This window comes from Xenopus laevis, chromosome 6S, assembly GCF_017654675.1.
Source record: "Xenopus laevis strain J_2021 chromosome 6S, Xenopus_laevis_v10.1, whole genome shotgun sequence".
Taxonomy (NCBI): Eukaryota; Metazoa; Chordata; class Amphibia; order Anura; family Pipidae; genus Xenopus; species Xenopus laevis.
This window is the reverse complement of record NC_054382.1, coordinates 34,248,431-34,536,788: the sequence shown is the minus strand read 5'-3', so window position 1 is coordinate 34,536,788 and position 288,358 is coordinate 34,248,431. Positions and strand designations below refer to the sequence as shown.

Sequence of the window (288,358 nt, the reverse complement as noted above, 5' to 3'; positions counted from 1 at the left end):
CAAAAAATTAAAGTGTTTTAAAGGAATGACAATATGATGTACTGTTTCTCTGCACTGGTGTATTCGCTTTAGAAACACAACTATAGTTTATATAAATAAGCTGCTGTGTAGCTATGGGGCAGCCATTCAAGCACAGGATACACAGTAGATGACAGATACGTTCTGAAGAATCCCATTGTACACTACAGTTTTTATCTGTTATCTGCTGTGTATCCTGTGCCTTTTCTCCTTTTTCAGCTTTGAATGGCTGACCCCATGGCTACACAGCAGCTTTTTTTTATATAAACTATAGTTGAGTTTCTGAAGTAAACACGTGAGTTTTACAGTGCAGCAAAACAGTACAGAAAATTTTCATTACTTTAAAAGAATTTCATTTTTTTGGTGTTACTGTTCCTTTAACAGTTCAGCAGTAGTTCCCACACCCAGCAATGTCCTATATCACTGACTTAGTTACCTTTAAAAAGTGGTAAATTAAAAATTTAAAAGAGTGTGAAGTAAATCTTACACTTATTCGACTTCTTATGCATTAATGCCCACAATAAATCTTCTCTACCATTGGGGCAAAAGTTTCATTGTTTCCCTCTTGTTTTCTTTCAACTGGCAAGTGCAAATAGCCTGTAAGGAAACATATATAGCGTGAAGAAGTATCCTTGCAAGGAAGCTTCAGGCTACTTTGGAAAGCCATAGTGCTGAGTAACTTTTCCCAACAGTGAATTGCATTATAGCTGGTGGGAAGGAAATAATGAATGTTGTGTTACCTCCAGTAGTGAATCCATGCCTGGAAAAATTCGCCCATCACTATTCACTGTGTCTCACTGTTAAAACAATGTAACAGGAATCAGTACTTCTTTAGGTCTTTTAATCAGATTTAATCAGATGGCTTGCAGCATTGTTTCAGAAGTAAGAGCCAGCAATGAAGAGAATATAAATAGATAGACAAATACTGTTTTTAATAGCATTTACTTTTACAAATAACTTTAAAACCATTGATCATTTTTTAATGATAAATACAATTGAATGCTGTGTATTTAACCTACTAGCACATTCACTCATTGGGAAGAAACTGACTTGCTGCAGGGGATTTTTAAGCTTGAGCATAGTAGAACAGTAAAACAAGCTAAAAAAAATGTTACTGCTTCATGTGATTTCGTTTTGATAAGTTTAGAATTCCAAGAAGTAGTAAATGTGTATTTTCTTTCTGTATTTAGGATTTCTAGGCATAATGCCTTGCAGCAGAAGTTAACATGCTGCATACTGTCAAGGCTGCCACCAGCAATCATTGGGGCCTCATACTACAAGTTTGCAGGGTCCCTCCACATATTGCATCCCAATTATTAACCCACTGGTCACCTGTGCCCCCCTTGGTGGTGTTAGGTTTGTATTGCTGTGAGGACTCACCCTGGTGGTCTAGCGGGCCGGCAGGGACGCCTGCCGCTTTGATTAGTGATGGGCGAATTTATTCGCCAGGCGCAAATTCGCTGTGAATTTGTGCATTTCGCCGTCAGCGAATAAATTCGCGAAACGCCCGTGAAAATTCGCTGGAAAAAACGGACACCGGCGGAAAAAACGGCCGCCGGCGTAAAAAAACGGGCGCCGGTGTTAAAAACGGGCACCGGCGTCAAAAACAAGATGCCGGCGCCGTTTCGCAAATTTTTTGCCGTTTCGTGAATTTCGGCGAAGCAAAACGGAGCAAATTCGCCCATCACTAGCGTTGATCTCTCCCCCTTCGCTGCCGGTTGCTCTATGGAACACGCGCCCGCACTTCCGGTTATTTGACACGTCGTGAGCGTCATGACATCATTGGTTTGGCTTGAATTTTGTATATTTAAAGGGGCTTTCTGCTCAAACTCATTGCCCTTTGTTATCTCTACTTGCTAGTATCCTGGTTGTGTTTAATTCCTGTTTTGTCCCTTGCCTGCCTGGCTCTTCTGAACTCTGCCAAATCTGACCCTTGCCTGCCTGACTACTCTGAACTCTGATTATACTGACCTGTGCCTGCCTGAATATTTTGTTTCTACCGGTATTGACCCTTGCCTGCCTGACTATCTGTGAATGCTGCCTGTATCGACCCCCGCCTGATTGACCTTGCTTGTATTCTGCCCGCACTGACCCTGGCCTGTCGAACTACGCTTTTGTCTGCTCATTGAACTGTACTTTCCGTCCAAAACCTTGCTAACGACCATGCCCCATGCTTGTCCAGAACCTGAGCTGAGGGCTCCTCCCGAAGTGAAAGGCGGCTGATAAAGGCCGAAGGCCATGCTACCCGGTTTTCGGAAGGGCTGACTGGGACAAGAAAGTCCCCCTTGATTGACATAGGAATCAGCCAATTACTGATCACCACATCATAGCCCCACCCCGTGATGTATTGTGCCTCACCCCATGATGTAACCAACCTGCCCTGGTGCATCACTGATCCACCCCTGTGACATCACCACCCCCTTCCCGGATTATGATCCACAGAAAGGTGGCAACCCTAAAATGGGGCCTGATGAAAAAAATAACCTTGTGTGCTTGACCACACCCATAATTATTCCCACACACGTTCAACACAAGCACCACCCACTCTCCAAATGCCCACCCTTTCTCACTTTGGGCACCCTTCCCCTGTACCCCCATAAAGGCAGCCCTGCATACAGTATGGGGTTAGGGCTATTTTTCTTATTACCTTGAATTGGTAATCAAGGGAACAGATACTGGATGTATTAAATGTCTAACGAGACTGGCCTCTGTGTAGTTGCTATAGAAACTAGGGATGCACCGAATCCAGGATTCGGTTCAGGATTTGGCCTTTTACAGCAGGATTCAGATTCAGCCGAATCTTTGTGCCTGGCAGAACTGAATCCGAATCCTAATTTTTTTTATTTTGTGGGCAGTGCAGGATTTCACGTGACTTTTTGTCAGAAAACAAGGAAATAAACCAATTTTTCCCCCACTTTTAGGGATTAGGATTCAGTTTGTTATTCAGCCGAATCTTCCACGAAGGATTCAGGAATTCAGCTGAATCCAAAATAGTGGATTCGGTGCATCCCTAATAGAAATAGAAGCTACAGAATGGCTATAGAGCTGAGAATCTTGAAACTCCAACACAGATAGCAAGTGAAGCTAATAACCCTGGAGATTGCTAGGCCTGGTCACCAGACTGAACGAGTTGTGCTGACTCTGCATTCTGTAGCTAAATCATCACTGGAACTAATCACTCTGGACAAATTAGTCACCTCTATGGTGCCAGGCTGAAGGGATACCTACTGTTCTGCTAAGAATGTGCATATTTAATAATATTTAATAAAAACACTGTACATGATTTACAATATAGTTTAAAAGACAGATTAAATAAGAAAGTCCCATCTCACAAATGTAACAAAAACTAAAAATTAGAGATGCCATAAAAATTCTGGAATAAGTAAAACCTTTTTTTGGGGGTAAATTGACAAGGGTGGCTTTACTAGATTTTATTTTCAGTGTTCCTGCCAACTATTATTGTCAGTGTATCTTGCCAGATGTTATTATTGGTGTACTTGCCAAATGTTATATTTATTCACCTTGCCAGATGTTACTTTTGCTTTAAGGTATAAGTCCTACAAGCCTTCAGGGCTAAACGTTATGTTATAGAATGCCTAAATAGTGTAGGTTTTAGCATGTCAGCTCTAGTGAAGCTTGTGAGTGGCCTCACAGTTGAAGTGCCTAAGGGCCTCACAGCTGGATCTCATAGTCATTTTCTGCAATATCATCTCTATATCTCATTTCTTTAAGACCAATGTACATAACCTTTCAGTTTTGTAAATGTAAATGAACACCCTTGAAGGCTTTGCTTGCTAAATATGTTTCATATTTATGACTACTCCTTGTCACTGGGTTTTTTCTTAAGTATTCCTTCTAAAGCTAGAAAAGCATGCATAGGTTTCTATTCATGTCCTCAATGATAGTAAAAGTGTTTCTAACTTCTGCTGATCCCTTTCCCTCTGGAATAAAGTATCCACTTTGAAAAAAACTGTTCATTTAACATTTTTATTTTTATTTTATTAACATTTTTGGATATATTTTTGTTACTATTTCTTTTTATATTACCCCATTAAGAATTTCAACATACTTTTCAATGAAAAATTTAATGGAAAAAGAAATGGTGAATTCTTTCACCTCCAATGTGAGGCTTTTTTGAAAATGTGGGAAAATGCATGAAAATTCTTTGCCATTTTCTTACTGATCTAAGACAAAGGGAATGATGGAAAAGAAAAGTATTTTTAGTAATTTATTGCTGATCTGATGTAATTTACAATAATAGGTGGTTTGCTGCAAAATAATTCAGGTGTCTTATGAGTCTTCAGGGTCTGTGTACTAAAATATTTGACCATCATCTTCTCAATTAATCATTTTAAAGGGGTGGTTCACCTTTAAGTTAACTTTTAGTATGTTATAGAATGGCCATTTCCAAGCTACTTTTCAATTGGTCTTCACTATTTATTTTTTTACTAGTTTTTAATTATTCTTCTGACTCTTTCAACCTTTCAGATGGGGGTCACTGACCCCCATCTAAAAACAAATGCTACACATTTATTGATATTGCTACTTTCTATTACTCATCTTTCTATTCCAGTCATATTTCTTATTCAAAAATCAATGCATGGTTGCAGGGCCGGAACTAGGGGTAGGCAGAGTAGGCACGTGCTTAGGGTGCAAGGCTTGGGGGGTGTCTGGCACGTACCTTTAACTGCTGCCTACCCCAATCCTGTCTGGAGTCCTGTCCTCATATTCACGCACTCATATACACGCCCTTAGTGGAGGGGGCGACGCAGCTGGCTGGGTTTCCTGGGGAGCACGCCCAGTCTGGCCTGGGCCTACATGGTTGCCAGGATAATCTGGGCCAAAGCAACCAGATTGCAGAAATTGCAAAACAGAATAAAAAGCTAAATAAATAAACAAATAATAAAAAACTAAAACCATTTGCAAATTATCACCCTCTACATCATACTAAAAGTTAACTCAAAGGTGAGCAACCCCTTTAATGAACAATATTGATCCAGGTCTGAATTTTATGTGTTAAACGTTACAGTATATACTATAAAACTGGACGCTTTCCGCTGTCTTTCTCCTTTCTGTTTGTGATGGTCCAACTCACTGCCATTTGTTAAAATGTACTATTGCCTCGCTGCCTCTGCATACTAGTATGTCCAGCAAGCAAGGCTGCAATGAAGACAGATATTTAATACTTGGACAAAAGGTCAACATAATGTATAGTCTTTAGTTTCCTTGAATTTCTTTAAGTTCCCTTATTCTTACTGTCCTCTATAATTTAACATTTATTTAACTTAGCGAATGTAACTTTTCCTTATCTTTATTATGTTTTGTTTTCAACTGCACATACTTTATTTCCAAGCTTTTACAGTCAAAATATATGTATTTTGGGAAATGATTGCTCTTGCTTTTTGATGATCTCACTTTTTTATGCATGCTACAGTATACATACTGAGCAGGTGTTCAAAACATTTATAAGACCCTGTGTAATTCTGTGACTTGGCCATACAGGGGTCGAGCCTCCATGGTATTTCACTGTTTGTCCTATGGGCCCGAATAGCCTTTCATGTGGATGGGCAGATCCCATTATTCTTTAATCTGGAGTGACAGCTGAAATAATCAGAACTTCACTTCAGGAAGTGAAGGAGAGTGGTGGTACATCTGTCTGTGCACTGCTGACACTGAGCATTAGCAGATGAAATTTTACATTTCAGCAAACTGACACGATTGCATGATGATCTGACTTCCATGCTGATATACATTTGTGATTGTACAGTATAGATACATAGTTACTTTGGATTGAAAAAAAATAAATTGACATGTAACTATTCCAAATGTACCCCACGCATAACTATACAGACCTACTGTATCTATATAATCATAGTAACATACATAGTAAGTTAGGTTGAAAAAAGACACATGTATATCAAGTTCAACTTTTAACTTTTTTAACCTGCCTTACTGACAGCTGATCCAGAGGAAGGCAAAAACCCACATCTGAAGCCTCTCCAATTTGCCTCAGAGAGGTAAACATTTCTTCCTGACTCCAAAATGACAAAATCAGACTAGTCCCTGGATCAACTTGTACTATGAGCTTCTTCAATAACCCCGTATTCCCTCACTTGCTGAAAAGTCATCCAACCCCTTCTTAAAGCTATCTAATGTATGAGCCTGTACCACTGATTCAGGGAGAGAATTCCACATCTTCACAGCTCTCACTGTAACAAAACCCTTTCCGAATATTTAGGCAGAACCTCTTTCAGAATGGGTGACCTCATGTCATTTTGAAAGACCTACTGGTAAATAAAGCATTAGAGAGATTATTATATGATTCCCTATATTTTATATAAAAGTGGACACAATACCGAGCCCTGAGGGACCCCACTAAGAACCTTACTCCAAGCAGAGAATATAACATTAACCCATCCTGTAGCCAGTTTCCTATCCCTGTGCAAACAACTTCAAGCAGTCGTTTGTGGGGCACGGTATCCAACGCTTTGGAAAAATCCAAATAGATCACATCTACTGCCCCCCCCACTGTCCAAAATCCTACTTACCTCACCAGGTACCATAGGTACCATACCAGATGAAAACAAATCTGTGAAAATCAGAAACAGGGGCTAGTCTAAAACTGAACTAAGCTCTCTTAGAACCCGGGGGTGTATGCCATCAGGCCCTGGAGCATTGTTTACATTCATTTTTATTAAAGCTTTATGGATCATATCCTAAGTCAGACACTAACTAGATTGAACTGAGCCATCAGTGCAGCTATGAAGTGAGCCTGGGAACTCAGACTCCTCTATTGTATACACTGAAGAAAAGAACTGATTTAGCACATTAACCCTCTCTGTATCTGTTACAACCTCACTGGTACCATAATTTAATGGAGCAACACTCTCAACCTGCATCATTTTACTATTTATATATTTAAAAAACTTTTTGGGGTTTGTCTTGCCGCAATGCATTTTTTTCTTTGCCTTCCAGATTGCTGATTTACAACATTTATTGTATTGTTTATATTCATTAAATGCAGCTTCACATATATAACTAAATATATGCCAATATCTATACAGTAGAAGTTAAAATCCCAATAGCCTTGGATATTATTCTTAAAAGTGGCCTCAGGAAATGTGGGCATGTATTGCTACCTTTAATGAGCTTAAAATTGTCGAAGTTTATTTGCATTTGTTTCCTGGTTTATTGTATGTGAACAAATTACATATAGAAGATACATTCCAATAATGCAGCCTCCATTCATTGACACTGGATGTGGAATGCAAGGGTTAAACCAACTAGAACCTCAGTGCATTGTAAATGTTATGCATGGCTAATTGCCACCATTGATGCTTGACCTTTAGCAAATGTTGATTCGTTGATAAAAGAAATTGACCAGATTGCATATCATCTTGGATGTTGTTCATAAACCTATGCATCCATTACCAGCAATATTATATGAGCCAAAAAAAGTGTTGCTAGTATAGTATTTTAAATGATATTTTCTGCTGTGAGTGGCTATTCAAACAATGTGCTACTGTTACTGATTCTCTCTGTGCAACTGAAGTCCTGTGAAACAAAGTTGAATTTGAAAGGGAAGAAGGTGAAACCAGAAGTAGATAGGTTTATATAGGCAGTTAGGCTATTCATTTACATCAGTGATGTCAAACTGGAGGCTTTACATCAGTTGTGAGCTATAAGTCCCAGATGTTGGGAGACTTATACCAACAGCTGGAGTGGTGTGAGATTGACATCCCAGATTTTCATCATGTAACAATATAAGCATTGCACCCGTGCACAAATCTACAGTATTGTTAGAATAGTTGCCGTTTGATGCAATTTGTATATTTCAAGATTCAACCATTTCTTAAAATTAAACATTTTAAAATGATGTATTAAACTAGTAATCTGCCCATCATTGAATAGCAGGGATTTTCACTTAAAATAATTCTGTCATGGGAAAACATGTTATTTTCCAAAAGCACATAAGTTAATAGTGCTGCTCCAGTAGAATTCTGTTTTTCAAAGGAGCAGACAGTTTTTTTTTTAATTTAATTTTGAAATCTGGAACGGGGCTAAACATATTAGTTTCCCAGGTGCCCTGGGTCATGTGTCCTCTGATAAACTTTATGGCTACACTGCAATTTGAAGTGATATCGCCACTCACTCCCCCCAGCAACCCATCAGCAGAACAATGGGAAGACACTCAATAGTAAAAATCCAAGCCCCGCTATAGCCCCTCTAGTTGAGTAGGGGAAACAATAGCTTATCTGAAAGCAGTTCCATTGTGATGTGCTGGCTCTTTCTGAAAGCACATGATCAGACACAATGACCTGAGATGGCTGCCTACACACCACTATTACAACTAGAAAAAATACACTTGTTGGTTAAGTAATAACATTTGATATGGTACAGTGAATTATTTGTAATGTAAACAGTGAAATTTAAAAATAAAAACCAAAACTAAAAAATCATGACAGAATACCTTGAAACACCAAATCCATTTTCCTCACATTACTCACATAACTACTGCTACTTAACGTTCCTGTGCCTATACCTGTACATACTGAGAGAAGAGGTGCTCGCTCCCTCTTGCTGACTGTATATGCAGGAGGGGGGCCCACTAAGACTCTTTTCATGAAATGTGTGATAAATAACTTTCTTTCTTTTTTACCATGTCCTCATCTGTATGCTACTCTTAATGTTTGCTGTCTGTCTCTCTGCATGTCTCTGTTTTAGCATATATTCCTCTCTCTATGCTCAATTTGTTCATTTCCCTGACTCTGCATTACTGTAGGAATGTGAAAGAGTTAGCCATTCCCATTAGCCCTAGTGTTGCGTGAATAGTTCCTAGTAAATAAAAGGAGAGGGAGCACATGTTTCTGTCTCTATGGAGTGGGTTGGATGTGCTGCAGGGCCTAAGGTATTCAGTAAGAAGAAACCAAGACCCTAACTGATGGCCCAACCAATACAAGCATCCTCAGTCAGATATATATTGGACAGGTTTAAAGCATTCACCTTTTAAAAGTTACTCATAAAACAAATAAGCAGGGCAACATTCTGAAATGGCAATCACACATTGGACATTTGTCATGCAAAATCGAACGAAAATTTTTCTATATTGAAAAGAATCAAAGTTGTCTGATCAGCATATGATTCTTACACTTATAAATAAACACAAGTACATGTATTGATGCAAGGGAACCCTAGAACTATTGTCAGCCTGGATGTGGCAGTATTTCCCAGCTTCCACTAGTTGGTTAGGCACTACTGACTTTCTGAAAACATATCCAGTGCTATTGCAGGAATTAAACCCAAGCACCATTGATGGAAGTGTGCAAGGTAATTAATTCAGTTGTGGTGGATGCAACTTACTGGGCAGCTACAGGGACAATGGAATTCTAGGAAAAAGCTCTGCATTGTGGGAGTTTATTTTGTTTGCTTTTTCCCCCATTTGTTTTGCTCAGCAGAGAGTGTCGTGTAGATGTTATAGAGTGACTTGTGGGCTCTCTTGGCTGCAGCAATCACTTTCAAAGCATAGATAAATACCATTCACCATGTTTCCTTTACCTGCTTTATCCATTTTGCATTTCGATACATTGTGTTATAAGGACAGAAATGAAAGCAAGAATGATGTCAAATGCTGTTTCACTTTAAAACAAGCTCTTCTCTATTTTTTGCATCAGCAAACAGTAAATATATACCTCTCATCACTTCTCTTCTCACCGGCAACCACTGAAGGTCAGAAGCCCAACTCTAACCTTAACAGCAAAGGGCAACAGGAAATACAAGTTAAAGGCAGTGATGAAGGCTGAGTGTATTTTCATGTAAAGGTTTGAACTGAAAGGAAAGGGTATCAGAAGGGCATCTGGAGACTTGAAAGGCTTTGACACCTAGAAATTTACTAAACACAAACCCAACAGTGCTTAGAAGGGATATTGTCTTCTTTCTGTCTAAGGATCTGACATAAGAAACATCACCTTTTGGTGTTTTTGTTCATGAAAAGTACTTTTTATCCACAGAACTGTACTGATTATTTGCCTGGCTTAGCAAGCACCTATACCATAAAGCTTACATTTATATTAAAAATATATATTATATTAAAAATAAAGATCATAGAGCTTGCAATTATTGCTATAGTCTCAAAACACAGTAAGTTGCTGTGGCACAGAGGTAATAATTCTTTCTTATTCATGTTATACATGCAAATCCACATATAAAAATATACAGTATATATATCCAATAAGAAGAAGTCCAAGAAGCACACTGGGGTTTACTTAAAAATATAATTACATTAAAACAGGTCAGCGTTTCAGTCCAAGCCTAGGACCTATCTATCTATCTATCTATCTATCAGGGGCGTAACTATAGAGGAAGCAGACCCTGCGGCTGCAGGGGGGCCCAGGAGGTATAGGGGCCCCACGAGGCCCTAATTCATATACAATTTCAATAAATATTGGAGAAACAAGTCAACCTCTAAACATTTTGGGGGCCTGAAAAATAATTTGCTGTGGGGCCCAGTAATATCTAGTTACGCCACTGCTATCTATCTATCTATCTATCTATCTATCTATCTATCTATCTATCTATCTATCTAACAGGAACATGGAGAAGCACTCACCAAACAAAAAAACAGCATGGCTGGGTGCAGGTAGAATGCATACAAAATATCAAAACAATACCGCACTTAACAGGCTCAGTTAGAGTAACTGATTTTAATATATTTTTGATATATAAACAAAAGCAATTCCAACTGTCACCCTGTTGGTCTAGTGGGGGTGCGACAGGAACACCCTGGGCCGCCATTAGAAATCACAGGGCCACCTGGGCAAAATGCGCATTTCTTCAGGGTTTGCAACTTCGGCTGGTTCCGGCTTTATCTGGAAAGTGCCGAATGTGGTGTCACACTGTCTATGGACTGTCCAGTTGAGTGGCATATGCTCTGCCATCAAGGGGAGGGTCAAGGGTCCAGATATCTCTGGGGTTGTTGGAATTTTTGAATAAACTTTTTTCCTGTTTTATTTTTTTGGACACTACTCAAAAGTTTTCTTTGACTACCAAGGCAACAACTGGGGGAAGAATCTTCATCAGCCTGTGCTCTACTCAAACACACTGAGTAATCTGTGTATGAGAGTAAAACAGTTCCGGCTGTTCGGTATTTTTTGGTTACTGCATTTACTTTATTTGCAATAAGATGTATATATATTGTTTATATTGTTTATATTTTAATCACTAATGGGTATTTTTCCAATAGTTGCACTGTTTGTAGCAGGGGACCTATAGCAAACATGTTATAACAATCATGGGGCCACTCCTTCAGGCATAAAAGGCAGAGTTTATTGAAACGAAGCACAAATTCCTCACCAGACAGTTTTTGCTCTTATTCCAAGGCACGTTCTGAAACTGTTTGCCTGAAATGTCACAAGTGTGGGGCTGATTTAAAGCATATGCTACTGCACTAGGGAAATACTATGGTTAGAGATCCTAATTTATTACCTTCTTGAGAAAATTTTGAAAGTGAATGGTGTACTCGGTTGTATGTATGTACATTTTGGCTTGTACTACCATAAATATTCATGGGACAATTAATCTAATAGGCAAAAACATTTCTTATGTTAAAAAAACCAATCTACTGCTTTTTTTAATACACACAGAAATAAATAAACACAATAAATATATAGGCAAATAATAATAATAATAATATCAACAACATCAATACAATTCAAGTTATTATTATTATTTGTTCCTGAAACCTTGAATAATATTGTAAAGTAAGCCAGCATATTATTTTGATATATTGCCTGTGTTGCTCTAGCATTAACACTAAAATGCAAATTGCTTGTATTTAAAATACATTAATCACATTGTTTCTGCTAGTTCTGTTAAATGTGAATGCTGCTGTATGCAGCTTTCTCTTAGGCTAGACATTTACAGCTATCCATAAGAAAGTGACTGTAGAAGGGAAAATCTACTTTCTGTGCAATGCTTTAGTCCATTTGATTCCATCAATCAGAAGGATGAACCCTCTACAATGTAGACTCTTTCTAATCATAATCAGGTACAGGTTTGGGACCTGTTATTCGGAAACCCATTATCCAGAAGGATCTGAATTATGGAAAGTCTGTCTCCCATAGACTTCATCATAATTTAATGGTTGAAAAATTATTTTCTTTTTCTCTGTTATAATAAAACAGTATCTTGTACTTAATCCGAACTAAGATATAATTAATCCTTATTGAAAGCAAAACAAGCCTATTTTAATGTTAATGATTTTCTAGTAGACACGGTATGAAGATCCAAATTATAGAAATATCCATTATCCAGAAGACCCCAGGTCCAGAGCATTCTGGATAATAGGTCCCATACCTGTACCACCTTCCAACCAGTAATATACAAAACAGGAATTTTAAAACTTAGTACTGCAACTAATTTAGCGAAACTGCAGCAAAAATTTGATGCAACAAAAAAGTTGCGAAGACAAAAATGTTGCCGTGACAAAAAAATCGCCATAAGAAAAAACATCCATTGACTTGCATGCATATAGACAAAAAGTCACTGAGACAACATGATCAGAAGAAAAAACGCCCATGGACTTTAATGACTTTTGGCGTAACAAAAAAATTGTTGTTTGTAAAAATATTTGTCACTTATTGACTTTAATGTGTTTTGCTCATTTTAGCCGTTAAAGTGGACCTGTCACCAGACAAGCTGTATAATAAAAGTCGTTTTCAAATTAAATATGAAATCCAAATTCTTGTTTTATTAAACCATTCGTAGCTGTTGTAAACTCAAGTCTCAGCTGTCAATCAAATATTGCCTCTTCCTCTTCTATGCCTTCGGCATAGAGGTGGGGCCGGCAATTACTTTCACTTACCATTTGCACTGCCTAGATGTCACTGTACTCCCCACATTCCCCTTATCTCTTTATCATTTATTTGTGTGGCCAGGGCTTGGGGATGGACATCAGGTCTCCCATTCTGATGCACAAACAAGATTCTGAGATGATACAAGGTTTGCATTAATAACAATGTCCACAAAATGGCTCCTGCCTGCTTGCTATAATTAAGTTCCCAAACTGATGGAAACATGATTCAAATAATTTATACAGTGTAATTAATTTATTTTGCTTGACTAATGTGATAAAATAGGATGTGGAATATTTTCTTTGGATGACAGGTCCCATTTAAGTTAATTTCTTTAGCAGATTCGCAAACATTTCAGGCAAAGCAAAAGAGTACAGATTTGCCCATCACTACTAGCTACATATATTCTGCAACACAAGTGAATTACTGTTACTATCATTCTAGTATAGTTTACAAATGTTGCAACTGTCTAAAACACAGAACAATCAAGGCAGGGACCAGTAGACATATGTCCACCAAAACTATAAGTGGCATAACCCTTTAGTTTGTGGACTATAACAATATTTGGTGATGTTCTTTTTATTAGGGATCCTCATTGGAATGAAAGATTTTGAAGAAACAGGACAAAGTCTGGCTGGAGAAACAGGGCAAAGTCTAATTGTACTGAACAGAAGGGACTTAGCATTTAACAGTTGAAACCTTATATTGGTTCATTCTTTGGCTATACCTGTCCCAACATAGGGAATCCTTTAGGGTTATAAAAGGCTTCGCAAAGATAAATATTGAGGGGGATATCATGACAGAGACAACACACAAATAAAGAGGGCCTGGTCCTACATTATCAAAATTTAGCTATGGTGAGGTCACAATGGGCAGGTCATTTAAACTGTAACAATTTAAATGAAGTTGTTCACCTTTAAATTAAACTTTTAGAGTGATTTAGGGAGGGATATTCTGAGACAATATGTAACTGGTTTTAATTTTTTTATTATTTGTTATTTAGCTTTTTATTTACCCATTCTCCAGTTTGCAATTTCACCAATCTGGTTGCTAGGGTCTAAATTACCCTAGTAACCATGCATTGTTTAGAATAACAGACTGAAATATAGATAGGACAGGGCCTTAATAGAAAGACGAGAAATAAAAGTACCTGTGACAGTAAATTTGTAGAATTACAGGGCATTTGTTTTAGATGGGGCCAGTGACCCCTATTTGAAAGCTGGGAAGAGTCAGAAGAAGAAGGCAAATCATTCAAAAACTATAAAAAAAATAAAAAATAAAGAACAATTTAAAAGTATCTTACAAATAGCCATTCTATAATTTACTAAAAACTTAAAGGCCTATTCGTAGACACTGCCAACTTGGGGCTGATCCCTAGGGTGGGTTTATTTTAGAAAGTTTCTGGTGAATCCAGTTTCAGTGATTTGTAATGCTTAAACAAATAATGTCTCCTAATCTTCTGGTTCCTCAGTCAGTGGCTGCTTTTATTGCCACACTAAAATTTAAGACAACCATTAACTAAAGATCCTTACAACTGTCATTGAACTTATCATTGCTATTTTGTGGCACCAAATCCAACCCATTTTTACAGTGTGACTAATTTTGGAGTTATTTTACACAAGTGTCAGGATTAAATTCTAACAAGTTGCAAATAATTTTGCAGTAATTCAGGTTGATTTCAGCTTTTACTTTAAATCTGGATGATATTTCTTCTACTCTATTGTAAAAGACAAGACAAATTAATTGTTTATATGAACTCTCTGTATATTGTGCTAGAAAGTAATAATTATTAGTAAATCATTAGCGTATTATCAAATCTGGAACGGCTTTGTTTATGCAGGAAACATTTAATGAGATCATAGGCAAATTTAGTAATCTCATGTATTATACATACTTGGGGTGATAGCATTTACTTTTGCTGTTTGTTTTTATTGATTGTGGTTTTCACTTGATTCTCTTATCCCTATTGATTAGGTTGCAAGTGTGAATACTGGCAGGTTCCAATGGTCATCAGCTCATCCGCAGAAGTCATGCATTAGTTATCTGGGTTAGTATAAAACTAATGTAATCCATGATATTAATGCAAGCATGCAGAGGGAATTAAAGCTGAGAATGGCAGGAGGCTGAGTGGATATCTTGTAAAGAGGATTTCACTGATTTTGTTCTACAGTTTTCTTATCTGTTTCTATTAGACTGAGTTGTAATTGTTTTCTAAATATATAGTAATATAAATCCAAAGGCTATAGGTCAAAGCCAATTTAACCCTGATTTTGGCACAGACATAGAGATATCTTATAATTCAATATAGAAAATATAACTATGCAAACACAATTGATTCATATACATACTCACATTTACATTCTACCTATTAAATCAAAGAAAGGAGGCAGAACAACACAGAATTAAACCCCAGTATACAATTTATTACACTACGCTGTCTATCTATCTATCTATCTATCTATCTATCTATCTATCTATCTATCTATCTATCTATCTATCTGTCTGTCTGTCTGTCTGTCTGTCTGTCTGTCTGTCTGTCTGTCTGTCTGTCTGTCTGTCTGTCTGTCTATCTATCTATCTATCTATCTGTCTGTCTATCTAATCTACAGTAGATCTACAGTTTCCTTTCCTTTGTAGCATAATGTGTATTCCATCAACCCTAGTTGTTTAAGTGCAAGAGCATTAAAGGGTTGCATGCTGCCCACCTGTCCCCAATAAATATAAGACTGATGAATGCAGAAAAAGGTACTGTATAAATAGGAGAGTGCAATTGCACCAATCTTTTAAAGGCAAGACACAAAGTACAGTAAATATGGAGGTTGCACCTGTTTTTTGGACCCTGCTTCAAAAATGACCACATACCTAATTTAAAGGGAAGATAGACCTGTCCTAAAATGCTCTCATTTGTGCCACCTAACTCTCTAATGCAGGCATCACAAGCATTTATCATTTCTGCCTTCACTTTATTTGTATTCCTGCTTTTATCTCATATGGTATGACAACAGTGCACAATAATCCTCTTTCCCCACCTCTCTCGAAGTTCAAGCCCGGTGCTGGTTAGAGAGGTCGGCGCCTCTCCTACTTGAAGATCAGTAAGGGATACCAGACACTCGATGGCTAGTGAAGCGGGGGTGACCCCTCCGTGTTTATTGCGTCAAATGTAACGTTTCGGGGGCGTGCCCCCCTGTGGAAGCACTCATAAGGCTAAATCAAAGTATATTTAAGTATAATGGAAGTGCTACTTACAATGCACTTCCCTGGGCCCCTGTTTCATAAGCAATTCAGTATAAATGCAAGTGCATGTGTTTACAAAAACAGGGGTTTTTTAGTTACAAAGTTATGATCATAAAGTTGAAAAGCCACCATACCACGTCAAGGTAAACCCCATATGGCGGTCCCTAACTTGTTTATTCTCAGGTCATAATATAAAAAGACAATTCTCTGCATAATAGCATTACCTGTTTTCAGTGTTTGTGGAACATTGGTTTTACTCTGGAGCCTAGATATACTAATGGTGGTCCTATGCTTTTAAATATGGGCGTTGGTTTGGGCAATCTCTCTCTCTTAAAAGCCTTAACTGGCGGGGGAGGATCTAGGCTCCAGAGTGAAACCAATGTTCCACAAACACTGAATACAGGTAATGCTATTATGCAGAGAATTGTCTTTTTATATTATGACCTGAGAATAAACAAGTCAGGGACCGCCATATGGGGTTTACCTTGACGTGGTATGGTGGCTTTTCAACTTTATGATCATAACTTTGTAACTAAAAAACCCCTGTTTTTGTAAACACATGCACTTGCATTTATATTGAATTACTTATGAGACAGGGGCCCAGGGAAGTGCATTGTAAGTAGCACTTCCATTATACTTAAATATACTTTGATTTAGCCTTAGGAGTGCTTCCACAACCCCCCAATTTTGTACATTGTATTAGCCTGAAGCTGTGGCTTAGCTTCATGTGGTTTTTAATAGCACCCCATACCCACCCCTATATACTAATGGTGGTCCTATGCTTTTAAATATGGGCGTTGGTTTGGGCAATCTCTCTCTCTTAAAAGCCTTAACTGGCGGGGGAAGATCTAGGCTCCAGAGTGAAACCAATGTTCCACAAACACTGAATACAGGTAATGCTATTATGCAGAGAATTGTCTTTTTATATTATGACCTGAGAATAAACAAGTTAGGGACCGCCATATGGGGTTTACCTTGACGTGGTATGGTGGCTTTTCAACTTTATGATCATAACTTTGTAACTAAAAAACCCCTGTTTTTGTAAACACATGCACTTGCATTTATATTGAATTACTTATGAGACAGGGGCCCAGGGAAGTGCATTGTAAGTAGCACTTCCATTATACTTAAATATACTTTGATTTAGCCTTAGGAGTGCTTCCACAACCCCCCAATTTTGTACTATATATATATATATATATATATATATACTTATATAATATGTAGAGTAAACAATGGCTTATGAACCATGAACAGTTTTCACAAATGGGTCTATTAAAGGAGCTGAGAGAAAGAACCCCTCATAATTTCGAAAACTATCTACAGATGTCTGCCAGCAGTTTTAACTCTTCTACAAGCAGTAGTACCACAGATTTCTAAACAAGACACATGCATGGGGCAAGTTATACCTGCAGAGCAGAGACTGATTGCAACACTACGATTTCTTGCAACAGAAATGTCTTTTGAAGATTTAAAATTCTCACTGGGAATTTCTACACTGGCTTTGGGGCGTATCATTCCAGAAACCTGTAATGCCATAGTAGAAGCACTGGATACAGAATCTTTAAAGGTTACATAATTATTTGTTTGGTTTACAAACTCCCAAATTTTTAATGATACATAATTGAAACTACACTGTAAAAATACTGTGTTGGTCTTTTGCCAAGCATTAAGGGAATGTTATGTGTTAAAGGGGAACTCCGGCTTCCAAACTTGATAAAAACGCCCACATAACACAGAAACCCCTAATTAATCCATCACAGTTAAAAGTTCAAAAAGTCACAAAAGTATGAAAAAATTTCATTTTCTATGCTGAAATCCAGCTGTTTAACATTTCTTCTCTTTCTGCATCATTTGAAATTCTGGCAGGGAAGGAGGGACTTAACACTGATGTTACAAATTGTAACAACTCCTCCACAGCTTACAGACAGCATGCAGGAACTACATAACCCACAATGCATTGCACTGTGGTGTTCCATTCTTTTTTAAAATCACATCTGCAGGGAATTGTGGGGTTTAGAGGATACAGGCTAAGGACAGATTGCTGCTGATACAAAGTAACAGTAGTCAGCCAGTGTCGAACTGGCCCACCGGGATACCAGGAAAACTCCCGGTGGGCCCAGGTGTCAGTGGGCCCTCATGCTGCTAAACATTGGCCTATTTAATGGCCATTCCCTATTTCTATGAGAACAAAGAGGCTTAATAAATGAAATAATAAATTATAGTATGTAATATAAAGAGACTAGATGAATAGAGGTTGAATTAGGAGAAAAAGAATAATATTGAGAGTGGGCCCCTGGTCTAAGGTCTTTTGGTGGGCCCCTGGTCTGAGGTTTTTGGGTGGGCCCCTGGTGTACCAGTCCGACACTGGGTATGGGGTTCGAGAGAGGACATCTACATGGCTACCACCAAGTTTCTTGCATGTACAATGCTCTATTGCAGCCTGTGTCCGCTGGCACCCCAAACTTATGTGTCTAAATGATGTGCAAGGTAGGGGACAAATATGGGGTGAGAGGCGATACTTATGTACCTAACACCATAATTTTACACTTTACTTTGCACCTATATTCTCAAGAATATAGCACTACCAACATTTAAAAGCTCTGTATTCACAAGCAGTGAGATGTTGGTGGCACGTAGGTGTCAGATACAGTCAAAAGACATTTGGCAAACTGTGGCCTTCATGGGAGAGTAACAGTTTCCAGATCACTTCTTCCATAGCAAAATAAGTGTAAATATATAGCATGGGCAAAAGAGAAAGTACATTCCCTGAAGACTGGAAGAAAGTTTTGTTTACAGATCAATCAAAGTTGAAAGTTTATGGTTCAGTTGGAGAGCTTAGGTGAGGGAACGGCCATATGACGGGTTAAAGCAACAGTGCATAAACCTATAGTGAAATACAGTAGTTGAAATATCCAGGTGTGGAGATTTCACAATCCTCTCCAAGAGACTGCAGGGAGCAATAAGAATTCTTGCTGTCTGCAATTTTTGCAGTATTGCTAAGGTTTTCTATGGAAAACATGTGGCCTAAATGAAATGGTTTGTTAACATAAGAGGGAACACTGTAGATCTGTGCTGTACTGTAGATCTACTGTAGATCAGAGAAGCTCCTGTCACATTCTAAGACAAGCAATGCATTCCAACAGAGATATACTGTAGTTATAACTTGACTACTGTAGACATGTAGTTTTTCCTTGCAGAGGAGTAATTGACAGAAGCAAATTCCCAATACTGAATATCAGATTCTCATCCATAAATGATTCACAGATATTTTTTTTGAAAAACAGGTCTTCATTCCTTAATGAAAGGTTCTGAGAAGTTAATTTCATGAGGTTTTTAATCATTGAGTCTGAGATTTCAGTGGCTGCTCCTTCCAGCATTTGAAATTTGACATTTTAGGCTAGTGTGGAAGAAGGGTGGAAGGTGCCATCTGGGAAAAACATTCTGCTGGGTAAGGTGAAACACAGGAACAAACAGTGTAAGCAAGCACTGGGAGCAGGATTATTTCCACATAATGTCAAGCTATTAGTAGGACAGTCATGCTTTTAGAGCTGTCCTTCTGTTCTCACTTGGGGATGGGGGCAGAAAGTCATGTTGTTAACTGGTTCCTGCTTCTTGTCAGCCTGCTTACTTTAGCAGGGAACTGAAAAATCATGTTCATTCCCAACCACTGTAGGACATTTTAGGTGCTCAGAGTGGGGCTTCGACTGCTTCTTTATTTAGTCATAACCTTCCATAACCTGCTTGGAAGGAATAACATGGAGACTTGATATTTTGTGCTTCTGCAGTTTTTACAAAAATCACAATTTATGCATATTTATGCTTTTTTCAGAGACTAAATTGTCTGTCAGGAACTACCCGTAAGCAAACACTGAACTGTTTACTTACAAGCTCCTGTTTTCTTGTGAGCCGCTTTGGGAGATGCATCCAGTATCTCCACCTGTTACACTCCTCACTCCGCCTAACTTATTAACACTTTGTGTCAATGATCAAGCAATTAAGGACCTATATAATTGTAGGTTTCTGCAGTTGCTGCAATTCCTTGCTCCTGTGATCCCCCTGCCTGATTCTTACCTGTGTTTCCTGAGTCCCAGCCTGGTTCCCTGTTCCTGACTGTGTCCCTTTGTCTGTTGGATCTCCTGCTGTCTGACCTTGGCCTGTCTCTTGGACCATTCTCTGCATTCAGCCTGGTATGTTTTCTGGACTCTCCTTGTCTGCCATCAGCCCTGACCATTCGGCCCATTCTGGACTCTGCCTTTGTTACGTTTATCTAACCACAGGCCTGTATTTGGACCCAGTCTGCACTTATATCTGTTTTTCTTATTTTTGCTCATTAAACCTATTTTCATTCCACTTACTATGACTTCTGCTAATTTCCCAGGCATTCAAGGGAGTTTTCGGGTTACTCTGCATACAGTCTCCTACCAGCTGATCACTCAACAGTGGTCAGACCTTACAGTGTCATTCCTTTTCTATTCCTTCAATGAATTTTGCCATGTGAGCGTGAACATGCCACCTACATGCTGTCACCTTCTATGCCACTTGTGCTAATATATACTTGGCTGTGCTGTTCCTGATACTTTCAGGACGAGAGTCAGAATCATAAATACAGCTGTGTTCTCTATAACTGTTTAATTTTCTGTTTGTAAAATTACTCTACATTACCAGCAATGCAGCCCAGTCTTCCTATTCAAGTAGATAGAGAGCAATCCATGGCAGGCAGCAGACATTTGTATTGCTACTACAAGCACTGTCTATTAAAACATAAGAAGATACAATCCAAATGGCACTCACATTTTCTGCAAAGTGTAATACTGCTGCTTTATTAAAGGGGCTGATGATGATCACCGACTCTGTAACTGCTCTAAATTGATGCATTAATTAATAAATTTCCTATCTTTGGTACTACTGAGCAGAATCCCTGGGTTTCTTGAAAGGCAGCTGTTAAAATGAATACAATAGTTGATACTGCTGAGAAATAGGCAATTAAACTTAAAACTTTAGTTTTGGAAAAACAGTAAAAAATAATAATAAAAAAATTCTTTAACAATCTGAAAACAACTGAGCTGAAAAAATTTTGGAAGGTGAACAACCCCTTTTAGATGCAACCCCTGTCATCAAATGTTCTTGCTGAACACCTGAAGAAGGGGGTTGCCCCCAAAACACTTGCTGATAACTTAATAAAGCACCATAATTATTGCACCTTGCAGAATATTCAACACCTGTGTGTATGGTCTGTTATACACCTACACTCACAGACTTCATGGGTTTGCTTTCAAAATAATTTCAAGGGATCTCTATGAATGTATGTGCTCCAGCACTTAACACAGATCTCCAATAGGGTCTATTAATAAAGACACATAGAAATCTATATCTGTATCTCTCTAAAATGCATAGGAGGGGGATAATGAAGACTTGGCTTTAACCAGTTGAATCAGAAAATCAAGAGAGATTACCGAAATTAGCTATATAATTATTATGAGAACTGGACTGTGGTGGCAGGTTGACTGTGGTGCCCACATTAGTAGCACAAATAAAGACCATGCAACATCTACTTTCAGTTGACAGACATTGCAACAAAATATATGTTTCAGTATAGAACTTCTGGCACTTCAAAAATCACAAACAGAAAAGTAAAACCTATTTAGTGTAATACAAAGAAAGCTGCTTGCATGGCATGATGATACAATTCCTTACAATAGTTGCAGTCAGCATGCAGGCCCCCCAAAAATAAAATAATGGTAACGGTACCTGAATTCAATAGTAGAAAAGGCTCACATGACGGAATAAGTGGGAACTTCAAACATATCTAAAGATGGGGGCAAAAAAGGGAAAAGGAAACGAGAAAACAAAGCTTTGATATTAAAATCCCTCAATTGCTGGTGTTTGCATCAGGCAACTGCTGAAATACTGCAGTGTTTACATGAGTCCTAGCTGTGTTAATGTTTTTCATTTTAATCCCAGGATGTTGCCTTTGATGGGGTTTTAAGCAGAGCAGTAAGTGGATGACTTCTAGAATGTTTAATAAACATTAAGTTACAATTCAGGACAAGCACTTAAAATGTACCGGAGGAAACAGTTACCAGTCCCACGACTGTATGGGGAATTTTTAAGCAAACCCTAATATGTTTATTTCTTATTATTGGATAGTGGCACAGAAGGACATAGTTAAATGTGTACACAGACCATTCCTCCTCTACTTATTTCTGTCTATATGCACTGTATAATATATGCACATAATAATGAAAAGCATATTACATATTACAGAATACAGTATATACTTCCGGGTAGCCAGATGGTGCCAAAGTGGTTTCTAAATGGCACTGCTTTCTGGCACATAGAGATATTTCAGTATGATGCTCCTTTGTAGGGACCTTTGATGATTAGTCTGTGCACCATCTCCAATACAGTCCCTGTGACTAGAACATGCTTTCTTTTCATAACTCCATAGCCAACCTTAAAAGGCTTTCTCAATCAAAAATAAAGTTATAATTCCAGCTGAAGTTCAGTGAAATCTTTGGGAAAATTTTCAAAGATTATTTTGTGTGTTAAATAAATATTTGTTATTGGTTCAAAGACTCCTGGCACCCAGAAATCCCAGAGATAAAGTTCTGCAACACCTCTTCCTTATTGCATACTATACTGTGAGGGGCCAACTGAGCTCTACACTAGTTAAGTGGTGGCTAGTCCTGGGTGGAAAAATCAGGGATAAATATTTTAAACACAGTATGCACGAAGAAAATTCTCAGTAAAATATTAAAATGGACCATGTTTGTCTCTTTGAGGAAGAGAATAAAGCTGATACAATCATGGAAACCAAGTAGACTGGTAATAAAAATATATATGAAGGGCACCGAAGACATAATTCTGATGTGCTCATGCACTAAATCTGAATATGCATATGCAAAAAAGCCAGTCCCACTGGAAATGAAGGATTTTGCCTAGTTGCAGCTAAAATAAAACAAGCATGCATTTATGATTGATGTTGGGATTGAGTCTGATTTTTGCTTAGTAAATTCTCTAGGGATGCTCATGTATTAAAGATAATTCCCAAGAGAACGTTTATGCTTTAATAATTTGCACATGTTCCATTTACTGCAATTTTAACACATTTGGTTGAATGCAAATTTGAGTATAAAGGCTGCATTTTGTGGCAAAATCAAACAAATGTATATGCAGTTTATTTGACTTTTTTACTAAGTTTTTTATCCCCTGTGTTGCAGACACAAATAGCATTGTAATTCTCATTTATTCATGTTCTGAAATGCAGCAGCCACTCAGTTATATGTGCCTTACCCTTTCCTTCCTTTATTAACAGGATTTTTATAGTTTTTATTTCTAAATTACACTGTTTACATGGTGAATAATTCACCATATCACAGACCATTGTGCCTGATCCTGTGCTTTCAGAAAGAGCCAGCACTTCACAATAGAACTGGTTTCAGATAAACTATTATTTCTCCTACTCCTAGGGGCAGATTTACATATGGTCGAATATCGAGGGTTAATTAACCCTCGATATTCAATTGCCGAATGTAAATCCTTCGACTTCGAATATCGAAGTCGAATGATTTACCGCAAATAGTTTGATCGAACGATTAAATCCTTCGAATCGTTCGATTCGAAGGAATTTAATCCATCGATCGAACGATTTTTCTTCAACCAAAAAATTGTTACAAAGCCTATGGGGACCTTCCCCATAGGCTAACATTGAGGTTTGGTAGGTGTTAGGTGGCGAAGTAGGGGGGGTCAAGGCTTTTTTTAAAGAGACAGTACTTCAACTATCGAATGGTCGAATATTTGAACGATTTTTAGTTCGAATCATTCGATTCAAAGTCGAAGTCGTAGTCGAAGGTCGAAGTAGCCAATTCGATGGTCGAAGTCGCCAATAAAACCATTCAAAATTCAAAGTTTTTTTTATTCTATTCCTTCACTCGAGCAAAGTAAATGGGCCCCCTGGTGTAACTGGAGGTGTTGCGGTGGGATTTGAATTTTTACCAATGAGTGATATTCACTCATATCTAAGGGAGCTGCTATCTTTTTACCTACACACTGTTCAGTTGAAGGGCTGCTGGGAGCTAAAAGGAGGGGGTGATATCATTCCAACTTGCAGTACTACAGTGAAGAGTGCCTGAAGTTTATCAGAGCACAATTCACATGACTGAGGGCATCTGGGAAACTAACAACATGTATAGCCCCAAGTCAAATTTCAAAATGAAATATAAAAAATGTTTTGAAAAGTAGATTTAAGTGCAGAACTCTGTGGTAGCAGCACTATTAACCAAGGCATTTCAATAAAAAAATGTTTTGGCCAAATCCCTATAATAGGCTACACTTTAGAAGACTGATTGACACTAATGAATTAATATTTCTTACCCTAAACAAAGGGTTAGTTTTAACGGTGCAAAATTCAAGGTCCAACTTTAAATCTGCATCACACCAAGTTAAAAAAGGAATTATGTTTATGTTGTTACTTATATGCTACAACCTGATTACAAACTCACTCAACAAATATTTGTGTAGCTCCACCCAGGGGTGTAACTACAGAGGCAGCAGACCCTGCAGGTGCAGTGGGTCCAGGAATTTATGGGCCCTGTAAGGTCCTAGTTAATCAGCAATTTCTTTTTTAACAGTTTTCATTAAGATGGATATCACTAAGACATATACATTATTATTTCCGACAATCCATTTGAAAAGTAATATGAACAAATCTTGGTAGAATAGATCAACTTATTGATGTTTTAGGACCTAAATTGAATTTGCTGTGGGGCCCAGTAACATTTAGTTAATGCTACTGGCTCCACTTGAGTTCCATGACATTGTTGACCTTAACTCCACTCTCTCCACACACCTACTGTTTATCTCATCATTAATATTTTAAGCAAATGCATGCTCATTGCATTTATTGAACTCTATCAATATTTACCATGGGAAACACTATTGCTTCCTTTTTAAACCAGTAAAATGAATTATTTTATATGTTATGTGGTTTCCAACTCTGTATCACATTTAGGTTATATTTGTTAGAGCAGTTTTTTTTAACATATTCAAGGTTTTATATTGTCACTACTGTCCAGCCATCCTAAATTATTGGTTATTATCTCAGTCCTATAGAGTTTTCAAGAAGTGGTCACATCGACTTTGTGTGACAATAAGCTCAGTGCAAGTATCACAAACCCTCTTTAATACACTGTGATAAAGTCAGGTAGGTAAAATACAATATATCTTACTCTGTACACGTGAGTCCTGAACTTACAGATGTCTAGGAAAGATTTTGAAATCTAAAATTGTTCAAACTTGTTTTTCCACATATATCAGTGGGCTTAATAACTGTAGCATGGACAGATTTTTGTCTGCCTAGGAATAGGAATGTGTCTCCAGGCCAATAAATGTATAGGGGATGTAACAAACAAAACTCTTTTGATCATGGCTACTTACAGAAGTGCTCTGCACAAGGTGAACATGAAAAAAATAAATGTCTCGATTGTTGTTCACCCACATAATACCAAAAATACCTATAATCATTATCTGTGTGTATACAGTACATGGTTTTACGTCCAAGTCACATAGCACATGGTAAGATTTGTTGCCAACAGTTAAATCTGCACTATCATGTGTGATCTCCTGGAAAAAGACTTTCCATAGTATAAAATGTTGTGCCATCACCCTAAAGAGAAAAGCTGACTCTATGCAATGATTTGGTCATTTGCATGTTCCTCAATACAAGTCCATTGCTGTGAAACTGCAGCTTTTTTTTTTTGTGGGATTCTGTAACGGAACATGTGATTTATTCCATAGAGAGGATTTTATTCTTTAGGGTGAATTAGCAAAAGAGCCCACGACAGATGATGTTCTTTGAAATATAAAGAGACTCAGCACAGTGATTTTATGCAATATAATCAAATTTTCCCTTGATCCAGGCACGTTTTTTCCTAATGTATTGAAACAGAAGAAGGGAGCTAATGTCATCTGGATTAGGCCCCAAGCTCCCCTAGGAAGACACAAGGTTGCATGTGTATGCTTGCTTGTAAGTATGGAAAATGCATTCATTTTAGCCTGAGTTTTAAAAGCAAAAAAAAAACAAATATCATACTTAAAGCATTAGTTTGATGTATTCTGTTTTATTTATTCCATTTTGTACATCATTACTAAAATCTATGTATTTAGGCACAATTTCCACTTTGAAAATCTTTAAGAATAATGTGATTAAATTTTCCGAGGTTGCACCAAGTCTCAGTCTCATGACCCACCCAATCATCAGAAGGAAGGTATAAACTGGTTATCTGTTTGACTGGTTACTATGGGTTACAGTTTGCATTTGCTGAGTATATAGGAAGACTCATAAGCATGCTTCTAGTTTGCAACAATTTAATGAGCCATTTAGACTTAAAGTTAAAGCAAGGTGGTGGCAGTAATATTATTGCACAACCATAGTTTTGCAATGGCAACATACAGTACTTATATAGCAGTAAAGCTCTTTAATGCCAAATCTTTTTGCTGCTAATGAGCCCTAGTCCCTTAATCTGAATAAAGATTCACTTGCAGCACCAGAATTGTTCTTCTCAGACTTTGCTGTTGCAATTCAATCCAAATGATCTGACTAAATTTGAACTGATGGATGATTTCATGAATATGGTTATTTTTATATATAAATATGTATATGATGTGAGTCAGAGCGTCAACACCAAGGGGCAGATTTATCAAGAATTTTAGAATTTTTGAGTTTTTTTAGTGGAATTGGACTAGGGAATAATTGAAATTCTATTTGAGTTTTTAAAAAAATTAGAATTTGATTTTTGAAATGTATCATGTACTGGCCCTTTAAGAATTCAAATTAGACTATTTGCCACCTTAAACATGGCGAATTGTTGTTTTAGCTTATGGGGACGTCCTGGGATCAATTTGAAGTTGTTTGCAGCCTTCCTTATAATCAAGTTTTTTTTTGGAGAAAAAACTCTAATCAAATTTGAATTTGTTTCAAATTTGATTTGAGTGTGAAAAAATTTCAATTGGCTGTTTTTCGAGTTCATGGGAGTTTGTTGGAATTTTTACAAACTCCATGAACTTGAAATTCGACCTTTGATAAATCTGCCCTCAAGTTCCATTTTTCAAATTCAGGTGAATGGGACCCGCAGACTTAAATCAAATTTGAAACAAATTCAAATTTGATTAGAGTTTTTTCTCCAAAAAAAAACTTGATTAAAAAAGTATCAACTACAGGAAGTACTGAATTAAAAGTCAAAATGTTGAAGCTTCATCAGTCTATCAAGAGTTATTTCAATCTAAAATCCTATAAAAAAAAAGTTAGTTTAAAATGTGATTTTTCCAGAGAAGTGATTGCATACATAGAAAACAAGAGAAACAGGTTAGACCAGGAGATTTGTAAGCAATTTGGGCATTTTTAGCCTTGGGCTGAATCTCTGGATAAGCTGGTAGTTGTCAGGAAGACTTTGTTGAGCTATGATACAAATAAAAAATGTAAACCCTTTGGCTTTAGGCAGAAGTACTGTATATTTGAGTAGATCTCTTGCTAAACGTTTCCAGACCTTTCAATGCACTATATAGTTATTTATGATATTAGTGAGAGGGAAAAATATAATGGTGTATACTGTACTATATTAAAGGAGCCAGCACACTCAAACATATAGGTGGGGAGGTTACACCATTTATTGTCACCACCTGCGTATCAACATTTTGAGGGGTGTACCCTACCTTAAATCTCTTGTGTTAAAGTAAATGACTTGTGTCTAACTTTAAGTGAGCCTGCACCACCATTGCCGAAGTGTGCAGACTGTAGGTTGTACACAGGGCTGGTCCTATCAAATGTGGGGCCCAATTGGGACCATGTTGGCGGGGCCCCTAGACAAAGTGTTGCTGGCTACTGACACACCAAGTATTTAGGAAAATAAGGGCATACAGGCACAAAATAGAAAGGAAAGGGGCAGACAAGGTAAGAGAGTGAGAGGGATGAAATAGGGGCACATAATAGGGGCACACAGGGTAAGAGAGAGAGGGAGGAAATAGGAGAGTGGATTGGGCCAATTAGTTTGGGGCAGGCTGGGCCGATTCAGCTTGGGAGCAGGCTTGGTTGGATTGAGGGCAGGCAGGGCCTATCAAGGTTGGAGGAAAGCTGGGCCTATGAGAGTTGGGGGCGGGCTAGACCTATGGATTTGGGGATGACCTGGACTCTCAAAGTTGGGGGCAGGCCAGGCAGCATCATGTGCTGGGGGAAATATTATCTGTGCTGCCCTCTGGTGCGGGGCCCCCAGAGGTGCGGGGCCCTATTGGGCCCAATTGGTCCAATAGGCCTAAGGCCGGCCCTGGTTGTACAGTTGCTTATACTTGTTAAAATATAAAGTCATAGCATATTGTGAGTAAAAAAAATGTCCACTGAAGTTATCCTATGTACATTTATTGCCATGATGTTGTTTCCTTAGATGGAGCAAGCATCAGTAGGGGTAAGCACTGTGGTCTCTTAAATACGCAGACAGGGAATATTCTAAGCACACAACAAGCAATGTGTGATACTAGCAAATGTGTATAGGAGTATATTCCAGTAACAATAACCTCCATGTGCCAACCCAGAGAGGTTCTTATTAATTATCAAAAGAGAATTAAGAGAAATTCGCTTTTTAGGTTTTAGAAAAAGGGTATAATGTATAACCCAAGAGACTACTCCAAGTCTGAACAGAGATTCAAAATAAGCCCTGGCATGTCAAATACAGATATACCCAAACACTTCACCACAGGCCCAATAATGGAAGTCTTAGTCTAGGCATCGTACAGCAGCCCCTGAGATTGCCAGTACCGGTCTGGCTTATTCTCTGTTTCCATGGAGGTGATATGATGCCTCTTTAATGTTATATGATGATATGATGCACTTTGTGTGAAGTTGCTAAACCATTCTTAATGAAGCTCAAAGTTTAATATATTTTGTGCAAAACTCAACATATTAGCTGGCTGGTACCTAATAAATGCTGTGTGATACTTTGAAACTTTCCAAGTAAATGAAGCTCTGATGCTGTAATATAAACTATATACTGTACATAATACAGTCTATAAAGACACAATGAGCAGAAACATTGTTGGATTTTACAAGACAGCTTTACCTCTTGGGTCTTGTTCTAGTATACCATCTGCCTGGTTTAGTTCTAGAGTAATGCCGACTGGTCTTGTTCTGGAGTACTGCCTGACCGAACTTGTTCTGGAGTACTGCCTGACTGTCCTTGTTCTGGAGTACTGACTGACTGATCTTGTTCTGGAGTACTGACTGACTGTCCTTCTTCTGGAGTACTGCCTGACTGATCTTGTTCTGGAGTACTGACTGACTGGCCTTGTTCCAGAGTACTGCCCAACTAGAGTACTGCCCAACTGGGCTTGTTACAAATTATGCTTGGTCGTGTTTCAGATTCCAACCTGTCTGTTCTTGTTGCACAGTCTGTGCACTCATACTTTAGACTACTGGCAAACATGCTTTTGTGGCTTATTGCCTTGTGAAGTTACCAGATAAACAGCCTACATATAGTTACATAGTTACATTGGACAGAAAAAAGACCAAAGTCCATCATGTTCAACCCCTCCAAATGAAACCCAGCACACATACATACACACAGACACAATGATCCCTCCATACAATTTCCTGTTAATAGTTTTACATTTTCTGTTTATAACCTACCTCAACTTTATGTCTTGCAACCTTGTTGTAGTACCAATCTCTGCCTTTAGTTCACTTCCTACTTTCTCTGTTCCTTGCTCCTGGGACTTTGCCTCTGTCCTAGAATGGTTGTTATTCTGCATTGTTGACAAAAGATTTCCTCCCAGCCTTTAGCCACTTGAGTCAATATCCAAATTCCAAATAAAGACGTTCCTGTCTTATCTGAACCTGCCTAACTGTCTGCATAGAGTTATATTCCTTTCTTCTCCTACTTTGAATAACTAGCTGGCTCCACTGAAGCTTGGAGTTCTGTTATATGTATACTATCTATGTACATACTATTTAATATAATATCCCAGCAAATTGGAATTACCTTGTATAACAGTGGCAGTCCAGCCAATGAATACACAGCACATCACAATTTAGAAATAACAAAAAACATACAGAAATGGGGTTTGCTTTTATCTGTTATCATCAAAATGTTTGCCTGCTGCTTTGGGCCACCCTATATACAAAAGTAGCAGTAATAATGCTCAAGGTATTATTATTATTACGAACATGTATTTTTAGAGCACTAACATATTCTGCAGCACTGTAAAATAAATTGGGTGTATACAAAGAACATACAGAATAACATACACAGCAACTAATAACCCACACAAAAATTAAGAGGGCCCTGCCCAAAAGAGCTTACAGTCTAAAAGTTACAAATCTAATGTATAATATAGGAATTATAGGAATAATTAACTTCTTACTGGAAAATATGTTATGTTTGCCCCAAAAGATTAATAATACATTAATAAAAAATAATAAACAATACATTCAAAAATAAATTCAGAACAATCCATATACAACATAGTGAATCTGTAGGCATCATATGATATGTATTGCTTGTGCATTACCCTTTATCTTGAAAGAAACAGTTTTATTTGTGTCATGGACTCTTGCATTACTAAGTGATCCTAGCTTCTATCTATCCACTATTTCCCACAACAACCAACTGCATTTGTGCACGGACATGTGGAAATGACAGGTTGTCCATGCAACTGGGTTCACTCAAGACAAAATTTGTGAACTAGTTTAAGAGACCAAGAAGTGGTCTGGGGAGTGGAGTAGGAAATTCATCAAGGACTGAATGAAGGATGTAAAAAAAGGCAATTACAGCAAAAGTAGGAAAGCTTGTGACATGCATTGTTTAGAATGTCCTCAAAGTGATTATTCTCATGTGGGAATACTGTGCTAACATCTTATTTGAGAATCCACATGGAGCTTTAGGAGTAGGGTATACATTTTGACTAGTGTTTTGCATGTACTGATCTTGCCTGGGGCTAATCCTTTAGGAGCAAGCACATTGATCAGCTTCCCTCCCAGTCCCAGTGATTTATGGGAATGAATATGCCAGGTACAGGCAGATTAAAATGGTTATGTATTAAGTGTATTAAATCTGTGTGTACTTCATGCAGACAAGAGAGCACAGATTAAAGATTTGAAAACTTGCTGCTATAATGTGGTTGTAATGATGCAAGCAGATTTTGAGTTTGGATACTGATACTTCCATTTCCCATGGGCCCATTGAAAAAAAACCACAGGAGAAGGATAGTGTGTAACAAGTGTAGAACAGTATTCTAACATAAAAATAACTTGGGTAAGGAAAAGAAAAGTAAAAGTAAAATGTCTGCCTTACGGTATGATAAATTTCTATTAATCAGCACAGAGGTGTAGTGGTTAACATTAGTGCCTTGCAGCCCTGGTCTTAGGGCAAGGCCAGATATGGCGTTGTTATGTTACGTTTTTTGAAAAAGCTCAGTCGGGCGTAAATACGCATAAACTGCACTACCACTGAAACTAATGGAAAACGCACTATTCGCACAGGGCACTTGCAAGCCGAAATCCGCCACGGGACGCCAGTATTGCAGAAAACGCCAATACGTCAAGAAACTGCCAAATCAATAGACTCTATGAGATCTGCAAGTTTGAAACCACACTTTACATTAGACGCAGCATATTTTAAATATGGCGTCCAAATTCTCATATACGTTTTTACAGCGTATTAGTCTGGTGATGTAATTACATTGCGTATTGACGATCATTCCTGCTTCATTTTGCATGTAAATAGCTCTTCTATTTTCTATTTCCAGCCAGCGGAATTATGGGGAATGAGAACAATGAGAAGTGCATGTTGGGAAAAGAAACCTACGTGCTGAAAAACGCATGTTGACGGTCGCGTGTGGTTTCAGTGGCGTATTTACGTCAGACGGAGCTTTTTTTAAAAGCGCCACATCTGTCCTTACTGTTATTCCTATCTCTCCCCCCCACTTATACTTTATGTGCACTAATGAATAAATACAGCAGTCCCAGCAGCCATAGCAGGTAGGGTCTCTTCCAATGTACAGGTGCAATGCCATAAACTGCCTATGATTTCTATAGTATTACACTGATGTTTTAATGATGCAAAGAGGACTGTGGAAATAAACGTAATATATGTATAATTTTAAAATCTTTTATAAAACAGGTATGAGATCCCTTATGCAGAATCCTACACAGCTCCAAATTACCAGGAAGGACATCTGCCACAGACTCCATTCTAATCAAATAATTCAGATGTTTAGAAATGATTTCCCTTTTCTACGTGGTAATAAAACAATACCTTGTACTTGATCCTAACTAAGCTTTAATTTGGAGGCAAAGCAATCCTATTGGGTAAATTTAATGTTTAAATGATTTTTTTGTAGACTTAAATCATGGTGATCCAAATAAAGTAAAGATCACTTATCCGGGAAACCCCCAGTCCCGAATATATACCTATACCTGTAATAAGTTATTGTGCCAACTAATAACATGCCAGAAAAGGTAGTGCAACAGTATTAGGGCAAAGACAGAATACTTGGGTAATTACATGAAAATACTTTCTTCTGCATTTACATGTGGAATAGATGAGGAGAAGCAATTTTCAGTTAGGTTTTTGCCTGTGGAAGAAATTTCCCATGGGCGATGAATTATCCTTTCTGTCTTTGCCCTTAAAAGGGAGAAGGGTATGATCATCTACCATGAGCAGGGGTGCCAAATATCTACTCCATGTGAATTTTTATGGATCTTATGGGCCTAGTGGCTACTGAGGGCTATGTCCTGCTGTACAATGTATTCTTTACAATGCTTCTTGTACTCCCCTGTATTTTCCATTTCTCTGGAATGAATGTTTGGGAGTGATCCTTTGATCTGGAGTGAGCAGGACATTATCCAGATCATTAGTTCGGTCACCCTGGAATGTAGGGAGTGAAGGACAGCAGAGAATAGACATGAAGAAACAACACAGATCAGACATTAAAAAAGATGCCTGGAGCTAAGCTTATTATTAAATTATCTTATTTGAACATTTATGAAAACATTGATTGGAGTAGTCAATACACCCATGACAAGAAAAATGAAATTTCCTATCATACTTACCGTAAATTTCTTTTCCTGGCCACTTATCATGTCAGCAATACTATGGGTATTCGCCCCGCCCCCATATCCCAGTTAGCATTGTCCCTCCCCCAAAGAAAACGATAAAGGACCCAACCCCTCCTCACTTACTTGTCTCATAATTTAGTCAACAGAGGGTGGGTTTGCTGACATGATAAGTGGCCAGGAAAAGAAATTTACGGTAAGTATGATAGGAAATTTCATTTTTCCTGGCCACTTCATGTCAGCAATACTATGGGTTATACCCAAGCAATGACAACCAAACAAGAGGGAGGGCATAAACAGCTTTTAATTAACAGAAAAAGACCGCAGAACTGCGGAAGCAAAATTATGTTGAGAAGGTTTCTTAACATTCAAACGATAGAATTTAAAGAAGGTTCGAGCAGATGACCAAACTGCTGTCTCACAAATTGCCGATTCTGAAACCTCCGCTTCTGCTGCCCAGGAGGTAGCCACAGCCCTAGTTGAATGAGCTTTTAGCCCTGCTGGTGCCTGCTTGCCTTGAAGATTGTAAGATTTTTGTATCAAGATCACAATCCATCTAGCAATTGTAGACTTCGCTGGTTGTTCCCCTTTTCGAGGACCTGCCGGTATCACAAACAGACTTCCAGACTTTCTCAAAGACTGAGTCATAGCCAAATAATGTCTCAGCATCCTCACCGGATCTAGCTTCTGGAGCTTCGAGGAAAGGTTGGGCTCCTCCGGTATGATAGGGATTATTATGTCCTGTGCAAGGTGAAATGTGGAAACCACCTTGGGTAGAAATGAGTCTGGAGGCTTTAAAATTACTTTATCCGGCCAAAAGGAAATGTTTTGCTCTTCTACAGACAGAGCATGTAGGAGACTGACTCTCGCTGCTGAAACTATTGCCACCAAGAATAAAGTCTTTAGGGTCACCAACCATAAGGACGCCTCTTGCAAAGGCTCGAATGGAGGTTCACAAAGGGCTTTTAGCACCGTTGGTAGATCCCAAGCAGGAGATAAAGTCCTTTTTGGAGGACAAATCTTTAATGTGGCTGAGAAGAAACGCTTTACTAACGGATCTTCTGCCCATCTTATCCCAGTCATAGCTGAAAGTGCTGCTACATGAACTTTTAGAGTTCTGTATTGCAAACCTTTGCTCAATCCTTCCTGCAGGAATTCTAAAACCTGAGGTAAAGGTGGTGGAAAACAGGAATTAGCCTTCTCCAATTGCCATAGGAGAAATCTTTCCCAAATCTTATAATATGTGGTAGACGTATTACTTTTTCTTGCCCTAAGCAATGTAGCCACCACTGCTTCAGAGAGCCCCAAAGCTACAAGCCTTTTGCGCTCAATCTCCATGCCATCAATGAGAGCGAGTGTGGGTCTGGATGTGCCACTGGTCCCTGGGTCAGTAGATTCTCCCTCATAGGAATCGGCCACGGGTCTGCTACTGCCAGTCTTCTGAGCAGAGGAAACCATGGGCGACGAGGCCAATAAGGGGCCACGAGGATGAGCTCCGCTTCCTCCTGAATCACCTTCAGTAGGACTTGAAGGAGGAGAGGGATTGGTGGGAACACATAGGCTAGACGGAACGACCAGGGCTGAAGGAGTGCATCTGTCCCCTGAGCTAGAGGGCTGAAATATCTTGCATAGAATATCGGCAGTTGAGCATTGTCCGGAGAGGCCATGAGGTCCACTTCCGGAAGACCCCACTTCTCTACTAGCCGGTGGAAAATGTCTGGATGCAGCTTCCACTCGTGTTTTGACAAAGTCATACGACTGAGAAAGTCCGCTTTCTGATTGAGAATCCCTGGAACATGAACTGCTGTCAGATTCTCCAGATTCTGCTCCGCCCAGCTCAGGATTGGACATACTGCTTTTCATAGTAGCAAACTTTTTGTTCCTCCCTGTTTCCTTATATAGGACACTGCTGAGGAATTGTCTCCCTTGACCTTTACCGCCATTCCTTTTATATCTGGAGCAAAGGCCTGCAGTGCTTGAAACACTGCTCTTAGCTCTAACACATTTGCGTGCACTTTCAATGGAGACTTCCAGATTCCTTGGGCCACACTGCTCTCCAGGAGAGCTCCCCAACCTTGGGAGGAGGCATCTGTTGTTATTATCCTCCAATTTATTGGAGCAAGGGGAAAACCCCTGGACAAATTTGAAGGGTTCATCCACCATTGAAGGCCGACCTTGAGTTCGGGAGAAAGAGGAATTAACTGATTCCAATTGATTTCCCATCGATTCCAATGGGTCAGGAAATAACGTTGTGCCTCCCTCATATGGAATCTGGCCCATTTGGTCATTGGAATGGAGGCTGCCATCAAGCCTAGGAGAGACATAAATCGTCTCGCTGAGACCTCCCCTTGGAGACAGAAAACTTCCATTTCTTTCACCATGCGCTCTATCTTCTGTTGTGGCAATTGAACCACATTGTCTGCTGTGTTGAATAGAGCCCCCAGGTAAATTAGGGATTGAGATGGCTGCAACTGACTTTTTTCCCAGTTGATTAGCCACCCGTGAGATTGAAGAAAAGAAATTGCAATCTCTCTGTGTAACAAAAGGACTTCTGGAGACCTTGCGGATAGGAGGATATCGTCCAAGTAATGCCAGACCGTCAGGCCCTGTTTCCTTAGCTCTGCGACCAGGGTGATGAGTACCTTGGTAAACGTTCTTGGAGATGTTGAGGGACCAAAGGGAAGGGCCCGAAACTGAAAATGCCTGTGTCCAACCGCAAAGCGTAGAAAACGCTGATGCTGATCTGCTATCGGAAGATGAAGGTATGCATCTTTCAAATCGATCGACAAGAGCCAGTCTCCTGCCTGGACTGCCGCAATAATGGTGTTTATCGACTCCATTTTGAATTTTTGAAGATGCACCAAGGAATTCAGTTTCTTCAAATCCAGCACTGGCCTCCACCCTCCCGAAGCCTTCTTCACTAGAAAGAGCAGGGAATAAATGCCTTTTTCCCTTTCTTCCTGAGGCACTGGCACCACTACCTCCTGGTCCAACATGATTTGGACATACTCTTCGAGGGCTTTTTTCTTTTCTTGACCTCGAGGCATAGGGGAAACCAAAAAAAAATTCAGAGTTGGAACCGACAAAAATTCTATGCGGTAACCTCTTTTCAATAAGTCCAGTACCCACTGGTCTGAAATTGACTGCTTCCAGACCTCGTAAAACCTTGAAAGTCTTGCCCCTACTCGAGCATCCATTACTCCATGATCGTCAGGAGGATTTTTTAGAAGTTGGGGACAGTTTGATTCTGTTCCCCCTGATAACTGCGGAGTGACCCCCTCTCCAAGACGACTGTCTTGAACTGCCTCTGCCAAAGTATCTATAGTTACTGGCATAACCTCTAGCTCTTCCTGAGCCTCGAAAAAAAAAACCTTTAAAGGGTTGAGCCTTCAATTTTTTCCTTTCTTGCGGCAGGAAAGTACTCTTCCCACCTGTCGCTTTTTCTATGACCTCTTGTAATTTAGGACCAAAAAGATTTTCCCCAACATAAGGTAGGTTACAGAGACTTAGCTTAGAAGCCGCATCTGCACCCCAAGATCTGAGCCACAATGCTCTTCTTGCCGACACTGACACAGCCATCGACCTGGAAGCCAACCGCGTCAAATCCACTGCTGCTTCCGACATAAATGCCACTGCCATCTTTAATTCTGATAATCCAGCACTAATGTCAGCTGTATCCGTACCTTCAGCAATCGCTTTATCCAAACTGTCGATCCACAAGGAGACTGCCTTTGCCACTGAAACCAGAGCTACTGCCGGCTTACATGAGGCTCCTGCCACTTGATATGCCTTACGAAGCTCCGTCTCCACTCTTTTATCCATGGGATCTCTTAGTACTGACGAATCATCAATTGGCAAAATTGTCTTCTTTGCCAAATGAATCACAGGTGAATCCACTGCTGGGGCTGTATCCCAGTTCTTGGTATCCTGTTCTTTTCTAGACTTTCCTCTCCTGAGAAATCAGAGGAGTCAGACTCCTCCCTGGACACTGAAGCCCCTTGGCCTGAAGGGATTTCACTAACAGGCGTATCCTGTAGTAGAAGGCCAAAGCATGATTTACAAAATTTCTTCCCCGGCAAAGGAGCGTCAAAGCAGCCTGCACAAACTTGAGAAGAAGAGCCAAGCTTCCTTCTTTTCCTCTGTAAGGACTCCATAAGGCAAGCTGAAGAGACAACAACAACAAAAAAAAAAAAAAAAAAAAACAATTGAAAATGAAAGTGTTAAAAAAAAAACACTGCTAAGAGAAAACTAAGAGGGACATACCAAGCAACAAGGGCAGCTGTAACTGAGGCTGTGAGATCACCAGTACACTTCAGTCCCTCCTGGTGTGCTACAAGCAATACAGGAGAAAAAACAATGAGAATTGAGTTTTTACAAACCCGACCTTTCTGTAAGACAGGCATCTAATTACCTGACTGGAACAGAAAAACTGAAGTATCCACTTCCAAATGTATGCACTTTCCAGCATACCAAAATGGCGACTTCTTTTAAAAAGCTGAAAAATGCCAGAAAAAACGTGCGCGCGACAAAACGCGCGCGCGCGACAAAACGTGCGCGCGACCATACGCACGCGCGCGAAAAAAACGTGCACTCGAAAAACATGCACCTTAGGAAGTATGTTTGGTAAAAAAAACCACCTGGGATCCCACACACCAGTAGCGACTTTTCAAATCACTAACCTGGAGCAGCCTGTAATAAGGAATTGGATTCCTGCTGAGGGGGCTTCATGCGACAGTTTCACTGAATGAATAGCCCTCAGAAATCGCCAACCTTTCTGAAGAGTTGGATCTGATCAAAAACTGCCGCCAAGATGTCCCATGCTAACTAGAATGAAGACTAAGCAAAAAAGACAAGTAAGTGAGGAGGGGTTGGGTCCTTTATCGTTTTCTTTGGGGGAGGGACAATGCTAACTGGGATATGGGGGCGGGGCGAATACCCATAGTATTGCTGACATGAAGTGGCCAGGAAATATGAATTTAATGAAAACAATATCACTTTGCACAAAAGAGATCACTTAAAGCATTTTCTGTCTTAGATGAACACATTTCTTACATAGTAAATAGTTATTTGTACCTTTGGCTTAAATTAAAATAGAAGCACAGGCAGCTAGTCACTGACATGCCTGCCCTCCCACAAGAACCTTCATCTATCCATGGAGATACCTGTAAATAAAAAGCAACGGGTGGATGGAGATGAAGCTACATTTTTAACTTTTCTACTAATACATTTATTTTTTAACTGAATATCTCTGGTCTTGTGGATCCCTTTGAGTGTCGGTCAGCCCTGCTTCCTTATCTTCTGCAATAAAAAGCAGCTACCAATGAACATACTGCATTGAGGGCTCGTGCTGAGGAGTGCTCTAACCTGCACTCCCCTTTGTTCCATTTTAAAGTGTTCAGCCACAGGGGAGCGCAGAAAGGAATGAATCTAATTCATTTAAAGGGGACCTTTACTGACACAGGCGCGTGTAAGCGTCGAATGCAGATGGAATGCAGCATGCTTTAAAATGAACATAGGGGACCAAAGGAAGGAACACATCACATGTAAGTGCAGAAAGCAGGTGGAACACAGCATGCTTTAAAATGAAAATGAAAGCGTTCCGCAGCAGGGAAGCTCAGAAAAGAACACACCAAATTAATTTAAAGGGGCCCATACTGACACAGCATGCTGAATTCCACCTTACATGTGCCTGTGCCAATACAGTGCCATTTAAAAGTGTTTTGTGCATTCCTTCCGCTGCTCCCCTGTGACTGATCGATTTTAAACGCAAGTTTGAACGCTCTTCAGTACAAGCCCTCAACAGAACAGTAACACCAAAAAATGAAAGTGTTTTTAAGTAACAAAAATATCAAGTACTGTTGCCCTGCACTGGCACGAGGAAACTTTGGGCGACTTCGGAAAACGAAGCGCCGCGAGTGCCATGCCACAGGCGATTTTTCATTCTAGCAGCCGGAAGACAGGGGGAAGCAGTTCGGGGATGCGCGATTGTTTGGTTGCCACAAACCTCAAGATAATTTGACGGAATTTATGGAATTGCACTAAAATCGGTCATTAAGGAGAGAAAAATCTTAACATCAATGGTGAGCTTGTGCCACACAACACAGATCTCAGTCTGCAGAGAGAAGCAGACTGAAGACAACCATGGAAATAACATGGTCACAGTGATGGAAATTCTAGGTTCCCTTGTGACAATAAATGCACTGGTAGATAGCAAATAACAGATAAACTCTGTAGATTACAAAAGGTTTAATTGTTAAACAGGAATCTAAATCCATTGTATTCTACAGAATTTATCTACTATCTAATGTTAACCCTGTGAAATGTATCCTTGTTTCAGCTTGCTACACAGCAGCATGTTTATATGAGCCATAGCAGTAATATTTCTGAAGCTAGGGGGCACTAGGGGAGATTAGTCACCAAGCGATAAATCATCACTACTACGGGTAACTAATCACTAATCAGATTCACTACCGGACGCTGGCGTAACTTCGCCAGCGTAACTTCGCACCCTTACGTCTGGCGAAATTGCCCAACGGACGTAACTACGCAAATTCACTAACGCGCGCATTGTTCTGAACGCTACCTTTTACGCTAGACTTCCTTCGCCACCTCAGACCAGGCGAAGGGCAATAGAGTAGATAGGGATTTCTTCAGAAAAAGTTAAAAAAATTTCTAAGTCCCAAAAAACGGTGGCGTTTTTTCTATATTATGGGTGATAGGCTGAAAAAGATCGAAGATTTTTTTGGGGCTCCCCTCCTTCCCCCTACATTTCCTAACTCATGGCAACTTAACTATACAGTGGGCACATGTGTAGGGCAAAAAAAAAATTTATTTGATGTTTTGTAGGTTTCCCAGGCATTTGTGGTGCTGCTACATATTCCTCCATTGAAATTTGAACTTGGCGTCGTATGCAAATTAACCATCGCTAGCGTAACTTTGCTTCACTTAGCGAATCAACGCTAGCGCAACTTCGCCACCTTACGCTACCCCTGAGCGCAACTTCGGATTTTAGTGAATTTGCGGAGCGATGGCAAAACTAAGCCTGGCGAAGTGTCGTGAAGTGCGGCGAAGTGCGGCGAAGTTAGGCCTGGCGCAACTACGAATCTTAGTGAATTTGCCCCTATGTGAGTACAGCCCCATTGAAAAGAATTCAGTGCGTCTACTCCTGCTCTCTCCTTCGGCTCAATGCATGAAACTGGAACGTAGGGGAGCACAGCTAAAAAGCGCGCATCTGTAAGAGCCCTTAGAAACACTACTAATATATAGTGATGGGCGAATTTATTCGCCAGGCGCAAATTCGCAGCGAATTTGCGCGATTCGCCGCCAGCGAATAAATTAGCGAAACGCCCGTGAAAATGCAAAAACGAGACGCCGGCGCCGTTTTGCAAATTTTTCGCCGTTTCGCGAAACGGCGCAAATTCACCCATCACTACTAATATAGTTAACAAGCTGCTGTGTAGCAATGGAGGAAATTGCTAAATGGCACAAGTAAAGGCTGGTGGCACACAGGGAGATTAAGCAATAAATCTTTGCTACTGCAGGTGACTAATCTCCTCGAAATGCCTTCCCACTGGCAAGAATGTGAATACCGGTGGGATGGTATTCATGTCACTTCGGTTTTCCAAAGTTGCCTTTCAAGGAAACCTTGGGCTATTTTGGAAAATGAAGCAACGCAAATGCCATTTTGAAGAGATTAGTCACCCGCAGTAGCGAAGATTTATTGCTTGGCGACTAATCTCCTTGTGTGCCACCATTCTTAAACCAACATTAAAGCTGTACAACTGTGCCCCCTAGTTCTCTATTCGGTGAAAAAATGATTTAAGTAAAGTGATAAACAAACCAGCTCCAGATATAAAAACAAACAACATGGAGGCAGATTTATATAGATCAGGTAGGATTCTCATTGGAGGATTCTTTTGCATTTTAATGCTACCACTGACCCTGGAGAGCTGGGGAAAAAGATTTATTGAGCAATATTGCTTTAAGAATACAACCCTGACTACTGGACTATAACTCCCAACATGCCTTAACTTTCATAATATGTCAAATTATTATAGTATTTGTAGTCCAGCAACAGCAGAACCCATTTGTAATGAGGGAAGCCAACACACCCTGTTCTCATTATGTATGTGTATATCCCTGTAGGAAGCCAGGCCCATTTGTAACGAGGGAAGCCAACACACCTTGTTCTCAGCAGAGAGTCTGTCATTCCAGGTGCTAGAATCCTGAATTGGCAAATACATGGGTGTTCTGGCAATGGACCAGAGCAAAATCATATTGCAATAGAAAGTATAACAAAAAGGATTTGTACAGGTGCTATGATGCCCCAGGGGGATCCAGTGATTTTTTGAATATTTTCACATAGACATAATGTATGCTGAAGAATGTGAGGTCAGGCAGGGATTATTTTGACTTTGAAGTTTTAGTCAAAACGAAACTTTTAAAATGGCAGTAAACGCTATGCTGCCATGCTTGCAAGTTATTTGCAAGAATTTGGTTGTAGAGCTTTCTTTACTTCAGAAAAGTACTGCATACTCACTCTTCCCATTGGCAGGATACCTTTGGTTATGGTAAATCTATATAATATGTATCTAGACTAGACTAACTAGACTTTGGCCATATGACAAAAAGGCTATGATCTTACAGTAGTCAGAGCAAACAATCATGATAAAGACAAAGCACAGTAAGTAAAAGGAAACTTGAGAGCTACCCCAAGGCTTTGGAGGGGAACACACAAAAGTGCAGAAACAAATTATTTTCGTTAAAGGGGTGGTTTACCTTTAAGTTAACTTTTAGTATGTTATAGAATGGCTTATTTGATTAGTCTTTGTTATTTTTTTTTTATAGTTTTTAATTATTTGCCTTCTTCCTCTGACTCTTTCCAACTTTCAAATTGGTCACTGACAAAACAAATGCTCTCTAAGGCTACACATTTATTGCTATTACTCCTTTCTACTGCTCATTCTCCTATGTATACTCCAGTCTCTCGTGGTTGCTAGGGTAATTTGGACCATAGCGACCAGATTGCTGAAATTGCAAACTGCAGAGTTGCTGAATAAAAAGCTACACAAATAATACAAAATGAAAACCAATTGCAAATTGTCTCAGAATACCACTCTTGACATCATACTTAAAGTTAAGTTAAAGGTGAACAACCCCTTTAATCTGAATGGAGTGAAAGAGAATTTAAAGAGTCAAATCCCAATCCATTGGTTAATCTGATTTGTTGCTATGGGTTATTGCACTTGGGCAAATTTATGGGGTAATGTAATAAAAGTGAATGTGAAAAGACCACAATTTCCTTTGTGCAAATTTATTAGGGATACACAGAATCCAGGATTCGGTTCAGGATTCGGCCTTTTTCAGTAGGATTTGGATTCGGCTGAATCCATCTGCCCAGCCGAAAAGAATCCAAATCCTAATTTGCATATGCAAATTAGTGGCAGGGAGGGAAATTGCGTGACTTTAAAATTTTAAAGTTTTAAAAGTAAAAAATATTTTCCGCTTTCCACCCCTAATTTGCATATGTAAATTAGGATTCAGATTTGGTTCGGTATTCGGCCGACTCTTTTGCAAAGGATTCGGTCTTCGGCCGAATCCAAAATAGTGGATTTGGTGCATCCCTATTTAATATAGCTTTTTAGAACCCTGAAACTGTTTAGTGACCTCTTCCAACAGTAGAAGAATGTTTGCAAATGTTATAGTCTGTGCCAGTGTGTAGGGAATGTAATAAAACTTCTTACTGAAAAAGTTGTTATGTTTGCTCCAAAAGATTATGACACCCAGGCCCGGATTTGTGAAAAGGCCACCAAGGCCTGGGCCTAGGGTGGCAAGACTTTAGGGGATGGCATGCTGCCCAACCACACCCACATTAGTTCACTGGGGAAGCGCAGGAGATAAAATGTTTTTTTAAATTTCCCCTGTGCAAATTCCCAATGCTCCGGTTCCAATGATGACAATTTGAGCGAATTAAAGGGGGGTGACGAACAACAGCGGGCACTGGTCTCATTCTGAAGATTACCGAGGCGCCTGAAGTTTGCGCCGGTGAACTCCGCTGGACAGAATCTGCACGGAGTGGTAAGTAAAGATTAGGGGCATTTGCTTGGGATAACCCTTGGGGGGAGGAGGAGGGGGTATATGTAGGGTAGGGGTTTTTTAACTTTAGGGTTTAGTTCTCCTTTAAAAGTGTGCAGTTAAATTTTGCAAAGCAATAACAATTTATTAAAGATTATTACATTGCTTATTAATTTTTTTGTCTCATTTGTGCAAATTGTTTTTCTCTTTCCAACTTTTATTACATACCATATAATACAAATCTACAGTGAAAACAATGTTGGACATGTGACTTAAATGGATGATTAATGCGATGTCCAATGGTAGATTCCAATTTTATATTGTACACATTGTATAAATACAAATCAAATGCATGTGAAATTGCAGATGTTTAGGTTTTTGTTTTAGGAAATGTTCTGGGATGTATTTCTCATAGAGTAACTAAAATATTCATATTATTTTCCAGGATTTTAAAAGACAATGAAAGACATTTTTAAAGGGAATATGGGACAGCCTGCCCTCATTAATGTTTATAATAAGAAACGTCCAAGGTCAACCGATCATGACTATAACATCAACTACAATGTTTGTCCTGCAGTAGTGACATGTCAGTGAAAAGATGTTCTTCCGACCAGATGAAGCATCTGATTGTGCAATACTCAAATCAGTGTCATTGATTATTCACAATGCTGCACCGTTAAAGCAGGGGGAGTAATTAGAGCTTTTTGTGTGGATTATCCACTAAGAAAAGGTCAAATAACTACAAACAGTGCCAGAAAAGAGGAGCCACTGAGGACCAATGTATCCGTGATCAGCTAAGAAATGCTAAGGCAGGCCTTGATAATGATGTGCTTATGCCAGGTTCTACAGAATTTGATCATTCTGTCATAGAAATCCAATGAAGCATGAGTGATTACCCCATTTTTCCTTGAAGCCTGCTGCAGGTCCCTGATGCCTGTCAAATAAACTAGTTTGTCAGAGAAACCAGACTAAGAGACTTGAAAGTTCAATTCTGGTTCTAAAGGAAGGAAGAGTTTGAATATTGCACAGTGCATTCAAATTGTCACTGGATTATCATTACATGTCCTTTTGATAAGCATTTCTGTGCATAGGATTCCCTTTAACAGTGTAAGCACAAGAATCAAGTGGATTTACAGCAATATGATTTTCCACATGTGTATGTTTGTTGAAGTCTTCTGTTTGGAACAACCTTAGCAAAAAAAGGAAATTCTTTCTGAAGAATTCAGTGACCTTGTGTCCAGCAATATTTAAAAGAACTTGAGGAAATTTCAGGGATGACAGGGAGAGCATAAAAGCATTCTCCCCAAATCTCCCCTAAACCTAACCCTCAGCAGCGACGATCCACGCCTTTATGCCGCCTGAGGCGGCCTTCCGTCGGGGCTCTGCACGATGCTAGTGCAGAGAGCCCAATTGCACTCTCTGCACTAGAAGAGCCGAATTTCTGGGTTGAAAACTGGAAATTCGGCTCTTAGTTACCAGGAGCGGCATTTTTGCCACCCCTGGTAACCAGGGGGGCGCTGCCGCCTGAGGCGAGTGGATCAACTCGCCTTATTGGTGGAGCGCCCCTGACCCTCAGGTTGTGCCCACTTTGCCACTGCTCTAGGCCTCCCCAGTGGAACTAGATATAAAAGACCAATCTTACTATTCACCCATCAGAGCTGGGACCTGTAGTTTCAGCAAGAAAACCAACATAGATCCTTGGTAAGGCCTCACCTTATGCCGTGCAGTTTTGTGCATCAGTTTTTAAAAGAGAATTCAACCGTAAACTTAAAAAACCCTATCCCCCGACCCTACATAGGCCCCCTCCCTCCTCCTCCCCAGTCTAAGTGTTACCCCAGGCAAATGCCCCTAATGTGATTGTGACTTCCAAAACTAAAACATGTAAATCATTTTTATAGTGTAAGTGGAGTTAATTTTGCTTGAATAACATCATAATAGGATATGGACTTATTTCCTAAAGTCACAGGTTCCCTTTAATGTAAACAATTCTAAACTGTTTGATTAAAATGGAGTCTAAGGGAGATGGTCTTCCTGTAATTTGCAGATTTCTGGATAACAAATCCCATACCTGTATTGTTTCATTAATTTTACCATTTTTGTTGCAAGTCTCTACACTTTTTTGAACTCATTTATATCCCCCTTAAAGGAGAATTCAACCCTAAACTTTAAAAAACCCTACCCCCCCTACCCTACATAGACCCCCCTCCCTTCTCCCCCCATCCTAAGCATTACCCCGAGCAAATGCCCCTAAAGTTTTACTTACCCCTCGGTGCAGATTCAGGCATCAGAGTTCATGGGCGTAGTTTAGAATTGTTTACATTTAAGGGAACCTGTGACTTTAGGAAATAAGTCCATATCCTATTATGATGTTATTCAAGCAAAATTAACTCCACTTACACTATAAAAATGATTTACATTTTTTAGTTTTGGAAGTCACAATCACAGCAAACAGGCAGGCGCCATTTTGAGGACACTGTTATTAAAGGAGAAGGAAAGCCCCATGGCGCAAAAATCCCTCCCCCCTCCCCTGTGTTGCCCCCCCTCCCTCCTCCACCCTGGCCTACCTGTCCCCCCGGGCAAATGCCCCTAACTTTTTACTCACCTCTCTGCGCAGGTCCTGTCCACGGAGATTTTTGCGCCCAGGGAATTTCCTTATCCTTTAAGGCAAGCTTTGTATCATGCCAAAATCTTGTTCATGAGCCAGAATGAGGAACCTGATGTCCAAACCCATGCACTGGATACACAATTAGATGGTGAGGAGGTAGGGGGAATGTGAGGAATGCAGGAAGTGCAAATGGAAAGTGAAAGTATTTGCCTATCCCACCTCTATACCTAATGCATAGAGGAGGGGCAGACAATATATGATTGACAGCTGAGACTTTTAAATTAGTTCAAAACAGGTATGGATTAGATAAGGAAAAAAACTATTTGAACTTCATGTTTAATTTGAAAAGGACTTTTATTATACCTCTTTAATGTATAGTTGACAGGCCCACTTTAATTGCTTTGTAATAATAAAACAGTACATTGTAGTTGATCCTAATTAAGATATAATTCATTCTTTGTTAGGGCAAAGCAAAAATAGTGGGTTAAATTAATGTTTAAATAATTTTTTTTTGCAGACTCGAGGTATGGACATCCAAATTATGGAAAGACCCCTTATCCAGAAAACCCCAGGTTCGGAGAATTATTTTTAGGGAAAGACTGTTAAGGTTGGGATTGCTTTCTCTGGAGAAAAGGTGTTAGCAAGGGGGGGCAAGATATTTGAAGCAGCGTACTTGGGTCTTCATGATGAGGGCAGTGAGATTGTGGAATGCCCTGTTAGGGGCCTATTTATTAAACCTCAACATTTTCTGGTCAAGTTTTTAAAGGAAAAAATGGATTCTTAGGATGACTTTCATGTCTATGCTAAAATTTTGTCATGGCGACTTTTTTGTCATGGCTACATTTTTCTCAGCGGATTTTTGCCACAGTTAAGCAAAAAATTTGCAGGTAGTGAAATTTCTCCACGAATCTATGCCTGGCAAAAAGATTCACTCATCGCTACTAACTAACAATTGATCAAAAAAGTCATCAACATTTGAATAACTGTTTTATGTGCACGGCGTGTTGCACAATTACATATTGTTCTATGTATCTTATGAAATGCATCGGTGAACAATTATTTGATTTTCTGATTTGGATAGCAGCACTTCCATGGCTTATCTTAGCCATCAATGCTCTGCAGGCTCACCTTTTTGTTTAACCAGTGTTTAACTACATTGAGTGATTCAATAGTTATTGAAATGCATAAAAAATTGCATAAGGAAGGCTGTCTCAGGTAGGGATGTAGCGAACTGCCGTTTATGTGTTCGCGAACGCCGTTCGCGAACACCGGCAAAAAAAGCGAACAGTTCGCGAACAGTTTGCGAACTTCGAACATCCGAAAATCGTTAGATTCGAACGATCGAAGGATTTTAATCGTTCGATCGAAGGATTTTCGTTCGAATCGAATGATCGAAGCCATTCGATCGAATGATTTCATTCAATCCAATGGCTTCGATCGTTCGATTCGAACGAAAATCCTTCGATTTTAGCGGTCGAAGGAATCGAATGGTCGAATGGTCGAACGATTTTTGACGCGAACGCCTATTGGCGAACGTCGCGCAACGTTCGCGAACATTCGGCGGACGCGAACAGTCGAAGTTCGCGCGAACTAGTTCGCCGGCGAACAGTTCGCTACATCCCTAGTCTCAGGGTGCTGAGAGCTTTATTCCAGCAACTTGAGGGTTGTATTCCTAAAGAAATGTTGAATTTTCCCCCGCTCTCCGTTAAAATGCTAAAGAATCCTCAAATAAGAATCACACCCGATCTAAGTACAGAAAATCTGCCTCCATGTTCTTTGTTCCTGCAACAGTTTCCCAGAACTGAATCAATCTGTCTTTTATCCCCATGTTTAATTCTAGTGCAATATGATAAAATTACATAATAATCATCATATGTATAATAACAACGAGATGCCTTACACAGTGCTGGTAATCACAGCATGCCTTAATCTTGATAATATGTTAAGGTATTTTGGGATTTGTAGTACAACAACAACTGAGGAAAGTGTTGTTGAGGATTGCAGTATAATAGGGTTTAGTGTCCATTTAAGCCACTGATAAATTGGTGGTATATGGTTTGAAATATGGGGAAAGTTTGGTTGAACAAATAGTGTTTATATCCGCTTAAGGTGTCAATCTCTATGGTTACTGGGCTACAGTTCTCATAGTGTTTTTACTCTTAAAGGAACACCAAAAAATGAAAGAGTTTTAAATGAATGACAATATAATGTATGGTTGCCCTACAGTGTTTGCTTCAATACCACAACTATAGTTTATAAGAACAAGCTGCTTTGTAGCTATGGGGGGCAGCCATTGAGGTACAGGATACATAGTAGATAACAGATAAGTTCTGAAGAATCCCATTGTATACTACAGAGCTTATCAGTTATCTGCTATGCATCCTGTGACTTTTCTTCTTTTTCTGCTTTGAATGGCTGCCCCCATGACTACACAGCAGCTTGTTTGTAGAAACTATAGTAGAGTTTCTAAAGCAAACACCAGTTTTATCAGTGCAGGGCAACACTACATTGTGGGGGTTAATTATCAAGGTCCGAATTTATCTCTGTATTTCTAATATCAAACCTTCGAGCAACTCAGAATTCCCGAATGGACCTTATTTATGAAGAAAAAGCCCGAAAAAATAGGGCCGGGCAAACTTCGGAGCTTTCCCCGAAAACACTGAATTGTTTGGAGTTTTTTGCAAGTTTTTGGAGTTTTTTTTCCGAAATCATCGGATATCAGTAGGGACATCAAAGCAGACACTGGGACCTTCCCCACTGACTTATATAGGACCTCGAGAGCTTTTAGATGCTGGGGTTTCGGAGTCTGAGTTTTTAGACCATCGGACTTTAATAAATCTCGAAAAATTCTTAGGTCTTTTTTTTTTTTGCTCCAAAAACTACGAATTATTCGAGGTTTGGATATTCAGAGCTTGATAAATAACCCCCTAAATGTTCATTACTTTAAAAGACTTTCATTTTTTGCTTTTGCTATGACTTTAATATTATGCTGGAGAATTCTATAAGTTGTAGCAACAATTTGAGTGGAGCAAAAATGCCTTTGAAGGCAGAAAGCCAGGTCACATTCCCATTGCTAAAATACTTTTTATTCTAAGAATCATTATGATGTTAGTACAGAATGCAAAGCTTTACCTCTGCAGAAGGTAAGTGCATGTTTTATCACATTTCCAAAGAACTGCAAAGCAAATTATTTTGTTTATTTCAATTTCATGACTATATTATCCTATTGTCAGTCTCAGCTAAATGACGAATAAATCAATCTGTAAACAAATGAACCTTTGCAAAGAACACATGAATAAAACATTGTTAAAGGAGTATGTTACATTATCAGCGTTAATCCTCATATATAATTAGAAAAGCAGTAAGCAAGACAAGCTATTAGGAGCTCTGTTATGTTAATATTCCTATGTTAACACTGTTGTCAAGCATTGTCATTTAGAATGGTAAATACCAAGGAAAAACAAAAAATCTGTAATAAAATAAAATATTTATGCAAAATAGTGAACACATTTTTATTATTTGTATTACATTTATTGCGACGATTAATGAATTATTAGCATATTGGTGCAGTGCATGCAATCATTATTAGTAATATATTACATAGGGATCATTTGCTTAGTCAATGAAGTAAAAGATAGTAGGTTTTCACACTAATTCCAGCCTATTGATCATTTTAATTGGGGATTAACCTGTTATTCTTCCTCTTCAAACACTGATTTATTGAAGACTTTTTTCTTCAAGTACATCCTAAGCACATTGTATATCAACAGGTTCCTCTCCCTGGTGATAGCTGTGTTTGCCTTCTTTGTATTAATATTGACTTAAAAGATTAGTCGAAATACAAATTTCTTTCCTCAGGTTAAAAATTAAAGGCACACTATCAGTTTCATTTTTTGTAAAGATTCCAACCATGTGACAAATAGCATGCTGATTGTACAACTGACCCAACACTTCCAAATTCTTTCAAATATAATGATTATAATTTCCGACTGAACTAATGCCTGTGATGTTCCTGATTTACTAGTATAGGTGCTAAACAGAACACATGTAGTTGTCAGTAGCAATAATCGATTCTTTCATTTTCTGGCTTAGTCAAAATGAATTGCTGATTGGTTGCTAATGGAAAATGCGCAGTGTAATAGAACACATATATATACGATTTAATTGGAACGGGGGAAAATCAAGCAAAAACCAGAATCATATGATTTTTGCAGAGGTTTTTTCAAATTTTTGCCATGATAGCATACAGTATAGTCTTGGCAAAATTGAACTGATCTGCTCATATGGCCAAAAAGATGAACAAGGTAACTGATTGTATGAGTGGGACAAATGTCATTCATGGCTCAAAAACAATAGGTATGTAGGCCATTCCATTGAGAACGAGTGTAATGTCACTGGTGCTTGTAGGGGGCCTACATTTCTCTTTATGGCTTTGCTTTGCCAATAGGGATATAAAAATAATCCCTTACACCATAATAAGAGAATTTCTCAAGTTTATAAAGCTCCAGAAATTGACAGTGTCTATGCTGGTCTAAGGTTTTTATAATACATATGAAAAAGTAATGTCCCCCCTTGCATTGGAGTTATTGTCTGACCACTAGCCAACATTTAGTGGTTTAGATTTCCCCAATAATATGTTTATAAGAGTAGAACTGCAAGGATGCAAAGAGTACTGATGTTCTGTAAAATAGAATTTGGTTCAAACTAGCAAAGAAGTCCCAAAACTCCTCCAGATATTTTGTGTTTTGTGTTATCAAAAAGATCGTCGGGAAAGAGAAGAATTATATAGAAATTTGAAAAAAAACAAGAGGAGGGAAAAAAAAAGAGAAGAAAGGTTGAAAAGTAAGATAATTCTAAAGGCAAGGGCACATTAGGCAAACTGTTGACTTTCCTCTGCAGGTGGTTTTTAAAGGCGGGTCCGCTTTTAAATGAACACCCCTATAGCTCCATTGACAGGCCTGGTATCGGCCTGTGGGGAGTTACACAGAGTGGAGATCTGCACAAAAAAGCAAACGTATGCATTTTTGCACCCACCATGCTCCATGTAGCTCCATATAGCTGTAGCTGAGCCTGTCAATGGCGCTACAAGGGTTTGCATTAAAAAAACGCCTGCAGGGGAAAGCGGACAATCTGCTTAGTGTGACCTTGTCCTAAGATTTGCTAACAAGTTCATACACTGCCTACAAGAGAATATCAGCATGAAAACTAATATATGCCATGCATAAAGCCACTGGTGACACACAGAAGTGTTTTTTTTATTCCAGATGTTAAAGAGATTGTTTAGGAGAGGCACGAGTGCACAGCACACTGAAGTATATAAATAATGGGAAGTTAATGCATTGATCACTTATTAAGATAAATCTTTATAGAACCAAACCACATCATATGTGTACAGAGGAAATAACACTTGTCAGTGCAGCAGAACAGCCTCACTTTGTGAAAGATACAGATGGAACTTATGGAGGTTTCAGCAGCCCTTGATACAAGTTCTATCACCACCAGAGTACAAATTAGAAAGGCATGGCTCTCCTGACTAATAATGCCTCCTGGGAAAACCCATGCAACCATATTTTGTTTTATGATTTCTTGATTAATTTAAAAAGGGAAAAAGAGAGAGCAATACCAGAAGTAACTGAAACCATGTGTGAATTTACAGAAGGTAGCTGGAATTTAAATCTAAAAAGACAGTTTGTAATTTTTCTGTCAACATATGTTAGGCAGCTTGATTGCCTAGCATAAAAAATTATCCCAATAAGTCTGTGATATATAAGGAGCAATAAAAACACATTTACACCTACTTGTTAGTGGCCCACTTAATAACAAGCTAAATACCCTCTTAGGTCAATTCCAATTACTATGTGAAATACAGTTTTTATAACTGCTGCTTCCCATGCGTGACACTGTGAACTTGGATAGATGCATTTATATGAAAAGCTCAAGAACTGAGTCTGAGTCTGTGGCCCATATTTCAGTATTAAAATCAACTGCTGTTAAGCTCCTTTGCTCCTTTGCTCCTATGCTGGTAACTTGATGGCTAAGAGATTAGTTTGCAGATAAGTCACTGAACAGTAACTCAATGGGGCAAATTCACTAAAGGGCAAAGTGGCTGTTGATAGTGACAATTCACCAGAAATCCAAACCTCAAGGACATCGCCAATTTACTAACAGGCGTAGACGACAATTTGATAATGAAAAAGACGTGGATGGTTATTTATCAAGGTCCGAATTTATCTCAATTCCGGCTGCTACAAACTCCGATCTAACCCGCTCGGGTTTTTTAACGCTTATTTATTATTACAGCCAAGACACAACTTCGCATTTTAGTGAATTAGCATAGTGGTAGCAAATTTGAGCCTGGCGAAGTGGCATGAAGTCTAGTGAAGTGGTCGCTTGCAAAAATACGCCCCATTGGGTTTTATTCCTTTACTATCTTTGTCATGTAAAAAAATCGGTTGTTAAAAATTAAGGACAATTTGTGTATAAACATAAAGCAATAAATATAAATTTCGGCTTATTAACAGAAGACATCACATTAAGTTTTAAACAAATGATTGCCTGGCTTAATAAATCCAGAGTAGCTTTTTGCTCTAGATAATCCTGTGTTTCAAGGCCAAGTTTATGTGTAATACTGCACTAATGATAAGCCCCAGTTATAACTGAAAACAATCAGGCGTCTTTTCTACTTTATGTTCTTTTCCTTTGTCACTAGAGAACTAGCAAGTGTTTCTGGATACAGAAATGAACCCAAGAAATCTACTCTACATCATTAATAATAACAATTAATTATAACAATTAATTGAGCCCAAATCTAAGTAAACCGGTATGAGTCGTACAGGATGATACCCTGCAGGCATATTGGCACATGGACATTTTTCTTTATTTTCATATATTGATAGTAGAATAAAACTGAGTGTTACTCACAAATTTGCTTCCAAAAACAGGTTTCATGGCTCATGTTCAGAAACAGAAGCTTTAAAACCATAATGCAGATACACATCTTGTATTCTCTGACTACAAACATTCCTCTTCCCCTTTGCTATTTCTTAGTGTATATCAGAGACTAAGGGCAGAGACAAGCTGCTATTTCGGGCGATTAGTCACCCAGCGACAAATCGATTCTTCTTCGGGTGACTAATGTCCCCAAACCACCTTCCCGGCAGCTAGAATGTAAATCGCCAGCAAGATGGCACTCGGAATGCTTCGTTTTCCGAAGTCACACAAAGTTGCCTCACGAGGAAACTTTGGGCGACTTCAGAAAGCTGAAGCGATCCGAGTGCCATTCCGCCGGCGATGTACATTCTAGCCGGCAGGAAGGCAGTTCGGAAGATTAGTCGTCTGAAGATGTGATTTGTCGATGGGTGACTAATCTCCCAAATAGCAGCGCGTGTCTCGGCCCTAAAAGAACAAATGGTTTAAGCACAAAGGGCCACAATCAAATTAGGATTAAGGGACAAAAAACACTCTAGGATAGACACAAATAAAAGTTTCACAGGTAATCTAATTGTGTTAAAATGGTTTGAACCAACTATTGCATCGAATTTTCACTGGGCTGCCTAAAATAGAAAAAAAAACAGGTATAGACTACCTTCCCCAATATTTCCTCAGCATGTCCAACCAGCGACCTGCCATTTTTCCAAAGCAGCCAATCAGAACAAAGAGGGAAAAGAATGGGTTGAATGTGTAACAGTAATATGCCGATAACAGATTAGCTCTGTAGTATACAATTTAATAACTTGTCTGTTATCTACTGTGTATCCTGTGCTACACATAGCAGCTTGTTTATATAAATGAAAGTTGTGTTTCTGAAGCAAACACCCCAGTTTTAACTTTGCAGGGCAACAGTACATTATTTTGTCATGCCTTTAAAACACTTTCATATTTTGGTGTTACTGTTCCTTTTAAAGAATAGGGTATCTTAAATAGAATCTAGAATAGAGTAAACCTATCTGTAAAAATGCAAATTAAAGTATTGAACCATCTGATTTCCTGGATTGGGGCAAACCCTAGTTTTAGTCGTTCAATTTTTATAAAATTACACTTGGTTGCTTAAAGTGCCATAAACCTGAAACAAAATAACAGTTTCCCTCGGTGTCCAGAAATAATAATGAATCATTATAAAACCAGCCTGATATATATTCTTTTTAGACTAATGGTAAGGAAAGAAATAAGGCAGTTGTTCTTACCCAAAGGAAAATGAAGCATCTGAACACTATTATGTGCCCATGAAGCCAATCTGGGCTGCACATGTTTGTACAGAAACCTAGTCACTGCAAATATATATGCAATGCAGCGGAGTATCTACTTTATTTCTTAAACTCTACTGCCACCATCTCTGAACAGGCCTCCGTGAATGTGGAAACTTTATGGGGAAATAACTGCTAGGCTCTAGAGGGAAACATTACTGCTACTTGTTTCTCATCATCTTTCTTTAAATCACTTCGGAATATTTTTTACTGTACTGTCATAAAAATCGGGGAGAAATAATTGTCGCGTCAGATCTCATCCGACAAATTGGATGCAGTTACAGGGGCCACAACAATTCACTAAACTGTTGCGTGTTGTTGCATGACAAGATTTTATGGGTGAGATCACAAAAGCTGATCAAAATTTCCTGTGTAGCTTAGCTCTAACAGTGATACTACAGTTAGTTGACTAATCCTAGTTCATTAACAGCAGTGAAGCAGAATGCTGTTATACTGTATCTACGTTAATCTGGCTACAATGATGTCTGCATTTTAATGCATGTTTTTTTTTTTTTGCTTTAAAATGTGTGAGTTTTGTAATCGCATGGGGCATTCAGCATTAAGGGGGTTATTTTCTAAAACCCGAATGCAAAAAACTCTTAGGGGCCCATATACTTAGCTCGAGTGAAGGAATAGAGGAAAAAAACTTTGAATTTCAAATGTTTTTTTTGGCTACTTCGACCATCGAATGGGCTACTTCGACCTTCGACTTCGAAGTGAACGATTCGAACTAAAAATCATTCGACTATTCAACCATTCGATAGTCGAAGTACTGTCTCTTTAAGAAAAAACTTCGACCCCCTAGTTCGCCACCTAAAAGATACCAAAGTCAATGTTAGCCTGTGGGGAAGGTCCCCATAGGCTTTGCTAGCTTTTTTTGAAAAATCGTTTAATCGATGGATTAAAATCCTTCGAATCGAACGATTCGAAGAATTTAATCGTTCGATCGAACTAATAGCGCTAAATCCTTCGACTTCGATATTCGAAGTCGAAGGATTTTACTTCGACAGTCAAATATCGAGGGTTAATTAACCCTCGATATTCAACCTTAAGTAAATTTGCCCCTAAAAATTCTAGTTTTTTTTTACTATAAAATCTAAATTTTTCGTGGAAAAAAACCCTCAAATTTTTTGAGATTTATTATACCCTGGGATGGAAAAAGTTAGGATCCAAAAATCCTCCATCTCAGACCTGCCACTATTGTATATAAATTAATGGGAGTGGTCCCTATCCTATTTGGAAGTTTCCGTTGTCTGAGTTGGCTTTACCCTGAGTATCCATCTATTTCTGGATTTTTGGGCAAAAATCCAAAAAGTTCAGGAAAATGCCTGAAAAATTCGAGCCAATCGGGAAAAAAAAATCTGAAAAAACAGACGATTATGATTTTTCTACGATATTATCGAGTTGCTTCCCGGTCGTGATTTTTTAATAATAAATAAAAATTTTATAAATACAATTATCAGAAAAAAAATGTTGATAACCCCCTAACACTAGAAATACACGCCTATACTGTATGTATATATATATATATATGCAGGAAGGAATTTAAGTGGACAAGGTACACCAAAGGCAGACTATCCATTAACGGCCACAGAATAGTAGAATAACTACAGGGTAAGTTAAACTGATAGGGTAAGTGATAGAGAGCCACAGAGGGAGGATGGTAGTTCAACTAAAGAGAAAGCTATACAATATGAGATTCAGCAGTACAAAAAAGGGGGAGATATACCAATGTGTTAAGCAAAATGATTTACACATTGTAACCCTAGCCAGAATTTGTTCCTTTTATGCAACAATATAACGTAAGGGCACATGAGAGAAATAAGTAGAATTAGATACATCTAGTAACGGTATCTGTTTTAGTCAAATAAGGTTACAGTATTGTGCTGCTGGGTCACAATGTTATTTGTTTTTAACCTGTGTCTGGATTATGAATGATGATTAGTAAATGTATTCTACACCTATGGAATGTTTGTAGTTTAAAGGAATGTTCACAGTTGATTCTGGTACTTTGAAAAAAAAGCCTTGGGGTAGGCTGAAACATTATTTTTTAAAGACCTGAGAGTGCTGGTTTTTGAAGTGGATGGAGATTATTCGTTGATCTCACACCCAGGCAAATGAACTATCTTTATCCAGAGTGCCGACTTCTTGTCAACCTATATATATACGGTATATATATATATATATATATATATCTATATCTATATATATATCTATATATATATATATAGATATATATATATATATATATATATATATATATATATAGATATATATATATATATATATAGATATATATAGATATATATATGTATATACACACAGTATGAAAGGGGGGTTACTACCATGCATGGAATTGGCTCTGGTGATGTAGATGAGCTGCCTTCCATCCCATCTTTAGGCACACCATCTCCCTGTCATTGTACACTTGGGACAGATTTTGGAGCTCACATTTATACTAGAAGAGAAAACACTATATTTGACACTAGCCTAAGAGAACCAGTCTAACACAAAATACCCAGTGGATTAATGGATAACAGTCTTTATAATTCTTTTACATTGTTTTTCTAATTGCCCACAGATTAATTTGTACCCTAAGCCTGGCTTTGCTTTTCATATGTCATTGAATGGAGGGCTGAAGACAGAATTAGAAATAAACAGTGACACTTTTATATTCAGATAATGTTTGGTAATTAAGAAATATTTCATCCCCATTACATTTCACTGTGGTAAATCTTCTTTTGGAATCTTAATACACATGAACAATGCTGGTGTTCCTCCGGTGATCAAAACAAGAACCATACCAGCCAATGTTCTACAATGTCACAATATGAAAGCAGAATAAACACAGTGTGCAGAGTGTGCTTTTGGTAAATGTTAAACCACAGCTCCTATTTTAACCACAACCCTCTTACAAATGTTTTTATAGCAGCACAGAAACCATGGTAAGGGAAAATTTATATTTCCCACGATGCACAGATGCAGGTGGAACTGGTTCAGCGCAAGTGTAAATAAGTATCTTTCTTCATTATAATTCCACCCAATCCATCAGTTATTCCACTATGTCATTTCAGGTTTTGGCAGAAGCTTGGGAAGCAGCTTCCCAAAGTAATTACTGTCAAACATTTTCTCTCAGTACTCGAAAGTGAAATTATTTGAGATAGTTATCAGGCTATTGGTACATTAAATACATTTGCCTGTTATCCAGAAAGCTACGAATTATAGAAAGACCCTCTCCTATAAAGTAAAAAAAAAAAAAATTTAAAATGAATTTCCCTTTTCTCTGTAAACAGTGCCTTGTACTTGATGGTGACTAAGATATAATTAATCCTTAGTGGAAACAAAACAATCGTTTTGGGTTTGTTTCATGCTTAAATTTTTTTTAATAGGGGGTTATTTACTAGAATCCAAAAATTTCTCACCATTTTCTAAACACAAAACTCCCATTCACATGTTTTTATCAATGAATTTACTCGAAAAAATCTGGTGTGGGAAAAGACTCGATAAAATGGTAAAAAAAAATCTACGATTTTTCCGGATTTGATGGGCAATTCGGATTATTGTACAAAACCCAGAGCAGATCATGATATCTTCCAATTGTAAACGCCACATCTGCCACTCACTTCTACATGACCTCGGGTTTGAGATGGAGTACTTTGTTATTCTGATTATTAGCAGCATTGGGGTTTAATAAATAAAAGAAATCTGAATTTTTTTTCCCCTGAAAAAAATGTGTTTTTCCCCTTTATATCTACGACCAGAAAAAATGAGATTTTTATAAATAACCCCCTACAAGTACGGAGATCTGGAAAGCCTCAGGTCCCAACCATTCTGGTAACAGGTCCAATATATGTATTAACATTGAAAAATCCATTGGATATTCTATTTTATTATTTCTCATGTTATGGATCTTAAAGACAGACTTAATAAAAGTAGGGCAGGGCAGTACTGATGCAAATTTGTTAAGGGCAGGCTGCTTTGGTCCACCATTGCCCTTGCATTAGGTCCACCATTGCTTCGAAAGGGGCATTGCAATGGCTACAGTATGGTACAGTATATTGCTACATTTTGTACTACTGACACAGAAACATAATTTTCATCTTCAATGAGTATTTATAGTATAGCTACTTATTGATAGTAGACATCTTGACATGTTAAAATAAGGAAACTGCAGAGTGAGTTTAGAGGATAAACATGGGCAATATTTATCAGTTGTGCACAGTAGTTACTATTGTGCACTTCAGGTCATATACCAAGGAGGGTATGCTTTGTTGAGTGATGGCATATGCCATCATTTGAGTGTTTAGTTTTAAATCACATCTCAGAGAATTCTTGTAAAAGGGTTGTCATATCTTTATAGTATACATCATGTTTAGGATCAAGTATAAAAATGGCAGTTTAACATGCCTAGCATTTATCTAGTGGAGAAAGGAATAGACCTCATGGAGTTTAAAATAAATGTCTCTTTATTGTTTACTGCAAATATCCAACTAGGGAGGTGTCAAAGTCCATTGCAGATTTCATAGTCAATATAGTTCTGTTTTATTACTACTTTTACAGCTATAGAAATTATTTTTCAGAATTCTCAGGACCTGGGTTTTCTGGATAAAGGGGTCTTTCTTTCATTTAGATCACTATACTAAGTATGTTAAAATATTTGAACACTGAATCCAATGGAATTGTTTTGTCATCAATATGGATTCATGCAGTGTCGGACTGGGACACCAGGGACCCACACAAAAACCTTAGACCAAAGAACCATAGACCAGGGGCCCACTCAGTACTATTATTCTTCTTCTCCTCACTCAACCTCTATTCTCGGCAAATTCACTAGGCACCGAAGCGCCGAAGCGCCTAATGCTAGTGTGAATTTGCTAGCGTTGGGCATTTTCGTTACTTTGCAAATTCACTAACGGATGCTGGCGTAACTTCGCTAGTGAATTTGCGCAACAGACGTAACTACGCAAATTCATTAATGCGCGCATTGTTCTGAACGCTACCTTTTACGCCAGACTTCCTTCGCCACCTCAGACCAGGTGAAGCGCAATATAGTAGATAGGGATTGCTTCAAAAAAAGTTAAAAAATTTTCTAAGTCCCAAAAAACGCTGGCGTTTTTTCTTTATTATGGGTGATAGGCTGAAAACGATCGAAAAATTTTGGGGCTCCCCTCCTTCCCCCCTACATTTCCTAACTCATGGCAACTTAACTATACAGTGGGCACATGTGTAGGGCAAAATAAACATTTTATTTGATGTTTTGAAGGTTTCCCAGGCTTGTGTAGTGCTGCTACGAATACTTCCATTGAAATTTGAATTTGGCGCCGTATGCAAATTAACCATCGCTAGCGTAACTTCGCTTTGCTTGGCGAATCAACGCTAGCGCAACTTCGCAACCTTACGCTACCCCTGAGCGCAACTTCGGATTTTAGTGAATTTGCAGAGAGCTGGCGAAAATACGCCTGGCGAAGTGCAGCAAAGTGCAGCAAAGTGCAGCGAAGCGGACGCCAGCACAACTACGATTGTTAGTGAATGTCCCACCTAGTCTCTTTTCTTTGCATACTATAATCTTTATTGCATCTATTTAGCCTCTTTTTTCTCAAAGAAATAGGGAATGGCCATGAAATAGGCCAAATGTTTACCAGCATGAGGGGCCCACTGATACCTGGGCCCACCGGGAGTTTTCCTGGTATCCCTGTGGGCCAGTCCGACACTTGATTCATGCAGCTTACTTACCATCTATAAGCTACTGCTTTACTATTACAAAGAAAAGGAAATCATTTTAAAAACAATTATTTGGTTAGAAGGGATTTTGTATTTCCCGTAACTCATGATTTAGGGGTAAATGCTGCTTCTCAGCTAAGATTTCATACATTTGTAAACTTTTTATGAGCTAAGAGGGGCCTAAACAAATGTTTTTTCTTAAACAGGATTGTGAACCAAAAATAGTCAGAAACTTCTGTCTTATGGCATGGGGTGTTATAGATTGGCAATTATTCAGTGATAGATACACAACCAGTGAAGCACCAAAACTCAACCCAACCCCTCACTGAAGGTTTTTGCAGGGGGTGGGTCATTTTCAGTCATATATCTTTTGGGGAGGCAGAACTGAAGGGTAGGGGCAGATTAATGCACAGGCTCACCTTGGCCCAATTCTTTTACTATTATTAAAATGTTTTTATTTGTGTACTGGGCCCAGTCTAACACACCTGCTGGGAGAAGAAGGCATGCTCCTGGACTTGTGATGTGCGGGCATAACTTGCCCTCCGTGAACCCGCACCTGCCTGCGACTTCCAAGTTCTTTTTACAGACCCGTGCCGCCCCGCCTATGATGTCACAAAAAGGGTCTATAAAAAAGGAAGCCAGAAGTCGAATGCCGGAAGACCAGCAGTGAAAGGTGGCGGGCGGACGGGAAGAGTGGGAAGAGCAGGATGAAGAGCTCAACCCGGACTCGGTGGCCACCCGCAACCGGAGGTGCGAGGTTTGTCTGGCCCACGGGTCCCACGGGTATCAGGCTGGCCTGCACATCACTATCCTGGATGTATTCAGGTTCAGTAACATGACCCAACCCGGAGTAGAGAGCTCAGGTTCACACGTGCCTGGATCTGCCCAGCAGTAGTCTAAAGGGGGAGCATGTGGCTGTAGCCTAGGGGCCCCATATCTCTATACTCCACCACTGCTGAAGGGTCCATACTTGGTCAGATAAATGGCAACTTAATCTGAAGTGGCAGAATAAGAAGCTTAAGGTCAGTGCCCCATGGGGGCTGATTTTTTACCTCTGTATAAACACAGGCAAAGGATCAAGCAATCTGCTGGTCTCTACTTGCTCCAGAGCCTGCACTGCATTGCAAGCAAGTAAAAGGCAAGCGGATTGGCCGAGAACCAGCCCTGTGTGGCTCTGGCCTCTATCTGCTTATACAGTATATGGCCAGCTTAACTTCTGACTGGTTGATATGGGTTACTGTACAACTTTTGCTACATAGTAGGGGATGGCTTTCTACAGATATTGCCCAGGCCCGGATTTGTGGAAAGGCCACAAAGGCATACCTCCCAATTGTCCCTTTTTCAGAGGGACAGTCCCTCTTTTGACAGCTCAACCTGAGGTCCCTCATTTGTTCTGGAAAGTCCCTCTTTTCTCTGCACTGAACAGCCAGAAAAAGAAACAAAGTTTCTAACTTAATTGGCTTTTGGCAGAGAGGCCAGTACAGCTAACAGGTGCAACTAAGATACTTTGTAACAATTTTGAGATAAGAAAATAAGTAATTTTAACAGTTTAGATTTAGATAATGAACATGGTAATTACGGGGTGTGGCCACAAAAATGGGTGTGGTCAAAAAAATTGCCGCTCTACATGCAGAAAACATTTTTGTCCCTCTTTTTACTTCCAAAATGTTGGGAGGTATGCACAAAGGCAGAATTGTTTTGATAAGATGAACTGGGAATTGGTAGGAGATACAATAGCTTTTAAAATTTCCTGCACACCAATCCCCAGTACTCCAGACTTGATGCTAAAAAATGTGTGCACAAAAGAACGGGAGGGTATGGGGGTGATGAACGGCAGCGGGCCTAGGGGAGCCTGCTATGTAAATCCGGCGCTGATACTGCCTGTAGTAAGACATCAGTAAACCCAACACGTTTAGTGTATGTGGTGACAATAGATTTGGACTGGCTCTCAGTATCTTCCACAAACATTCAGTAAGGTAAATGAGTCACTCTCTGCCTAGTTACTAAAGAAAGCACTCTTGTTGAAAATAAACTTGTAAATGTGTTTTCTTTACAAAGTCAGTTGTTCTTTCCGTGTAATGAAAACTGCACTGTAGTGTGTGACTGTCTGCTTGTGGTGGGGGGAGGAGGAAAGCTTGAACAGGGTGATTTGTCCGGTCACTTCCTTAAACACTGCAAGCGCACAAGCTTTTTTGTTCCCCTCTTACATATTAACTTCCCTGTTTTTATGAGCACTGAGAAACAGCCGCGCTACTGTGCAGCCACTAGCTGATTGCACCTGTGTTCTGACTTTCATATAGGACTTTTACAATGAATCCGGCTCTTCCCGAGGATGTAAAGAACTTGCTGACAGGTAATTAAAGGGGCTGGTTTTTCAGTACAGTAAACGTCACCTGAATCAACAGGTTTTGTGGCTGCTGAATACACTGTATAGAGGCCCTGACTGACAGCAGCAGCCTTAAGGGAAGCAGTTTCTGCAGTGTCGGACTGGCCCTCCGGGATACCAGGAAAACTCCCGGTGGGTCAGGGTGTCAGTGGGCCCTCCTGCTTTTAACCTTTGGCCTGTTTCATGGTCATTCTCTATTTCTTTATGGGAATAAAGAGGCTTTATAATGGAAGAATAGAGTATAGTATGTAGAGAGAAGAGAGTAGGAGAATAAAGAGGTTGAGTGAGGAGAGGATGTATAATAGTTTGGAAAGTGGGCCCTCAACCTAAGGTTTTCTGTTGGGCCCCTGGCATCCCAGTCCGACACTGAGTTTCTGATCCTGTTTGGAGCTGGAACAGGTGGTGATAACATTTTTGAATGATGTATTTCTCATAATGTATGTATACAGGATGTAAACGGATGTTACCATCTCTAAAAGTATTGACCATCTTTTTTGGAACCCTCTTGTCACCCACTAAAACCTGCGACCCTAAAGTTACTGTAGAAGATTTCCTTCTGGAATTAGGTCACTCTTGCTGAAATGGTTAATAAGGCAAGCTACAGATTAAGGTGGGGCTACAGCATACAGCGGCCCTATTTATTATCATGCAAGTTCCTTGTTTGAATGAAAATCAAATAATGTCTGCCATGTCTTGGTGTAGGGTTACCATCGCACCTCTTTAAAGGTAAAGTCAAACCAAAAATAACATTTTGCCTTATTAAAGATAACATAATTCTAATTCCATTATACATTTATTAAATACTGTATATCCAGTGCTTTTAAAGTTATTTGTAAAAACACTTGCTATTGAAAGCAGCATTTGCTTAACTCCTGGTTGTTACGTTTAAACAAAGTCAGAGTCTGATAATCAGCACTTTTTATTCCAATACAGTTTTATGACAAAATTGGTGTCTTCAGCAGCGGTAATAACTGTTGTGAATCTACACTACTATTTCACTATGCATTTTGTTATGTCAAAAATACTCCTAGTTTTTTTTTTTTAATTCTTTTATAAATAGATAGTTACATCAATGACATAAATGTACCATAACAACAAAAATACATGCAAAACAAATGCAATAATTAATAAGGTAATTAATACAAGCATTCTAATATATTCATTTTTAAAAAAAAAAAAAAACAAATAGATCAAATTTCTAGTACAACAAGTACAAACTATAGTGAAAATGGATATTGTAGGACTATTGTCTAAAATATAGTCCTAATCTAGATTTTATTATTTTCGTAATAGTACTAGCTAGTGTCATATAATTTTAATGTCATGGATCTATGGTGAATAAAGAATTGAGTCAAGTTTGGATCTATCAGTTTGAGAAAAGTTATTCATGAAAATTTTCCATTTTGACAAAAAATTTGTACGATTCCTCACGCTATCAAATTTAAAAGCAATAGCTTCATTTGTACATAGAGTTTTCAGCTCCGTGATGACATCCATTATCTCCGGAGGATTCGATTTAATCCAATTTTTGAGGATGCTTCAATTAATATTAAATGTGTGTAATGCAGCGAGTATGATATATACTCCTAGTTTTTATGCTAAAAAAAGAGGCAGAATAAATGCAGACACCCCTTGCCTTACACATCAACCAATGGCAGCGGTACCCACCTTCCCCCTATCAGGACACCATGTTTTGAAATATTTATTTTCCTTTATGAAAAACAGTTGTAGCACAGTGGAAAGGAGTGTCTCTAACAAGGTTGGGCAATGTATATACTGTTGCACCACAATGTAATTTCACCTTCCCTTTGAGTCCAATGCATGTGGCAAAATTTTGTTGAGTTTTTCAATCATCATCGGCGGCCACCATTTTGAGATAAATTGTGTTTCATCCAGTCAATGAAAGAAAAATATTTGATTAAGTAAAATGTGAAGCTATGCAATGTTTTGCCTCTCTTTCGCAGTGAAGGGGTTTTACATATTGGCTCATTTGTGGGAAATGATATCTGGGACACTGAAAGTTGTGTAATGAAAATGTTAAGCAACAGGAAATGATCTGAATGGCACTGAAGTATTTTACTTATTGAGAACTTGGCTCAAAAGTCCTCTTCAAGGTTCCAGCAATCACTTAGTCAATTACCTCATCTGTCTGAACCTTAATTTCCTTTTTTGCACTTTGGTGGAGCATATATAAATAATATATTTATTTATTTCCTTGAGGTGGCATTAAGAACTGTATTTTTAAAGACAACTTTTTGATGCTAAACCTTGGTTCACTATGCTGAAATATGCTTTAAGGTTGATAAATATTGATATCTGGAACAGCTTTCAAAAAAAAAAACAGGCACACAAGACTTTTGGGTGAATGTAATAATATTTGCACATATACGAATAAAATTTCCCATTTTGCAATGTAATATTCTTCCTCAAACTGTTATTGCATTTTAAACTTTAATTGCGCTTGCGCACTTTTAAGAAGTGCTTGAAGGTCTCGTAATCTTTTGGAGCAAAAATAGCAACTTTTTCAGCAAGAAATTTTATTACATTCACTGCACACTGGTGCAAACTTTAACATTTATAAACCTTCTTCCACTGCAGGTGAATGGGGGTATTGCAGGTGGAATTGAAGCAGAGGACGGGGGTACCGCTGGTGGAACTGTGGCAAAGGAAGCGGACAGTGTTGGACTGGGACAACAGGGGCCCACCCAAAAACTTTAGACCAGGGGCCAACCCAAAAACCTTAGACCAGGGGCCCACTCTCAGTACTATTATTCTTCCTCTCCTCACTCAACCTCTTTTCTCTTAGTGTCTTTTCTTTACATATTATAATCTATTATTCCATCTTTTTAGTCTCTTTGTTCACATAGAAATAGGGAATGGCCATGAAATAGGCCAAATGTCAGACACCTGTGTTTTCCTGGTATCCCAGTGGGCCAGTCCGACACTGGAAGGGGATACTGCTGGTGGGTACTGATGGTGGAACTGTGGCAGAAAAAGGAGATAATGTTGGTATAAAATAATTGTGGCAGAAAAAGGGGAGTTCTGCTAGTGGAACTGTGGCAGAGGAAGGGGCTACTGCTGGTGGAACTGTGGAAGAGAAGGGGGTTCTGTTGGTGGAACTGTGGTGGGGGAGTGCTGATGGTGGAACTGTGGCAGAAAAGGGGGTACTGCTAGTGGAACTGTGGAAGAGTAGGGGGTTCTGTTGGTGGAACTGTGGTGGGGGAGTACTGATGGTGGAACTGTGGCAGAGGAAGCGGGTACTGCTGGTGGAACTGTGGCAGAAAAGGGGTTACTGCTGCTGGAACTGCAGCGGGGGGTATTAATGGTTTAACTGTGGCAGAGAAAGGAGATACTGTTGGTATAATTGTGGCAGAATAAGGGGAGTATTGCTGGTGGAACTGTGGCAGAGAGGGGTGTACTGCTGGTGGAACTGTGGCAGATAAAGGGGGTACTGCTGGTGGAACTGCAGCAGAAAAAGGAGGAACCACAGGTGGAATTTTGAGTTAGGAATTACCACTTGCAGAACTGCAGTGGAGAAAGGGGGGTACCTTTGCAGGAAAAAGGGGCACACAGATAAACAGAAAGATGAGTTAATGACCCCACCAAGCTTGTAATGTTCCTCTGTTCTTTAAATACAGCAATCATTTCCATATTCCCATAGAATACATTTCTTACCTGAATGATCCCCAGGGCCAGATTTACATAGTGTCCTAGGCCCACTGCCGTTTGTCACCCCTGTCCCCTCCCCTTTATTCATGCAAATTACGTCCTCTGGACTGGAGCAATGGGGATTGTCGCACAGGAAATGTAAAAAATGATTGTATCTCCAGCGCATCCCCAGTGTTTTTGAACCAATGTGGGTGTGGCTAGGCAGCATGCTGCCCCCCTAAAATCCTGCTGCCCACAAATCCGGGCCTGATGATCCCTGTATCTGCTTCCCCTGTACAGCCCTGCTTTGATCACTGCCCCTACAGCCATAAAACAAGGAACCATAAAGTTACACACTCTTTTCTTTCTACTAACTCAGGCCTTTCTTACCCATCATTCACCCTACTATAGCCTGTCCAGTGCTAGGCTGAGAGGAACCCTAGCATCAAATGTCATTTGGCATTTAAAGGAATTGTTCAGTGTAAAAATAAAAACAAAAACTGGGTAAATGGATAGCCTGTGCAAAATAAAAAATGTTTCTAATATAGTTAGGCAAAAATTTAATGTATAAAGGCTGGAGTGACTGGGTGTTAGAACAGAACACTACTTCCTGCTTTTCAGCTCTCTTGTTTTCCACTGACTGGTTACCCTGTGACCAAGCAGTAACCAATCAGTGACTTGAGAGGGGGCCACATGGGCCATAACTGTTGTTTTTGAATCTGAGCTGTATGCTAAGAATCAATCTCACTGAACAATTATGTCCCATGTGGTCCCCCTTCAAGTCGCTGACTAACTCAGAGTTAGGGAGCTGAAAAGCAGGAAGTTGGATTCTGGCTATTATATTAGACTAACTAACTATATTAGAAACATTTTTTATTTTGCACAGCCTATCTATTTATTTAGTATTTATTTTTACACTGAACGGTTCCTTTAAAGCTAAACAGCAGCAGAGTAAACTGTCTACCAATTTAAATACAGCATCAAGTAAACAGGGAACACCAAACAAACATTGCCTTAGCGCTACAACTCAGCTACTGGATGTATCTTGGGAATTTAAGTTTAGTAAGCAATGTGTTCTGCACCGCCACCTTGAAATTTAAATAGTTTTCTTGTTTCTAAAGTCTCATCCCCATAGCCCCCAGGTAGTGGCTTGAACAATGTATTGGAAGGGGGACAGAATACGTCTATCCCTTAATTACTTTTTTTTATAAAAAAAAAAATCAAGGTCAGATAGATAGTAACATGCTCTAATTATAATTTCCCTTAGGGCAATGGCAGACAAGGAGATTTAGGGCCTACTACATTTAGTAGAGTGGTAGTTGACAGGGTTTGTCAGAGACTTACCTGCTAAAATAATACAAAATCACTCTTAGAAATCTGGTCTTTTCACATATATATATATATATATATATATATATATATATATAGTGTGTGATACATTTGTCTTTGCCAAAACATTTTGTTCCCCGATCCACAACTCTTTTATCTGACAGGGAAGCACTTATGTTTTGCATACACCTTACATTACCCCCAACACATCTGAAAGGTAACTCTGCTAAACAATGTTTTCTACTGAGAGCGACAGAAGTTTATTTTTATCTGAGAACAAATGTTTAAGGGTCAGTGGCAGATTCTAGCCTACATGACTGATGCTTGATAAAAAAGATGCAGAATGCTCTTGTTTGAAATACATGCTAAAACATATTTATGGTTTAACACGGCTTGACATATAAAAGGTAACATAGTAACAGCTATTGGGGCTGGGAAATAAGATAACTGTACATAAAGTGCAAGCTGTCACTCATAATTCTTATTAGGGATTTTGTTGATTCAGAGGAAGGTGAAAACCTGAATGAACTAAGTGAAAGAGAAATTGTGCTGATTTTGGAATGAATAAGCTAAAGGAACAATAATTTCAACTTTATTTTCTATGTTTGGTAACCCTAGATCAGCGGTCAGCAACCTTTACTATCAAAAGAGCCATTTTGCCCCCTCTTCCACTGAAGAAAAATAGTCTGGAGCCGCAAAACATAACACAGTTTATAAACTTTTCAACTGTTACAACAACAGAATACAACAAACAAATATGCAGTGTGCATGTGTAGGCCTACTTTGAAAAAAATTAAACACTGAATAGCCCTATAAAATACAAATGTTATCATCTGTTTAAAGGCGAGGGCTATAGACGTCATTAAAATATGCGTCACATCCACGTCTATAGACCTCGCACCTGCTGCAGCTGGACTCTGGAGGCTTCTCTCTTGTTTTGAGTGTGCGACCATAATGAATCATCTTGCTGCGGCATGGTCTTGCCTGGGATGTCTATACAGGCCTCGAACCTGCTGGCAGCATCTTGAGTGTACGACAGTGGTAAGCCAACAGTTAGCTTACCATGGTAGCACACTCAAGAAGCCGCCAGCAGGTGCGAGGGCTCTATAGACTATGTGACAGGCAAAGCCACAAGACTGAGCCACAGCAAGCAGGTTGCCTACCCCTGCCCTAGATAAACCGTGTCTTGAAACTATTTGCTGCAACCCAACACAAGTTCTTTAATATACTTGTTGCATTAAATGATAGTTGATAGACCACATGTTGATACACTAAATAATACTTAAATTATGATGTCACACAAATTAAAGATCACTATGCTTATTTTTCTACAAAATACAGCTGCATTTCTATACAAAGAACCGTCTGAGGCTGCTGCAATACTGCCGCCCCCCCCATTACCCCATTACCCCCAGCGTTTAGCTTTTCAGAACTGGAGGGGGTCCAGAGAGGGGAGTATCATTAGTGCAGAGAGTGCAATGGCACCCTCTTACACTAGAAGAGCCAAATCTGGCTCTTAAAGTTTCCAGGAGCAGCTATTCGCCAACCCTGGTAACTTGTTGGGCGCTGTTGCCTGAGTCGAGTTTTTCACGTCACCTCATTGGCTCTGGCCCCTGATAAAATACAAAGAAATCCTATAGAACACATCATTAAATTCCTCTAATATTAAAATAATTCAGCACTCTATATAGATTGCTTAATATTTGCATTAGTCCCTGCTCAAGTGGAGCTTGCAATCTATGCTATGGTTTCTACAGCATTCAAATACCCTAGGATCAATTAACCTGTCAGTATGTTTTTGGAGTGTGTTATGCAACCCACATAGATGCAAAATCCTTGCAGATAGTGCTTAAGTCAGTACTAAATTTAGGATTGTAGTCAGACAGCAGTGCTGTCAGTGCTACCAATACTTACATTCTTGGTAGAATTGTGATCAAGGGATGATCAAGTCAAGAAGGAATTAAAAAATGCAGCAGATCACAGTCATCACAGAGTATTTAAATCTAAAGGCATAATACAGTGAGGTTGAAACCCCTTCATTGCTAGAGACCCTTAGCAGCCAATCCTAACCCCAAAATTGGGTTAGACAATAAAAAAATAAAAAAGTGCTGGGTTTTCTATAATTACATGATTCATATAAATGTTCCCTTAAAACTGTGGCTGGCTACTTTAATATCACCTTATAATTTATCTAATCATACAGTTCATCGCTCAATATAGTTCACCCCCATACAGACTTAATAAATATTCAATTAAAAGACATAAAAACTGTATAAAATATGTATGTAAAAATTAATTAGAAAGCATGAAATTCCTTTGCTGTAATGGAAATTCATGGGCAAAAATGCATAGGCCAAAGTTAGTCACTTAACAGCATCGACTTAGGTAGATAGGTAGAGAATGTTAGTTCAGAAATGTCACCAATCATCAATTTAAATTAGCAACATTAGTTAAAGCCAGTAAGAAAGTTTGAAAATGTCAGCATTACCTTGAATTACATTTTTTTTAATTAACTTTTGGTTTAATAAAGAAAGTGCTACTCTGAGACAATTTGGAATTGGCCTTCATTTTTTAAAATTATTTAGCTTTCTGTTAAGCAGACCATCAATTTGATTAGGAGAGGGCCTGCATAGTAAGATAAGTAATAAGATAAAAAGTAACAAGGCTTAAATTGTAGCCTCATAGAGCAATAGTTATTTGGCTGCTGGGGTCAGTGACTCCTCTGTGAAAGCTGGAAAGTATTTTAAAAAACTTTAGGCACTAGTTGGTATATCTGCATGACTCTGTAAGGGCAAAGACAGACAGAACATTTTGTCACCCAGGATTAATCATGGTTATAATGGGCAACAAAACATCCCTTATTTCTAGTGATGGGCGAATTTATTCGGCAGGCGAGGAATTCATGGCGAATTTGCACAATTCAATGCCGGCGAATAAATTCGCGAAACAGGCGCTAATATTTGCCGCCATCAAAAAAGAGACACCGGAGCCGTTTCGCGAATCACTACTTATTTCCTCTCCAGTGACTAATATGTTAATCGCCACTAGAGTAACATACGCACCGTGGCTACTTTCCAAAGTTTCCTTGCGAGGAAACTATTAGCAGTGGTGAAACAAGGGACATTCTAGTAATTGCAGGTGACAAAACATCCCAGCTGTCATTGTCCTAATGCAATACTACTCTTTTAGATTATTATTAATGTACAAAAAAAAATGACCTATAGGCAACGTGGACCATTTTTCACTGATTTGCTTTTGTAAGGAATTGTTGCTTGGTTTCCTAAACCTTACTATTTGCCAACCTGACTGTCCCTTCATAAACTGTTAGTTATAGGTTCTAATGCTAACGGACTTCTGCTGAACAAATATGGCAGCCCCCTTATACAGGAAATACTTTATTATAACAATTATACATAGCATACAAAGACAATGTTGTATAATATAAAAAAGTTTAATTGTAGGTGTCAATATCTCTTTAAGTTATAGTTCAAGCAGTTCCAGTGGATATCAGTGAGACTACTAACATTCTTTCTTATTGTGTATTGTGTAAAGAAAAACACCCTTTTTTATTCTAACCTATCAGAACTGCTCCATTTAGACCAGGTCTAGAAATGTATCAGTGTTAAGAATAGTTCAGTGCTGAGAGGCAGTAACCCACCAAAGTTCAAAGGCAAATTTCATATTCAAAGTCGTAGCTCAAGAACCTGTTCTGAGCTTGTATACTAGGCTTGTATACTAGACCCATGCCAGTGTACAGAAGAATGTGTGAACAGTGTAGAATGGGTTGACAGAAAACAAAATGGTGCATCCTAGACAATATTTGAAATTTTTTTATACCTACATAGCAAAAACAAATTATGCCTATGTTACTGTGGATACAATATGAAATGATTCTTCTTGTCAGACAAGCACCTCTCCTTAAATATCCACTCTTGTATATGTGCAGGGTACATAAACAGTTACACAGTGTCGGACTGGCCCACAGGGATACCAGGAAAAGTCCTGGAGGGCCCAGGTGTCAGAGGGCCGTCATGCTGCTAAACATTTGGCCTATTTCATGGCCATTCCCTATTTCTATGAGAACAAAGGAGCTAAATAGATGGAATAATAGGCTATAGTATGTACAACTAAAGAGACTAGGAGAATAGAAGTTGAGTGAGGAGAGGAACAATAATAGTACTGAGAGTAGGCCCTGGTCTAAATTCTCTTGGTGGGCCCCTGGTCTAATGTTTTTGGGTGGGCCCCTGGTGTTCCAGTCCAACACTGCAGTTACAATAAAGTTTAGAGTGAAAGACACATGTCCATCAAGTTCAACTCTTTACCAAAGTAAATCATATTAGTAGCTGAACTAGAAGAAGCAGTCTCAGATTTGTTTCATGGGGACAATGGTTCCATCTGGTCTTCAAAAAGGCAAACTAGTCCCAAAGATATTAATATTATTGGTGGCCTTATATTTTCTGCTATGCCAACATGGCAACCAACCATTTTTTTTTAAACAAACCAATGAATCTGCTACTACTTCTACATATTCTAGTGTATATGTGGTACAAGGATGTTCAGTTTGATATTGTTCCCTTAAAAAGGGTTGTATGCACCCTTGTTTAATAAACATAGCTTGTGTTAAACATACTTTTAATGTTTTAATCAAGATAAATCTATGATCTGTATTATTTTGTGAGACAAATTGATTAAGATATTAAAATTACTAATAGTTCTTGCATGCAGCTATGGGAGGAGAATTAATGCCAGTGCTGAGTGAGCCAGGGACTGGGAAACAACAGGGCCATGACAGGGTTAGGAAGCCCTGAGGAGGAGCCAGTGATAGGCTTATGAAGTGTGGGGCATAGCAGTGGTCAAATTTGGGACCAAAGTGATGGAAGGGGCCCGGTAGAAGGAGCATGAGTTATGGAGAAAAGCCACACCTAGGAGTAAAAATAGGTGGGCTCCTCATTTTTCTTTGTAAGAGTTTGCAGCCTTCAGTTGCTAGTAAAGTTTACAGGAAAGTTATTTGTTACATATTGGATGCAGGGTTTGCATTAACCCTTACACCTTACTGGTGTTAATATTCATATATTGTTTCTTACTTATGTAAATTTCATAATAAATAAGTTGCAGCTTTTTTCTCTTGCAGTTATTTTAATAAAGGGGGATGTTGGGCTGCCAAATTGATGCTGTCCCTGTCAAGTTGTTAATAAGGTAAACAGTGCACGGATAAACCCACTTCATGAATTTTGGCTCGTCTGTAAACCAAAACAGTCACAACAAAGGGGACAAGGGGGATGTTTGTTTACTTTAAGCTTGTTATCTCTTTTTAACCTAATTCCGCTGATTACAGGAAGAGAGATCAGGAAGAAGTAGACACGCCAACAAAGCAATTTTTCGTTTTATAGTTCTATTTCTATTTAATTACTGAATTAAAGGGATACTGTCATGGGAAAAAATTTTTTTTCAAAATGAATCAGTTAATAGTGCTGCTCCAGCAGAATTCTGCACTGGAATCCTTTTCTCAAAAGAGCAAACAGATTTTTTTCTATTCAATTTTGAAATCTGACATGGGGCTAGACATTTTGTCAATTTCCCAGCTGCCCCTGGTCGTGCGACTTGTGCCTGCACTTTAGGAGAGAAATGCTTTCTGGCAGGCTGCTGTTTTTCCTTCTCAATGTAACTGAATGTGTCTCAGTGGGACATGGGTTTTTACCATTTTTTTACCAGGGCAGCTGTTATCTTGTGTTAGGGAGCTGTTATCTGGTTACCTTCCCATTGTTCTTTTGTTTGGCTGCTGGGGGGGGGGAGGGAGGGGTGATATCACTCCAACTTGCAGTACAGCAGTAAAGAGTGATTGAAGTTTATCAGAGCACAAGTCACATGACTTGGGGCAGCTGGGAAATTGACAATATGTCTAGCCCCATGTCAGATTTCAAAATTGAATATAAAAAAATCTGTTTGCTCTTTTGAGAAATGGATTCAGTGCAGAATTCTGCTGGAGCAGCACTATTAACTGATTCATTTTGAAAAAAATGTTTTTTCCCATGACAGTATCCCTTTAAAAGAATAGAAATAATAAATTTTCAGAACAATTCCATGAGATCTTTTCCAGTATGTCCTTTTCATTGGCTGCTCTGAAAAAAAAGTGATCAACAGCTGACCACATAATGACAGTAGGAGTTTAAACCAGAAGTGTTGATAACATGATTAGGAAAATTATGTTACTGTCACCTACTGAAGCAAAAGTCCTTATGTAATTTATAGTAGTATGTATTTTGTCATGGCGTGTGTTTTTGTCTACAATGAAACATCGCAAATTAATTAATACAATATATATCTTATCAATAGGTGTTTTTTTACCCTTTGGAAAAACAACAGTTCTAGAATTCCAAATCTAGCCACCAAGATGGCAAGGGACCTTGGGAGTTGTAGTCTTGGCACAGACGCAGTGCCAGTGGTTGTCTTTTCCTGCCTTAAATCAGCTTATCGGGTCTGTTTAATTCATCATCCACATTGTATTTCATTTTAAAACATTTTTCCCTTGCTCCACTTTACCCAAGTGCTTGCGGTACATTTTATCTGTCTTTTCACAAATCATTTCTCTCTCTGTAATTGACACTAAGTAATTTGTAAATGGCGCATTATCACTTATCTCTGGTTGGATCCTCCAGTGTGTGTATTAACTTTTACTTTAAGCACATGAGCACTTTTCTCTCTGGAGGGAACTTAAAGACTGCTAAGCCTGTTAATATAAACAGTAGCTAAATAAATATTGCTATCTATTTTAGGAAGGAATGTTTGTGTTAGCATTTTTGATACGTTCCCCCCTTATCAAAGCTAGACTTTCCTGGTTAACTTGATTCCCGTGCTAATTTTTCGGTTAATTGCTAAAATTAGCAGACTGACAGATTTCAGAATTATAAAAATGGGGGATGAAAAAGAGTCTTATCAATTTTCTGACTGTAGTTGTACTATTTATACAGTCACACATAGCAGCTACCAGTAATCATGTGGCCCCACACTACAAAGTTAGCAAGTCCTCCCACCCAAAGAGCCCACCAGGAAAACTCCCTGTGGACCCAGGTGTCAAGGCCCTCAACATCCCTGAAAGGTCAACATCCCTGCAATTTACTGATGATAACAGGTTACAAGCTCTAAGCATTATGTTTATTCCTTTCTACAACCAAAATAAATAATTAGCTTATTTATGATTACTATGCATGATGGAAATAGGATGCTAATTGTCCTTGGAGCCCACTACTAGATCTTCTTGCAAACCAGTCAGGCCCTGGGCATATGAATAAAGTGGGCACAATTATACTATAAATTAGGGAAGAAATGTGAATTAATAGCGGAGACTTGTGCTGATTTTTTTCACTTTGCATTACTCAATAAATGATATGCATTTGTGTAGGACGTTTACTCCATGCAATAAGAAAGCAAGCAGCTTACCCTGAAAGCCGTGATATACTGGAAACCTATCAGCAACTGTATCATTTATGTTTATATAATATTGCCAGTATTGTTGCCAATATATAAAATACACAAAAGCCATGAATATATTGTAAATTATATCCTTATAAACGGTGAGTACTGATGTCATCATTTATAAAAGGTGATGCCATTTCTTGCACATGACTCACTGAAACTTGTGTATTATAATAAATAAAGTACCCCCTGTTGCAAAATATGAGGATATTAGAAGTTACCTTGGAGTTCCATGACCTGTGTAAACAGTGCCGGGCCAGGCCAGCCGGGCACTGTAGGCAACCCGGGCGGCCAATTCAGCTCCCACCGCAGTAGTGCGCAACCAAGTCTGCACGTGCGTAACCGCGCAACCCCCTGCGCAGTCAAGTTGGTCGTGCGCAAAGTACTTTGACTTCAAAGAGCGAACCCACTTTTCACTGAGGTAACACTTGCCGGACTAGTGGTAGGCTGCATATGAGGTACTTGCCTGGCGCCCTCCAAGCTTTGAGCCCTAGGCACGTGCCACTTCTGTCTACCCCTAGTTCCAGCCCTGTGTATAAAAACACTCTGCCTTTGGCCTTGCGTTTTTATATGGTCATGAAACTCCAAGGTGACTTATAATATCCTTTACAATAATTTACAAGAGGGGGTACTTTATTCACTATATATATATATATATACACATCTTAGTGAATTTGCATAGTTAGGTCCATTTGCCAGAGTGCAAATTCACCAAGCATTAGGGAGCAAAGTACCGATAGCGTCTATCTCCTTCGCTATAGAAGTTATGTCAGCGTTAGTCACTTCGCCCTTTAGTAAATTTGCCCCCAAGTGTGTGACAGTGTCTGACTGCCAGACTGCCGGTATTAACACTTTTTCAGACGAAAATGCTATTGTGGCTATTGTGGTAGTAAACACACCATGTACCATAACTGTTTCAAATGGAATTCACATGTGAATTTGTATGAAATATCATCAAAATAACTTTTGTTTTTGATTTCTCCATTGTAATTGTCCAGAAGCGTCACTAGAGGGGGGCGGGCCCTGGTGCGTGATGCGCAGGCGGGCCCCGCCCCCTTATTACGGCCGCATTTGGCCGGCTTTGTCAGTGGAGCGTGAGCTGCCGGGGGGCCCTGAGGGGGTGCGGGCCCTGGCCCGCTCGCACCCCCTGCTCCCCCGGTAGTTCCACCACTGTAATTGTCTAAAGTACAAACTGCCAGCTAAAATATGTTACTCACATTAATTAATGTGATATTAATTCTACTAAAAGTTTTAGTCTTGCATGCAAATCCACGTACACATTGCATACTGTTGTTGTCTGATAAAAAAGGTAAAAAGGGCCCTGCTCAGTAGAACTTAGAATCTAAAAGTGAAGTGGGTAGGATACAAAAGGTTTGGGGTTTGGCAAGATCTGGAGCATTTAATGGGGTGCCAGTTCAGATCATTTATATCAAGGCAGTTGGAAGGTCTTAAAACCCAGGCCAGTGTGGTGGCACACGTGGCAATTCTAAAGCGATCAGAGTGAAATCTTGCAGACGATTCACATTTGTGCCGGCGGATAGGTATTAGTCATCTGAAAATGAGGAGGTTTTTTGCTGGGCAACTAATCCTCCCCCCCCCCGGAATAGCCACGTGTGCCACCACCCTAAATAGGAAACCCTTAAAGGGGACCCGTCACCCCAAAAACGTATTCAGAATCTTATTTTATCACATTAGTCAAGCCAAATTAACTTTAATACACAATATAAATTATTTGAATCTTGTTTCCTACAGTCTGGGAATTCATAATTATAGCAAGCAGATAGGAGCCATTTTGTGGACACTGTTATTAAGTCAAGCCTTGCATCATCTCAGAATCTTGTTTGTGCACCAGAATGGGGAACCCAATGTTCATCCCCATGCACTGGCTACCAGGCCCAGGCTGGCAATCTGTGGGTTCTGGCAAGTGCCAGAGGGGCTGCTGTAAGATGCCATAGACATTCACTATTTAGTGGGCTGGTGGCGGCTGTTTGGGCCTCTCTGTAATTGGAATGCCAGGGCCTATTTTGACTCCAGTCCAGACCTGCTGGCTACACAATTAAATGATGAAGAGTACGGGGGGGGGGGGGATGTGGGGAGTGCAGTAACATCTAGGAAGTGCTGAATGGATAGTTAAAGTCATTTTTTCTTTCCATCCCTTTAGCTTTAAGATAAGGAGAGTTCATTGTATTGCTTATCTTTGGACTGGTAATTTTTTTACAAATTTTTCTCTGCTCAACAGAACCAGTTTCAGGAAGTGGTTTCATTTCCTTGTCTAGTGCAGGGTATATAACAAACGCCACAGATATTTCTAACTTTAGTGTACGCAAAAAGGATCTTTGCTACAAGCTTTATTCATTGAAGTCAAACTCACTTTTGTGGAGTGCTCACCCCCCTGAAACCCCCCCACTTTTTTCTGTACTAAGGATCCACCAGCTGCACACTGAAATACACTGTAATAGTGTACAAAAAGAAATTATTGAGCCCACATACAAAAAGGCATCGTTTTGAGCCTACCAGGCCCTTTATCAAGCTTGTATTCATTGAGGTCATGATGAAATGCTTTTAATAGTGAAACAAACTCTAGGATCATAATGGCATAATTCGATTTAACAACTGCCAACAACAGCAGTCTCTGGGTCTTGACACATCTTCTGTGGCCAGTAAACTGAGTTTGTAGTACAGGTAATGAGTGAGGATACAATAATCAGCAGACCATTTGTTGACTTGACTGTAACAGCTGCCAGTGACAAATGTGACTTCATCAGCTGTTCTTTTTGCTGAAACAGAGAACCATAAAAATAAATATAAAATGTAGCAATATATGACTTGAAAGTGATGAGCCTAATCCATTTTCATTGACCATGCTACATTGCTGTTGCCCTAATTCTGATTTGTTTGTTTTCTGCTATTCCTCCTTAGACTTGGAAACCTTTATATTGGATGTTTTAAAGGGGGAGACTCTGTCAAAGAAAGCCAAAGAAAAGAAAGAGGTCCTGATAAAGAGATTGAAGGACATCAAACACAGGTATATTTGCAGTCACAGTATATCCTATTCCGTCAATGAAGGTTTTACTTGCTGACTTTTCTTTTTGGAATTTTTCCTTTGGTAATTCCTGAGCAAATAAACAGATACCCACTTTTATTAATGTAGATGAAACTGCAGGGGGGTTTCCTGTTCAGGCTGGTAAAGAATGTGTTTTGTGGCTTTTAAGCATTATTATGAGCTTTGATATCACAAGGTTACCAGATTGTATGAAAAACCAGTAACATTTTTAGAATCCAAATTAGAAGGGCTCCACAAAATGGAAAAAAACACGTGGCCAGGGTCCCCTATTAAAGTAATGGGGGGCCCTATATAAGTAAAAAAAACACTGTGGCCAGGGATTTAAAAAAAAAAAAAACCTTTTGTGTTCAGTGGAAACTTGATTTTAAAATTTGGTAGGCAGTCTTCTTCCTCCTAGGTAACAGCAGCTTCAGCTCTTTTCTGGGACTTCCGCTTCAGCTCATATTCAGCTGTGGGTCCCATTCAGTTTTGGGTCCCCTTCGGCTTCCATTTTGCTTCAGCTGTGCTTTGGGTCCCATTCAGCTTTGTCTCTGCTTTGGGTCCCATTTGGGTTCGGCTCTGCTTCAGGTCCAATTCAGCATCGGTCCTCTTCAGCTTCACTTTTCATTCAAGTTCAGCTTGGCTTTGGCTCCCATTCGGCTCCACTTCCCTGGCCCATTAATGGCCCGATGGCAAGTACAGGCCTGTACATGCATGGAATCCCTGATCTGGAAACCCATTATAGAGAAACGTCTGAATTAAGGGAAACTCATCTTCTATAGAGTCCATATTAATCAAATAATTAAAAATGAGTTCCCTTTTTCCTTTAATGATAAAACAATACATTTTACTTGATGGTAACTAAGCAGCATGAATCAATATTGGTGGCAAAACAATCCTATTAGTTTTACTTAATTTTTAAATAACTTAAAGTATGCTAATCCAAATTGCAGAAAGTTCACCTATCCAGAAAATTCCACGACCCATGCATTCTGGATAATAGATCCTACACCTGTATAATGAGTGCAGCTCATTAAGTTACATTTATTAGGAGTGTCACTGTTTTTTCACATGATCTGGTAAGTAACTGAGGATAGTTTGCTTAGGACACACAGTAAGTTATTTTACAGCATAAAACACTGTGCAGAATGAATTAAAATGGACCCCTTGTATAATGAAAAATTCAGCAAAGTCTACAGAGATACCTAGGGGGTTATTTACTAAACTCTGAATGCAAAAATCCCGAAAAATTTGTGATTTTTAAAATAACAGCAAACTTTTAAAAAATTATGATTTTTTTCGGAATTTATTAAACCCCAAGGATGGAATCAGAAAATCCATCATCTCAGACATGCCGAGGTTACATATTAGTCAATGGGAGAAGTCCTAATTTTTTGATGTGCGCTGGGTTTCGTGCAATACCCCTAAGTTTTTGGAGTTTTCAGGCAAAAAACATAAGAAATCTGAGTTTTCAGGTGAAAAATCTTAAAAAATCATAAATATCAGGGGGTTTTTCCGCAAAGCAAATTTTCCGGAAAATGTAATAAAAAATAAGCATAAAAAACCCAAGCGGATTAATACTGGAGTTTGTAGCAGAAAATGTTAAGATAAAATCAGACTTTGATAAATAACCCCCCTAGAGTTGAATTAGGATCATGAAAGTTAATCTGGCCTAATACATGATATTACTGGGGGGCGTGGCATGCCACCGAGTGATGCGGCTGTGTTTGTGAAGAGCTCCGTATGTTCTGCACTGTAAGAGGGCTATAACCGATCGTTGAAGATGGGGAAAACCGGTAAAAGTAAACCAGAAAAGGAGAAGGCACCTTTCTAGGCGCCAGACTTTGTCCCAACAAGAACTTGCACCGCTGTTTGTGCGGAAAAAGGCAGATCGCGCACTTTCCAAGATGGCGCCTGCCAATGCGGACAGAGAACAGTTTGCCGAAATGGCGCGCGACTCCTCGGATCCGGAGAGTGAAGGGGAAGGAGATGAAGAGGTAAACATTCACACTTACCTTGCTAACCTCCCCTCTCGAGCGGATATTAAAGAGATGTTGCAGAATAGGACTGCGTCACTTACAGGTGAGCTGCAAGATATTAAAAGGGACATGTCACACATGGCACGACGCACTGATGATTTGGAGTCTAACCAACACAAACTTGTCCAAAATGACCTCTCACTCCACTCCCAAGTTTCCACTCAGGCCCGCACAATTTCAGACCTCCAGCGGCAGCTGGAAGATATGGAAAATAGAGGGAGGAGGAATAATATCAGGGTGAGAGGCCTACCTGAAACGGTCTCTTCGGATGAAATTTTTCCTGCCCTGCTACAAATATTTAACAGCATACTAGGCAAAGACCCAGATGCCACAATGGAAATTGAAAGAGCACATAGGGTGCAGAAGCCAAAAGCGGCCCCTCTGAATGCCCCTAGAGATGTGCTGTGCTGTTTTAATAGTTTCAGGCTCAAAGAAGAGATTCTGCTTAAGGCAAAGGACTTGCCCACTCTCTCTTTTGCTGAATGCACCATAAAGCTGTTTCAAGATGTCTCACGAACAACTTTAATGAAAAGAAAATCACTTAAACCTATTACTGACATGCTACGGGAAAAAAATATCCCATACAGATGGGGTTTCCCATTTGCTCTTATCGTCAACAAAGATGGAGGACAAGCAATTCTCAGACAACCTGATAACACTATTCCATTTCTACGGAAATTGCAGATTGTACTGATGCCTCTCCCAGGATGGTTGACTGAACCCAACCCACAGCACAACATGGACTTTGAACTGCAAGGTCACTGGTCTACACAGCGTACACCCAAACGCACCCCGAGAACCCCAAGACCTACGAACTCTAGGGACAGATTCGCTTCACCAGTTGGAGGGGTCAAGTGAGTCCCAAGAGGCAGCAGATGTATGGATCCTTGCTGACATTCACTTTTGGCCCGGTTTGCTGAAGTTTGGTTTGACTGTTGTTTCTGGACACTTTATTCCATGACATCGTTCGCTCGTTGGATACGTAAAGTATTTCTAATATTGCTCTTGCTTTGTTATACGTTATATTGTTTTGCATATGTTTATATCCCCGGTATTCATGTCGCATATGTTTTCCCCAGGCAAATCAGATAATAGCCCCCTGTGCAGACATGGCTATCCTTCTTTGCTCTTACCGGCTCCGCCGTCCCTCGGCTGGCAATCTCTCCCCCGCATTACTATGGCCATTTTTTGTGTTAGCCAGATGGGAAGTTCCTTCCTTGCTATCTCTGGCTCGGCCTTGATTTTGTTGCCCCTTCCTTTTTTTCTCCGCTACCTCACCCTCCCCACCCACCCCCTCTCCAGGACAAGGGTTTTAACAAGTGATTCAAGCTTGAAAGAGGCTTATATGACTGGGTTTCCTTGGTATATTTTTGCTAACCATACTGTAAAGGTTTTATTATGGAGTGTAAAACTATAAATTACAATGTCAATGGATGAAACAATCCGGTAAAGCGGTCGCAGATTATTACTGAATGTGTCAGGTTGAAGGCAAAGATTGCTTTAATTCAGGAAACTCATTTCCAAGAGGGCAAACTCCCTCACTTAAAATTTAAGCACTTTCCCATTATTGCCACGAGCAATAATCCGAACAAAAAATGCACTGGAGTCATGACGTTGATTCATAGAGATTTACCCTTTGTTCTAAAGGACCAATTGAAAGATCAAGATGGGAGATATTTGATTCTGAAAGGTAAAATTGCAGATGCAACCGTTACGATAGCAAATGTGTACTCCCCCAATTCTGATCAGATCCAATTTTTATGTAAATTTCTGAATACCTTAATGGGATTTGCTGAGGGTATAATTATTTTCGGAGGTGACCTTAATTTACCCTTAAACCCTCTACTTGACACATCCACTAAGAAGTGCAATATACCCTACAAAGGTTTGAAAAAAGTTAAGAAGGCTTTCAATGAAGTTAGGCAGATGTGTGGAGATGCTTGAACCCTCACACTCTAGATTTTTCCCATTACTCCAAAACCCACTTGTGCTATTCCAGAATAGACTATGTGTTTATATCCCACAGCTGGCTTCCGTATTGTAAAGAAGCTTCTATTTCGCAGGCGACCTTATCAGACCACTCACCGGTCACAGCTGCTTTTACTTTTCCTAATTCTTGTAAACCAGAGTTCAATTGGAGATTAAACAACTCATTATTTCTCAGAGAAGAGAACAAAGAGGCAATTCGTAAAATGATAGAACTATACTTTAAAGAAAATGACTTACCTGGCACTAATCCCGCAATATTGTGGGAATCCCACAAATGTGTTCTCCGGGGCCAATTGATTGCTCTATGATCTAGAATTAAGAAAGCCAGAGAATTAAAAGTTAAGGACTTGTTGAAAGACATAGCTTCTTTGGAACAAGCTCACAAACGATCAATAGCGGTTAACACTTTTAAATTATTGGAGGAGAAACGAATTCAGTTAAAAACACTTTTAGACCAATACTCTTACAAAGCATACCTGAAATGTAAACAGAAAACATATGATTTGGGAGACAAGAGCACAAAGCATTTCACCACTATCCTTAAAAGATTACAACCCAACACATTTATTCCGGCCATTAAAGATAAAAATCAATCAATTTGCCATTTAACACCTCAGATCACTAAGTGTTTCCAACAATTTTACCAGGATCTCTATGGTTTAGACGACCCCAATTTACCCACCAATTCCAGACAGGAGATTGATAATTTTATCAGAGAAGCTAACCTTCCCTCTCTGTCCCAAACACAATACCAACTACTTGAGGATCCATTCACCCTAGCAGAACTTTTGGATACTATTCACTCTCTACCCACAAATAAATGCCCTGGCCCAGATGGCTTCAACTCTTTATACTATAAAACTTATTCTACTGAGCTGGCTCCTCACCTGCTAACTTACTTTCAGTCTATTGACGATCATAATCAATTCCCTGACCAAGCTAAGGAGGCTCACATTACGGTTCTTCCCAAACAAGGCAAGGACCCCCTGAATTGTGCAAGCTACCGGCCAATTTCCCTTATTAATGTGGATATTAAAATATATGCTAAAATTATTGCTAATAGATTAAAAAATATTTTGCCCCAACTGATTCATGTTGACCAAGCAGGCTTCACCCAGGGCAGAGAGGGTAAGGACAACACCTACAAAGTTATCCTGTTGATCCACTATGCAAAACAGCATCAAATTCCCTCGATGCTCTTGACGACCGACGCCGAAAAGGCCTTCGATAGAGTATCTTGGAACTTCCTTTACCAGACTCTGAGGGGCTTTGGATTAGGAGAAATTCTAATTAGGAGAATTTCAGCTTTGTACCATGATCCCACCGCCAGAGTCAGAGTTAATAATATTTTATCCCCCCCGATACTAATTCGAAATGGCACTAGACAAGGTTGCCCCCTCTCCCCTATACTCTTTGTTTTAGTGATGGAGACCCTCCTGGCCCACATAAGACACAATAGGGACATAGCAGGTCTCACCGTTGGTGGTTCGGAACATAAGATAGCAGCCTTTGCTGATGACCTTCTGTTATTCATAACCAAGCCCATCCTTACTCTCCCAAATGTCATGCCCCTATTGTCAAAATTCGGTAAATTATCCAACTTCAAAGTTAACCTCGGTAAATCGGAAGCGCTAAATATTAATTTATCTGACTCAGTAATGTCGACAATTTCACGGAACTTTCCCTTTAAATGGGCCCCGACTAAAATAAAGTACTTGGGGGTACAGATCACTGCTAGTTTGTCCGATCTCTATCAGGCGAATTTCCCCCCATTGCTGAGTAAGTTGGCCGCTCAATTGAACTCATGGAAGACCCTGGGCCTATCTTGGTTTGGCAAAGTCCAAGCCATCAAGATGTCCATCATGCCTCAGATTCTCTATTTACTGCAGACAATACCTATTAAGATTCCTAGGTCATTTTTCTCGCAAGTTAAATCTCTTTTTAACCAGTTTATTTGGGATAATAAAACACCTAGACTCAAACTGGATTTACTTACTTTACGGAAAGATAGGGGTGGTCTAGCCATGCCTGTTGTCTTCCTATATTATATTTCGGTTCACTTGGTGCGCACCTCCTTTTGGTACCTAAAAAAAACAGACAAATTATGGCTACAAGCTTCAACTAACATACCGTTAGGTAATTTACTTTGGTCCCTAAATCAGACCGTTCCCAAAGATATCTGCTCCCATCCTACGGTTCGGCCTACCCTGGAGATATGGCACAAATACAGTAAGATCTATAAGTTGGTACGCCCCTTTCCTTCCTTACAACCCTTGCTAAGCAACCCTGATTTTCCTCCTAGCCTAGAGCCTAGAGCATTTGACAGATGGGGCTTATCCGGAAATAGGGTAACCAGACTCTCCGATTTCTACAAGAATGGGAAAATCGTTCCCTTGGGTGACGTACAGAAGAAATGGGGTTGCCACCCGAGAGACGTCTGGTGTTATAACCAGCTACATAACTTCCTCATCAAAGGATATCATAGACTACACCCATTACAACCTACTGTCTGGGAAAACTTTCTGGAGCTTAAGCTTCCATTTTTGAGGCCTTTATCTCAAACGTACAAATTACTGAAACAAAATAAAGCGTCTCCTAGTCTCACGTTCTTCGACCATTGGGAACGAGATTTGAATATTAACCTGCCTGACACTATTAGACATAAAATAATGTTGAATGTACAAAAGTCATCTAGAGCTTCTAGGATAAGGGAAATGAAGTATAAACTCATAACGAGATGGTATTATGTACCGGCCAAGCTACATGGCATTTTTCCCTCTTCTACGGATAAGTGTTGGCGGTGTGGGATAGGTGTAGGGACGTTTAAACACATCTGGTTTTCCTGCCCGAAAATAATTAAATATTGGGAGCAAATCTGTACCCTTATCTACAACATTACCGGCTACAAATACGGCCATGATGACCATACTCTGTTATTATTTCACTTAGACAGGAAATCCAATAGTTTAATACCAGATATCCTTTCCCAACACTTACTAAGGGCAGCCATATCCCTTATCCCCAAGAAATGGAAGTCACAAGACCCTCCCACTATTTGTGAATGGACCAATTTAGTAGAGGAGACCAGGAAACTGGAAGAGATTACTGGGTTGGTACAAGACTCACTGAACCGCTATAGAATGACCTGGTTACCTTGGTTAGAATTTTATAACTTGATCTGAAAATCTCCTATTTCTTAACCTGCTAAGGATGTTCCCCAACAGTTATACTGTGCTCACTATTCCCAGTCTAGGATTTCATTGTTGTAACAGACCCGATGTACAGGAGAAATGACTTGTTAATAACCCTGTACTTATTATCATGGAAGTGTAAATGTGAATTTTTTACTGTCCTCCCTCCCCCTCCCTTTCTTTCTGTATCCCCTCTCTCCCCCCCTCTTTTGAAAACTTCAATAAACAGAGATTTGGAAAAAATACATGATATTACTGACAACATTCTTTGGGGTGATTTTTTTTTCCGCCTTACTTTGCTTCCCCCCCCCCTTTTCATTCATTTTCTTGCTGTCAGCGAATGTTACAGATTACAAATGTTACCGCGGGTTCTTTCAAATAAAAGCAAGCTGTAACTTTTTAACACCCAGTAAATACAGTCTCTGTTTACATCTGAAAGAGCAAGTTGTAACTTTTCCATTTTGCAACACTCGACTGAGTCACCCACTGAGCACAAAGAATAGAGAGCTGAAAGCATTCCCGGCTGGAAGGTTTTATAGATATATTTCTCAGAATGCCACAAGATCCGCTCTGCCTAATAGCACCTTTAAACTATCAAATCTTCCATCTTCAATTTTTATTTTGCCATGGCACGGAGCTCACTAAGAGCCAGAGGTGGGCACACGCACAAACACACACTATTTTTTACTATAGTTAATAAAATGCTAATGAGATTTAGAAGGACCTGTCATAGCACTAGAATACTTCCAAGCATAGGGAACATTTTAATCAACCCTTTCTTATTTGTTCCATAGGCCCATACAACTCCAATATCACTGTGTCTAAGAATGGGCCCTCGTGATCAGTCATGGTGGGCCCTGTCTGACATTTGCAGCTGGCACTTGGTGCCAACATATTTCACACTACTGCAGAATATTTGTGATAATGGGATTTTAGTATTAGTTTCCTTGGTGGACCTTAATGGGTCCAGTCTGACAATATTATATTCTGAAGTGCTCTACATTCAGGCACTGTATGGACAGACAGAAATGAAACATTTACAAAGAACTGGACAAGTATAGTCAAGAGAAGATGTCAAAGGACCCTGTACTTGAGAGCCTACAGCCAAAGGAAACATGAGGCATCGGTTTTGGGCAGTGTTTTTAATAAACCAAGAGTTTGGCTAGACTGGTAGGGTTCAGATAGGCTTAGGGTTATTGCCATCAATGGAGAAAACCTATCCATTCAGATCCACTCTATATTTTAGCTGTACATGTTAGCTCCGAAATCCACCCTGTGTGAATACTGATATATGTAATGCCTTGTAAGTGGTACTGCAATGCAGGGCATATAAGAGTGGATAAGTATTTTTACTTCAGTTTAGAAAACAGTGTGTAGCACTCAATAACAAACATACTAGCACTTCCTTTCACACTAACATATGCATCTCAAAAACACAGCAGTACTCTTAAGCCTCCCATACACGGGCCGATAAAAGCTGCCGACAGACCGAGTTGTCAGCTTATCGGCCCGTGTGTGGGGCCATCCAATGGGCTTCCCTGAGATAAAAAAAAAAATCCTGTTGGATAGCGGTCGCATCTGTGCGTTTATGCGGTCCCGCAATCCGACCACCCGTATCGGATACATTTTGATCCGATCGTTGGGCCCTAGGGCCCACGATTGGATCAGCCGATATCGCCCACCTCAATGTGGAAATACTAGGGAGAGATTCGTCGCCAAACGAGCGGATCTCGAAGTCTATGGCCACTTTTGCTTGCACACACATAGGCACTCACTAGCAGTAGTACTTATGGTGGCCATATTCGGGCAAATTTAATCTTCTGATTTGGGCTCTTTAGACTAATTTGATGGTTTGTTTGCTCATGTATGGGGCACTCTGAGGGACCCACCCGACTGATATCTGGCCAAAAATGGGCCACATGTCGATTGGGCAGATTTGTTTTTCTCGTTGAATCAGGAAGTGCATAGGAAAGTTTACCTGTCGTAATCTGATTGTTTGGCCCTAGGGTCAAAAATCTTATTAAAGCCCAATATTGACTATTTTAGGTGAGCATATCAGGGAAAGATCCTCTCATTTCATTCTCTCTTCATGCAGGAGTTGGGTGTCAGATATTCATTGATATTTAGATCCAATATATCTTATAGGTGGCTTCCTTTCCTAGCAGATGAAATAGAGCTCACTCAAATAACTAATTCCAGTACAAACAAAATAACTGCCTTTTGCACAGATCCTGCATGTAGAGAGACATGATGTCTGGGGATTTTAATAGAGTGAGCTACTCTTCTAGGCAAAAGGAGCCCCCCTATAAGATATATTGGATCTAACTGTCAAAGAATATCTGACACCCAATTCCTGCATGAAGAGAAAATGAAGAGACACAGATTAAAGAGGGATAGTGAGATAAACTTGATTATTTCAGAAATGCTACAGAATTTTTAATTGATTGTATTTAGAAAACTTCTTATTTCAGTATGATTAAGCTTATATTAAATTTTCATTTTCACAATAGTTCCCCTTTAAATACAGAAAGTATTTGTATTTGTAAATACTCACAAACATACTAGTATGCTCACATGTACACACACACACACGTACAAACATACTAACACTCTCTTGCATGAACACATGCATACACACGCTTACTAACATACTAGAACTTATGTGTACACACAACACATGCACACAATTTAAATTAATATTAATATTTTGATTTATGCAGAAATATTCGTCCCTATAGATAACCATGAATATAAGAGAAAGTCTATGATAAAATGTTATGTACAGTATATCATCTTTTGGCTTAGTCTTCCTTTTAAACAGTATTTGCTGGTTTACGCACAGTGGAATATGATTAGCCAATTGATAGTAACAATCCCTGTTACCGTACAGTTATAACCGACTAAACTATTTGAAATGCCCAGCCTGAATATAGTACAAGTCAAAGAAATGCTTGAATAAATAAAAAAAATAAAAGGTATTGTGTATTTAAAAATGTTTAATATTTTACTATTAGACTTTTTGGTGCTTGCTTCATATAATTAACTTTGCCCCCCATCCAGCTGCATATCTTTTGAGCTCTATAGGCTGACATGTATTTACATGCTCCTAGTAGAGACAGTAAATCTTGTATGCAATGTGTGCTGTGACAGTGCCAGAGTGTGCAATGCTAAGCTGACTGCTGGGGGCAGCCTTTTTCTATAACCTCAAGAAATTCTGCTCAGGGAACCACAAGGCTGCATAATGCAGCCCCAGGCTTGTCTGTTTGCAAAGAGGGAGTCCAGAGATTTATGTGTTCTGGTAATGACAGGTTCCCATCAGTAAAGTTAGGCCCTGTAAGCTTCAAACTACATTATTTTTTCTAAAGGGCAAAACAAGAAAAAATAACTTTTTTTCTTACTAAAGACATGGTGGAAGGCAGTGTTTTCTCTGCTGGTGGAGAAAATGCAGCATGTGACACTAGCCTTAAAGGAACAATAACATCAAAAAATGAAAGAGTTTTCAAGTTATAAAAATATAATGCAGTATTGCCCTGCACTGGTAAAACTGGCATGTTTGCTTCAGAAACACTACTATTGTTTATATAAATAGGCTGCTGTGTAGCAATGGGGGCAGCTATTCAAATGAGAAAAGGCTCAGGTTACAAAGCAGATAAGCTCTGTAGAAAATAATGGTGTTATCTGTTATCCACTGTTTAACCTGTGCCATATAGTCGTTTTTCAATTTCCGCCATTGCAATACAACAGCTTGTTTATGAAGCAAAACAGATCAGTTTTACTGGTGCAAGGCAAAAATACATGATATTTACATTACTTTAAAACACTTTCATCTTTTGGTGTTACTGGAATTAGGTGGTTTATGTAGAAGCTGGTCCCATCTATAGCTGGCTTGCTTACTAAGTTTAACAAGCTGTCCACCTAATGTCACGCTCCTTAGGAGAGACAGACAAGCATCAAGCTCTATGGCAGCAGTTTTTGTGGAACGCTGGGAAATATAGTTGCTGAACCAAAGGTTTTAAACTCCTGCATTTAAAGTTGCCTTGCTATTAACTATCCCTCTATTCATGACAGTGTGGAAACAATGAAACACTGGCAATAATCATCTTGGAAAAGCTACAACTAAATGCAGATGTTTATAACAGAGAGAACCACTGCCCTGGAATGTACTTGCAACATAAGTGCTGAGGACACACCATAGTTATTGCCTTGTATTTCTTATGGGAATTACTATCTAAACTGTTAATGCATAATATGTAATGTTTGTTTTCTCTATTCACTTTATGTGATGATTTGTATTTATTTTTCTTTTTTTCAGCTATCCTCAAGATTTTCAGGACAAAGGTAAATAATGTGTGTGTGTGTGTCTGCTTGCTTGCAAAGTTAAAGTCTATTACCGTGAATTATTTTTTCAAGCACACTGCTAAACGTGGTCTCTGAATAAGCAGAAATGAGGGATATAGCTACCCCTGCTGGAAAGAGAATAACGCAATCACTTCTGAGATAGCTGCATTGTTCAGTTAGGGTCATTTTCCTATTTTCAATAATATGTGTTAGTATAGCTAAAGGCAATATTTGTATAAGACCGGAGTGAGCCTTTAAAGAGAAGAAATTAAAATATATATACTGGAAACAATTTTTATTGTCTCCCAATTGTATGCTTAATTTAACTTATTTTTTCCTAATCATTTTATATACACTGGGAATTGTGAGACTCAGAAGATGAGGGGTTAACCATGTGTTGCTTCCAGCTGTTGTATAACTACAAGTCACAGAACTCCCTCTGACATCAGATCTGTTGTTCTTTGGCTGTGTTTGTTAATGCTGGGGCATCAACTGCATCATTTCTTTATGCAATGCCAGCAAGATCTGCAATGCTTTACAATATCATATATAGTTGGCAATCGCAGCAAAGTCAGCACTCACAAGTCTTAAGATTATGAAAAATGTTTAACTAATGAAGTAGCTAAGGACTAACATTTCAGCCTAGTTTGGATGTAGAAATATTTATACAACAACCAAATGAGTATCCGTACTCCAGGGTTGATTATATCTTTAGGAATAGGGGTTCTATATTATATATATTATATATATATATATATATATATATATATATATATATATATATATATATATATATATATATATATATATATATATATATATATATATATATATATATATATATATATATATTATACTAAGTAAACCCCCATTTTACATTATTCAAAGAACAAGTTAGTAAACCCCCATTTTACATTATTCACAAGTTAAAAATGATGCTGAGCATGCTTGGAGATCATTGGTTTGTGCATGGGCTCACTATTACTCAAACTATATGGTAGATTGCCTGTGTAGGCCCCCAATTAATCAAACTGTTAACCAGGCAGTTAACTGAGGATCAAGCCATCTATCTTCTTGCTGGCCAAGGAAGAGCTCAAACGGAGTCTGTCTTCAACCCACCAATCATCTGTGCAAGTTGTACTGAACCCCCCAAACCTGTGGGTGTTTGGCCCGCTCATTACTACTAAGGGCAACGTTAGACAGGGCCACTTTAGGTACTTTAATCACCCCTTTCAGCTAGCCCATTAACACGTTGCCAATTTGACAATTTCAATGTTAGCCTTTTGTGGAAAGTTTGATGTGCTTTAGCAAATGCTTTTTCAACTATGACCAAACTATGACCTGACAAGTGCTGGTATGAGCCTTGTCAAGCATTCTGTGTTAGTTTAGTGGGAAGGGGCTGTTTATGGTGCTACACACCACATTTTCAGCCTACTCAAAAACACGGTGTTTAGCTTGGTATTACTGATAGAAGTGCTGCAACCAATTAGGGGTGGGTGCATATGGCTTGTGCAGAGACCTGCGTTTGCCCTAGTGGCAGTATTGTATTCACAAGGGGTTGGCAAGAGAAGGCACATACCTCTACCTCCCACCTACCTAACAAGTGCATCATTCAGATGTGCAAATTAGGAAATGATAGAGGATTCTGGCTTGCACCCCCAGATGCAAAAACATGCCCCACAATGCACTTGCACATCTTGACCCAATCTTTGGTAATTGACTTCTTATATTTACTTGACACAGATGGCACAGTCAAATCAAGAGGTTCATATTAACCTTTGTATATTAGTAACATATCTACTTTTACTCACCATACAGACATACAAACCAATAGTAAAGAGTGATGCTAATAGATTTACCACAGCACAATGCCGGGACAACAGTTGCTGGCATAAGCTCACCATTTGTGGATCAAAGAGTCTAGCAACATGAAGCCATATTCAACGCCTCTAGAATCCAGACACACGAATGCAAGGAATTCCAGCACAACCTGATAACATTAGAGGGTACTGACAGTTCAGTTGCGTCCATATAAACAGTGGGATATCTTTTAATTTTTGAGCTGTCTGAAGCTAAGTGGAAAAGGTGTCATTTGTTGAAGGGAAGCAGCAAAGTCAGACATACTGTATATGTTCAACCTTTTCTTTGGGGTCAATAGACCTGAAGGTTTCTGATGTGTGGGATAACAGCTGTGGATTAAAAGTTTGCTATTCAGTGGGAAAACCACCTAAAAAATTGCATGCATTTAATCTCTGTTCACAAAAGTATTTGCATCTATTCCTGTTCCTTGCACCTAACATCAGCCTGCCATGTTATCCTGCTCCATGCATACTAAGGCATGCAAGGTGAAAAGTACATGCCACACAAATGCAAGGGAGGGAAGCTTTGTATCTGGTGTAATTGAAGTAGCATCATTTATGCACAACACCATCACCATCACAGCATGTACAGTATGTGATCAAGAACATGGGCACTAATATGTACCTGCATTGGAAATAGGGATGCACTGAATCCACTATTTGGGATTTGGCCGAATCCCCGAATCCTTTGTGAAAGATTTGGCCGAATACCGAACCGAATCTGAATCCTAATTTGCATTTGCAAATTAGGGGCGGGAAAGGGAAAAGTGTGAACATTTTTTTCACTTCCTTGTTTTGTGATTAAAAGTCATGTGATTTCTCTCCCGCCCCTAATTTAAATATGCAAATTAGATTCAGCCAGACACAAGGATTCGCCCGAATCCAAATCCTGTTGAAAAAGGCCTAATCCTGTCCGTATCCCGAACCGAATACAGGATACGGTGCATCCCTAATTGGAAATACATGCCCAAGTTTCAGAGAACACTATTTTGCAGGTACACACTATAATGCTGGAATTATGGGAAAGATGCTGCAAAAAATTTGGTGATGTGTGTTTAGGAGGTCCCTGACCTGTACAGTTTACACTCAGATTAAAAACACTTTCAAGAAGAAAAAAACCAGTACAATAGAATAATAATTGGTGTTTATTATTATTATTATTATTATTATTAAGAAGAAGAAGAAGAATAACATGAATAAACTTATTTTCACATTTTATTTGCTGCTGCAATGATGCATATAATTAAATATAATATATAATATATACAAGCACAATTATTTTTTATTTCTCCATATGGCACAGAAATATAATATAGGGATTATTCAACCGTTCAAAACAGTTCCTGACCCAGCACAGCATGTATTCAAATTTCCTTATCATGAGCACACAGACTACAAAGTGTATTTGGATAGCAGCCTGTTCACAATTAAACCCAGGACACCAATATTGTAAAGTATCAAAGTAATAACTGTGGCACCCCCCTCCCCCCCATTCAGGCAAAGATCAGCATTTCTGCATCATGAAGACTGTTTATGCTAAAAACCCATATCCTCCAGGTGATGAGTTTAGAGAAGCTTACAGCCTACGGTTCCTTCTGTAGAAGAAGTCATGTCCTAGCTGTATGATTTAGGAGTGTAGGATTACATGCAATATCAGATGTAATGAATATGTAACTGTTACATAGAGTATGTGGTATGTATACAACTAGGATAAAAAATGCAGATCTGATTTAAACAAGACAAAAACAACAGCACATGTTTGTAACCAGTACACTGAACAGCTTGAATGTAATTGTTTTCTATTATTTTTGTGGTGAACTTTTTAGAATATTAATTTGTAGCATCTTTACACAGCACTTATTGTAGTTTTATTACACTAGTAAGTAAAATAAGGTTTCACGGGTTCCAGCATGGTGTATGACTTGCTGGAACTTGCATTTGAAACAACAGCGCCACCTACATGGATATTATTTATGCAGTAGGGACAACTTTCTAAAAGCTCAATGTCATAATAAAACTGATGGTTTGCAGGCTCAGATATCACTGGCAAACATTTGGCCCATCCATAGAGGGTTTGCAATACTTATTGGTTAATCTGAAAGAATTCATTTGTTCTGCTGGTGTTCAGAAGGGCTGCACATGGTTCTCAAGCTAGTGAGAGAGACAGGAGGATTTGTGTAAGTATCATGCACTTATACACATGAGCAGCCTTGTCTTTCATCTGGCACAGATCTATACATACTGTTTAAATACCACATTTCAGGAAAACAAATCAAATCCCAATTCCTATTCGGAAGAAAACATGTTATTTCAGTTCTGCCCTGATTCTTGTAGCCATTACGACTGTGAACTGTAAATACTGTGTAGCAAAGTTCTGGTGAAATGTGTCAGTACTTGTTTAGCAGGCAGCAGCTGCTGGTATCAAAGGCAAAATGTAACGTCAGTGCTCAGCTTTTGAGCATGTAGTGTGAAATGCAAACAAGCTGGTACGTACATTGCATAAGTCTTCGTTTGCAAAAAGGCCTGCAGAGTGAGACACACCAATGCATGGAAGCCACGGAAGTGTTAAAAACATATTTTACTTTATGTAGAAACTGATTAAAATGATAATTTTAGCAATTTTATGGGGAAATGATTATTTTCATGGGTGAATGATATCTGCACATACATTAAGGTATGTGTTAATATTTGGCAGAGATATGTCAGGAAAAGTCATTTACCCATTCTACCCATTCTACCCATTTACCCATTGATTACTTAACAGTAGTACAGACATACTGAGATAGTAGAGATAATAAGGGTCCTGACCAATATAGCCTTACAAACTGAAGGGAGGGTGGATCAGTAAGGGTGGATAGATATAGTCAGGGATATTACTTGGCTTTCCTGCGACCTCCTATACATTTTTTAGGAGAATACAATTATCTTAGGGTACCCATCACATGTTACCATGCCCCCTTCCTCCACTGCTATATGTTCATGGATCGGATAGGCATAACTAAGTAGTGTAACTAGTCAGCACTGGGACCCACAGAGGTGGCCAACACACAGGGATTCCATCCTGACCCCTTTTCATTCCCTGCCCCCATTGATGCCCCCTCTTGCAGGTGGGAGAGTGGTTGGTGAAGGGGCATTTCTTTACAACTCCAGCGGAAGCAGACCGCATAATCAGTATTCTCACTGTTGAATTCTCTTGCATCTCTAGTTTAGTTTTTGGTCAGTTAAATTCTTATTGGTGAATTTTCTTGGTGAATCTTTAATTAAATTGTTTGCCATCTTCTGTAGAGAGCTAGGTGGTACAGTGGAACAGTGCTTGCTGAGCTTAGTTGCCCTTTAAAATTAGTGAATTAAAAAAAGGCATTAAAAATATTAAATCACCAAGGACAAATAAAAATAAAATAAAATAATAATAAAATAAATTTGCATATTCATTTTTCCTCAGACCCTAACACAACACTTACAGCCAACAAACCTACTAGTATCTTTCTGGACATTGTTTGTTAATTGATTTTATAATGTTTCAAAAGGCTGTTTTCGCCAAAGGGTTAAACACATTTATTAAAATTATTTCCGGATTGGCGATTTAAATAGCCGTTAGATATCTGTGTTAACTGTGCCTAAGACTATGTATCGTAAGATACGAAACGCGTCAGGATTTCATGATTTTAACTTGCTGAAATAAAGTTGCCTTTTATTTCACGAGTGGGTTCAGGAGTGCTTGCCGATTCTTCTCCAAGTTTATACTCATCTCCTGCTACAGGTTTGGGGCTATGCACCCAGGCCACGCTACACATTCGGTGAGTGCATTCCCTATAAGTTTAAGTGGGGTTAAGAAGCTGGTTTTTGATACAAGTGCGGGACCTGGGGTTTCTATGCCCAGGTCAAAGTATTCCCAGGGTGAGTGCTTCAAAGTTCGGGAGCTCACTTGTTAAATCATCTCAATAGAATAAGGATAGAATTCGTAGCAACCCTGCTTCTATTTAACATTTTCTGGATTTGAGCTGCAATTTTTTCTGTGTGTATATTCAAGATGTCACCCCTGTTCACATATTGAGGCACAATCATTAAGATTTAAATGCATGCAGTTACACACACACATCCACAGTAACAAACCGTACACAAGCCTGGGTAGCAGATGGTTGCCATTACTGAGCTGAGCAATGATAAATCAACGTGTCGGTGGCGAGTCTAGCTATGTTCTAGCAATTACTGTATGCATAGGAAGACATGCCTCCTAGATGGTTCAAGAGGCTGTTGAAATGAGAATAGTTGTTAACACGGAGGAAGATAAGCGGGTGTGAGACAATGGAGGGGTTGAAAGACAGTTCAGCTTTAGATATTTTGCCTTTCAGGCACTGAGCAATGCACATTTATTAACATGCATTACTGTGAAGGAAAGAAGGGCAACTTATGGGGCATTATAATGCACAATCATAATGCTGCTACCATGTCTGGCCTTACACTGCAAGTCCCTCTTATTTAGTCAGACACCACCACCAAGTTTTTCTTAATCTGGTCACCTTATTGGCTGCGCCACCATTAGATATTGAGCAGAGAATTCAACCAACCCTTTTTTGGCCCACACTCAGGTCAGTAGCCTGCCAACATGGTCAAGTCTCATCTGAATTTAATTAAAAAAAAACTGCATTTTCTACTTTATTTTTTGGCAACAGAAAAAAACACATGTGTGTATGTTAACATACAGTATATCATAGCAATTAAAAACAAGTATTCTTGTGTTTGTTTTACATTAGCCGGTCATGTTGCTATGCCACATTCTTAATGGGGTTTGAAGGGGAAGTATAAGCATGTTTACTTTAGAGTAAAATTAAATGTCATTGAACTTTGCATTTTTAAAATGCCTCTTGTTATTCATCTTGCAGAGAAAAGAGTGACAGGTCATACAGTATCTATTTCTCCTGTAGAGCCAAAATGTTACAGTTTCAAATCGAAAATCATTCTAAACAGTTTACTGGCTTTTAAATGGCATTCCCAACTTCAGTGTGATAGCTCTGAGATCACTATTGTTACAGTTATACAGCACCTTTTCCTGTGTACTTTGTAGTTCATGTTGCAGCGACCTTTCCATTTATTTTCATTATTAGTATTAACAAGACAAGAATTGTTTACATATTCAGTTGAAAAAGGGGTCTTAATTTCTACTGTAAATGGTCAGTTAAAGACTAGAGCTTAACTGGTTAGGTCTTATGCTGTACATCTGCATTTATTTACTAATATATAATATAAATGCCAATACACCACTGTCGTTAGCTGTTTGACAATGTAGGCAGTTGTAGTTTTTCATATGCTGGAGGTTGCAAGTTGGACAGTCCTGATATCAACTTACCTTATTATACCCAGTATCCCCCAGCTGCAACCCCATCTCATAATAAAGATACATTTCTAAAGCTCGTGTTTCTTGACTGAGATCCTCATAAAGCTCCTGCTCTGTAGAGCACTAAAAAAAATATATATATATATTTATAAAAGTTGAATAAAGGCTGTTGCACAACAGGGTCTTGCAAAACATGATTATTTATTATATTAGCAAATCGATGTTTTGACACTCACTGGGGCCTTTATCATATATTCTGTCAGCACCAGGGCAATTACCCATATAAGTGAGTGCATGAGGCATTTAACAGTTTTTGTGTATATATATGTGTATATATATATATATATATGTATGTATCTATATATATATATATATATATATATATATATATATATATATATATATATATATATATATATATATATATACACACTTTCCAATGAGTATCCGCACTCCAAGGCTGCTGCAAATGGCGGGGTGCACGGTAATTTTAACGGAATGCAAAGGAACAATGAGAACGTGACTCTTTGCATTGTTTAGCTGGCTACGATTAAGTCTCATTCGATCTAGTGTGGCAAACCTTTAGGTGGCCATACACTAACTGACCTGTCAGGTACATGTACAACGAACAAGCAAAAGGGAAGGATATTGTGTGATTTTGACTTGTATGGACTGGTCAAATATTATTGTTCTGTTTATTTTAATAGCATGAGAGAGTGTTTTTATTACAAGAAATTAAGGAACATTGGGGGCACAATGCCAAAGAATAACCCCGTATGCCATAGGCCCAAATTTAAATGAGTTGATTACAGCAAATAATTCACTGCTTTGATAAATCACAGTCCTTTACTGTATACATTATATACCAAAATATATCTTAGTGTTCAAAATCAGCTGATCTGTACAATATTTTACCTATATTGCATGAAATACTTGTATTCTGTACATTGAGCTATTCACTTCATTCAGTGCAGCTACCACTACCTGATCCGACCATATCTTGGTCTCTGTCCAACCAACTATATGAGTTGTTCCAAACCTGCCCCCGGGCACTGACACAAGCTCAAAATGACTCCTTTGCTTAATAATACGTGAGCTATTATCTCTCAGTTTTAAAAACATGACACTGCTTTAGGCAAGAAAGACAGGTTTGAAACTGTTGTTTTACAGTCTTCTCAGGTGGAAAAACCCAAACAGATCCTTTTCGCAGCCGGGTCTGTTAACCTCTACACTACTATGACAACATAGAGAAAGCTAAAGAGAAGTTTGCGAATGTAAAGAAACTAAATGCATCAATATTAAATAGTATAGATTTTCATGAACCCGCTACAGCTACCAATATCATCAGCAGCATTGGGTAGAAATTGCATACTGGATATCTGGAGAGTGGTACAGTGGGTGTTAAATGCATATTCTTTTTCATATGGTCTATTGGAGCATGTGATGCCTGTACCATTCGTATTCACAAAACCTTGCATGTCAGAGGTTTAACCACTGTGATGAAGGTGCAAAGAAGAAAGCTAAGGTTGTTTTGTATGCAGTCAAAGAGGTTTAAGACCCTCCAAACTGAGGAATTACGCTACATCAAATTCCATATTAATCTGTCACCAGGGATGTTTAATCTTCCCAAAAAGTCACAAGACAAAGGCCCACAAATAGGGCTATGCATTAAAACAGGAATCAGCCTGACATGACTCTATTACCTTACAGTACACAGTGTACAGTATATTTTACCTTGGACTGGCTTGCTGTGCCCTGACACTGATTTCAGCATAAACAGAGACAACTCTGGAAATACCTGTTTAAAACAGTTGACGGAACGGTAACATCTAAAATGTAATTGTTTTAAAGAAATAACTATCTAATGTACTGTTTGCTTCAGAAACACAACTACTGTATATTTTATATAAACAAGCTTCTGTAGCCATAGGGGCAGCCATTCAAGCATAGGATAAACAGTAGATAACAGATAAGCTCTGCCGAACCCTATTGTATACTACAGAGCTTATCTGTTATCTGCTGTGTATCCTGTGCCTTTTCTTCTTTAACAGCTTTGAATGGCTTTGAATGAAAGTAGAGTTTCTGAAGCAAACACCCTGTTTGTACCAGTGTAGGGCAACAATACATTATATTGCTATTCCTTCAAAACACTTTTTATTTTTTGGTGTTACTATTCCTTTAATAAAATCTGGAGCCCTATGCATATGACTAAACTGTGGCCTATGTGCTGTAATTTTGCAATATCTCACTAATTTCTGCAGGAATTGTAGCTGCTCATGTTCCCCACACAAGGTCAGACTGGGCCGGCAGGAGACCGGGAAAAAGCCTGGTGGGCCCCCAGCTCTTGTGGCTTATATGCACACCTTGCATTTCTAAAGTTCAGGGGGGGCTGCAGTAGCAGCCCTGGTGGGCCCCCTCATACCTTATCGTTACAAATATACAGTAATTGGTGCACAATATTTTATGTGTTTACATTTTTTTTCTATTTTACCCCAAGGTGCCCTTTGCACTACCCTAGGGCAGATGTAAAGCCTTGACTTCTGGGGGGCACTCTTGGCCCTCTTTAAGAGCATTAATCACTATACCGACAGTATACAATGGAGCTTTATTATTGTAAAAGGCAGAAAGTCCCATTTTCTGTATAAGAGGCAGCAAGAACACAAATTCTGTTTCTGATCACTTTCCCATAAATAGCTTAGGCCATTTCAGAAAAGTCTCCAAACCATCTAGTGCATTTGGTAAAGGCAGAAGACATTTTAATTAGTGCTGAAGTTTAATTATCCTTCTGTGCCCACAGCAGAGATTTTAGCATTTCTTTTTGTGCCATAACTGTTGAAGAGAAGTATTTTTAAACTGATCATTAATTTTATGAGCGCAGAAATGAGATGCAGAATTTATGGTGTTGTCATTGGCACAAGCTCAAGGCACCACTGACAATATTTCCGATTGTAATCGAATGACTGTGAACTAATGGGGCTATAAACATTCTTTCGAACATACATTTCATTTCAACGTCCGATTAGTGTGTAATGTTCTTAATTATAATGCTCATAAACTTCAATCACAGCATAGCTCTGCAAAATGCAAGAGACAGCTATGAGGGGCTTGGAGCTGATTTTCTGTTCATATTTACCTCCAAATACTATTATTCAAACAGGGGCTGCAATCAATTTGAAATGACACAAAAGAATGCAATCTAGGCAAACAAATCTGTCTATTTAGTCTTGCATTGTACTATGGTAATGGAGATGTGAAATATTCTTTGTTTAAAGGGAAAGTGTAAGCAGTAATTTGATGCCATAAATACTTTTTGTAAAAGACCAATTGGCTCTGTATTAAAGATAAATAATAATAATGTTTCTCAATAGACTTAGGTCAGGCAGATGATAGCTCACCTTTTTCACATTACAACTCTAGAAAATAAGTATCATTTACATTACACACTTCTCTGTATAGTTTATATATAATGGTCTTTAGACTTTATGAGATTTTTTTTTAAAAAATATATATATTTTAGTTTAATGTCTTGAGAGAGGAATTCCCAAAAAAAATTTAGATTAAAAAAATAGCAAAAACTAATTTCAATAATTAGTTTTTTTGTTATGTGTGTCTTTTCTATTTATTTTGTGCTATACTTTTGTTCAGTGGTTTAAATCCACTTCCCACTAGGTGCATTTGGAGGTAGTGGCATCACTCAAATTCTGTTAGCACCTGATATACTGAAAGACACCTCATTGTGCATGACAGGCCTCCGTCAAAGGCTCATAAATCAAGCACCTCCATCAATAGAGCAACAATGCAAGCCCGCATTTAACAACATTGTGATAACACCCAGTACAATGCAAAGGCACCAACCACATTAAGGGCCTCACAGGTTGGGAGGTGAAAATTAGGTTTTCTTGTACTTGTATTAAGTATTGCTTAAAAACATTTTAATAGGAAAGTTAAAATTTTTACATTTTTGTTTTAATGAACGTTGCTTTGACTGATCCTAAGAAATTATCATTGGCACAGATATTAGGCAAGGATTACTACTAGCTTATAATTAAATGGAAAGTAAACTAAATATATAAGTCATGCCACCCATAAAGGCCCCTTAAAATGCTATATCAATACAAAAATTGTACCCTTGAAAAATATGATGTGTTTTAAGTGTTCCCTTTCTTGGGACTATAGTAGCAAAAGCTGTCTCTTTCCTGTGCCTTTCCCAGCACTTTTGGTTTGGAGCATATCCAGTTGTATTACAGGTATGGGACTTGTTTTCCTGGACCTGGGGTTTTCCAGATAAGGAACCTTTTTTTAATTTGGAACTCCATACCTTAAGGGGCACATTTATCAAAGGTCGAATATCGAGGGTTAATTACCCCTCAAATTCGACCCTCGAAGTTAAATCCTTCGAATATCAAATTCGAAGGATTTAGCGCAAATACTTTGATCGATCAATTGAAGTAAAAATCGTGCGATCGAAAAATAAAATCCTCCGAATTGAACGATTCGAACGATTTTAACTGATCGATCAAAGGATTTTTCTTCGATCAAAAAAAGGTTAGAAAAGTGATGGGGAAGGTCCCCATAGGCTAACATTGTACCTCGGTAGGTTTAACCTGCCGAAGTATGTAGTCAAAGTATTTTTTAAAGAGACATTACTTCGACTATCGAATGGTCGAATGGTCGAATAGTCAAACAATTTTTACTTCTAATCGTTCGAATCAAAGTCGAAGTCGAAGGTCGTAGTAGCCTATTCGATGGTTGAAGTACCCAAAAAAATACTTCGAAATTCAAAGTTTTTTACATTCGAATCCTTCACTCGAGCTTAGTACATGTGCCCCTAAGTGTGCTAAAAGATCATTTAAACATTAATTAAACCCAAGAGGATTTTTGGTCTCCAATAAAGATAAACTATATCTTAGTTAGGATCAAGTATAAGGCACTGTTTTATTATAATGTGGAGTCTATGGAAGATGATGTAATGTAATTTGGAACTTAATCTATATTGGGTTTCCGGATAATGGATGCCATGCCTATACTAAGTCTACTTATGACCCATGGTTAATAGTCCATGCATCATTATTGAGCTTACAATGAAGAGAAGGTGGAAGTCCAAATAAGACAAAACTGATATGTCCTGGAAATAGAGCATCATCTTAGTCCATTATTAAGGTGGCCTTGAAACCCTGTATGTCAACAAAATTAATAATCATATCTTAATAATAATAATCATATCTTTATTAGCATCCAGTATGTGTGCATCCAAGCCCCCAAAAACCATGGGCGGCAAAAAAAACTTAAATGCATTAATACTTAGGGAGTTATTTATCAAAGGTCGAATTTTATGTGAATTATGTGAATTATGTGAATTTTTTTAACTCTAATAAAATCAAATGTACTCACTGGAATGGGAGGTTATTTATGAAAAAACTTGAACGTCTAAAATTCTATTGAATAGGAAAAACCCAAAAATTCGAATCAAATTTGAATCGAGTTTTCCAGAAAGGCTATTAATATCTTCAAATGGTTCAAAGGACCTCTGCCATTGACTTCTACACAAACTCGGCACGTTTTAGGTGGCGTATCAAATTAGAGCTGTTTCCAGGGTCGAAGTGTAATTAAATCTCACATTCAAATTAGAATTTGAGTTGGTGGTTTTAAATTCTAAATTGTGAGTTTTGACCAAAAAAAATTGAACATTTAATTTACCTTTCGACCCTTAGTAAATTTGCCCCTTATCATACGATTAAATATTAATACACCAGAGTTATTTTTCACACCACCTCATGGTTATTTCTCTCACCACCCTATGGTTTTTGGGGGGTTCAGAGATCATGTGAAAAACCAAACATGCCAAAAAATCAGATCACAATGATGGCAACTGCTGGCCATGGGGGCAAGGACTGCATCAGTGAGCCAATATGGTCCTTGTCAGACCAGATTTTGCAACCTGCCTGATCAATATCTTATCAATATTTGTTGACAGGCCATTCAGAGGGTCCCATACGGGGGCCAATAAACTGCTGACTTAGTCTGGAAGGATCAAATCACTGGCTTTTATTGACCTGTTAATTGCCACCTCTAGATTGGATCTGCTTTGTCTACTGATAGTATTAGTGCATGTGTTAGCACTGCAGCATACAAGGCATTTTGAATGGGAAGTGCCATAGTTTGCTCAGCCCCATGTGCCCTGGCACATTTATTGAGCAATAGCAGCTGGTGCCCACGTAACCCACCCTGTGTAGCATCAATGTGCTCAGGTAACAAACCCCCATATGCAATAAACAACAGAAATGTTGCCCAGGTGCAACAACCCATAGCAACTCATATGGTGTGACCAGTAAATGCTGCCTGCTTGGTATAGGTGATAAGACCTGTAGCAAATGTTGTTTATTTTGGAACATACCAAAGGAAACAAGCCTTTAAAACCCACAAGTGAAAATGTACAGCATATGACAAGAAAATGCTTTATTTAAATATTCTACCGAACCAGAGGTTCAGCAGCACAATAACATGATACACAATTTCAAAATTGTCTGCAGCAGCTCCCCATACTGACACCTTCTGGACATGCTCAGGGTGCTCTTGGCTGCTGTTGAGAAGCTAAGCTTAGAGGTCCAAAATCGTTCTAGCATTAACATAAAATAAGGTTACAGCTGTCATAGAAGCTTATGTTACAAGGCTAATTATTAATCAATTCTGATGCACAATGCACTGGTATCCATGTTACTGTGTAATGTGAGTCTTAATTAATTACTAATCAGAGCTATATGGGAAATTTCCATGTCCACTGTAACATGTCAATCAAGGAAAAGGTGATGATACTAGTGCATGGCCATTAAGGTATCTAACTAGATATCTAGTCAAGGGAATAACTGACCACACACATGCTAACATATTAGTACAGGCTGGTCAGAAATGAAAGGAAAATGAAATGAAAGTTATCCCCAATACACAAGAAAGGCATTTTCACACCCAGATTGATAGTATCGTCAGTCTCAAGGTAAATGGCAAATCTGTTGCATTTTGGGTTTGAATCGAGAGACATGCTGATGAATGCGTTTCAGTCCATGTTTCTTTTGGACAAACACAACTTGTACTTGCTTTAGAAATTGCAGACTAATTATAGTTACAGCAAGGCCTGCAGTTGGGCCACAGTGGCTATGATTTATGTTATTATGTTATTTTGTTATATTTTATTCAAAACACAGACCCAAATGCAGTAATGCTAGCAAATAATCCAGCTTTTACATTCTTTATACTGTTTCTGCTAGACATATCACAAAATAATTGTTTATTGATCCCTATGAGTAACACACAGGCACAATTTTGCACCTGTGTTGGTAAATGAGTTAAAATGTAGTATATGGGAACTTCATAACTGTCGATAGGAAAAGCAAGAGATGATGGGAGAAGATGTGAAAAATCTTTGTGAAAAATGTTTGCCAGATAAGGTGTGTAAAAGCTTGTCCCTCCCCGGGCTAAGTAATTAGTTTAATTGAGCCAACTGCAGGTAGAATGTGGAATAGGTTGGTGCTATGTAAATCAAGGATAATAATAATAATAGAACAAATTATTTATTTATCAGTATGGTTCTATGCCATGGGTTAGTGCCAGGTACAAATTTACCCAGTGTTGTTAAAGGGGACCCGTCACCCAAAAAAATTATTCAAAATCCTATTTTATCACATTAGTCAAGCAAAATGAACTTTAATTACACTATATAAATTATTTGAATCTTGCTTTCTTCAGTCTGGGATTTCAAAATTATAGCAAGCAGGCAGCAGCCATTTTGTGGACACTGTTATTAACACAAGCCTTGTATCATCTCAGAATCTTGTTTGTGAACCAGAATGGGTGAATGTACACCAGAATGGAAAGTGAAAGTAATTGTCTGCCCCGCCTCTATGCCACTGGCTTAGAGGAGTAGCAGACAATATTTGATTGACAGCTGAGATTTTTAAATGAGCTTACAACAGCTATGAATGCTTTAATAAAAAATAGAAATTGGATTTCATGTTTAATTTGAAAAGGACTTTTATTATACAGATTTTTGTGTCTGGGTGACAGGTCCACTTTAAATGAACCCCAATTTTTATGTACTGTATATCCATTGATGTCTTCCCATAAATGATGGTGAAAAATGACAGGATTAGGACTTTCCATAGGATACAGGAATCCCTGATCTACCCTAGCATGACCTCCCAGTTATGCCTTTTTTTCAGATAGCTATGCACTGAATCCGCTATTTTTAATTCGGCCTAATCCTGAATCCCAAACTCCAGGGGAGTGACTGGATTCCTGTCTAGGTGTGATCTTCTGCCTATAACAACCACCTTTGCCTTTGGGCCTGGCCCTCAGATACTTGGGTGCCGCCAGTAACGCCCACAGGGGCAGTCAAGGGTGCCAAATGCATAATCTGGTGAGGGAGCCAGTAAGGAAGGATCTGGATGTAGTCAGACAGGCCGGGTCAAAACCAGATAACAGGAGCAGAATCATGAGGCAAACTTAGAAACAAGCCTGGGTCAGAACCATGACGTTACACAGGAAACAGAAGCAAAGAGCAGGAGTCAAAGGAAGGGCAATCACAAGGTTCAGAGCACCTAAGACTAAGCACACTTGAAATCATTGCTGAACAAGGGGTTATATAGTCAGAATAATGACTAACTCAGAAAACCTGTGAGTAGATTAACAACAGGTGAAACAGGCATGCCTACTTGGAAATACAGGGATAGCAATAGTGGTGAACCAGGACCTTGGCTGTCTGCTCAGATAGAGTAGAGGCAATACTGACAACACCAGGTCACTGGTTCAATCCCAGGCAGGATGATACAATCCCTAACCAAATCCAAACCCTAATTCATATATGCAATTTAAGGTTAGGAAGGGTTAAAGAAAGCTGTAAGCATTTTGTAACTTCTGAATTTGTGTGAGAAAAACTCTCTGCCATTCAATTGATCCCCCATGAGGTCACTGCAGATGCCCTATCGTGGCTCAGTCAACTCACTCAGTACATTGTGTCATTCGCATGGCAGATATCCATTGCTGGAGCTTGGCAATGGCATCACAGTGTTTACCTAGAGACTAGTCAGCTTCATTAGAGAAATTCATACTGTAGAATTCACAAGCATGATCTTTTTCTAAGACCTGGGCAGATCTTAGTGTCTGACCATCCCATGGTATCTTTTGACCTGGAAGTAAAAGAAATCGAGATATAATTAAATATCACCCACTTACCTAGTATCGAGTAGAATTAAGTAAAAGGCAATTGGACATTAGAATTTTTCTTGAAAACATTTCCCCGATCATCTGAGTGGCTTCTTCAGTTCACTGAAGAAGCCACTTGGATGAGTGTTGAAACATTTTCAAGAAAAACTCTACTGGGCAAATTCACTAAAGAGCCAATTTTCACCAGCGAATGCTTCGCCAGGCATAAATTCACTACACTAATTCACTAAAATGTGAAGTTGCGTATCAGCAGCCGAACACTGATGAAGCGTTTAATTCTGCCTAGCGAAACTTCATTAGTAACTTACACTTAGGTCAATTTGAATAGGGCGGTTGCATATAGGTTGTATGGACATCTTCATTAGAGATGGAGATTAAAATTCTTGAAGTGGCTACTTATTACAAATGTCCAAGGAAGCAAAATAAAGACAAAAGTGAACCTCTAATGCCCTAGACATGAGCCCACACTAAAACAAATTGGCATGCCCCTCAAATTGGTTACAAAAAATTGTTAACACAAAAATCTTTTATAGTTAGGACTTTTAAAGGCAATTCTGCTTTAAAAAATGAAAAAACGCCAGCATGTTTTACAACTTTTCCGGCATACAGGATATGATGTCACTGACATAAGATTGAGGAGGATGTAGCTTCATCTTATCAGTTCGCCAGGTCTAAGCTGGTGAAGGAAACTCTGGCGAAAGAGATAACGTAAAATTCACACTTTAGTGAATTTGCAGAGTAACGACCGTTCGCCTGAGTGAAAATTTGCCTGCCGATAGGGCGCGAAACTGTGCTCGCAACAGTCTCTTTCACTAGTGAATTGTCATCTACGCCTGTTAGTAAATTGCTAATGTCCCTGCAGATGGGTTTTCTGGAGTATTTTTGCTAGTGACGCCCACTTTGCCCTTTAGTAAATCCGCATCCTAAATGTCGAGTTGACATAATTCTACTAGATACTGAATATCACGACCTGGATAAATGAGAATTTTCATAGACATCCACTTACCTGTAAACTTCCAATACAATTTTTACACAGCATAAATTATTTAAACAATTTAAAATTGACTTTTGTTTTTCAGATAAGTTAGATTCATAAATACACCATATAGTAAAAACTAAAAAGAATACGTATAATTATACTTATATTTGCCCATTTCCTCCTACAAAGACAACCTTATTGCACTATTAATGCTTTTTCAATTGTTAACCAGATGTTTCAGATTACGAACGAGATGACCAATTAAATATGCTATGTAAACACAAATGATCATGTGGCAATGTGGAAAAATTGCCATAATGAAATTTAAGGAGCTAGACAACAAGTGCAGCTGCATCCAGTTGCTGCAGCAGTTAAATCAATAGCATGTCTAGCGTTTGGAGCTGTCAGTGCATGTTTCATACACTTTACATATGTTTCCCCTAGAAGATATCTGAAGGCTTTGTAAAGATTTTTTTATGAGTAAATACATTTTTGGAATGAATGGGAACATTATGTCCCTTTTAAGGAACAATAAAAGAGGAATATGTGAAATAATCAAGAAGTAGTGACTGCTGATTGGGGTGAATGGGAGAAAGACAACACCCCCCCCCCCAATGCAATGGCTAAGCTTTTATTCCTGGACTATGTCATGATATGTGTCATGTGGTATGAGATGCAAAAGGCAAGTTCAAGATTCTTGACAAGCCCTAGGCATGTGTTTTAATACTTTGCCACAATGCTCTGATCAGTAATTCTCTAAACTATAGAAAGGCACAATCTTGTTAGATAACCAGACTGAAGATCAGCATGTTTGAAAATCCCTAGGTATGTTTATTTGAATTTCGTCATACCCTACAGTATGAAATCTGAATTTGCCAGATAGATTGATGGGCTATTGTGAGCAGGTGACCAATCTTTTGTCCTGAGAGGATGGGCCCTGAAAAGATTTGTTGCTTTCTGTGTCCAAAAGAATAACATGTAATAACACTGCTTGGAGGGGTCTAAGAAACTTAAGGGCTATTTTTTTTACAGAAAAGAGGTTAACCATTTCCTGGACGAAAGAAAGGTTCCATATTGTGTCGGACCACATAAAGAAAAAAGTTACAAAAACGAACTTTTACCCTTATTTAAAAAGTCACTAACCATACTGGCAGATGAAACAACAGAATATTATTGTTATTGCATTCTTTTATACAAATAGTGGAACCATTTGTCATGCATTTATTTTGCCTTTTTTTCAGCAGAGACCGACGATCAAGAGGAGAATGATGGGTTTTCCCTTCCTCCTGATGCTGTGTCGATTGCCTCTGATCGTGATAAAGATGAAGAGCTGCCATATGACGGTAAGTTTGTGTTTATGTGCCATTATATTGCTCTCTCAAATCGGTGCATTGGGATTGGTGGGAAAGCTATGATGGAGATAGGACAAAAATAAAGGGCATCAAATGACATTCAGCTCATTTTTGTACTTCCAGCTGAATCTTACAGGAACCAAAGAGCTCTCTCTAGTGGTTCCTACACAGTATAGAAATATTTATTTTGCATCTTATTCCAGGCTGCATTGTCTGCACCTTCTAAACTTTCTATCAGTCAATCTACAATTAAAAGTCTAGTACATTATAACAAACATAGTCTGACTGTTTTTGCAATAAATATATAAAAAAATAATGATACTTCAATCGAAGGTCTATTCTTAGGGCACGTAATAAAAAATGCAGTATGCAATGATAATGAAACATTAGTTGTCACTAAAATGGCAATGGCTCAACACTGATGTCTGTTAGAAGCTGTTCATTCATGGCAGAGAAGTAATTTATGATCTAGTAGGGATTATTTAATAGACATGTACAAGAATGGGATCCATTATCTGTAAACTCTTTATACAAAAAGCTTTGAATTACGGGCCCTCTCCCATAGAGTCCATTTTAATAAAATAATTGAAATTTATAAAAATGATTTCCCTTTCCTTATAACTGTAATAATAAAACAGTACATTGTACTTGATCCCAACTAAGATTAAATTAATCCTTATTGGATGCAAAACTCCTTATTGTATAACCAATGTTAAAAATGATAAGATATGGAGATCCAAATTACAGAAAGACCTCTTATCTGGAAAACCCTAACTCCCAAGCATCTGCATAACAGGTCCCATACCTGTATATAAAATGGCTATGTACATATATTTAATATACAAATGCATTTTCTCTGTTAGAAAAATCATATTTTGTATATTTACCTTTCCATTATCCTCGCTCACCCACTAACCCACCATTTAATCATAAGGACTTTCCTTTTTCATTTTGTTTTACTTTTCTTTTATTTAAAAACTGTATAAAAATTGTCATTCACATCATTAGAGACCTGATTTATTTCAAAATGATGCATATACGCCCTATCCAAAATATTCAATAAGTCGTTTTTCCTCTTGCTTTATTTAAATACTGTAGAAGAAATGGGCCAGCAAGTTAAATAGCACTACCCACTTGCATGCAGCAGAAAACCTGAGTAATAACTCTACTGAATACACTCAGTGGCACATGCCAAATATTTGTGGAATAGTTTTATGGACACAAAACAGAAAGGTGATATTTTCCCAAGTAGCAATAATTTATCATTTATATGAGGAACCATTTAGGTTAATTTTGCAAATTATATTTGTAGGGTTTTTGTATGTGTGTTACTATTATTTAATTACATTCATTGACTGAAAGCATTAGTAAGTTGGTTATAAAGTTATCAATGACTAATGCTTTCTGACACAATATGATGATCAAGCAGTGCCTCTCTGTCTCTGAGTACAATTGCAAAACTAAAATATGTTTCCTGCAACATAGCACTCAAGGTTTTATGTTATCTAGATCATTCCCGTTGGATTCATAAATTGCCTTTATGGGGTATAAAATTATGCCTATTGCAGAAGAAGGATAAGTGAGATGCATACAGGCATAATAAATTTTCTAGGCAATGATAAAGGAAAACATATTTTATCAACCTTAAAAACTTTACCATGGCATTTAGGAGCAATTTGTATATTCAAACATGTTATTCTGTAATATGATGTGATGTGTCTCCTTAAACGAAACAGTTTTATTTTTTTTCCACGTATAAATTTTCGCTTGCGGCAGCTTTAAAGACACTGATTATAGCTGACTAACAAAAGAAATCATTTATAGTTGCAGAACCTAATAAAACAATATGAGCAAAAATAAAGGTTGACACCACAAAACCAGAAATCCAAAACAGTATACCATGCATACAATGGATGGATGATTCTATTTTCTAGTTTTGGTTTTAATAGACGCCATTTCTTAAAAGTTTCCATATAATTTTAGGGCGGAACTCAGAACACTGTCATGTGACCTTATCTGAAGCTATTTTAATGCTACAATGAATAATTAAAAAAACACACCAATCTATTAGAAATTGTATTAGAAAAAATATGTTCAATATTTGAACGGGGAAGTTGTTGTATTGTGCAACCAGCGTGTTTATCCCCCATTACCTACTGTGAAATCTAAGTAAAGCGGAGAGAATTTTAACAATGAGAGAAACTACATTAGTACAGGTCATGCTAAGGTCTGTGACTAAGGGTTGTTGTGAAATCATCCGCAGCATTTACAAAAGTATATATAAAATATCTATAAAATATTTATCTATCTTTTTCTAATAATGCTAATATGCTTGGAAGGTTCCAAAGTGTGTATGCTTTTATATGCATTCTGGGTTTCTCTTTCCGTTTAATATTTCTCCTCCACAGTTCCTCTGGTTCAAAAGTTCATTCTGTTCCCTGTAGACAACCTAATTTTCCAGTTATTCCCTTAAGCCATATGTGTTTTGGTTTCTTTATGGTTTATTAGGTACTGTAGGAAAGTAGAATAAGTTATATCTTCTAATGAAATTCAAGTGCACTTCAGCTTTGTGATGCCCCAACTTGATTGCTGGCAGCAATTAAATCACAGCCCAGCAGTGAATCGAATGAATTTACATGGATGAGGACCTCGAAAGCCAGATACAGTGGCTGTGACATACAAACAACATAAATGTAAAAAATAAAACCAGGTCCTTTTTCTAATAGTGCTTTATTGCTCTTTAGCCTAGCCTGATTGATGGCAAGATCACCGGGATCGTGCTTGCTATCAGGCAGAGTTCATGTGCAGGTTATTCTGAGCTGATAAAGGTTTAGCATTTGGATTCTTACATTGGACCTTGATGCAGGAGATTAATGGAATTTCAATGAGGGTCTGGAGTGGTCACCGATTTGTCAGAAAAACTGATGGAGATTCTATAGTCATGTCTTTTCATTAATACCAGTTGCTTGAAAGGTGTACTACTCCTCCAAACAAAAGAGGTGAGAAAATTGATTTTCAAGTAAGGTTTCCCATTTTTTTATATTTATTGATGTACAGAATAAATGACATACAAGGGACAATTTTCAATAGTAACAGTAGTATTACAATGTTTGCGTTCTTGTGCAGAAGCTACATTAATAACTGGGAGTGAATAATGGAAAGTGGCAGTACAAGCACTGACAGACATAAACCAATTATATGTACATTTACATTTTAGCTAACAGAGGGATCTGTTCTTTATTGTACTCCACTGTATAATCTATGCAGCCAAAATAGGAATAATAAATATAGTAAGCCTTATCTGGCGTACATTCAAGTGTTCAGCCCATTAAATGCGGTGTGTGGGTAATTTCACTATTTTGGTGTATAAAATGCCAAGAAAATTCAGTTAAGAAACCTGCAGTTCTAGTTCCTAGTTATCCTGCCCATAAGTGAGAATTAAATATGGGCAAACTGACAAGATTGTGGATTATCTGAAGCCTTTGGAAGGTGGGTCCAACTCTGTAGTCTTTTCATTTCATATTTGTACTGAAGATCGATTTTCTTGTGTATTGCACCCTGGGTATAACAATAAAGGTATGTTACTATGGGTCCAGGGGTAAAGGGTCCTATAGGGGTACTGACGAATGCTCCATTTCAGTATTTGTGTAACATTATGTTACAAATGTTCTCCTTTGCAGGCATACAATAAATAGACTTTTGTTTCAGAATAATCTAATAGTTTAGGTTTTGAATACACATACAGCTTGCCTAATGAAAGATGAGTGTTAAGCCCCCTCCACCTTTATGAAAATCCAATAGGAGGCTTCCCTAGGGACTTTTAGCCCAAGGGACTGATTTGGACAGAATTTTTAAGTGATAAACATTACATGCAGCATACAAATACATACAAGGAACACACTGTTCTGAAAAATGTAAAACATTCTTTTGGAAGCAACATTTATCAAGCTTGTTTTTAGATTGAGAAATAAAAAAAAAAAACAACTGTAATGGATTAACAGCAAAAAAATAACATATTGCTGCACTGCTTGAAAGCATCCATATTAGTTCAGTGCGACTGTCTTGTTTCATGTTAATGCCATGGGAATCATATTATTGCACCATATCAATAAGGTTAATAGCAGCCTTTCTGTCAATAGTAATAAGATTGCCGTGTAAGATGCATGGTATAGTAACAAAATCCTTGATCAGTTGGGAAGTTCAATTTTTAATGAAACAAATGTGCTTTCTACCTGACATTGGTTATTTCTTGCCCATTTCAGTGGTTTTAATTACTGATGTATTTGCTTGTGGTGAATAGTAAAACCCACAGGGGACGGGACTGCACAAGTAGCAATAGCAAATAGGAAATGCACTACGTTGTACATCGTTAAATCTAGCAATGGGGACAAAGGGAATGTGAATTTATGTGCTATAATGAACCAATAATAAAAGTATGAAATGTAGTGTTCCATGTTTCTAGTATTCCAGATATTACACTAAGGGGGTTATTTACTAAACTCGGAATGCAAAAATCCCAAAAAATTCGATTTTTTTTCTATAAAATCGGACTTTTAAAAAATTCGAATTTTTCGAATTTATTAAACCCCCGAGGATGGAAAAGTCTGAATTAGAAAATCCGGCATCTCAGACCTGTCAAGGTTGCATATAAGTCAATGGGAGAAGTCTCAATGATTTTTTGATGTGCGCTGGGTTTTGTGCAATATCCCAAAGTTTTCAGGCAAAAAAGCATAAGAAATCGGGTAAAAATTGTGAGAATCAGATTTTTTCCCTCAAAGCAAATTTTCAGGAAAATGTAATAAATAACGTAAAAAACCCAAGTGGATTTGATCGGAGTTTGTTGCAGAAGATGTTGAGATAAAATGGGATTTTGATAAATAACCCCCTAAGTGCGGCTTTACAGGTCAGACTGGTGAATATTCTTGTCGGAAGTCTGGGCAATGATGAACTTTAGCAATCCATTGCTCGTGGGTGCTGGCCCTGGCCCTAGATAAGGGATCTTTTAAGGGACCCTGAAAGGAGGGAGGAAATAGATGGGAGAAAAAGTTGTAAAGACTAAAGTTTTGTGGCGGGGGTGGAGGGCTGGGATTTATAATGAGTGCTATGGACTGAGAAAAAAACTATTGTTCAGAAGTTCAGAAGGGACATTTATTCTACTTTAAAATCACCTAAAGCAGACAGAGCTACTGCATAAGTAATGGCACACAGTTCTACTACTACTAGTTCTACTACTACTACTAAGAATGGCACACAGTTCTCTCACCAGCTGCTTCTCAGCTCTGCTTCAGGATTTTTACTTTTTATATTTTTGTATCTGTAGTCACTAATGCTCAAATAAACGCTGAACAAAGGATCATTACTTCGTAAAACAACATGTAACATTATAAAGTTTTCTGTTCAAAACACAAAGGAAATCTTTTACATAGATTATTCATCATTCACATAAGTCCCTGCCCCAATGAGCTTACAGTCTTAGGTCACTATTACATTCATTCAACCCACTAGGGTCAATTTTACACAGGGAGAATATATAAATTCCTTGAAGACAGTTCCAAGCTTAGAATCAAAGCTGCTGTGTTCCTAAGAAAGCTTGGTGAATACTATGGAAAATGCATTGAGCTTTCAATGTACACCGCTGAACTTACATTAACTTTTCTGTGCGTAGACTCTTTGGCAGAAAATATTTCTTAATGACACAACTGCACTATATATTTCTTTTTTGTGTTCCTTATACTGATACTGAGTAGTTGATGGAAGAAGGATTGTAAGAAGTCTATATACTTTTATTTGGCTATGTATTATTTGGTGAGTAGTTCACCAGATGTAGGTTCTGCGTTATCCTCTTGACATTACCTTTATGCATATTAATGTGTGGTTGTGAAATTACACTGATGGTTTGTTGTTGTTTGCATGTTTAAGTGTGACACTGAATGCATAGACTTCCTTATAGCAATATGGGGATATCATGGGGATATATGCCCACCAAGGGGATATGATTGAAAGGAGATGCAATCAAGTTTTCTCTACACATTATTTTTCTGAATCTAGCCCTATTAAATTAATTAATTAACTGATTAACTTTTTCTTTTTACACACCCAGAACTACAGTTTTACTTATACAGATACAGCGTAAATCCAGGCTTTTAGACAGACTATTTCAGTTGTGTTTGATATCCTCAATGCAAGATATTAGAACATGTTTTCTCAGGGATAGGAATGGAGAGGAACCAAACCAAAGAGCAAGAAAGATTAGGCCAAGATTAGCCCATCCAATTCCACTAAAGGATCCTGTTTCAGTTTAGGATTTATTATGTAGCTGACTCTTCTCTAATTTACAATCCACTGTGAGCCATTTTTTAGCATCTGTGTTGAATTTACTTTGCACCATATTAAAGAAACATGGTCACATATTTCTTTCTAATTTACCTCATAAAAACTTAACAAAATATCTTTTCTTTTTTTTGTTTCTTTGTTTAATTGTATGAATGTTATTTTGGTTAACTCAATGAGTATACCTGCAATGATTTAAACTATTATATACCAATATAATGTTTGTATTGTTGAAAACTGATAAAAATTGTCAGTGCAAAAAAAAAAACTGGAAAAAACTTTTGTTGTATTGTCACTTGTGTTGCATTTTCTCACTTATATGGTAAATGGTGAGATGAGCTGTAGACAAAATGTTGATGTTTAAAACAGAGGCATTTTTAAGCAAAGCATCTTCTAAAATCACAATGCACCTATAGTTTTCTATAATAGATATTGTGAGCAACAGAAACTGATGCTCTCTAATTATAGGTGACTGCCCATGGGTCTCTTCCCTCGTATTTCTATAGTATATATCTATTTACAGACATGGTCAAATTTTGCTGATCCATTCAATCAGCCAGAGTCAAAGCAAAAACCAGGTTAGTAAGACCATAATTCATTTATGGATAAGGCTATATAAAAAAGCAGTTCAGATTCTTAACCCCCAATGAATCCAATTTACCACATACAGTAAGTTTGTCTATCTGGCTCCTCCTATTTATCCATTCTCGTTTGATCAGCCTTCTAGCTTATTTGGAAAAAGGACTCCCAGTATTGTAGTTTACTGACAGCTAGGTGACTACTGTTTGCTTTCACACATACACAAGCATCTCCATATTAGAGAATGGTTACAACTCCTAGAAAATCTATGAAAATAATGAGACACTGGCATATAACATAGTGATTTTATAAGGTGAATTTATAATTGCTCAACTGCTGAATTTCTAAATCAGAGCAGTCTCCTGTGTCCTGTGGTCTTCTTAACTGTGACCCCTACAAAAGAGGAAATTCTCAGAACCCATACATAATCCTGTCACAATCACAGTGAAATGAAATGCACTGCACAGCACCATGTTTCATCTGGGCCGCAATGAAAAAGAGGAAAAAAATGGAGAATGTATTGCGCACATGTATATATCCTTTGTGTAATGGGATTCAGGTTACAAAGCTTTATAAATGTAACGAATGTACTGTATGAGTATGAAGACACAGTGCAAATCAATCACTGATACCCAATAGAAATGTTTAAATCTCAAAATTGTATGATGCTTTGTTTTTAGTCTGTGCTTTGGTGATTTTTGATTCATGATATACATTAAATGTTCAAATCCATGCCCCCTTTTCTCTGGAACCCTAATGACCCTGTAAGGTCAATGATATTGACTCAAAAACTGCAAATGGCAACATAGACATAAACGACTAAAGCCCACATATTTATAAAACCATTTATACATCTCTCTCTCTCTCTCTCTCTCTCTCTCTCTCTCTCTCTCTCTCACGCTCTCTCTCTCTCTCTCTCTCTCCCCCCTCCCTCTCTCTCTCTTTCTCTCGATATATACATACAGTATATATATATATATATATATATATATATATATATATATATATATATATAAAGCTTAGACTTCTTACACATCAAAACCATTCAGTTTTTAAACACTAGTAGGGATGTAGCGAACGTCGGAAAAAAAGTTCGCGAACATATTCGCGAACTTGCGCAAAAATGCGAGCGGTTCGCGAACGGTTCGCGAACCCCATAGACTTCAATGGGAAGGCGAACTTTAACATCTAGAAAAGACATTTCTGGCCAGAAAAATGATTTTAAAGTTGTTTAAAGGGTGCAACGACCTGGACAGTGGCATGCCAGAGGGGGATCAAGGGCAAAAATGTATCTGAAAAATCTGCCTGTGTGTGCTTGGAAGAGATAGTGTAGGGGGAGAGCTGTTAGTGATTTCAGGGACAGATGATAGTAAGTTTGCTGGCTAGTAATCTGCTTGATACTGCTCTGTATTGGAGGGACAGAAGTCTGCAGGGATTTGAGGGACATTTTAGCTTAGGTAGCTTTGCTGGCTAGTAATCTACTGTTCTCTTTAAACAACTGCCATACGTTGACCTTGTAGGCATTGTTTGCCCAGTTTTTTTGGACGCAGCCACTGAAGCACAGTTGCCAGAAAAAATATGCCATATAAATGCTGAAAATAGTAATTTTTCGCCATACGTTGACCTTGTAGACATTGTTTGCCCAGTTTTTTTGGTTGCAGCCACTGAAGCACAGTTGCCAGAAAAAATATGCCATATAAATGCTGAAAATAGTCATTTTTTGCCATACGTTGACCTTGTAGGCATTGTTTGCCCAGTTTTTTTGGTCGCAGCCACTGAAGCACAGTTGCCAGAAAAAATATGCCATATAAATGCTGAAAATAGTAATTTTTTGCCATATACGTTGAGTCAACGTATGGCAAAAAATGACTATTTTCAGCATTTATATGGCATATTTTTTCTGGCCTCTGTGCTTCAGTGGCTGCGGCCAAAAAAACTGGGCAAACAATGCCTACAAGGTCAACGTATACACTACTACAGCGGTGGATACGGATTACGTAAAATATATGAATGCTGCTTGAAAAAAGTCACTCCGGTGTTTTTTCTGGAGACGGTAATATTATGGATATTTAGACAGAATGTGAACAAGGTCACACAGCTAGATGGCGGGTTGAAGAAAACAGTGTGCAAATAATGCCTACAAGGTCAACGTATACACTACTACAGCGGTGGATACGGATTACGTAAAATATATTATGGCTGCTTGAAAAAAGTCACTCCGGTGTTTTTTCTGGAGACGGTAATATTATGGATATTTAGACAGAATGTGAACAAGGTCACACAGCTAGATGGCGGGTTGAAGAAAACAGTGTGCAAATAATGCCTACAGGGCAAATAATGCCTAAAAGGTCAACTTATACACTACTACAGCGGTAGTAAAATAAAAAAAAGTAAAATAAAAAAAAAATGAATATTAAAAAAAAAAATTAAAGTTGGTGCTGCTGAACTACTAGGAGCAGCAGATTAGCACACCAGTCCCACTCCCCAACACTGCTAGACTAATAGCACTGGGCTCTTATAGTAGTAGTAGTAGTAGTAGTAAAACAACAAAAAAATAAATAAAAGCAGTCCTTACAAGGACTACTGTTATTGCAGCAGTCAGCAGATGAGATCAGAAGCAGGACAGCTGCCCACTGCAGCTACATACAGAGCACTGCAGTAGAAGGTAGATTACTAGCCAGCAAAGCTACCTAAGCTTAAATGTCCCTCAAACCCCTGCAGACTTCTGTCCCTCCAATAACAGAGCAGTATCAAAACGATTACTAGCCAGCAAACTTTCAACTGTCCCTGAAATCACTAACAGGCAGCAGCTCTCTCCCTACACTATCTCTTCAGCACACACAGGCAGAGTGAAAAAACGCTGCAGGGCTTCGGTTTTTATAGGGAAGGGGAGTGGTCCAGGGGAGAGCTTCCTGATTGGCTGCCATGTACCTGCTGGTCTGGGGTGAGAGGGCAAAAAAAAGCGCCAACAATGGCGAACCCAAAATGGCGAACGTCGCGCGACGTTCGCGAACTTCCGGCGAGCGCGAACACCCGATGTTCGCGCGAACAAGTTCGCCGGCGAACAGTTCGCGACATCTCTAAACACTAGTACAATGTAACATACTAATGAATGAACAAGGTATATCACTACAGAACATTTCACTTTCATGAGAAAGGTTTGCCCCGGCTGTACATACAGGAAGCATAAGTAATGGGTTTAAATTCTAAATGCAAACAAGTTTTAAAATTTAAAATACACAATCAGGTATACTTTTGGCCTACATACAAAATTTCCCCCCCCCCCCAAATTTTTAATGTCATTCACCCCACTACAAAATGTTGCAACCACTGCTGGGCACAAGCAATGCACCAATACAGTTGGATCTGTGTCCCAATGGGCACAGTGGGGGATGACCATGGGTACACCCAACCCCAATTTGTTTGTAATTCAGCTGCCTCATAAAATGAATATCTTTTGGGCATGACATGCAAAGAGAGCCCAAAGACAGGTATAAAGTATAAATTAACATTTTGCCTATAGCAATTCACACTAAAAAAAAAGGCAGTGTTGACACTAGAGGCTACAATGGTAAGGTACATGTAACTTTCTGTATGGTGTTTTTATGGGTACGATTGACCATTTACATGTAAGTCTGTGTTCATGCTTGGTAAAGGTGGCCCTTAATAGTGATTCTATTATAAAAAAAAATGATGGGCGCTTCCACCGAAGAATTGCATATTTGAATGAAGGATATTTGAAAAGTAAACGAATGCAAATCCATTGTGTGATTTGTGCAGTGATGCTGCTAAATACTATTTAGTGCTGCTGCTTTGGCAAGGAACGTTATGAGTCAAAGTTTATACTCATAGGGGATGGGTGGAGCCGTTGGATGAACTCACTAATAAAGGACTCTCTGTCTGGAGGGAGACTGAATCCTTAGGTGAAATATATCCTTATATATCATGGTATATTTACATATCTGTAGACATATAAATTCATATATGTTACCTTCAATAAATCAACCAAAAATATATTTAGGTGATCAACACCTCCCATAAATCAGCAACGCAGCTCTCTCTTAAAACTTGATTTTATTTCTCCATTTAAAGCCACCACACCTGACTCATTTTGTGCGCAGCCGCACTTAATCATTCCCCAGCACCCAAATATAGCTCATATATATTAATAACTGACTGCTATTAATAATCAGCATGCTTTAAAATGGCAGAGAAGCTTAATATGGTTACAAATTGTGCCTCCCACTATTTAAAGGTGTTCAGCCTTTTATTTGGCTCATAGAAAATGTAAGAACCTTATGCTCCTGCCTTGGAAAAAGTTTCACGTGACATCAAATCATTCTGCCGTGCTCTGGACTATCCATTTGTCACCCGGCTGTATTTATTGTTGACATATTGAGGTCCAAACATATGAGGTTTCAGAGATTGCACTTCAGTTTGGGCAGCTGTAATTTAGAAAGCTAACAAAACAGCAGCTAGCTTTAATTACCCGGCGTCAGTGGCGATTAGAATTTGTGCATTTAGCCTATCGCCAAATGCCCGTGATTGTTTTGCTGGTGTTTTCTCAGCTCGAAGATTTAGCAGGAGATGCTTCTCCATTTTTCTTCTGACTCAGAGGGAGTTCAGTGACCTTTTTGTGGCAAATTATGTAGAAAGAAAATATTTATATTCATTTAAAATAACCTCAGTGAAGAAATAGTCTCATTACCCTGTTTGATCAATTTCCCCGAGCTGTAGCTGCAGCATGCTGCCGTTTCCATTGGTTGATGGAATACACTGAGAAGTAGCTAATGGTGATGGGGCTCATCAGGATTGAGTTCAGCCAGCGGTCAGCAACAAATAATGCAGGACTGTTTCTAAGTTTGCGGCTGGTGGAATTTGCTTCATGCCCCAAGCCAACAGCATCACTGAATATTTGGCTATTCGATTAGAACTGAGGCATACTCGCTTCTTAGCAACTGCATTTGCACAACACATAGATTCCGACCGCTTCCAAAAGTTTCCCTTTTGTGCAACAGAATAATTACCATTGTCCGTCCACAGACAAAGAAGTGTGGCAAAATCCTGCCCATCTATTTTTTTAGGCTCCTGCTTCCATCAATTAATTTTCGTATTTGGTTTCACAATAAAACTGAAAGAAAATCACTAGAAACACTCAAAACTTAAATAGTCATTATCTTTGTTTTCACTTTGATTTTTTGTGTATCTTTTACATGAATTACTTTAAGCATGCATTAAATATTTTGTATGAGTCGTGAATAAAAGCATACAGTTAGAAAAATAGAGCGTACATTCAGCTCAGGATAAAATGCTTGGAAAATTAAGATGTAAATATGAAGTGTGAATGGGATTTATAACAAAGCATTTCCCACAGGAAATGAGTCTGGAAAAGGAAAACCTGTCTCTTTTATTGAAGATAAAGGTATTTACAGCCCTTGTAGCAAAGGAGAGAGGCCACGATAGCTCGGTTTTATGGTATATCAAAGCCATGGCTGGAAAAAGCAAGGTTTATTTTATTGCTTTATGGCTTCATGCTGAATTAGCACAGTGGTAATGGGAAGTTCAGACACAGACATCCAAGGATGATATGGAGGCAGTTGTCTCTCAGTATCGCATCCCATTTTCATTATTTATGAGGTATTAAGCCTAAGTTCTCATTTGCCTACATGTTAATTGAAATAGAAGGACATGAGATCTCTAAACAGGTTTTCTCCTAAAATCCCATTTGAAATGAAGGGCTATATGTCTTTATCCAAAATGCTTTTTAAGAATATTCATGTTACCAGGGCTATTCTTAGTGTGCTTTGTGCAAGCTTATTAGATGTGCAGGCCATATGGTACATGTTTTACAGGAGCGGAGAGGAAAGGATGTTACAGATTATAGTAAGCAGCAGGCTTGTACTCCTGTATAAAGCAAACGCCTTTATTATTTGTGCACTATTGTCTAAGCAAAATCACACAGTACATCATTTTAACAAAGAAACCATGGGTTGTGCATGTACATACCACATTTATACATTTTGCTACATGTAGGACAATGATTAGTGTTCAAAGGCTCCTGTGCCTTGCGTTCAATAGTAATCATCAGATCTCATTGACATTGCCAAAATTAGACTATGATTTACTATAGTGGTGTCACCCACCATATATTTTTATTGCTCCTATCTTCTTCTAACATTTTTTTTTCTGTTAGACTACATTATGTCTGCTTGTGTGAGACCGATGTGCATAATGGGCACTAGGGTCTACCACAATGTTTTTATAATTATTTTCTGCTAAATAGGAAAGGATAATCAGGATTGTATATATTAATGTGACAGGTAAGCATCCTCCTTTAATACTATGCCTGTCTGATATGCCAATAAATTAAAAGGCAGGTTTGTCCAAATGTACCCTTTGATAAGTATTATTATTATTTTTTAATTATACAAGTATAGGATCCATTATTTGAAAACCCGTTATCCAGAAAGCTCTGAATTACGGGAAGGCCATCTCCCATAGACACTATTTTAATCGAATAATTTACATTTTTAAAAAATATTTCCTTTTTCTCCATAATAATAGAACAGTACTTTGTACTCGATCCTAACAAAGATATAATTTATCCTTATTGGAAGCAAAACAGTTCCATTGGGTTTATTTATTGTTTAGATTATTTTTAGCAGACTTAAAGAAATAGAAACACCAGAAAATTAAAGTAATGAATATATAATATACTGTTAGCTTCCAATGGTTAAAGCTGTGTGTTTGCTTCAGAAAGACTACTATATTATATAAATAAACTGCTGAGTGGCCATGGGAGCAGCCATTCAAGCTGTAAAAAAGGAGAAAAGGCACAGGTTACTTAGCAAATAACATATAAACCCTGTAGAATATAATGGTGTTTTATCTGTTATCTACTTTGTGACCTGTGCTTTTTTTCTTTTATTCTAACTTGAATGGCTGCCCTCATTGCTACACGGCAGCTTATTTACATAGACTATAGTTGTGTTTCTAAAGCAAACACCCCGATTTTACCAGTGCAGGGCAACAGTACATTATATTTTAATTACGTAGATACAATTTCAGCTTTTGATGTTGCTGTTCCTTTAAGGTATGGAGAGCCAAATTATGGAAAGTTACCTTTTCCAGAAAACCCTAGGTCCAGAGCATTCTGGATAACAAGTCCTATACCAGCATTCTGGATAACAAGTCCTATACCTGTACAGCACTATCATAACAATTTACAGAGATTATATATTTACTATATATAGATGAACAGTTGCGGTGTATTAGTAAGTTATTTGTATGTAAAGTCAGGGCAAGTCATTGGGGGTCGGACTATTACATAATTAAAATACTATGCATGACTTCATGAATTCATAAACTTATTTGCATAGTTGTCTAAAACATGGGGGTTATGTAATAAAATCATTTATGAAAAATGAGCAAATTTGCATCCAGGGAGGAACCAGTGACAAGTAGCAATGTTTAGCCAGTTGTTGAAAGAGTATAAAGCAAAATCTTTATTGGTCACCTTGAGATACTGCCCAACTGCAAATTTACCCAATGACCACCTGTGCTTTTTATTACATATGGGGGTGAAATATCTCTATTTCTCAGTAATTAGTGTAATATGCAGTAATTCCATTACTATGAAAATGGCTGAAACCTGAAAAGTCATATATTTAAATGATTTTTGAACTTGTTGTGTTTAGGAAGTGCAAAGAGGTGAGACTTCTCAAGCTCTCTAAACTTCACCTTCAAATTGTAGCCTGCCCAAAAGTGTCCACGATGCTGAGAGTTTCAGTTCAATTGTACCTGGACAAGTGTAGGTTGGGTATTAAATAGATGGTATACTGTAAATAATTGGTCCACACTCAGGGGCATATTTAATATGCTGTGTAAAAAACGTCACACATCACCATGCTTCACCGTGTAAAAAATAGCGTAAAATGTGTACTTGTGACTTCCGCCAGAAGCAATGTAAAATACTGGCGTCAAATCTGACATTCGCATGACGTTAAATTAAACATACCTTCACCATTTATTTTATACCACTTTTTTCATTGTTTTTTCATCGAATTTCATTTTACACAGGATAAAAAAAATATGCCCCTCGGTGTACCTTGGTCTATACCTTCCCAACAAAGTGAGTTAATCATAAACTCATAAACATCAATGTCTGTGCACAATGGCATCTTAAACTTTTTAGTGTAACACAAAATTTTCACATTATAGGGTTTGGACCTTATAAATCAATCATGTAATACTAAGAAAGCCACCTGAACTGGCTCCTGGATATTTTCTAATATAAGAACAACCCTACTCTAACTATAAATCACTGTAACCAAAACCGAAAAATCCTAAATCTCATAAAACAGGGTTTTATTTTGATAACAAAGACATCATTTTAATGATGTGGAATTATAATCTATTCTAAAGCATAACCCTTTTATTAAGATATTGTTAAATGTTTCATAATTTTATTATAGTTCTTATTGTGACTTAAATGGAATGCAGTGCAACTATGTAATTATTTACTACTTTAAATTAAAGGTGCCGTTTTAGGACTGCATTTGACTATACTAGAGACACAAGGATTAAAATTACTTTCAAAAATAATTGAATTCATTTAGGTTGTCAAAAGTGTGATCCTTTTTTAGGATGTAGGTTGCTGACCCATAAATGAAGTGCTGAATTATACACTATACACTTAGGGGCCAATTCATTAACTTCGAGTGAAGGAATAGAAGAAAAAAAACTTCGAATTTCGAAGTGTTTTTTTTGGCTACTTCGAACATCGAATGGGCTACTTCGACCTTCGACTACGACTTCGAATCGAAGGATTCATACTAAAAATCGTTCGACTATTCGACCATTCGATAGTCGAAGTAGTGTCTCTTTAAGAAAAAACTTCAACCCCCTAGTTCGTCACCTGAAAGCTACCGAACCCAATGAAGGTCCCCATAGGCTTGGCTAAATTTTTTTGGTCGAAGGATAATCCTTCGATCGTTGGATTAAAATCTTTCGAATCGTTCGATTCGAAGGATTTAATCGTTGATCGAACGATTATTCCTTCGATCGAAGTATTTGCGCAAAATCCTTCCACTTCGATATTCGAAGAAAAAAGGATTTTCATTCCCAGTTGAATATCGAGGGTTAATTAACCCTCGATATTCGACCCTTGATGAATTTGCCCCTTAATGTTGAATTATACACTATAGATATTTAAGTGGGATTTTAGCTGTTCGACTATTGCTAAATGAAAAGCCCAAATGTTTGCAATCTTGGTTATATCTGTAAAGGCTGTAAATCATTGTATTATATAATATAATATAATAGACAAGAAGAAAGAAGAAAAAACATTGCTTAGCCATTACACTTGTGCATGTGTCACGTGGCCTTGAAATGAGTGTGTTATAAGGAATATTGTACACCCTACTCAGCCTGAGGCCATGTGGCTATAATTGGCTCTAAAATTCCTCTGTGATTTCTAATATCCTTTCATTTAACCACATGGATGGCACGCTATTCCTTGTATTATATTCTGTGCAGGAAGCTGACATATTCAGACAGATCACAAATTATCTCTGCTGCCTTTTGAATAATCCCTTTTACTTATATTACTGAACATACAGATAACACTGGTGTCTCTTGTATCACATGTTGATTTTTATATAGTTAGGAATGTTTAACAGCACTCCATATAAGAGGTCAGATGCGAAAACCAGGGCTTTTTGGATACAAGCAGGACAAACAGTCAATCATAAGAGACGAGGTACTGTCACAAGGCAGTTATGCTCAACCAGGGCCTATGAGTCAGAACACCAATCATTGGAACTTATGAAGCGTATCTATCTATGATACAAACCTCCATAGCAGTATTTAATATACAATATTATGTTTTAAACCACTGCAACTAAGTAAAAAAGCAGCAGGTCTCTACAGCTTATAAAACACACATATACAGGCAAGGCATCTGTTTGTAACTTTTTGTTTTCTGGAATATGGTCTTTCCATTATGTGGAGCACCATGCCCTATTATTAACATGTATTTTTAGAGTACTGTGCAGTGCTGAGGCTACTAAAGAGTATTTAAAGGAACAGTAACACCAAAAATGAAAGTCTTTTAAAGTCATGAGTAGTAAATAAATAGTGCCAATACACTCACGATACTTGTATTACTTGTGTGCTGCAGGCTCTGCATGTCTCTTTTAAAGTCATGAAACCATAATGTACTGTTGTGCTGCACTGGTAAAACTGGCTTATTTGATTCAGAAAGACTACTATAGTTAATATAAATAAGTTGCTGTGTAGCCATGGAGTCAGCCATTCAAAGCCTTTTCTCAAAGGAGAAAAAAAGCACAATATATACAAAAGTTAACATCTAAACTCTGTAGTATAAAATGGGATTCTTCCAAAATTATCTTTTATCTTCTTATCTATATGGCTTGAATGGCTGCCCTATGTTACACAGCTGCTTGTTCAAATAAAGTATAGTTGTATTTCAGAAACAAACACACCAGTTTTACCAGTGCAGGCCAACAGTACAATATATTCTCATTCCATTAAAACACTTTAATTTTTGGTGTTACTGTTCCTTTAAAAAGATAGGGTTGCCCGGGCAATATCCGTTTATAACTTCCTGGGTTATTACAAAGGCTAATAATTTAAAAATTAAGAGTTCTTGGTTTAAATAGGCACAATGGTGATTGTCTGTGGCATATTTAAGAGCTAGATTCCATATCTGTACACACATATACACACACAAGTATTGGTCCTGTTATCCAGAATGCTCAGAACCCTGCCGTATGCCGAACTGCACACATCCGGACCCTAGAAGGGGGGCCTGTAGTAGCCTAGGGACCCGACATGTCATTAATACACCACTGGGCTCCCATCAGCTCTAAAACGTGTTTCTCTTTCACACAAATAAATTTACACTGCCCCTTTAACTATACCAGAAATGCTGCTTGTGTTAATTGTCTGGAATCAGTAATTAAAGAAGAATGTTTGAATTTCCCAAAATGTTTTCCTTATTCCGGTTCAGTGGCATCTTGGGATTTCTTTCTTTCTTTTTTTTTTTTTAGAGACAATGATGAAATATGTGCTAAATCATGTTTGTTTTTGGGGTAGGTTAAACAACTCCAGAACACAATATAAAAGAATGTTTAGTAGAGTAACTTCACTTTTCTCCCTACCTTAAAGTACACACATTTGCATTGCACTTTTTGTTTCAGGCACATAATAGACTTCATTGCCTCCTTAGGACTTGTAAGTTCACACCTATTTTGGGTGACTGATGCATGTCTCAGTCCTTTGCTGTGGCAGAAAAGGAAGCAAGTAAACAAATCAGTATTCATATGAAAAATGAGGACAAACTGTATTTGAGAATCATGAAATTCTAGGTCAGGTTCCCCACAGGCTCATATTCTATTAATGCATGTAAGCATATTCATCATCACAACATGCAGAGACCCATTCCTTTTGTCTCAGGCATTGCCATTCTGTATGTCACAGTTGGCCCCTGCACTTTGAATTACTTGAAAGCAAAGTCTGCATGTAACATACCCTTCAATAAAATTCTGGTATTCTCAAATATCTTCAATTTGACATATATATGATATTCAGGTGGCAACCCCCTAAAGGGATATGTATGTTTCAAAAAGCTACAGTGGTAAATAATTTATTTATTTTATATTAGAATGCATATTGTAGCTGTAGAATTCTACATTTTCCTACTCTGTGGAAGAGTTCCCCTGCATATGCATAACCATAACAGTATGGTACATGCTCTGTTGATGGAATTTCTGTCTCCAGTGGCCAAAATTAATGCTGTAGGAGGAATTGGCACGGGCATATTATACTCTATTCATGCAAGGATAATTTTTAAGGGTAAAGCCAGTTTTACAATATGTACATTATGTTTTAAATTAAACATAGCACACTCTTTTTTTGTATACAAGACCTTTTGTAGCAGGGGGCATATTTTAAAATCTCATGAGGAATCGTTTACATGGATATAGCGTATACCTTGTAGAAGTTAGCAGGGTTGTATAAATGAGAACTGTGTGATCTATTTAAGTGGTCTGCGGGCCTCCTGGCATATGGTACAGATGCATGATAAATTGCACTTCCAGACAGCTCTATCTATATTTATTATCTTATGTTATATTGCCTATATTTTACACCTTTTAAAATTTTACATCACTTTTTTTCTGTCTCTGCCCGCTTTTGATGATGGAACATCCAGTTTGCAGCAACAGCACTTCCTGTTTAATGGTGGTCGGCGGGTTATGGATAAGGCAGTTGCAGGCCGGGGTCGAGTAGTGGATCCCAGTGGGTAAATATGTGGGTTGCGGTTCAGGTCGTGGACCTCGGGTCTGGGTCCGATCCGGGGCTCAAAAATTGGTTCCACACAGGACTCTACACTTGACCCTGCTACAAATTCTAAATATAGTTTGGAGTGACAAACTGAACTTGGCTAAACAAATTACAAAATGTAATCTTTACTCTGGCAAAAGCTATAATAAACATGTAGGGCTGTTTTGGTGGGGGCACACGTTCAAGTTGATTTTGACCCATTTCAAATAATGTAATGAAATAGTGTAATATGGGTGAAACAAAGAAAGGGTGAACCCTTTTGGAGTGGGGTTTGGTCTGGTTGGTAGTTTAAGTTTCTAAATTCTAAGTGGTTGATTGAATTAGTGTGCTTAATTAGAAAGAGTATGGATTTGCAATTCAGATAAGGTGCTTGTAACTGAACACTGATTGTGGATCTAGGAGTACGTGTGGATAATGGATATGCTTTGCTAATGCAAGTTATGCTAGTCTACAACAGTTAGAGCCAACAAGATATTGATTTCTCTGTATTAAAAGGAAATATTGAATCAGGGAAGAAAGCATAATTCCTGCTTTTTATCTTGTGCTGGGTAAGACCTCATCCTAAATGTACATTCACTAATTGGCTTTTAAAAGGGACATAATTGCTAGCCTTATGATTTTTTTAAATTAAATATGTCAAGGGTAATACAGTTGTGGAATGCACTCTAAACTAGTGGCAAGGTCAGATAAAGCTGGCCATAGATGCAAAGATCCGATCGTACGAATCATCGTACGATCGGACTTTCCCATCTCCCGACCAGCCACTAACCATTCAGATCAAAATCTTACCAGTCAGATTAGTTAAAGAACAGATCAGCAATGTTCTGCCCCTGACAGCAATCGTACGATATCTATGTCCAACCAAAGCTAGTGACAGTCTCCCACTGAAAATCGTACGATCGGCGATACATGCAGAGATATTATCAGCAGCCGACAGAAATTTTCTAACCTGTCCGATCGACCAAACGACCGATCTCCGCCGGACGAAAAATGTCGGGACTCTCCACACACGGTTCGAAAATCGTACGAATCCTCGATTCGTACGATCAGATCTTTGCGTCTATGGTCAGCTACTAGTGCTTAGAGTGCAAGGCCCAGCTTAGAGCCTCTTAGCTACTGAATGCAGCTACTGAATGCTAAAGGGCTGCTACATGAGCAATTGAAGCCCCTGGTACTTGCAACTTAAAGCTGGCCATATACGTGTATATTTATCTTCATATCGGACGGACGATCGTTCAGTGCCATCCCCCAACCTGCCACTACCCATTCAGATCAAATAAAGTAGTAAAAGAACAGATCAATGATGTTCTTCCCCTGACAGCAATCGTATGAAAGATTGGTCCGACAAAAGCTGGTGACCGTCTCCCACTGATATCGTCAGATCGGCAATACATGCAGAGATATTACAGTAGCCGACAGAAATCTTCTAACCTGTCCGATCGTCTGAACGACCGATCGCCATGGCATGAAACATTTGGGACACTCCACAAAAAATCCGAAAATCATATGACTCAAAGATTCGTATGATCAAATCTTTGTGTCTATGGCCAGCTTAAGGCTTTGATACTTCCCATCTGCGTTGCTGTCATTTGCATATTTTCTGCTAACCCTTTTTCCACATATAAGTCCTGCTTTTTCCTATGCTCCCTAATGGTGATACATCTGTCATACAGGGAGATTTGCACATTTTAAAACATGCAAGACTGCAGCCTTGGGGGTTCAAGATGTTAGGGGGCCCTGTTATTCGTCTTACTTGCTAATGTAAAGCATTAAAAAGGTTGTTCGTCTTTAAATATACTTTTATTATTACATAGAGAGTTCTGAGAAAATTTGCAATTGGTTTTCATGTTTTATTTTTTGTGTTTTGTGACTTATTTAGCTTTTTATTCAGCAGCTATCCAGTTTGCAATTTCAGCAATATGTTTGCCGGGGTCCTGATTACCCTAGCAATCATACCTTGATTTGAATAAGAGACTGGAATATGAACAGGAGGGGGCCTGAATAGAAAAGTCACAGAAAGAAGCAATAACAATACGTTTGTAGCCTTACAGCTCATTTGTTTTTAGATGGGGTCAGTGACCCCCATTTGAAAGCTGGAACAAGTCAGAAGAAGAAGAAGACAAATAATTCAAAAACCATAAAATGCAATAAACTGAATCTATATATAGTTAAAACTCTGTGGACTCTAAAAGTGCCTGGGACACTGCAGCTGCTCCTGCTACACCACAGTTCTCCCTCCCATAGTCTGTCAGGGGCCTGTATGCACTCTATCCTGCCAAAGCTGCTGCTTTCAGGGGACCAGGAAGAATTAGCATAGTATCCGGGAAAATGTAAAATCAGGGAAATGTGTTAAAGCAACTTTTCTTTAAGTATAAGCACAATAGTTAGTCAATGACAATGGTTAAAGGAGAACTAAACCTTACAAACGAATATGGTTAAAAATTCCATGTTTTATATACTAAACTTATTTTACAAGCCTAAAGTTTTATATTTAATAGCAGCAATGATCCAGGACGTCAAACTTGTCACAGGGGGTCACCATCTTGGAAAGTGTCTGCAACACTCATGCTCAGTGGGCTCTGAGCAGCTGTTGAGCAGCTAAGCTTAGGGGTTGTTGCAAATGATCAAGCAGAAAATGAATGAGGGTTGTCTGTAATATAAGCTGATACTACAGGGCTGATGCTAGTTGCACTGGTTTCTGAGCTGACATGTAGTAATAATGTGCATTCAGTACTAATCAGCCTTATATTGTAACATTTATATTTTGTATATACAGTATATTGTGAGTTGGTCCCTAATCTCAGAGCGTGTGCAGTGAATCAGCAGACAAGAAGATGGGGAGATACTGGGGCATCTTTAGATGCACAGATCTTCCCTGGGTTGCCTTGGGCTGGTACCCAAATCATAATGTACAACATTTCTACCCTACTTCTTTAGTTAAACTTTAGTTCTCCTTTAAACATTGCAGCATTCATTTTACACTATGGAGGCATGTGCAAGGCAATAAGGGATTTGTGCATGACTGTATGAGGTGCAGAATTGGAGTTGACCAGGACCATGGCAAAATATGTGCATGGTTAATATCAAGCCTCTTAAATCCTTTAATAATAATATTCACAAAGGACAACATCATTTAGGAACATCATGACAACATTTTTATGTAAAATCCAGGAAAACATTATGTAAAATAAGGGAAAAGCATGGATTGAAATGAACTATAATTTAAATCAGGTTATGTAAAACTGAGGTCTCACTGTATTTCATTATGTGCATTTGCTTTCCAAATGAACTGGGTGAATTCCTATTCAGCGCAGACTTTGGTTAGCATTTTGTCATATGCAAAACAAAGTGTTTAACATAGCCGCATTATTGTCATCTGCATTGTTTAAACATCCTGGCTGATTTCATGTCAAAAAGGATAGAGTGATTTAAAACACTGTAACTTTGCTCTGACTGATAATTCTAACAATACAGCTTGAGGCAAAAAGAAAGTATTTAGGAACAAGAATTGACTGCTATATATTTCTCAGGAATTCATACAAACTAAACCACAGGATTACAGGGCGTTGCTTACATGAGCTTGCTCCAATCTTCAGTACTAGTACAGTAAGAGCATTTCTGTATGAAGTGGGGCCCCTTTATGAAGTGAGAATTCTATTATAAGACTTTCTATTATAACCTTGCAGGTGCTCCACTTACTTTTATACTGAACAATATGCCATATAAGGTACGTCAGGAATCACATTTTTGTCTAATTTATTCAGATTTCTGTTCAGTATTTCTTGACATGAAACAAAAGAGAGCCATGAGTAAACAGTGATCCTCGCTGGATAATCCACTTGCAATAGCTGGGCCTCTGGACCTAGAGATTCAGAAATAGTATAATTTTGCAGTGTTGCTTTAGTTGTTGGACTACAGCTCCACTCATGCTTTTAACCCCTGATCGTAATTATTGATGGAGAATACTGAAAGCTGAGTCCAGCAACATTTGGATGGATAATACTGCAATGGGGAACATATCTCTCTTTTACTTTAAAGAGCTAATTTTGTTTAATTCTGATAGCAATCTGCAGCCCATCCCAGGCTATAGATTATTTGAAATGCGAAGAGCCTTGCATTTGCAGATCACAGACATTTGGATATATTGCACTATGAAATACCATGGTTTCATAAGTGTTTCTGATGGTGGTAAAAGCAACAATATATCCCAATCCTATTGCAGTCACTTATCATTAGGAAATAACAAGTAATGACACTGAAGTATCAAGTGCAGCTGCAGTATATACTGTAACTATCAATTTTGGATATCATCGTGATCATGATACATTTTAAGAATTTTTTGTGTATTTGTAGCAACCCGACTGAATTTTATCCAGTTCTTATCTGGTCTCACAGCTATAGCAATATATTGGTTAAAGGGAAAATTGGCCCTACTGTATGTGACTTAGATTGTAAGCTCCACTGAGGCAGGGACTGACTTGAACAATGTATAATGCCTAAAAAGTGCTATGGAAATGTGCCTGCAATATTTATACAGTATATGAAAACCAAGAGGAAAAACAAGTTCCAATGAAATATATTGCAGATTTTACTATTAAAGATAATATAAATGAAAGAAAAACATTAATTATATGTATCTTTTCACTTTCAAATATACGGTAATACAGTTATATTATGTCAATGTTAGGCATATTGGGGTTCTCCCTAGGATGGATCTATCTATCTATCTATCTATCTATCTATCTATCTCTCTATCTCTCTATCTATCAATCACATGTGATCTTTAGCTGTTTTATAGTTGATTTGGTTAAATAAAGAAAGCATTTTTTTTCATTGGCCTGGTTGAAAAATGTTCTTAATTACCCATAGTGTCTAGAGGTCAGATATATTTTTTCTAAGTGGCAGTCCTTGTGTTTAATTATTTGTAATTTTCCAGATAACTTAATGTAAATGTAGCATGAAGCACATGTTCCCACTGAATGCACAGATAATTTGTACCTATCACAGTTGCTTGCTAAATGACTTATTTATATTGTTACTCTATAACTTGAGAGGAGAGGACAATCTGACATATGATGACGCTGCTGAAGATCAATAATTCATTGTCAGCATTTTTATATTCACATGTAATGTTGAGTAATAGGAAAGCTTTGATTGGGCAATTTAAAGGGGAAGATAGGAAATAGGAAAATATTTGATTGGGTTATTTTAAGGGGTTGTATTACCTTCCAGATTATAACTCCTATAACTACTTATGTGAATACAACGACAAAGAGACCTATGTATCACTTTTTCGTTCTCTAAATTTGTTTGAGCGGTGCAGTAAAGGGGTTAAATGCCTTTTTGCACTCTTTTTTCAGGAGTTTGCAGAAATCACTGTATCTCTAAGGGCTCTTACTGACGAGCGTTTTTACCTGCGCTCCCCTGCGTTCCGTTTTTCTGCGTTCAGCCACAGGGGAGCGCAGGAATAGACGCATTACATTTTTTCCAATGGGGCTGTACTCACACAGGCGCGTGTAGGCGACGAACGCAGGTTGAGACGCAACATGCTGCATTTTTCCTGCGTTCGTCGCCTACACGCGCCTGTGTGAGTACAGCCCCATTGGAAAAAATGTAATGCGTCTATTCCTGCGCTCCCCTGTGGCTGAACGCAGAAAAACGGAACGCAGGGGAGCGCAGGTAAAAACGCTCGTCAGTAAGAGCCCTAATTGACACTAACCAGATTCTGAATGTGATTGCATTGATGCAACTGTGGGCCTTTTTTAGCTAACAGGCAAATTATCACCTGGACATTAACCCATAGCAACCAATCAGAAATTAAATTAATTCAGACAGCTGCAAAAAAGCACATCTAAAGCTATAGGATACCAGACCTAAAGCAACATTGGCACCTGTAGGAAGTAATGCTTCTCCTTTAGGCACTTTTTTTTTATGACTACTGAACAATGAAAGCAAACATATAATATGGATATGGTCTGGTAATAGCATTAATAGGTTACCTTCTGAGCCCACCCACCAAGAGACTGTTTCTCTTATATGAATAGATTATAGGGTATGTATGTATCTAATTTAAAATGATGACCCTAAAAATTGGCATTTTCACTTTTTACATGTCTGCTTTTTATTCATAATCCATAATAATTATTAAAAGGGCATTGCTACCTTTGCTCACTATTAATGGATTGTGAGATTGTGTTATAAAATTAGCAGTGACACTGTACTGTAAATTCAACTGCTTTGTCCAAACTGAAAAAGGAAATGTATGCGTGTTTATATACATTTCCTTTTCAGTTTGGATCAAGGATATGCATATACATGATGCATTTACAGATTTGTTATATTGTCTCAACCCATGATGCTGAGCCAAACTAAAATATAAAAAAAAATAAAGAGAGTACAATGAAAATATTTACTATGCCTATTGTTTGCAATCTAAGATATGATGGGGATTTTATGTAGCCTGGAGACATGATAATATGTCTGTTCAATGGGAGGGTCCAAAAATAGTCAAAAGTCAGCACAGCTGGGAATGGTTTTATGCCGGCAGCCCCTAGGTGCAAGGTCTTTAAGTCTTATTAGATTTACACAGGTTGATAGTGTTGTGTTGTGCTTCTGTCTTGATCAGTTGATATGAGCCTGCTCCAAGATCAGTCACAACCGTATCCAATTTTCTCCTAGACGCAGGTTCATTGCTGGGTCAGTACACTTTTTATTGAGTAGAGAATGAAAGGGCATGCTGCTAGACTGCAGGTAATAGGCTACATTTTGTATCCAGGTGAGCAGACTTTCAGACCTAAGTAATTAGGGGCTATAGCTTCACTGGTAAATTAGCCAATAAAGGTGTTTAATGAAAGAATGAACGGTTAGATGTGGTGATTAATTAGCCTGGGCATTTTGGTCTGGCTAGTGTGCATGCTGTAAAACATACTGGAAATCAGCTGGTAGGCATGCAGTCTTGTAAAGGGCTTTCTGCTGTGACACTGGTTATATATCATTGCAGCTGTGCCCTTTGATTACTGGGAGGGCTTGCCGAGTGATTAATAGCCAAGATCAATGTTTCTGCCCAGCACATGACATTTGGTCACAGAGCAACCATATACTTATTCCCCTTTGGCACAGCGCTTAGGAGAAATGAAGGATGATACCTGCCAATTTATAGCTGAGGAGTTTCCAGTTTATAAAATGAGTCAACTTTGACTGTACGAAATTATTCCCCATTGAAATAATTAGTGCGGCATTAAACGCAATTAGAACTAAGACAACTGGAGCATTCCTGCTGAATCCTGGCCAGTTGACAGATGGTTAAGTTGTGCTATTTGGCTGCATATACAGATATATACATTTTGCTGATAAAATTGTCAATGCCTTAAATGAACATATATAATTTTTGTAAAAAAAATTGTATCATTGTATAATTGTAAACTGACAGACTGTGTGTGTTTCAAAAAGACAAAGCATTTGCATTAATTGCATCTGGTAATAGAAACAGCTTAATAACAGAAAATATTGTACTTGATTTAAGACTTAATGCAGAAATTATCACTTCTATATCTAAGAACTCTTAAAACTAAGGTTTTGTGTGTTATAGGGCAGACTATAGTGTGGGTCATGCTTAGAATTTATAAATTAATAGATACAGACCCATTTATTTTGAGTGCATAAAGTGTAACCCTCCAATGTCTCCCACCAATCATTCACCCACATTGGATGGAGCCTTGCTCTTTAATATGCCCCAGCATGTTTCATATTAGTGCAACCACTAGAACGAGCAATCATTTCTCTCCATTTTTTATAGACCCGAATAACCGAGCAAATCAATTAGTATTTAAATTGAAAGTAAATTAATGATATGACATAATGCAGAGGCCAGCAATTTGTTCTCTTTTTTCAGAACAAACTTTGCTGCCGGCAATGTCATGTTGGCGAGTTTATGAATGAATGATTTGCTGTTATTTGGCATGTTGCTTTTATCCACTGGTAATTCAGCCATGAAAACACGAGTAGCTATTTTTTCCTCATTGCTTAGAAATATATAAATCCTCAGATAAAGGGGGCTATCGCCTGTCTGACATATCTAGAGCCATTATTTTGCGATATGTCATGCCTTCCAACCCAAATGAAATTTTGCTTTATGTGCATATTGGCCAGCTCTGGCCCAGATCCCTGAACATTTGTTCAACCAGTCATTTTCAAATCACCAACACCAGTTTATGCCCAGCATACAGTGAAGTATAATAACAACATTCATTAAAAGAACACTTTATTGCCCAATTTTCTTTTTGGAAGGGCTGTTACACATGGGCGGTTTTTCCTGCGCTCTCCTGCATTGTGCTTTCTTCTGTTCAGCCACAGGGGAGCTCAGGAATAGACCCACTAAATTATTGTGAAGGGGGCTGTACTCACACAGACGCATGTATGCGACGAACGCAGGTGAAATGCAACATGCTGCGTCCCACGTGCGTTTGGCGCTTATATGCGTCTTGAGAGGTGCAGCGTCAAATCTGCGCCCCTCCCCTTAGACCCAACCGCATACCTCCTAACCCAAGGATAACACACACACCACTGGTTTGGAAAGAGATGGCCGCAGTTGTTTATTAAACAAAGTGATCATAACACTTAACATGTATAACATTTTTATAAACTTATAACAAAACATTTGTATAACAAACCTTTTAACCTTTATATTATTATTATTGCCCCCCGCCCCCCCCGGGGAAAAAGAGGGGGTGACTGTGCCGCAAGAGCCAAGGTGGGTTCCTGCTCAATTTTCCCGGGCCCTAAACCGGTCTGCCTACCTTCCCATGAGGACCCGGCCTACCAGGCTACTTCCACTTGCTGTGAAATACCCCATTTTCACTTCCCCTGGGGGTCCTTGTCAAGGTACCCTCCGCCAACTGCTACAATAAACACACACATCTGATGGGGAGGGTGGGCAGGATGTTGCGTCCTGCTGCTACCGCGACCTGGAACCGAATGGTGAGTACTAACCGTAGCTCAGCCTCCTCTCCAACACCCGGGAAACGGCCAGCCAATCACAGCGCGCCTTACCAAAAAGGGGGCGGGGAGTGGCCCTCTCCTACCACCCTCAAGTCCCTGCTTTCCTAGGCGGGTCATTGGGTCCCAATGTGAGTACAGCCCCCTTCACAATAATTAAGTGTGTCTACTGCTGTGCTCCCCTGCGGCTGAATGGAAGAAAGCGCTGTGCAGGGGAGCACAAGAAAAAATGTCCGTGTGTAAGAGCCCAAAAGGGGATGCCAGTGCATCCCCTTTAATCTAGGTGATCAAGTCTCACTCTATATATAAAACTCGTGGTATTTATATATCTCTTTACAGAGATTATACATCAGTCCCAGTGGAGATTTCAATCTGAGGTCCCTACCACATACATTAGGGCTAATTGTTTTCAGGAGCCAATTAATCTGCTTGTATGTTTTGGAGTGTGGGTGCATACAAGATTACCCAAAGAAAACCCACTCCATGGCCCTGACTGGAATCAAACTCAGGACCCCAGTGCTGCAAAGCAACAGACAGCAGTCTGGCAATGTTCTTAAAAAACCTTTATCAGTAACAAACTTGTTGCCCATTTGTTAAAAAAATATTTTTAAGAACAGTTTGCTAGTAGTGCTGTACAGACTATATATAAGACATATCCTTTATTATAATAGATATGTATTGTATTTGATTAATTGCATAAATAAATATTGCATTTGTAGTTTATTGGTGGCTTTGTATAAGATTATTATATTATGGAAATTATAGTACAGTTAAAGATTCAGCTTTGAATGTTTTCTAGGGCCACAACATGGCCGACCCTATAGGAGCCATTTACTTTGTCTTAAATATAATTTCTCAACCTAAAGAAGTATAATAAATTCAGGGAAGAGCTGCCTTAAAACATTACAGTATTTATTATTATAGTTAACTTTTGTAATGCAAACTTTCTAATGATCCAAACCGCTGCCTTAAGCGGCTTCTATCAACTACCACTATAAAGCTGGTTACACGTTGGCTCACAGAGCCACGTGGCTCTTAGTAAAAAGTGCTGAAAATATAAATTAAGCCCTGTTTAATTCATAAATCCTAACATATACAGCACTATGCATATACAGTAGGCACAAAAACCTGTGTTATTTAAACTATATACTTAAGGAAAAATAAATAACCACAACAGCAGCAAAGGGCTTTTATAAGTTTGTAATGGTATATCCTTGCTCTCATGGTACAGGAAAAACATATAATGTAAAATGCATATTGCTTTGATATTTCACTGGCTTTTCGAAGGTCAGAATCTACCTTTTTGGATCCCTGATTAGCTTGTACTAGAGGACAATAGCATGTAAAATGACAAACCAGGAAAGCTGGCTTCTATAGTACAACATAACATTATGAGAACATTAGGGATATAAAGTATAATAACGGCACAGTGTGTCAAGGCGTAATGAGGTGCATGATAGTGCCAATAGGAAAGAAAGGGTTCACAGGGCACAGAGAAGCATAAATCGAAGAGCAGAAGAGACATTTATTTGTTTATGCAAATAGAAGCCTTTAAATATTTGTTTTCTTGAAGTTAATGGTTGTCATACACATGTAGGTTTTAATGATTTTTTTAATAACAAGATTTTAATATTATTGTAAATATATACAATTATTTGAATAGCTTGTTGTTTGTTTACAGTGTGCTGGAATGGATTAATAATGGAGAATTATAATGAGGTATTATTCATTATCATCTATATTTTCATCTAGGCGGAAAACATTGCACCTTTTATTACATTACTCCCTATGGCTTATTTGCAAGTGCAAAGTGGATGCAAAATAGAGAGCACATTAACTCTATTCAGAAGGGTACTTGAGTCCATACATGCTTCTTTGCAACGAACAGCACCGTTCAGCCTGTTCTGATGTATTACATACAAATGCACAGAATGACAGAAACTTGAGAATACCCACCCAAGCACAGGGATAACTGCACAACATCTTGAAGATAATGTCCTGGGTGGTATTGAGTTTAGGATTATTGCACGCAAGAAGTGTTAACCATTGCACCAATGTGGCTTTGACAACATAACTTTAATATTATCCTGGTCAAAATATTTGGTGCAGTAGAAAATATGCCACTGCTCAAAAAAGGTTCAACAGTATTGGTGGAGATAAAGCTAGAATTAAAGCTGGCCATCTATATTGAGATTTGATCAGGCAGTTTGGCTAATTTCAGCCGTACAGTCTGGTCATGTTTGGCCAGTCATGGGGCCAATAAGACTGATAATTCTTTGATTCTGGTTGAAAAAAAATGAACATTTTCCCTCTGTTAACAGAAAGCAGGTAGAGAGGAGACTCATCTCTACAGCTTATCTCCACTTTCTGCTGTTCTTATTATTCAGGCATTTGGATCAAAAGAACAGAGTAATGCACCCATCTGGTTTGTGGGGCAGTAAATAACCTATTATGCAGGTCAGGCCTGTCTAATGGTGGCCATACATTACAAGATCCACTCTTTGGCAAGGTCGCCAAATAAGCAGATCTTTCCCACTAATATGCCCACCAAAGATGGTTGATATTGGGCTTATCTGCTCCAGGACCCAAAAGATCAAATTACAATCACCAGAATAGGAGTTGTCTACGCGAGGACTGCATCAACATCTGCTTATTGATTTCTGGATGATTTTTGGCAGATATTGGCCAGGTAGCCCCGTCAGAGGGCCCTATACATGGGCAGATAAGATGCTAATTCAGTCTAAAGAACTTGAATTAAAGCAGATTGTTGGGGTACATGTACAATTGTCCCTGTATATATAACAACAGGTTATTTTGATACAACCCCTTCCTTTGAACAAGCAGATAAAGACCAATTTATCTATGCAATCAACACTTTGCATTGTTCATATAGCGGTATATGTTACGTTTAAAGTATTATAAGAAAAGCCTAATCTATATCTCGAGTTTTTTCCAAAAAAGAATTGCTGGATGCTTATTCCAGTTATTTACTTAAGATCCTGTAAAGTAATATTAATGAGTGTGCACTTAAGTAGCACATAAGTAGCTAAAAAAAATGAAGAAGTCATCAATTTCACTTCAGTATCCGGTTAATCACCTAATTTTTACGTATCTCTGCACTCAACGCCAGTAGAGCACACAACTTTCAACTTGCCAGTTTGGGCTATCTGCAGAAAAATAAACCTTCATGATAAATGTTGGGTTTTTATCATGTGTAGCCATAGAGGGGGTGGTAAGTTACATCCTGGAACATTGTTTATTTCCTCCTTGTTTGAAGCTTACTAGGGATAACATAAACAGTAGGATATAACGATAACTGTGTAAGAGGAGTCACTCCTCTGGGGTCAGGAAGAGCAGCTATGATGCCATTTCCTTTGATGTATTAAACATACTGAGGTCAGACAGCCAGCAAGTAACAATTGAATGTCTCTGATATCCCCATTTTCTCAAAATACTGAAGAATTATTGCTGGAATCAAGAATATTTTGGCAGCAAGACTTTTTCCACTTCATATTTAAAGGAGTCTGATTTCTGAATTCTATGTCATACAGTATTCTGGGACATTCCATATATCCACCAATTGTGCTTCTCACTCACTACTGTAGTTCATTTAATAGGGGTACAAGTCTTGAAAATCTGCCACACCTATGATCTTAGCTTTAATTTCTAGCGTAGTAATTGCTATGATTAGCATGCTTTCATAGGGTTCAACTAGTAATTGTCTACCCCAGATTGTAATTATAAGGTTTCCTGTCTATTGAGTAAAGTATAGATCTGACCTATCCGACCTTACAATAAAGCGTAGGACGGATATGCAACCCATTTGTTTCAAGGATATTGCTCAGCTCCATTACTGTTCATCATGCTAGAAGATGTCATGTGTCAAGTGTCAGGATTAAAGATTTTGCTTTATAGTTTTTGTTTTCTTCTTAATTCGGCATTGTTTTACTCAATACATAATTTCAATTAACGGTTTGAGGGACTGCCTGCACTTAATATCATCAGCTGATGTCCCAAGTCAGAGGAAGAAAGTCATGATGCATGCCAAAAGGCCCTTCCAATATGTTTCAAAGGCTGAAACTATGAGAAGTTCAACAAAAGTGCAAAGATATTTTATATCAGCACAACATTTATTCATTGCTGTGTTCTTCCAGTTAGCAATCAATGAATCAAAGGGCCTTGGCTTCCTCCACCAATTAAATAATTCCTTTTATGAGAGTAGTATCGAAATAAATATTGTTGTAATTACACATGATACAGAGAAAGGCTGGACACATCAATATACAACCTTCCATTACTTCTTCTTTATTTCTCTTCACTTCCACTAAACATCATAACAAATATGAAAGTTGTGTTTAGGCCAGTAAACATCTGACAGGCCAGTAAGAAAGGGTTACGGTATATGAAAAAAATATATATATATCATTCATGACTTTCATGAATTTACAACTATTGGATGAAAGCCTGTTTTGTATCAAACAGGACATAAGAAAAATAAATACTTTATTTGCAACTGCTAGAGAGACACATGTGTATATAAAATATTTCTGGTTTACAGTGTTGGTGGCCTTTTAAATAAGATGCAAGAATATGATGCAGAATAAGATGCACTGCTGCAAGAATATGCTTGCAGAATGATCCAGTTGCTTGTGTGCTAATCACAGCAAATACTCCAAATCCCAACCAAACAGGCCTTCAAACTGCACTTCAAGGGTATCTAGGAGACCAAATAATGCATTTTCTCTGAATCTCAACCTAAATGATCTTCAAGCTGAGCCCATTTCTACTGGTACAGTCCCCCCGGGGGGGGGGGGGACTAGCAGTTTAGCTATTTCTGCTCTAGACTTTTCCTTCTGAGTTTTTAGCAAAGAAATTCAGGGTAAGATTTACTAATCAACCATGAACCCAATTGGTCTAAGACCTCTCTCTTTATCTACCATCGTTTTGTTATGTCTACCATATTTTGATAACCTCATCCCCAACTAGATTCTAATCACCCCCCTTTCTATGCAATGCTGTAATTAACTCTACATTTGAACATATGTGTTTTTAGTTATGTTAATCACCCATAGATGTTTTTATCAGTGGCATAACTATAGAGGAAACAGACCCCCTGCTGATTCACTATAAAAATGCACATATTTTGTGCAGCAGCTGTTATCGACTCTTGGATAACGAGTCGCTTCCTATCATAACTCCAAATATGATAAAAATATATGACATTAAAATGAACACTTTAACTTTGAGCTTTCATGTGAATGAAAGGTATACTTCCATCCTTTTCAGAGCTTCATGCACAAAGTGCTGTATGGGCAGCACAGAGCTACAGTGGTTAGCATAGCTGGGTCTAGGTTGAATTTGGTTGGAAGGATACATGGTATCTGATACCGTATATCCTAGCATAGCATATGTGTGCTGACATGCTTGAAAAGGACAGGGAATAGATGGTAAGCTTCGCTGGGGTCAGAACTGATGTACATTATTAATGTGAGTACTATGCAAATAAAGGATAATAATTTTGGAACTGTAATAATTTCAAACAAGTCAAGTGTTCAAGTGGATTTTTATTGTCATTTCAGCCATATACAGTAATACGGTACATAGTAGAAATAAAATAACGTTCCTCCAGAACCCATGGTGCTATATATAAGACTATATGGGGTACATCAATGTGTGGGTACACGAACCTGCTGGGCAAGACATACATTTTTGTAAAGTATTTCAGAGGTTTATGCAGTTCTTGGGAGTTGAGATGCCTGATGGCTTGTGGAACAAAAACTGTTGTACATTATGGAAGTCAGCGCTCGAATACTGCGGTATCTTTTACCAAATGGCAGGAGGGTAAAGAGATTGTCTGCAGGGTGGGTGCCATCAATGACAATGGTAGCCTTCTGGAAACAGCGGGTGTGGTGAATAACCATAATGGCGGGAAGTGAGACCCCAATGATCTTTTCCGTTGTCCTCAGAACCTGTCCTTCATAGACAGATTGTAGCCCTTTCACCTCTTGTCTATATGCTGACTCGTTGTTCTTGCTGATGAGACCGACCATGGTTGTATCATCAGCAAACTAAAGACACAACCATAGGTGGAGGGTGAGTTTTGGGCTTGGGAGGCTACCTAATCCATTCCTTACCAAAATGTTTTGATTTTACCTCTCTGCTTATGTCCTATAAACACAGGGAATCTAATTATTTACCGTGCAAAGATCAGGCATGGAGTAGCTTCTATTTCCCCTTTATACTATTGTTCTCAGAAAACACCCACTTAATGCATTTGCATCTCTAAGGAATGAGAGGTGTCAACACCATTTTGGGGATACAGGATGAACCCAGGAAGTACAGTAGCTGAAGGATTTAGGTAGGAGCTAGTGCACACTGGGAGTAATGGATAAAGGCCCATCATCCCAACCACTTAATCATGTGAGATCAGTTAGCTTCTCTAGCACAATGTTGAACAAAGGAACTGGATATAAGCACCCCAAGCACAGGGTGGGAACTGACACCCCAAGCTCATCATATAGTGAGATACATTGGGTTGAGGCACCACAAACACTTAGGGGCACATTTACAAAGCTCGAGTGAAGGATTCGAATTAAAAAAACTTCGAATTTCGAAGTGTTTTTTTGGCTACTTCGACTATCGAATGGGCTACTTCGACCTTCGACTACGACTTCGACTACGAATCGAAGGATTCGAACTAAAAATCGTTCGACTATTCGACCATTCGATAATCGAAGTACTGTCTCTTTAAGAAAAACTTCGACCCCCTAGTTCGGCAGCTAAAAGCTACCGAACTCAATGTTAGCCTATGGGGAAGGTCCCCATAGGCTTGCCTGTGTTTTTTTGATCGAAGGATATTCCTTCGATCGTTGGATTAAAATCCTTCGAATCGTTCGATTCGAAGGATTTAATCGTTCGATCGAACGAATAATCCTTCGATCGTTCGATCGTAGGATTAGCGCTAAATCGTTCGAACGATTTTAGTTCCTAGTCGAATATCGAGGGTTAATTAACCCTCGATATTCGACCCTTAGTAAATCTGCCCCTATGAGGCCGATTCACAAACTTCGAGTGAAGGATTAGAAGTAAAAAAACTTAGAATTTTGAAGTGTTTTTTGGGCTACTTCGACCATCGAATGGGTTACTTCGACCTTCAACTTCGACTACGACTTTGAATCGAAGGATTCGAACTAAATATCGTTCCACTATTCGACTATTCGATAGTCGAAGTACTGTCTCTTTAAGAAAAAACTTCGACCCCCTAGTTCACCATCTAAAACCTACCGAACTCAATGTTAGCCTATGGGGAAGGTCCCCATAGGCTTGCCTAAGTTTTTTTGGTCAAAGGATAATCCTTCGAACGTTGGATTAAAATCCTTTGAATCGTTCGATTCGAAGGATTTAATTGTTTGATTCGAAGGATTTAATCGTTCGATCGAAGAATTATTCCTTCGATTGAACGATCGAACTATTTGCGCTAAAATCCTTCGACTTCGAAGTCGAAGGATTTTAATTCCCAGTCGAATATCGAGGGTTAATTAACCCTTGATATTCGACCCTTGGTGAATCGGCCCCTTAATAACCAGTGAATGGCTATGGGTACTGACATTCCAGTCATATTATACACAATGAGAGACAATGGGGCTTATTTATTAATGCAGCGCAGTGCTGAAAAGGTTGCTCATGTTAAACTGTTGCCCAGCATATGCGTATATTTAATAATGTAGCACACAAATGTTTTCAGGTGCAATTAATGTGCTACTTTGGATGCTGATATTTGCGGTGCAGTAAACTGAGCATTTTCTGTCACAAGACTTGTAATAAATGATGCACGCACAGGGCCGCCATCAGAAATCACGGGGCCCCACACAACAACATTTTCGGGGCCCCCCCTCACGACACCTCCCCTAACCACGCCCCTAACCACGCCCTCACCTTAACCATGCCCCCTCACCACAAAGGTCACATTCACAAACCGTATGGTGGCCCTGCAGTATGGGGCTCTGGGGCCCTGCAGTATGGGGCCCAGGGGCCCTGAAGTATGGGGCCCTGCAGTATGGGGCCCTGCAGTATGGGGCCCATGGGCCCTGCAGTATGGGGCCCTGCAGTATGGGGCCCTGCAGTATGGGGCCCATGGGCCCTGCAGTATGGGGCCCAGGGGCCCTGCAGTATGGGGCCCAGGGGCCCTGCAGTATGGGGCCCTGCAGTATGGGGCCCTGGGGCCCTGCAGTATGGGGCCCAGGGGCTCTGCAGTATGGGGCCCAGGGGCCCTGCAGTATGGGGCTCAGGGGCCCTGCAGTATGGGGCCCAGGGGCCCTGCAGTATGGGGTTCAGGGGCCCTGCAGTATGGGGCTCAGGGGCTACATTGGTGGCTCAGGGGCTACATTGCTGGTTCAGGGGCTACATTGGTGGCTCAGGGGCTACATTGGTGGCTCAGGGGCTACATTGGTGGCTCAGGGGACTTACCTGCTTGTGCTGGCGTCTTCTTCTTCCTCCAGGAGGGTATTCTTCGTCGTCTTCACCGTCCGTTCGCTGTCTCCAGGAAGCACGTCCTCCTCCAGCGACGTCCTCGATCTTCTGACGGCAGGCGGCGGCTTAAATAGAGTTGCGCCCGTGCGTACTGACGTCACGCGTACGCACGGGACGCAGCTCTGTGGGGAAAAATGCAGGGCAGAGTCAGGTCGCGGCCGGGCCCCCTGGAAGCGGGGAAATCCACCGGGCCCGGGAGGACTGTCCCCCCAGTGACCCCCTGATGGCGGCCCTGTGCACGCATACTAGCACTACTGCCCACAACTGCGTTAGAAGTACGCCACAACCTTCCAGTCCTAAAAATATCAATGCTGCTATGTAGCGGCACATTTGCACACACATCCACGCAAATTGTCTAACTCCTACAATACTTGTGCACTGTAGCCACACCCATAGCCACATCGCCAAGAAAGATGTCATTACTTGCGGCATAATTTCCCGAAATTTGCAACATGCACATAAACAAAACATTTGCAAAAATACGAATTTACAGGCAAGGTAGCGCAAATGTATTTGCATGCGCACACAAAATGGCGCATACATTCAGTTGTACCAGATTAGGTATTGTGCTGCGTTAATAAATGAGCCCCAATGTTTAATGAATAGGGAAGGTGGATTTGACACTTGACGCTCCATTTTTTCAGACTATTTTAATCCTTTTGCTCTCTTACTAGTTTCTCATATGCAGGTTCCACTACTGTGAGGGGGAGGGGTTGATTTTCCAACCGAACAGTGGGTGTAAAAACCTGACTGCCCAGTTCAAAACCGCACAGGTGGCAACCCTAGCTTTCTACCATCACCTATACATTCTATTTTATTAATCCTTTCTGTTGTTTCTTCTTATTTAATCAATCCATCTTCTCTTCTCACTTTAAGGGTTACTTTGCATTTTTTACTAGTAACCTTGCATTTTGGTGTCACCTCCTCCCTCCATATTCCATTTCTATGCTCTGACTATTTTTTTTTATTGTTTCCAGGTTGGTGGGGAAAAGGGCAGAAGGGAATTAGAACAAAGTCCAAGAGTAAAGAAAAAATGTACCTGGGTGGCCAGGAACAAGAACAATTAATTAATCATGGCTGCAGACATGGACTAAAATTCAGCTTTTTCCCTCAAAGTGTAAGCCCTGATCCTGCCACTAGGGGTTGGCTGGGCTGCAGGAGGCTTCAAATTTCTTTCTTCAGCCTAGCCAATCCTCTTGCAGCTGTACCGGACCTTACAGAAACAGGAAGTAAATAATTGTTGTTTTTTATTCTTTATTATCAGCCAGGGCTTAGGACACAACAATGTTTGTGCTTGAAAAAAAATTCTGGGACCTTGTCAGCAAGTCAAGGTCTTCCTGCCTTGGCAGGTTTTTAAAAGTAACTGTGCAAGAATAAAGGTATTCCTACTCACTGGATGGAAGCTGTTAATGATTTTGAAATTGATGGTTCTAAATTGCATTTTTTTTAAAAGGTCACCATTTTAACATTATGATGTCAGGAACCACCAAAACATGGAACATATTAATAAATCATCCCTAAAACTGAAGAGTATTTAAGATGTAATTTCTATCAGTCAAAGTAGTAAAAGCTAATATTCTAGCATGCTTTGTAAGTAAGAGTAGTTTGTATCTGAGCTGTAGGGATGCTTTAATCCTGTTACTTTATTGCTCTTGAAAATTAGTGCCTTCCTTTGCTATGGTCCCTTGATATTAACATGATTACCACAAACATATTATGCTTGGTGCACATCTCTTTTTTAATGATCATTTTAAAATATGTTTAATGAATAAGTGCAAATTAAAATTATGATATATTTGATGTTTGACATAATGTTATTAACCCCAAGAGAGATTGAAATAATAACTGGAGTAATAATTTACCATGAAAAAGCAAGAGACCTGTGTTTCCTTAGCATGCACTTTACCTCTGTAACTCTGCTAGGAGAGTGTGTCGCAAAGGCAGGTAAATAAGTATAAAATGCAATCAAAACAATGATGGTGGTATAAAAATTGCAATTTTTCTTTGTGGAAATGTTGACTGTCATACAGAATATGGACTAGCTTTCAAAGCCTCCATATTCTAGTCATGTCAAAAGACAAAAGAAAATGCAGAGAAGACTTTGGTTATTATTAATGACACAAAGGGCTTGTTTAAAGTAGTTGAGAAATACTTGTATCTTTATTCAGTTCCCATAGAGCCAGATGCTAGTCAATGAGAAAATGTATCTCACTGTTTATCACATAAAAACTCTCTTGAAGTTTATGGGAAGAATCTTGCCTGTTTGTTCTTACACGGTAAACCATAAAATAATGTTTTCACATTGCTTTGAGTCTGGCCAGTTTTTTAAAAGGGCCTGGTCATACCCCTTGGTTCCCTTGGCTAACCCCTTATAATTTGTACCCCTTATAACACAACTGAGCTAGAGAAAGGAAAATGATAATACTTTTAGCTGTGTAGTTCAGGACACTTAGAAAGCACCATTTTTGGAACCAGCACATGGTATCTTTTGTCAACCGCATGCCCTATAATACACCAAACAATTTACACTATTGAAAAAATATTGTTTGATCCTATTACACCCCCACCCATTACACCCCCAATTGCACCCACCCATGATCCAAGAATATAGGATAAGTAAAGGTTCACCCCCAAATATAAAAGATGAAAAACTGCTGACAATACCTGGTTATCAACCTTCTACAACACCTTTATTGTGTGGATCACAACATGTTTTGGGATACCTCCTACACTTGATAAAAGGTTTTCAGAAACATGTTGTGATCCACACAATAATAATAATAAAGGTGTTTTGCAGGTAGATAACCACATATTGTCAGCAGCTTTTCATCTTTTATACTAATCTAACTCAATTTCACCTTCAAGCTGAAATTCCAGGAGTATCTGGGCAACCTCCTTAAAGGGATACTGTCATTATTTTTATGGTGTAGTTTTTATTTCTAATTTACATTGTTTACATTACATATAATTCATTCTACCATATAAAATGTTATTCCTGAACCAACAAGTGTATTTTATTTACTTGTAATATTGGTTTGTAGCCAGGCTATTGTTTCTCCTACTCATTGTAACTGGAGGAGTCTCAGTGGCACTTGCTATCTACCAAGGAGCTATAATCTTGTTTCAGGGAGTTGTTATCTTGTTGCCTTCCCATTGTTCCATTGTTAAGTTGCCAGAGAGAAAAGGGAGGGTGTGATATCACTCCAACTTGCAGTACAGCAGTAAAGAGTGACTGAAGTTTATCAGAGCACAAGTCACATGACCTGGGGCACCTGGGAAACTGACAATATGTCTAGCCTCATGTCAGATTTTCAAAATTAAAAAAATCTATGTGCGTATATATCCTGCATTGTATTTGTTATTTACTGGTTATACCTAAGAGTCTGATAAAGATGCAACAATCCACAAGTCAAGTATGTCAATGCAAGATGAAGATTCCATATTATGATCCAGTTGCAATTTTATGGAGGATATATATTATGAAACAGTGTTTCTATATAATCTAGATTTTAACTATATTAATGACACTTTTTGATAGATAAATTATGATGTGTGATGTGGCAGGATTTTTCTGTTACTGAACTCTAACCCATCGTTTTAGATTTTTTTTAACTTCAAAGAAAAACTATACCCCCCCAACAATGTAGGTCTCTATAACAATATATTGCATAAAACGGCTCATAAGTAAAATGTATTCATGTAAATAAATAATTTTCATAAAATATACTTTTTAGTAGTATGTGCTTATGGGTAATCATAAATAAAAAAATGCAATTTTAAGAATTAAGGGCCGCCCTCTGGAATCCTACAATTCACAGTGCACACAAACAAACCATACATGTTAGGTCACATGAGCCAATTAACAGACAAAGTTCTGTCTTTTAATTCCACACTTCTTCCTGTTACAGTTAGAGCTGCAGTATGGTCAGGTGATCTCTGAGGCAGCACACAGATCATCACAAAATTGGGTTCAAGGAAAAAGATATAAAAGGGCAATATTGGTATGGTTTTCCTTTAAGAAAATGATCAAGGTTTATTAGTTCTATTTGAATATAGGTTTCTCTCTGTAACAACCTTCATTTGAATCTTCCATTCTAAACAATCTACACAATTGTTCATTTTTACCCTAAAGAACAAAACCAATGCCACTCCAAAGGCAAGCAACACTGTTGAATAATTTCCCTTATTGAGCACAAGCAAGACAAGTTATTCTAACAATGTAAATCTCACAGCATGGCTCTTTGTAAACTTAAAAAGTAGTTGACATTAGGCTTGGCACAAGTCAGGGTCAATGTTTACAGAGATTACCTTGATATTAATACGTTGTGTGAACTGTCAAGGCACACACGGCATTGTAAGTGGTTAGAATAAATAACAGGATTAAGCAGATAAAGAAGGATTTACTGTGCAGATTGGGCAAACTCTTAAATCACTGCAGCAGTGATTTTACAAAGGATTAGCCACTTTTTTTACACAAATATTGATAACTGATTCACTAGTCTAAAGGCAAATTAAAAAGTTTACATATACACTGACCTGGCCACCCATTGTGATCATCCACACCAGTGCTGTCCAGTTTCTATGGTACCAAGGGCCGGAATTTTTCTAATCTACATGGTGGAGGGCCAGTAATGGAAGCCAGTGTTAGCCACTCCCTATTTTTAGACCACACCCACTTTAAACCACACCCATGTTAGCGCAAGACCATGTCCACATTAATAGCACACCAAAAAACAGATGGTTGGTGCTCACTGTAGGGACGAAGGCCAGAACTAGGGGTAGGCAGAGTAGGCGGCTGTCTAGGACGCCACCATTGAGGGGCGCACTTTTAATGGGGTTTTTTTTCTTTCGTTATTTAATAATTTGTTTCAGTAATCAGAAAGTGCAGTTCTTTGGACTAATTTGCAAATGCCCTCCGCCATTGCAAAAGTTAGGGACCATGTTTGCATCCTTTTTGAATGATTACAGACCTCAACGAATTCCTCTTAAAGTTTGCAACCAACTAGGTTTTGCGACCATTCACATGGTATGTACTAAAATGTTGCAATTGCAAAGCATAGTTTGTGATGAAATGTTTTTGATCAGTGCTTGCTTAGGAAGGGTTCAACACCATTCCCAATGAATCCTACATTAACCCCTTAATTATTGGAGAGCTTGTGAGAGAACTACAGCTTACTATTTCTGTATTAGCCAAGAATAATTTGTCTGACTATAATAAACCTAAATAATCATCACTTCTCTCTATAGAAGTTTAGATTTGGTGGGGTTGTCTTTACTTTTGTGCACTTTAACATAATACAGTGCTGTGTGGATTACTAAATATTATGCACACCAGATCCCTTAAATGTATTAAATAGTAATTCAATAATTCATGCCACTTGCTTAAAAACGCTTGTACATTTTCCTTATGTACTCTGTTTGTAATTGATGAAACTTAATCAAAATAATGACAGCATGCTCCCTACAGACTGTTCTGTGCATGAGCTCTTCACAAACTTACGGAGTCAGGTTCAGAAACAGCTGTACTGCTTAATGCTCCTTCAAGCCATGATAATTTTTGCCATACTGGCAAAATGAATGCCTTCAAAAATGTATATGATTCCAAACATTTAAACAAAAGTATATTAAAAAATATAAAAAACCATTTTGCTTCCCCTGTGTTTCTTCTTCCGTATTTTTGTTGTGGCCAGAGTATAATTATTATAATAAATGTGATATTTAACAAGAAAGAAATTATCGATTTCTGAAAATGTCAGGCATTGTGTAGACATATGACATTTGAATTTAATGTGCATGTTTTGGACAACTTTGACAAGTTATTGTAGACTGAATTGATAAAAAAATATTTACATGCAAACAGCAAATAGAGTAAAACTGTGTTTAAAGCTACTATGAACCTTCTGCTCTTCTTGCCCAACTTTTGTGCACTCAAACAGTAGACTACTACTAAGACACCTCAATAGACATGTAGCACTTACAAAAACTATATAAAAATAGTCATGATACTTAATTGTATTTTTCTTTCACTCGCCCTAGTCAGATTTGGGGCCACCAACCTCAAGCACCTTTTTCTTCTTTTCATCATTACCAGCTGTGGAAGTGGAAGAAACATTTTTCTAGACTGGCATTATGATCTAATAATGAAGAGTTTTTTGGACTTCTTGGTTTCTTCCCTGTTTGATTTACCATATTTCCATTACACCATTTATACACTCACCTATTCTTCATAAATGTATGTAAGCCTGTAGACCAGGGGTCCCAAACTTGGGTCCCAAACTTTTTTTTATTCAATATTCAGATATAAAAAGAGTTGGGGAGAAAAATGTTTCTGGATGGTGCAAAATAAGTGTTGGTCCTGTTTGGCTGTATGTCTGGTTTTATGCTACTAAAACCATGAATTCAAAAATAATTAACTGCTTTGAGGCCACTGGGAGAAATATCCATAGGTTTGAAGAGCAACATGTTACTCTTGACCCACTGGTTGGGGATCACTGCTGTAGACCATAAGCTCTTCAAAACAATGGCTTTCTTCCATTCACATTTAAATTATGTTCATTATTGTTTCATTGTTATTACCTAAATTGTGAATATTTTATCATGTTCTTAGTTATTTGTAATGTCACTGGTAGTTTAAATGCCAAACATAAGAGAAGCAACAAAACTTCAACAATTCAAAGGCATAAAGACAAATTGAAGGCAAACCACAAATTGTCTTAGATGTCTAAGAATGAAGAAGAGCTTAATTTATAGGTAAACTCAATTTTAACTTGTCATAGACAGTAGACAAGTTAAATATAAGGGACAAGGGCCCTTGATGAACGACACAGTACTTGTATGAATGTTATTTAATTATCATTATACTTACCACATACAATTATCTAGACCTGAAGCATGGTCTTACAATGCAGCTTTCCTTATTCTGGGTATCTTGTCCAATGTGGTACTTTCTGCTAAATGATGTAATCTATTTCCTTTAATATCCCTGAGGCAAACCTACTAATAGTTGCATCACTTTCAAATTGCCTTAATAGATTCTATGGGATTATAATATTGTAAACCAAACAAATGGGGACAATAATGCAGCAAATGAAAAGAAACAATAGCAAATTAAAAACTATTAAAGCTAGTAAAATACATTGTAAGAATACTAATGATGCTTGCACTGTAGATGAAGAAATGAAGCGTGCTAAAAAAAAATAATTAATATCAGTTTATAGATACTTATAGGGCAAACAGTGTCCACCTATTTTGTGAATAATGCGAACATTCTCAGCAAAACAGTAAATTGGTATATACTCCTGTTTTCAACATGATTCCAACAAAGAGGCCTTGTCTTGAATTTACAAAAAAGCTGGTGTTTTGTTTTCACACTAAACTGTGCAATACAGTATAGAAAATTGGAGAGCTCTTCTGTTTCACACTTAATACCATATTTTTTCTTATTCAATCAGAGCAATTAAGGGACGATAAGAAGGAAGTTACTTTTTGCGGTGAATCCACCTTCATAAAAATGCCTTCTTATCTAACCAAGACACATATCAACTGAGCAGATCCGGACTGAGAATTAAAATAGGCCCTAGCATTTCAGGTACACAGAGGCCCAATCAGCCCACATAGAGGCCCAATCTGCCCCCACCAGCCCACTAAATACTGACTTTCTATGGGACCTTATAGCAGCCCCTCTGACATTTGCCAGAACCCACAGATTGCCAGTCCGGGCCTGCAACTGAGGAAAGAAAGGGTTTTATTTGTATAACATTTGGAGAAATGAGAGAAACAAAGTTCCAAGGGTTTAGAAGTAGAAAGTATATAAGTAGAAAACAGACAAGATTGTATTTTGAGAGGATAGGTCAAGTGTTGCCATCTTTAGTTGTAGTTCAGCTGTAGTTTGACACAAGCATGTTTGATGGAAGAGGGGGAAATGCAGAAATTGAAATGGAATATGTAAATAAAGAATGAACTTAAATAAGGACAACAGCACAGTGTCATAGAGAGCATAGGAACAAGGTTGTATGTAGTGAGCGGGGAGAACAAGAGATGCAGTCAGTATTGAGGAGATTGCAATTAGCCTACTGATTATTTTTAATAGGGATGTAGAAGGAAATTTACTGAATATGGAAAACTAATATTATGGACTGGACAGAATCTTAAAACATAATATACAACATAATATACAATATTTCTGTCCTACTTCAGTTAAGCTTTAGTTGTTTATGCTATTAGCTCTGCAACAGCATATACAATATTCCCTACCTTGTCAGAGAAATTCCTCTGCACTATGCTACAACTGTTCCTCATAACAAAGAATGACTCATCAGTTTCTTCCAAATTTGACATCTTCTTAGGTAGCCAGGAGGGGGATTGGGGACAGATCTGATCCTATTGGTTGATGTGAAAAGCAGGGGCACATTATAATTATAGGCTTTTTTTTGGTGAAAAAGAACTTATGGCACAATTTCAGCACCCTTTTCAGGAACATTTTAATCTCTGGCAAAACTGTGAATTATTATTTACAAACATTTAGAAATAAATAATAAGCAGCACAATTACCTGTGCAGAGTGTATGAAGATATAGCAAACATCTTCTTAGCTTTACACTTTTATATAATTATCTATGGGACATCTTGTTAGCCAGTTCCCACACTATGAGCAGGATCTACAGCTTCAAATGTTGAACTTTTGATGCAGAGATATGCCCTGCAGTTTTCCGCATAATATCCTAACCAACATTACGGCAAAACCTTAGGTTTGTTATACCCGAGACCATATCAGGACTGGAATTCAATTAAGCCCAGGCATTTCAAATGCAAAGGGTCCATACAGCAGCCTCTCTGGCATTTGCCAGAATTCACAGACTGCCAGTCTGAGCCTGCCTGAGAAGCATTAGGTTCAATAGATGGAAAGGTTCTTCTGGGTAGAAATGGTGGGATTTGTATGGGATATCTAGTAATGTCACTGGTGGGACAATGCAGTGATAGATCATTCCTCGTAGAGCACTTTCCCTTAACTTGGCTCAGGGTAGTGAGTAAGATGGATATTTCAGATATTTATTTTGTTGCTGCTGTCTTAGTGATTTTTAAAAATAGCCCTTGAATTGCTATGTTTTCATTGCATTTCATCCTTCACTGTCAAAGCTGCTGGTCATAAGGCTAATTTAGATTATGTGTCCTGTAGACCCTGTTGAACTCTATGTATATTTTTCTGTCAATTTATGAATCTATTTTTCTTTTCCTTAAACAAATTGTTATTTTAAGCCAAGAGAAGAACTATATGTTTTACAGATCTAAGGTCAACATTCTAGATATTCTGAAATGTACTTGTAAATGTGTAATCAAAATTTGTTTCTATATAGCTAACTAGTAAGTACTTAATTACAGAATCTCAAATGTTTTGTGTTTTGATCCAGAATTAAGAAGAATCGTTTTCTTTTATTTTTGAGTCAATTCTAAGAAGTAAAAAGGAGACTAGAGACAAGCGTTTGCTTGCTTACTTTCCAAAAAAATTGCATGGTATGCGTAATATTTTCTCTTTTATGAACCAGTCCAGCTCAATTCGGGGACAAGTAGAAATCAAATAATTTACATATTGTGGACAGCTCAGAGATACTAGAAACTTAGAAAAAAGTAAGGTAGGTGTTCCATTTAAATCACAATTACAATATCAAATAAAGATACAGAATAACAAACTACTTTGTACCCATAATAATCCGGTTGATTACGTAAAAAACCTCCTATTTAAAGAAAAGTGCCTTGGAGATTTTTCTCCAGTTAAACTGCATGCTAAATTTCTTGCTCTTAATCAGTTACAATATAGTATGTCTCAATGTTTTCCAGGATCAACGACATATAAGTAGTATTCATATTGAATCATTTATATTGCACATATAGGACAAAGGTGAACTTCTATGACATATATATATATATATATATACTCAGCCACCGAAAAAATGGCAGTCTTTATTACATTGCATTAACACGGTGAATAGTGATGGGTGAATTTATTCACCAGGTGCGAATTTGCGGCGAAATTCGCGAAACGCCCGCGAAAATTCGCAGCAAAAATCGGCGTCAAAAACGGGCGCCGGTGTCAAAAACGGGCGCCGGCATCAAAAACTAGACGGCGGTGCCGTTTCGCGAATTTTTCGCCATTTGCCGAATTTTTGGGCTAAGCGAAACGGCGCAAATTCGCCCATCACTAACGGTGAAGTGAAATTGGGACAAGTAAAAGTACAGTGGAATCTGAGACAACAGTTTCTATAATAGCAATTAAGGGGCCTAGAATCTGATTTGGACCACAGTATGGAATGTCAGTTTATATTATAGCAATGGAAGAGTCGCTGATACAAGTAAATCTTAATATGTTTATCTGTCAAGCCCATACATTTATAATAACATCTGGATCATTACAACTTAGTGCCCACTGACTTCCTTTATCCTTTGGTATATTTATTGTGATTTAAAATGGAACAGCCAAACTTTCTAGTGTTTCTAAACTATCACCAAATATGCTAATTACCCCTGAGGTTAGCTTGTCCCCTACACTAGTTTTGACTGTATTCCTTGCCCATTTTCAGAATATAAACAACCAAGAACCTTTCTTGTTTTTTTTTTTCTTCTAGCATTAATTAGGAATCAAAGTTTGAATGCAATGCATGCACTTTAAAAATACAGTGCTGCTTGCTTCTTCTTGGTGATTTGCCACTGCATTTACTGCAGTGCTGGGGTCCTTGGTTCAAACCACCTAATGGCACTTTCTACATTTCATTAACATGTTGTATGATTGCTCTCTCATTCCCACTATCCAAAAATATTGGTTCCTGATACATTTTACCCTTTTATTAATGTGTCTATTAAGCTTGATGTAATATGCTAGCACTATGTAAAGAATAATAATACTGTCAAATGTTAGTTATTAGGGAGCATGTCTTCATTTCTATTTTCACACAGCTCTTTTTTTTGTCTGCTGACCATCTGCACCATCATAAAAAAGTGTATGACTTAGTTCTTGTATTCTTTTTTGCCTCTAGGAAGTTTCTACCCATCTGTTGCAGCACAGGATCTTGACTATTTAAGGGCAGGATACCTGGAAAAACGCAGGAAAGGTAACACTTATGAACATGGATATCATTATTTAATTCTATTAGTCACATAATATTCTTCTGAGTTGCATCTGTTTATGTATTCAAAGCGTGTAGCGGTCCTATGTAATACTGTGCCCCTCACACTATCCACACATTAGGAATCATTAATATTATTGCCTAATATTTCTCACTAAGACAAACAGTTGCATAAGATATCCTTTCATATGTCACATTGGTATTATATCAGTGTGATAATTCAGTTCAAGTCTAAGACATGTTTTTACTTTTAAATACTGTAAATGGCTTTAATTATTAATTAAATTGCCATGCCAAGTTGGGTATTCATATCACAGACTATCATGAGGCTTGGATGTTAGGGGGCACATATCCATCCCTCTTCCTGCTCTTCATTCAGTAATATGTTTTATATATACTGTGTTATATATATATGTGTGTTATATATATTTTATATATATGATTTATTTTGATTTTTCAAAAATATTGTTTTCTACTGATACCGTTTATTGTCCATGTATTTCAGACCACAGCTTTTTTGCATCTGAATGGCAAAAGCGTTGGTGTGTACTTACTAACTCTATGTTTTATTACTATGGGAGTGATAAAGGTAGGTTGATATTGGACACCTTTTTACCTAGATATATCCATTGATAATTTTGTTCTTTCTGTAAACAATCTCTAATGCCTTGATGATGTTTCAGCAAAAATAAAGCAGTTTTGGGTAGCCTTAAGTCTCTAGTATTCAGATGGATTTTAACCCTTGATTTATATAGAGTCAATGTACATTGAATTACCCTATCCCATTCCAAAAACATCCAAATACCTGGCTCAATTTAATTAGAAGCCCATTAACATGTCTGTGTTTTTGGAGTGTGAGATGGAATTTGGAGTATCCAGAAGAAACCCATGCAGACACAATGAGAATATACAGATTAATAGTGGTGCCCTTGTTGGAGCCAAATTCACAACCAAAATGGCAATATTGCTTTTAACATTTTCCCAGTAAGTCCCATTGTCTGTCAGCTTCTGTTTTATCAAAACTACTTAAACAAATTTAATATTTTCAAAAAAAATAAAATTCTTTTTAAATACTAATGTATTATTATAAATGTAAACATATGTATTAACAATTTAGCTTTCTAAGCTCAATTTGTATCTGGTGGAGGGTCTGTAGTTTATATGCCTTTTAATCTCTCCCCATTTCAAGTGGCATGAATGCTTACATCTTACTGTAGACCGTGGGTTAAACAGAATGACTAAAAGAGAAAAAAAAGATCATTAAATCAGAAACGGAACTAGAGGGGGACGGGCCCTGACGCAGGACACGCAGCCGGGCCCCCCGCCCCCCTCCGTACACCCGGAACTGGCCGGGAATATGTGGTGCGCGGACTGCCGGGGGGCCCTGAGGGGGTGCGGGCCCTGGCCCGCTCGCACCCCCTGCTCCCCTGGTAGCTCCGCCCCTGCATTAAATTAAAGAGAACATTTTTCTGCTTAATTTAAAATTTAAGTCATTTTACGAAATGCACTTTCACAGTTTGTACCTCTCTTTGTCATAGTCATTAAGGTGTTTGGTATGCTCATAATATAAGTTCCATTATCTCTCTAGAATGCAGAGAGGTTGACAAAAGGGTTCATACTATAGGATACAGTGGTTCAAGGGTTCTTAGCTATAGATTTTGATTAAGCAGGGTGATCATATTTTTAAAAACAAGTCTCAACAAAAGATGTGGATGCAGCAGTGTAACTACTGGGGGTACAGGGGTTGCTATCACCCCCCCCTCCCACCACCCCGACGCAGATATTATGGACAGGAATTTTTGTGTGCACGCGACTGTAGGGCACTCCTCTTGAAGGTTAGAGGTGGTAGTCAGGGGGTGACTGGTTACCTGGCTGATGCTAGTTACACCACTGGGTGTATGGTGCAGCATTATAGATATGTCTTTACTTTTCTTTTATCCTTTCTTTGTTTAGTGTTTATTAGTTTCAGCTAATCAACTCTACAATACAAATCCAAAGATTTAACACTCGTTCAGTGATCCATTAGTGATGCAAAACAAAATCAATAAAGAAAATATGCTTGAAATTTCATTTCTGAACATTCTGCAAGAACAACATCCAGTCCCTGGAGGTGTCATATTGCAAATTGAGAGAACAAAGAGGCAATATCATATGCACCTAAAATATCATTACATATTCTTTTTATAGTTAACATAATACATAAAAGTAGATGATATCATAAAACAGTGTATATATTATTAGGAAATGCTACAGTTCTAGTATGGGCTGGGATGTGGAAAATATTATGTAGAAAGCAGCATTTACATTTTCAGCTCATTTGTGTAATGTACTTTTTATGCACATTTGTGCACCTCCCCTGACACAACATACCAAACAGCCTGCCTCACCTCTGGGTCTGTTCTTAGGGACAACACGCCTTGTTGTTGCAACTCCTGTTTGTTTGGGGGATTATTAAACATTAACCCGCAAATTTAATAAAAGGCACTAGGTTTGCCCAGGAGCAGTAACCTATAGCAATATAATAAGACAGTTGCTTTTAAACTGGTGATCAGTAAATGCTACCTGCGGATTGTTTGCTATGGGTTAATGCCCATGAGCAAACGTAGTGCTTTTTATTACATAAGAGGGCTATAAGAAAAGTTGTCATCTGCCAGTTTTATGGATGATGGCAGTGCAGACAAGAATGAAACAGCAAGCTTTTTATTTTCATAGATGATTATTTTTGTAGTAGAGTAAAGGAATTATATGCTTTAAATATTTTTCTAAATAATATCCAGAAATAAAGGTGTGCTTGGAATGTTCTATTCTTTTCTTGAACTGTTTCAAAATTGTGTAAATTACTGCACCAATCACTAATTTACACAGTTAATACTAACATTATATTGACTACTGGTCTATCGTAGTTTTTTTTATCTTCCTTATGTATGAAAGCCATGCCTTGTGGATTTAGAGCACAGTTTAAGGATCTTATCTTTACAAACTGTATCTTAAAAATAGTGATCAGTCCATAAATCCAGCACTTGTTGCAACAGAAAGGGCTTCATCCAAATACAGTAGATTATTGTTGATGAGAAAAGAATAGTTTTTATTTAAAAATACATATGATTGTAAAAAGAACTATAGGATTAAACTGGTATTTTTTGGAGTCTTGCAGTGTCAGTTTTTATACATCATTATAAATAACCCCCTTAAAATCAGGATTGATACAATAAATAGTTCATATTTAAAGTAACCTGTCTCTGGATGAATAGATAAATAGACATCGATAACAAGAAAAAATGCTATTGATTTATTGACAATCTCAAATTTAAAGCAAAAACAAAATCTTTACTCTCCTGCAGTATATTTTATATATAATATTATTTTATAATGGTACACATTTTCTTAACCTTTTTAGTTTGTCCATTTCTAAAGACACAAAATAAAGTAGATAGATAGATAGATAGATAGATAGATAGATAGATAGATAGATAGATAGATAGATAGATAGATAGATAGATAGATTTGTCACATACAAAGTTATACAAGTACAACCTGTAGTGAAATGCAACCTGATCATTCCAAAACTGTGTAATTTTATTAAAAAATAACAATATACTAGTGTATATATATATATATATATATATATATATATATATATACTGTATATATATATATATAAGTATATATATATATAAAATATAAAAATAATTAAAAAATAATTAATTAAATAATTAAAAAACTAAAAAAGCTGTGGTGGTATATCATGATTAAGAAGCCTAACAGCCTAATAAAAAAATGAGGATAAAAACTTTTCTTAAACCTCTCTATTCCTCCTAAAAACTTTCCTGATTTTAACAAGTCAAACAGATAATTACAAGGAGTTTTATCTTTAATAATTAATAATTCTAAATGCTCTAACTTCTGTAGGGAATTAGTGCAAAACCATTGCACTTATTGGCTCAGGTTTGTCCCATGCCATCAGGTAAACGCCACACTGAGATTGTAACACTGACAAAGGGCTGTCGAAAAGGTTTACACTTCTTACATAAATATCTTGTGACGGTAAAGCAAATCTATTGTGTCGTTCTGCTGCCCGTATCACCAGCTGTAAATCATTACAATCTTGAACACCACAATTCCCAAACCATGAGATGATATTCTCTGCTGAAACTCTAAATTTCTGCAATTTTCTTAAATAATAAAGACGCTGACTGGCCTTCTTAGACTGTGCTTGAATATGTTGAAAATTTGGACCCCTAGATATTTAAAACTACTCACCCTCTCTACTGCAGCCCCACCTATAGTAAGTGTGGAATAAGACCTCTGCTGTTTCCTACTAAAGTCCACCACCAACTCCTTAGTTTTCAGAAAATTCAAATACAGACAATTCACATGACACCATGATACTAGATTCTCCAACTCCACCTTATAAGCTGACTCATCATTATTGACAATGAAGCCCAGCACTACTGTGTCATCAGGAAATTTTACAATGGAATTATAGTTGGATATGGCCACACAATAAGGTGTATAGAGAGTATGGAGCAAAGGACTTGTGGAGCACAAGTCCTTTGTGGAGCACCTATTTTTAGTATGATAGTATTAGAAACATAACTACCAACTCTCAATCCCTGCAATCTTCCCAATATAAGAAATTAAAAACCCAGGCAGACAAGCGACTATTTAGTCCCAGATCTATCTATATGGAACAATTGTGTTAAAGGCTGAACTATAATCAATAAATAGTAGCCTCACATAATTTCCAAGTTTCTTGTCCACATGGTAGAGACTAGAATGTAGAACATAAGAAAAAGCATTGTCTCTAGGTGGGAAAAATGCTATAAGAGCATTAGAAGAAGAGCAAGATTGTGTTAACATTAACTTTTTAATGTGATCATTTTTGAATGTTAGATAAATAGCAATAAATCTATTCCAGCAGAAAGATGAGCCCCCTAAATCTGCCACCCTAGGCATGGGCTCTATATAGAAACACAGCCCTGCAGAAACAGGCAAAGAGCTTTATAACAGTGAAAGATGCTTAGAGTAACACAGAGCTTGACTGAGAGTCCAGTGTTATATCAATTAACCAAACCTTTCTGGTAACATGTTGTTCTAATTATTCTAATTGTATCTAATTGAGATAGAAAATACATTGCAGTTCATCACATTAGTACCGACACTGAAGTTTAAAGTAACTATAAAATGCATAGTATACTGCAGTAAACATATTTGTCAGGGAGGCCATATCCACTTTCTCCATATCAGTATAAACAGTGAGAAGAGGCTTCCAAACTTTATATCTAGTATAGGTCAATCTAAAAACAACTGGACTTGCTGAACGTCTTCTGAACGTCTTCATTGATTACTCAGCAAGTCCAGTTGTTTTTTAGATTAACTTCCAAACTTTAATTAAAAGTTCTCATTCTATGAGCAGCCTTCCTTCATTGGAGACCCTGGAGAAATACCTACTGTATACACTAGACTAGTTTAGGTGAACTATAAGGGGAGAGCTTAAATAGATTAAATAAATAGCAACTCCTGAAACCAGTTAATGAGACCCAGGAGTATGCCTTGTACATTTTTAGAATGGACTCATATGATATAATGTTATTGAAGGAGATCATACTGAAGTCTGTGGTTAGTAGATGCAAACCGTACAGTTCACCTCTGTCTCTGATGCAACAAACCAAATCCATATGTGTTATAGGGGATTCAGCAGTAATGAGTAAATCAGCCCTGTTTCAATTTGCCAAAATTTGGTGAAATGGTGATAAAACACATCAGAGACGGAACTAGGTGGGGGCGGGCCCTGGTGCAGGCTGTGCAGCCGGGCCCCGCCACCACCCTCTTCCGTGCGGCGCTACAGCCGCTGCAGTGAGCGTGTGACTGCCGGGGGGCCCTGCGGGGTGCGGGCCCTGGCCAAATTGCACCCCCTGCTCCCCCGGTAGTTACGCCACTGAAACACATTAAATGGGTGTTTCATAGTGTTGGTCATACAATTTTTTTAGAGCTCAATTCATTGAAGTCTATGGGCAATTTTTGTGGCAAAACCTTTTGCTCATGACTAGGATTCAATTTAATCAGATTAACCCTTATCTTTGCTGAAAATTTCCATTTGATTTGTCAGTGTTATGCCATTACAAATAGATGAAGGTGTAGGGTAAATCCTATACTTTCGGGCTTTGTATTAAGTCTTTCCTATAGACCAGGGGTTCCCAAACTTTTTTACATGTGAGTCATGTTCAAATGTAAAAAACGTTGGGGAGCAATACAAGCATGAAAAAAGTCCTGAGGAATGCCAAATAAGGCAGCAAAGTTCTGCGTCTACCTGGTCTGTTCCACTAACTATACTTTCAATTGAATGCCAAATAAGGGCTGTGATGTGGTAGACCCTACGTGGACTGGCAGCCTTGAGACTCTGTTTGACAGTACACCTAGATTTTATGCAATTGAAACTTGCCTCCAAGCCTGAAATTTAAAAATAAGCAGCTGTTTTGAGGCCACTGGGAGCAATATCCAAGGGGTTGACAACAAAGCCACTGGTTGGGGACTAACCTCGAATATGCAGTGGCCTTTTTAAAAGAAGGTTTAAAAACGTATCTTATCTTATTGCCAAGTTCAAAACAATGACCAATCCAATAAATGCTTAGGCAATACTATATGTTTTATTGATGTGATATTTATGTAATAAACATGACCTCAGCTACTGTGGATTTTCTTTTATTTACGAAAGATGTCATCGCCAGCTGATGGCCCTTGAGATGTTGTTTAACCAGCTCTTATTAATACTGACAAATAAGGGATGTTGGGAATAAGTTAATAGCATTGAAGGAACAACAGTATAACCTCAATTAATTAAATATTGGACACTACATTGTGCAAATTTACATAGAAAATGTATTCCCTTGTTACCATCTTCATAAACAGATGTATATGGTGTACAATAGCATTTATTGGCATGTGATGGACACTTTATTTACTATAGCACATAATGAGGCTGCCAAACAAAGATGTCCTTGTTTTCTTGTGCAGACAGGGACCATTAATATCCCTTGGAGCAGAGATCCCTAACCTTTTTTACCCATGAGTCACATTCAGTTGTTACAAAGAGTTGGGAAGCAACACAATTATGAAGAAAGTTCCTGGGGGGTACCAAATAAGGACTGTGGTTGGCTATTTGGTAGACCCTATGTGGACAGGCAGTCTAAATCAGGGATGCAGGATTCATTTCGGGATTCAGCCTTTTTCAGCATGATTTGGATTTTGCTGAATCCATCTGCCCAGCTGAACCGAATCCTAATTTCCATACGCAAATAAGGGACGGGGAGGCAAATCACATGACTTTTTTTCACAAAACAAGAAAATAAAAAATGTTTTCCCCTTCCCACCCCTAGTTTGCACATGCAATTTGGATTTGGTTCGGTATTCGGTGGAAACTATAGTGAAAGATTCAAGGGTCCGGCCAAATCCGAAATAGTGGTGCATCCCTAGTCTAAATGAGGCTTTGTTTGACAGTACATCTAGATTTATACAACCGAAACTTACCCCCAGACCAGAAATTCAAAAATAAGCATCTGCTTTGAGACTACTGGGAGCAACAGCCAAGGGGTTGGTGAACAACATGTTACTCACGAGCCACTTGTTCAGGCTAACTGCCTTCAAGAGTAACATTAAGCCCATAAGTCTCCAGTTGGGCATCCCTGCATTATGTGATTTAATTCTAAGGAAAATACATATATATTCCAGACACTTGCACAGCCAAATGCAATTTGTTTATTTAGCTTTATCATTGACAGACAAACAGCAGAAAGGTGCGTTTTCTCTTGATGGATACAGAGCCAAAATGAATGATACACTAAGGAAGGATGCGAAGAAGGACTGCTGTTTTGAAATCCTTGCTCCGGATAAGCGTGTCTATCAGGTAGGCATCTTTGTGTATAAAGAAAATTGATAAAACCATTACTGCGCCAGCCTCAGAGACAGGAACATTTGGGTTGAAACAGCTCACTAACTGGTACATCTGCACAGCATGCTCATACATATGGGAGTTATAAGAAAAACAAAACTGAGCTAATTTTCTTACACCAGATATCAAACAGAATGTGCAATCTGAAGAATATCATTTGTATTTTCATATATATACAGTATATATACATCAGCTGTGTGCTTCAAGCTTATAACCTGTAATAATCATGATTACCAAGTACAGCAATGTTGATTAATCAATGAAAAAGTCAAGTACTTCTTCCACCAGTGGTAAGAGAGGGAACAGATCAATACATATAATAGGAAAACATGTTTAAAGAAACTATTGCATGTATCATCAATACAGAGGAGAACTTTAATATGTTTTAAACATCTGAAATTGCGTTTGAAATCATTAAATTAAGTTGTCATGTAATGTGCTGGAATCTGACAAGAACATTTTAGGAAAACTGTACCCAGCAGTCTAAAGATATTCACGGGTGTCTTCTAATTGTCAAGGGCAAGTTTTGTGGCTTTGACATTGATGAAGAGAAGCACCTTTTTTTCTGCACCGCTGCCAGCTGCTGATCACAGTTTCAAATCCATCATCCTCCGGTCCAATTACGTAAATTTGTCAAAATTAACTGTTGTATCCTTGCAAGGAAAGTATCAGTAGACACATAAAGAATGGTTGATGTTTTGAGGAAGAAATTACAAGAATGCGAGATTTTGATTTCCCCTCTTTAATAAAGATTTTTTTTAAATAGTTTGCAGCCTCCAGTCCTAAAGAAGCAGAAGAATGGATTAATGTCATCATGAATGCCAGAGGTATGGCACAAAAGGATGCTTTTATGTGTATATTTAGATGGAATATTTGATTAAAAAGGATTCAGTTATATAACAAAATAGACATATGCTGAGTTGTTACAGTGTAGAAATACATTTTTGCAACCCTCAAAAGGAAGCAAGAATGCACTTATATTCTAAATTCCAAATTAAAGCTTTGTTTTATACAGGTATGGGATCCATTATCCAGAAACCTGTTATCCAGAAAGCTCAAAATTATGCAAAAGCCATCTCCAATATAACTAAATAATCCAAATGTTTAAAAATGTTTTCTTTTGTCTCTGTAATAATAAAATAGTAGCTTCTACTTGATCAAAGCTAAAATATAATTAATTCTTATTGGAAGCAAAACAAGACTATTGGGTTTATTTTATGTTTAAACGACTTTCTAGTAGACTACGGGGCAGATTTATCAAGGGTCAAATAGTATATTTTAATTCAAATTAGAATTTTCGGTTTAAAAATTCACACATTCGAGTTTTAATACCCCTATTCGAATGCAGATGTGTGAGATTTATCACACCTTGACCATGGAGTCATAATTTGAATATTCGCCACCTAAAACCTGCCGGGTTCATTTACAAGTCAATTGGAGAGGTCCATTGAGCCATTTGGAGATGTTAATAGCCTTCCTGACATTTGAGGTTTTTTTAGGAAGAGAAATTTGATTTGTACAAATCAAATACGAATCGAATACTATTAGATTTTTTGGGTTGGAACAATTCAATCGAATATAAGACATTCTAATTTTTTCTTAAATGACCTCCCAGTTGAATTGTCAGTATATTCAAATTTTAGAAAAATACATCTAAATTTGAAATTTGACCTTTGATTAATGGGCCTCCCCCATGTATGAAGATCAAAATTACAGGAAGATCAGTTTTCCAGAAAATGCAGGGTCCCAAGCATTCTGGATAATAGATCCCATACATGTATATAGTGTCTGAGGCCCAGCAGTAAATCTGCAAACAAATTTATTTTTTGGGGGATTATATTATATGCACCAATTTATTTCTACCAATAACAAATTCTGTAGGTGAAATGAACTCTTCCAAAACTTCCTAATTGTCTTTGTTTATAGCTTACATCCTTTTGTCCCTTTGTTTTTCCATTAAACACTGTGCCCCAGGTAAAAGTCTTTTCCATTTGATATACTGCCAGATGTTAAATCTCTGCCCCCACTAATTAAAAGCCTAGAAAGTGTTCTTAAATACCCAGGTAGATGACTGATGTCTTAGTTTGACCTTGGAAATCAGGAGTGCCCATACTTAAGTAATGCGAGTTCTACTTTTAGTAATGTTGTCCCATTATGATCTACAGCCATAATAGCATTGTTAGCATTCTGTTCCATGGACAATATTATTTAAATATTATATTGATTTATGAGAAAATGTAAATTGCTATATTTAACAAACAACTATTTCTTATGTAACCTTAATATAATAAATATCTGAATGAAAATCTTGAAACGGGAGGGTGATTTAGACAAGCTGTTTGTTGACAGTGTCTTGAGATCTACTGATCATCAGCTAAAGGTCTACTGGTAGACTGGTAGAGTTCTGCTAATTTCAGTCAAGTTTAAAGCACACAATAAGGATACCACTGACCTCAATGATCTCTAAACCACTACTTGTCACTTCTCTTGGAATATTCATAAAAAAACCAAATACATTTACTGCCACACACTAATTTACATGATCTGGACATCACTAGCCTCAATGATCTCCAAATGTTGCAGTGGAGATTACTGTAGCATCATGGGAGCGAGCCCTAAGATTAGACGAGGTACATCGAAAAAAGAATAAGAAAATAACGAGGTATGTGCATGCTTGTGGGTTGGAAAGCTAAAAAGTAAAGGATGTGGGGGCAGTTTAAAAGTGCAGCACTGTACATTTTTATAAAAACAGTACAAAATGACTGTACAAAGAGCAGGATAAATACATATCAGTACGAGAATTGAGGTCCCTGCCCCATAAAGCTTACAATCTAAAAGTCCATCATCACATTTAATTCATTGTGGTTATACTTATGTGTTTTTAAAGGAGAATTAAAGCCTAACTAAATAAGTAGGCTAGAAATGTTTTACATTATCGTTTGTATTCTGTACCAGCCGAAGTAAACCACAGCCCTTTAGCAGTAAAGATCTGTGCCTCCAAAGATTCCCCATTAGCTCCCCATAAACCATTGCATCTTGCATCAGAATTTTAAATCAGCTTTGTAGCATCATCTTATATTACAGACAAACCTCATTTTCTGATAATTTGCAATGACTCCTAAACTTACAGTAGCTTCTCAACAGCTGCTCAGAGCCCACCAAGCATGTGAGTGTCACAAACACTTTGCAAGCTGGTGGCCCCCTGTGACAAATGGACCATTGCTGCTATTGAGAAGCTGAAACTTTGGGCTGGTACAGTAAGCTTGGTATAGATGTGCCATTTTTAACCATTTTATTTTTATGGTTTAGCTCCTTTAATGTGAGAAATCTAAAAAAAATTATAGATTAACCTCAAACGAGTCAAATGAGTTTTAACAATATGTTGCCAGACATTCTAAGTTCAGGTTAGTATCACTCAGCTCAGCTTCTGTTAAAACATTGGATATGTTTAATGGGGAAAACTTCTCCTCCATTTAGCTGGCTTGTATGCCATAGGTATTGTATCTAACGAGGAATTTTGGTAGTCTTAACACATGACCACAAGTGATTTAATTCAAAATGTTAAATAATGAAATCACTACTATGGGCTAGATAGAAGCATAGTTTTTCAACGTTTTGATTTAAGGCAAAAATGTATTCAGCACAAACATTCTTACTGAAACACAGTAATTATATTGCTTTACAAATAATTATTGCAAATAATTATTGACATCATAATTTACCAAACTGGGCTTAAGTCTGGACCCCCATTAATAACCTTAACTCTCTTAGTAGGGGAAGCCCCAAACTTTCAACTCTGTGGGCGAAAAGACATATAAATATAATCCAAATAATACTTCAAAGAATAGAAAATTACAAAATTAAAACACAATTTTGTTTCCCTGTTCCACAGAAATAAAAATCAAAGGCCTTGTAATAATCTGTCAAACATAAGTTCATAATGAAAGCAAAATAATTCTATTGCTTTTTTAAGGTTAAAGTACATTATATGTAGTAGATATTACATATAGGGCTTTAAATTACAGCAAAATTATGAGAGGTAACACTAGAGGCTTCCATCAAGTAACTATAAAAAACAACACAGAGCATGGGGTTTTTGTAGTTTCTTGTGTAACCTCTAATGAGTTTACAGCCCAGGTCTAATACTTGTGATATAAAAATATATGTAAAACAGAAGTTGGTTAAGAAAGAAATAAAATAAAGCATCTTATACACAATACAGAAAAAGATCCACATACTAGCCACACACTCTTAAAAAATAAAAAAGTTAAATATATCAGTTTAATACCTATATATATTACTGTCTATGTACTGCCCATTCAGCTACTAAAATATATTGTGTTCACTCTGTGATATATTTATTTGCTCTTTTTGCCCCTTATTTCATGCAATAAACCACTTCCTATTTTTGTCTTTAATAATTTCTGCAAAATGTTCTTAATTCTAGGAAATATTCCTTCTGAAGACGAGGAGCTTTATGATGATGTGAATCAGGAAATGGATGCTTCCCACGAAGAAGATATTTATGAAGAGCTCCCAGGTATGTAAGAATATTTACAATGATTTGTCTTAAAAGCACCCACAAATGGAAACACCAAAACAAGTTCAAACATTGCATGTTATTTTTATTTTTGAATGCTTTCAAACCTTTAAATCCTTTAAAAATTCTGGTAACATGATCTTGCCTTTGTTCATGTATATAAGGAACAAACTTAAATAAATATAGATATACTGTATATGCAGACACACACTAGGGGGGTTATAAACTCCGAATGCAAAAATCACGAAAAATTTGTGATTTTTTTTATAAAAATGGACTTTTCAAAAAATCATGAATTTTTCGGAATTTATTAAACCCTGAGAATGGAAAAGTCAGAATCTGAAAATCCGGCATCTCAGACCTGTCAAGGTTGCACATAACTCAATGGAAGAAGTCCCAATGATTTTTTGATGTGCGCTGGGTTTTTGGCAATACCCTGAAGTTTTCAGGCAAAATTTGGATTTTTCAGGTGAAAAATCTGAAAAGATCACGAATCACGATTTTTCCGGATTTTTTCCGCAAACAAAATTTTTGGGAAAATGTATTAATAAATAAGCCCAAAAACCCGTGCGGATTTGGTCGGAGTTTTTTTCAGAAAATATTGAGATAAATTCGGACTTTGATAAATAAACCCCCTCGGTGACTAATCAAAATGTGGATTTAAAATGAGTGTTTAGAACCCACAGGGAAGACCTCCTTCAGCCCAATGTACTCATATAATATTCTCCCACCCACGTATTATAGCAAAAACGTAAAATTAAACAGTAGTTTCCCGTTAAAATAACATTGGTCGTGCTACACATCAAATAATCTGGGACAAATGTACTGTATTTGCATACTAATTAGATTATTTTCCATTGGCAGGAGATTTTGGGTCTAGCTTTCCACTGAATGTATGTATTTATCTACTTATAGTGGCAACAATGTTAATTTTACTTATTCACATCAATAAAAGATATAATAATGCAGCAATGTGATTACTTAGCTTCATAAAAATACTGGTACCCATCTGTTCCCCCAGCATAAATAAATAACAATTTTTACAGTCACATGGGTTGACCTTATGTTAAGAAGTAATCATACTCTTTGTGGGAAGATTAGCTTTTTAAATGGTGGGAAAATGGTATGCAAAAAAAAGACAGGGACACAACAATGCTGATGAGTAGCACTTTTCCATCACTTTTTTCCACTAAAGTATACATACAACAGGTTATTTTCTTCTTCACAACCCAACACAAATTTATAACGTATTTCTCTCACAGCTGAGATTGTAGTCTTTCCCTACAGCCCAGAGGACTCTCCCATACACTGGAGCACTATATGATTACTCACAGTTCACCATCAGAGATCAACTTCTCTCTCTGAGTCAGCCAGGCCACACATCTTCATTCTAAACACACAAACACTTTCTCAAATACAGCCTTTCTCCAGACACAGGTTTCTTTCCCACCAGTTGTTCTCTCAATTTTTGGCTCCACAGGTTCCTTTGCTCTCTTTTAGGATCCCTCAAGGAAGAAGCCAGATCCCTCCACAAAATAAAGTTTTCCAAGGAACGATCCAGACTGCAGGATTAACTGCTCAATTAGGTGTTTATTGTTCAACACAACATGTTTCGAGTCTCAAAAAACTCTTTGTCAAGTGGGAAAAGAAGCCAGATCCCCTCATCATCAACAATATTTATTATTTGCAGGTTTAACCCTCTAAAGACCTTTATGCATCTGTTTCTTAATTATCTGGCGAGAAGTTAAAATTAACCCATTGTCGTGACAGGCAAAAGCTTTTAGACTCTCTCACAAGTATTATATTTCTGTACTCTACTGGCCAAACAGACAGGGTTTTCCAGCACTAACAGCAGTCACACCCTATTCAAGTCTTTCAAGTGTGATCAAACCTTAAAACTGGACAGTCCTTTTTGTGCTTACCATTAATAGGTCTTTTAAGGATAAAAGTAACATACACATTTTTTAAGCCAAAAGTCATAACCTAATACATAAATACACAACCTTGTCTAAAGAAAAATCCATTCAAGTCTCCAGGAGTAAGAAATTTTTTTATCGACATCATTGCTCCACAGGTAAACAGAAAACAGAGAAACATTGGTTTCAGTGCCCAAGTCTATGTAACTTATTATGAAAATAAAATATTACTGAAAAATTAATCAACAATATCAGACCAATCAAAAAACTTCTGCAAGAACTACAGAATTTGTTTAAAATCTGCTTCTAAAACCTTAAAAAGGTCACCTGATGTGGTGTACCACATTATTGTCCAGCTTTTCCCATGCAATGAGCCAATTTCCAATATATCACCATCTTGTGTAATAGAAAGCCTAATTATATGACAAACATTCAAACGTAACTCTAATAATATAACATCTATACATTATACCAAAACTTTAATGGATTTTTGGATGCTCCCCTTTACCCAATTGAAGCAAATTAGCATGATACAATTCATTTTCATTATGGTATATAGGTTTAATGAATAAGAATACCACTGTGCCGATAATGGGATACCAAGAATAGTCACTGATTTCCCTCTCAGATCTCTGTGATGCAAGTTTACTTGTCAGCACATAGCATTTCCGATTGTACATAATGGCTCAGCAAGAGTCATTACAAGGAACAGGAACAGTTCTTATGGGAATTCTCTGCCGCTTGCCTACTCTAATTTAATGACTTCCATGAACTAGTGGATGGCATTTGTCATCTTTTGCCAGTACTAGAGCATTCCTTGAAGCTTTGAAGATTAAAGATAGCCATGGTCCTACTATGTTAAATATTTCCACGAGGCACAACAGCAGCCAATTTTTCTAGCAAATCACTGGTGAGCACAAACATATTGTATGCAAGTAGCATACTGACCTCCATTAAGGCCCCTACAGATAGGCCAATTTCCTTTTATCAAAACCTGCATATATGGAGAAATGCAATTTCCAGTTTTCTCTAATTTTTCCTCTGTTAAACAGCATCTCTGGTATTTTAGGTAGATCAAAAACCCTTTATTTAATAGAATGGCCTTATTGCCAGGGCTTTCTCTGGGGTTTACCCATCTAAAGGAAGGAGAAAAATCAGTGGACAGAATGATGCTTGCATCTGGGTCATTAACGGTGAAATTTAAGATTAATTGCTTATACATGGTCTTGGATATGACTAGAATTATAGGGAAGTCACAATTACAAATTTGTCTTTGTCTTGACATGAGCTAAGCGGGGTCTAACCGAATATTTGACCACAAAATGAGGCATATTTTGATTTATAAAGGAAAAGAGCATCTCAATTCTAGATACTCTATGGTTCCTTCCGTGTCTTGGATTCACAAAGTTGAATACAGTTGATCCACTGCACACCCGCTTATTTGCATAAACTGCACTGATGGTGCAAGGTACCCGTTGGCCTGGGTAGGTTCTTTTACAAATGCACAATTTATATGGAGCTGCACACACTCATATATATGCAGTTGGGGAGCTTACCCCATTTAATATTCCACCAAAGTATTAATATTTTGGGGGGTGCAACACTCCCTTTGTCAGGTTGTAGGTTGTTTTTCCAACCTAGCTTGGTATAACCAATTGTCTGTGTGATTTAACATCCCTTTCCTACCTATATTCCTTGTAGCTTGTCTTTTAGGCACATACAGTCACTCAGTCACTCTCTGGGTGGCAATAAAAGTTGACGAGAATTTTGTCTATATTTGGCGACAATTGTACCAGGTACTGTTTTTTATTACAGAGAAAAAGGAAATAATTTAAAAAATTTGGATTATTTGGACAGCCCTCCCAAATTATGAACTTTATGGATAATGGGTTTCCAGATAATGGATCCAATACATGTATCTCTAAAGCCTCTAACAATTATAGTTTTTCAGATAATTAGTAGTGAAAAATAATCTGAAACCCTCTAAAAGTCTGAATGGTTAAAAAAGATACCATAAAGACAGCTCAGCTCCCATTGACCTCTATAGGACTGGACAGCTTTTACTGGGCGCATTTTGTATTTGAGTTTTTTGTGGTTTTTACACTTAATACATCTCACATTTTTAGAGTTTTAGAGAAATAAAAAAACCTTTATTTTTAAAATAAGATTTGTGAAAAAAATAGAAAGTAAATTGGCTTGTAGAATGTGGCCTTATTAATTTGAATTTCTGCCTGTTTCTAATGCATTTATCATTTAATTAATTTATTCAATGCACGTTTGCAGTGTGATCAATTCCTTGTAATGCCACCCACACAATTTAACACAAGTACAATTGTGCAATAGGCACCTCCATTTTAATACAGCATATAAACAGAACTCTTGACCTCGAGTTACAATTAAATGGCACAGGGAAAACATTTTAAAATAGAAAAAAAAATGTTTGTTAGTTTTAGAGAACTTTTTTGGCCTGTGGGTTACCCATTCAGTAAGTGCAAAAAGACTGTTGTTTAAACAATGTTTAAGCAATTGTGGGATAGAAAGAAGCATCTGGGAGCCAGACTTTTCCTGTGGAAGCTGCCAAGAACTGTATTTCCTTTTTCTGAAGTGTGCTGCAGCGAAATGACTGTCCCCCTGTAGTCGTGTTCTATAAATTACTTTCTCAGGCATAACTTTCAGCGGGGCCATGTTTACATCAGTCTGTAGTAACCGCATGTTAGCCAACCATTCACTGTAAATTTTCTCCTGCCTGTGTACACAAGAGAATACATTCTGAAACAAAGCACAGTTTGTAAATGTTTCAAATATCTCTGCTATTTGGAGAATGAAGTAACTGGTCCTGCTCTTTCTCACCATGTCATGTGCCCGAGATGTCCAAAATTATATGACGCTTGCACAGTGCTGATCACTTTCAATTTTATCTTTAATTTACAGGATGGATTAAGCTAGGAGCCTGCATATGATTTAAGGGGCATGCTTTTAGTTGAGGCGTGTAGTGATTTGCACATTATGATCGCAAGTGTTTGGGTGGGAACTTTTTTTAACTGGGTGTTTTCCTTTTGCACATCAATATAAGGCTTCTTTCCTGAACTCTTCAAAGCATAAATACAATTTAAAGGAGAAAAACATGTTTAATCACTGGGGATAAAAATGTGTTATGAAAACCCCCAGTGATTACAATGTCAAACAATGACATCAAACACAGGGCCCGCACTTCCTCTTCTCTAAAAAACCATAACTTCCTGGAGTGCTATCCTAATAAGCACCGCCATTTTCTTGGCAGTCTCAGGGATCCCTTTCTATTCTATTTGCATATTAAGATTCAGAATAATTTTTAAAAATACACAATCTGTCAGCACTTTATATTTTCTCTCTGTAGTTTTAGAGGTTTATCCACTAAAATCTGAAATGTTCTCATGATTTTAGTAAAACAAGTTCGACCAAACTCACATCCACAATTTTACCTTATTTATCAATAAAATAATTTGAACAATTCAGTGCAGAAACGTTAAAATCGTGAAAAAATTTGAATTCGTATTTTTTTCTGATTTGACATCTGAAAACGTTTTCAGATTATCGCCCAAAAGCCAGAAATTTTTCAGATTGTTGTACAAAACCCAACACAGGTCATGATATCTTCCAGTTGTAAAAGGGACATCTGCCATTGACTTGTACATGATCTCGGCAAGTTTGAGATGGAGTATTTTTTTATTTGGACTTTTAGCAGTCTCGAGGTATAATAAATCTCGAAAAATATTAGTTTTTGTTTTTCCACTAATAATTTGTTTTCCCATTTAAACCCCTGACCAGAAATTGAGTTTTAGTAAATAACCTCCTAAATACTTAATTTTTATTTTGTATTGTATTTTTACACTCACGTGTTTCTGACATATACAAATTATCAGCTGGTGCTAATACTTCATTTTAATTATATTAATTAGTATTTGTAACGGGCCCGAAGGCACAGTAATAGTGTAGACCAAAGAGGAGACCAGACCAGGTTCGAGGTACAAAAGGGTTTATCCAAAGAATCGTCAAAATACAGGCAAAAGGTCAGACCAGGCAGAAGACAAGCAAAATCGAAGAACAGGCAGGAATCGGTACACAGGAATCAAAATAGATAATAACACCCAGGAACACTGTAGCAGGAACCTATAGTTGGGCAAGGACTGGAAGAGGAAGTGAGTTTAAGTAGTCCCTGGGTTGGCGCCAAATTTTGACGCGCTTGCGTCAGACGCAGACTCCAGCGTCCCCACGCTGACGTCTTGACGCCGGCGCCCGATTTTGACGCCGGCGTCCATTCCGTCGCCGACGACCAATCCTGGACTGGGAAGGAGATGAGGTCATAGACCTGTGCCCGGCAGGAGCCATGTGGTGAGGCAGGCGGTCGCCATCTTGGACGCCATCTTGAAGACTTGGAGTAGATTCCATTACAGTACCCCCCTCCTTAGGGGGGGCCTCAGGACCACCGAGTCTAGGGGAGAGAGGGAATAATTTATGGAATCTACGAACCAAGATGGGCGCATGGACATCTGAGCTCCTGACCCAGGAGCACTCTTCGGGACCGAACCCCTTCCACTCGATGAGATATTGAAGAGTGCCCCTGGAAAGACGAGAGTCCAAAATCCTCTTCACTTCGAATTCCTGGTGATTGTCAACCAGGACTGGAGCTGGGGGAGAAGAAGAAGAAGAAAGAGACACAGCAGGCTTAAGGAGAGAGACATGGAAGACATTCGGGATCCGCATCTCTGGGGGGAGTTGAAGACGAACCGCCACCGGATTGATGATTTCAATGACAGGATAGGGACCGATGAATCTGGGACCAAGCTTTGGGGTAGGAATCTTCAGGCGGATGTTACGGGTGGAAAGCCAGACCTTATCACCAGGAGCATAGGGTGGAGCAGGAATCCTCTTCTTGTCGGCAAACCTCTTTTGGATCAGAGAGCTCTTCTGTAGATTAAAGGCAACAGCAGCCCAAATCGCCATCATGTGGGCAGCCTGGTCGTTGGCGGCAGGAACATTGGTGAGGAGAAGATCCTGGGGAAACGCCAATGGATTCTGACCGTAGACACAGAAGAAAGGGGACTGATGTGATGAAGAATGCAAGGCGTTGTTATGGGCGAACTCAGCCCAGGGAAGGAGATCCGACCAATCGTCTTGGCACAGGGAAACATGGCAGCGAAGAAATTGTTCCAACGCCTGGTTCACTCTCTCAGCAGCTCCATTGGATTGCGGGTGATAGGCAGAAGAAAATTGTAAAGAAATGTTGAGAGCTTTGCATAAGGATCTCCAAAACCTAGAGACGAATTGTGAGCCACGGTCAGAGACGATCTCGGCAGGAAACCCATGGAGACGAAAAATATGATGGATGAAAAGCTTGGAAAGTTCAGGAGCAGAGGGAAGTTTGTGGAGGGGAATGAAATGAGCCATCTTGCTAAACCTGTCAACGACAACCCAGATGACAGTGTGACCGGAGGAGACAGGCAGTTCCACAATAAAATCCATGGCAAGATGAGTCCAAGGACGAGATGGAATAGGTAATGGATGAAGGAGTCCTTTAGGGGGAGAATGTCCAGACTTGGAAATGGCACAGATGGTACAAGAAGAAACAAAGTCTTTGACGTCTTTCTTCATGGATGGCCACCACACCAGGCGAGAAAGGAGTTCGGTAGTCTTCTCTACTCCGGGATGACCAGCCTGTTTAGAACTGTGAGCCTGGGATAGAATAGACTGGCGACAATCAGGAGGAACAAAGGCAACCCCTAGAGGAATATTGTCCGGAGCAGAAGCCTGAGCGGAAAGGATTTGCGAGGCCAAGGAGGGAAATAGGGCAGCTACGATCTTGGAGGAAGGCACAATGGGTTCAGGATCTTCGGAACAGGGAACTTCAGGGATAAAACTTCTAGACAAAGCATCAGCCTTTCTATTTCTAGAGCCAGGACGAAAGGTGATGACGAAGTTAAAACGGGAGAAGAATAGTGACCATCTGGCTTGTCGAGGATTCAAACGTTTGAGGGACTGGATAAATTCGAGGTTCTTATGGTCTGTAAAGATGGTCACGGGAATGGAGGATCCTTCCAGTAAATGTCTCCACTCCTCCAGGGCGAGTTTCACTGCCAATAACTCACGATTCCCCACATCGTAGTTCTGCTCGGAGGAGGAAAACTTCTTAGAGAAGAATGCACAGGGATGCAATTTCCCGTCCAAGGATGATCTCTGTGACAAGACAGCTCCAGCTCCCACATCTGAGGCGTCGACTTCGAGGAAGAAGGGAAGAAGAAGATCAGGGTGTCTGAGAATAGGTGCAGAAGAAAAGGCAGTTTTCAGGGATTCAAAGGCTTCCAGGGCTGGAGGAGGCCAGTGCTGTGGCTTACCCCCTTTGCGGATGAGGGCCAGGATAGGAGAGATCTTGGAAGAGAAACCTTTAATAAATTGTCTGTAATAGTTGGCAAAGCCAATAAATCTCTGGATAGCCTTGACACTTGTGGGGAGGGGCCAATCAAGAATTGCTGAAACCTTGGCTGGATCCATCTTGAAACCCTGCTGGGAGATGATGTACCCAAGAAAAGGGATGGAGGACACTTCAAACAAACACTTTTCCAATTTAGCGAAGAGATTATTCTTTCTTAGACGAAGAAGAACTTCCTTCACTTGGGAGCGATGCTCGTGGAGATTTTTGGAAAAGACAAGAATGTCATCCAGATAGACAACAACACTTTGCCCCAACATGTCTCTGAATATATCATTCACGAACTCTTGGAAGACCGCGGGGGCGTTACATAGTCCAAATGGCATGACTAGATATTCATAATGCCCATCTCGGGTATTGAAGGCGGTCTTCCATTCGTCCCCTTCACGAACTCTAATGAGGTTATAGGCACCCCGAAGATCCAGCTTGGTGAAGATCTTGGCCCCTCTTAACTGATCGAAGAGTTCGGAGATTAGGGGGAGAGGGTAACGGTTTTTAATGGTGATTTTGTTTAACCCCCTATAGTCGATGCATGGTCGCAGACCTCCGTCCTTCTTTTCGACAAAGAAAAATCCAGCACCAGCAGGGGAGGAAGAAGGGCGGATGAAGCCTCTTTGGAGATTTTCCTGAATGTAGGTCTTCATGGCAGCCGTCTCAGAGGGGGAAAGAGGATAGGTGCGACCCCGGGGAGGCATGGAACCAGGAAGAAATTCGACTGGACAGTCATAGGGTCGATGAGGAGGAAGAATCTCTGCAGAGCCCTTATTGAAGACATCAGCAAAATCTTGATAGATGGAAGGAAGGGTCAACTTGGGAGAAATAGAAGAAACCTTGATAAGGGGCACAGCAGGCAAACAGTTCTGTTGGCAATAGGGGCTCCAGCGGGAGACTTGAGCGGAGGTCCAGTCAATGACTGGATTATGGGTGCACAACCAGGGGAGCCCCAAAACAAGTGGAGTTGAAGGGCAGTCGATGATTAGAAAGGCCAATCTCTCCAGATGCATGGTGCCCACTCTAAGAGAAAGTTCGACGGTGGTTTGAGAAATAATGGCCGAAGACAGAGGGCGGTCATCAATAGCCAAGACTCGCAGAGGAGAAGCCAAGGGTTGTAGAGGAACCGCATAGCGAGCAGCAAAAACTCTGTCCAAGAAATTTCCAGCAGCACCAGAGTCCAGGAAAGCTTGCACTGGGATCTTCTGGGAACCGAATTGGATCTGTGCCGGAAGAAGGAAGCGTTGAATAGAGGGTTGGGGAGAATGACAAACACCACCCAGATAGGTCTCCCCAAACCTACCTAGGTGCTGGCGTTTCCCGGCTTCACAGGACACTCATGGGCGAAGTGTGATTTGCCCCCACAATACAGGCATAGGCCGGCAGCCCTTCTCCGTAGCTTCTCCTGTTCGGAAAGACGAGCCCGTCCGATCTGCATGGGTTCCTCAGTAGATGGAGCAGAGGAAGCAGAAGCCGCAGGAGTAGGAGAGGGGAAAGCAGAAGCCGGATTGAAGAGTAGGGGTCTCTGAAAGCGAGGAGCCAGGGTGGATTGGAACCGGGGATACTTCTTCGAACGCTCTCTGTCGAGCTCGACTTGAAATTCCCTCTGTCGGGTGTCAACCTTTATGGCCAACGCCACCAGATCCTCCCACCGAGAAGGAATTTCCCGGGAGACCAAATCGTTTTTGATCCGCATGGCTAGGCCGTTGTAAAAGGCGGCATGGTACCCATCATTGTTCCAGGTGGTCTCCGCCACTAGGGTGCGGAACTCAATAGCGTACTCCGGAACAGAGCGAGTGCCTTGCTGGATCTGGAACAGGCGAGCAGAGGATGCCGTAGCTCGGCCAGGGGCATCAAAGACAACCCGAAGTTCACGGATGAAGGCACTGGCATCGTCAATCAAAGGATCCCTCTTCTCCCACAAAGGTGATGCCCACTCCAAAGCCTTCCCCTGTAGGCGAGTAATCATGTACCCCACTTTAGCTTGTTCAGATACAAACTGACCTGGCAGCAGGGCGAACTGGATCTCGCACTGGTTGATGAAACCTCTGCATGCAACAGGATCGCCGCTGTAGAGGGGAGGCGCAGGAATGCGAGGTTCCGAAGGCTGAAGTGGGCTTGCAGGAATGGCCACAGGGACCGGGGCCACAGGTGACAACGCCGACAACTTGTCCAGGATAGCTTCAAGAGCCTGACCGAAGTGTGTCTGCTGGGCTTCGTATGACTGCATGCGGGAAGCCAAACCGCGGATAGCGCCACCGACATCAGGTGGAGCTGGAGTCTCCTCCGAAGGGTCCATGGCCCAACTATACTGTAACGGGCCCGAAGGCACAGTAATAGTGTAGACCAAAGAGGAGACCAGACCAGGTTCGAGGTACAAAAGGGTTTATCCAAAGAATCGTCAAAATACAGGCAAAAGGTCAGACCAGGCAGAAGACAAGCAAAATCGAAGAACAGGCAGGAATCGGTACACAGGAATCAAAATAGATAATAACACCCAGGAACACTGTAGCAGGAACCTATAGTTGGGCAAGGACTGGAAGGGGAAGTGAGTTTAAGTAGTCCCTGGGTTGGCGCCAAATTTTGACGCGCTTGCGTCAGACGCTGACGCCAGCGTCCCCACGCTGACGTCTTGACGCCGGCGCCCGATTTTGACGCCGGCGTCCATTCCGTCGCCGACGACCAATCCTGGACTGGGAAGGAGATGAGGTCATAGACCTGTGCCCGGCAGGAGCCATGTGGTGAGGCAGGCGGTCGCCATCTTGGACGCCATCTTGAAGACTTGGAGTAGATTCCATTACAGTATTACTCCATATTATTTTTTATTAATTGCACCCCCTATCTCTTTTGTATATCTCATTGACCAAAATCCTCTCATTATTGTCAGCTGATGCTTAATTTATGTACCAAAAAGAGTCATGGCCGTTTACATGTAAAAGTTGGGTCAGACCTACCGCAGTCTGAAAAGTTCACAGCATTTTTCATGGCAGCCAAACTGCATGAACAAATTTGGCCAAATAGGGCCTTTTTAACTTTTCTTGCTTAGCTGTAGAGATAGAGAATCTCTATGAATCAAGTTATTCATGCATCTTGGTTCAGATGTACCCAGAAAATGCTTTCCTCATGGGCACACAGAAAGTGTAAAAATGTTTATCACACTGCCATAATTGTGTGACACCTACGTTCTTCCCAGCTTTTATGTGATGGAAAAGTGTTAGAAATGTAATATGTATTTACAATACAGATTAGTATATTTCCAACAGATCACTCCTTAAATTCATGCATATGTTTTTTTTCCCTGCTTTTACAACTTTGTAAGAAGGGCATGACATTATTTGGAAAAATAATATTTCCCAGTAAAAGCCTGTGGCTAACATTAAACAGCTCTGAATATATTTTCTGCATCAAAGGTGAGAAAGTGTGAGAAAGAATAATAGCCCTTTTCTGGGGTCACTTTTAGTTTTAGGGCTGATTTAAATATTTAGGCAAAGAGTGTGATACTAGCTCACATCTTCCTTTGAAATGCTGGCGTCACTAAATTGAGTGCATACACGGAAATCTTGCTTCCATCATGTAGCCTGGATTAGTCTATCTTAATCCCAGTCTTTAAGAACTGCTGCATATATGGTGAAACATGTTTTCAGGATTGTTATGAAATGCAGAATCCGCTGTTTCTGGTATGATGGATGCATTGTACTAATTCATGTCCAGTGAAACTGCAGTCTTTACTGCTTGAAACCCTTCCACATATTATTTGAATACCTTTAAAGGAAAAAAAAATCTGAAATCTGCTCAATTATAGAGAAAACTCTTTTCTTCTGCCATTTTTGTATTCTTCTCCTGTGTGTTCTCTAAGCCATATTAGAAGTCAGTTTTGCACTGTATTTTACCCGATATTATTTGTGTTCACGTTTACACGAGAAAAGAGACAACTATCCTATCTTCCGTTTACTAATTTGTTTATTGTAATTTTGTGAAAGGTTAACTTATTTTTATGCAATGGGTGGTGCACAGACTGGTGTTCTCTCTGGGAAATTTACACACAGAGCTGGGAAATTAGTAAGAGGTCAGAGGGACAGAAAAAGGTAACTGCCAAAATAAAAATGCTGTTTTTCCAAAGAAATCATTCAGAACAGAATGTACTTGATATAATTTCTGCAAGAACTAGGTGCCATTTGGGCACGAAACATGTAAGGCTGTAGGCTGTCGGGTTTGTATATTTTAATCATGTTGCATTTTTGTAATGATTTCTGGAATTCAGAATGAATTTATATTTTTTTTTTTTTTGGGTACGCTATAAATAGTGGGGCTTTTCTGCACTCAAATATACTGTACTATAGCACAGGTTCTCTAAAATAACTTCAAGAGACTGGAACTTTATTAGAAAACAACAGTTACGTTTTTCCACTGTTTCCTCAAGGTGGAACATGTTGTCTCGGGCACCATTCCAGAATGTCTCATAATTGGGCAAGTTAAATCCGGGGAACCGATATTCTCATGATAATCAGTCCAATAGCTGCTTGCATCTAGCTGATGGTAATTGTCATTCTAGGGATTAACTCTTCTGTCAGGAAAAATGCTTTATAATAATATCCAGATGATCTTAAAATCTACCTCTTCATCTAAGAGTATGCCCGGAGCAAAGCCATTGAGGTCTGTCATACTCACCATACATACTCACCATACATACTCACCATACATACTCATCATATATACTCACCATACATACTCACCATACATACTCACCATACATACTCTCCATACATACTCACCATACATACTCACCATACAAAACAGAACTGCTATCAGAAAAAATATTGTAGTTGTATGGACTGAACCTCTATTCTTCTTGTTGAAAAGGATTTTGACTGCTGATTAAACCACTGTATTGTGTTGCGTGATTTTAATGTGCTTATGTACTGCACCAGTGCTAAAGTTGTGTTCCCTCAGCAACGTTTTTATGGCACTGTCAGCTAACTCCTAAACTGATCTTTAGGGCTCTTACTCACGAGCTGTTGTAGCTGCGCTCCCCTGCGTTCAGTTTTTCTGCGTTCAGCCGCAAGGGAGCGCAGGAATAGACGCGTTCTGCACCTACACAAGCGCGTGTAGGTGCAGAACGCAGGTTGAGACACAACATGCTGCATTTTTCCTGCGTTCGGCGCCTACACAAGCCTGTGTGAGTACAGCCCCATTGGAAAAAATGTAATGCATCTATTCCTGCGCTCCCCTGTGGCTGAACGCAGAAAAACAGAACGCATGGGAGCACAGCTACAATCGCTCGTGAGTAAGAGCCCTAAAACTAAACTGAAATTTGATATATCTCCAAATAATTAGTCCCCTGATTCTTCTCCCTGACCATTAACCTTACTCTTTGCCAAAATCAACAAAATTTGTTTTGCATCAAAAAGAAAATTGTCACCCATACAGACTTTAATGCATTTTGGCCAATTTTTAGCCGTTTCGCAAATTTTTGGCAAAGCAAAATGTGTTAGATTCACCCATCACTATCAGCCACAGCAGCTACATCTGCCTCTGAATCGGACTCTCTTTCTTTACCATCAAATATATCGGCCTCTGCACTCTGTATCAGCCATAAAGATAATGATGCTATTTTAAATGGAATCAAATCTATTACTATGACAGAGGGTGATTTTGTGGTTCTGAGGAAGCCTCATATAGTGAGGTGAAATGTATATTGGCCTAGTCAGTAGTGGATGCATCTGATACTGAATAATGGGGTGCATTGTTTATTAAATAATTATCTGTATCATGTGAGTGTCATGATTATAGGTGACTAGTTGCAGCTGAAACATAGAAAGAAATCCACAGCAATCGGTCTAACCCACAATCTGGAGTTGACCAGCTGCTGTAAACGATAAAAAGCCAATATTTGTACACAAAGAGAAAGAAAAAAATTGCCAGTGTATGGTTTGCCTTTAAAAATAATTATTACAAAAATCCGGTGTTAGTACCACACTTTGGCCAAAATATGTAAGCTTAGGTGCCACGTCAAGGCCCCTCATTGTACATGAGTCCTTAGCATTCTAAGAATGTAGTGCATTTAAAATCAAGTCTCCCAGCAAACAGTGTTTAGTGACCAGTTGCAGCTGTACCATGTAATGTATAACGGTAACCAAAACCCCCCACATGCAATTAATGTGAGATTAATAATGAAGGGTAATGTACCAATAAATTGTTAAAGGGGTTGTTCACCTTCCAAACACTTTTTTTCAGTTGAGTTTTGTCAGATTGATCAGGGATTCAGCTCAGCAGGGCCAAAAATAAGAAAGGTATTAACTAAATATATCAATTTAGAACAGGTACAAAATCTGCGCCCCCCCCCCCCGCCAGAGCTGCTTTAAAAAGACTTAAAGGGCACCTGTTGGCAAAATATATTATCCCCAAACAAAGGTGCGGGCTAATAGAGCCTGCACTCTGGTTGAGGGTAAATCTGGCCATAGACGCAAAGATCCGATCGTACGAATCAACGTACGATCGGACTTTCCCATCTCCCGACCCTCCACTAACCATTCAGATCAAAGTCTTTACCATTCCGATCAAATTAGAACAGATCACCCAATGTTCTGCCCCTGAAAGCAATCGTACGATACTTATGTCTGACAACACTAGTGACAGTCTCCCACTGAAAATCGTACGATCGGCAATACACGCAGAGATATTATCGGCAGCCGACAGAAATTTTCTAACCTGTCCGATCGACCAAACGACCGATCTCCGACGGACGAAAAATGTCGGGACTCTCCACACATGGTCCGAAAATCGTACGAATCCACGATTCGTACGATCGGATCTTTGCGTCTATGGCCAGCTTAACAGTAGTTTTTTTTGTTTTTTTTTTTTAAATTGCCACCTGCCTCACTTAGACACTAGCAGCCATGTTGGTCAAAGCACATGCGCATTACATGCATCTGACGTCGCACACATAATGAGCAATGCCCCAATATAGCCACTCGGACTATTGTTACACCCAAAGCCCGCACCTTTGGTTGTGGATAATGTATTTGGGCAACAGATGCCTTTAAGAAGGTGAAAAATGAAACTCTCCACAAATAGAAAGTAAATGGAAAAAAAATAGTTCTGAAAACAACCAAACTTAAAGGGGATATCTGGCTTCCAAACCATAATTTAATAACGAGGAACACATACCACAGAAACCCCTAATATACCCATGCCAGTTATTTGTTGCTTCAAAAAGTATAAATAAATTCCATTTCTATGCTGAAATCCAGCTGTTTAACAGTTCTTCTCTATCATTTGAAATCCTAGCAGGGAAGGAGGGACTAAAACACTGATGTTACAATTGTAAAAACTTCTCCACAGCTTACAGACAGCATGCAGGAACTACATAACCCACAATGCATTGTACTGTGATGTTCTGTTACTTATTGAAATCACGTGTGCAGGGAATTGGGGGGTTTGGAGGATGCAGGCTGAGGACAGCTGGCTGTTGATACAAAGTATCCATTAGTCAGCCAGCTCAGCAAAGTAGTCAGACAGATCAGCAGCAGAGCAGGGGACTAGGCTTAGGGAACTGTTCCAAACCATTAAAATTCATGAAAGGTCTGCATATTTTTTAATTGATGTATATTGCAAAGTTGCTTGAAATTATGTTTCATTTTCAAAAAGCTATATTATGTTTGTGTTGAGTTCCCCTTTAAGGTAGGGAACAATACATTATTTTCATTACGGCCTCTAAATCCTTGCTCCCTTTTACAGTTTTTCTTTCTTGCCTCAAAACTTAGTACAACCTCTGTTTTCATTCCACTCTCCCAATAAGTTTCTCTATCTCTCTTCTTTTTGCTATGGGCAGGCTGTTTTTTTTTCTGGATGTAACTTCATATCCCACAGCCATGTCCCCAAATTAACACATCAATAGACATGCTCAGTTCATATTTAAAAGCATCCTCTTTTTGCTTTTGTTCTACCTGTAATTCTTTGGGATGAAGTCTCCTCCCATTTCAACTGCTGGGTGGGGCTATCACTGGGATTAGCATCTTAATCTTCTTCCAGACCAAAATCAACTGGAAGACCTGTCCCCATGCTGATGCAGTCTAACATTATAAACAAACTATATGAAGTGTTTTTTTAATCAAAAGTTAGAAGTGCCCTGGTTCCAATCCCATTGATACTGGAACTTAGATGTAGCCTGGTAATAAAATACTGGAGTTGAAATAATTATTTCTCCCTTCACATGTCTTTCCCTCTTCACCTCTCTCTCCCCTTCTTTCCAGCTGTTCACCCTTTTCCATCTAAATGCCAGCTGCAAGACTAGCACTGAAATAGAATAACCTGAGAGGTCATGGGAAGTGACCAGTTACATAGAATGTTCTATATGGATCAACATAAAATAAACAAACATGGACAAAGCAGCAGCTAAACCCATGTTGTAATTTATTGCATTTATTACTTGTTACAATGAAAACCAATACAAATGTTGAATATTAAAAAAAAAACAAAAGTTAGAAGTGCCAAAAGTGTCACTGTCTACACTTTGACCCTACATGGAACAGAATACAATAATCCATTTTCCATCAGTGGCGTAACTAGATGTTACTGGGCCCCACAGCAAATTAATTTTAGGGCCCACAACATATTCACAGGTTCTACTGGTTTACTAATAGATGTTGAAATCGACCATTATTATATCCTCATGGGGCCCCTATACCTCCTTGCCCCCCCCCCCGTCTGCTTCCTCTGTAGTTATGCCAATGGTTACTATTCATGATAATTAACTGAAAGCAAATCAGAACAGCCTGATTCTAACAAAGAAATCAAATTAAAATTCTATATTTTTCCTGCTTCATTTTTAGAACATTTCTGGCCATTTTTAGATATATTTTTAGAAGAATTCAGCACTTACTTGCTTACTGTTTTAGGTGCCACTCCAGGAACGCTAGTCATGGAATAGGGCATATTCTGTAAATGAGCTCCTATATCAGATATCCAACCTCTTTCATTTGTGAATACATTTCTAGTATCCTTTTTCAATGGTATTTAATAGTACAGTATATATATTAAAAGTTCTGCATAGCTGCTCAGAGGCATGTAAACACAAGCTGCTTATTTGCAAGAACCTTCCAGATTTGCAGTTTGATTTCCATAGAAACCACTTAATGAAAATTCTAAACCATCTGTGCAGCTTATTGCATCATGCGGTAGAGCTGTCATTGTTTACTGATAACATATTGTATGTGTGTGTGTCAACGGGTTTACAAAATATATTAATGAAGCAGAGAATATCCTATGAGCGCTTGCTATCTGTGTGCTGGCATTGCACACAAACCTAACAAACCTTTGCTATGGAGAGCATGTTATCTTCAGCAAGCAATTTTATTTCCTATAATTATTTTTATCAAGTTGTTCAAACTTTTGACACCTTGTGAACGATAGAATGATTCTCCTGACCTGATTAAAAAACAAAAACCCCATTGTCGTTTATGGTCAATTACTCACCGAGACAATACTAATATATGCTGGTGTCCTTATCAGGAAGTTATTGTTCATCTGATTTGTCTCTGTAAATATGTTTCATTCCTACATGATGTCTAGGGTCCAATGAGTACAGTGAAGGAATGTCTCCTGAATACACTTTGGCTGACATTGGGAAAATATATTGCTAAAGTACCTTGGGGATGACGTGTATCACAGGCAGCTGCTTCTCTGATTCACAGAGGATAGATCCATATGAACTGAAATGGTACTTGTCACTCTGCTCACTAAGTATTTCTGCATGGGTTAAGGATATTCAATTGCAATTCCCTCAGCTGATTTGGCCCTACAGGTATGATCTGGGTATTAGAGAGCTGACTGGTACTGACGGCATTAGGTTTAGGCAAAAATAACAAGATTAATATGCTATACCATCCAGCCAAACACTTTTTAGTCAGTCTATACTAGGGGTGCACCAAATCCAGGATTTGGTTCGGGATTCGGCCAGGATTCTGCCTTGCATATGTAAATTAGCTATGGGAAGGGAAATCACGTGACTTTTTGTCTAAAAACAAGGAAGTAAAACATTCTTTTCCCACTTTTTCTTTTCCTGCCTCTAATTTGCATATGCAAATTAGAATTTGTTTTTGGTTCAGTATTCAGCCTGATCGTTCACGAAGGACTCTATGGGGTTTTGCGGATAAGGAATCTTGTTGCAGTTTGGATCTCCATACCTTGAGTTTGCTTAACAATAATTTAAACATTAATAAAACCCAAAAGGATTCTTTTGCCTCCAATATGGATGCATTTTATCATTTTTAACAATGTAATTTATCTGATTATAATGAACTCTGTCGGAGATGACTTTCCTGTAGTGTGCAGCTCTCTGGATAAGAGATTTTTGGATCCTATACCTGTATTATGAGGGATTATAAAGTACAAGATTAATAAACATGTATATTGGAACACACTATTAAGTACCTTTGCTTTCTTAACATTCCTTAAAAATTGGGATTTTGTTTGCTGCACTTTAGATCAACCCATGCTGTACCCAATTATTTCCATCCTCTCCCCCATACAGTATTAACTTTAACACATATTTATACAGTGCCAGCATATTCTGCAGCACTGTACAATAGAAGGGTGTATACATCAAACACACAGGTTACATGCAAAAAACTGGCCAATACATAAGATAAAGAAGGCCCTTCTTAGAAAGCGTGTAGTTGATCCAGCATGAACAAGCCAAGTTAAACTGGAATTTTCCTATGAATATGATCTTGCAATGGATGCTTCTATGTAATAAAAATGCAATATTTCAAGCTAAGAAGGACTTTAACACCAGGAAACAATAATATAAAAGTCTAAGCTGAGCCAATTCCAATAACTGTGCCAGCCTTTATTGCCACTCAGTGCTTCCCTCTCATTAAATTCAGAAGCAGGTGTTCTCAAAAATCCATGGTGTTTGGTGTAATATATGTGTCTGTTGGAGACTGCTAATATATTTCCATCAGAAGCCTCAATTCTTAAAAGAATACATTTTATCTTTTGCAAATTGTAGTATTTGCTCCACTTTTTCTTGCTCCAGTGATAATCTTGCGGCCATTGATTTCAAGTGACCAGAAACATTCCCTCTTCTTCTGAGCCAAGCAAAATGAGCTAGTGGTTTCCATATTTGAAAGTTGCCAATCTCCTGACAATTTCACAAGAAAGCACAAAGATTGATAAGACAGGAAGTCGGGTAATCAGTCAACATGAGAGTAACAGATTAAGTCATATTGGCAGGTTGTTGTGAAAATGTTTGCGTTGCAGCTGTTCCTACTTTACCTGTTGTGTAGCCCACTTCCCCTCCTTTGTATAATGACCTGAGGAGGAAGCAATGTATTCTAACACCCGAGAGAAAACAAATGTTGTCAGCAATAGGCTAATTTTGTTTTTACCTAAATAACCTGGCAAACAGTTACCCACACTGTAATTATTTCACTATTAGGTGTCATTAAGCCCTGTACAGTATTCATTTAATGATAGTCTCTCTCTTTTGCAAATCTAATTGCCTGTCATTAAATATCTTTACTTTTCAGAGGAAAGTGAGAAACCTGTGACCGGATCAGAGACCCCAAAAGCAACTCCGGTGCCTGTGAATAATACATCAGGTAAATTGAATGTGTCTCTTGAGTTGTCTGTTTGCGACAGTTTAATTTATTCACGTCCCTAAAAAGTTGTCTGTTTTGGCTGGATATCCTGTGGCAGCTAAACTGCTTAGAACCATTTAGGATGCATGAAAAACACTTGAGAAGGATTTCTAAAGTAAGCCCATTTATACAAGGTATTCCTTCCTGAATTACTTTGTAATGACTCAATTAGCTTTCATTTCTGCACAAAGGAGATTTAGTTGCATAAATTAGCTTATCATCATTGAGGAAGTGTCACCGCTAAAGGACAGTTTATAGATACAACATGCAGTCGCTGTCACACCTATGAGAATATAATATAGACATCTGTGTATACTTTGTGCTTGAACAGAACAGGCTTCTGCCATTCAAATGCTGACAAGGGACAACAAGTAGCCCAAGGGACTGGCAATGTAGACGTCTCTGAAAAGGTCAACTTGACACAGGCTCTGCCAATCGACCCGCAGTTCTGTCTCCTTTGATAAAAATCAGATAAACCTAAGACCACTAATTGATCTGCAGCCTGGTTAAATGTTGGCCATGCATATCTTCATTGCATATGATTACAGGAGAAAGCAATAGCACTAAAATAGCACTGGAAAAAAGAAAAAGAAATAGTACTTAAAAACCAAGTAATAACGAGTGTTCAGCTATCTTCTTAAAGGGATACTGTCATGGGAAAAATGTTTTTTCAAAATGAATCAGTTAATAGTGCTGCTCCAGCAGAATTCTGTACTGAAATCCATTTCTCAAAAGAGCAAACAGATTTTTTTATATTCAATTTTAAAATTTGACATGGGGCTAGACATATTGTCAATTTCCCAGCTGCCCCAAGTCATGTGACTTGTGCTCTAATAAACTTCAATCACTCTTTACTGCTGTACTGCAAGTTGGAGTGATGTCACCCCCTCCCTCTCCCCCCCCCCCAGCTGCCAAACAAAAGAACAATGGGAAGGTAACCAGATAGGAGCTCCCTAACACAAGATAACAGCTGCCTGGTAGATCTAAGAACCACACTTAATAGTAAAAACCCATGTCCCACTGAGACACATTCAGTTACATTGAGAAGGAAAAACAGCAGCCTGCCAGAAAGCATTTCTCTCCTAAAGTGCAGGCACAAGTCACATGACCAGGGGCAGCTGGGAAATTGACAAAATGTCTAGCCCCATGTCAGATTTCAAAATTGAATATAAAAAAATCTGTTTGCTCTTTTGATAAATGGATTTCAGTGCAGAATTCTGCTGGAGCAGCACTATTAACTGATTCATTTTGAAAAAAACATTTTTTTCCCATGACAGTATCCCTTTAAGCTTGGCAGGGTGTCTCTGTGTTAATTGGCGTATCACCAAAATGGAAAATAGATTTATGAATAACTATTATTGATGTAGAAATCTGCATTGGCCTTCAAGGTATTTCCAGTTGTCCTGAAAAAAAAAACTTTGAAGGATTCTGTACTTGAAATATTTTAAAAATAGTTTGACAGTGTTTTTATTGAAGATGTGAGTCTTATCGGGACTTTACACCTCTGTAACGTGAAGGCAAGGTGGCCCTATCTGAACTGTGTCCTGTAAGGAAATACAGTCTGAGATGCCCCCATCAGCGTACGTGCTATATCCATTACTTCTCTTGTCCTGTCAGAAGTTGGGTGGACATGGAGACCTTACTCAGGAAGTACCTTTCCGGTGCTCTCCTACTATGACATGTGGACAGGAAACAAGGGGTTGATTTCAGGACCCACGCAGGAAGGCAGGAACAGGTTGCTATAAGTGTTTAGGCTAGTTTTGTGTTTTGAATAAAGGAAGTATCCAAATCAAGTGTAACAATCGCACTGCAAGTACATTGTGTGAAACTAAGAACACTTAGAACCATTTTCTTTACCCTTTAATTCCCTTTGTTTATGGGAATGCTAGGGATTCTGTCATCAACACAGATGATTTCCATGTTCATGAAAACAATTTACTCATAATAACAAAAAGCCTTATTTACAAATGCAAGTGCAAAACATTAATATCGATGCACTCCAGAGGTGATGCCATACTAACACAAGTCCTCTAAAAAATTGCACCTATTGCTATTTTAGACAATTAGCATACAGGTGCCTGTGCACTGTGGTTAAAAAAACAGAAAATTGCAATTAAATTTATGGCAGTCTGTAAAAAATAATACTTGATGCCAGTGTTATTAATAGGAAAAAATGGCAAGAATATAGGAAGGTCTGTATTTTTTTCCAGAAAATGTGGCAACCTACTTACAGGTGAGGTATAACTGAACCAGTAATTCAGTGCATAAAGCTTGCTACCAAGGGCCGGCATTAGAAATCACAGAGCCCCGTACAACAATATTTTTGGGGCCCCTGGACCCCCGCCCAACACGAGCCCCACCCCAGATCCCTTATGTTGTTAAATGATGCTAGTGCTGAGTAAAACAGCATGATTGACCAAATGCATTGAAGTCAAATGGCATTTTTTGCTGCAACTATTTTTTGCAGACAACATACATTGAAGTCAATGGTCATTTGTCACAGTGACTTTTGTGGTGCAAAATACATTGCACAGTGAAAGTGGTTGCATCAAAATTATCCTGATAGCAAAATGCAGAATTTTGCAGTGTATCCAAGCCTGACAAAACATTTTGCTCATTGCTAATGCTAAAGTGCCCGTTTATGAAGCCTAAAATTTTCTGTCGGGTTTTAAAGGAGGAAAAAATATGAATTTCTAGAGGAAATTATTAGCTTTATTACAAACTGTTAAAATTCTGAAAATGCTCCAGAATGTTCCAACTAAAACCTGTCGAAATCATGTAGCAGTCAATGGCAGATGGTCCCTTTAACAATTGTAACATGGTTTGTGCCTTTGTGATTTGATAGTTTGAGTTGTTTGATGCTGGTTTTTATTCGATAATCTGATAAATTTCAGTTGTCACGGAGTCGAGTTTTTTGAACGACAATTCTTAAAAGTCGCCCGATTTGAGTTGATGCACGATTTTGTCTCAATTGTTTCCTGCACCAACTTTTTTGAACAAATTTATTGGTAAATTAAGGGGCTTTGGGTTTGGGAGATTCGTTTTTTTTTTTTAAAATATAGTGAGAAAAAGTTGAGGACTGTATTTTAGACCTGCCATTGATAAATACTGATTGTGAGCATAGTAGTTAATGAGCCCAAACATGTTAAAGGTTGCCAATATATTCGGTACCCCCTAACACTTTGAGGGCTCTTATAGACAAGCGTTTGAAGCTGTGTTCCCCTGCATTCTGTTTTTATGCGTTCGGACGCAGGAGAGCGCAGGAGTAAACACATTCAGTTTTTTTCAATGGGGCTGTACTCACACAGGCGCATGTAGGCGCCGAACGCAAGGTGAGACACAACATGCTGTATTTTTCCTGCGTTCAGCGCCTACATGAATGCGTATACTCCTGCACTCCCCTGCGGCTGAACGCCTAAAAACAGAACGCAGGGGAGCGCAGCTTCAAACACTCGTCTGTAAGAGCCCTAACATGGATTAAGGCTGGAGATATAATAGAGAAACCTCAAATGTGTATTTTTTTAACTTTAGTTACCCTTTACTAATTGTACTATGCTGTGCAGAGACAGAGTTTATCTAAAGTGTAGTAAACTTTTTTTTTCAGTCAAACAAAATATTAATATAATAATGCCAAATTCCTTTACATAAATACAGTGGCTTTGCACACTTTGGAGTTAAGCAAATGTACTGAATCTAAAGTACCAAATTTATCCGTACAAATGTTATATTGACTAGAATCGTTTCATAGCTATTTCTATGTTGGAAGAGCTGTGTGAAAGGTACAAGAGGGGGGTTGTGGGTGCACTCCTAAGGCCATATAAAAAATATTTAAATACAATAATCCCCTGTCTAAAAAGAGACCCACACACATTACACCTATCACACTCCACACTTAGCTTTTCCTTTATCATCTCCCTCTAAATCTATACTCACACCTGTACTTATACTTATACTCACACACATACACACACAAGTGTGCACTTATATATACAACTTTACTTTTCCTTCATTATAGTCTCTTCACAATCACATTTCTTTTTTTTAAATGGGCGTTGGTCTGGGCAGTCTCCCCTTCTAAAGCCGCATATGCAGGTGGCGGGGGAGGATCTAGTCCAGATTGAAACCAAGGTTTTAAATTTTGATCACAGGTAAACAGGTTAGGGACCGCCGTATGGGGTTTACCTTGACGTGGTATGGCGGCTTACCAATTTTATGATCATAACTTTGTAACAAAAAACCCTGTTTTTCTCTTTTTAGACAGGGGATTATTGTATTTAAATATTTTTTATATGGCCTTAGGAGTGCACCCACAACCCCCCTCTTGTACAAGAGCTGTGTGAAAGCCAAGGTGTTAAAGAGGAGAATTGTCGGCTCTTTGCAGCTGCTAAATCTTTGCCAATTTATCTGTGAACACTTACATTTTGCTAATGTCATGCAAATGTGAGCTTCTGAATGCTGGGCAATCCTCTGAGCCTGATGTTCTAAGACCATACTGAGCCTGGCGAAGCTGATCTCTGCCTTATTTCTCCTTCCATTTATATGAGTTTATGCTATTATCATGCAGATCACCATTGCCTTACACATGCTCTGCTGCCAACCTATTTGACCAAAATATTGTTACCATGCTCTCAAAGGTTAACTCCTTAGAAGCCAAATAAATCCAAACATACTGTAGATGTATTTTGTGGTCACAAAGACGTGTTGTATATTTGTGCATCCACTGAATACTGATTGCGGCACTCGTATGAGAGGAAGAATTTATTACTGTGCTCGGGGAAAGAACCAGTGCTAAATAATCAATCTGTTAATGGGGTGTATGGCAGTTTCATCACCACATTCATTGTCACTCTGCTTTTACAAGGATATGTTTGCAAACAAACGCTGATTGTCTGTTGTCTTTACACAGGATACAGGCCTAGAATGGATTGATTGAAGCACATGAATAGGGAAGAACATGTACATATTGCTTTTGTCTGATGTATTCTGCCAGGGAAGAGTGAATGACAGCATAAGAACAAGGCAGGGAATAGAATGAGGCATGTGAGAGTCTGTCTCTAATTATATTACTACAATGTTCCTCCAAGTTTTAATGTTGAATTCTGAAAAGCAGGACAATGTGGCTACAATAGGTCCATTATACTGTATGTATTACCTCTCTTCACTTGTATTTATTTTGGACCACATTTTTTATTCAAACCGGTTAGCTGATTCAATCGGCCAGTTGCACAAGTCCTATCAAAGTTTGCACCTTATTTTCATGTCGTTTTTAATAATGGGGAAAGATTGCAAACTTTAGTGGTAATAATATATAATAGAATGAGTTGCTCAGCAGGAAAGTATAGCCAGGATATTGTAAACACTGAAACTGAAAGGTTTCTTTTATACATATCTGCATTGCCAGCAGTAGGTGCTGATACCATAGCACATTCCCAATAAATAAACACGGATCACTGTTTTGCAGTCTTTTAATCATTGGATCTTACCATTTTCTACTGGTATATAAATATTTCTATGTCCATAAACAAAAGTAAGATGCATATTTCGAGAGTATCTATATAACCACAACTTTTCCAAGTGAAATGAATAGTGATGGGCGAAATTATTCGCCAGGTGCGAATTCGCGGCGAATTTGCGCGATTCGCCACCAGCGAATAAATTCGCAAAATCGCTGGTGTCAATTTTTTTTTTCGAAAAACGGACGCCGGCGTCAAAAACGGGCGCCGGCGTCGGAAAAACGGGCGCCGGCGTCGGAAAAACGGGCGCCGGTGTCAAAAATGGGCGCCGGCATCAAAAAAGATGCAAATTCGCCCATCACTAGAAATGAAACCAAAAAGTACCCTTCCAGTTCTCCTTGTCTCATTCCGTGCTCCCAAACCCACTTTGTACATTTGCTCTATACTATCCCGATATATGATTTTAACCTGAATATAGACATGATTCAGCAGGATCACACAGGATTGGATAACTTACCACTGATATATATATACGGTATATTTTGTAATGTAAAGAAAGTGGCCTGGCACCTTTCCAGCTAGAACTGAATCATCCCAGGCAGCATGTTCCCTGTCACTCAGTAGCATATTATAGCACCAGGGAGAAGCATCTATACTAATCCCAGTCCATGTGATAAATACCTGTATTCTGCAAAACACCAGAAATATATTTGTAACACACTTAATATTCTTAGAATTTCAAACTTGCCAAATCATTTTGCTTATATCTAATAATAAGCAAAGTGCCAAAGGATAAAATGGTAATAAATCATATTAATAAGCACTGCTTATCTCCACTCAGTTTTCGCTTGCAGGAAATAGACATTTAGCCTGATGGCATACAGTAGTTTATTATATGCACAGAACATTTCCTCTGTGCATACCTTCATTTTTATATAACTAGGAGCTGCCACATTGCTTGCTTAAGTTGAATCATGGGGCACAACTGTTTACAGGGGGCAAGAGGTATTATTTCATGGGGCTCTCAAAACATTATTTGACTGCATAGTGTCCTTACATTTTAAACTGGAACCTCAAAGGTGGAGTGATAACTGAGCAATTTGGCACTTGTTTATATTTTATGTTCATAAGTTGCAATATACAGAGTTTAATTTTGCACATATGCTTCTCTAACATCATAACCAGCAAAGCAGCTAGCTCCTTGAAAAAATGCAAAAGAATTATAAGAAATATCAGTATTATGCATAGGGCTTGCTACTCTATCTGCATTTATACATATATCTTTCATCTGCCACACTTGTGTTTTAAAGCAATGATATATTGCATACTACATATTACATCAGCCTGAGCCAGAGTAAGCAATATGACAGCTTATGCAAACAGAAATGCAATGATTGAATCACTGAGAAAAAAATAAACAAATCATGGATGTCCAACCTTTGAGCCTTCAGTTGCTGGTGTTGTTTAGAAACCTATAAAAACTATTCTTCAGCATATTGACAGGTATTATGTCTTCCCTGTAACATTTCTGAGCATAGGGTAAGAGGCCATGGAAAATTCTTGAAATGGTTCTGAAACTCAAGTTTAATCCTTTTCCTCTGGGGTTTGATCACCCCAGGTGGACAAGGAGAACAAAAGACAAGTGGAAAGCTACTAGGAGTATATTCTGACACACAAATATTCACTATTAAAGGCCTGTGGCCTGTGGTTTCTTCATTATGGTTTAGAACTCTAAAACATAATGTGCAGCATTTCTACCTTCTTCCCTTGCTTATCTGTTCTTCTTCTTCTTATGTATTCTTCTTACACATATCCTAGCATGGCTGGTGTAAAGTGTTTGATGGATGCTGACCCATAGCAACACAATAGCTGTAATACCACAGGTTAGTAGCAGGCACAAACATTTCCTTAAGCTTGATAGTAACAAATGAGATTTGAATGCAAAGTTTGCAATATTTATAAGCTTAACTAAAGAAGTAGGCTAGAAATTTTGCAAATTATGTTTTGGGCTTCTGTATCAGCCCAAGGCAACTACAGCCCGTTAGCAGTAAAGATATGTCCCTCCAAAGATGCCCCAGTAGCTCCCCATCTTCTTTTCTGCTGATTCACTGCACATGCTCTATGCTGCTGTCACTTACTGAGCTTAGGGGCCGACGTACAACATGCTGTATATAAACAATATAAATGTCACTAAACAAGGCTGATTAGCAATTAATATAGATAATACTACATGGCAGCACATACACCAGTGAAACTAGCATGTGAATTTAATAATCAGCCCTGTAGCATCAGCTTATTTTACAGGCCAACCTCATTTTCTGCTTGGACTTAGTTACCAGCTGTGCAAATAGTTACCGTCTGTATTAACTATTTCAATGTGTGTATTTTCCTAATGCCCATTTTATTCTTCTACCTATTATGTGTGTCTATGCTAAATTTGTATTGTCGTTTTGTAACCAAGTGTCTATGTGCATCAAAAACTGAACTGAATTGTGGAATAAGAAGAACTACAGCAATATAACATGTATTTGTCCCCCACTTTCCAATACTTCCCTTAAATCACTGAATTTTTAAAGCTCAACTTTCTGCCTGTTAGTAATGTCACATTTGCTTTTTTTTAAGGAAAAGAAAACACAGATTATGCCAATTTCTACAGAGGCCTGTGGGACTGCAATGGGGATCATCCAGATGAACTTTCATTTAAATATGGCGATACAATCTATATTCTCAGCAAGGTAGGTTCCAAGGATACTCTGCTATATAGACCAGATCCCAAGGGCCAGCTATTATTTATACCAAACCATGAATGTGAAACATTTCCATCTTCAGTGAAAGCTTTGTGCCATCTATAATTCTACGCCTTCAATATATTGTCCTTAGGGTCACAATAACGAATTGCTTGGCCACTGAAACACAATCAAATTTGAAAACATAATCCAATAACAGGAATCAACTTAAAAGTATGTTTATGCATGTCTCTGGTTTTGGCTAGACACCAGTGCAAGAAACAATTACTGTAGGAGAAATGCCCACATTGCCCATCAAGGCATTTTGCATTTTGCTCCAACTTCCTTTTCTTAATAGATTATAGTGATTAGGATCTTTTTCAAAATACAAAGCACATTACGGGTTATCTTAGATCACTCTGCTAAAGAGATGTCCTTCTAGAACTGGCAAGTTTGTTTTTATGTCTTTGTAAGCTTTATCTCAAGGCCTATTTTTTCTGTGCAGCAGTTTAGCATAAGTATACCTTATTCACCATCCCGTATATTTTCTTTATACAAATATATAGCAAAACATTCAATCGTGTTGCAGGGTTTCTCCTTCTTCTTCTCATGTCTTCTTCTGTGCCATAGCTTGGCATTTGAGCATGGTCTGGTAGCAATAGAAATGGTCAGTTGGGTAGTGGCTGGAAAGGTGGTGGAATTGGGGAAGTTTGGAGCAGAGCTGAACATGTCGAGGGGCAGAAAAATTATATTTTGGGGTGGGTAGTGATGTCAGGGAGCTTGAATATGCCAGTGACTGTCAGGATTATGCATCATTTACTGTACTGTCTGGATTTCAAACCCTTAAAAATCAGACAGGCAGTTTTGAACCGCACAAGCTTGAAAAAAGTGGACAGATGGTATCCTGACAACAGTTTACTCTAATCATCTTTCTTCTGTTTACTTTTTTTATATCTGCACTTCCCCAATATTGTAATTTTTTTAAAAATTAGTTCTAATGGTGGTTATTTCATTTATTTACGGCAGTATATAACCCTATTCTGCTAGCGAAGGTTATTGTTTCCATTGTGAGTAAATTTGCAGCACAATGGTAGTACACGGAACCTCCAACATAAGTATGGCTGCATCCTTGAGTGTAAGGGGTCAGGGTGTAACTCATATTCTCCAAAGTGAGCTAAAATGGCATTAGTAGGCCAAACTATCATTAGACAAGCTTAAGTATAAAACTAGCAGTTAACAAAAGGTAAATTACATCAGATCTCAGAGCAATTTATTCAAACTCTAAAATACTTTAATATTCACAGGGTTCATATTTATCAAGTAACAAGGCGCTTTATAAACTCTCAGGCCTAAAGTTCTCTGGCTCAAAGGTTCCTATGAACCTATAACCAATGAAATATACTACTATTACTATTTTGGAGCTTATATTTCTATAACAGTCAAGTACATCAGGTCCAGCAGCTTTAGATTTATCAGACATTAAAGCTGATAGATTTTTGACTTATAAAGTTGGAAAGGAAATAACTGTTCTAGACTTATCAAGCAGTAAAGTATCTTAAAATGCAAAGGCCTATGATTAGTGTAAATCAGTCACTGCTAACGTGCCACAAGTTGTCTCACATATGATATCTATAGGCAAGAAAGAAGAAATATAGAGGAAGCAAAGACATAGCACTGCTTTTGGAACCATGTGATGGTGAAAGAATGTGGATACTAAAGTAATTGTGCACACTGGGATAAAGAGATTTAATAGGGACTTTCTTGCAAGAAGTTTCAAGTCAAGCATTTTTAATGACAAAACTCTGGAAATTTAGAATGAACTTTAATGGACTTAGTCAGTTACTTTTACAAGCAGCTTGTTAGATACCAATGAGATAAATGATGTAGCAAGGATGATCCTCATTGGAGAATTCTTTTGCATCTGTAATTAAGCTTGGAATGCCAACTTTAGAGATCTTGGTTGAGCAAAAACCCATTATAATGAGATGAAGTTACCTGTTCTGCTGTTTTATCAAAGGGAACAAGGCGGACGGTTCTGTCTCGGTTATGCCATGAAGAAATATCTACTTTTGAACTTTGCCTGAATAGAACAGATGGTTAACTGACACACTGTTGTTTCCCTTTAACTATTACTTCTGATCTGGATAACTAATCATTAAGAATGTATGTATACTGATATTCATTAACAAAACCTCTGTTTTAGCTTCTTAACCTTTGGTAATTCTGCCATGAATATTACAGTATTAAGGGCAAATGTACAAAACTTTTTCCTTTAGGCCTTCCATACAGGATGTTTTCTTAGGTGAATCCTCTGCATGAAAGACGTGTTTTTGATTTAGATGGTATACAGTAAGTGATGGGCGAATTTATTCAAAAACGGACGCCGGCGTCAAAAACTAGACGCCGACAACGTATCGCAAATTTTTCGCCATTTCGCGAATTTCGTGGGAAATTCGCAAATTTTCCGGCGAAGCGAAAAGCCCCAAATTCGCCCATCACTATATACGTATATAAAACCATCTTGTTGCCTGAAGTATTTCATTGCAAATTTATAAAATGTATCAGTGACTCACAGCCTAAATGCATCCAGGTTGAAGAACTCAAAAATAAATCTTTAATATATAGACATAATCAGTAAAACAGAATATCACTACATCTTATAGGATTTTTATAATACTTATTATATTATTATAGTATACTGTATATACTTGTATTTTGATTGATTTACTGTATGAGTGAGTTCTGAACTTCTTATGAAGACATTTCAAGGCTATATTTATAAATGATTTTAGGATTACATTAAAGAACTTTAAAGATGTTAGGCTAATAGCACACTGGTTGGCATCACCACTGGTATATATACTGTACACCGGAATGTATTTGAGCTGACACAGGATCAGCCATCAGCACTAGTGATGGGCAAATTTATTCGGCAGGCACGAATTTGCGGTGAATTCCCACGATTAGAATAAATTCGTGAAACCGCAGCAAAAATTCGCCGGCGTTAATTTTTTTGAACGCCAGCGCATTTTCACTGTCGATTTTGCGCCAGCATTAAAAAAATGGACGCTGGCGTAAAAAAAATGAGACGCCAGTGCCGTTTCACGAACTTTTTGCCGTTTTGACGAATTTCGCAGGAAATTTGCTAATTTTCCAGCTTAGCGAAACTCCACTAATTCGCACACATACAAAACAGATATCTGGACAAAAACATATATTTTAGCTTTTCTGTGTCAAAATTCACAGTTTTCTGTGTCTGTCAGCTCACAGAAATTCTGGAAGCAGAAACTTTTCTCCGTTGGTGTAGATACACTAGTAGAGAAACTGTTCCATTAGTCAAAAAGAAAGCAATAAATAATGAAAGGTTAGGTGATGTGGAGTGGGTAAAGATTGGAATTTGTTCCCTGATTGTAATCATTGTTGATGTGCCTCTCATTTAACCATTCTTTGGCTTTGGTGTACATTGGTTATTCTCCCAATAGTCCCATATGTTCTTACATGTCTCTGGTCAGTTTATGTTCCTATTAAGAAGAGCAGTGCTGAAGAAGCTTATTTGTTCTTATTCTGCACATGGTGCTCAATATATTCCAGCTGGATAGAATTCTTGTTGAAGGAACTTCCACTGTATGGGCTGGTTAAAACATAAGAATATCTGAAGCATTTTCTTGCAAAAACACAAGAGTGTGCCCCTTCAAGATTATGTATTTTGGCCCAAGCACCTCATCCAGTTTTTAATTCAGCCCTTGCTGCCTGCCTATGTCATGGGCAGTGTCCCGTTGAGGTCTGTGTCTGTCGCTGCTCCCTAATTTCTGAATGACATGTGAGTTGGGGGGTGGGAGAAAGATGCCTGTGTACCTGTTTGGTGTGATGTGTGGAACTATCCCAGATTTCACCATGTAATATCTCCATCTGTTTGAGATAAGAATTTTAACTTGTAAAGCAGCCAATGCAATCGATCTGTTTGTCATCTTGTATCTGGAAAGAGTTTTGCTACCAAATAATATGCGATTTATTTCCACTCCCATCTCTATAAACCACATCTGTATGGAGATTGGTTCGTGCAACTGAAAATTTCCTTTAATAGCCAATGTCAGGCATTAGAGGAAGTGGTCATATAGTTTGATAATATATACTCGTCTCTGTGTTTATTAGTTTGCTCTAAATACTTGTGTCTCAGAATAGCTTTCAGACACCAGTACCAATCACCTTTTCATATATGTCAGGACAGATCTTATACAGTCATTCATATTATAATGCTATTTATCCACTGTTCGAATTCTTGATTATTAACATAGTATAAACCAGGAAAATGACGGTGCAGCAGACATGGTGACAGGGCTTCAGCCATACTCGACAAAATCTGCTTAACAGATTTACATTTCATTACTGTCAGCATTGCTATACTTATTGCATGTGCTTCTCTTTTAGTCCTGGTCACAGTTTAATAAAACAGCTGCAGCCAATTATATAACATGGATTTGCTGATATCATTACCCTGTGAAAAATGTGCAGATTGCTTGCAGGGAATGACTAAACACACCCAAAAATGAAGATATATTATGTGGACAAGAGAAGTCCAGTGTCAGTTTTATCTCTTAAAACCATATGGTTTTATACAAAGAAGCCTTGTGGGCTGTGTCTGGATTGCAGGGCTTCTAGTGAACTCAATAATCTGGACTATTATCTACAGTAAATTGTCATAACCATGGCTAGTCAATAAATATGTAATTAATGACACGCCCAGTTATTTCATTACACGATTTGTTCTATCTTTGAAAACTACATTTCTGCAATTGTTTAATGCATATGAAGCAATAAGTATATGAGAATGATAAATTTAAATTAGTGATTCGGTTCGTGATTTGGCCAGGATTCAGCCTTTTTCAGCAGGATTCGGCCGAATCCTTGTGCCTGGACGAACCAAATCCGAATTCTAATTTGCATATGTAAATTAGGGGCGGGTAGAGAAATCTCGTGACTTTTCATCACAAAAGAAGATTTTTTTCCACTTTTTCCTTTCCTGCCCCTAATTTGCATATGTAAATTAGGATTCGGTTCAGTATTCTCCTGAATCATTCACCAAGGATTCAAGGATTTGGCCGAATCCCAAATAGTTGATTCGGTACATCCCTAATTTAAATGATAAATATTTGTTATTTGCAGTTTTTTCTCTGCAAATTTAATGAAGGTGTAACATTAGTTGGGAGAGAAAGGCAAAAACTTTTATTACTGAAGTAGGAAGCGTCTATTGACTCTTCTCTGCTCAGTTCTATCACTTGAGTGTAACAGGAGTGATAGAAATGGGCAGAGAGGCATCGGAAAAGACACTTCCTACCCCAGTAAACTAAGCACTGGGGGGCAAATTCACTAAGATTCATAGTTGCGCCAGCGTCCGATTCGCCGCACTTCGCCAGGCGTATTTACACCAGCGCTACGCAAATTCACTAAAATCCAAAGTTGCACTCATGGGAAGCGTTGTGGTTGCGAAGTTGCGCTAGCGTTAATTCGCTAAGCAAAGCGAAGTTACGCTAGCGATGATTAATTTGCATACGGCGCAACATTGCAGTTACAATGGAGAAATATGTTGCATCACTACCCAAGCCTGTGAAACCTTCAAAACAGCAAATAAAATTTTTATTTTGCCTTACACATGTGCCCACTGTATAGTTAAGGTGCCATGAGTTAGGAAATGTAGGGGAGAAGGAGGGTAGCCCCAAAAAAATTTCGATCTTTTTCAGCCTATCACCCATCAAAATAGAAAAAACGCCAGCGTTTTTTGGAACTTAGAAAAATTTGTAACTTTTTTTGAAGCAATCCCTATCTACTCTATTGCACTTCGCCTGGTCTGAGGTGGCGAAGGAAGTCTGGTGTAAAAGGTAGCGTTCAGAAAATTGCGCGCGTCAGTGAATTTGCGTAGTTACGTCCGTTGCGCAAATTTGCCAGGCATAAGGGTGCGAGGTTACACTAGCGAATTTATGCCAGCGTCTGTTAGTGAATCGGCGAATGAACGAAAATGCACTACGCTAGAGAATAAATGCTAGCGTTAGGCGCTTCGTCCTTTAGTGAATTTGCCCCTGGGTCTCAGTTGTGCTGAACAGCCAGAGGCACCTTAGTTACATCTTTATAACATTATAAAATTTGAAAGAAAATGAATAATAAATGCAAATTGTAAAAATGTCCTGAAGAGCTCATTGATCAATTTTACATTAATATATATGTAATATATAAACAATGTCACAACATTAAATAATTTGATGCTTCAGCATAAAAATATCCCAAAGAACAACATTTCCTTGTATGTGCAATGGCTTTGGAAATGTGCACTGTGTATGTTCTAATTAGGGGAAGTAAAATGTGTGTTAAATGTGCTAGAAGAAATCTTACAGGGAGGAGGAAGAGAGACAATTCTCTGTTTTAAATAGGATTTCAATTCATATCTGCTTCAGCAACCCATTTGTCATGATTGTGCACATTGCAGACAGGATGCACTTTCAGATACACTTGCAGGATATACCTCAGGACATTTCTTTCTTACACATGGGGTTATTGACAAGCAGTAAACATATATGAGATTCACTGTAATTTCACCAAGAAAAAAACAAAGAAAAAAATTGCTTCCATGTTAGCCGAGACGTATCTCAATGGGATTTATGTGCACGTTTTGGTGGTGGTGGGGCATGTTTCCATTCCATGCCACTGATCTGCAGGACTTAAATGAACAGTAATGCCAAAAAATTAAAGTGTTTTAAAAGAATGACATTATAATGTACTGTTGCCCTGTACTAGTAAAACTGATGTATTTGCTTACAAAAAACTATTATAGTTTATATAAACACGCATCTGTGCAGCTATGTGGGCAGCCATTCACGCACATAATACACAATGGATCACATCCTATTGTGTACTACAGAGCTTATCTGTTATCTGTTGAGTATTCCACGCCTTTTCTCCTTTTTCAGCTTTGAATGGCTGCCCCCATGGCTTCACAGCGGCTTGTTGATGAGTTGGCCTCTGACATAGGCTTAAAGGGCATGTAAAGGCAAAAAAATAAAATCCCATTTTTACTTTCTTTAATGAAAAAGAAACCTATCTCCAATATACTTTAATTAAAAAATGTGTACCATTTTTATAAGAAGTTGGACTGTATGCAGTGAAATTCTCTTTTCATTTACTGCTGTGGATAGGAATTGTTAGATGGTCCCTAACTGCTGAGCAGGGAAACAATCACACTTATGAACAGCAGGGGGAGCCCCCACCTTACTTCCCAGCCATGCAGAACTCAAGCAGCTTTGTTTATGACGATCCCTAAGCAGCCCAGACCACACTGAGCATGTGCACTTAGTCTTAGTCTTGCAAAGATGTTTAACAAAGTTACAAGATGGTGACCCCCTGTAGCCAACTTTGAAAGCATAAATTATTTGTTTGATTAGGCTTGTGGTGCATTAAGTTCATGTTTATATTTAGTATACAAAATACAGCATTTTTAGCCTTATTCTATTTTAGACTTTACATGCCCTTTAAGCCTCAGACTACAGTGCCTGGTTATTCTACACCACTGACTTTATGTTATGTATGAGTTGGCCATCCAAGAAGTAGTTTTGACAATTCAAAAGTAGTATATAATATATAATAGAAGACCAGCCAGCAGAGCTGGAAGAAAAAGGGGACAAAGAACATTGCACCTGTGCATTGATCATTGTATTACTTGTCAGAAAATGAATGTAAAGGTCTGGTTTGTTAATAAGAGTAATTGTGCTGATACAATTTAGCACCTATCTGTCCTATTGTTTCTTAAGAGAAGATAATACAGACAGTTTTTGAAAACCAGTAGTGTGATATATGGATTTATATGCTATGCAAAGCAACCCAATGTCTGAGGGATGTTCCAGATATACTGAGCTTGTATAGGGAATTGTAATCTAATCATTAAATATCCTTCTGTTCTCCAACCAAGAATGCTGGGATCTGTAGTTTAACTTGAGGGCAGCAAATTCGCACCTTGGACTTTAAAGGGGTTGTTCACCTTTGAGTTAACTTTTTGTATGACGTAGATAGTGATATTCTGAGACAATTAACATTTGGTTTTCATTATTTTATTATTTGTGGTTTTTTAGTCTTTTAGCTTTTTATTCAGCAGCTCTTCAGTTTGCAGTGTCATCAATCTGGTTGCTAAGGTTCAAATTACTCTAGCAACTATACATTGATTTGAACAAGAGACTGGGATATGAATAGGAGAGGCCTGAATGGAAAGATGAGTAATACAAAAGTAGCAATAGCAACACATTTGAAGCCTTACAGAGCATTTGTTTTTAGATGGGGTCAGTGACCCCCATTTGAAAGCTGGAGTCAGAAAAAAACCCATAACAAATAAATAATGAAGAAGTTGCTTGAATTGACCATTCTATAACATACTAAAAGTTAACTCAAAGGTGAACCACCTCTTTACGACAGGCCCTTTTTCCTTCATATATTGGAGTATGACTTCAATGCAACTGTGATACTTCTGGCTAACAAATGCCTTGACTGTGACCATCGTTTACCCACATATTAACTAATATAGGACAATGTACTGTTCAGCAACCCCAGCGCTAAAGGCAAGTGTAATCACTCTGGCTACTATTTCTACTTTCTAGCTTGATTTAAAATGAATTAATAAATAAATATCACAAACCTTTTTACTGATCCTAAACTGGCCACCACCAAACCCTTCCACATGTCCTCACACAAAGTTTTGCAGACTGTACTAACTTGACATAACTGTATATGAAGTTTTAAAGTATTTTACTTTGTTCTACACCACCTAGTGGCCAGAGTGACGAGGTGTCCTTACTATTTCAATACCGTTGTCGTCCAAACTCTTTTCATCAGATGTCAGCCATACTGAAATGAATCATTAGAAAATGGTGCTGCTGATAAGTTGTTACAAGTAATTATTGTGCTCTTAAGGCTGAATGCATCAGTAAAAGTTCTGACAGAGCACACAGAGCATTTCCTTTCAGTACAACATACAGTACAATACAGGAGGGAATAGCTCTGAGCATAGAAAATGTGCAAATGATAAATGGGTTCCTCACTCAGTTGGAGAATATCACAGGGTTAGGCCACTTGAAACCCTTAAATTCTTGCAAATACATTATTTGTACTTAACAGCAGCGTGTATTTCAGTGCACCTCTTCCAAAGGGGGAAAAAAGTCAGCCTCGATAAGAGAATGTATTTAGTATACATTACTCATACATAATTCATAAAGACACTGTTTATGAATACATGTAACATATGTAATCTTTGTATTAAGTTACTTATATTATTTTTCACTTAATAAAAACATTTTGTCAGCCGCTGCAGCTTTTATAAACATCGGTGAAGGTTTTATTAAAGGAAAAGCCTGCAATTCATACGCTATTTATTTAACAAATCCGAAGCAGCCGATTTGTAATATTAGTCCTTTAAAAGTTGGTTTGAGAGTTGTCTTTTTAGCATGTGAATGATTGGCTTTCTTCAGGAATACTAAAGAATGTACTTGAACATGTCAGTTAATAATTATGGCAGGATTTTTAACCCTTTTCATTGGCAGAGAAGACCAAACTACCCATCATGCTCCATGCATAAAAATACTGGGGAAACGAGTTACAAATGAAACCCTGGATTGGATATCACTAAATTGTCTGTTATTGTCAATGGTATAGTTCCTGGAGGTTATGTAAAAGGCTAGTTTTAATCTTATACAGCACCGAATTGCCAGTAGGTACCACACATTACTGTCCTAATGGGCACACACATTTCTGTTGGGTCTAGGAAAAATGACAATTAAACTGGCAACTAGTGATGGGCGAACTTATTCGCCAGGCGCGAATTCACGGCGAATTTGCGCGTTTCGCCGCCAGCGAATAAATTCGCGAAACGGCCGCGAAAATTCGCGGCAAAAATTCGCCGGCATCAATTTTTTTTTCGAAAAAACGGACGCCGGCGCCAAAAACGGGCGCCGGCGCCAAAAACGAGACGCCGGCGTCAAAAACGAGACGCCGGCACCGTTTCGCGAATTTCGCGCGAAGCGAAACGGCGCAAATTCGCCCATCACTACTGGCAACTCTTACATTCTCAGAACACAGATATCACACAATAACCCAACTTATAGGGGGTTATTTATTAAAGTCCGAATGGCAAGAACTTTGAAAAATTCGAGGGTTTTTTTTTTACTATAAAATCTGAATTTTTAGTGGAAAAAAAATTGAATTTTTCAGGATTTTTCAAGCCCAATGCTGCAAAAAGTCAGAATCTGAAAATCCGGCATCTCAGACTTGCATAGGTTGTATATAAGTCAATGGGAGAGGCCCCTATCCTATTGCGCTGGAATCAGACAGAAAATCTGACTATTTTGTGCTTTTCAGGCAAAAATCTGAAAAATTCTGATTTTTCAGGAAAAAAAAATCAAGCAATTTGGGAAAAATCCAAAAAATTTATGATTTTCGATTTTCACTTGATTTTATTGAGTTTTTCCCTGATCCAATGAAATTGTGCTTTTTTAATAATAAATAAGGTCAAATCATTATTTGGATTTTGATAAATAAGGCCCTAAGTATGTTAGTATGGCCAATTCTAAGCAACTTTTCAACTGGTCTTCCTTATTTATTTTTTTAATCGTTTTTTCATGTTATAGTTTAATTATTTGCATTCTTCTTCTTCTGACTCTTCCCAACTTTCAAATAGGGGACCACTAACCCCAGCAGCAAAAAAACTGTTGCTCTCTGAGGCTACAATTATATTGTTAATGTTACATTTCAGTTCTTAGTTTTCTAATTAGGCCCTTGCCTATTCATTAACCAATCTCTTATTTAAACCACTCCCTGGTTGCTAAGGTAATTGGAACCCTAACAACCCAATAACTGCTGAAATTCCAAACTGGAAAGTTTTGAAATGATAAATAACACAAGTATTAAAAATTGCAGATCAGTTGAAATTATCTTAGAATGTTACTCTCTACATCATACGAAAAGTTAACTCAAAGAAGACATACATGGAAGGCAAGATGCAAAGTTCAAAATCAATTTGCCATTGAGCCAGCCTTGTACACTTCAGAAATTGCCACAGAGGCAGAACTATGGCTACCCCTATAAATACAGTACCATCTGTGTTTGGGGGGACAGAAGTAGGCAGGCACATAGGTATTATTCTCCTGCCTGCTACCTGGTGGGTGCAAGTCACATGAGGGTCCGGTACTTACCAGTAAGAGAAGGGCTACCTTGTACCCACTGATGCTGCACTCTGGACAGGATTTTTTTTAGAAGTGGTCCATAAATGAGCAATAGTAGTTGCACTTCTGTGCTCCTTTCACCACCATAAAAGGTGCCAAACATATACTGTAAATAGCTGTTGTCCATAACACCCAATCAGCAATTACCTTTAACCAATACCAGTCAGAAATTAATCTAATTGTAATTAGCTGCTTGGGGCAACTTCATGGGTGGCATTTTAGCAAAGCAGCCCCAGTAAATTATGGCATACATAATGAGTGCAAATTCACAAGCATATTTAGTGAAATGTTTCTTATGTGCTCTATATTCAGTGAGACATCCTGCTGCAAAAGTCATTATTTTGCAACATCACTTTTAAACAATATGAGCTAGCTCCAGTTTAAATGTGTGAACTTGTGAATAATACTAACTACTATTTTAAGACTAGTAGGAGATCACCTGACCAGAAATATTGCAGCTCTAACTGTAACAGGAAGAAGTGTTGAAGCAAAAGACAGAACTCTGTTTGTTAATTGGTTCATGTGACCTAACATGCATGGTTTGTTTGTGTGCACCGTGAATAGCAGGATCCCCTTTATTTTTTAAAATGACAATTTTCTATTTATGATTACCCAATGGCACATACTACTAAAAAAGTATATTATTATGTAAATGGGTTGTTAACAAGAAACAGGGTTTTAAAAATGAACTGTTGTATGCAATATATTTTTATAGAGACCTACATTGTTTGGGGTAGTTTATCCTTTGAAAGGGAGTTGCAGCCCCCATTAGACATGCTCCCCAAGCCCAAGACATGCTCTGTGACAATTTTTACATACACGTAGCTGGCATTTCTCTAAGGTTGCTAAGTGTATTGACTATTGTATAACATTTTAAATAGCAACTTGGCTTAGATAATATGCTTCATTTAACAAAGATAAAAACAAAATAACCTCATTTTTAAAAACCACATTTAAGAAAAATATCAAGATATAGAAAATAGAAAGCAACTACAAAAAAAATCATTATTTGTGGGGAAAAAACTTTGACTGATTTCAAGTTCTCCTCATTTTACACCGTATTATTGGGGGTCCCACCAATATATAATGCAAAATACATTCCCTGATTTCACTTTTTCTTGGATTCTAAACCATTTTTTTCTGGTCCCCTGATACATGTAAAATGGGGGTTCTACTGTATTTGAAAAAAGTCTTGTAAAGGTGAGCTTCCCCTTTAAAACTTACCGACCCATGAAATTACTTAAAATAAGAACTATTTTTTATTACTGTCTAATCAAAGAGTGCAACTTTGTTGGGTGCAATGCAGCAAGCTTCATACACAAATCGTGAGTGTCACATTTAGAACATGCGAAGAGATAGGGGGTGACATCTGCAAGGACATTGTATTCCAGCTGTAAAAAAAAAAATCAAAGTGTACACAGAAATGGCTTGAAATTGTCTAGAAAGGAGTTATCAAGAGATTTCAATGGCTCCCTTGGCGGCCACAGCACAACATGCTATGTAAGTCAGAGTTGGAGAATAGCTATTTAAATGAGTATTGCTCAATATGTTTATTTCAGTAATTACTGTATAGATTCCGTGAACCATTCTGGAAACCATTCCAGCAGCTTTTGTCTTTGCACTTTGAAGAAGCGGGTATTTTGGAAAACTAAGCATAATAATATTTAATTGTATAAACTGCTCTGAAAGTAATTATTAACATTGTCAGTGCAGAAATATTACTGTATATAATTTTTGTTATATTTAGATTATATACTAAACAGGCGGCTGTAAAAAGCTACTGAATTAAAGCTGGGCTATCTTTAAATGTAAGGTTCTAGGCAACATATGCAGAAAAAATATTTATAGGGTTGCGTAGTAACAAGGGCAAAGTCTGCCCAATTTAGTAGCTCATAGCAACCAATCAAAAGTTTTTATTTGTACTTAAAAATAGTAATAAATAAAAAACAAACACTTATTTTGCATAAACAAAGAACTTTTTGGCCCTGTTACTGCATATCTTTATGCATGAATCCCAGGCCTCCCACGACAAATTAAATATAATAATCTAAATAGAATACTATGGGGCTAAATGAATGAACATAGTATAAGTGTACTTCCAAACAGCAGCCAATCAGCAATTCGTTTTGAACTGCTAAGTTAGAGAATTAAAGCAAACATCCAATTAATTGCTGCTGACAACTGCACTTGAGCAGTTTAGCACCTAAACTATCATTAAATGAGCCCTTCTACAATTACAGGTATTAGCACTGTAGATAAACAATAAACTATACAGTTTATCATCAAGTGTTAATATTTGTGTATACAGGTATAGGACCTGGGGTTTTCATACCTTAAGTCTACTAGAAAATAATGTAAACATCAAATAAACTCAATAGGCTGGTTTTGCTTCCAATAAGGATTAATTATATCTTAGTTTGGATCAAGCACAAGGTATTGTTTTATTATTACAGAGACAAAGAAAATAATTTTAAAAAATTTGGATTCGTTGGTTAAGATAGAGTCTATCGGAGATGGCCTTTCAGTAATTCAGAGCTTTCTGGAAAACCAGTTTCTGGATAATGGATCCCATACCAGTATACAACGCTATATTACTATAATATGTTATTTATGTAGCTCCTACACATTTACACAGTTCTTTACAGAAATTTTACATCATTCAGTCTACAATTCTGCCCCAATATATTTTACTGGAGTTTTGTAGAGCGGTATAACTAAAATGTACTATTTCCCCAAAATATCTGGGAAGATGATCTGTTTTGCACATGTTTACTGAATTTGTTCATCATTAATGTACTTTTGGGTCCCCAAAAGCCTCTGAGTCTGTGTATTTAACTAGCTTTGTTTTTCACATTAGCATGTAATCAGGGAGAAGAACATTCTTCCTAAGGAGCCAAATGTTCCTTTAAATTATAGCAGCAGTGGGAGTGAGAATAGCGACTCCACTCCAAGGCTCATCTCAGACAACTAAGGTCATGCTGATATTTTAAAGAAAGAGCAATGTTATTGTATGGGGAAGAGCTCAATAGATGAGACTTTACAACCCCTCTATAAACACATCCCCCAAGCAAAAGGCAATAAAAACTGACACATCCCTACTGAGTCCATCTTCTTTTGGCTATTGGTCCCTCCCAAAAACAACTTGAAAATTCTGTTGTTTTAACATTTGCCCATGAACCTTGCCCCACAAGGTTGCTATTGATTAAAAAAAACCCGGTAGGCCCCCGGCTGTTGTGGCCTCACTCCGGCCCAGATCCACATCCTGCATTTCTAAAAGTCTTCCTGCCTCCAGGTCCAGAAGGAGAGCCCTGTTCCAGCAGCCCCAGTGGGCCCCGGGCCCCCCAATCTGACCCTGTGAGTGTGTATCTAAATTTCTTTTATACCCAGTTGGACTTTCAAATTTGCATTTATATATAAATTGGAGCCATATAGTATATTACTGGCCTCAACTGAGGCTTCTATAAAGGCCTTCAATAGAACAGCACCATCTACTTGTTATAAATAGACGCTAAGGTTCTCTTCATGCCTTATCTGAGATGAACAAGATGGCAGCTTTGATTCATTTGTATAAACGAATGGGGAGACAAACCAAACTGCCCCCAAGTTAGTGACTGTTTATTGCATCTTTAGCAGTGCAGATTGCAATGTAATAGCATTTAATGTGTGTTGCCATTAGTTGGTACAATACATATACTACTATTAAATTATGACATTCTATTTAACTTAGATCACCCATGAAGGGGCATTTACACAGTCCCTATACAGAAGTCCAAGAGCAATAAGGGGTTCAGGAGGGCAGACTGTGCCTGTTTAAACTTAGCACATTGCCTTTTACTTGGAAAATTACCCCTATAGACTTTACTAGTGGCAGTGTCCTCTGGTTGCCAAATTGTCTCAAAAATGGCACACTGCTTGCTTGGGTTGCCAACAAATACATTTTAATAGAAACTCTCAGACATTCGAGTGCTGTTGCTTTATATTTAGAAGCTATATTAGCACAAGAAATAACAAAAAGATCAGTGGGCAAAAAGTATGCTCAGTACATGCCCTGTTCATTGATCTCTTTTTGAAAAAGGGTGTACTACCCCTTTAATACTAATAGGCCATTTTAAAATTAGAGATGAGCTGCTTGATATGTGTAAAGTGCAACTTGAGTGCTTAAGTAAAAGTACTGATTTGCACTGGTTCATTGATTTACTATTATGAAACAAAATGTGCAAAATGTGTATTTGAGGTTTCACTGTAATTCAGTTTACAGGAATGCATCTTTTTTTGAGTTAACTAAAGGGACACTTATCTACCCACTGGCTCCATTAAACTGAATCTCCCAGCCCCAGATGCCTTAAAATGATACTCCTGGAAACACATGCACACACACCCAAGAACCTCTTGTTCACGTGTAATGGTTTAGTATATTATATATCAGTATATTTTCCATTTTTATGGGAATCAGAGATATTTTCAGTAATCTGTTAGAATCTATTAGAGGCCAAGTTTAGAATTGTGTATAATGAGAATGATAGAAGTTTGTGTAAACCCTGTGGTTAGCTATTAGATTATGTAAAACATGTGGATCAGATGGAATTTGAATTACCCATTAAGTAACTTTTTGAGAAGTGCCAATAGCCTTACTTGTACACATGGATGTGTAGGATTTATCAGCTGACATTTTTAATTTAAATCATTCTTCCTTATACTTGGGGCATTTTGTGCTGGCAGAGCAAAGCCCATGAAACTGCCTGTTCCACATTTGACACAGTTCTCATCCTGATTTTGGTCCAACGTGTTTTTGAACTGTCTATACAAGTGCAGTTAGTTTCCATTAGGATGAAGACGCACGTGGCTTCATTTATAAACCCTCGCCAAATTTGCACCTAGCCAGTAACCCATAGCATCCAATCAGCAACTGGCTTTTTACAGGCAGCAGTAGGTTTAACAATGAGTGCAAACATTTGATTGATTGCCATGGGTTACTGCCCAGGTGCAGATTTGCCCAGTGTTTATAAATGAGCCTTATGGAACTAGTAGCAGCTACTTTTTGTGGCTACAAAATGGCAAAAAAAACACAAGGCCACAGACAATAGTGATAATTGCCTTTGCTAAAACACACACGAAGGGGCCTATTTAGCCTCAAATTTTTCAGGTTGTGTTTTAAAGGGGAAAATCCTTATTTTTAGAGGCTTTGTGCAGAGTTGCAAACGATATTCAGGTTGCCAAAGCCAAAGGTCACTTCTCCATCCTTATCCGCTTTGACCTATCATCTGCATTTGATACGGTTGACCACTCTCTCCTGATGCAGATTCTGTATTCGATTGGTATCCGTAACCAGGTTGCATCTTGGCTTTCTTCTTACCTCACTAACCGATCATTCACTTTCTCCTCTGCTGTATGCTAACAACACCTCATCTCCAGTTCCACTTAATGTGGGGGTGCCGCAAGACTCTGTGCTTGGCCCGCTGTTGTTCTCCCTGTACACTCTGTGTTTGGGAGATCTCATCTGATCATTTGGCTTTAATTATCATCTGTATGCTGATGGTACCCAAATATATTTATCCACCCCTTCATTAACAGCTGAAACAGAGGCTCAAATCTCTAACTGCCTCCTAGCTATCTCAAATTGGATGAACCAGCGCCACCTCAAACTCAACCTAACAAAAACTGAACTAATCATCTTTCCACCTATGCCTTTTCCTACTCCCCTATTTACTATCTCTATTGATGGCATGCTCATTAACCCTGTCAACTCAGCACGCTGTCTGGGGGTAATCTTTGACTCCTCTCTCTCCTTCTCTGATCACATTAACATCACTATCAAAACCTGTCACTTTTGCGTACGCAATATTGACAAAATCTGTCCCTTCCTTTCACCTGCTAAGGCCAAGACAACTAACTATTTGGTGGGGTTTCTTTTTTCTTAAATAATATTAACACTTTCTTATCTGACTTTGTCAGACCTCTACCTATAGTTTGGGTTAAATAAGGATCAAATACATATATATACACACAGGGATACCAATCAGTGTTGTTTCAGTCATCTCTTGTTTCTCTATATGATCCTGGTCAAAACCTCCGCTCCTCTCAAATAACCGCTTGGTTGCACCCCCTACTACTACTGCTGTTTCATGTATCAAACCCTTCTCTCTCGCGCCTCCTTATATTTGGAATGCCATTCCTGAATCTCTCAGGAGAGAATCCTCCTTCAGTGTTATTAAAACAAAACTCAAAGACTACCTCTGGGAGCACCTGGATAACACCTGAAATGGGAACTGGCGCTTATATAACAGTGTAACAAACTATAACCTACATCACTTTAATACCCCCCCCCCCCGAATTGTGTCTGTATGTTACCTCCCATTTAGACTGTAAGCCCTATGGGGTAAGGTCCTCCAGCCTTTTGTTTCCTTGACAGTGAGCACTTAATCTGTATTGTAATTATATTTTATTTTTATGTGAATTGTATTTCTAATAATGCACTTAATGTAACTTTTTACTTCAATGACCTCTTGTTTGTCACTACTAATTTATTGTTTTGCTGTACAGTGCTTTGTCCTTAAGGAGCGCTATACAAATAAAAATATACATACAAATATACATACTATAACACAACACGTGTAGATCAGAATGTGGATTAAAACACAATATAAAAAACTAACAATTTGTTTCTGCCAATTTTAGAACTCAAGCCTGCTTGTAAGGACATCTGCTGAGCATTTGTCTGTTTGTTTCATCTGTAACAGTGAATCATCTGTGTATGTTCTCTTATGAATATCACATGGTTTTTTACACCAAGATAAATATTTTAAGCAATTCTTCTGATCCTAATCTTTGTTTTATGATTTGACTGTCACGTGTGAAATATCTGCTTGTCTATGAGGAATTGCTGTGAATATCAGAGGCAGCAGAGGCCAAAGGCAAATAAATCTTTTTAGCCTCAATACTGGGCTACCAGAGTAGCATTCACACTTCTTCTTTCCACATAGTAACAAAGGGAGCACGTTCCTCAATCCACAAGTCTGTAACTAAGGAAAGCAGAGCCTTCATAAGCAAAAACGCCAGAATTCTTAATTATAATGTGTTTTTTAAAAGTATGAGGAAGTCACTAGGGAGCCTTGAAAAATACTACTAAAATAGCAGGACAGCACTTAGAAAGATCCCAGGACAAAATTTCTCAAAACAGGAGCACTGGTCCAGGGGAAAAAAATAACAATGATTTACACTGGCTGGAAAGAAGCAAGGCCTGGCAGCAAATAAAAGAGGCATTGACTTCATTTAATTGATCAGATCCAGTTGAAAGGGTCTCTGCTCATCTACCTAGATGAAGAGAATGCATTATACAGATTTAACTGGGTATGTAATGTCGTGTCCCTAGCTTTCAAACCCTAATCTTAAGTTTTTGAACCAGACAAGGGTGCCCACTTTCACAATATCAGTTTGCAAATGGCATAGGAACCCCTTGTTCAAGTCATCTGGGAGAGCAGTTCAATCCAATGGGACACAACAGGCAACAGGGCCTATTTGTTGTTGCTGTAATCATGTGCTTAAAAAAATAAATAAGGTAACTGAGCTAAAACACAGGTGTTATAGTACAAGGAAAAATGTATCAAATATTTACTATTTAAAGAAAAATATCTCCCACTGCTCCAAAAATGCAAAGAAAATGTGTCTAAGGAAACAAAAATATCACAGTTGAGTAGAATTAATGCTTTAAATATGACAAATTTAACAGAAACAGGATGTATATGTCTCTCCTTAGCTGGTACCTTGGGAAGCTGCAGAACAGGAGCTCTCAAATTGGAAATTTTCAGTTTAGCATTATTTAACATCAGTGTGCAAAGCAATAATAATAATAAATAACAGGAATACCATAATGCAAGGTGACAGTTGCAAATCCGAAACGTAGGCCTCAATGTTTATATAAGTTCAAGATCAACCATAGGGTTCACTGTACTTATGTTTGGTTTCTTCCTTGGACTGCAAAGCAAGAAATATAGTGCATAGTGACCTTTATCAGCCTTGGTTTTAAATTGTCATTAAATGTGAAGTATTAAAGAAAACAGAAAATGTAAAAAAGTAATCCTTGAGCAAAAGCAGATGTCTCTTGCACTAACGTAAGAATGCAATCTTTTTGCTTAGTTATTCAGTGGTGTTATAATTTCTCCAAACAATTTCATATCATTCAAAGTAAGCTCTAAAAAGTATTAAAATGTAAAGCTATATATCCATAGGATTTCAGAGTGTGATTCCATAGACTACTAATTAATTAACAGAGAGAAACTCGTTTCAAAATACTGCTGACCCCTTGCAGAATTGATTTCTTCCTCACTTAACTGCCTCTTGGCTTCTAGTTATGTTTCATTTATTCTCACATGCCTGGATCTCCTCAGGCTTTAATGGCCCCATCCTCAGGGCAGCAAAGACTGGATTGTAGGGGTCCCTAGGACACCTAGCTACTTTCAGCCTGCCAACCATGAAATAAAATGTCATTTTTATAGCTGCAGGGGGCTCAGGGTAGCAATATGTTAGACTATGATTTAGTTGTACACTACCTGGACTATTAACAGAGCAGCTTGCCCCCAATATAATGGATGTATACTGCTGAGGTTGTCCCTATTTAGGTGGAAGAGTCCTGAATTGCTAAAGAAAAAGGGGGAGGTGGTTTTACTAATATGGATGATTTTGGACTCTGCATAATAAGTAATCAAGGAAGACTCTGGTTGTAGTGTGTGTCCAGTTTAAAATGTGGACTAGTATGTGGTGGTGTGTGGTGTGGTTCCCCTTTTAATATACTGCATTCAAATTTCCAGCGTTGACTTACTGCATGTTGAGATTGAAGCTTTCTGACCTAGTCACTTTTAGATGCATAGTAATGAATTTTATGATAAAGGGTCTCAATAAAAACTGATGTTTTCTTTAAGAAATTCTCCGATAGTGGCGTGAAATACCTTTTTATGGCCATGGCTTGATTTGCTCAGATGGTAGAAATATCTTCTTCTGTAACATATACAGGTATATATACTTCTGCTACTTCTATAGCATATAAAAACATGATCATTATGCAAACACCTAAAAAAAAAAACTTGTGTATATAGTCATATAAATGTCCAGTAGTGGTAATTGACCTTGTAATCATTAACCTTCAAATGGAAACAACCTCCAACATTTCCATAATGAAGTACCAAATCTTGTTCAAAAATGTATGCGTTCCATCAAGTCTGCCTTTCACCAATGCAAACTCTTCAGGGCCAAGCCATTTGTTTGTTACCTCTGTGATTTTTGCATCTGTTTCTTGAAAAATAAATGGAAAAATGCAATTAGGAATATGCTCAAAATCACAGAAGGAAATGGCGATCACAAGCCACAATTTTGCTTTAGAAGCATTTCTTAGGAAAAAGAAAAGGAACAGCATATAAAACATTTACACAGATCAGTGCAGAATTATTCCTTTAGATCTGGAATGGCTTGCCTGTACACTGCTTGGCTATGAGAGATCTGTTGTACAAGGCCAGAGGCACACATCACTATAATAATTGATATCTAATAATGAACATAAAAGGCACATTTCTAATATGTATTTTCCTATATTTTTTAGTTGACCTGGGCTAATGCACTTACATTTTGAGTTTGCTCCTGGCCATTCAAGTGGAGGATACATGTGGCATGAGAATCATAGTAGCAAAACCAAGTTACTATCTTGACCAGATGTTATTTTACATGTAGGGAAATGAAGATTGCATGTCTGCTTACAGTTACTGGCAGGCATGTTTACAGACTTAAAGTGCTCTGCCTTCTAAGATCTTCCAAGTGTGAGTTAGTGAGCTTTAGGCTATGTGCTGGAGAAACATAAATCATCAGCCTCAACTCAGAAGACAATGAGTGCATATTTTAAATTCTAGCACACCTGCCCTTGTCATGGTTGTCTCTGTTTTATCTGTAATAGAAAAAAAGGTTTATTGCATACAATATTTATGCAAATGTATCCCATTATCCCCCTAACTTATATTCATCAGTTAAACCAAGCCAGAAACTTTAATACTGGTTACTTTGCAATTTACAAAAAACACACTAATGAGGTTATCTACAAAAAATAGAGAGGGTGCAAAGTGCAAAAATGGGCACAAACTTGCACACATAAGCCCTGCCTTTTTCTGAATTGTGTTTTGCATTTAACAAAGTACATAAGCATCCCAATTCCCAACCTCCTCTCCCCTATGCCATTCAGGCACACACATAAATATAAAATCACAGTGTAACCTACATACATGAATAAAGGTTTCAGAGCAGCTATTACTGAAACAACGACAACACAACTCTGAAGTTACTGTATTATAATTCTAAAGAATGTTTCTCTTCTTTAAAATGTTTGCATTTTTATTTGAATTTAATTTGTAATTATACATGTATTTTGTGTTTGATTATTGACTGCAAATAAAATATCTTTTCCAGAATTTTGAAAAATAAAAATGATGGCCAAATAATATGTCAGATGTGCAGCACCCTTCCATAATGTGCCTCTCTATTAAAATAAGTCTTATCTCTAGGCATTAAATTAAATAGATTCTCAACTATGTTCTCCACAATATACTTTTAAAGCAGCACTGGCTTTGGTTTGCAGAGAAGTCTAGAGAATCTAATGGATTATTTGGACCTGTAAAAATGCTGTCATTTAACAAGTTTATAATCATATAAACCTGATGAAATTTAGCATTATTCGCTTCCTTGATTCCAGTGATTTACACAAAATTGCTGCGAAACAATAGAAAATCGCATTTTACCTCAATTTTTTACTCAAGATTCAAGATTTCAAAATAACTTTTAAAATAAAAAACACACTTAAATTCTTCTCACTGCAAATCTGTTATATTTTGTTTTTTCTATTTTGCATTAGTTGCAGTTTATCAAGTTGCTCGAAAACAAATGGACAAATTGTATTAGACAAATCAAAGAAATTAATTGAGTCACATTTTTTATTAGTTACTGTGGAATGGTCTTAGTTTCTTAGAAAGCTAATGTTTGGGGCTAGAGCAGGGGTCTACCAGTAGACCTTTAGCTGGCCATCAGTAGATCTCAAGAAACAACTCCTATTTCATGCTTTTTTCCATGCATTTCATTCAGATATATTTTTTTATGTTAAGGTTACATACATACATGTTTAAATATTACAATATACATTTTCTCATAAATCAATATTTAAAGGGATACTGTCATGGGAAAACATGTTTTTTTCAAAACGCATAAGTTAATAGTGCTGACATGGAGCTAGATATATTGTCAGTTTCCCAGCTGCCCACAGTCATGTGACTTGAGCTCTGTTAAACTTCAGTTTACTGCTGCACTGCAAGTTGGAGTCACCCCTTCCTTTCCCCACCAGCAGCCTAACAAAAGAACAATGGGAAGTTAACCAGATAGCAGCTCCCTAACACAAGATAACAGCTGCCTGGTAGATCTAAGAACAGCACTCAATAGCAAAATCCATGTCCCACTGCGACACATTCAGTTACATTGAGTAGGAGAAGCAACAGCCTGCTAGAAAGCAGTTCCTTCTTAAAGTTCTTCCTCTTTCTGAAATCACATGACCAGGCAAAAATGACCTGAGATGGCTGCCTAAACACCGATACTATAAATTTTTTTTAAAAAATACACTTGCTGGTTCAGGAATTAAATTTTACATGATAGAGTGGATTATTTGCAGTGTAAACAGTGTAATTTAGAAATAAAAACAACATCATAAAAATCATGACAGAATCCCTTTAAGTAATATTTTCCATGGAACAGAATGCTAATAATGCTTTTATGAATGTAGATCATAAAGGGACAACCTGTGTCTGGTGATAAATGTGTGATTGCAGGACAACAAGACAAACAAACAAACTCCTACAGCTCTTGGGTTAAACAAAGCTGTTTCATAGACATCGTGGATAAAAGGGCAGTTTTGAACAACCAATCAGTTCTTTACAGAATACTGTCATTGTGACCAACATAAACCCAGTTGATGTGACACAGGAACTTGACTTGAGTTGTCAGTTTATTCAGCAAAAACAACTACACAATCTATTGCAGGGCTGTCCAGTTTGTAGGCCCACCAGCTAATTGTGGCCTTACAGGACATTTTTTTCATTCCTAGTATGCCCAAGATTTCAGCAGGACTATGACCCTATATGACATCAGCAGCCTCTAAACATGTGAAATATCAACTAACTGGTCGATCTTGGACAACACTGATCTCTTGTATTAGATTTGAATCCTTCTACTGTGGAAAGAATAAAACAATTTTACTGTTGATTTGTATTAGAAGAGCAAAACGTATTATCAGAACATTTAAGTGTTCATATAACAATAATATTATATCTATCTGTTGGTTGCAGTGTTTTACTTTCAGATATTATGTCCCAAGTGCATGTTTGCTATTCCACCTTTCAGATTTTAAATAAATTAAAGTAGGCCATATATCAGAAGCACATGACAGGGGCTGATAGGTTGTTTACTGCTATTTGCGACCCAAATATGTATCAATGAGTTAAAGACCAATATTATAGAGAAAGTCTGCCTGAGGTGATATGACCTTTCATAGTCAGTGCAACTAATATTATCGACTGAAATCCTCCTCATCCACTGTTATCTGCGTATTCCAGTGGGGTCTTAGCGATTTGTAAAGTTAAAAATAAGCCTTAGCTCAGTAACATACAGGACAATAATTCTGCTATGCAGTTTGTGCTTGATTAGTGACTTTAAACGGTTATGAGTATTGCCTGGGCCATTAGCCCTACATGCTACTCAGTGATTTGCTGAACATTGTCAAAATGAGTGTTGCACCTACTTAACATCTTGATAACATTACTGACAGGGCAACGTGGCATTGTGTTAGTAATTACCCAACATTTCCATGGACTGCAGGCCCTTGCAAGTGATAAAAGATTAAATGAGTGCCTCTTTATGGCTCATGATTAAGAGAAAATAATTACACATCCTCATAAGGGATGCAATATTTCTTTTAAATTAGCTCAAAAATGTTTCCTGAAGCTTCCAGGACTGTTCATTATTTTATCAGCCTTGTAGCAATATATACACTAGGCCTGTGCTCTCGTTTCAGAAATGATCTACACCAGATGTAGACCCAGTATCTTGTGTTCTTTATGGAGTCAGTTTGATATCTCATGTTACAAATAAAACCACAACCAGAAACTCACAATTCTTTTAAAGCCCGACACAAGCTGGTGCTGCATCATTTTAGATGATAGATAGATAGATAGATAGATAGATAGATAGATAGATAGATACATCGATAGAAGATATTTCAAGTTTTTCAGAGGAGAACTCCTTTCAGGAAAAGAGCAGGTTCACATAAAATATAAGATTATTCTTAGAGACAATTCTCAGGCTATTGGTGTTTTGCCATAAGTAAAGGGGAATAATGCCAGAAAACTGTGTGTTGTATTATCACTTAGTACAGTGATCCCCAACCAGTAGCTCGTGAGCAACATGATGCTCACCAACCCCTTGGATGTTGCTCCCAGTGGCCTCAAAGCAGGAGCTTATTTTTGAATTCCAGACTTGGAGGCAAGTTTTGGTTGTATAAATGTACTGCCAAACAGAGACTCAATGTAGGTTGACAATCCACATAGGGGCTACTAAATGTCCAATCACAGCCCTTATTTGGCAGCCCAAGAACATTTTTCATGCTTGTGTTGCTCCCCAACTCATTTTACTTCTGAATGTTGCTCACGGGTTCAAAAGGTTGGGGATCCCTGACTTAGTATGCCTCGAATATTCTTTCTTTGTATACTTATACATAAATAAAAACTGCCATATTGCTTGCCTTGACCTAACGACATTAAACAGTCTGTCTATATAAGACAGCTAGATGAGCTGTTCTGCTGGAATATTTCAATACCATTTAGGGTATAATCTAATGTGATATCTTTGGAGTAAGTTCCAGGGTAAAAGTTTAGTCCAATGTCCAGAAATATCAAGACCAGAAATGCTGGTGTGGATTTATTTTTTGCTACTATACATGTATTTCATTAACATACCATAAAGAATTTGCTGCATTAAAAGCCATATCATATTTGGTTTAGCTTTACATAATGTTTTGGACAAAACATGCTAACATAATTAGTGATGGGCGAATTTATTCGCCAGGCGTAAATTTGCGCCAAATTCGATTCCTAGCGAATGAATTTGCAAAACCGCCGCAAAAATTCGCCGGCATCAAAAAAAAAAGAATTTCAAAAATGAGACGCCGGAGCCTTATCGTGAATTTCGCTGGAAATTCGAGGATTTTTCGGCAAAGCGAAACGCCCCAAATTCGCCCATCCCTAAACATAATGTCACAGACATTATGTGACTCTCTGTGGCCCATGCAAACCTACATTAGTGTGAATTTGCTGAATATTCCTGTGTTACTGGATAAAAGGCACAAACAGCAGCATCTAGTGGCCACTAACTGCTCGAACTGTTTTAAGGAGATTTTGGAGGAATGCTGTGGCTAAGACAGAGCTTATGTTTGCTGTGCATGTCTGTGTGTTTAATACATTTAGGTATGTGCAGACATTAAGTGACATACACAATAATACACACTACACACTGCCATAAACTTTACTGTCTGTTTAACAATTTATATATTGGCCACAGTGTATAAAGCTGTCATTATGGTTGCATTCACTATCACACACAAAGGGACTATATTATATTATTTATGGCCAACTTGTTTATGGACTGAGTTCATATCTCTGTGAAATGGCCCTATCATATTTTAAGTTTAACCACGTGCTGGTAGGTAATTATTATTCATCAGGAAAAAGGAGCGTGAAGACAGCGAAATAGGGTGAGATGCTAGATGTGTCCATAACGGGAAATACACACAAACAATTATAGAATATTATAGATTTTAATAAACTAAATGTAAACTTATTAACAAATGAAGGAATTAGGGCAGCCCACACACAGACAGCTTTTATTTGATGCAGAAACGGTAACAGTCCTCAAGTATCAAGTTAAATAATCTGGTTGCAAAAAGTTATTATTATATGTACTTAATATAGTCAACAAACTTGGATATTATCATGATTATTTGGGCAGTAATTTGCCCCACATTTTCTGAAATTTAGGATATATTTTACACGGTTGTTGGTCTTTTACATTTGCCTTAGGGGCAGATTTATTAATTTAAGAGGTGGCAATATTTTTTGCGATCAATTCTTTTTTTCTTTGCAGTCATAATATTAAGAAGAAGTAATTCTCACCAGATTTTAGGTGGTGAGATTTCTATTTTTTTAATGAATTCATCCCTAAAGATCTAAATATATGCAGGGAATGTTTACTGTAACACAATCATGTGATCATGTATTACGTGTATCACAAAAATAAATTTAAGGTATATTTCTGTAATTTGGTTCTTCGTACATTAAGCCTGCTAAAAACCATTTAAACATTAAATAAACTGGATAGGACTGTTTTGCCACCAATATGGATTCATGCAGCTTACTTACATTCATGTACAAGCTACTGTTTTATAATTACAGAGAAAACAGAAACAGATTTAAAAAAAAAATTATTTCTGGATAAGAGGTCCCACACCTGTATAAAGAAAGTCTAAAATGGAAAAGTGTGAAGGCGGTTTATTGTTTTGCCTCTGCAGTGCCTTGTCCTTTAATTTATCATCTTAGGAAATACACTATTTATATATTACAGAATATGTATGTGTTACAAATAAAGTCATTGTGCTAATAATATATCAAATTGCTTTCATAAACACAGTCACATAGAGCAAAAGTTGTGTACATTAAAATATCAGCAAGTTAACTTAATTCATGATCATTAATATACTGGGCACATGTCTGACTGTTACTGCCTTCCTTAGTGTTGTTTATTCAGGAACTGCAGATTTGTATAGATTTGTCTAGCAGCAATGGATGAACGTTTGTGTGAATGTGTGTGTTCTTTGCAAATGTGTGCATGTATGTGCATGTTTATGTGTGTGTTTATATGCATGTTCATATGTACACTGGACAAAGGAACTAAAAGCCTGAAGTGCTATTTTATGTGATTTAGTGGTCAAGGTTTCAAATGAGTTCTAAGAAAAATGAGTAAATGGAACTTTAAGCTCTGCATTAAATAAAATACGGTCACCTTGAATAAACTGACAGCGCCAGTAAGTCTGTTGCACAGTAATAATAACTCCTGATGTGTGTCTCTGGCCTCACATGATAGATACATACTGTCTGCATGTATACCTCCTTTTCTATGAATTGATTGGGCCTTCTCTTAACTTGGAAGGGAGCACTTTACCTATGCAGAAAGGTGTAGAACATGAAGTGGACACTGCAAAAATATATTTTTTCTCGAATATCAGTTTCCTCCCAATTGCCCATTTTAGAGAAAAGGAAAATATTTTAAAATGTGAAAACTGATTCCTTCCATTTCCTTTTGTATAGATTTTTGCAGAGTCTGTGTTTTCACTATTATCCTAGTCACGCTTAAATATACTGATTCTGAACGTGGATGTCTAATTTGCATATAATTCTTGTTAATGAGAAACATAAGTCTTTAGCGGCACTTTTTCATTACGTTGACATACACACACAAATGTTTAGATATATAGATAGATATATAGATATATTGTTTGTACAACACTTTCTGTTGGTTTGAGTTTATCTTTATTCCTTTCTAAATGAACTGCACTACAGAACAGCTTTAGTGTTTTGAAATAAAAATTATATGTTGTATAAATATCTCCCACACTGATATTTCATATTATGATCCATAAAATGTTTGTTCCTCCCTACGGCCACCTATATCCTCCGATCCTGCAGGATTCTTAGGGATACATGTAGAAGGCCCTGCCCGTAGGCCTAAATAGAAGCAATGGTCATGAGTCTCTTTCCTCCTTACTTAAAGAATTCTTTTTTTTGGGGGGCGGGCATTCACTATTACTATATTCCTATTACTGTTTATATCCTGTGTTTGTCTATATACACATTCTGGTGTCACAAAACTGTGGCAGATGTGCTTCATTCATTAATAATCCCCTGTGAGTGTTTTCAAGCCAAGCAATACCTCTTCCCAGAATAATAAACAAATCAGGGTTGGAACATATTTTTGGTCTAGTAATGCACACAAAAATAGACTTCACACTCTATCTATTGCTCTCTCTTATTATCTCTTTTTTATCTAATCTTCAGTCCGTCTTTATATCTATCTGTTTATTATCTCACTTTCTATCTATATTCTAAAAATATATCTCCATTATCTTATATTTCTGTATGTGTGTCTATCTATCTATCTTATTATATTTTATATTATTATATATTATTATCCCTATTCTACTCGTCTGTCTATGTGTCTATTATGTGTCTATCTATCTGTTCTGTGCTAAATATGGTCGCTCTATTGTGACAACAGATGGGTTAACCTCTCTTCCTCCATTCTTGTTCCATGTGTTTATTATAGGGCAGTTTAGAATGTATGGAATGTATTTCGAGGCAAATCTCTGTAGGAAGCTATAGCTTGGCTTGTACTCTTGTTATTAGAAGACCAAACATAGGGCAGAAACAAGTAGTTTTGCATTAAATGACATAATATTCGTGCCAGGTAAAAGGTTAATACTGCTTATTGTTTTGAATTAGGAGTACAATACATATGGTTGGTGGGTCGGAGAAATGAAGGGAACCATTGGCTTGGTGCCTAAAGCGTACATAATAGAGATGTATGATATTTGAGAGGCCTGGGTAAGTACATTTTAATCCAATCTGCTATAATGGCTCATATGTTCTCCTGTTCTCTGTTTTATAAGCATTTCCTTCCTAAAACCTCTGCAGCAGTTATATTAACTTAAGGACTATGGCAAAAAAAATAGCTTTTACGCTTTAATTAATACCGCTCCATTAGTTGTCTGCATGCAATAGCATCCCACACTACAACGACTCAGCTCAGCACATACCTCTGCGCCATCTTGCCACTCTTTTTCCCCTCTAGTCAAACACTTTCATTGGATTCTGCTTTCAGTACTCTATTTTATTGTCTAAATATTATTTTGCTTTTTTTCCCTGTCAGAAACCATCTTCAACCAAAGCACCTGCACATTAAGAGACGAGACTCACAATATTTTTTCAACAATTGTGTGAAATTGCTCCGAATGTATTCAATTGCCATTAGCAGCATGAAGTACTGTACTGTTGCAATATATTTACAATATAGGTATATGAATATAAAAATGATGGACTTTGTTCTTAAGGTGCTTTGACATTTATTCTGTGCCTATTAAACTTGCATTGCACCAGCCAGAGATATTTTATATTCCAATACCTAAGCCATTCTTTTTCTCGTATTCTTGACTGCATAGATATATGTGACTCTGGATGAAATGGGAATTTCCTGCAGTCCTGTATACATTCTAAAATAACCAACATAAATAAGAGCATTTCACTGTTACAAATGCATTACAATGTTTGAAATCTAAAATGCTAATATTTCTTGAAATACTGATTTAGTGTAGTCATTATTAAAATGTATTGTGTCTTTTACATCTCTTTATTTAAGGTTATATATGTAAAAAAAAAAGTATGTTTCCAATTAGATTTGGCTTCATTGTTAATTGTGTGGCTATTTAAAAGGATTGTCTTAATAATAAATGTTTGATACACACTGCACACTCTTTCTATCTGAGAACAGTCCCCGAACATATGTTATTAGAACAATATGTGTAAATCAAGGGTGTGTTTTTAACAAAAAAAAATACATAACTGTATGCAATGACCTGAGTGTCCAGCAGGTGGCAGGTATTTGAAACAAATGATTAAACAGAAAATCCTATCCCCCTACCCCCTCAAGAAGTTGTTTTGAGTGTCCAAAGAAAATGGATAAAAGAAGAAAGACACACACATAAAGGCTGCCTTTAAAAAAATCTATTTATAATTCTTCCCAAGGATGTCCAGTAGAGGGAGTCCTACACCAGCTGATAAACACAGAGTTTGACCTTGGGTTACAGCCTTAAATGACAAGAAACTGTTAAAGACTTAATGGCACACCTCTCTTAATTTTCACATCACTAGATCTGTGTCATGCTATAAGTATACAGAATATAAGAACCATATAGGCACATTGTGATTCCCACTCTCGCTTCTGTAACACAGTGCGTATTTCCAACAACAGTAGATTCAGCTACAAATAACCCCCCTACACAATATTTCATCCTTCAAATCTGTTCCATGATGCAGAATAAAACAAAATACTGTACTCTCATTCTGCAGCCCCTTCACTCGGCGCTGGAAGACAGTTCCACCCTGCACATTTCTAAGGTTCAAATAAAGTTTAATTGTTGGAAAACCTGTTATGATGCTAATAATTCAACAGCCTGCTGTGTTACTAATGCAATGACTTTGTTATGATTAATTTGGAAAATAGTGTGTTGATTGTAGTAATTAAGCACAACAAGGTGAAGTAAATGATCCTAATGCCATCTGGCCTGCATGCGCAATGAAGAAATACTGTTTTGCTGTCAAGTGGATTTATTCAGAGAAGTCACATTATCGCAGAATATCATTTGTTATTTTATCATGTGGGTTTTTTTTAAAATCTGAAATTAACATTTACAATCATGTGAATTTGTACCAGACTTGATAGATATAATATGAGTTAATTGCAAGGTGCACGTGTCTGTTCACTATGTTCTAACCATGACTAGGGCTGGGTTTGAGTCATTTACCTCCATATGTTCTTGTTGGCTTATCATTGGGATAAACAGAACATTTTAGGCCACTCCCACGATCATGACCTGGCCAGACATTGAGAAAAAGGTGAGGGTTGTAGAATTAAATAGGTGAATACTTCACTTTCCTTGGAGTAGGTGGTGCTATGTAATCAGATATAAGGTAAGGCTACAGGAAAGCAAAATAAACCTCTCTCAAACAGCAGCTATTGCCGAATGTGCAATGTCACATAATCAGAAATAAGGGAATTTAAGTTTTCACATTATGGGAAAAACACTTCTTTGCTGTCTGGGCCAAAAATGTTACATAGTTAAATCGGGTTGAAAAAAGAGATGTTTATCAAATTTAACCCCTCCAAGTAAAACCCAGAATCCATATACACACACACACTGACAACTCCATACACTCACATAACTTTAGATTTTAGTATCACAATAGCCTTTGATATTATGCTTGTCCAAGAAATCATCCAAGCCACTCTTAAAAGACCAGTAGCATCAATTTTTTTTTTTATAAAATTCATTAGTGTTGAACGAAAAAAAAACACTTAGACATATTAAAGGGATACTGTCATGGGAAAAATGTTGGAAAATTTACAAAATATCTAGCCCCATGTCAGATTTAAAAACTGAATATAAAAAAATCTGTTTGCTCTTTTGAGAAATGGATTTCAGTGCAGAATTCTGCTGGAGTAGCACTATTAACTGATGTGTTTTGAAAAAAACATGTTTTCTGATGACAGGATCCCTTTAAACTTTTAGATCGCTAAGTCTTTATTAAGAAACTCCGCTTGTGCTCCTTTTCAGAAAAGGCGATCTATCGTGCGGCACTCAATTTCTCCTCCCTGCTTTCCTTATAAGAGATAGCTAGGGAGGAGAAATCGAGCACCGCATGATGGATCGTTGCCGTGTCGCCTTTTCTGAAGAGGAGCGCAAGCGGAGTTTTGGTAAGTTATTTCTAAATAACAAATACATTTTTTTTTATATTTAATAAAATAAAATTATGTTACTGATCCTTTGAAGGATCTATTTACAGAATCAGCCATCACATCATTATTTTAGTATTGGTACAGCCCCTAGACACACAATATAGAGGAGAATCAACCTACCACATTGAAAAGTTAGCTAGCACTGCTGTGTTTGAAGGCAGGCTGAAAGCATACATCCCTAGGACTCTACATTCCTTTTTAGACCAAGTTAATTTACAGAAGTTATATGAAAAAATAATGTTTTGAGGCTGCTCCACAAAAAGATAATGAGGCCAGTCTGAATTTGCTTCAATGTATTTTTGTATGGAAAGAGAGAATTGGCTTGAATGCCTGGGAGTTGTGTTCAGCCATGTGGCAGCCACAACATGTTACAAAGATGATGATAGTTTTTAATTAGGAATCATATTTGTGTAAGGATTCCAAATGTCATTACTGTGTGTGTGTGTGTGTGTGTGTGTGTGTGTGTGCAATACACACTTCATTTAATACTGACAACAACACAGAATGAATCATCTGCATCAACATTTTATTTCTCCTTACGATATGAATTATTATTTTGTTCCTTACTTTACCCAACTCTGTGGAGTATCTGATATACACTTGGGATTGGAAGATTTGTTGGTAACATTTATTTAATAACATGAGCTATTATTTTACTATTATATTTTAATTATTACTATGAAAGGGGGCATTTAGCAATGTTGCTCTACCCAAAGGTTGAGCAACTTCCAGCATATTTGTATGGATAATGCATGATGGGAGCTGTAGTCCAGCCACCATAAAAATGTATGTTTGGCCTGGGTTCTCCCAGGCCATAAACTCTCTTATAGGAACCCTGTCTGCTTTGTTTACAGTCAGCTCTCAATTCTTATTTCCATGTATTTGTTGTCAAAGAAATTAAATCTTTTTTTTGTAGGTCTAAACAGCCAAACAGCATTATATCTACTCTTCTGAAGTCACAGTATACTATTTGTAAGCAACAATTGCAAAGTAATGGCAATATGATTTTCTTTGGAAAACTGTCTTGCATTTGTAAATAATCCTGGGATGCCTATCTTGGACTAGGGGGAGCAAAAGATTCAGTTCTAGAGAAGGTATATGTTCCATTTAAATAAGAACATCAGTTCAGCCCTATTAGTGTAGGTATTGTGTAGGAGAAGGATGCAATGAAGAAACAAAGAGGCATTGCATGGTTTACAACATGTTTCTAGAGAAAGATCAACAGAGAAAATTGATCTGTAGATGGTTAATCTATTGGTCAGGGCAATAGAATACACAATAAATAGAGAATTAATAAGACTCCATGAAATGGTGTGTTTTTGAGTGAGAAATTAAGTTTTAGAATGGAGTTCAGCACAATAAAAAACTTGATGGTAAGCAAACTCTGTTACTCATGAGGTCCATTTGTACCTCATACAAGGCAGCTGTCGTGATCCAGTTAAGGTACTTTAAAGAATCATGTTGCTCTTCATTCATATTTATGCCATAATTATGTGTATAAATATTGCAGTCTAATCTGAAAGGAAAACATTGCCTTTTATATTAACATATTACAGTACAGACATACCTATTCTCAGAAACGTTTCTTTTGCTCTTCCTTTTTTATTTAGTACGTTTTTTTTTATTATTAATCTTCTCCTGTTCTGCCTGCAACCAAATATCAGCTGGCCACACCCCCGATGGGTTCTGCAAAACAATACGGCTATTTCCATGCAGCTGTACAATCATCGATAAATGCATGGACCCAGCTATAGTGTGAGCTTTTCATATCTAATCATTTCAATTGAGCTCCCTCAATGTGCAGGTACAATCTATTTACTAAATTGATCCAAAGCCTACAAATATTTTTTTGTAAACAAATATTTTACATGCGAAAGGTTTTCATTCTACAGGTCTATAGAGAGACATTAAAATCATTCGACCTATGGTTAGCTTCCTGTATAAGAACTAAACCCATTGTCTTCTACAGAGTTGATACGTTATCTGCTGTGAAAACATGTGCCATTTTGCCACATTTATCTTAAATGTCTTCCCTATTGCTACATAGCAGCTTACTGATATAAACCAAAGTAGCATTTCTGAAGCAAATACAGTTTTTACCATTGCAAAACAACAGTACATTATATTTAAAAAATCTTTGGAGTTGCTGGTCCTTTAACAAATAAGCCCCCATATCTGAACACAATAGTCTGTATATCCCAACAAACAGGGAAGTCACAACTCACTGACCTTATATACAACCCATTTAATGTATTAGTGGAAATATAAATGCCAGCATAGATAAATACACTTGTCTAACATTGAGCAAATGGGCCAGAATCATTCAGTAAAGGGGATTTCTTATTCCAATTCTTATTCTTCCCCCAGCCATTTGCTGTTACATACTCTCCAATAGCTGCAGCTCTTTATTCACAGCATCATATCCAGCTGTGGGTGGAATGGAAATGGTAAATAGGTAGGAACCCCTATGAACAAAATGTCCTGCCTATTAGATCTTTGCATCCTGACCCATCTAACCAAACTTTTTCCAGGGAAAAGTAGTGTAACATAGGAAAGCAGAGGCTGAAGGAGCTGGAAAGGACTGTGTTTTTTTTTATTAACAAAACCAAGCTGTAGAGGATTTTAAAGTAATAGTGACATTTAGTCATGGGCTATTTCACCTTAGTTATCATTAAATTTTCCTGAAAAATTTGAGTGTGGGTAAAAATGTGAAAATTGTACGAAAATTCGAATCGTACAATTTTTTCGAATTTTCTGTACGAGAATTCAGATTTTTTTCAGATTTTTGCCCGAAAAACCACACAAAACCCAGCACAGATCAGGATATCTTTGGGACTTCTCCCATTGACTTATATACATTACAACCTCGGCAGGTCTGAGATGCTGAAATTTTCGGGTTCTCACTTTTTCAATTCTCGGGATAAAATAAATCATGAAAAATGTGAGGGTTTTTTTTGAGTTTTGGGCAATCTGACTTTAATAAATAACCCCCCAAGTGTGTGGCATAACAAAATTCTTACAATGATGTGGCTCAAACAAGGAAGGAAAAATTTTTTTAACACTGTACACGCAGCTCTCTTTAACTCCTCTTAGTCCGAATTTTCAGATTCAACAGATCTTTCAACGGATTTTTTGGCCGGATCCCAAAATCATGGATTTAGTGCATCCCTATATTTATTAGTTTCCACGCTACAAGGCTTGTCTCGCATGTAGAGCTAACTTTCCTCTTCTGATGCTCTAATATTGTTTGTAACCAAAGACTTAAGTTAGGACGGGGGGTGGGTTCCAACTTTTTAGATCTTACGTAAAAAAACCACTAAATTCCAGTATTAATGGACATCAGTTTTGCTCTGGTAGCAATTGTGTGGGATTGATTATAATATTCATGTGAGACATTAGTGGACAAATATACCACCTGATTAAATTCTTTATCATTCTTTATGTCAGGCAGATATATAATCTTCATCCTTACCAAATCATCTGCTGTACATACAGTAAACAGTGCTATAGAAATATAAATGTACATATATAAATATAGCTAGCAATAGAGTCAATAGAGACTTTAACAGGAGCTGCAGATTGTCAGCTCTAGTTGGACAGTGACCCATAAACAATATCTGTTGGTGCTAAGTAAGATAATAATTATATTAATTCAGAATGTGTAAAATGTAACATGGCTGCAGCTAACTGATATATATTTTATTTATTTCAATGAAAACAAAACTCTGGAATAAAATAAAGTCTAGTTATGAATGCAGAAAATACTATATTTTTATAGACAATGCTATTAGAGCAGCATCTTAGTCCAGAGTTTATTAACAGTATTATTCTTGTCACCAGAAGAGGTTGATATTAAATTATTGACTTAAACCAAATGCTCCAAGCCATTGTTATCTCCAGATGAAAGTCACTCGGCAGATGGTAATCTTCTACAAAACATAATAAGAAACAGAACTATCAAGTGACTTTCTGCCAGCCATGAAATCCTCTCTGATAGTGGACAGTATTAATGGAAACACTTTGCTCAGTATTATTTCTTTTTCATGTATATTGATTTGAGTTTGATGGTTTACTTAGTTCAAATCAGATTTTTCTCCAGAACGGATTTTATTTTAATATTGTACATTCAGAAAAGCGAATCTATTGCGTTGGAAAATAAAGTTACGCAATGCAATGGTACAGGGAGAAGTTGGTTTTGCCAGCTTACTGGTAATAAAGAGTGTTATATTAAACTCTGTATCTTTATGAAACACTGATATTCAATTTATCAGTTCATTAGATAATTGTATTAACCCTTTATACTGTTCAGTTCTACATATTCTCTGTTTTGGTGTCCCATTATTTTTTGTACAAAATGAGTAGTGCCATCATTCATTAGTACACACAGGTGAATTAGCCATATAGCTTAGGGGCTATCAGGAGTGACACGTGTGCTATTAGCTATTTAATGCTACATATGAAAACCAGCTAAAGAATTACTATACTAGAGTAAGAGTTACTAAAGATCAAATTCTTGTCAGTCTCAAGGTCCAGTCCACTTTTACTTATTTTCAAAGGAATAAATGTACAAAAAGTAATTAGACAGGCTGCTTTCCTCTGTAAGTGCGGAGAATCATGTGCCCTGCAGATTGGGGAGTGCAGGGAAATTTCCAACCCATGTTTGGGTACAATAGCCTAATGGCAGCCCATTGGAAAAATATACAACAAATAAATATTCCCATATAAAATGTAGTAGGCTTGATTTATTTGTAAGTTATATGATTGATTTATTTGCCAACTCTCCATCTGGAGATATAAATACCAGAGATTCCCTCAAGGAGAATGAATGTATTGTAGTGAAAGAAGTAGCAGTTTTATCTTAGCTGGTCTGTTTGTCTAAGAAAACACAAACAAAAGACAAAAAATCTGAGCACTTCTGTTGCTCTACAGCAGTGATTCCCAACCAGTGGCTCGTAAGCAACATGTTGCTCTCCAACCCCTTGGATGTTGCTCCCAGTGGCCTCAAAGCAGGTGCTTATTTTTGAATTCCAGGCTTCGAGGCAAGTTTTGGTGCATAAAAACCAGGTGCACTGCCAAACAGAGTCTTAATCAGGCCCGGATTTGCGGCAAGGCCGCATAGGCCCGGGCCTAGGGCGGCAAAGAAATAGGGGCGGCATGCCGCCCAGCCGCCGTTCAACTGCACCAGCTGCGCCGGTGTTTTTTCGCGCCTAGGGGCGCGCAAAAGTTAAATCCGGCGCTGGTCTTAATGTAGGAAGATAAACAACATAGTGGCTACCAAATGGCCAATCATGGCACTTATTTCGCACCCCAAGAACATTTTTCATGCTTGTGTTGCTCCTCAATTACTTTTTCTTCTGAATGTTGCTCATGAGTTCAAAAGGTTGGGGATCCCTGATCTACAGCAAGGTTTTCTAACAGTGGCCATATGTGGTAATCCATACTGTATCTGCCCCATTATATAGGAAAAGCTAGACAGAAATGATTTACAGTATTAATAAGGTTTTTCAAAGAATAACAGCATGGGGTTCCATGTCTCCCTGTTTAAATTAGACCTCTTTTTATCCTTATCCTATGTACAATGCTGTGGGTGAAAATAAATACTTCCCACTTTACTGAATATAGTAAGCATAGGTGGATCAGAAAGATAATGGTAATTATTTCTCTTATCTACATTCCAAATGTTCATTAGGTGGAAGAAAGAGAGTTCAATCAGATTCCTCCATCTATACCAGCCCTCCATATATTCGCAGGTTCTGAGAGTTGTAGTCATCTTGATATCCTAAATGAATATAATGAAAAGTGTCAGTAAATATATATATATATATATTTGCATCATTACCTCTTGGCTGTTCCCATCTTGTGCTGATGTGCCGGATATCATCACTGCCTTACCCTGTGGCCCTGTATTCAAGGCCAGAGCCATGTCTAGGTGGCTACTTGATGAAAACAGGACATTCATTGCTTTTTAAAACTGCCTTGGTTTTGTGGTATTTGGCTCCTCTAAGTTAGTCCAAGGACTGCAATAATTAAAAGTATTGGACTTGGGCTTTTTACGTTACAAGACATATCTGGGGCAAACTATGGAATGATCTAACAACAGCATATTGTCTGTAAGCTGCATTTTAACATTTAATTCAAAATACCTGCACCCTTGTTTGTGAGATATGCAGAGTGTTTAATGATACTAAATTAGCTCATTGATTGTACCCATAGTTTTCTTCTGCCCATTTAAAGAAATCAGCTGCTTTCATACACACCCTGCACCTCCTGTTTCCTCTGAGAATGGCAGTTATTATGCTCCACTGTTCTTGGGACTGATCTGATCTGTCTTGTCCCAGTTGTGACCCCTGCCTGTTTCTGATTATATCTCTGTTTTCCTCATGCCCTGGCTGATGCCTGTTCTTTTTTAATCTGTCTGCTTGTCTTTTTTCTGACCATCCTGGTTTCTTAATTTACTCATTAAAAACTGTTCTAAAACCTGTCTTAGTTTCTGTAATATTGCTTCCACTTTGCTCCTGCTTTTATTTATGAACTGGGACACGTAGTAGAGCACCAATCAGAAGATCAACATGGGTATTTTAAGCAAACAATAAAGAAGAGCCATGACACTGGAAAGCAGATCTCTTTAAATATGAAAGTGTTCAGGGCCCTGATCACTTGTAAACATTATATTATATATATATTAAGTATAATGCTTATATTGTAAACATTACCAAGAATTACTTTACATATGCTTACTTCTTAATATCAAGTGTAGTTTATGATTGATTCATTCATCAACTACTAAACTTTAGTCTTTTATAGGAAGCATGAAAGTGAGGGTCTCTAGTTGGAAGAGCGTACAGTTGTCATTCAGTAAAGTGGGATGCATAGGCAAAGTGGAGGTAAGAATCATTAGGGTGATCTATAATTTTGTTTGGAGAGTACATGCTTGTATTCAGTTTCAAAACATTCCTTAGCTTTCTTTTCTCTCCTCCCTAGTGGGTCTACTGTTTGACTTCTTATTGCACTATACTGAATTTTTAATTTTTTATTAATGATTTTAACATTTATATAAAACCGATGTAAAAGAGGGCAGATTAATCATAGGCAGTGAATTGCGCAGTTTGAATATCCAAATATTTTATTAAGGTTATTGTGTTTTCAAAATAAACATTACACCAAATTTTACATAAATGGCAAGGGCTTTCAAACAGTCTTTTGAAACTCAACGGCTATGGCTGCTTGAACAGATATTCTCATTCTCCTGGATTAGATGTCAGAAGCATCTGCTTATTAATGTAGCTGTGATGATAAACAGTTAAAACCACAATAATATTAAAGGCTAACGAAACATGCAATATCCATTTATTATTTATATAAAGTGTATAAGATGCATTTGGCATTGGCATCTATTGAAAGTTTAAAGGATATATATATATATCTTGCAGTTGACATATGATATTTTTAATTTTAGCTTTTCTTTCTTTCTCTTTCGTTCTTTCTTTCTTTCATTCCTTCTTTATTTCTTTCTTTCTTTCTTCTCAGAAATGCATATATTATGTATATAAATTTTCATAAATAATACTTTTAATTCTTTCTTGGCATTACAAAACTAAGAGAAATAATGATAAATATTTGTGAATTTGGAAAAAAAATACTGTCATAGCTTTTTACACGATCAAATGTTATCATAGGAAACCTTGCTATGATAATTTATTAATAATAATGGCAATCTAGATGGGAATAAAACTATGTCACAGCTGCATTATTTACCATAAATCTATGAATGAATTATTTGTTAAAAGTACCATAAATCATATATAGAATGAAAAATTAATTATTATTCATCCAATTATTCTAGAAAATTACTATTAAGTTAAAAAGCTAAAGCAATTTTAACAATTTAAAAAATCTGGATTACAGAAGAAAACAGCATAGAATATATGATGAAAAAAATATTTCCAGCATTTTCCTCCACTAAACTAATGAAAGTCTTTATTATGAAATGTTTTGCAGCTCAGAGTTTTGGTCACCAGTGTTTCTGAGTCAAAATATATGATTAATAAAAAAATGGCTGATAGAATTGTCATTTTTCCTTCTCAGCCCTCAAGATAACTATGTCCATGGGTTTATATTACATTGTAGGTTTTGGGATGGTAGAGATAATATTTTTTTTAAGTAGCTTTGATCATTACAGAAAACTCCAGAGTATTGGACAGTAAAACAGATGTCCAGCTTGTTAAGAATTGAAAAATGCAGCAATTATGTAGAATATATTTTATTTTTATCTTGTTTGTGCTGAAAAATCTTCTACGTGTCTATTATCTATTATCATCTATTTATTCTTAACAAACATTTCACCCTTTTTTAATTAGGATTTTTTTTATAGCTATCTGCCTATTTCAAAATATTTTAACAGTAAAATACAGCAATATTTTATGAATATATATATATATATATATATATATATATATATATATATTTCCATGGCAAGCCTACTATATATAACCAGATAACCATATTAATACTACGTTAATACCAGATTAATATGTCAATTATACGTTATGCATGAGCATTTATCCCCAATAAAAATTATAATTATTATTGTGAAGAACATCTTTTAATAAACAACATACAGGTGGTAGAATTTAGAAGAATGTATACTATCCAAGAATATACAGTAGTTAGAGAATAGGCAGAGCCTTGAATTTGTTAAGGAATGATATCACATTTCACTTTAGCATCCCGCTCTTTTTTCTTCTGCAGACCCAAATTTAGAGATATTTAGATAGCACAGATGGGGCTTCCAAATGTATTTCAAGATGCTGCTGTAGTTCAGTGAGTGACCACCGCCAGCAGATTGGGATGATCATTACTAGACTTTGGTCGACTGCACTCAAAGGCTCTGCTCTTCTGTGTTTGCTTCATACCATTCATATGAGATTTAACCATTACTAGAAAATTACCATTTAGGCCTGAAAAGGTTAATTAATATGATTAGAAAAGGTGGGCATGTATTTTCTTTTCCTGCTGCATTCAACAATCTTGTTTATATAATGGGTGCATTAATATGAGAGAGCTGAAGAATAATAAATTCTAAAGAGGCCTTGTCTGTTAGCTGTTCTAAAGAGAGAGAGTGGATGATTCATTTGTATGCTACAAAGCGTTTAGAATTCTTCGAGCCTCCTATGGTGGACGCTTGAGGTGCTGATCATCTGTTCATACATCAGGGGGTCTCCATTGCTCCAAAAACCATCTGATCTAGGAGGGAGCAGCTAAGCACTTTTATTCAAGTGTATATTTCATTAACTATTGCATATTTACTGTTGGTTGCAACACATTTACTTATTGGACTGTCTGTTAAACATAAAACTATTTCCCAGCTGAAATGTGCCATAAATAAAGAATAACATCAATGTAAAGCAGTTTAAAACATCATTGTATCCAAATCTATATACAGTACATAGCATACATTGATTGCATGGAAAATGTTGTTGGTCCAATGCTCTGTGATTATTAAGCAAATGCTAATGGCTGGATTGTTGCATATCAACGAGTGCCAGATAACCCATTATGCACAGTAGGCTTTTACAACTGGGTCTCTGCTGAGCAAGAAATACTTGCCATCCAAGGCTAGCTTGGCATATGACAGGCTCCCTTGTAATGTCAGTCCATAGACCTGCAAGGTGGTACCTTAGTACTCAAAGATGTAGTGAGTAATTGTATCTAGGAGCCCTTTTCCCATCATAAAGAAGGCAGCCACTATCATACTGATGATGATAGTCCTATATTGTAGTATTTTTTTTCTAAACAAAAATATTAACCTTACTGTAAGTGGAAATGGTCCATATAAGTAAGCCTACATGAAATTAGAGTTTAACAATGAATTAGGTAATGAAATGCTTTGAGCTTCTGTACCAGCCCAAGGCCACTGCAGCCCTTTAGCAATGAAGATCTGTGCCTGCAAAATTGCCCTTAGTAACTGCTAACAGGAGTGCTGGGTTTGGCGACTGCACCAGGGCCCACACCCCCTTGGGACCCCGATGGCAGTCCGCCACGAAAATCTATTATGGAGGGGGGTGCCCGCCTGCTGTTTTTTTAACAACCCCTAAGCTTAGATTCTCAACATCAGTTCAAAGAACACTGAGCACGTGCAGAGCCACTGACATTCAAAACATGAATTAAAAAAATACAATGAATAAAATACAATAATTCATTTTTAAGGGTTTAGTTCTCTCTTAAAGCTTATGTAGAGAACCTTGAATTATTAGTTTAGGAAGATTACTCTAAATATATGTTTTTTCAATATTATCTTATTTACCTAAGGCATTCTGGCTTATCATTATTTGCAAGGTGGAAAGCAGGCTATGAGTTGTTATACAGCAAATGCTATGGATTCATTGTTGAAAAACAGTGCCCCACTATAATCTTTCAAACCAGTTGATATCATTATATCAGACATATACTTTCCCCAATGAACTAGTAACACTTGTATATACTATGTACTGACAATCTGGATTGCATGGCATTCTGAGGAGAAACTGTTCCAGGCAGAATAAGAAATTCTTGCAAAAAGTTCACATACTGTTATAGTAAATTGGTGAAAAAACTCTATATTTGTGAAAATGTTACTTGCCAGAGGGGCACAAGAGCATGGCATTGGAAACTGTGTTTGATATATTAAAGCTACATCAGTTAAATAATAGTGGGAGAGCTTCTGTGAGGCAGCAGTGTCTTGGCTGTGTAAGGATTCTGGTTACTTCATATAATGCTTAAAAATCTGGTTTTTGGGATATTTAACAAAACATACATGATCATATGACATCAACTTCAGGGGCATATTTACCCAAAGACAAATAGACATTTTTACCAAAATCGAGCTGTTGCAATTTATTTAGAATGGTGTCTTGTCGTTCCATCGTCTGGTAAATATGTCTTATTACATATAGATAAGATTGAAGGTATAATAGTGGTGGAACTACCTATACAGCAGACCCCACTCAACTTTTGCGGGATGTCTGGGGGCCGAGGGGGCTGGCCGAAAGGTCCACTGTTTGGTAGTTTGTTGTCCACAGCCACTTCTAAACTTGCCGACACAATCTTTTGCAGCTGGTTGGGAGTGAACAAGGTATGCTACTGGGTATATAACCTTTGAAGTCAATATACAACCGTGGAGAAGAAGGTATGGTGACGTTTCAGAATTCTATCTCTTTCTGTCTGTCTCAATTCTCTCTCAACTCTCTATTACTACATCACACAGATTATACTGATGCATTTGTAAATCTGGCTAAAACTGGTAACCATCATCCTGGTGCCTTCAGCTGACCTTTTAGAGAAACCTGTTTATATCACAGTCTGTCTCTCCAAGCAAACAATATTGTCAGGTGTGTATGTTGGGGGTAACTAGACAACATTGCACAGCTGTGTCTGTAACTCCGTCAATATCCTCCTAGGCCTAGTATATGACTGTTCAGCTTCTGGACAATATGGCCATCAAAGTGTGGCCAAATCAGCTATTCATTTACATTTTATAAGTTACTGATCACCAGAGCAAATTTGTTTTAAAACCCCTTCCCCAAAGCATTTAGGAAGAGGACTGATTTGCACACACATATTAAAAATTTGTATCACTCTGGGCCCCCAACAGGAATGTGCCTATTTTTACATCTATCTCTCATGCATGCTAAATATCTGTTGTGTATCATGCTATTCCATCCCTTGGCCAGTTCTCTAGTAAATACAATTATTGTCCAAGTAAAATTATTGTTACTGAAAACTGAGAGGCCAAATCCCATTACCGGTATCTGTTTTGCCACTGACCGGTCTTTAGTATAGGGATTTAGTCTTATTGTGTATTTTGTATTATTTATATTATTTAGCTGATGATCATTAATGATGCTAGGAAAACCCACTCTAATTTTTAAAAATGAGGGTCCCTAAAAAGAAATAAAAAAATATACAAAATTCATAAAAGCAGAGCATTGTGGACACAACTGGCAGCTGAAGAGTATCATTTTATTTAGTTACCAGTCAAGTAGTTTTCCCCCAACATTTTATGGTCATTATTTATTCATATGGCACCAACATATTCTATAGCGCAATAGATTATGAGAGACAAAGGGAAGCAGCAGGCATAATGAAACATGCATATTTAATTGTTTCAGTGAGTAAAAGCAGTATGCTGGTGCAGGCACGGGATTATTTGAACTCATTTTTTTCCCACCCATCCCTGTGAGGGGAAAATGTAAGATACATGACTACTTTGCTCTTTATAAAATGATATCATATGTCTGCATTGTAATGCTCTTACTGGAAAGAGGCGAAAACAAAGAATTATTTTTTTCAGTAAAATCACTATTAAGTGCTACTATTCTATGTAAGATGCTCCTATTATGGAAAGCTATATTTCTCCTAAAAAACAAGGACTAAAAGAACTGAACTGCCATGTTTGAGTTATCTGTTCAAAAAGGCGTTGGGGAAAGATAGCTAAACTTGTGCCAAACAGATGGCACACCCTGCTGTGTTTTTGATTGAAAAAGAAAGGTAACATTTGCAGCCATGTCAAGGAGACAGTGATCAGCTAAACAAATTGGTCTCAGACGTGCCCCACTGCTGGAACAAACCCTGCTTCGGGGTGTGACATGGAGGCTGTAATTCACTATAATGCCATGTTTCTCTGGATTGCTCCTAAAAGCACTGCCATTTCATAGGCAGGAAGGAAAGAGCTAAACAGGGTGTATTTTATTATGTGTAATGTACTTGTTAATTCAGCTGCTCAAAGACTAATGTCACTGAAATAGGCTATACGGTGTCAGCTTAACATTTAGGTGAGCCAGCAATTAATGCAAATAGTATGGCAAGGCACACCAGTTCCCACTCAGACTAATCTGCTAGAATATAAAAGGATGTGTACATCATCTGGCTATTATTTTCTGAGATTGGCCTTCAGCATCAAGGGATTGGGGGTTGGGTTCATGTCTTGTGTTGGTATATGTCAGCTCTTTAGGGTATATGCTCTAAACTAAAGACAAGGCCAAACCACCATACTAGGGTTATACTCTTGCAGTATTATTTTTTTCCCAAAGAAAGGCAGATTGGCATACTCCTCCCTCCATTCTGCATGCAATCTAAACATAAACCGTAGCAGAGGGAGAACATTGGAGATTGTGCGTGCGTGTGTGGGGGGTGGACGAGTTTGTCTCAGCTGGCTGTCCTATTCCGCTTCAGTAAAGACAAGGTACAGAAATGTCCTTTGGGTGACATTCAAAACTCAATATAAATCCTCTGCTTTATGAGACTGCAGTGCAATAAATTACTTAGCCTAATTGTAGATGTAATGAATTACCATAATTAGTCATGGGCTACATTAAATTAATCAGCATGGTACATTATTTTGCTAAATTACATCTTTGCCTTCCGAAGCCACCAGTGCAGCAATCAGTGTTTCTTGCACGAGGAGAAGGCTGCTGTAATGAGAAGCCTTTCTGCTCTCACAACACTGACAGGATATGAATGTTGATGGCCGTCAGGAAGCCTCGCAGACAGGAAAGCTTCTGCGTGTGCCCCGAGTGCCTTGGCTTGTTAATGATGCTCTGCTCATCCTGCAGGGGATCAGTGGGTTGCAAGATAGGAAGGTGCTGGAAATGTCTTTGCTGAGATGAAGAAACACATTAGACGTTGCTCCCAGGCAAGGAATAGGTGATAAAATCAAGTTAAAGAGCAGCGGGGAGGCGCACATTTCATGTTTTCCAAATAGCTGAACATTTTGACTGTGGTTCCACTGTGATTACAGAGTCCAGTCAGCCATTTTAAAAGCCAACTTTATGAAAAATGCACACGGTCTAGTAACCCACAACAACGAAGTAGATGGATGCTCTCAAAGCAGGCTGGTAAATGCTCTGTGTGAACTACCATTGGTTACTAGCAATGGAGCAAGCTATGGACCCGTTGTTACAATAATAACATGACAGAATATTGTTTTAACCCATTTAGAGGTTCAAGAATATTGAAAACAGCACCTGAAATATTTCTCCCCATTTCGTATGCCCTCTTCCCCTTTTTCTGACTGTAAAGTCAAATATCCAGGGGGCCCAAGGGGTTTCATTTTTTAATAACTATAAGAAAACCCCGGTAACTGTAAACTCTGCCCTGGGGAAAGCTGGTTTCCCATAGGCCCATAGGTGGAGGGTGCATGTGCTGGGTCTGGAGCATAAGGTCCCAGTAGTGGGGTAACCCCACTTCACAACAAAAATCTTTAGGGGGGCCTGGCACACAGTGTCTTCTGTGGACAACCCCTACTATTTATCTTACCCACACATCCTCATGGCCCACTCGTACCTGTTCCCTGCTACTAGCTTGGGCACTCCTGTTATTTACAACAGATTCTGTTGTTTTTAACAGATCACAATATTAGTTCAGGTGGGTGGGAGGTGCACAGCAATTCTTTAATCCCCAAGCCCATACCCAGTGTGGAAGGATGAATAGGAAACGCTTACTCGAACATTTTAGGTGGAGATTTGTATCTTGGTGGTAAGATAACTATAGTCAAGGGAGTAAAGGGAGAGAAAACTCAGTGCTCTTATGACAGATGAATAGTTATGTTGATGTAGGTTTATAGTATCTGTGGACTATTTGTGGGCACATTTAAGGTGTTTAGTGCAACAAGTCCCTACCCAATAATGTCAAACCATGCCCTTTTGTCAACTGTAACATTTCAGTAGGACTATGTGGTGACATTGCCTCTTTACAGTCTTAAGCTGGTGCCACATGATTGTTGAAAAGTAACTAGTCTGAACTCTGTGGAACATCACTCATATGGGGTAAAAGCAGTGTAATAGTTCTGAACCATCAACAACTGAATGGATATGGATGGAGAGACAATCACTCAGAGCAGAAAATACCTTCTGCTGATGGCTCCCCTCAGCTCCTATGTAATCTGGTCCATCTGCCTAAGGGACCAGCAATCACTGGAGTATGTTCAGTTTGCACTTGAGTTAATCTTTCTGTCCCTGGGCCGTTGAACAGAACACACAGAGATGTTAGTGTTTGTGCCAGATTTAGTTACAGTCTACATTATTTTGGAAAGTCATGACCTCGCCTTGTGCCCCAGACAATAGAAATACACTTGAAAGACTTAGGAAGCATGGTTGCGACAACTGTGTCTACTGGTTCTCCAAACATGCAGCAGAACATGTCACTGAACTGGTGTCTGTGTTTCACTTCAAATAGATTTCTAACAAAGACCATAATAAAGCTCAGTTCTGCGCAAAATCCGTCAGGCACTCAACCATCTTGCTGACTCATTCACCATTAATGAAATCATGTCATTTTATTTTTTTCTGCATCGCCATGGTCTAGCAATTTGTTTCTTTTATTGGCCCTATTGCTTATGCTTTACTTTGTTATTGAGGGCTCTAAATTATACTGATTTTAGCAGTTGATGACCATAATACCTGAGAAGTTATTTAAAAATTCTCTGAATGTTCTGCTGTTAAAGGAGACTTCATTGAATTATTTTGTAAGGAATGTGGTTGGGTGTCAGACAGATGATGGCTCATTATAAAATGAATGGTCCTTCGGGCACATCAGTCTATTTTCCAACTTGCGGAGGAAGTTTAATAAAGTAGGAATAGCAATGTGCTCATTTTTCATGGTGTACCCCTTTAATAAATGTAGCCCCAAAACACTTTGCCATAGTGTATATGTTAGCAGTAGCTAATTTACAACACTACAGATTACAAATGCTACTTTAAGTGCCCAACGATTAATAGTTTAGTTAATGAGTGAAAGGGGTATTTTTCTGATCTGGGACAAATGATAATTTAATATAAAAAGCATGACTGGTGCACAGATGCAAACAATTGCTACTATAACTCTTTCAACACTCCATAATAATAAAGTCAAACTTAATAACATAGAACACTCTGCACTGAGTTAACAAGGCCATATAGTTTGTTTAACCAATGTTTCAATGACCTTTTATAAACATTGGTGCCCTTGTCAGCCATCACTACACTAATTAATCTGATCCATAACCATCCATTATGAGAGCCCACATGCTATGCTTGCCACTAGACATCCCACCAACCCAGTGGGCATGTCCATCAACCACACCGCAGACTTCCCGGTGTTTCTTTATGCCCCCCATTTCAATGAAGCCCATACCTATAGAGGCCCCTTTACTTCCTAAAAGAGAAATCCAAGCAGCTGAAAGGAAACACTAAATGTGATGCAAGAGCATATATTAACAAACTGAATGATATTTCACCTCTAAACTTGTTCCAGTTAAATGGCTGCCTAATGACTCTACTTCCTGTTTATCAAAGTCTGTTCTTTTCTTTGCCTTTGTGGGGATTTTTCCTTATTCTAACAGATATTATTTTACAAAAATAAATGATATATATATATATATATATATATATATATATATATATATATCCAAGAAGATCCGCACTCACAGGTCTTATTTATATAAATAAAAAAGTTGCAGAGTTTACAGCCTAACGTTTCGGCCTCCTCCGAGGCCTTTCTCAAAGTGCATTGGTCACAAACAAGGATGCATTATATACATAAACTGGCGGGAAACTGCAATGACGATGTCATATAGTAATTAACATAATTAGGAAATTACTTATCACGTGGAACGCCCCTGTATACATCCTGAATCACTTATGAATCATAATGACCCCTTCTGTAATTTAATCAACCTTAGACTTCACAGTACATTTAAAAACAAAACACAAAGTTGCCCATATCCACTTCAACTAGTTAAAAAAATACTTATGTGTCCAACTTCAAAAGTTATTAGGGTTACTTATGTTGCAAATTTTGAGGATGTGACTATTGTCAAATGGATACATTACTCTCTTAGCCCTCTCAATAGAAAGCCTTGTGTGCTATGATAGCCCTATCATAATTGTATGTAAAGGCCACATAACTGTAATCCCGGGTGTAAGGATTCGCCTTCGCGTTCCTTCCGGCACAGGCGCAGGCGCGCTCATCGGGGAACCGATGCGCGTCGGCGCGCGGTGTTGGACGCCGGCGACGGTCGCCGACGCGATAGCGCCGGCGACGGTCGCGGACGCATGGGCGCCGGCGACGGACGCCAATGACGGACGCACTGACGTCAGCTGTGCGACGCCAGCGTAATGACGCTAGTTTGGCGCCAAATAGCTCTATTTAGTCTCAATCTGAACTCTGACTCCTTGCCTGGTTATTAGGTTATTTGACTGAACCCCTAGCATTGTATACTATTGATTCTCTGTGTTTGACCTCAGCCTGTTCCGGATTGTCTTATTGCCGCCTGCCCTGACCTTCTTGCCTGACTACGATTACGACTCTTCGCTGCCTGCCCACGACTTCGGCCTGTTGACTTCGCTTCTGCCTGAACCCTCTGTACTTCGCTTGGTCAGTCTCATTGGCTACTCGCCACTTCACTTCTCCCTGTTCCACTCCAGGTGGGTTAGTGTTGTGCGAGGCGCTTGTGGGTTCGCATTCTGCTAATCCTGCTCCTTCTTCGCTGGATCAGACGGTAAGCCTGACAGTATAACCAGGCCATGGATCCAACTGAAGGGGCTTCCCCATTTTCTGTCCTGACGCAACAGCTGTCGTCCTTGACCCAAGCCGTCCGAGAGCTTCAGAGCGGTTACGCTCAGATACAGGAGCACATCAGAGTACATCCCCCGGCTGTTAATCCTTCCTCCGCTACAGCATCTTCTTCCTCCGCTCCAGCCGAAGTACAAGTAATTACTTCTGAGATTTCGGAGCCGAAAGTTGCTTTCCCTGAGAAGTTTGCTGGTGACCGGAAATTATTTCGCAACTTTAGAAGCAGCTGCAAACTACTATTTTCTCTTAAGCCTCACACCTATCCGAATGAACAGACACGAGTGGGGGTTGTTATCTCCTTCCTGACCGGTGAGCCTCAGACTTGGGCCTTTCGTCTGTTGGATCGGCAAAGTCCTGTTTTGGCCACTGTGGACTCGTTCTTTGATGCCATGGCCGTAGTCTATGATGATCCACACAGAACCTCCACTGCCGAAGCCGCCCTGCATGCCTTGAGACAAGGTTCTCGTCCTGTCGAGGACTATACTCTGGAGTTTCGTCAGTGGGCAGAGGATACTGAGTGGAATCCCGCAGCTCTGAAGAACCGCTACCGCCTGGGTCTTTCGGCTGAGCTGAAAAATGAGTTGGCCCGTACAGGCATCCCTGACACCTTGGAGGAACTTATCCATACCTCCATTCAGCTGGATCAAAGACTCAGAGAACGTAGGGAGGAGGAAAAGGCTGAAAAGGCTGGTTTTGTATCTCCTACTTGGCTCTTACCTTCTGCTCCACCTCCTATCCGTATGCCTCCTATGATGACATCTACAGTTCCTACTGCTACTATCAGTACTGCCCCAGAGCCGATGCAGATTGGGGCCATTAAGTCGGCATTAACCCCTGAAGAGCGCCTCAGACGTCGCAGGCTTAATCTTTGCTTGTACTGTGGGCAAGCGGGTCATCTTCTTCGGAATTGTCCAACCCGTCCTTTGGGTAAGGAGACTTTTGGAAGAGACTTTAATGGTTGCAACTTTTCTGTGTCCTTACTGACAATCTCTCTATCCTTGCAGTGGGGAGACAAGGTGGTGGAACTACAAGCAATACTTGACTCCGGGGCAAGTGGGTGCTTCTTGGACCGCGAAGTTGCCCTTCAGTTCCAAATCCCTCTTCAATCAAAGAAGAACCCCATAGCACTTCGTGTGGCGGATGGTTCCCTAATCACTTCGGGTCCTGTGGTTCAAGAGACTGTTGCACTGTTTGTGGTGATTAATAAAATTCATTCAGAAGTAATGAATTTTGATGTTGTTTCGTCTCCTTTATTCCCTATCATTTTGGGGTTACCCTGGTTACAGAGACATAATCCTTCTATCAATTGGGCCACTGGTGGTGTAACATTTTCTTCGAAATTTTGCCTTTCTAAATGTTTACTTGAGAATTCGTCTTCTTCAATTAAAGTATGTTCCCTTTCTCCTTCTCCTGAAAGTCTTGATCTTCTCCCTCTGGCGTATTGGGAATTTGCTGATGTTTTCAACAAGAAAGGAGCCGATAGGCTACCTCCCCATCGAATCTATGATTGTCCCATTAATCTTCTCCCAGGAGCTCAAATTCCTTTCGGACGCATTTATCCTTTAACAGAGCCTGAACTCCTGGAGTTACGCACTTATTTGGATGAAAACCTTGCCAAGGGATTTATCCGACAATCTTCTTCTCCTGCCGGAGCCGGGATTTTCTTCGTTGAAAAAAAAGACCATTCCTTGAGACCTTGTATTGATTATAGAGACTTAAATAAGATCACGGTCAAAAATCGTTACCCTCTTCCTCTCATTCCGGAGCTGTTCCAACGATTTAAGGAGGCCAAGATTTTCTCTAAACTTGATCTACGAGGGGCTTATAACTTGGTTCGAATTCGGGAAGGGGATGAATGGAAGACGGCATTCCGTACCCGTTATGGTCATTTTGAATATCTCGTCATGCCATTCGGACTTTGTAATGCTCCCGCTACGTTTCAGCATTTTGTCAACGATGTTTTTCGAGACTTTCTTGATATTTTCGTCATCATTTATTTGGACGATATTTTAATTTTCTCTAGTTCTTTGGAAGAGCATAGAATGCATGTTAAGAAGGTTCTTGCCCGGCTCCGTACTCATCAGCTCTATGCCAAGGTGGAGAAGTGCGTATTTGAACAGACATCTGTAGACTTTTTGGGGTTTTTCATTTCTCCTGTAGGAATTCAAATGGATTCCAAGAAGATCTCCGCAATTATTGATTGGCCTGTTCCCTCTTCTAAGAAAGCGGTTCAACGTTTCATTGGATTCGCAAATTTCTATAGGAAATTTATAAAGAATTTCTCTCAAATTATTTTACCGATTACTGAACTCACACGCTGTAATCAAAAATTTTCTTGGTCATCACAGGCTCAGATAGCTTTTGAGAAGTTGAAGAAACTCTTTACGTCGGCTCCAATTCTTCGCCATCCAGACTTGGCTCTCCCTTTTACGTTAGAGGTCGACGCATCAGAAAATGCTGTGGGCGCTGTTTTATCACAAAGGTCTGGAATTCAAGAAGAACTCCATCCAGTCGCCTTCTTTTCACGTAAATTGGCCAAGTGCGAATGCAACTACGACGTGGCGGATCGCGAACTACTTGCTATTAAATTAGCATTAGAAGAGTGGAGGTATCTCCTCGAAGGTTCCAAACACCCAATTCTCATTTTCACTGATCATAGGAATTTGGAATACCTACGTTCCGCCAAGAGATTAAGACCTAGACAAGCAAGATGGGCCCTTTTCTTCATGCGATTTAATTTTCACCTGACTTACCGGCCCGGGTCCAAGAATGTCAAGGCGGATGCCCTATCCCGCATGTTTTCTTCTGAGGATGAGACTCTCTCTTCTCCCGAGACAATTCTTAATTCAAATAACTTTCTTTTGTTGCAGTCTGTTCTGGTGAATCAAATTAAGGATGCATCTAAAACCGTTTGTGAACCTTCTTTAGTGCCCAAAGAAGGGTTTCTTCTGCATGAGGGGAAAATCTTTGTTCCTGAACAAATGCGTTTGGAAGTTCTCAAAAACATTCATGACGCTAAACTGGCGGGTCATCCAGGTATTAAGAAAACTATTGTTTCTGCTAAAAGGCTATTTTGGTGGCCTGGGATGACTAAGGACTGTTTAAAATTTGTCTCTTCGTGTGAAGTTTGTACCAGATTCAAGGATTCTCATGTTCGTCCTATTGGCCTTCTCCAACCCCTTCCAGTTCCTTCTCGTCCTTGGGGTTCGGTGTCTATGGACTTCATTTCGGACTTACCACTCTCCTGTGATTGCTCCACTATTGTTGTCTTCATTGACCGCTTGACCAAGATGGCTCATTTTAAATCTTTGCCTGGACTTCCTTCTGCTTCTGAGACGGCGGACTGTTTCATCAAGGAAGTAGTAAGACTTCACGGTCTTCCCGATGAGGTTGTATCCGATCGTGGTCCACAGTTTACATCTCAGTTCTGGAAAGCCTTATGTGGTGCTCTTAAGATTTCTGTGTCGCTCTCATCAGCTTTTCATCCTCAAACCAATGGCCAGACGGAGCGAATTAATCAGACCCTTGAGCAGTATTTGAGATGTTACTCCTCTTATCTCCAGGATGATTGGGTTAATCTCCTTCCTCTAGCGGAGTTCGCTTATAATAACGCCCAACATTCTTCTATTAACCAGTCTCCCTTCTTTGCAAATTATGGCCTACATCCTGTAACCTTCCCTTCCTCCATTGTTTCTGATATTCTTGTTCCTGCAGTCAAGGACCGGTTAACCTTTTTGGCTGATAATTTTCTGAAACTCCAGAAGAACATGAGAAAAGCACAACAGAACTTTAAAATATATGCTGACAAGAAACGAAGAAGCGATCCAGAGTTTAAGGTGGGGGACCGCGTTTGGTTATCCACTGCTAACCTCAAATTGTCCTGTCCCAGTAAGAAGTTGGGTCAACGGTTCCTGGGTCCTTTTCTTATTACTCGGCAGATTAATCCTGTGGCTTTCCAACTTAAGCTTCCGGATTCCTGGCGTATTCATCCTGTGTTTCATGCTGCTCTACTGAAACCAGCCTCCGCATTTCATTTTCCTGGCCGTACAGCTTCTCCTCCACCTCCTGTTGTAGTAGACGGGCAAGAAGAGTTCGAGGTTGAGAAGATCCTGGATTCCCGTGTTAGAGGCAAGCATCTCCAATATCTGGTCAGCTGGAAAGGCTTTGGTCCGGAAGAGGATTCTTGGGAGCCTGTTTCTAATATCCATGCCGCGGAGCTGTTGAAGGATTTTCACAAGAGCTACCCTGATAAACCTTCTGCCAGTTGCGTCCTGAGGCCGCTCCTTGATGGGGGGCAATGTAAGGATTCGCCTTCGCGTTCCTTCCGGCACAGGCGCAGGCGCGCTCATCGGGGAACCGATGCGCGTCGGCGCGCGGTGTTGGACGCCGGCGACGGTCGCCGACGCGATAGCGCCGGCGACGGTCGCGGACGCATGGGCGCCGGCGACGGACGCCAATGACGGACGCACTGACGTCAGCTGTGCGACGCCAGCGTAATGACGCTAGTTTGGCGCCAAATAGCTCTATTTAGTCTCAATCTGAACTCTGACTCCTTGCCTGGTTATTAGGTTATTTGACTGAACCCCTAGCATTGTATACTATTGATTCTCTGTGTTTGACCTCAGCCTGTTCCGGATTGTCTTATTGCCGCCTGCCCTGACCTTCTTGCCTGACTACGATTACGACTCTTCGCTGCCTGCCCACGACTTCGGCCTGTTGACTTCGCTTCTGCCTGAACCCTCTGTACTTCGCTTGGTCAGTCTCATTGGCTACTCGCCACTTCACTTCTCCCTGTTCCACTCCAGGTGGGTTAGTGTTGTGCGAGGCGCTTGTGGGTTCGCATTCTGCTAATCCTGCTCCTTCTTCGCTGGATCAGACGGTAAGCCTGACACCGGGGGCTTGTCCTCCTCACCCCCTTGAGATCATTATACTAATTTGTCCTCACCCAGCAGTGCTATCGTTAGGGTCTGAACAGTTCCCTCCTCCCTTAAAGACAACCCTCACCCAAACCACCATTGTGTCACTACCACTCCCACTGCCACTATCAAAACATATCGATGTGTATAAGGAAATTATATACATTAATGCGTTAAAGTCAATGGGCGTCCAAATAGTGTTGAAGTGCGATGGTTTTGTTGCGAGCGAGTTTTCCGGCGCATGTCTGAAATTTTTGCAGGATTTTCCAGTGGAGAAATGCGCAAATTGATTGCAAATTTGCGCCTGGCGAATTTATTCACCCATCACTATGCAATATTTCTACTCTATTATATATTCTCTATATTCTTATATTGCCTATAGTATTATGTATTCTAAAAGTCTGACTTCTGTGTTGATTGTATACACATGCTTGCTAATATTATTTTGGGGAGTTATTTCCAAACATAAGTGCAGTTTGCAAAGTGCAAACTACCATGTTTTTAACCCAAATGCAAAGGTTTTCTTGGCTATAATTGTAACTGAGGCCAATGTGTAAAAACAGAACTGCTCTTGCTCTTTGATGTAAATTGAGTGTAAATTGTGCACCTTCAGTGTGGGGGTTGCATTGCTTCTGGAGCAAACCCTCAAAACAACTTTTGCATCTGGCTCTGGCATCACTGGTTCTAATTCTGTAGCTGTAGCTCCAGAGTTCCCTGGTTCCATTAAGTGCAGTTGCATACCATTCAGTAGAAGAGGCAGGATGGATTCATTAACTGCAAAAAAGAAATAATGCACAAGGCCAATATAAGCACTACTATAGTAATTCCAATGGTTGAAAAAAGGGGAAGTAATATAAACAGGAAGACATACTCACAGTTCACCCCAGTCCAACGATCCATACACATGAAAAAACAAATTAGAATGCGAGTTCCTCCAAAAAATAAACTAGAAAATGAAAAAATAAAAATGTTTATTAGGAACGTCTAACAGGTTTCGTGTCTGTTGGGGCACTTACTCATAGGCTTTTTTAAAAAATGTTCAGATATGCCTTCAAACCAAAGTAGTTATCTAGACAAGGTATTAATATTAAAGACTATAAATACAGATCAGTGCATTTCCTACTTATTGTAACTTAAATTCCCTAGCCCGTAGCTGCAAAGTTATGTATTAAGAAATATTTTAAAACAATATTTTATTTTTCTCAACATATACAGTAACTTGGAAAGTTCTCCTTTCCCCACCTGCCTATGTAGGTCAGTTTGCAAGAGAAACTAAAAATATATGATGGTGCAGATAAAACACACAAAAAAGGCTGTTTCTCCAGCAGGCAAGAACAGAAGACAACACAAAATAGAAAAGTCTGCTTAGCGTAGTCACTTCTTTAGAAAAATGCATAGGGATGCAGAAAAACCTGGTGTCGTAATTTGCGATTTTGTCCTGGTGGGAAACTATTTAATTAGTGCAAGGAGGTATTGAATTTTAGCTTATTATGCATATTGTTTTCCAGCTGTATATAAGATTGCCAAGTTTCTAATGACCTGACCCTGTTCTGTAAATCAGCAGCAAATTGCGGCATTTACACCAAGCAAAGGCAAAGGGCTCATCTTGTTGGGTTTGGGCTGTCACTAAAACCTGGCCTGAGCTATAGGATTAATGGTTTGATGCTAAACATCTGTTCTTTTCCTTTTTGGGGGGGGTGAAAACAGACAAAAGAAAATGGCATCCGCTTGAGGATCTTCCATGATAGCAAGTGATATCATTCCTGTTTGGTGATATTACAGACACATTGCCTCTTTATGCTAAAACCCAACAGCAGTAAGAGTCCTATAAATAGTGTTCTTGTGACAGCTCAGTGGAGAAGAAAGGTTTCCTCTAGACATAGTTGTGCTATGAGATTCATCATCACCTGGAGTCACAAAATAAATCTTTGATACTTACAACTGTAATAATCCATGCTCTACATTTTATTACGGATATAGATAGACGGTCATTATTTCTGACACTTTTTTAGCATTACAAGGAGGACTCCAGGGGAACAACTAGTGTACTGCATTACAGAAATGGATTGCTGTAAACAAATGGAAACCAGTTACTTAAGTCAGCAACAGCAGTCAATAGTATTTTCTCCTAATGTTGTGCATTCATAAAAGTTACAAATGAAGTGTTTACTCTCTGCATTAGAGATCTGTGTTTGCTGTTTGGTGACTTGATTAAGGAGAAATGAGATTGTATATTGCGGGAAATTCACATAATTCCTGAGTCTTGTCTGACAAGCGCAAGTGAATACTGTGAATCACATCCAATGGTGCTTCATATTTGCAAATGTTATAGAACAGACAAAGGCCATGGACAGAAACGCAAACCTGACCAAATGACATAGGGTGTGTGTATAAAAGTTATAAGATTCACTAGGGCAGGTCTGTGTGAATCAGGAGCAATCACTGCAAGATGTCAGTGCTAAAATATATATTTTAAATACAAGATAAAAATGAATAAAAGTTAATAAAGATGTAAACCTGCCAACAAACCCAATAAGATTTGAACAGTCACCTGTTATGATCAAAGATCTGATTAGCTGCTATAAACAACATCACTAGTGATGTTTGTCTCCAGTGTTAATAAATATGTTCCTTAAGTGTCACTCCACATGGGATTCAGTGATATGGTCCCACTGAGAACCATATTAATCTTTATAACGCCTTATCTAAAATTAAAGGGGAAACTAAAATAAAAAATGAAAGTCACGTGCACAACCGGGGCCCTTCTCTTTAGATAACCGCCTGGTGTATGGACCATAGGAAGACAGCACTTCCAATACGGGATACAAGAACAAAATAGGTACCGGCACTCTCCTGCCCCCAAAACACTGTGACGTAAATAAACACGCATGGGGTTATCCCCTGTTTGATTCGCCTTGAGTGCTGGTACCTATTTTGTTCTTGAAACTAAAATAAAAACATTACTATAAAAAGGGACATAAAGCCCTTGGTTGCTTTTCACCAGCACAAAAGGAAGAAAGTCCATTCCAGTGAGTGTCCCCTGCAAAGTAGTTGTTCCTCCAGGGAAGGTTTCTCATAGGATTTTGCTCTCTAAACACAGGACAGAGATACAGTGTATTGGTCATCTCCAAAGGATTACTTTCAGTGTCAGCAGCCAGCTGTCTGGCTGTACATGTAGCATATACATGTCTCTACATGTAGCTCCTTTAACTTGGGTTACTTCTTTGTCTGCTCTGGAAGACTTCCTAGCTCCAGCTTCCTTCAGTTGATCATATGCTGCCCTGCAATGTCTACAACCTTGCACAGGTATAGGACCTGTAATTGAGAATGCTCGGCATCTGGGGTGTTCCTGATAATGGATCTTTCTGCAATTTGGATCTTCATACCTTAAGTCTACTAGGAAATTATGTAAACATTAAATAAACCCAATAGGCTGGTTCTGCTTCCAATAAGGATTAATTATATCTTAGTGTGGAGTTACTGTTTTATTATTACAGAGAAACAGGGAATATTTTAAAACATTTGGATTATTTGGATAAAATGGAGTCTATGGGAGACGGTCTCTTCATAATTCAGAGCTTTCTGGATAATGGGGTTCCAGAACGTATCCCATACCTGTAATTCATATTCAACCACTTGCCAGGCTCCCATAGTAAAACAATAACTCAGTGGCGCTTTCTAACAGGTCCACAATCGGACAAGTCTAATTGTAGGTTCCAAACAATAGACTCATCATCAATATATCATCAATTTCCATAGCCATCCAATTGTATTTTAATAAATAAAAAGAAGTCAAATGGGGTGTGACCTGTTAGATTGGCTTGTGGACAACTAAAAAGATCTGTAGCTATCCAAAGTAGGATTTCTCATAACTGGTATGGAGAGTTATCCTGAAACACTACGATACCTATTACCCATCAATAAGCACAATTCTGGAAAAGAAAATGAGTGCAACCTTGTCTGATACACAGATGTTCTGCTGAGCTGCTGAGCAAATAGATTTTTGCCAGTGGATAGGGGTTTATGTAGTGCAGTGCTGTTCCGATTTTTGCATACAGAGGCCCAATTATCAGCTTGGTCCATATGTTAGAAGTCTCACACTAAGATAAGTACGTCCAGTAGCAGAAGGCTACAGATCTCTTGGGCAGTCCTGGGGGTCATACAAGTTCTTTTTAGAACAGCTTGCAACTCACAAGCCTCAAAATATGCAGTTCTTTATTAATTCTCGATTGGCAACTGGCCTCCCTGAATAAATTGGGGGATGCTGTGTTTCCTACAACAGCTTTGTTTGGCTTTCCTTGAAAACAACTCCACAGGGAGCAGTCTATATATCTTTACATGCCCCTCTTTGTACTATTAAGCAGGTGAAAGGGGAACATTTTTTGTCATGCAGTGATTCAGCCTGTGGGTTTAACAACCAACTTGGTGTTTTTGCTGTGACCAGATACCATAAGACCTGAAACCAAGGAGTTAGCAAAAAATGTACAAATAGCCATTTTAGCCAGACTAAATTCTGAACTAAAAAAATGGGGGTGGAGTACAAAGGTTTATGACTGCAGTCTGCAGAAATCTTTTTACTTGAGGAAGGGTTATCATCCCCCAAAATGTTGTACAGGAAGGGGTGTAACTACAGAGGGGGCCCCAGGAGATATAGGGGCCCCATGAGGATCTAATTCATATACAATTTCAATAAATATTGCTATAACAGGTCAACCTCTGGACATTTAGGGGGCCTGAAAAATAGACTGTGGGCCCAGTAATATCTAGTTATGCCCCTGTGTACAGGTATGGGACCTGTTATCCAGAAAGCTCAGGACCTGGGGTTTTTCTGGATAAGACATTTACAGTAATTTGGATCTTCAACTTGTCAACTAAAAAATCATTAAAATATTAAATAAACCCAATAGGTTTGTTTTGCCTCCAATAAGGATTAATTATATATTAGTTAATAAAGTATACTAATTCTTGAAACCATTAGGCGGGGGTACAATGAGGCTTCGACCAGAAAATACACATAGACAAATACAAGAGTCCTCTGCACTCAACCCATTATCAATATATTTAAGACATAGAGACATTTTGTGCATACAGATACTTAAAATGCCTTACCCTTTAAACAAAACAGGGATTGTTTGTCCATATATTGCAATATATTTATCTGACCAGTCCTACACTCAAATTGCATCTGATTCATTAAGAATTCTATTGCTTCATTATACATTTTACACAGGGACTAAATTTACCCGCAACTTACTTGTTGCTTTCAAAGTAAAACTCCCAAACTTGGTTGCCCTTTTATTGGCCACCAGAGGGATCACCTGACTATAGCTGGGAAGGGTGTGAGCTACAACATGGCTCCCAAACTCCCACCCTTACATATTGGTAAAGAAATCAAGATTCCACCCGTAGGGCACTTTGATTAATTCGTAGGAAGCAGCCCTGACATTTGGTTACATTATCCATGTTATAATGAAATGTCGCACTCAAAAGCCAATAAAATTGTACCCCCAAATTGTAATTTGAAATTGTAGATTGCTTGGTTAAATCTGTTAAGCAATATCTTGTTTATTAAGTATCTCTCCCATACAGTAGCATTCTTGCCTCTCAGAAAGAAGAATAATGATATCATTTAATGTTTGTTAAATCATGATTATTCAGGGTATTCTATATTTGCATCTGATCATATTGACATGATATGTGTAAGTCATAGTCAGTACACATCTGCCTTCAGTAAGATCTGCACTAATGTGGAAGAGCAATCTTGTGATTGGATCACTGTTATAAAGAAAATAACCATTTTCCTAGCTATTCGTTTCTCTTCTAGACAGAAACAAATTGTTCTGGAGTTGATTCCACTGGGGCCAATAAAATCATTGTTGACTTGGTTCAGTAGATGGCTACTATGGCTACTATGACCTTGAAGGTCAAATCCAGTAATTACAGGGTGAGATGGTAATTGTCCCAGATGGTTCTTTGCCTCTGGATTATTTGCCTGGGGTAGGAAATGTGACCCGAATAATTGGCTGGGAACAGGAGTGTTCCTGGATTGGTGTTTGCTGCAGATTCATTTCTAACGTATTAGCCGGTACAGTTAATTTAGTAAGGACAAAACTAATTTATTAATCAGAGAGACCGGAATACATCCACGAATTAGGGATATGTATTTTTAGCAAAACTGTCTGTATTCTTTGAAGTTATTGTTGTTTTTCTGTCAGGAAACCTTATATATTCCCTCATCCCAATATGTATCATATCCATACCCACATAGAAGACTTAATGGTTTGCCCAGGTGCAGTAACACATAACAACCAATAAGCTGTTTGATTGGTGACCAGTAAATACCACTTGCTGATTGGTTGCTACTGGATCTAAGCAAACTTTGCAAGGACAAAGTTCATTTCGGGGTGATTTTACCATTTTTTAAACAGGTTTAATTTTAAATTAAATTTTAAAATTAGACGAACTTTAAATTTAATTTAATTGTTTAATTTTAAATCAGTGACCAGTAGTAATGGGCGAATCTGACCCATTTAGCTTTGCCTAAAATTCTTGAAATGGCAAAAAAATTGTGCATTGAAGCCTATGGGCGATAATTTTTTTACTTTTTTGACAATTTTTCACCCAGTGGAGTTTATGGGCATCTTCTTTGCAGTGGAACCTGCTAAATAATTTTGCTCATCACTAGTGACCAGTAAATGTCACTTGCTGATTGGTTGCTAGCGGACCTGAAGTAAGAATGGACCTGCCCCCCCCCCCATTAGCTAAAGTGGTAGATGGGTTTTCCTTTTGAAGGGATGCCAATTACCTACAACCTGAACCTTTCCCCTTCCAGTTTTGCTTAATCGGTTTATGTCCAAAATTGTATTTTCCTTTCTTCTGTTTTCTTTCCTTACCCTCATGGGTTAAATTAAAGGTATTGGTTTTTATTGTCATGTAAGCAAATAAAATTATTGTTATTGTTTAACCCTGTATTCCGTCTTGCTCTGGGATAGAAAAAGAAAGTCCTGCTGTTGAACACCACAGGTTTTTCATAAGCCTCTTGGCACAATTTAAATTCAGATTCTCCTAATCTGTAATCAGTGGTATCTAAAGGGTTCTGAGGGTGCAACTCCCTCTCAGGTCTATTCTGGAACATTTTCCCTGATGGCACTAACTTCGTCTGCTCAACTGGGATCCCCAAACTGGGACAGGCGCATTTACTGCTTGGGGCATTTTCTTTTCTTCCTTCTCTTAAATTCCCTCAAAGTCTTTTATAATATCTCTTGTCCCTGCGTCAGGCTCTATTTGTGTCTGTCTTTATGACTAAATAATTACTGTAAATCCATTTTATATATTTTCCTGTATTCTGCAGAGTGCTGAATACTTTGCCTAGTGGTATAATGATTAAATAGGCATGCAGCCATACATACATAATAGAATTTGACTGGCAATAATTGCAATTTGAGTCGTATTCAGCCGCAGAAATGCATAGCATTACTGTATGGCATATTCTGCTTGTAGAATCTTATTTCACAAAGAGTATTGATTTGATCTTTTACATTTTAAAAAGGTCACGGCAATAATTTTATCTTAGCAGTTTGCTAAGTGAAAATACTTTTGCAAATTATATTGAATTCTTATTTCAGTGTCTGGGAGTCATCCATTGTGGTTGCTGTAGGAAGGCAATTAAACTGACTGGACACCACATCACCAGCTATAGCACTATCAGCCTTAGGGAGCTAATATTACGTTGCCTAAAGAAAAATCCTACACTTAATACTAATTGTATGAATTTGCACTTAAAACAGATGCAAGTGAAAAGCACAATGGCCTGCTTTCCATAGCCAGTCCAGCCACTGAATAAAGAATGCAGCAGATAAAGGGGCAGATTTGATTTGCTCTGAAAATTTATCTCTTAATTCAATTTCATATTTCCACACAGACAGAGTTTTCATGAAAAAGCCCATGAGAGTTTTTCCTCATTGAATTGAATCAGGCTCCATATAAAAAAAAAAAGCAAAGCTCTGCTCCTCCATACTAACATGATTGTCAAATGTATTATCATCTTTATTTATGCATCATATAATTATAATTATAATAATAAATAATTTCTATGTAATAATTTCATGTAGCAGTGCAGTGCATTGTATCAGTCCAGCCCCATCCCTACCATGACTTCAAAATTTTTATTTACCATATAGGAACACAAGGGCTTCTCCCCCAAAGCTGCCATCTTAGGCCAGGCCCTTGAGCCCCTTTACGGTAAACATGGCCCTGGTTATTGGCAAAAGATACAGGAGAGGTGATCTGATTACACATCACTCCCATCTGTCCCTGCCCCAGTGGAGCTTCTTAAATCCAGGGGCAATTCTAGCCCAAAAGGCTCCTGACAAAGTTTTTGTAATGCTTTTGTAACCCTCTTACCCCACACTGCTTACAATAACATTGCTGGAAGGGGTCTAGAGTGTGCAATAGCGCACTAGAAGACATAATTTATTTTATTAAAAACATACATTCAGCTCTTAAACTTGTGGGGCACCCCCACCACTAAGTGCCAGGGCCGGAACTAGGGGTAGATAGAAATGGCATCTACCTAGGGCGCAACAAAAGGAGTGCGCTGGGCAGGTACCAGTCTTTTGCCTACCCAGGGCTGGATTCCATGGCACGGCGCCCCAAGGTCGCATGGTCTGGTGCCGGGCGCTCATGCGGGCACACCCCTTTCCCACCGCATGGTCCTAGCACCGAAAAGTTACTGCGCGCAACTCTTCTTCTGCGCTGCGTCGGCGAGTTGACAAGCACCGGAGCACTGGGGAACTTTGAGTCCCCAGTGCTCCCTAGGATGCAGCTGGGCAGCATGCCACCCCTAAAATGTTGCCGCCCTAGACCCGGGCCTTTGTGGCCTCACCACAAATCCAGGCTTGTGCCTACCCCTAGTCCATGTTCACTACCTTCCCCTGCCTCCCGCCCTCTGGCGCTCTCTCTCCTCCTCTCCGGCTCTCTTTCCCCACTCCTCCCTTCCAATGCTTTCTCCCCTCCGGTGCTCCCTTCCATTCTGCGCATGTGCGTGCACCTTCCGACGCTCTCTCCCCTCCAGCGCTCCCTCCCCATATGTGCGTACAGTCAGTTGAGGGGATCGTGGTGGCTGGCCGGTCAGCTTGGACCAGGGCGGCTAAATGTTCATCTTGTCTCATGACAGAAGAGCACCTGTGTACAATCTAATGTTTCAATCACATTCATACATATTATATATTCAGTTTCATCAGTTTTCATCAGGAACAAATCAACCTGCCAGTTTGTTTTTGAAATGTGGGAAGAAATCAGAGTACACAGAGAAAATCCACACTTACACAGTGAGAACATACAAACTCCTTGCAGATACAATATATCGGTTGTAGCATGACATTTCTGTGGGAAGAAGACTCCATTTAAATATTTACTTAATATGATTAACAGTTACTGGAGCAGGAGGTTATGGAATAAGATCATTATTGAATCACTGCAAATACGGCTTTGTTCATGATATCTGATATAGCAATTAGTCCGCTTTAAACCTCAGTCACAACATTTTAAAACAATTTTAAAATGAAAACTTTACCATCAGAATAAATAGTTAACCTACAGATTTATTTATCTAATGAGAGACCTATTTAAGAATCTTACCAAATAAGTATGTACATATGATTAAATATTGACCTTTTACATCTTTTACCTTGAGTCCCCATTTTGTGATGTTCTGAGTGCTTCCTCAGAGATCAGGAAACAGAGACAGGAAATAATGCAGGTTCTTACTGCAACACGAGGAGGTGTGGGCGTACAAGGCACAGGTCTGTCCATTCATTGGCTGCTGTACCTTAATATGCACTTGGTTTGTGTGTGAGCACAGTGCTTAGCATAATCCAGAAGGTGGACAAAATTACTTAAAATGACAGTTTTTCCCAATGGGGCATACTGCTAGAAAACTATATTTTTATTAAAAAAGCTTTAAAATTTAGGCTATTTATTTGATATAGATTTTTATTGAGATCTGCAATGTGCAGGGGCATACTTTTACATTAAGTACCCTCTTTCCTAAATTGTATACTAATAATTTATGGAGTCTGTCTCTATGTACTTTGAATTTTGTACCATATTATGAAGCCCCAGAGCGAATCTCATTATTACTGTTCATATATATACAGGTATGGGATCCGTTATCCTGAAAGCTCTGAATAATGGAACGACTGTCTCACTTAGACTCCATTATAATCAAATAATCCAATTTTTAAAAATTATTTCCTTTTACTCTGTAATAATAAAACAGTACCTTGTACTTGAGCCAAACTAAGATATTATTTATTCTAATTGGAAGCCAAAAGCAGTTTATAGGGTTTATTAAGTGGGTTATTTATTAAAGTCCGAATGCTAAAAATTCAAGAAATTAAAATGTTTTACTATAAAATCTAAATTTTTAGAGGAAAAAAAACTAAATTTTTTCAAGATTTATTATACCCCGAGTCTGCAAAAATTTTGAATCTGAAAATCAGACATCTCAGACCTGCCAAGGTTGTATATAAGTCAATAGGAGAGGTCCCTATCCTATTTGGAAGTTTCTGTTGTCTGCGCTGGAATTAGCCCAAAAATCAGACTATATTAAAAATCAGACCTGCCAAGGTTGTATATAAGTCAATAGGAGAGGTCCCTATCCTATTTGGAAGTTTCTGTTGTCTGCGCTGGAATTAGCCCAAAAATCAGACTATATTGGGCTTTTTCTAAGCGATTCGGGAAAAATGCAAAAAAAATGCACGATTCAGATTTTAGATAAATTTTGCCGAGTTTTTCCCCAATCTGATTAAATCAAGCTTTTTTTTAAATAATAAATAAGGTCAATTGTGGATTCTGATTTTGTCAGACTTTTTTAAATAAAGTAATCAGAAAAATTCAGATTTTGATGAATAACGCCCTTAATGTTTACATGATTTTCTAGTAGACTTAAGGTATGAAGATCTAGATTATGGAAAGATCCATTATCTGTAAAACCCCAGGTCCTGAGCATTCTGGATAACAGGTTCCATACCTGTATATATGTTATTAGTGTTGCTGAGCTTTTACAGCTCCATTTACTAGGAATAAACATAAATAGCAATGCCTTACCAACAGAACACAGAAAACAGAGTTTCCCAAGGTAGCACTGTGGCAGAGAATAACTTGAGAGTTCAGATAATGAGAACTGTAATGATAGAATAAAGGTCAGACATATATTTTAACAATTAGCCTTTCAGATAATGGCTTTTTTGCCTTAGAGGGTGGTGTGTGTGGGGGTTACATTCCAAACAAATGTAGCACATCATAGGTGAGTAATACTAAACTTAAAATGAATAAACATCTTTTTAATGTTATCTATCCTGCTACCTTTTGCCTCCTGCACATCCCATTGTATGCGTGTTTCAGTACATTTGTCAAACTAATAGGACACTTTGTAGGCATTTTCCCTTTAAAGTGCTTTAACAACTGCAGGTGAGGCATTGATTCAACAGCAAGCTTAGCAATGCATTTTGTAAACAAGAGATTTATATATTTATGTCTGCAGGAAGTTAAGTGGTCCTTCTTCACAAGTGGATCAAATTAATTTTGAATTGAGCTTTGCTATCTTAAATCTTCTCTCCAAAGCTTTCCAAATCTTGCACTTAAGCTCAATGAACAGCATATCGGCGAAGTCTGATACGGTTCCAGTGTTTTCATTTGTTTCCTGTTTTGTTTAAGTATACAGTAGCTTGGACTTGGATAAAGCACTCACAAATCTGCAGGTTCAGAAAAAATAGGCTCTTAAAGAGAATATATCAGTACGTTCTGTTTATACATTGAGATTAGCTTTCATTTCTCTTACATTAAACTGGGAATAAATATGGAGTTTGGAACACAGGGCAATTTTTGCATACAGAGTTAGTGGCAGACACTGACCAACTTAAACATATTACAGAGATAAGAGGGACCTTTTACAAAATTAAGGGGCAGATTTATCAAGGGTCAAATTTCGAAGTAATGGGAGTTTTTTTGAACTTGAAATTCGAATAAATTTTGAATTTGAAATTCGAATAAATTTATTTAATTTTTTTTTTGAGGGTGGATAGGCTGTATTCCACCAATTGACTCCAAATAGGTTCTAGAAATTCCCCTTTAGGCTAAAACAGCAATTCAGCAGGTTTTAGATGGTTAATGGTCGAAGTCGAAGTTTTAAAGAGACAGTACATTTCAAAAATTTGGACTATTCCCTAGTCAAAGTTCACAAAAATAGCTGGAAATTGTAATTGTTTTAATTCAACCCTTGATAAATCTGCCCCTAAGAGCAGTGTGCAATTTTTGACACAAATGGCCATGTATTACGGTATACACTTAATTCAGCATTTTTTCCCATAGTCCCAGCATTGCACTTGTGTTTTGACAGAAATCAGTTGAAAGCATTTTCATAGTTGGTGTTGTGTCTACAATTGTGCCCCCTACTTGCCAGAATGCTAACCTCTTGTTTGTGCAAGAAAAACACAGTCATATCTACGAATAAAAACATGCATAAACAGAATGTTCAATGGAAATTCTGTGTATCATATGCTAACTGCATCTATTTGTGAAAAAAATACCCCATGACTTTATAATGCGGACCCTACAGCAGGGTGGAGACTAATTATGAAAATCAGATAAAAGTCTTATGGGGGAATGTAATAAAAGTCGGTAACGGTAAATGTAATAAACCATTTTACTGAAAAAGTTGCTATGTTTGCTGCAGAAGATTACGACACTTTCAAGAGCTTCTTAAAAGCGGGCAATTGGTGGTCGGATGGAGGACTGCATCAACAAACAGATGCAGTTCTCGCTCCACTGGAATTTTTAAACCTGCCCGAACGACATCTGGCCAAGTTTCAACCAGAAATCGATCGGGGAAGCCTGTAGAAAGGTCCAATACACTGGCCAATAAGCCAACTTAATATGTCGGCAGATTATATCGGCCCCTGTATAGAGAGTTTAACAGTGTAGATTTTTAAAGATATTCTGTGAACATTCAATGCATCTACACACTGGCCAGATTGCAAAACTGATGGTCAGTGCAAGAGTGCATTGATTTGATATTGCTTGATGTGACTGTGACGCTGATGGTGTGATTGCACCAATACACTTGTTTAACAGATGGTTTGTTTCATTAGATCTCAAAGGAAGTGAGGGGGCAACTCTTGCCACTCCTGGCCCAGGCTACCTTATTGGCCTGTGTATGGGCACCTTTGCATTAAGCCTATATAAAAGCACTCAGGAGACATATCTTTCATGTGATTCAGTTACATGTGGAAAAAAATGATGCCATAAAGTAGAAAGGAACACTTGTAACTAAAACATGGTCCTGGGTGCTTCTTTTGCCTCATTCATATAATAAGCAAATGTATTGGCCTGGTCACAACAAAACATAGGTACAATCCTATTTATGTAGTGTGCATGTATTGTGGTAAATGGAACATTCCTAATGTGACCAGTGCTGTTAGCAGAGTACAGCAGAGGCTTGTGCTTGGCCATTTCCTTTTTAATTTGTTTATTTATGACCTGGAGGTGGGCATTGTAAGTACTGTCTATATTTTTGCTGATGATGTTAAAGGAGAAGGGAAATTACCGAAGCAGTTTATTGCCAATAGATTAGCCACAATAGCACAAGCTATAACACTAGATTTATTCTGCAGAACACTTTACCATAGCTGAGCAAACAGCTCTCTGTTTTCTTAGAAAAGCTGCTGCCATATTAGCTTGGTGTGACATCACTTCCTGCCTGAGTCTCTCCCAGCTCACTCTTAGCTCTGGGCTCAGATTACAGCAGGGAGGGGAGGGGGAGGGGGAGAGGGAGAGAGGAGCAAATCGAGCATGCTCAAGCCCTAGTTCTATGTAACAGGCTGTGTAACTATGTATGCAGTCATTGACTTCTATAGGTGTCCCCCTCCTTTCTTGGATAGATCCAATCAGGCAGCATTGTATTTTTAAGGGGCAAGCTGCAGGCTACTGGACTTTTAAATGGACCACAGAGACCTGCAGCCATTCTCCAACAGCAGAACACAGTGTGCAAAGAGCAAAAACTGGATTATTGCAACCTTTGTTTGCACTTTGCACTCTACCAAATGACCCCTAAAAATGTATTATATATTGTTCACATTAAAACGTAATGTATTTTGATCACTGCAGATTAACAAACAAAAATATATTATTAATATTATTATGTCATTATGCTACTTTTAGCTGTTTGCTCATCATTACTCAACAGCAATGGATAAAACACCTCCAACAACAGCTGCTGAGCAACAGGTTGGAGCTTTCTGCTTAACATTAAGGTTCTCTGTACGGCTGCATAATTCAAGGAATTGAAGTAACTCAGTCACAGACATGTAAACTTGATGTAGACAGCTTTATACATGCAAAGCGAGGATTATGTCTTGTAACAATGCTCATGTCAGCGAATCCAGTGGTGACATATAATGGAGTTGTGAAATTGTCAATTGCAATATATAATTAAACTGTCATCCTCACTCTGTATGTGCCCCACCATGTAACTGGTGAGCTTGTGATCTTGGGAAAGTTCCACATGGGCAAACTTTAGAATTCTGGCAGCTTTCTGCAGAGCATGCTTCTGTAACAAAATTCAATGCAAAGTGCTAAACCTATTAGCCATTTAGTTGGGAAACTAGTGTCGTAGAAACAATGTCAAGGTCAGACTGTGATTGAAGAACCCGCTGTCTCACTTTATGTCTCTTCCTTAATATGATATTGTTTTCCACTGGAGAAGGTTCTCTTAAAAATGAGGTTGAGATCCCTAAAGAAATTGCTTCAATCAGCAGCAGTGCTTAATGACTGTTAATGGGAAGTGGAGATAGGATAGTAAGTGTTACTTTGATTAATAAGAGAACTGCAGAGAATTTAAATCGTGCCACTGATGGATTATTTTCTTCAAGCTTGATAAGCGCTTCTCATTTGTTCTTAAATGTGGTCAATACTGTTAAAGACAGCAAAATGAAGTATAATTAATTCTATTGCTGCCTGTTAGACTTGAGTGCGAGTAAGAAAGTGATTATGATGCACACAGCAGTGAAAAATTACTTCTGACATTTTATCCTGTCACTTTCAGGTATTCATATTAAAATGACAACAACTGGAATTCTTTTGAGCACATTACAAATGCATTAGCAACTTCGTTATGTTGCTAACACGCAGCTGAAATAATTAAATGAAGACATCGTAGAAAGTTTTCAAAAACCGAAGACAAAAATCAATGCACTCAAGATGGGAAAAAATTGCACTGAAAAGCCTTCACTTGAGGTGAAAGTCACCCAAACTCAGTCAGTCAAACACCATGTGCAGCTGTGCTTTAAATATATCTCCTTAAGATATTCAGACATTTCCCATACCATGAGTGAAAACCCTACTTATTTCTCTATACAGTATATCAACTGAGATGGAAAGGTGCTGTAACTACTATGTGCTGTTTATCTGAGGGTGGTGTGAAGAACACAATTCTTGGGATAGGGGGAAAAAATCATGATCAGGGTATAATGTCAATAAAGGACAACCTATCCTTTGCATGTTCTGCAGAAACGCTTTAAACATTTAAATACAGAAATGATATGGCAATTGCATGGAAAAATTCTCCATGCCTTTAGTTAAGTAGACCCTATAGCAGGTTGGGAAATGCTAAGGCAAATCAAATATAAGTTTTAATAAAGTTCCCCTTAAAGTCCATAAATGGGTTTGTAAGATCACTTGTCAGAGGGGGTAGAATATGCTTCAGGGTTACCCAAGCTGCAATATTGGCCAATAAAAGTATAATGCCATACACAGCAACTGAAATAAGCTATGAAATCAGATGGTTCTAGAGGAAAAAAATATTTTTAATTATGAAGTACAATATAAACATTTAAATGTTGTGCGAGCTCCTCTAAGTAAAGCAGTGGTTATAAAAATACAAATTTCCTTTACTAGAAATAGCCTAACACGTTTTGTGCTTAATGGCACTTACTCATAGGCTGATGGGCTAGATACAGAACCTACATATATTTCTGTTACAGGGGTTTTAGAAGTGCTCCTAGGCTCATTAGAGATAGAGACAAATCTTGCAAAAGCAGCTCTTTCCACACTTATTTGGTTTCAAGTAAAAATGACCATTCATATTTGACACTTCGCTTTTTAATATTCACCAGCCATTAGTTGTCTTAATAGAAAATAATCAAATTTCTACATATACATTTGATTAGTGCAGGGTTCAGAATCATGATACTGAGTTGGTAACGGTGAGGCTACAGATATTGCTGGGTGTATCATAATTATCCTATACATACAAAACTAGGCTTCTCCACCTCCCTTGTCATCTCCTGCCTGCCCATGCAAGGTTTCACTTCCACTTTTACAAAGATGCCAATTGTGGTTTTATTGCAGGTAGCGAGTCAGGTTGTGGATAATGGCTCCAGGTTTCATAACTGGTTCAGATTGGGAACAATGTCAGTTGAGAGTCAGGGCCACAGTCACAGAAAATAGACATTAAACATAATCAAAATTAAAAGTTTTTTTTTTTTTGCAATTTCAGAGTCAATGGGAATTATCTTGAGCAACTTTATTTTATGTATTTTTCCCAGTTTATTAAAACAGTCAAGATTTTCAGCCTCATTGGAAAGAAATTAAAAATTTTGATTTTTGTTTGTGTGGCCCCTAGACCTTCAGTTGCACAGTTTATAATAGCTAAAATGGTAATGTACTGGTTTGTAAAATAGCCTGATTTCTATTTACTATGTTTTTTCATATAAAAGTTCTGATTTAATAATTAAAGTATATTTTTGCATAAAGTTGTTTGAGGCATTTTTTTTTATTCCTCTGTGTAACTGCTTCACATGAAAATAATATCACAATATGTTTAATTTTTACAAATACACTAAAAATAAAGTAGCTTCCTTTTTTGGATCAGCTGTGCATTTTATGACTCAAAGTTTATGTCTCATAGAGTATGTTACTATAGATTTTCCATAAAAGTTTGTTGTATTGACTGTACTAAGCAGTTGCAATGTGTTCTTAAGGCAGGGAAAGCTGGACTGGGGCAGAGAAAGAGAGGGAAGTGATGTCAAGGGAAGAAGCAGTTCACTTCCTTATCTGCTGAATAGGTAGGAACATCCCACCGCCCTCTTTTTTTGCATATTTTGTGAAATGTAAGGAGTTTCTCTTCTTTATCATCGGATATTTAATGATGGGCAAATCCGTGCCCGCGAAAAATTCACGGAACACATTGGGGTGTAAAAAAAAAATTTGACGCGGGGAAATTACAGCAAATTAGTGTCTGGTGAATTTATTCGCCCATCACTACTATTATCTATTGATAACTGAATTTGGATGTTTTCCTGAATGCACTGTTATATTGTAGTTTCTGTACTGTTATACAGTAGAAACGTGAGAGGAAGGAATTATTCTCTCTTGAGGCATAATTGGCACCAGCTTCAAGCTAGGTTTTTTGCCTTCCTCTGGATCAAAAAAAAGTGGAAATATGATAATGTATTTCAAGTTTTATTTGTCACAGCAGCAGTAGGACCTTGCCAGAGTACTGCACAGGTAAATTTAGAAGAAGGAGAAAGTAGGTTCTCTCCTGTGACTGCACAGTGGCTTGATACTGATGCTACTACTGCTTGTGCTAGGTGATAACCTGCTTGGATTTGCTATCATAGAGACACTGCAGATTCATGGCTGTGCATCATCAAGTTGGTAGGCTGACAAACAATAATGACAACCAGGTTGGGACAAAACAGGCCACAGCTTAATCAACATATTGTTGTTAAACATTATTTACTAAACCGCAGTATTTAAATAATAACGTTCTAATATACATAAACATTATACATTAACATTATACACCCAAAATGGAATGCCTGCCCACCATGCCGGCCACCTGCCGCGAGCGATAGGTGGGCAAGTAGGACCAGGAAACCATAAAACCACTATCCTGTGACCCTTGTCCAAGGATAATCCACCTAGCAGCCGTGTGCCTAACTGGGGGCATAAGCCACCCTGGCAAGCATTCCTCCGCAGCTGTGACAAACAAATCACTCCACAAGTTAATCCATCCTCCTTCAAACTTCACCCTAAAAACCCAGGGCAGGTGGGTGGGTGGGATATTGGTCATCCTTGTGCTACCACCGGAAAAGGCAGGTACTTCCTCCCTGCTCTCCTTCTGTCCCCTATCCCCTCTTCCTGATCCTTCCTCCTATCTAGCTTATTTTCTGTGCCACAGCATGTTTTGTGCACTAAATAAACTGGCAGAAGTATATTTAATATATTATGCATTTCTTGTTCTTGGATTTTCTGTGTCAAGATCCTTCTTTTTTCCCTAGCATTAAAGGCAGCTGGCAGCACATTTTATGAGTAGGAATCACCATTTGTTATAATGATGAGGTTACTAAACTGTGATATATTTTGGGGGTCAGTTTATTAAATCAAGTGAAATTTTCAATTTATACTGTAATACTCTATAAAAATGAAGCATGCAAAAGTAATAAGAATGACAAGATTTCATTTCATTTATGGACTCTATTGTTGATTGTATTAAAACTGCTGTGCTCTGCAAGATTATTTCGTTATAATGGTAATTTTCTATCTCACAATTGAATTTTGTAAAATGTAATTAGGAATTAGAATAACATGAGTATCCTTTAGAAAGCTCCTGGCATGCTGCTGCTTTGGAATAGAAAGAGAGATTAGTTACAAACTGTATCCGAGATGGTCAACCTTTGGCTCATGCTGGCACAGGATGTTTGATGATTGTGATGAAGTGTGATTCAGGTCACATATAGGCTGGCAGAACTACATAGAATTTGTGAAGACCCTATTTGTAACCAGGAAAGCAAACATAGACTTTATACTTTGTTCAACAACCTAACACTTTGGTAATTATTTTAATAGCAAGGTTTTACTCATGGCAACTATCCATCCAGTATAAGTTCCACAAGGAGTTCCTCTCTGCTGTCTTTTTCAGCCAGCAGAGCTCTATTATGCAAAAATAGCTGTGGCTCCAGTCCACCTTTAATTATTGTGGCTTCCTACTGGTTACATTATCTAGATGGTGCTAAACAACAGCTAAATATACAATTCCAACCTATAATGAAAACTATTTGACATTAAACATGAATGGTGAACATAAGTTAACCATATAGAGAGACAGCAGCAGAAATATAAAACATACCTCCATATAATACCACACTAAATTATTAGCAGGCATCTCTACATTGGGTTCTGAAATCCTACATAGTGATGGGTGAATAAATCTGGCAGGTATGGATTTGCGATGAATTTCCGCACTTCACCGCCTGCGAATAAATTCCCGAAACTGCAGCGAAAAATTTGTAGCAACAAAAAAAAATGCCACACATAAAAATTGTCCAACTTTTCAGATAATGCCTGACACTTTTCTGGTGCAATCGCTTCTGCTTGGCTCTTTTTAGTTAAACACAGAGATCTTCCTTACAGGGGAAAGTTTGAAAATTGAGTTTAGAGAGGAGCACACATTCTTTTCCCCACTTTTTGATTAATAATGGTCTTGGCAGAAGAATGTCTTACCATGATGAGATGGACTGATAAAATAGAAAGGTTCTACTCATAATAATATAAATATTTTTAGTACCAGGTGAAGTACAGGTATGGGACCCATTATCCAGAAACCCATCATCCAGAAAGCTCTGAATTATGGAAAGGCTGTGTCCCATAGACTCCATTTTATTCAAATAATCCAAATTTTAAAAAAATGATTTCCTTTTTCTCTGTAATAATAACATGGTACCTTGTACTTTATCCAAACTAAGATATAATTAATCTTTATTGGAGGCAAAACCAGTCTATTGGGGTTATTTAATGTTTACATGATTTTATAGAAGTCTTAAGGTATGAAGATCCAAATTACGGAAACCCCAGGTCCCAAGTATTCTGGATAACAGGTCCCATACCTGGATTGGTAAAAATCTTTATTAGTTCAATTTTCCCTGCTCAGTTCCATTTTTTAGGACCCCCACATAGCTGCCTAGTGGCTAGAATAATGATAGAAAGCACTGATAAAAAGTTGCCAGAAAACAACTAGATCCGTACACAGTATGTACAGGTATGGGACCTGTTATCCAGAATGCTCGGGACCTGGGGTTTCCCGGATAACGGATCTTTCCCTAATTTGGGTCTTCATGCCTTATGTCTACTAGAAATTCATTTAAACATTAAATAAACCCAATGGGCTGGTTTTGCTTCCAATAAGGATTAATTATTTCTTAGTTGGGATCAAGTACAAGCTACGGTTTTATTATTACAGAGAAAAAGGAAATAATTTTTAAAAATTTGGATTATTTGGATAAAGGAGTCTATGGGAGACAGCCATTCCGTAATTCAGAGCTTTCTGGATATCGGGTTTCCGGATAAGGTATCCTATACCTGTACAATGTAATGTTCTTCTGACACTACACCTATGTTTCCCAGTGAAAAATAATTTTACGTGTATTCTTACATGTTCTGTTGGACCAGTATTTCATATTTTAAATATTTTAAATAATACATACAATAATAAGTATAAATAGGTCTTTAATTATCTAGGATTGTTCAGTTTTTTCATGCTTGTTATAATTTCTTCTGAAAGTTTATTTTCTTTTCAAGTCAAATCACAGACCCACCAACTAGAAAGGGCACATATTACACTAACTATGCTTATTCCTTTCTCTTTGTCATTGAGGGAAAAAAAATAAACTGAGCCTAAATCATGTGAAGTCAAGTTAGCGACAAGGTAGAGACAGATAATTCCTCTGAGATCATTTCGTGGAACTTGCTCCTTGCAATTTCCCAGCAAGAGCAAACAGACTGGCAGAGATCCAGATTCAGAAACATTTAATTAATAATGCTTGAAGTGTAGCAGACTCTCAGAATCAAGCAGGTAAGGCATCAAACCATACAGAAATGATAAACAATTCAAGGTTAAATGAGAATGCATCTGTGTTAAAAGAAATAAGTGAAGATACTGAAATTACACTGAAATAATCTTATATTTTTATGCTTGTTGTTGTTTGGCTGCTGCTACAATGCTGTGGCTTAATTATGTAATAAAGTTGTTTGCAGACACACACACACATTCCTCATGTGTTTACATTACATTATTCCACCAATATCATTTCCAATTAAGATTTCGAAGACTTAAGATGCATTTTCACATGCTAAATCTTGAAATACATTTTTCTAATCCAATTGAATCTGTCCCAATATGTTCAATTGGTTTGTTTCTGACGATCTGGCAAAGGGAAAATTACTGCTCCTTTGAGTCCAACTTGCCCTGCTATAAAGTCTTTTTTTGCTGCAGAAATATAACAGTCAATTGGCTCTGTTGCTTCTCTTCAGCTGGCACATTGTGAGTTCTTCTGGTCAATGTACTGTAGATATAGTGCCCATATACTCTGATCTTCTATATCAGAAAGGTTACCAGTCCTGTTGGCTATAAACCACTGTCCCGCCATAATGTATATACATGGTTTTTAATACGACTGCTCTATGCATAATGTTTATTCCTTATGATTATTATCTTATATGAGCTATAGTAGAAGAGGTCATTAGTGATGGGCGAATTTGTCCCATTTGCTTCAAAGAAAAATTCACAAATTTCTTGCGAAATTCATGAAATGGCAAAAAAATAGTGAAATGCAAATTTTGACAGCCGCATCAATTCTGATGCTCCGATTAATGTTGACGCATGATGGTTTTGATGCAAGGGACTTACCGCACGTACAAAACTAGAGGTCATTACACGTCAAATAAATATATGATTGCTATTATTCCCCAGAGTAGGAATAGTTCCCTTACTATGGAAGTTCAGGGAAGTGCTCTTAGCCTACAGCCAAATTATTTGGCTAAGGTTAGAGGTAATTATCTAAAGGCATATTCATAATTTCTTTAGTTGTTTTGCTAAATAAACAAACCATTTAATGGTGCCTGCTACTTAATTTTATGGTGAGGGTTGTAATCTGTCTACCTACTTCTCCAGTCAGTCTGTCTGAATGTCATGAGCCGAGGAGGGCCAAAAGGAGGAGTGTTTCATCAGTTGCACTATAAAGGCTGCTGTTTAAACCCACATACTGTAACTTGAGAAATTATGAATGAAATGCCTTGCTGCTGTGCTATGACTGTGTCAAATTACTGCTCAACATTTTAAGAGCCACTGTTGATTTTGCACATGAATTATATAATATATTTTAAAGGGGTTGTTCACCATTAAATTCACTTTTAGCATGATGTAATATTTTAATATTTGTGGGTTTTTTTTTTAGAAATTTAGCATTTTATTCATCAGTTCTCCGGTTTACTGTTTCAGCAATCAGGTTGCTAGGGTCCAAATTATCCTAACAACCATGTATTGATTTAAATAAGAGCCTGGTATATGAATAAGAGAGGACCTGGCTACAAAGATGAGCAATAACAAGTAGCAATAACAACACAGTTGTAGCCGTACAGATTTATTTTTTTAAATGGGGTCAGTAACCCCATTATAACAAAGAAAAAAATGAGGCCAATTGAAAAGTTGCTTAGCATTAGCCATTTTATAACTCACTAAAAGGTAAACTGAAAGGTACAGTAAAACCAAAAGTTTTAAAGTGATTAAATATGATGTACTGTTTCCCTGCACTGGTGTGTTTGCTTCAGAAACACAACTATAGTTTATATAAACAAGCTGCTGTGTAGCCATGGGGGCAGCCATTTGAGGCACAGGTTACATAGCAGACATCAGATGCACTCTATGACATAGCGTATCTGTTATCTGTTGTGTATCCTGTGCCTTCTCTCCTTTTCAGCTTGAATGGCTGCCCCCCATGACTACACAGCAGCTTGTTTCTATAAACTATAGTAATATTTCTAAAGCACGTAACTTTTACCAATGCAAGGCAACAGAGCATTATATTTTAATTACTTATAAATACCTTAATTTTTCGATGTGACTGTTCTTTAAAAGGTGAATAATCCCTTTAAGGTTGGGGCCCCAGCCACTGAAAGTGAGCCCTGTATACCTGTGTTAAAAAAAAAAGCTAAAAAGGAAATGCACATAAGCTAATAATACTGAGGAGTGAAATGTAAACATACTGTATGTATGCAAAGCTTTTCTGCATTCACAGTGCATGAATTCAGCACATTAGTTAATCAACAGCAAGATCCTGCACCAGGAAGCCTATAACTGAGCCTAGCAGCTAAATTATCTCTGTCCTGTGCAGATGCAGCATTAGTGTTTATGCCAGAGACAAAGGAATCCACTGTGGGAGACAAAGCCTGAGTGACGGAGCATGCTTCTGCAGCTTTACTATCTATAAGGCTTTCTGCAATAACTAAGGGTAAAATATCTCCTAAATGCCAAACCTTGTAGGGTTATGGCACATCACATTGCTAATTAAATAATGATAATGCACACAGTAGCAATACTTTCATCATGCACATAGCAGGACATTGATTTATCGTCATTGTAGTTGGACAGAAAGATTCATTTAACATATTGGGGATTTGCCAGTTTGTAGCTGTCATTTCATTGCATTTATAGCTATTCAAACCTTATCATTGTGGATTAATGTACAACATCTTAAGATATCCATTTTTTTAAAGTAATTGGAAACTGCTCTTTCTTTCATGGGAAATTTTAACAGTGCAAATTGTTAAATCCAAATTAGAATGAGCATCAGTCATTTTTGGAACAATGGATATACACACCTAGCCCAGGCAGGAAGATTTTTGGGATTTGGGATTTTTTCAAAAGTATAGAATTGTTTTTCTACGGTTTTTGATTTCATTTCTGGAACTGCATCTTTTCTTTCAAAAATGGCACTGATTTTAAAAAAGAAATGCAATGCATGTATTCTATGCCCAAAAGATAATAGTAGTATTATTTATATGTGCGTCTGTTTAAATGTTAATGAAGCACCTGTGTGCCTTCTTTATTTCATTTTCCCTTTAAATTTTCTAATACAAATATTTGTTATTACCTCTATATCCTTGATATTATTCTCCCAAAAGAATTCAGGAAGGGGAATGGCCTAGCAGGCAGTTGGTGCAAATTGATATCACTGGGGCCGGGATAGAACTATAAATGGACCTCTACAGATTATTATTATTAACATGTATTTATATAGCGCCAACATATTGCGTACTGCTAGCACTCATGGACTATATAGGTCGTCTTACATCCTGTTTGGGGAATTACCATGAAACGATATTATGGTTATTAAGAAGAACAATGGTCTTGGAAAATATGAGAATGTGATAGCTATTTAAATATTTTTCTTGTAACCTCTCTAGTCTTTGAAATTTAAAGAATATGGGCTGGATGTGTTGGATGTGACCCTACATTTAACTTCATGACACCCTATTGAAAGGTTCCATAGACTTTTTATATGACATATCAATTCATCATAACCCAACACAAAATCTATTAAATTTCATGAGTTGATTTAATTACGATATAATTGAGACTTGATACCATACTATAGATAATATATATATTCATACTTATGATTTTGGCTGAGAAATAGCTGTCCATTTCCCACCAGGAGAAAAGGTAGATGACACCAGCATGGGTGGTGGTAGAATTCTGGCAGATCTAAACCATAAACCCAGTTTAGGAGCAAATGACACACTTAAATATACAGTTATGACTGATTTACTCTACAGTTGGTTTTAGTTGTAGTGGCTGTAGTGCTCTAACAGTAGAGGGGGAGATAAACAGCCCTGTTCCTAGGTTCAGGCACTTTGGAGCCCCTGCGATACGTACAAGGATGAAACTTCTCTGCACAAGAAAGACAATAGCCACTGTGTGCTGATAAAAAGTTTATACAATCGCCATTTCTTCAATAACTATATTTAGGTACAGCATAGGGCATTTTTATTTCTATTTTTGCAGCTCTTCTCCAAGCTTTGGATTCTGATCATTGCAGTTAGAAGCGGCTGAGAGTGGGACACAATGTTGATGTCCCTACATGCATTTCTGAACAAGTAGCTTTAACGGTGAAACCTTTTTAACTACACCCTAACGTTATTAAGATTTAACTGCTGCCCTACTTTTCCCTATCGTTTCTCATTGACGGACACATCAAGTCTAGCTGATAAAAGAATGAGAGAACAAACAGCATTAACTGGATATTCTTAAAGGAGCACTTAGCATTTCATTAATACTGCCCCCTGTACAGAGTAATTTAAAGAACAGCCTGCTTTACCAGTAGGGATTTAGTTTCATTAGTAGGCCCAGGGGTGGGAGTAAGTTATTGCCCTTAAAAGGCTCAGGATAATCTATTTACTTAAAGGTGCTAATGAAGCAAGGTAAAAAAAAAACAAATTAATACAAATACTGCAGGAGACCAGTGTAAGTAGAAAAGACAGAACAGGAAATCTAGTTTTAGAAGTAAAAAATGTAAAAGATTAACAAAGTAAGGGGGAAAGCTCATCTCATAGTGATGGATACTATTAAAAGAGGAGGAAAGTAACAGCAGCAGGTAACACACACACACACACACATCCTCTACAATGAATCCAGATGAGACTTCATAGGTTATGTGCATATGGGAAGTTTAACGCTGGCCCTGTGTATGTGCTGCTGCTCTTCATCTCTGCAACTGAACTTCAACAGCATGGGATATTTTCAATATGTTGGTCTATCTTCACAATCAATGGCTTGTAGGACCCTTTAGCTCATAAAATAATTCTGCTGCAGCAGTGAGGCTTCCACTTGAATTGAAATTGAACATTTTCACAGTAGCTCATTAATTGTTTGAAAACATTAAAGAACTGGAAAAGTGCACATGCCAATGGGGCAGTGTAAAATTAAGTTGGACTTGTACGAAAAGGAAAAGGAAAGGTATGCAAAACAAAAAAGCAAAAGATCAAAAGATGGGGAGAAAAATACAACAGCACACAAATAAGGAGACAATGGGAGAACAGAGAAAATGAGCCGTTAAAACAAAAATGGGGTGGGGATTCTAAAAGCAAATATTAAAGAGGAGGTACAAATGGATGTTGTAGAGCAGAAGGGGAGAAAATAAGAGGACAAAAAGGAACGCATGGTGGAAATGAGAAGGATGATACTAGAAGGAGAGGAAATATATAAAATTGGGGAGAAATTAAATGGAGAGGACAGCACAGAAGAGAAAGGGGAAGAAAGAACAGAACAAATAATGTAAAAATATAAAGGGTAGAGGAGAACAGAAAGGAGGAGAAGGGGAAGTATCCCAGGCACTGCTGACATTACTTATTGCTATCTACTCTTAAGCTGATTACACATAGGACATATGCTTTGTTACCTTTGCCAACGTTAGCGACCATGTTTGCTTCCTTTTTTATCAATTACAGCCCTCAAAGACTTCCTTGCAATGTTTGCGAACATGTGCTGTGTATATAATAAAATTTCACAATTACAAAGTTTTTTTTTGTGACAAAATATCTGACGAAACCCCAGAGCAGGTGTTAAAGCTAACTTTTGCTTAGCAATAATGAGCGATGTAATATTCGCCAGCAAATGATTTTACAGTGCAAGCATGCCATTTTAAATAACTCTTGCAATTTTTACTAACATTCCCCCTGTATAGTTTAAATGAGAATGGAGTTCTTGGCCAAAGTAGACAAAGGCTTCGTCAGTATGTGTCTAGCTAGATCAGTGATCCCCAACCAGTAGCTCGTGAGCAACATGTTGCTCTCCAACCCCTTGGATGTTGCTCCCAGTGGCCTCAAAGCAGGTGATTATTTGTAAATTCCAGGCACATTTTAGTTGCATAAAAACCAGGTGTACTACCAAACAGAGCATAATGTAGGTTGACAATCCACATAGGGTCTACTAAATGGCCAATCACAGCCCTTATTTGGCAGCCCAGGAACATTTTTTCATGCTTGTGTTGCTCTCCAACTCCTTTTACTTCTGAATGTTGCTCATGGGTTCTAAAGGTTGAGGATCCCTGATCTAGATCAAGTATTTTGCCTCTGTCTACAATGTTCACCAGCTGTCTTCCCCATAATTAGTATATTATAGTATAGGCCATGCATTTGGCACCCATCAAACACACCTTATTCTAATGCATTTTACAACTTCCTACACCAGTGCCGCACTGATGAAACTGTTCCTTACATGAGACAGGACTGTGCTGTGTAACTGGCAGTAGGAAGAACAGTAATCTCTTGAAAAAGGGAAAAAAGAAGCACACCATACTTCGGCTTCTGCCTTCAAAGCATTTTATTACAGCAGAGATGTGGCACAAGCTTTCGGGGACAACCCCTTCCTCAGGTGCAGTGCATTCGGGGTTGTCCCTGAAAGCTTGTGCCAGATCTCTGCTGTAATAAAATGCTTTGAAGGCAGAAGCCGAAGTACAGTGTGCTTCTTTTTCCTCTTTTTCAAGAGATTACTGTGTTGGGCTTGAAGCAGCCTGGGATTGAATGCACCCTGTAAATATCAAGTAAGTGGTGTGCCAAAGACAAACTGTTTTTGTAGTAGGAAGAACAGCAAAGTGTTGACATTTAATGACTACAGTCATAGTGCAGCTCTCCCTCCTGCTGGTTAGATAGCGGCATAGCTCTGGTTATGTATTGTGCGGAGAGGATGTCTGTCCCCACTGTCTCTCACTATATACAGTATATAAATCTACTTGGAGTATCAGTCACTGTATCTGTACTAGGTGCAGGTACCTGCTGCCTCTGAGTGTAAATAATGTTCCTGGAACCCCTATACCCACTTTAGCTTTATATAATGTGCTTGGATGGATTGCCACATTGACACACTACCTCTCACTGAATATAACATGTGAATATGTCCAAATGGTATAATATACATTAGGGTGATTACAGTAATAGCTCACATAGAGCTGTAACTCTAGCATTTATAATACATCTCGTCCTTCCATGATATAACGGCAAATCTAGCATTCTGTTTAATGAGCTTCTCATATTTTGCTATCATAAAATCCAGGGATGGCATATACATTTTCCATTAACCCATTATTCAGAAACTGCTGAAATCAGGCATGCCAATTCCTACTTAAAAACAATGCTTATTTTTACTGGCTTATTATTTCCCTGTGATAATAAAACAGTAACTTGTACTTGATGGTAACTAAGCTGCATGAATACATATTGGTGGCAAAAAAATCCTATTGTGTTTATATTTTTATTAGCATTTATTAGCAGTAAGGTATGGTGATCCAAGTTTTGGAAAGATCCCTCATCCAGAAAACCCAAGTATTCCAGAAGTCCCAAGTATTCCAGGTAATAGGACCTATACTAAAAACTGTGAAAGGAACTCAATAACCAGCACTTTAGACCTGCTTTGGGGCGGGCATATTACTGGAAAACCACTGGAGTACAGAACCAGGCTGAATGCCACTGGAGCTGGATTTCAAGGAATGATCTACAAAGTGGGACTTTTTGAATCCGCTGAACGCTGGTTATGTAGCTTAATCCGGTTACTTATTTGATAATTGATTATGTACAGCAGCCATTCTTGGCCCCAAAACCAGAACCTAGTGATCAGCACCTTTCCCAGATCTATATGACCCACTGATATCAAAATGATCTATCACTGTAATAATACAAATATATGGATGAATTCATGATGAGCCACATGTATCCACAAATATAGACTTTCTTGTGTATACTATACATGTGAAATCACGGAAAATCACTCATAATTAGTGATGAGCAAATCTGTGCCAAAAAATTCAAGAAACTGTTGATGGTTAAAAAATTGACGAAACACATTGAAGTCAATGGGCGGCAACATTTTTTTGCACGTGGCAAATTTTTACGCGCACAACAATCTTTTCTCACTCCAAATGCATTAAAGCCAGTGGGTGTTTTTATTTTGGCAACTTTTATGTCTCAGCGACTTTTTTGTCCAAATGCATTAAAGTCAACGGGTGTTTTTTCTTCTAGCGACTAGACTAGGCGACAATTTTGTCTTGGTGACTTTTTTGTTGCAGCAAAATCTTTTGCAGCTGATTTTTGCAGCAGTTTCGCAGATGTCAAAATGCAGAATTTCACTGCTACTCCATGCCTGGCAAAGAAATTTGCTTAACACTAGTCAAAATTCACACATTCCAATTGGGCTTTGTTTTTATGAATACGTCATGAGTAGGGTTATCAGTTGGTCAGTATTTTTTTGGCCCAGCCAGTTAAATCAGTGCTTGATTTTTCTATTCTTCATGAAGAAGGGATGCTTTCAAAAACTGTACCAGCCAATGTGCCACAGAGCAGAACATATAGGCCATGTCAGTGGATGTGTCAGGCACTTGACGCTTGTTTGCAGTCTAACATCTCTACTGCTATAAATGAATTACTGTACAGCAGCAAACTGGTAAAAGAAATGTTATGATTAACGTCCTCCAATTAAAATGCCTGAAAGTGCCAAATTAAGGTCACCCTCAATGGGATATGTTTTAAAATAACGCTATTTTTTTCCCAAGGGACACAGATAAACCTCACATTCATAACTGTCAAGGCCGTCCTTAGTTTTACAGCCAGTCTTCCTTATCCATTAAATGAAATTAATATGTGCTGCTATTTTTTTTTACTTGTTTTAATTAAACTGGTTACATTTATTTTTGTCTCCAAACTGAAGGCAGGTTTTAAGATTTCTTGGGTCCAAAGCACCCTTTTGTGGCCAATGTTTGCTCAAATTCCATTTTGCTTATATCAAGGTAACATTGTTATGAAGACAGGGTCCCTGCTGTATTTTCAGTAAAGCAGATTAACATTCAACCAAATCTCACCATTACTGGCTCTAAGACCACCATCTACTCGATCTAGAAGCTTTCTTAGTAAGCCATAAATACTGATGCCCATTCTTGAAGTTAGGAAGGTGGGATGTAGGTATTGATGTTGGCCTCCTCCATGACCAGTACAAGTATCCCATAAACAAGAAATTACCCAATTCCTGAAGTTCAGAAGATGAGGTGTTCCCAATTGTATTGCAGTGCTGTGGACACATAGGATACAATTACTTATTTATGGTATACATGTACTGAGATTCTATCTTGTGTGCCCAGAGCACTGCAATAACATTTGGAACACCCCATCTTCTGAACTTCAGGTATTGGGTCATTTCTTGTTTATGGGATACTTGTACTGGTCATGGAGGAGGCCAACATCAGTACCTGCATCCCCACGATTGTAGGCCAGTTTCTTAGTTAGTTATGAATGAAATAAACATTATGTGGGTTATTTATTAAAGTCCGTTTTTTTCTGGAGTTTAAAAGGGAAACAACACCATTCTTTTGTTGAAAAAAAACCCCTAAACTCGAATCCTAAAAATTGGACAGTTCTTACTTTTTTATTATTTTATCAAGTCTCCAAAAAAAAGATTGTTTTTCAAAGTCCACCAATTGACTCCAAATAGGTTCCAGGAGATCCCCCATAGGCTAAAACAGCAACTTGGCAGGTTTTAGATGGCGAATGGCCAAGTTGAATTTTTAAAGAGACAGTACATGATAAATTTAAAATTTTCACATTTTTTTCAAATTCAAATTGAATTTGGACTATTCCTTAGTTTATATTAGTCTTAAAGAGTGCACCTTCAACTATTGTGTTTTTTATTTTACAAATAATGTCAGTATCAATTTAAAATAGTAAAACTAAGAGTGAGGGTGGAGTATACTGGGGAGTACACTGACACCTGAATGGAGACTTTTTTTCAACTATCATAACATTTTCTTTGCATGGGCTTTATAACTTTCAGATTGCGCCTGTTCCTATAAAAGAGGGCAGCAATATTTGTGCTGCAGTAGCCTATTAGTATGTTGAAATTCTGAGAGGCTGAGGGGACAGTCAGGTTTGCAAAACAGTCAGGTTTAGGAACTTTTTAGAACTTCACACAAGGGCGGATTTCGATGGCGGGCGACCCTAAACCGAGCGTTCAAAGTGCCCGCCCACTGCCCGCGGACTAACCCCCCCTGCAAGGGCACGTGCCGGCATCAGCGGCCTCCACACAGTCTTCACACGCTGCTGTATGTGTGTGCGAGTGGTTGCTTGTTGCTGCTGCTGGACCTGCCACTCGGATTCCCCGCGCATACTTTGTAGCAGGACCAAGACTTGTGCATGTTCCAGATCGAATTTGGCTTGTCGGATCTCCAGCTCGCCCCCCCCGGGCTGCTGCTGCTGGTCTCTGCATGCTGCCCCTAATATATTGCCGCCATAGGCCTGGGACTCGCCACAAATCCGGGCCTGACTTCACATAATAATGACTTAATTACAAAAGCAGACCTGTCAGGGAAAAAGCATTAACATCACCCATAACTTTTAATGTAAATGAATGCAATAACAATGCAGTAACAATAGTAGAAATTGTAATAGGTTTTTTGATGTCAGTATCACTTTAACACAACAAACAACAGTTTAATAAACATTTTGAATATATTTTGAATTTTGTGAATTTTGTATTTCTACATTTTATCAAAAAAAGTCACAGTAATGTAGAAATAAAAATACGACATCATGTTATTTCAATCTCTATGGCTCTACTCTTGAACTCCCTTATTCATTAGATCCCATTGTCTAATGTCCCAGGCTAATAAGGCTGCCAAAGGCAGAGTTGATATTTGGATAATTAGTACTATGGTGTCACTGCTGCCTTCCACAGCTCTGCTCACAGTCAATCACAGAAAACTAGGTCTGCACTTTAGATATCAGAAAATCATAGTCAGAAGGGCATACATTGTAATTAGATTTATTTTTTGTATAGTTTTTTTCTTATTTTTAGTAACCTTTTGGCGATTGTGGTGTACAGTCTTATAATGTTCATCATATAAAAAATAAAAATACTTATAACATTTGATGCAGAATTATTATAAGTCAGAATTATTTTTTATCTAAGCAATCAGTGGCATAACTGGATATTACTTGGCCCCACAGCAAATTATTTTTCAGGCCCATAAAATGTCTAGCGGTTGATTTGTTTACCAATATTTATTGCAATTGTTTATGAATTAGGACCTCATGGGTCCAGTATACCTCCTGGTATGACATGGCATTTGTGGATTTAGAGAAAATTAGTTTATTTGTGGTTTCTAAAAACTTAAAAACTTCTAAAATGAGTAGTTTAAAAAAAATTGTAAATTTGTAGCAACAAAAAAGTGAAAATGGCCCTTTTAGACTCAAACTCTGCAGTGGAGCACATAGGACAGTTTGGTGAGACTGTTCTGTGAGTTAAGGAATATGTGGGTTTGTCAAGGGTTACCCTTTGGTGTTTCTGTCTATGTCAGGGGTCCCCAACTTTTTTAACCTATGAGCCATGTTCAAATGTAAAAAGAGTTGGGGAGCAACACAAGCATGAAAAAGTTCCTTGGGGTGAAAATAAAGGTTTTTATTGGCTAATTGGTAGCCCCTATGTGGACTGGCAGCCTACAAGAGGCTCTACTTGGTACTATACTTAGTTTTTATGCAATTAAAGTTAGCTTCCAAGCTTGATATTCAAAAATAAGCACCTGCGCAACATCTAAGGGGTTGGAGAGCAACATGTTGCTCACAAGCTACTGGCTGGGGATCACTGGTCTATGAAGTTTGCCTTGCTAAGTTAGTGACCATGAAGATAAAGCCTACTTATCATTATGACTTATTTTCCCTGTAATGGGTTGTATATATTTGCATGCTTTTCATGTACAATGGAAGTGTTTTTTTCCTTTGTACTCACAATTGATGCATAGGCCATATTATCTCCCAAGCAGGTAAGTGGCATGCAAATTGCTGCGCTCCCACATGTTGCAAACTGACTAATTGATAAAGCATCTCAACTGGTCTTGAGGAGAAAGATTGGATTAGGTTAATTTATAGTGATTGTATCTTTTGTCATCATTTGTGGATGACTGTACATGGAGCTGCCAGCATGAAAGATGGTGAATTGTAGATCATCTATAACAGCAGACTGCTTAATTCTGCAGCTATTCAGCAGGCCAAATATCATGTTGAAACAACCCATCAGACAAGAAATGAGAGGAATCAAGCACAGTAGCTAAGTGTGCTCTGACTTCTTGATTCAGACTTATTAAAATATTTGGTCCTGCTCACCGCTATGCTTTCTGTACCATAAACATTTATTTAAATGCGCCTGTCTTTGCAGTAATGAAGAATGAAGGGGAAACAATGGCCTGAGTTTGACAAATTAACTTGTGATTCGAAAAGTCAGTGAAGCGGAGAAAAGACATTCCTAACTATACTAATTAAATGAGCTTGCAGCATTTATTTTAATGCAATGGAGCCAGCCGTATGAAGATGAACATTTTAATTTATTTCACATTGACACAATGAAAAATTTCTTTACTGACGATTATCTAGGAAAACAAATCTCATCAGCATTTGATGCAGTGCATGAAATTTACATATTTAAACAGTTTGACCTTCTCTGTTGAAAACAAAGGGTTTCGTTTTGAACGTTGTAGGGATGAGCTGACTGGAATGTCCAAGACTCAGGGATTGCATTTACATGGAATTCATTCTCATGGCACTGAGGCAAAGCTCTTTACCCACAAGGGAGCTTAAATTCAGTGCTGTTTTCTGCATTACCCCAAAAGAAAATGCATATGTTAATTGGTTTCATGCATCAAAACAGGTTGCTATCCATGAGTACAATACAGCAGAAAAAAAGACTGAGACCTATTTTTACAACTCCCAATATTCTCCAGCATATTATCAAGGGTTAAATCAAAATGGGAGCTGTAGTCCAATAACAACAGAATTAGATTCTTAAAGTAACACTGTACAAATACAATGAATTTTCAAGGTCTCCACAGTCAGTAGCTCAAAGAAAACAATACTTATTACTTAAGTGAGAGCCCTGCCTGCTCTTTTACATCCATGATGATCCATAGGCATATCTAAAGACAATAAAGAACTTTCTAGCTGTGAACACCTGAATAGAAGCGTATCTCTCGTTCGGAATTTTGATTCCCCACTAGGGATGATTCTCATTCTTAAGAAATCTCTTGTGTCTGTCATTCTGATTGGGATGCATTCTCTGAAGAGCTAAAAGGTGCAAAATATCAGTTTTAGGGAAGGTTTTAGCACTAAACTCTACCTTAATGTGCAATGACCCAAATTAATAAATATGTGAGCCATAAACATATAAATCAATGTATGTGAAAAATACAGTACATTGTAAATATTTAGACCTTTTACTGAATAACATCCAACATAGAAATTTAAGATTTATTCTCTTTGTTTTTTTATAGGAAATGTTACATTGTTGACATAATTATATGGTATATGGTACAAAAAATGTAAAAACTGTTTGCATAAGTATAAAATCCCAACACTTTCATATTTGCAGACCAAACTTTTAGAGCAATACCAGCTTAAAGTCTGTGGACTATGTCTATACCAAAGTATGTATGGATTAGCTCCATGTTGCTGAGGGTATTTGAATGATGTCTGTGCAAATAGGGCCACTGTAAGAAGCCCAGGGAGACGGGCACATGCACTTACTTCTAGTCGTGACGGTTCCTGGGCTTCCTTCGGACGAGCGTCCAGAACGAGACAAGCGTCCAAACATGCTGACACGCGTCTTGTTTTGGTCACACATCCAAAGGAAGCCCGGGAACCAGAATGACTGGAAGTATGTGCACGCGCAATGGCGCTCACGTTGCATATAGATTGACATGTAGTGTGTCGTGACGTGTGCATTTACTTCTAGTTGTGCTGGTTCCCAGGTTTCCTTTGGACCTGCATCCAGAACTAGACGCATGTCCAAAGGAAGCCCGGGAACCAACACGACTTGAAGTAAGTGCACGCGCAATGACGCTCACGTCGCATCTAGATTGACATGTGGTGCGTTGTGAAGTCACCAAGCATGCTGACCTCACAATTGGCAAAATAAAGAGTACTTTTTGTTTGGATTCATTAGTTTTCAGTACTCTTGACTCGGCTCAAGTTATTTCCTGTATTCCGTATTGGTTTTTGACTGTTGCCTGGTTTTCGACTTCTGATTCTTGCCGCCTGCCACTGACCCTTGCCTGGACATGACTATGACTTTGCATGATCCTTTTGTACTGCGCTTCTGAACACCTTGGCCGTGGGTAGGATCCCTGCCTGCTCTGCAGCAGAAAGTCCAGGCCCCAAAAGGGCGTTGGTGAACACCAGCATTAGTGGGGCTCTCCTGCTACACCTAAGGGGTAGGTCCTGGCAGTTATGGGCTTCTCTACACTGCTGAGCCATAACAGCCACATTTCTTGGCTGTATTAAAATCAGTGCTTCAAGGTTAGGGCTGGGCCAAGCCGGCTGGGCGCCCTAGGCAACCATGCTGGCCTCCCCGCTTTTAAACAGGTGACCATTAAATGCTACCTGTTGATTTGTTGCTGTGAGATACTGCACCTAGGCACACTTATTGCCTTTTTATTACATCCGTGTTACTTAGTATTTTATTATATAACCCCTAAAGACCATATTGTCCCAGATAATACCATTTGCAAGTGTGCCCTTACTCCCAATATGTACACCAGTCAAATGACTCTCATGCTTCTGCCATTGCAGAGTCCAATAAGATATGTTTGCTATTATAATGGTATGTTCAAACATTTTAAGGGGGCAAGTATCGCATATTAATCAACCAATAAGTAGTATTTACTGGTGTGCTCTTTGAAAACAAACATTTAGTTAGTTGGTATGGGTGACATTACTTGTACCATAGCAGGACCAGGAACAACTACACCTTTCCCCATGATTAGTATATTGCGATTGAGAAGAATGGTGTTTGCATATTTCTGAATGTAAAAAATGACATCGACTGGAATTCTCTGGTTCTGATTAATGAGGTGCACATCCTAGAAAGATTTGTGAAGCAGCTTCTTCCTTTCTGGCGTATTTTCTTCCCTTGTTTGCTGTGTTCCAACCCTGCGGGTAGATAGTTCTGCTGTGATGGATGTAAAGTTTGTATAAGCCATGTAACAGCAGGAAAGCCTATTATCACCGTACATTTTCCATGGATGTGAAACTCTCAGTTGGCTCTTTTATTGCTAATAGATCCATGGAGGAACAGTAGTGATTTTATGACTCTTTTTAAAATGGAAATTCATGTTAGAAAAATACAACTGGAAGAAAACAGATGTAGACCACTTAAGTATTTGCGGAACACTGAGATGTGCAACCTTATTTACAGACCCACAATGCCTCACCAATCTTCTGTTTTTAAAATTGGCTTTGCCATGGGAAATAAGCAATAGAAAAGTTATTTTTTCATATGGAATTTGTATAATTGTTTCAAAGTAACAAAGTAAAATAAATGCTATTAAATGCATCTTGTAGACTGTTCTACTGTTGCCAAAATGTGGGCCAAAAGAGCTCATGTGTCCAACCATAAAAACATGGGGATCTGCTGGCAGAATAGTCCTGCTTTTCTCATATGAGTTAGATACAAAGCCTTTTAAAAATAGTCAAGTCTTATTTTCATGAAACACTGAGGCATTATGGTGAGTACAATCTATAGAATAGCATATGATAAAATGATTTTTTAACTAACATGTCCAAATAGAAAGTAATGATGGGGGAAGTAGCCAATTCTCTCCTCCTTACATGATATTCTGAACTTGTATTTCCTACAGATGTCTCCTTAGAATTTGAGAATGCTTGGATGTAGCCAGTCAGGCTACAAAAAAGTATTTTGGAAAGCTGAGAAAATATAACAAAACCATTATTAATGAATGGACTTATAACACAGTCCTTTATGGCAAATAGTTGTATCCATTTCCACAACTGTATTTAAATGAATTGAGATGTTTCCTCAACAAAAGTAAGTGAAACAGTATGGTTCACCAAGTGGCAGTAACTGAACTGTTTCCACTGTATTTAAAAAAAAAAAAAAGGATGTTGTTTACCACGCTAAACTAACCATAGCCAAGTTGTGGAAAACCCTGCTTCTTCCTTTCCAACAACGAAAAAACTAAATAAATTGGATTCTAGTTAATTAGAAATTGACCAGCATTTTAAGCGATAACAAACTCAGTCCCAAAATATATGGGACCGTGGGTACATGGGTACACTTGTGACACCTCTATTGTTCACATCCTAAAGGCCTGAACTGTTCACACCTGAGACCCAGACTGAAACTCCCTACATTGTTCATCTGTACACACCTAAATCAAAATGCTAACGGGGCACCAGCTTGTGTCACTGTATGTAGTACATCTTAGACTGGTCCTAATGGGTTTCCCTGTCTCCTGCTCTGTTCTGCCCCATGCTCCCTAGGTGTGCCAAACTCTACCTGCCATATTGTCTTTGGGTGTACCATACTGTCTGTGTGTGCCATACTCTGCCTTACATATGCTCCCTTTGTGTGCCCTGCTC

The 288,358-nt window shown here is 38.3% G+C and overlaps 1 protein-coding gene across 2 annotated transcripts; it reads left to right on the top strand.

Annotated features, from left to right (window-relative positions):
- The first annotated feature begins 62,009 nt into the window (after positions 1-62,009).
- Positions 62,010-226,681, top strand: skap2.S (src kinase associated phosphoprotein 2 S homeolog). 2 transcript variants are annotated; one of them, XM_018268770.2, is made up of 13 exons: positions 62,010-62,197; positions 77,600-77,705; positions 89,255-89,280; positions 107,914-108,012; positions 155,846-155,920; positions 156,441-156,524; positions 163,714-163,838; positions 164,650-164,710; positions 168,331-168,423; positions 188,328-188,399; positions 196,514-196,626; positions 225,488-225,589; positions 225,915-226,681. In XM_018268770.2, the coding sequence occupies exons 1-12, from the start codon at positions 62,155-62,157 to the stop codon at positions 225,578-225,580; spliced, it is 990 nt and encodes a 329-aa protein (XP_018124259.1). In that variant the 5' UTR covers positions 62,010-62,154; the 3' UTR covers positions 225,581-225,589; positions 225,915-226,681.
- The last annotated feature ends 61,677 nt before the right edge of the window (positions 226,682-288,358 follow it).

Coding starts and splice junctions, on each gene's coding strand:
- skap2.S (XM_018268770.2), top strand. CDS start 62,155: ATGAATCCGGCTCTTCCCGAGGATGTAAAGAACTTGCTGACAG. Junction 108,013..155,845: donor TGAAGAGCTGCCATATGACG/GTAAGTTTGTGT, acceptor TTTTGCCTCTAG/GAAGTTTCTACCCATCTGTT. Junction 163,839..164,649: donor CGGATAAGCGTGTCTATCAG/GTAGGCATCTTT, acceptor TTTTTTAAATAG/TTTGCAGCCTCCAGTCCTAA.